General features: G+C 39.7%; 23 protein-coding genes, 1 long non-coding RNA gene and 3 other non-coding genes across 59 annotated transcripts in view; 17 read left to right on the top strand and 10 right to left on the bottom strand.

Annotated features, from left to right (window-relative positions):
- LOC108074138 (mediator of RNA polymerase II transcription subunit 10-like) overlaps window positions 1–328 on the bottom strand; it is a 617-nt gene extending 289 nt beyond the window's left edge. The window contains exons 1-2 of one of the 2 annotated variants that reach the window (XM_017166038.3): window positions 101–328; window positions 1–44 (exon numbers count right to left, since the gene is read on the bottom strand). The exon at window positions 1–44 is cut by the window's left edge and continues 289 nt beyond it. In XM_017166038.3, coding sequence (XP_017021527.1) covers window positions 1–44; window positions 101–255 — 199 coding nt within the window. In that variant the 5' untranslated portion in view covers window positions 256–328. The remainder of the gene's footprint in view (window positions 45–100) is intronic. The other variant, XM_070288412.1, reaches the window with a different exon arrangement.
- Window positions 329–3,097: 2,769 nt separating this feature from the next.
- LOC108074137 (uncharacterized) lies at window positions 3,098–3,713 on the top strand. Its single transcript, XM_017166037.3, has 2 exons — window positions 3,098–3,389; window positions 3,452–3,713. Exons 1-2 carry the CDS (start codon window positions 3,155–3,157, stop codon window positions 3,697–3,699), a joined length of 483 nt encoding a protein of 160 aa, XP_017021526.1. The 5' UTR covers window positions 3,098–3,154; the 3' UTR covers window positions 3,700–3,713.
- Window positions 3,714–5,074: 1,361 nt separating this feature from the next.
- Ptpmeg2 (Protein tyrosine phosphatase Meg2) lies at window positions 5,075–32,385 on the top strand. Of its 4 annotated transcripts, none has more exons than XM_017166062.3 (8): window positions 5,075–5,145; window positions 18,571–18,984; window positions 19,051–19,281; window positions 29,930–30,846; window positions 30,909–31,069; window positions 31,136–31,365; window positions 31,434–31,641; window positions 31,707–32,385. In XM_017166062.3, exons 1-8 carry the CDS (start codon window positions 5,077–5,079, stop codon window positions 31,931–31,933), a joined length of 2,457 nt encoding a protein of 818 aa, XP_017021551.1. In that variant the 5' UTR covers window positions 5,075–5,076; the 3' UTR covers window positions 31,934–32,385. The 4 variants fall into 4 exon arrangements, with proteins under 4 accessions (XP_017021551.1, XP_017021550.1, XP_017021552.1 ...); XM_017166061.3 differs by lacking the exon at window positions 5,075–5,145 and adding an exon at window positions 12,663–12,803; XM_017166063.3 differs by lacking the exon at window positions 5,075–5,145 and adding an exon at window positions 17,351–17,518.
- Window positions 12,098–21,635, bottom strand: LOC138929071 (uncharacterized). The gene is made up of 3 exons (XR_011445496.1): window positions 21,140–21,635; window positions 12,945–13,171; window positions 12,098–12,586 (listed from the first exon to the last, which is right to left on the bottom strand). It is a non-coding gene; the product is annotated as an uncharacterized lncRNA (long non-coding RNA).
- On the top strand, window positions 15,705–15,777 carry TRNAR-ACG (transfer RNA arginine (anticodon ACG)). Its single transcript has one exon. It is a non-coding gene; the product is annotated as a tRNA-Arg (tRNA).
- Window positions 32,386–35,517: 3,132 nt separating the features above from the next.
- Hecw (Hecw ubiquitin protein ligase) lies at window positions 35,518–49,935 on the bottom strand. 2 transcript variants are annotated; one of them, XM_017166057.3, is made up of 5 exons: window positions 49,231–49,935; window positions 46,587–49,171; window positions 46,346–46,512; window positions 38,027–38,215; window positions 35,518–37,965 (listed from the first exon to the last, which is right to left on the bottom strand). In XM_017166057.3, exons 1-5 carry the CDS (start codon window positions 49,592–49,594, stop codon window positions 36,888–36,890), a joined length of 4,383 nt encoding a protein of 1,460 aa, XP_017021546.1. In that variant the 5' UTR covers window positions 49,595–49,935; the 3' UTR covers window positions 35,518–36,887. The 2 variants fall into 2 exon arrangements, with proteins under 2 accessions (XP_017021546.1, XP_017021547.1); XM_017166058.3 differs by lacking the exons at window positions 46,346–46,512; window positions 46,587–49,171; window positions 49,231–49,935 and adding an exon at window positions 41,906–42,221.
- A 275-nt stretch (window positions 49,936–50,210) lies between these two features.
- Window positions 50,211–51,630, top strand: HP1b (Heterochromatin Protein 1b). The gene has a single exon (XM_017166059.3). It carries the CDS (start codon window positions 50,359–50,361, stop codon window positions 51,052–51,054), a length of 696 nt encoding a protein of 231 aa, XP_017021548.1. The 5' UTR covers window positions 50,211–50,358; the 3' UTR covers window positions 51,055–51,630.
- Window positions 51,631–51,762: 132 nt separating this feature from the next.
- Window positions 51,763–54,514, top strand: APC4 (anaphase-promoting complex subunit 4). Its single transcript, XM_017166069.2, has 6 exons — window positions 51,763–51,957; window positions 52,021–52,263; window positions 52,323–52,722; window positions 52,778–52,954; window positions 53,021–53,183; window positions 53,251–54,514. Exons 1-6 carry the CDS (start codon window positions 51,846–51,848, stop codon window positions 54,466–54,468), a joined length of 2,313 nt encoding a protein of 770 aa, XP_017021558.1. The 5' UTR covers window positions 51,763–51,845; the 3' UTR covers window positions 54,469–54,514.
- On the top strand, window positions 54,511–55,442 carry LOC108074162 (uncharacterized). Its single transcript, XM_017166071.3, has 2 exons — window positions 54,511–54,951; window positions 55,012–55,442. Exons 1-2 carry the CDS (start codon window positions 54,621–54,623, stop codon window positions 55,386–55,388), a joined length of 708 nt encoding a protein of 235 aa, XP_017021560.1. The 5' UTR covers window positions 54,511–54,620; the 3' UTR covers window positions 55,389–55,442.
- A 136-nt stretch (window positions 55,443–55,578) lies between these two features.
- On the top strand, window positions 55,579–58,433 carry LOC108074161 (uncharacterized). Its single transcript, XM_017166070.3, has one exon. It carries the CDS (start codon window positions 55,760–55,762, stop codon window positions 57,947–57,949), a length of 2,190 nt encoding a protein of 729 aa, XP_017021559.1. The 5' UTR covers window positions 55,579–55,759; the 3' UTR covers window positions 57,950–58,433.
- Window positions 58,434–58,718: 285 nt separating this feature from the next.
- Window positions 58,719–61,812, bottom strand: Peritrophin-A (Peritrophin A). The gene is made up of 4 exons (XM_017166073.3): window positions 61,546–61,812; window positions 59,534–59,749; window positions 59,275–59,469; window positions 58,719–59,215 (listed from the first exon to the last, which is right to left on the bottom strand). The coding sequence occupies exons 1-4, from the start codon at window positions 61,598–61,600 to the stop codon at window positions 58,986–58,988; spliced, it is 696 nt and encodes a 231-aa protein (XP_017021562.1). The 5' UTR covers window positions 61,601–61,812; the 3' UTR covers window positions 58,719–58,985.
- A 2,823-nt stretch (window positions 61,813–64,635) lies between these two features.
- Window positions 64,636–67,585, bottom strand: obst-A (obstructor-A). Its single transcript, XM_017166136.2, has 4 exons — window positions 67,405–67,585; window positions 66,234–66,446; window positions 65,365–65,568; window positions 64,636–65,293 (listed from the first exon to the last, which is right to left on the bottom strand). Exons 1-4 carry the CDS (start codon window positions 67,451–67,453, stop codon window positions 65,037–65,039), a joined length of 723 nt encoding a protein of 240 aa, XP_017021625.1. The 5' UTR covers window positions 67,454–67,585; the 3' UTR covers window positions 64,636–65,036.
- A 3,141-nt stretch (window positions 67,586–70,726) lies between these two features.
- On the top strand, window positions 70,727–79,097 carry LOC108074165 (cytoplasmic dynein 1 intermediate chain). 19 transcript variants are annotated; one of them, XM_070287905.1, is made up of 10 exons: window positions 70,727–70,955; window positions 71,324–71,559; window positions 71,630–71,776; window positions 71,913–72,040; window positions 72,468–72,501; window positions 73,546–73,589; window positions 75,024–75,071; window positions 76,866–77,021; window positions 77,076–77,998; window positions 78,066–79,097. In XM_070287905.1, exons 2-10 carry the CDS (start codon window positions 71,405–71,407, stop codon window positions 78,417–78,419), a joined length of 1,989 nt encoding a protein of 662 aa, XP_070144006.1. In that variant the 5' UTR covers window positions 70,727–70,955; window positions 71,324–71,404; the 3' UTR covers window positions 78,420–79,097. The 19 variants fall into 19 exon arrangements, with proteins under 19 accessions (XP_070144006.1, XP_070144004.1, XP_070144005.1 ...); XM_070287903.1 differs by having other exon boundaries at window positions 70,728–70,955; window positions 71,298–71,559; XM_070287904.1 differs by having other exon boundaries at window positions 70,728–70,965; window positions 71,298–71,559.
- Window positions 79,098–79,738: 641 nt separating this feature from the next.
- AnxB10 (Annexin B10) lies at window positions 79,739–81,585 on the top strand. The gene is made up of 4 exons (XM_017166099.3): window positions 79,739–79,932; window positions 80,012–80,723; window positions 80,781–80,962; window positions 81,383–81,585. The coding sequence occupies exons 1-4, from the start codon at window positions 79,921–79,923 to the stop codon at window positions 81,437–81,439; spliced, it is 963 nt and encodes a 320-aa protein (XP_017021588.1). The 5' UTR covers window positions 79,739–79,920; the 3' UTR covers window positions 81,440–81,585.
- On the bottom strand, window positions 81,493–82,886 carry LOC108074171 (TIP41-like protein). The gene is made up of 4 exons (XM_017166103.2): window positions 82,655–82,886; window positions 82,250–82,590; window positions 81,967–82,186; window positions 81,493–81,902 (listed from the first exon to the last, which is right to left on the bottom strand). Exons 1-4 carry the CDS (start codon window positions 82,664–82,666, stop codon window positions 81,654–81,656), a joined length of 822 nt encoding a protein of 273 aa, XP_017021592.1. The 5' UTR covers window positions 82,667–82,886; the 3' UTR covers window positions 81,493–81,653.
- Window positions 82,887–82,933: 47 nt separating this feature from the next.
- Window positions 82,934–84,915, top strand: LOC108074167 (xaa-Pro aminopeptidase 3). Its single transcript, XM_017166097.3, has 2 exons — window positions 82,934–83,489; window positions 83,552–84,915. The coding sequence occupies exons 1-2, from the start codon at window positions 83,115–83,117 to the stop codon at window positions 84,809–84,811; spliced, it is 1,635 nt and encodes a 544-aa protein (XP_017021586.1). The 5' UTR covers window positions 82,934–83,114; the 3' UTR covers window positions 84,812–84,915.
- On the bottom strand, window positions 84,857–86,261 carry LOC108074170 (delta(3,5)-Delta(2,4)-dienoyl-CoA isomerase, mitochondrial). 2 transcript variants are annotated; one of them, XM_017166100.3, is made up of 4 exons: window positions 86,111–86,261; window positions 85,772–85,946; window positions 85,086–85,710; window positions 84,857–85,018 (listed from the first exon to the last, which is right to left on the bottom strand). In XM_017166100.3, exons 1-4 carry the CDS (start codon window positions 86,160–86,162, stop codon window positions 84,920–84,922), a joined length of 951 nt encoding a protein of 316 aa, XP_017021589.1. In that variant the 5' UTR covers window positions 86,163–86,261; the 3' UTR covers window positions 84,857–84,919. The 2 variants fall into 2 exon arrangements, with proteins under 2 accessions (XP_017021589.1, XP_017021590.1); XM_017166101.2 differs by having other exon boundaries at window positions 85,772–85,943.
- Window positions 86,262–86,559: 298 nt separating this feature from the next.
- Dd (CTD nuclear envelope phosphatase 1-like protein dullard) lies at window positions 86,560–91,103 on the top strand. Of its 2 annotated transcripts, none has more exons than XM_017166112.3 (4): window positions 86,560–87,533; window positions 88,793–89,041; window positions 89,160–89,342; window positions 89,426–91,103. In XM_017166112.3, the coding sequence occupies exons 1-4, from the start codon at window positions 87,435–87,437 to the stop codon at window positions 89,615–89,617; spliced, it is 723 nt and encodes a 240-aa protein (XP_017021601.1). In that variant the 5' UTR covers window positions 86,560–87,434; the 3' UTR covers window positions 89,618–91,103. The 2 variants fall into 2 exon arrangements, with proteins under 2 accessions (XP_017021601.1, XP_017021600.1); XM_017166111.3 differs by having other exon boundaries at window positions 88,784–89,041.
- Window positions 91,104–91,642: 539 nt separating this feature from the next.
- Window positions 91,643–92,148, top strand: SLIRP1 (SRA stem-loop interacting RNA binding protein 1). Its single transcript, XM_017166116.3, has 2 exons — window positions 91,643–91,793; window positions 91,857–92,148. The coding sequence occupies exons 1-2, from the start codon at window positions 91,669–91,671 to the stop codon at window positions 92,146–92,148; spliced, it is 417 nt and encodes a 138-aa protein (XP_017021605.2). The 5' UTR covers window positions 91,643–91,668.
- Window positions 92,149–92,208: 60 nt separating this feature from the next.
- On the top strand, window positions 92,209–93,028 carry anox (acyl-CoA-binding domain-containing protein anorexia). The gene has a single exon (XM_017166114.2). The coding sequence runs from the start codon at window positions 92,209–92,211 to the stop codon at window positions 92,959–92,961; it is 753 nt and encodes a 250-aa protein (XP_017021603.1). The 3' UTR covers window positions 92,962–93,028.
- A 412-nt stretch (window positions 93,029–93,440) lies between these two features.
- Window positions 93,441–95,052, bottom strand: Rpt6 (26S proteasome regulatory subunit Rpt6). Its single transcript, XM_017166113.3, has 3 exons — window positions 94,894–95,052; window positions 94,669–94,813; window positions 93,441–94,551 (listed from the first exon to the last, which is right to left on the bottom strand). Exons 1-3 carry the CDS (start codon window positions 94,909–94,911, stop codon window positions 93,497–93,499), a joined length of 1,218 nt encoding a protein of 405 aa, XP_017021602.1. The 5' UTR covers window positions 94,912–95,052; the 3' UTR covers window positions 93,441–93,496.
- Window positions 95,053–95,819: 767 nt separating this feature from the next.
- Abca3 (ATP binding cassette subfamily A member 3) lies at window positions 95,820–111,382 on the top strand. 6 transcript variants are annotated; one of them, XM_070288205.1, is made up of 13 exons: window positions 95,820–96,050; window positions 102,474–102,760; window positions 103,322–103,387; window positions 104,302–104,896; window positions 104,963–106,396; window positions 106,595–106,940; window positions 107,008–107,375; window positions 107,459–108,311; window positions 108,379–108,529; window positions 108,791–108,967; window positions 109,184–109,957; window positions 110,084–110,272; window positions 110,715–111,382. In XM_070288205.1, exons 2-13 carry the CDS (start codon window positions 102,549–102,551, stop codon window positions 110,764–110,766), a joined length of 5,217 nt encoding a protein of 1,738 aa, XP_070144306.1. In that variant the 5' UTR covers window positions 95,820–96,050; window positions 102,474–102,548; the 3' UTR covers window positions 110,767–111,382. The 6 variants fall into 6 exon arrangements, with proteins under 6 accessions (XP_070144306.1, XP_070144303.1, XP_017021566.1 ...); XM_070288202.1 differs by having other exon boundaries at window positions 110,712–111,382; XM_070288203.1 differs by lacking the exon at window positions 95,820–96,050 and adding an exon at window positions 100,572–100,712 and having other exon boundaries at window positions 110,712–111,382.
- A 4,812-nt stretch (window positions 111,383–116,194) lies between these two features.
- Mnr (Membrane-bound Notch regulator) lies at window positions 116,195–203,496 on the top strand. 3 transcript variants are annotated; one of them, XM_017166108.2, is made up of 5 exons: window positions 116,195–116,307; window positions 179,320–179,355; window positions 196,591–196,708; window positions 197,056–197,244; window positions 202,232–203,496. In XM_017166108.2, exons 3-5 carry the CDS (start codon window positions 196,612–196,614, stop codon window positions 203,191–203,193), a joined length of 1,248 nt encoding a protein of 415 aa, XP_017021597.1. In that variant the 5' UTR covers window positions 116,195–116,307; window positions 179,320–179,355; window positions 196,591–196,611; the 3' UTR covers window positions 203,194–203,496. The 3 variants fall into 3 exon arrangements, with proteins under 3 accessions (XP_017021597.1, XP_017021598.1, XP_070144307.1); XM_017166109.2 differs by lacking the exon at window positions 202,232–203,496 and adding an exon at window positions 198,959–202,068; XM_070288206.1 differs by having other exon boundaries at window positions 116,196–116,305; window positions 179,323–179,355.
- LOC108074174 (uncharacterized) lies at window positions 152,200–153,374 on the top strand. Its single transcript, XM_017166110.3, has one exon. It carries the CDS (start codon window positions 152,371–152,373, stop codon window positions 153,199–153,201), a length of 831 nt encoding a protein of 276 aa, XP_017021599.1. The 5' UTR covers window positions 152,200–152,370; the 3' UTR covers window positions 153,202–153,374.
- On the bottom strand, window positions 174,554–174,626 carry TRNAR-UCG (transfer RNA arginine (anticodon UCG)). Its single transcript has one exon. It is a non-coding gene; the product is annotated as a tRNA-Arg (tRNA).
- Window positions 175,394–175,467, top strand: TRNAI-AAU (transfer RNA isoleucine (anticodon AAU)). The gene has a single exon. It is a non-coding gene; the product is annotated as a tRNA-Ile (tRNA).
- LOC138929237 (neurofilament light polypeptide-like) lies at window positions 195,207–196,613 on the bottom strand. Its single transcript, XM_070288566.1, has 2 exons — window positions 196,574–196,613; window positions 195,207–195,562 (listed from the first exon to the last, which is right to left on the bottom strand). The coding sequence occupies exons 1-2, from the start codon at window positions 196,611–196,613 to the stop codon at window positions 195,207–195,209; spliced, it is 396 nt and encodes a 131-aa protein (XP_070144667.1).
- Window positions 203,497–214,369: the final 10,873 nt, after the last annotated feature.

The following is a 214,369-nucleotide window of genomic DNA, read 5'->3' as shown; positions in this document are numbered from 1 at the left end:
AACGTAGCTTGTCAATATTCTGTAGGCCGGTAATCATGCCATTACTGCCAATGTGTAAGTGATATGAATAACATTTAGCATTATTTTAATTGAAATTTACAGCTTTTGGTTGAGAACGCTCTGTCCCTGGGGCTGAACGTCGCTGACGAAGAGTTCAATTTGACGCACGTTCTCGATGAACAGCTCCAGTTGCGCCTCCAGGTTCTCCAGCGGAACAGTCGCTCTCAGTGGCGGTTGAGTTATCTGGTTATCCATTGATTCTTTTATTATTTATATCGCCAGCAAGTGATATGATCTCGTTTTTTCCACGTGCTGTTTTTCTTCTACAGTTTTTTGTAGAGTGACCAGGATTCCTTAAAACATTTTAAGTTCGGCCCAGCAGGGTCACACTTTTTGTACAACACTACTACTTATGAATTCACAAAGAAACGTTTACCATTGTTGGAGTTTTTTCGCTACGTTACGAATTTAAAGATTGCCTTTCCCTTTTTTTGGTTTTAAATTGCCAAAAAGAAATGCGACTAAAAAGCCACTAGTCCCTGCGGTTAACAAACTTTTTGTGTTAAAAAAAAAAAACACGAGAAGTGCTTCAAAAAAAAAGGGTCCGAAAGGGGAGCCAGAATTTTTGTTGGGACATTACCTTTTTCCCCACCATTAAAGCAGAAAGTGTGCCTGTTTTTGTTTTACAAAATAATAAAGAGTTGCATAATTTATGGGCCATGGGTATAAGCCCAAAAAACACCTGTTATTTAAGGCCAGCGAAAAAATGGAGTTCTGGCAGATTTCACATAAGCAAATAATCAGACTTGCATGTGTTGCCAGTGTGTGTGTGTCCTAGACAGGATATCCCGTTCACGGGCATCGAGGACATAAATTCACTTTTATTGAACTTTAATGTCACTCTAATGCCTGCCCATTTCCTCTGGCTTCGTCAGCCCTGCTTTTCTTGCCCCTGATTTCCCTTCTTGCCTCCTTATTTTAGCCTGTAATTGATGCACTTCAAGGGTGTGTGTGTGCTGGGTTCGACGTGGCGTATACGCAATCTGAGCCTTATTTAGTAGCAGAGTGTGAAAAGTTTATACATTATAATGCGCTGCTTGTTTTCAATGCTGTAGAAAGTGTTTAAGGTTATTGATATATTTATATTACTTAAAAATGTATATATTTTTAAGGAAATGTGGCTTGATTTTAATTATTTTTGTTTAGATATTATTACACTATTTGAAAGCGGTAAGTTTATTATCTTTTATTATCTTTTATTATTATATATTGATTTTATTGAAACAAAGAAACTACCCCTAGACTGTTGACATTTTCGGAAAGTTAATTCCCAATTTCTAGGCATGACACCTGTCCCAAAAGCCAACCAAAGGACAATGGCCAAAAAAGAGACATTGTTATGATGGCATTTTATTATCAAGACTCTTTGCACGTTTTCGCTTTTGGCCAAGTCTTTGATATTTTTTTTTTTGCCACTTTGTAGGCCATTGTTTGGGGAAAAAATAGACAAAAATAGGAGACCAGGGAACAAAGGCACAGCCAAATTAAAAAGCCAAACCAAAGCGCCGGGACATGTCCAGCACTCCCAGACATCACATCACATCCACGAGAGAATTTCGAGCAAACAAGTTTTTTTCTGCAGGGGGAAATGCATTAGAAATGGAAGCCACTCCTCGAAAACCAATTTAATAAAACGATTCAGATACGAAAAATTCCCACACGAAGTTGTCTATTCAGCTAAAAAGTTCAAATTGATATTGAACTTTGGGAAATATTTTTGGTATTTATTAAAACCAGAGGGGAGCAATGTTTATTGATTGATATTCTTGGCAATCCACAGAAAAGAGTATTTGAAAAGATTGAGAATTTGGAAATTGTATAGCAAGACATTTTAGCAGAAAAGACTAAATTCCAAGTCTCCATTATTATCGAAATTTCCCCTTTTATTTTTTGTTATTTTAAGGTCATCGATTAACCGAAATGCAAGCAATTGAAATGCAACCCCCATAAACCAAATCAATATGAATAAGCCACATAAAAAGGCAGCCAGGGCTCCCTGTGGTCTGCGGTTAATAATCAAAGGAATATCCAATGATCCTTCCATGCACGCACGACTGAGCACACACGACTACCCCCCAGGAGCTGGAGGGGAAACTCTAAGCGAAACTTTGATTTCTGCCACAGCAGCTGCACCCGCTTTCCACGCTCTCCCCGCCCATTTTCCCATTCTGTGTGCCGTTTGCCAGTGAAAGTGGCTTTTCCTCCATCGAAAATATAAAAGCGGGAAAGGGACACGTCCTCTGAGTGTCTAACTTTTTGGACGAGTCCCTAGCTTGTAGTAGATGAATACTGGCCAAAATCCAAATTGCAACAGCCACAGCTCATCTACATTATATAACCAAAAGTGCCTCAATTAAAGTTGGGTTTACAGAAACAACAATCGAAAATGAGTAGCCTAATTTTGAATGAGTTTACTTAATTTCCTATTCGTTTTCTTTCTCGTTCACCTTTTATTTTTATTTTATTTTCAGCATTTTACAATAAATATGTAATTTGTTTACCTCCTTAAAACCTTCTCAAATAGTTTTCCTAGACATCTATCCAACGAGGACATTACTTTGAAGATACCTTTTCATCAGAACCATATATGGTTCTTCTATAGAAGTTGATCCCTAATTGCTTGCCCTTTCTACGGTTTTTGACATGTCCCTACGAAAACAGTGAAATTGAGAGCTACAAGCTCGATTAGGGACTACAAGGACTCTTTATCACAACAATTAGGCAAAGTGCTTTGCAAATTTGTGCACTTTTATAGGCGCAATCGCCCACGGTGGCTAGGGGGCATATGGCTGGCATTATGAATGGAGGCCACTCGAACGACCATGTATGAGTGGGCTTTTCTTTGCGTTTAACCAATTAGGATATTACTTGTGTAAAGTGTTTGCCACAACAACCATTACTACCTAAAACTTTTTTCTTTTCCCGAAGTAAAAAACAACAAAACGTCTAAGGTTTCCCCTTAAAAAATCACTGGTAAAAATCACTGCAAATGCTTTAGTAAATGTACGAGTTTAAAACACTCCATTATGGATAAGGAAGTAACCCTTGAAAATTAAAACAAATAAAGTATTTTTGAATAGCTATCTGCATCGAAATGTTAAAAGAATACCTGTACACTTGCCTTATACTCGGTCTAGTCTATAGCAACACTTATGCCCTGCCGAATGGAACATTGTGTATGGACTGCACGGAGAGAAACAGGGAGTGCACCATACAGCAGACGGGATACAGTGTAATCAAGCAAACCGACAATTCCTTGAGAAAGATCAGGCGAGGCCTATTATATGTACCCGTGGCCAACTGCCTTCCGATGGGCATGCAAATCAATGGTTTGACAGTAGAGATACATGAACTGAGCAGCCTATTATATTAATTCCCCACTGAGTTGCAGCGACCACGTTCGAGGCTCTGTGTGTTTGGTCACCTAAGCTGGGATGCCAGGTTATGATACACAAGTTCAGGAAGATGCAAATGTTTTGCAACGATTGCATACCGCCCTTTGAGCCCCTCAACGATGGTGTGACACGATGTCCCTGCCATGGCTTCAGATTGATTGACTCCGGCTCGGGAGACTTACACAGCGGTCCCCTAAAATTCCTGATTGCATTTCATTTAGTGCAGCGGTTAATGCTTGAGTAAAAAAAGTTTTTAGAGTGTCATGGTTTTATTTGGTGAGCTGTAATACGGCTACAAACGCAGCCCGGGCCATGCAGATATGCATGTTTCATTAATTCAATTGAAAAAGACAACTTTATGTTGTGTTTTCTGGGATTTCTTGGGTTATGCAACTAGAGTAACAGAAAAATAAAAGTGATGATTGGAATTTAAAATAATAATAAAGCATTCTATTTTCTACTTTTCTAGAAACCCCTGCAGTTATTACTATTAAAAACGTAAATTGATGTATCAATAAATTAATTCTATGAGTTAACCGTTTAACAAAATGTTAAACGTTTTTAAAAAGTTTCTACCGAACCGGTTTTAAGCAATATTTTCTCTAGCCAAGATACAAACTACATATTCCTCAATGAGCTATAAACGGACAAAAATTTTCTATAGAAAAAAGCATTCTCGTCCTGTATCTGTCCGGCATATCGGTGAAAGCACAAAGTTGAAAATCTGCAAGTTGTCTATTGGTTGTTATGTGTAAAATATTTAAGTCAGCTAACTTATGTAGCTTATATCCGAGGCACAAACCGGATCCGGAACCGTAGTTTAAAACCGGAATCAGTTTTGGCGCTCGATTTTAAAAGCTGTTTTGTAACGTGGACGCAGGCGCTCTTCCGAGTTGTGTTATCGATTACATTTCGATGACGAAAATACCCAAACAAAAACCGGCTTTTGGTATATACTAGTCTTATTGCATGGAAGCTGTCACACTGGGATTATAAAAAAACCAAAATATACCAAAAAAAAGATAGCTACAAATAGCCAAGTCCAAATGTTAGGGTATTCCCGGACGACTGAATGTCTGAAAATATCGGCAAAGTAACGCTGTAGCCATTATTTTCAGCAGTTTGATGAAAAGAGCTGCTTTAAGTGAAAAATATCGGCTAACTATATTCAAAAATGTAAATAAAATAAAATCATTATTTTGAGCTAGGCAAAAATAGGAATTTATTGTTGTTTTTATAGTTTCAGCCATATTTGTAATAGAATAATTCGTTAATGTCATGAGCAAATGAATGACTGAAAATATCCACTGAATGACCAAAAGCCAGTACGGCTAAATAGCTTGAATAAATTAAAGATTTTTATTGGTAAATTAAAGGTCGTTTTATTAAAACTAATTAATGATTATAAAGGAGAATATAAAATGTATAAACTTGTCTTGCGATTGAGATTTTGTTTAAAAATTTAGCGGCTCCCTTTACAGCTGAAAATATCGGCTAACTATCGCGATACATAGCCAATATTTGCAGAAATTCAGTCTTTTACGGAATCCCCTTATTAAAATATACTAGTTTTAAGGCTGCAATCTAGCTGCGAATTTCACAAGCTTTTTCCTGCTCAAATATGCTAGATCTAGCCCGAAACAAGCTAAACTGGCAACACATTCAGCTGCGAGACGACATGGACGAATCCGTAAGTGCCAAACAAATGTAAAAAACAAATAAATATTTTGTTTATTGTAAGCGCTGGGGCGGGGACTTTTGAGATTTCGTGTTGACACGCCCGCCCAGAGTGATTGCAGGCAAATCGAGTTCAATTGACCGCAAAAGTGCCTCCGAAACGCCAACAAGAAGCGTTTACCGAAATTTTACGTGCGTGTTTTCAACCTGTATTCGGGTAGTAGTATGTGTGTGTTTATGTTTGTGTGCGAAGGTATTCCGCAATTGCATTTGCAATACACAATATTGGATGCAGCGGCAGTGCACAAATGTGTGTGTGTGTAGGTACGTGTTTATATCGGTTAACACGTGCCACCCCCTGCCACCCGCCGCCCTCGCGCTCCGACTCTCTCGCTCGCTCCTCCACAGGCATTCCTATGCATCACTACTGTTATCACTCCCAAAACAACAACAACACCAGCTCCAAGAGTGGGAGTTCTCAAGAGTGCGCGTGTGTGTGTGCCTATGCTTCATTAGGGAAAGTGAGTTCCGGGGCCGACGAGTGCAGTTATTGTTTCCTCTCCTTGTAACTGCTGCAAAGGGTCAAAAACCGGTTTAGTTGAAGGGAAAAACAAAGAAAACGCTTTCCCTTTTTTCTTTTTTGTTTTTTTTTTTTTTTGTTTTTTCTTTGCTAAGCCGGTCAATTTAGCATTGCACAAATCTTTGTTCCCAATCCCACTGCCACACACACACACATCAGAACACTAGCAGTCGAGAAGCTGCTCACAGACACACACTCACTCAAGTACACAGCTGATGGCGCGAGTTCATTGTTTGCTTAATCACTGCGGGCGGGCGAGAGAGTGATAGAATGAACAGAGGTGGGTAGGAAGGAGTGAGTAAGAGAGAGAGGCGTAAAGCGATATTGAACACAACTTTGTGAAATATTTTTAAAAATTAAAAGGTTATATTAAATCCCTTAAATTATTTTAAAATTTATTATAATTTCTATACTTCTTTGGCTCCAAAGAATTTTTTTAAATTACATTTTGTTATTTTAAGTGTTTTGCTGTAATCAAAATATTAGTATTTATTTTTTAAATTTTTAGTCAACCTTACAATTTTTCGACATCCCTTTACCGTCCTTTTTAAGACCCCGGACCGTTATAACAAACCGCTTGACCACCCTCCTCTAATTTATTTGAACTAGAATGAATAACAGAGTGCTAAACAGAACTTTAAATAGCAAAAACTCAAAAAACTATAAATTATTATCATTCTTCTGGGTATCTAAAATGGGCTGTTAATTTGCCGAGCCGAAAAAGACTTGACAGACAGTTCTGGTCCCTTTTAATTTTTGCTCGCCACCAAATTTTTCTAGAGTTTTTTAAATCCTGAACTTTGCCTCTGTGCAACATTGCAATATTTTCTAGATCACAGATGCCATATTTTCACAAAAATTCATATATGTATGTATTACAATTCTCAATAAATTCAATAATTTTTACTCGGAAATTTCTGTATAGATGCGAACAGTATTTCCAGTTTCATTAGTATTTTCTAGATGCCAATCGGAAGTGGCAGCTTTGTGTGTACGTATGTATATGCTTTGCTGATTATTTATTTAATTTTTGTTCTAAAGATCGATCGTAAATTTGTATTTTTCTGTGGAAATCGTTTCTGCGACTTTGGAAATTTGTTTAAAGAGAGAAAACTTTCATTCATGCTTCTCTACCTTTGGTTTTCCACGTTCGGGGGAAGGTCGAATTTGAATTTGTTTTTCCCCCAAATTTCCATTAATAGAAAAATCACGTTATTACGTTTAATAATCTCATCTTCAAGTACTGGACTTTGAATCACTCGTGATGCAATGTAGAAATTGTATTTTATTTGTATTTCTTTGCTTATGATTTTGAACTGTATATTAAAATATTCTTAATTTTTTAAATAAATAGGAATATAGACTTTTTTGCCGAGGCTGACAACCTTTGATAGTTCTTTTTTCGTATTCATTTCCCAAGGCTTGCACAATTGATTTTACTCGAACACAGGCATTTCAACTGCATATAGTAGCGTTTTTATTGTTGCAACAATTACTTGGCAACATTTGTACACGATACCCACCCCTTATCTTGAATGTGTTTTTGTCTACAAGTGAGGCTCAATGCTTAACTGAAATTGCTCATAAAAAGGCCAATAATAGCATTTTAGCCCAGTTCAGTTGTCTGCTTCCTTGAGCGAAGTTTTGTTCTTATTTCACTTGAGCTTGGGGAGTCCTGTTGAATATTTAAAATTGTTTAGACATTAAACTTGAATGAAGAAAGATGTAATGCTTATGATCTATGTAGGTACTTAGCCTTCAGAAACCCTTAAATAATTAATAATCATTTTTCTTTAAATAGATCTAAACCGTATACAGATTCTAGAGTTAAGTGTACTTCATTCCTTCTACCACCATCATTGGCCCGTCCAAGGCAACTAGGATTTATTATTATTGTATCCTTGAGATGGGATTTTGAACCCGGACACAGAGTGCAATAACCCATGGCGGCGGCAAAAGGACTTTTGTGGATGACATAAGGGGATTTGGGGGAAAATAATGTATATATATAGTCGGGACTAAAGGTGTGGCAGCCTGTTGATACATATATGTATGCCTGTTTTTGATTTCGTTTGCTCAGCCAGCCGGGCGACTGACTCGGCATCCTCATTTGCGTTGATTAAGCCGCGAGGGCAGCCGCCACAATAACTTTCATTAAAAACGAAAAGCGGAGAATAAAAATAAACTGAAAAAAAATCGTTGTGCAACGCCGCAACGTATGTGTCTGTGTGTTTGTGTGTGTGTGTTTCTCGCGGAAATGGGTCAAACCCATTGGCTCTCCTCTTATCACCCGCCGCACAGGCCACAAACGGCAAAAGTAGAACAACCACAACCCCAACCCGCCCAAACTGAACCGAAATCAAAACTGAAACTGGAACGGGAGGGAGCTAGGAGATACACTGCTAGGCCCTGAGCGCCTTGAGCACATAGCAAAAATATATATCAAAAATAGGCAAACAGGCTAAATAATTATAAGGGGAAAGAGCACATTCCCATAAGCAAAACATTTGAAATCCTAAATGGTGTACGTCCCCCTAGTTTTCTGGAGTTTTTTATTCCTTACCACAACAGTCCTTTTAGTGAGATTAATAACCAGAGGTTATTCTCCAGAACCCCCTAGGTCACACTGCACACATCGTAAAGCTCTAAAAATCTAGTGATAATACTTGAAAACTTTATAATGCATCTGGGAAAAATGCAATTGCGTAGTTTACCCGTAAATACAGTATATGAAGGTGATTTTCCGTAAATTAATGGCATATAAAGGTGCGAATCTGAATGTTTAATAATATTTCATTGATGTATAAAATGCACAGAGTAGTTTTTGGTTCTTCTGTTTACGATCAGAAAAAAAACTTATAAAATACATATTCCTAAAGTGTTTTTAAAATAATTTATTTCTTTTTATTATTTTTTGTTGCTATTATTTTTGGTACAATCTTGTAGGAATTTACCACTTATTTTTTACTTTTAAGGATAAAATATGGTTTAATCCGTCAATAGCAAACAGAGACGTGAAAATCCATGTATTAATCTTTATTTTAAGGTTGCTATTTATGTACAACAAGTCAGTATTCTGTTTTATATATCTAAAAAATTTTATTTAATAGTGGTCGGGATTCCTGTTCTTATTTTTATTACGATTTCTCCATTTACTGACGCATAATTGGGAATTATTTCGATTACACCAATGGGGCGGTGAATGTGGCAAAAGCTAGTTAGGGGCTAGAGAAGAAGAGAGGGAGCAGCTAGGGCATTGTGTTTCGCTTTTTGTGTTGTGCCTCTGCTGCTGCTGCTGCTGCTGCTATGGCAATCTCTTGCGGGTTGTTGAACTCCCATACAGACTCCCATGTGACCGGGCGAGTGGCTCTCGGCGAGTCTTCTTGCTTCTCTCCGTCTTGCTGGCAGTTTATTCTGTGATTCCGAATCCAAATCTGCCGGCGATGTGCCGCCTCGCCTCTGAGCTTTAGATGCCTGGCGTGGATTGGTGGCGACGTGGGCTTCCGCAATGATTTCTTTTCAAGCAGCGTTGGTACAGTGAATAATAGATAAATGATCACATACGAAAATAAACAAACTATTTCACTACAAAATTATTGTTTTTTCTTAAACGAAAGGTCAAAAGACCTTTCGAAATAAAAAAAAAAACTATTATATTTGTATTTGTATTTATTTTGGGACTGTCAACTGTACAACTTTTATCGGTAATATTCTTGCTAAGCTTTTGGTGTATCTCCTCTCTTTCTCTACTTCTTTTTCTGCCAGTTCTTCGGTTTTCTTTCGATATATTACTTACTTTACTACTGTAGTGTTGTTGGCTTTTCTCTATATAAAAAATAGTTTCTAATGCGAGAGGTCCCATTGTCTGAGTCTCCATTTCCGCTGTTCTTGTTCTTGTAACCACCATTCTCCACCATCTACATCTACATCTCCATCTCCTAACTTCTTATTCACTGTGTCGTGCTCAAGTCTTCATTGCGATATTTTGCTCAATTGCATTTGGACCACGGCCTGACAATGACATGTGTCCCCATCATTCATCTCCCAACTTTCCGACTTGGGAACTTGCCTTGATCCCATCCTCAACACTTTTGAATTTCCAGGTCACACTGAGCAAAAGTTGTAATTAATAAAAATATCCAGAACTCGAAATGTACTATTTAAAATATAAAAACAAATTAATATTATAATCAATTTCTATTATAATTATATTTCTGTTCTATTTACAATAAGTTTTTATAAACCTTTCTATAGTTTCTCCAAGAGTTTTAAAATTAATATTAAAAAAATTAATTTTTTGTTAATAATAAATAAGAATAAATTTTCCATACCTAATTAATTCTGCACAATGAATATGAATGGATTTTTCAACATGTAAAAAATCAAGCACGTTAAAAAGCCAAGTTGAAAGAACTCTCGGAGGGCATTGTTGTTGCAGATTTTTTTATTTTTATTTTTTTTTTTTTGATTGGTTTGACCGATTTACATTGTGCTAAAGAAATGAGTTTTTATTTTGAGCTAGACGAAGAGGGCTAGAGATGCCTTTTCATTTGTTTGGCCTACATATGTAGGTCCCAAAAGAGAGAGAAAAAAAAAGTATATGTTTGTATGTTGCTTAGTTTCCCCCACATTTGGGGCTCCCCTTGTTCTGCCGTTTCCAGCCATTTTTTGATAATTAAAATGGCAACATTTCAGCTGTTTTGTTTTGTTTGCATTTCGCCCTAACTCTGCTGGCGTTTTCCCTCCGCTTCCTACATTTTTAGGCCTGGTCATGCCCGCTTTGGCACTCTGCCCGCTGGCTCTGTCAAAAGCATCGAAATAAAGTGGATAAGAAATTAAGTTTAATTAAGTCTACAAAAAAGAAAAGAGTAAAAACTTTGTAGACATGCCAAGAAGTAGGCAGTTTTACTATAGGTTGTTTTGATTCCAATATCTTTGTATTTCAAACTCAATAAATCAATTTATAACTATTTTTCTGCAAGAGTTTATATGTTTTATGCTTAAATGACATAAGATGTACATATGTGTATGTTGCCGGAGAAATGCTTTCAATTACCTAAGTCAGTCACGTTCCATGGCCAACTGAAGTAAATGTGTCGCATCATCAAAAGCCCAACCAGGCAGGTTTTTTTTTTTCTTTACTGTGATTTGGAATCCCACTGCATTGCATAATGTCCAAGTCCAAAGAAATGGTAATATACCACTAATCCCATTTGCGATCACTTTCTACGACAAAGTGGGTCAGACTGCGTCTAATTTGTAGATCAAACTAGTTTTGAGGGCCACAAAATACAGTCAAACTTCTTTAACTAAAACAACAAAAAACTTAAATTTTTCTTAAAATAAAAGGGGTGTAGTGTATTAAATATTTGTTTAGCCTTTAGTTCGGAATCTTAGTTTTATAATTTGATTTGCGGAGTTAAGACTGTATCAATAAGTATTCAGATCGATTTATATATGTATATAAGAGCAGACAAATAAACGTAAGTGTGTTTAAGCTGTGGTGGTGATTTCTTTTCGATGCGGATTTGTGTATGAAACGCATTGAAAAGAAAGTTTTGTAGCCAATAACAACAATGGAAATAATAATAATAACAACAGACATACGCGTGATGCTTGGTAGCTTGTGTCTTGTCTCAATGTCACGCCCCCTGGGAAAGGGGAAAGAGGCTAAGCCAGGGACAGTCTTAAGCGAGCGTTTTGTTCAAATAATCGAGAGTCGGGCGCACCGCAAGAAAGCGTAATAATAATAAAAAATAATAACAATAATCATGCGCAAATGGTAGAAAACAAAGCAACACCAGCTCATACAATGTGAGCCGTCGCGACGTTTGTATGTACCAGAAGCAAGTGAAATTTATCCATCCAGCGAACGACACACTCGAAACTCTAGCGAAATTTCTTAACACTTTCATAAGAAGTCATAAGCGAGTGCCGCAGACGCCGTCCAACAAAGTTTAATTCAATTAAGCACATAAGCCGCTCGACGAGCCGTGCCTTTTTGGGTATTAAGACAATTTAACTTTTTTTTAATATTTTTTTTTGCTATTTTCTTAAAAATGTTTTATTGTTTTATCAAAAGTCTTTGTGAGTATCCAGCCAAAAAATGTAAATCTGTTGTCTTTAATTTATTTAAAAGTCAAAAACTAACTGTCAGTTTGTAAAATTTTAATAGTTCGGATAACATACAAGTAGAACCCCAATTTGCTTAAGAAAATTGATCAAGTATTGTTTTTCGATGAATCATCATCAGGGATTTTAACCACCGGTCCTTGGTGGTTTTTTAAATTATGATTTCAAGTTATTAAATTAAATTTCAAGCTTCGGAAGCTCCACAGTACTTGCTGGCGATTAACAGACCCCACTGTTAATGGGCATCCTTTTAACATGATCTCTCGCTCTCTCCAGCTCTCAAGCTTTGGGGCTGACATTGAACTGTGTCAGTGGCAGCAACGCACTATGGGGCAAACGATCACTTTTTCTTGTCAAAATCCAAAAGTCGTTCAAAGAAGTTCTGTTTATTTTTCTGCCTTATGTGTAAATAAAAATTTTGTTAAAATAAAGAGTAGAGTTACTAGTTAATGCCCAAAAAAGTTGTCGTTTGTCCCATTGTGCAATGGCAGCAGCAAAAACAACTGTCTTGCAAAGGGGCGGACCGCGCAGCCTCTTTCTCTTTCTCCCTCTTCCTTCTTTCTTTTCCGACGTGCGCTTGCGCAGCCACAGCCACTCTGTTCTGCTCTGTCGGCGCGGGCAGAGCGTTCGCTGCACTGTTGATGGCCGTTCGCCGTTTGCCGTTGTGTTCGCCGCGCGGCGAGCCGTTCATTGTTTGTTGTCAGTCGCGTTCATCTCATCCCATCTCTCGCTTCGCGTCTTTCTGTGATGGAATTTATTAATGCTAGTTCATAGTTATTATTTATTTGTTTTTGTGTGTGCGTTGTTCGTGAGTGTGCAAAAAATGACCCAAAATGCAGGAAACACAATGGAATAAGGACAAGCCGGAAAATGGCTGCAACAACAATGGCTACAGCCACAAGAGCAGGAGCGAAGGGAGCAGCGGTTGTCATCAGCGTCTCTTCCTATGCATTGCCAAGGTGCGTGTGTCAGTGCCTCCTTCTCAACTGCACTGGGATTTTTACTTTCTAAGCTTTGCTTTAAAAGAATTCTCATTTTTCCTTTTGCGGCCGTCAATCTACATCATTTTTTGTTGCTGTTGCGTCTATAAATAGACTCACTTTATTAGTTTTTTGCTGCCTGTTTCTGCTCCTTTTCCTTGAAACAACAAACTCAACTTGTTGCTCGCGCTCTCCGTCTTCCCTCTCTCTGCGTATCTTCCTTTCAAGTTTTTCAAGATGTGTTCTTCTGTTGTTGTTCTTTCTTTGTTATTTTCTCCACATCTCTTTCTCGCTCTTACCTAGTTCATTAGCATCGAACAAAGAGCTCTTCAAAGTTGAATTCCCACCTGGAAAATGGAAAGAAAGAAAGACTTACTGGAAAGAAACACAAACTTTATTTTATCTCATCTCAGATGCTGTGTGTTTGTTTGTGTTTTGGCTTTACGGCGAGAAAAACGACAGCCTTAGCCAGTTGGTATCTTATCAGATCAACCATTAAATAAAAGCCTTACACTTCATTAAAAAAAAAACAGGCTAAAACACACTAAAAGGGATTAAAAATACCTAGAAAGCTTAAGGTTTATCAAGCCAACAATCACATAAAATACACTTTAAAAATGTTGAACTAAAATCCAGTTAAGGAATTCTTTATACAGTTGAAAACTAAATAATCAAGCAAAAAAACTCTTTGAAGAATTACGAATTGATTTTAAAAAATAATTCCAAATTCAACCAATTTTCAGTAAAAAAAAGTTGGATGTTTAATTTATGCTAAAAAAAAGTGTTCATTTTTATATTTTTGTACTTATGACTCCAGGGTATGCCCTGGTTAGTATCACCTATGACTTCCCCTAGCATATGGTAAAAGATACATATGTACATATTTTCGAATTTCATAGCTACTTCTGCTGGAGTATATAATCATGTTTCACAGCTGGTTTCTTTTGTGTGTTTCGGGTCGTATTTCTTCTGCTGGCCAAGTTCCGTTTGGAGCTCGAAGCGGATTCGGATTCCGACCATATGTAACACATCCCAAGCACTGGCATCAATTCGCATGCAAATGAAATTTCGCCGCCGCTTCTTCGTCTTTGTTGGCTTTGCATTTCACCTAAAAGCTTTTCTTCTCATATGCAAATGGGCGTGGCAATGGGGGCTATTGGGATAAACAATGAAAATAAACCGTTTGTCAAGCTTATGATTATGTGGATATTCTTGAGCGAATAAAAATAAATCTTTGAACTTGTGGTTCATTTTCGTTCGGAGACAAACAATTAGGTTTTTTAAAACTATTTGAATTGAAGTTGGAGAACTTTAGTCGGAAAAAATGGTTCTTTTTGTTCTCGTGCACAGAGACCACTGTCTGGCTCCTTCGTCCCCCTTGTACTGCACCCCTTTACCTCTAAAAAAAAAAAAAACAATTCGCGACTGCGCATTCAGCGGAAGCATCATGAGAATTCACCGCACAGAGCAAGTATTTCGAATTTAGTGCGAAAATGTAAAAGGAAGTCACTCGACCCTCCCAGAAACCCCTCCACTGTGTGTTTCCTGCTCTGAAACTGTGGAGTATTCTCAGACAACAATCTGTCAGCAATATCCTGCATCCTGTGAAAGGAAATTGTTGGAATAATATGAATAATGGCGACTAGCCCTACCGTTGTGGAGGTGTTGTCGAGAAAAAGAGGATAAAAGGTTGTAAAGGTTAGGATGAAACGTTATTTTCGCAACTTTAAAATAGTAATTCGGTGTAATATGATTATAAAGGTAACTGGAAAACCTTGTAGATTGCTATGAACACTATGTAATTATGATTTCAAAGTACGTTTATTGAACTATCTAGTTATCAATGTTAACAGAAGAAGTCTATATGCTTTCCTTGTCTTTCTCCAAGCAAATCTGTTTGTCTCTGAGATTTCCAATCACTGTTCGTTGGTTGTTTTTATTTTGTTGTATTTTTTCTTTAGAACCATCAGCAACTCTGGTGGCGGCTTTCATGCTCAGCGTCCGTTAAAGTCTTCTCTCCAAAGATCTGAGACTCTGATTTACTAGTAACTTATACTAAGCCCCCGGAGCTTAGTTTTACAGTTCCGAACAGTAGAACCGAACCGATCTATGCCGCCGATCCGAACGGAACGAAATGGAACCGCTTTTGCCATGTCTGTCGCTGTTACTTTGCATGCAAACAGTTAGGCATAAGACCGGCAGCAGCGTTGCCTTACTTGTTGCTCTATTTACTGGCTGTCGGGGCCAAGAGAGTTACGTTAATAACCACAACCATAACCATAACCAGAACCCAAACCGAAACCGGAAGTGAGTGTGCTCCACCTTCCGCTTTCTGCCATATTTCCTCTCTTTCTCTAAAGCTTAGCTAATTGGAAAATCATTTTGTGTTAAACCCACAACACTTTAGGATTTAAACAATATTTTAAATATTTTTCTCACATCATCTCGAAAAGATGGATAAACCTTTTTATATTTGATTGATGGAGATATTTACGTGGAAAAGATTTATCTATATGAATCCATACCCCTCTACATATTCGTCATCATATGATCAATTCCACTGAAGTTAGTCACTATACAGAGCATACGAGACTCTCTCCTCCAACGAATACCTACCTTTTGGATTTCCAGTCCAGTCCCGACTCCTACCTCCTCCCCGCAGAAGTGAAAGTAGCGCCCGTGGTGCCATTAGCGAGTATCTAAAATTAGACAAGACTCTGTGACCTGTTGGCCTAGGCCAGCGATAAGCAACAACTACATGCTGCCAACGAGCCGCAGACCCAGTTCCACTCAACAAGTGTGACTGCTTGCTCCCCACACGCTCGCACGTGTGTATATCTGTCTGCCTTACCTGGTGCGTCTGCTTTTGTGTAGCGCACCGGTCCTGTGGCGCAATGGATAACGCGTCTGACTACGGATCAGAAGATTCCAGGTTCGACTCCTGGCAGGATCGAATTTTTTTTTGTGTTTTTATTTTGTTTAATATAGTTTACGACAAGGTTTTACAAAGATTGAAATAGGTTCTAATGTCGGTTTATGAACCCCTCGATCTTGGAGACTTTAAGAACCATCTCAATTTCATAGTATATTTTGGCCACAGAAAGTAAATATATATAAAAATTAAATACCGATTGGATAAGAAAATATTAGTTAAATATTTAATATGTGTTTGTAATTTTATATATATATTTTTTTAATGTTAAAGTTGGCTTTATTTTAGCTTTTTATTCACTCGAGTTAATTCCGGCTTAATGTGAGCAAATAAATAAAGCATGTTTTTATTTTTCTTGTGTGTTTTTTTAAAATATTTTTTCTTATCTCGGTTTTTTACTTTTTCTTTATATTTATTATGTCACAAGGCAACGAACGGTTATTTCTCTTTGAGCCATTAAGCCCCTGTCCCAGACTCCGGGATGATAATGTATTCGTAGAAAGAGCCAGGTAAACGAACATGTTCATAAATAAGATGACGCATCGCATCGCTCACCTCTTATTTGGACTTGGCATCATCCAAATCAGCTTCGGAGGAGTCCCTGCGTTTGTACAGTGGGGCAAAGTTAATGTTATAAAAAAAAAAAAAACAAGAAAGAAAACTACCTACGGATTGTTATAAAACATATTTAATTTTTCAAGAATTTTTGACAATTCCGTAATGTTAAGCGTGAAATTGCAGTTTTGCTGGAACGTGACAAATTCATGCTAATTGATAGACTCTGGTTCACTGAATGGGAACTTCTGCGAATTTTACGAGATAATAAGCACGAGTTCCCACGAATACGATTCAATCGATAAGTTATACAGAATTTTTTTTTGTTTTGTTTAGAGTCTTATCAAACACAATCGTTATCGTCGGTCTGTCCCACTGTGCAAAAGGGTGACATATGGTGGCGGAGGCAACTCCCGCATGACTCAAATTGTTGGTATGCCGCCTCCGACGCCGCCTGCGTCTCTGCTTCCGAGAAAACGCTGCTCAAAATGTTCGCTACTGCTGCAGTTCGTTAACCGCAGCAGCGCTTCGGCTTCGGCAGCGGCTAGAGCACTGAACGAAAAAGTGTCAATTTGAAATTTTAGGATTATGTTTCCACTTTAAAGTCATATTTAAAGTGGTGTTGTTCATCACACCATTTAAGATTTTAAGATATGTACATTCATAGTTCTTGAATTGGAATATTCTTTTAAATATCAAACAATACCACTTGTTGGCTTTATCATAGTACAAAAACAGCAAATACATTTAAATGTAAGAGTTAGAAGTTGATAAAATGACATCAAAAAGGCATAAAATGTCTCCAAAAGTATACAATGTTACATATTGCTCAACGGTTCGTAGAACCAGGGTTATTTCTGGTGCAATTCCACTCCCTTATTGTGTCTTATCATTCACGTTTTTCTAAGTGTACCTCTGATATCAGTCTACGCCAACGTCGGCAACAGCGCTGCCGCCTTCCGCTCTGCCTGGCGATCGAACCGAAGCTCTCTGTCGCGATTGCAATTTTCAGTAGACAAGAAACCTCGGAGGCAACGGGTCGCGTTAAAGGGAAGGGTGGGCCCTGTAGTCATCTGCATGCAGGATACACTCTATTATATACACATGTAAACCGAGTATATCGATCGTTAACCAAAAGTGACTAAAACTAAACTAAAAGTGTGAGACCATGGTTCATCTGTATCAGCGGCGTCGAAGAAGCGAACAGGTGGGGTTTTTTTTTTTGGTGTGTTACCACCTTTAATCGGTTCTCTTCTGTTCCATGTGTGTGTGTTTTGAGTTCGTGCCTGGCGTTTTGGATTGTTTAATTAGTTGGCGGCACACAGAAAATTACTTGAATTGAGCTCTGAATATGGCTAAATGGAATTTGTACCTGGTGGTGGTATTGGTGTTAACTTCGACCGGATATAAATAGCAAAAGAACCGCTTAGGGCGTCGAACAGAAATTATGAAAATAATCATACAATAATGACGAGTCGATTTAATTAAGCGTAATAATACTTTCATTTCGTTGATCCGACACTTTAAAGCCTCTCGCATTGCACATTAACCTTGAATGGGAATGGGTCAGCCAGCGTCGATTAACGTGACCCATTAACCCGCTGAAGAATAAATAAAACTTGCACTTTTTTTTTGGGAATTAACATGAGTGTACGTTGTTATACCCTAGAAACTCATATGAATATGGGGTTCATTTGCTGACATTCGAGTGAGATAAGTGGTAAAAAGTACATGCATACATACGTATATTAATAATGATGTGATCATGGGCGTCAGCTTCTATTAACTGGGAACTAAAAATGATCAGCCACTATGATTAATTGTACAGCATCACGAAGTTTATTCGTGAGAACGCAACGTTTGCATCATCACAACACTCTAGCCATAAACCATTCGACTTTACTATCAGCCTGGTCTGAACTAGTTCCGCCGGACCATAAACTCTGTGGCTTTATTGATCAGCTGCAAGCTAACTCCTATGACCATGCATCAAATGGTAAATGGGAAATGGTTGAGCGGAAACCAGTTGACCACTTGATGTGGGTCAGAGTCACAGAGTGTCACTAGAATTCCATAATTTAAGCATTTGTCGATAAATTCACTTGGTTATGTTCAAACTCTACCAGTTACGCAGCATATCTTTCGCAATGAGACTTGTCTTCTGAGAGAAAACTTACCAAATAGTTTGGAATATATGAAATCTTTTGAATCTCTCAAACAACTTAACAATTAATTCCCTCGTTCAATTGTCTTTTGCAGGCTGTGAAGCAATTCATTGATCTCTGCAACGACCTAGGTGCAAACTGCAGCCCGGCAGCAACCACAGCGACAGCGACAACCACGAATACATCTCCAGCGGCCTCAGCCTGCTCCTCCACCACCAGCAGCACGCACAACTTGATAACAGGTGGCGCGCCACAGGCGCAGCTTCAGGTGCAATCTTCAACGGCAACATCAGGATGCGGTGGCGGTGGAGGAGCCTCGCTCGAGCGACGCCCCATTTCGCATACGACAGCCGTCAAGTTTCTTAACGCCCGCAAGTTTGATGTCGAGCGAGCGGTGTCATTGTACGTGCAGCATGAACAGATCCGGCAAAAGGAGTCCCTCGACACCATTAATCCCGATGTGGAGCCACTGCTATCCGAGCTGAAAACCAGCAAGTTCACGATCCTGGTGAGTCTGTGATGGGTTTCCTCTTATGTATTCCCTTTAGTAACTTTGCAACTATCTGCTTTCCAGCCTGCTCGCACATCCAGTGGCGCTGCCATTGCCCTGTTCACCGCCAGTCGCCACAGTCCGCTGAGCGTTTCGCACAAGACCACGCTGCAGGGCATTGTCTACCAGCTGGACAGTGCGCTTCAGGACACGGAGACGCAACGTGCCGGTCTTGTTTTCATCTACGACATGAGCGGGTCCAAGTATTCCAACTTTGACTATGACCTCTCCCAGAAGATTCTTACGCTGCTCAAGGTAAGTTTTTGGATTCCGCATTGTTCGGCATACTTTTAGGCAGGCAAAGAGAAGAAGTTGCAAAAAGAGGTTGACGTTGAGTAAGCAAAATCTTAATAAACTACATTTTTCATAAACTTAATATAAGTTGAAAGGATTTTATTCAATTAAATAGTTTCTCAACCGAAATTACCAACTTTAAATGGATGTAATTATTGATTAATTGTGAGACATTGTTACACAAAGTTACCTCACTAATGAAACTAATGTTTTTGGGGTACGCCCCCCCCCCCCCCCCCCCCCTCATTTCCGGCTCTTGGCAACGTCAACTCGAGTCAAAAGTCAACAACGGAACCCACAATCCCAGCTTGCCCCATAAAGGCACGAAGCGTGGCATGGTCTCAGAAATTAAAATATTAAAAATACCTCTAGTAAAGCTTACAACAAATATTTTCATTCATGCCATGTGTGTGGGGTTTTTTTTTTGTATATTTTCTGTCGTATCTGATTCTTCGTATCCGAATATCTATGCCAAGTGGCCTGTGGAATTGCTGAAAATGTCTTCAAGCTGAAAATTTCTGTTTCGTTTCGTTGACTTTTCATGTCATCCATTAAATTTTTAAGTTAATTTTCGTTTTTATTGAAGAATTTGTAATATTAAAAGAATAGTTTGCCCAATTTGTAGGGGATCAAATGTAGTCAAAGTAGAATGAAAATGGAATGTATTTAGCGGAATCGATCTAGCTATGCCTTTGTAGTTTTCGAAAGCTATTTATTTAAGCTACTTTACTCAGAATAATTTGTTTTTGACACTTCAAACAATTCATTTATGTTAGGGATCTGCATAAAAAAACTTTAAAAAATACTCACGTTTATGGGTAACAATTATATTTAATTTTATCTACTTTACCTTATTTGTCTACATAATCTTCCAACTTTAAAATACAGATAAGGTAACAAAATAAAAAAAATATAACACTGAAAAGGTCATAAAATATATAGCTTAAAGGTTACCATTCTGGTAATTTCAATTTTTAATATTGTCATTAAAGAAAAAACTCCAAAATCAATGCTACTCTTCTGAACCAGACTGTGTTTACACCAATGTACATATATCTATGTATATTATGACTTCATACATACTTATTCCATACATATTTATTCCATTCTACCTAAATCAAAACGCACAAAATAAAGTTAACAATGAAAACGATTTGGCGTGGGCGCTCGCTTGTCGCTCTTCCCTCGCAAACGCGAAAACGCCACTGGTCAGAGAGACAGAAAGATGAGGGCCAGAGGAAGAGGGAGAAGAAAAGAAACCAAGAGGAAGTGCCGGAGAATGAGAGAGTACGCAATAAGCGTTCTCTCTTTTGGCGCGTGTCTCTGTCTATTCGTATTATTTTGTACACTTTTTTCTGGAAAGTATTATGAACTACGTCTTTGAGTTTGTGACAGAAACTAGAAGAACACTTCATTGTTGTTATTATAAAACTTGCCATAAAATACTACCTTTTAGGGTTAAGTTTACCCTCCCTGTCAAAGTTTTTCGATCAGATAAAGTATTGGTTAATAAAATTTGGTTTGACAGCATAGTTAACAGCTCTCTGTTTTTTTTTTTTTTTTTTTTTTTTGAAACATTTTATCAGTCTAGGAAATCAATTTGCTTTACGATAAGCTTATCTGGTAACTATCTTTTCCGGACAGATAGCTAACAGGCACTTGGTCAGTGAGAGTAGAAGCCGGCCCTAGGTCAGTATGTCTAATCTCTCTTTATTTTATTGAATCAGCGAGATAAGATTTGGCGTGGGCGTTTGATGAACAATAGATGAGCAGTGATTCAATAAAAATTACGAGGGAAAACGGCAAATCTGACATGTACCTGGTTGCGTATGCGCAATATTTCGGGGCCAACACGCATACGCCGTGTTGTCGCAATGAAATGTGAAGCCCAAGTGAAGAGATCGGCAATACACACACTCACAACACTCGAGTAAGCGTGTGTGTGTGTGTGTGTGCGTGGAATGTGCCCACGCTTTTTCACTCTCACTTTTAGGCAGAGACAGTGGGAGAGCACAGCAGTCTTGGAGCTTTGCTCTCTCTTCGCCACTCATTGTCGCGCAGTTTGTGGCTATCTTTCGACTTTGCTTGATTAACTAATTCAGTTGACGTGTTCTAGTCGAACGTAATAGATTGTATACCGAAACGCGAAGTATGAAAAGAAAGAAAAATACTTATTTATGAAGAATATACATATTTTGAAATTCATGCCTCCATATGCGTACATATGGATATGGCAATCAATTTCTAATAGTATTCTTCCGCGCGTTTGAAAGTTTTCTTTTCGTTTTGTTTCGTTTCTTTTCTTTGATTTCGTCGGCTGCTGCACTTGGCCCAGAAACACTTGACCGAATACTGATTGACAGCGGATAATTTGCTAGTATTTATAGATCGCAGTAAAATTAGATATAGGCAGGGGAAAATCATTGGGAAAGCCGAATGCGGCGCAGTTCATTCATTGCTGCTCAGTTGGCTTGGTTTTGTGTTATTTTTACAACGTGCTTTTCGTTTCCTCAGCCATTCGGCATTGACGCAAATATGTGTTTAGCTTTGGCTTTGGCCCAGACCTCCAGAGAGGGACCATATGTACAAGACAGTCGGATTTTTGCCTCTAAAGAGTCTTAAATCCAATCTCTACAAGAGATGAGAAATGCGACATGAAAGATCAATTGAATTTTGGACGTGGAGTTAAGCGTTTCCGCATTGCAAAGACCGATTGTTCTGGAAAAATTGTATGGGTTGTAAAATTTATAGTTTCGCTCCACTCTTTCTGGTTTCTTTGAATAATGTAAAATTCAATTTATTTAATATTAAAATTTAAATTATTGATGTAATTAAGAAAAATTAAATTTCATTAAATTATTTGTTTAAAATTTTGGAATTCAGAGAAAATTTATGAAATGAAAATATTTCTTTAAAAAATAAGTGTATTAAAAGATTTAGGTATTAATACGTACCATAGATTCACAAAGTTTGTGTATATTTTCGATTACAAATTTTATATAATTTGTTTAAATAAAGTCAGAGGTTTTCCTTATTTAGATTCTACCTATTATTCCAATTGTATGCCATGTCAAGAAGCATTCATATTTTTGTAATCGATAGATTAATATTATTAATCGTTCAATAAATATTTTAAGTAATATTTTTGTAATTAAAGTCTCATCCAATGGCATGCCACTCGCTGCTTCGTTCATTGAGTTGGCAGCCCTGTTTGGCAACTTTTAAACCACCCCCTCAATCGATAGCTGCATTAAATGCAACCTTGCAGTCGCCAACCACCCTTAGCAACACTCTCTCTCTCTCACGCCCTCTCTCCCCTGTGGCCCATTCGCCAACCCCCTAGCACTCTCTTTCGCTCACCCAAAGCAACCCCCTAAGGTTCACCTGGCCTGCCGGAGAGAGAGCGGCGGCACTCTCTCTGTGTCCGGCGGTGGTGGTGGTGGCAAAACAGAGAGCGCGTGCGCCGAGAACGCAGCCGCTAAATAGAAAAAAAGAGACAAAAAAAAAAACGGAAAACGAATCGAAAAAAATAAAATAAAGCAGCGGCAGCAGTCAGACGTAGTTCAGCTTTCCACGACGACGCGCAACAAACAAAAATACATAGGGAAAAGCGAACGAAAAACCAAATGAAACGCAGAGACAACACTTGGTCGATGGAAAAGTACAAAATCAAAAGCCAGAAGGCAGAAAATAACGTTGGCGAATATATTGTCGCCAGATAAAAACATTTTTTCCCAAGTGCAAAAGAAAAAGTTGAAAACTCTCGATACGTCCGAGTGCTCGTATGTGTGTGTGTGTGTATCTAAAATCTGCTTCAGTTTGTTGAATGCTAAACGCACGTTGCAGCAGCAACAAATTCGTAATTCGCAAATCCTAAGTCCAGCATAAAGATACAGATACAGATACAGAGGAGGTATCTACAAGTGCAGCAGAATCCAAACGGAACAAAAACGGAAACCGAAAGCCGAAAACGAAACCGAAACCGAAATCCCTTAATCGAAACATAAAAAGCGTGTAGTTTTCGTTGTTGTTTTTTATTTTTTTAACCCCAACCCTTGTGTCTGTTTACCCTCTCAAAAAAAAAAAAAAAAAAAAAAGAAATACATATATTTAGATATGTATATAAAAGATAGAATGCATTCATCACATTGTGTAATGTGACAAATCGCCAAGAGGCAACAAAGCAAACAAAAAGTTATGTAAATTGTTCAATTGAAAGTGCACGCAATTAGCATTTAATTGTGCGAAGCAAACTATATATATATATTACAATAAAAAATCTGAATAATTAGATAGCGGCGGCTGGGCTTGCGGCAACAATAGCAACAACGCGGCAACCAGCAAAAACAACAACAACAACAATCTATTACAACGCCAACGCGCTCAGGTACTTGATACAGATACAGATAAAGATACAGATACATATGTACTCGGATATGAACAGATATATATATATATTTATATGTATTATTATGGACAGACACTCGTCGCCCCCTGACTGATATGTGTAAAGACCTCGCCAAAAACCATTTCTATTTAAATTGTGAATTGTGTTGTTTTTATTTCTATTTCTTTTTTTTTTTCTTATTTGTCTTTTGTTTTCAAGGAAATATATGCATGTACACATGTGTGTTATGTTTTCTTTTTTGTTTTTAAGATTTATAGTTTTGATTTTTTGTCTATAATTCCATTAGCTGGGCTTTTACAGTGATTCACTGCGTGTCTATATTGTTATTAATCTGGCGGATTGAGCCGTTGTTGTTCAATTAGCTAATGTCGCCTCGAAGTAGGTCAGCTAATTGGGTTATAGCCAGGCTATGCTGGCAGGCGGCAGCTAACAGGGGATAGGAATATTCAAATTGGGTCCCCTATCTGAACAAGTGATAAATTTCTACGATTTAAATTAAAGAGATATTTCTTATAAATATTGAGAAAAAATCAGCTTTAACTTTAACCCATTTAATTCAAGTTTTATGGATATATATACATGTATATCTTAAGGTTCTTGGTCGACCATCAACGGCAGGTGATATGCCCCGACTTTTGTTTTCTTTGCTCGCTCGCTCACCTGCCCTACCCCGGTGGTTTCTTTGGCAAGACAATACAACAAAGGCTGTCAGCCACAGCAGAGCTTGACAAGAATCAACAACAATATGCCAATAATACAAAGTTGAGATGTGGAAGTAAGTCGCGTAGACAAGGTGGAGGAGCAAGTGGAGGCAATCAAACGCAGCTGTTGGCGTTGGTTCATTTTTTTTTTTTTTATTTCTATGCTGCTTACCTTTTGATTTATATCCCTCAATGCCTGACAACAACCCCCACATTTGTACAGTGAGTATCAGAACTTTTAATACGAAAAGATGTCTGAAATAAATACTCGATTTTATTTATTCTTTTTTGTTTAAGTATATAATTTACCGAATAGAAATGGAAAATAAATAACTGCAGTGTGTCAGCAATCTTTTAACTTACTAAATTGTTTTTCCATGACGAATGTATTATGTATTTACTGGCATCTCCGAGGGATTTCCAATTGATTGGCTTGCGGCTTTATATCATTCTGGACAAATAAGCCACGATTCGATTGGGATCTCTGGCATGTGTTTTGTGTGTGTGTGTGTGTGTGTGTGTGTTAGCCGTCAGTCAATCACTGTGAAGAGCTCTCCAATTAGCATGGCTTAGACCAAGCCATCAAATATTGATTTCGATTTATGGAATATCTCCGTCTCCGATTGTTAGAAAAATTGATTTGCTTTTTTTTTTTTTGGCACTGACAAATTGTTAAACCCTTTTATTGTATTGGGAAAAAAACTATATACATATGTACATATTTAGAATCTTTTGTTTGTTAAATATTTATATGGTAAAGATCTTTAAACCATTTAATAAGTGCAACTAGAAAGTACTCCCAACGATAAATCAATTAATTGATTTTTATCTAATCGATTACCGATTAATTTTTGATTTTGTGATATCAATTGTTATATATGCCATTAAAAAGGCTAAAATTAAACAACAAATCCAGCTGCAATTGAATAATTAAAGTTGTATTTTTTATTTCTTATAAAATTAAGTTTCGATTAAATAATCGATCGTCAATTATAGTTAAAAAATTCGATTGTCTTCTCATCCACTCGCTTCACATTTGTTTGTATGTTTACATGTTCGTTTATAAATATGTATATTTCTTTCTCTTCCTCTCTATTTGGTTCTCGTCTTCGCTTTGTGCCTCTTGGTTTATCGGTTTGCCCGCTGTGCGTGCCGCTTTGGCCTTTTTTGGTCAACGCCAACGACAAATTCGTTTCATGCCCAAAACAGTCGACAAACTTAAAACGCATTACCAATTTTGGCCATGGCTAATTTCACATATTTATTTATATATTTAGTGTTTCGCCCTGCCTCCCCGAATTCCCTACCCTTCATTGTGACTGGGAAAGCAAGCGTTTGATCACCTTTCACACAAAAGTGGCCAGGATCCCATGGGGCGTATACTCGATATCTGGTTGCTACGGAAAGTTCCTTGTGTTGTTTGGCGGATATTTCATGAGAACTCGAGTGCAATTGTCTTGCATTTGAGTTATAATGTTGAGAGCAAGTCCTAAAGGTCAGACTAATTCCCCTTTTTCCTATTTTCGGATGTCTTTTTGATTGAATTTCCCGCCTGGACCGCTTGCTGGAAATTGTAATTATTGTGAAAAGCAGCGATTCCTTGTAAGAGAGCTTCCTGGAAGTCATTCAATTAATTTCAGCTTTACTGTGGCACACTTAAAACTTATTTTAGGCAATTGAAAATAAATTCGGTTGCAAGGAAAATATTTAAAACCATTTTCGTTTAACTCAATTTAAGGTTCATCAATTCTCTTTATAGCCTTTATTTATTCTGAAATGTTTACTATGTATATTTTGTGCAATTTATTACATTTTCTTTCCGTGCATGGTGGGCATTCTCCCTCTTTGTTGCTAATTTTAGATTTAGTGACGAGCGAAAATTCATTATGAACAATATATCCAATTTCTGCAGCATCCCACGCGCTTTTCCTTTGCCCCGCCAGAGTAACCAGGTTTCCCAGGTTGAGGCATCGGGGGCGGCAGGATAAAATAGCTAGCAAAACGCATGCCGAGGCACGTTAAGCTGCCCACTCGAGTCACATTCGGAGGAAAACTCCAGCGCCAGTGGCTCTCATTTCCTACCTCCGCCTCCACTTTCAGCAAGGACTTGAAGAATTTAACAAGCGCCTTGACTTGCGACCAAGTTTCATTCAACTTTAGCTGAGACTCCTTGGCCCTCAAGGCAAATAATCTGGCCAGGAACAGCAACAATAGAGACGTTCGTGATGCCACCTGCTTTGTTGTGTTTGTGGGTGTTGTGTTTGTGAATGGAACGTGTGCGTGTGTGTGGGCGTATTGGGCGGAGTTATCATGGGATTGTCTGCTATCTGGATTCTAATTCGGTGTGGGAATATCTGTGCTCTGACCCTGAAACGCCTGGCGACGTATTCAATTTGTTGCTAACCATTGCATAGCAATCAGCAGAAATCACTCAAATCTATATGTATTTCCAATTATGACTCATAAGCACCCCCCCCAAAAAAAGGTCATATGAAAAAAAAGGGGGAATGAAATTATATCGAATATATATTTATTTAGCTTTCCTGCTACTTTTAATCGTTAAAATTTCCTTGTGGCACGCACTTTGCTTATTTATTGGCCAAGTAAGAGCAACCTTGGGGGGAAAGTGGATTATTTATTGCCTTCATTGAGAATAGTTCTAGCATGAATATTTGTGAAGGTTGAAGGACATGTGATAGTGGAAATTATTGCCACCTGTTTCACGATGACTTGAAGCTGAGTTTCAGAAAGAAGTATATATATTTAAACTGAATAGTTTGCTATTTATATTACCATATTTACATTAATCATGCCTGAAGCATCTATTTAGAATCTTGCAACACTGCAGGAACAACTGTACTTTCAGTTACTCTTCATCGTTGTGCAACACTGTTAAAGCAACTGTACTTTCAGCTGACGTATTCAGGTGAATTTCATGTGCATTTATTGTGGGTGTTTTTGTGTGTGTTTTGGTATCAAAGTGAAAGTGGACAAGAAAACCCCCTGGAAATATTTAGGGGAGGGTAAATCCAAAGGCAAGAAAAAGGAGAGAAAATGATAAAGAAGTGGGGGAAATTGTTTTGTCGGGTGTGTGCGTGTGCTTTGTGATGCAATCCTTGACAGAAAAGGAAACTGATGGGAAGGACTACGAGGGAAAGGGGAACAAAGCGGCCCGATTTAATTGAAAATGTGGCCAATTAGAGATTTAACAGGAATTTATTGAGCCAAAGGCAGCAAGGAAAAGAGCAAAAACAGGATACATATATATTTTGTTTTTCGTTTTTGGGTAAACTGCGAAAAAAAAAAAACAATTTTAATTAAATTTTCCCTCAACGTAAGCGTGCTTGTATTGGTTCTGATTGTGCGTTTAATTAAAGTGCATCCACAAACTGTGTTGTTTGTGGCATTTACCACGGTTATATTGCACTTGATGAGGTTTTTTTTTCTCCTTGCCTGCCGCACTGGCTGCTGACCCTAATCTGCACTGCTGCTGCTGCACTGCCTTTTTCTTTGCCTGTTTGCTTTTGGGGCCAATAAACTAAATAATGATGTCACGGATGATATACCTATACGAATATATATACAAAATATATACATACCAGGGATGCAAGTCATTGGTAAATGAGATAATGTATACTACAGTTCAGTGGCTCTCGAAAATATTGTTATTTGGATCACAAAGTTGATTTCTTTTTAACCCTAGACGGTCATGCTTATTTTTCCTACGTTAAGGTTATGCTTCGTCGAATCGACGACGCCAATTTTAAAATAAGTATAATTGTTAAAAAACAAACAAATATTGTAAAAAAAAAATTTTACATCGTTTAATTCAACATTTTAACTGTTTAAAATTAGAAATAATAATTCATTCTCATATTAAGAATATACTTAAAAACTAAAATTAAAAAACGACCTTTTTTCGATCTTTTGTGATTTTGCGTCGTCGAATCGACGAAACATGACCGTCTAGGGTTAAATTAGTATCATACAAATTCGAGTACTAACTGAAAGTATCCTGAAGTATCTATAGGAAACACAGTTTAATCGATGATTGTGAGGAAAAGGCTTAATTTTTGAATATTTTCCACAGCCTTTTCTTTTCTCTTTTCGTCTGTAAAAAGTTTTGCAATTCACCTCTGAGTTAAGGCAAGTTTTTCCCTTATTTTTTGCTTTTACATATCTCATTCGGCCAACGACGAAAAATGCAGCAATAAAATTTCCTCAACTGGGTGAAGGTTGTTGTCGTGTGTTTCTCCCCCCAACCCACTTGTTTCCTACCAATGTGGTCGCCGTAATGCTTTTCTGTTGGTTTACTTTACCTGGCTGATTTAAAGGGTGGCTGCTTTCGCCTCTTTACCAAGCTTACTTACATAAATAAGTGTTCCGTGTCATGTTTTTTGATATAATGATCCATATAGATCAAACGACATTCTTGACTCTAATTTTGAATTTAAAATCTATAGTTTTAAGATTTTTTGTAAAGTCATTTCGCTAGTTAATTAAAAAATAACTGGAATTCATGTCAATTGCAAGTCCGTTTTCTTCAGAATGTTTCTTCCCTGGAAAACTGTGGTCCATCCAATCCTAGGAATTTCTCTGTTCACTTCTCTGGCTTCTGCCCACGCGTGGCATTTCACAATTTTCCCCCAAATGCACTGAGATGCACAGAACTGGCAACGAATTCGTGAAAGATTTTGTAAAATATTTGTGGGTGGGTGACAGAGAGAACCCAGCAGCCAAAAACGTTCGTCAATGATATTGAAAACGATAGTTTTGGCTCTAAACAATAATAAAGTTAATCACCTGTCATGAATCCGGAATCCGAATAAGATTTCGATAGCGGACCTTTTACGACATCATTATCGAATATAATCCTAAGAATTCGCTTTACTTGTCCGCTATTCGTCCGTTTGCGCGTTCGTTTTTAAGCATTTAGCGAAACGAACGCGGAAAGTCCGATTCTTTGTACGTATTTAATTTTTTTAGCGGACATTTCCGCGGATCCATCCGCACTAAGTCTGCTGGGAAAATGTCACCTCAACGAGTTGCAAATTTGTATTCACAATTGTCACGCCAGCAGATTCTGGGAAAGATGTGCGCAGTTCGAAATGAAGGCCACTCCTGGAATTGGTTCCCCCAATCAATTAGAATTGTTTGAAAACTTCCAGGAAAATTGCATGCATGCTTCAGTGAAGCGTAATTTGAATTAATTTTTAGTTTCAAGGTTTCAACAAGACTTTTAATCTGCTAGAAGAAAGAAGCTCGTTTTATTATTAGTAATATTCCCGCTTTTATGGTCTTTTTAATGGAGCCTATTTCTCGGTAGCTTGGGTTATCGTTCGTGTATAGGCCGAGGCTGTTGATATAATTAATTAGCTGTGGGACTTGTGCATACACAGATTCTGTTATCAACACTTTTGCTAACTCGAAATAAGTTTGTACTCATATTTTTTTTTAATAGAAAATAACACAATTGTTATTCTTTTCTTTACAATTACAGGGCGGCTATCCGGCGCGCCTGAAGAAAGTGTTGATCGTGACGGCGCCGTTGTGGTTCAAGGCTCCATTCAAAATCCTGCGTCTGTTTGTGCGCGAGAAGCTGCGCGAGCGAGTCTTTACCGTATCCGTGCCGCAGTTGGCACTCCACGTGCCCCGTACGGCGCTGCCCATTCATCTGGGTGGCACCCTGGAGATCAAGCACGCCACATGGTTGCTCAGCTGCCGCCAATCGATGACGAATCGTGAGGACGAGCTGGCCAACATCGTGGGTGTGGGATCGGGATCGGGATCGGGATCTGCAGCAGCAGCAGCAGCGGCGGCTAATGGCACCGAGACGGAGGCCGGATCTACGGTAATCAGCGCCGTTCACCAGCTGGGCGACAACAATACCACCGTGGTGAGCGTGGTCAGCAATGGCGTGGGCCCAGCAGGATCGCCAGGAGACGCTGGCTCAAAGCCAGCTATAAGCGGCGGCGAACCCAACGAAAACATCACAATAAATGGCCTAAGTCCCAGCCACCAGCGTCAGGTCAACGGCAGCAACAGTGTCTCCACAGCTGTCAATCCACTCAAACTCAACACGAGTGGAGTGGCGGAAAATAGCAGCAGCAGCGGCACAACCAATGCCGCTGCCACGGCCACAACCGGAGGTGGAACAGCCGGAGCGGGCATAGCGGCAACAGCCGCCGGCGGAGGTGGAACCACAACCAATGGCGGCGGTGAGTTTTGGTCAGAGAATCCCCCCAGCAGCGCCTCGTCCGGCTTCAGTGATGACGACAGTCTGGCCGGTCAGGAGGGGGATCCCAAGCCCATCGAACAGATCGTGCAAATGGTGAAGCAGCGCGGTCGCACCGGTTTGATCAAGGAGTATGCGGACATACGGAATCGAGCGCCCGAGGGCACCTTCCTCTATGCGAGGTGAGTTCATTAAATGAAAGATAAGCCTCCAAGAGAAATGATCTTTTCCAAATCCTTGACAGAATGCGACCTAATCTGACCAAGAACCGCTACACAGACGTCCTTTGCTACGATCACAGTCGAGTGGTGCTGGCACACGAAGACGGCGATGAGCCGTCCGATTATATAAATGCGAATTTCGTCGATGGCTACAAACAGAAGAATGCCTATATTTCAACTCAAGGTGAGTTGTTAGCTTCTACTTCTGCTACTCTACGTGGATCGATCATTTGAACCGTGTACTTTGCAGGTCCATTACCAAAGACATCCCCGGACTTTTGGCGCATGATCTGGGAGCAACATTGTTTAGTTATAGTGATGACAACGCGCGTGATGGAGCGCGGACGCGTGAAATGCGGCCAATACTGGGAGCCGACTGAAGATAGTTCCTTAGAGTTTGGCAACTACCATGTGCGAACAATTAGCGTTGAGTGCAATGAGGATTACACGGTTGCCTCGTTGGAGCTAAGAAACATAAAGGTAAGTGGTCGATATTTTAAATTGATAAGTGTGCTAAAAATCTTCCTTTTCTTCTCCCTTTATTTCAGACTGACGAAATCCGCAATGTGTCACATTGGCAGTTCACCAGCTGGCCGGATTACGGCGTTCCCAGTTCAGCCATGGCCATGCTGAACTTTCTGCAGAAGGTGCGCGATAAGCAGGCGGAGCTCGTCCATGCCCTCGGCGATACATGGGCGGGGCATGCTCGCGGTCCGCCCATTGTGGTGCACTGCAGTGCAGGCATTGGACGCACTGGTAAGTTAAGAGTTAATCCGCTCCAGGTGCACAGACAATTAATACAATGTTCTCTGTTCCCGTAGGCACATTTATAACTCTGGACATTTGCATATCGCGGCTGGAGGATGTGGGTACGGCGGACATACGCGGAACCGTGGAAAAGATCCGATCGCAGCGCGCCTACTCCATCCAAATGCCCGATCAGTATGTGTTCTGTCACCTGGCCCTCATCGAGTATGCATACTCGCGCGGCATGCTGCAGACCGTTGACCTAGCCGGCTTCGATGAGCGCGAACAGGACTCGGAGTAGGCGTGCGAGTAGGATTCCAAGAGGGAAACGGAAGCGGAAACGGACGACAACAAAAAAACCTTGTATACAGAATAATTTGATGTTTTTACTCTCGCAAATCGGAGCTGTAACCTTTTTTGTACTAGATGAGCGATTGTTCAGATATGATATAATGATAATCGTTGAGAACAGAGAAAGAGAAAGAGATAGAGAAAGAGAAAGAGAAAGAGAAAGAGAGAGTAGAGTAACCAATTTACGTTAATCTATTGTATTTTTTTTTTTATATATATATGTATTATTACACATACCAAGCTATAGTTTGTATAGCATCATCTATATATATATATCTATATATATATATAAACATTATTTAAATTAAATTTAAACTAAATGAAAAACAAGTAGCTAAAAATAAAGAAAGAAACAAACAAAATAAACAAAAATAAAACCAGCAGGAGAAGCTGTTAACTAGAGTCGACAGACAATGATGATGAAGAATGGAGATGGTAAAGATGTACCTTGGGAGACCGGGACAGAGTACAACGAAGGCAAAGGGGACTGGAGGCCAACAACACCAGCGAGCCAAGCAAAGCAAAGCAATCCGTCCGTTGCGACGGCAGAGGTCTCCGAGAAAAGCAGAGAATTTCGTAAAGAGTATCGGATACAGAATCTTCGTGTGCATTTCTCGTAACTTAACAGCATTAATAAATAAAGGCGCAGAACGTGCGAAATTTCCTACAGCCAAGTAAGCAGCTGAAGCTGCAGCGCAGCAGCCTAACTAGTTACATTAAAAGATATATAGCAGTTGTCCCTAGATCCACACACAGACAGTCGGTCATTCAGCATATAGGAATATGTATAACGATATATATATATAAATAACAAAACGGATAAATCAAATTCAAGTCCTGTTCAATGTTGTTGCTTACGAAAAAAGACCCCAAAAGAAAACAAAGGGAGAGAAGATCCTCTACCGCCTTTTCTATCCCTGTCCCCATATCTTCCAGAAATATCCCCACCCCGTCGGCTGAGCTCTCTCCCCTCTTCCAAGCTGTTATTATTCCACTGATATTTGTTTCCCCAAATTAAACAGCAACAAAATATTGGAAACTGGCTAGTAAATAAAAGAATACGTATATCTAACCAAAGACCTTAAACTAACAAGATGCATAACGGCCATACATTTGACTTGCAAACTAGAGTTGAGAGCATACAAATTCGAGTAGGGTGTTACTCATCTTGCTATTATAAGATCTTTGATCTAACACCTGCCTTCTTCTCCTACAATTTTCCATATGCCAAAAGCGAATATAGAAGAATGGAATGGAAAACAAAATTGATGAGGGAAAACCAAACCAAACATATTTTGTATTACTTTTTTTACTAAAGAATAACAAACAAAAATGTCTATATACATAAAACTAAAAAAAAGAAAGAATAATACATCATGTAAAGTCCCCTGAATGGCAGCTTTCTCTCGAACCGAAACCAAACTGAATATAAAAATAGTATATTGAATGTATTAAATGTCAGACAAAATAAATGCATTTTCTTCATGCATCTTTGCGAAAGTATTATAAATATTTACATATATAAACATACACAATACACACTTATAGCAAAGTCAAATGTCTGCAAAAGAACTAAGATAAATATTTATTTGTTTTTTTTTTTGTATGTAAATACATACAGGTACACATAAAATAATAATATATAGTATTGGCCACATCCCCCCTCACATACATACATACATATATCATTAGAATTGTAAAAGCTGTGATCAAAACCCTAAGCGGAAACAACAGATTCTCCTCATCTCATGCACACACACACACAAAACACACAGCCAGCCAGTCAGTTCCCAGTGGACCAAAACGAATCATTTTCTATACCTTGAAAACGGATCGCTTGCGAGCCTTTAATAATATCTTAGGCAAGGCAAGTGTCGCAAAGTTCCATGAACGAGCTCAAGAATGGGCTATAACTGAACAATCCCGGATTTATATCATTTCCAAGTGCTTTTACGAACATTTTGCGGTAATTTCTTACGCTTTGGTCCACTAGGATAACATCAAAAAATTTAACATTACGAGACATGTATGTACTTACTCACTCAAAACAATTTTCAATTCTTTCAATGGCCTTTTCCAAAAAGAGAAACAAACAACCAAAAAAGACAAATGAATAAATCTATAAACGAATGAATAATATTCATCTCTCCCCCGATGCAAAGGATGCTCTATTTTTATAATGCTTGAGGCGACAAAATCATTAATACATACATATATTGATCGCATAAAGTCACAAAAGGATAGCTCTATTAATTATTTTTTGTAGACTCCAGGAAAGAATTTATTTAAAATATATATATCTATGTATGAGAATTAGCCAAATTTCTTCAAGTGTAATGTAATAAAAAATTTAGCTAGATTTACTACCACAAGTCTTTGATCACAAAAATGGGACAAACAGATTGTAAAAAACAAAAAACCTAATTAACACACAGCACTCGCTTTCAGAAAGCTTTGCTGCGCACAACGTCACACGTACACACACGTTAGACCGATCGATCGATCATCCAGCCCACCCTTAACCAATCTTGACCTAGATCTATTCGCTATCTCATCTAATAAGCCACGCAGCTCTCTTCCCAGCCTATAGTTCTTTCCACTCCATACAGCATGTGGCTATCACTCACTTGGCTAGGATAACCCACGATACACATCCAGCCCTCCAGCCCAGCCGAGACATTGTACATACACACACGGCAAGGATGAGTCCATGTCCATGTCCATGATCCACACCCACTTATATAACATACACACACACACATAAAACAAGGAAGTCTTAGCTTAGAGAAATGATCGCGTAACATTTAAGAGCATATTACATATAGTATGTTATCATTTCGCGAAGAGATCGAAATAAAACTTGATGTAAAAGCAAATTGCATTTTGCAGATCCAAAAACCAAAAGAGAAAATTGTGGATAAAATATATAGAAAACGAGATATAGTTTGTTTGATTTAAGTACGTAAAATGGGATATCATGATCAGGGTTGGAGTCAAAGAGATATTTTAAGTATTGAGCCAAAGTGTTATGTTTATTGTTGCTCTCAAAGAGTCAATGAGTCAAAGAGTTATGGTACTCGATTTAATGTTCCAGGCGAACAGAAAGAAGCAGAGGGAGAAATAACTTTGTTGCTCTCTTATATTAAAATCGTTTCTCTCGCATCGCTTGCTCTTTCCAGGACATCATCACACTTTTGACATCTTCTTGAACTCCATCTGTCGGCCAAAAAGTGAATTATTCATATACTTTTTCATACTTTTAGGCAGTGAGTTGATCTGTGAGCGCCTGAAATAGGGCAAACGATGAATTTTTACTGGTAAAAGGCACAATTGAAAAATAAAAAAATTAATTAATAGCCAACAGGAGGAAGTGTCAATACACGCACACTTTGGTTGTGGTTATGAATTATAATTGTTCTTACAATATTTTTCAAAAAGTGTAGTTTTCCAACTGAAACTCTGCCAAGGGCTCCGCCCAAAAATAAAAAAAAAAAAGAACAGATTGTTGCTTTTGAAGTAAAAGGCTCACATTTATTATTTGTTTTCAATTATAGTTAATTTGTTCATAAATACACACGCACATTTATTAATAATTCATTTAAAACAATCTTCAGTTTATCAATACATACATAAGTAGTTCAAAAAGCGTTTCTTCTCTTTCCTCTTCGTACTCTCTCTCGGCTTCCATCTCTGTCTCTGGCATGTCTATCGCTCTGTCTCTCTCCAACGGTGCTGTTGTCTCTGTCGTTGCCTGCCTTCCGTATTAACTTATTGAATAAATCACCAAATCTTTTTCGTTATCTGTTGTGTTTACTTTCGATTCGATACTAAATCATACAAATGTAATTTTTCTTTCAATTAATTAGCTAATTTTTTTTTGTCTTCTTTTTAATTTTATATATATTTTGTTTAATTTCATCCATGTTTTGTATCGTTACTTGTATGTAAAGCTAAAGCAACGCGTTTATTGGACCAATTTGTTAGTAATCGTAGGCAAAAAACAGCAGCCAATTCTTTGTATATTATAAATTGTAAGTAGATCCCATTGAGATTGTACCAAGGACAATACCAAAATAAGATGAGTAACGCGCAAGCCATTGCTCGCTCTTAAAATGTTAAGAGGGGAACAAATCAAAAACCAAAATCAAAAACCATTTGCATGTGAGAATATGGACAAATGTAAATATTGTAGTTTCAATTAAATTTGAAATATTAAAATTGTCTGGCGTTATGCATCTTATTAATCATATTGTCGTTGGCCGCAACCTGTAGTCCTGGGTATAAACATACTTGTCTGGGGGCTTTTTTTTTTTGTAAATTCAAAAACAATTTACCTTTTGGGTGGCAAGGAAGGACTCCAAAGGAATGTATGTATATATTTTTATATATATATGCTATAATAACTGACATCCACAATACGCTTCTAGACGAAATGCATACATATCTAGGGGGAGTGTTCAATTTTGGAGTTTGGAATTCGAGTTAAGGCTAAAGGACAACAATATTACAAGCTATTTAAGTATTGGCGATAGAATCTCTTCCACTCTCCGCTCTCTCTCTAGAAATCTCTCTGAGTTGAGCTGAGCCTGAGCAGAGGAGTCAAGCAACGGGATTCTTAGACTCTAAGTGGGAGTGGGAGTGGCTCGCTCCCAAAGTTAAGTTAGATCTTAGGGACTAATGACTGTTTTTGCTCTTGTTGAGGTAAAACTTGCGCTCGTATTGAACGGCGAACGAAGGCGAAGGCAAAAGTGTCTACAAACTAAGTAGCTAGGAGGATCCCTACCATTATATAACATAAATAACTATTCTCCGGAATTTCTCGACCATCTCGACTACAAAAACGAATCGAAATAAAGCGTTTCGGGATGAGGTGCAAGCAAATATCACGTTTCTCTACATCTCCCCTACTCGATGCCAAACGTATTAGTCTCCTCGACGGCCAGCAGCAGCTTCTCGTAGAGTAGCTCCGGCGTGGGATACGGCGGCAAGTCCAAACGATTGAAGCACGTGTGAGCCCGGGGCAGGGCATTGGGTTTTCCCCACTTTTCGATGCAAAAGCGACGCGGCCCAGTCGAGCCGCGCAGGGCCGAGAAGCCCTCATACGGTATACTGGACGTGCCCGTGACGAACTGCAGAAGCCGCAGGCGCTGTTCGTTGCTGAATCGCTGCTCTATGACCTGCCAGAACCAGATAATCACCTGGTGATTGTCATGGTAGCCGGAACGATACTCCGTATTGAGGCGCCAGTCGTTGGTGTCTATCTCAGCGGTACCCGCGATCACCAGCTCCAGTTCGCGGGCATCGAAAACGGATACCAGGCGGGAGTCGACCACCTCGTAAAACCCACGGACCAGCGATTCCGTCTGCTCCTGGACGCCGCGCTCCAGTCGCCACTTGATCATTCGCTCCAAGTACTCCTTCTTGTTCTTCTCGTTGACAATCATATTCTTGCCGCCCTGCTTCAATTCTCGCTCTACAACGCGCCCCAGTAGCTCCTCGGTGACGCAAAAGGTGAGGCCCAGGTCAACGCCAGTGCCAATGTCGTTGTCGCGGATCCATTGGAGAGACTGATGGAACTCATTATCCAGCGACTCCAAATCGCTCAGGGCCACGGGCAGGCGCAGCAGAGCCTTGTAGAAGGGTCGCGTGAAGAAGGCATCGAGGAGGTATTGGTGGACCAGGGCAAGGCCCAGCACCCGTCCGCTGAAGCGGAACCAGTCGTGGCAGTTGTCAACGAACGCCGACAGCGGCGACACCTGCACCGTGTACGTATCGTTGGCGGAGTACTCAAAGAGTCCGTAGTACGGGTTGAACAGCTCGCGGGATAGCAGGAAAAAGAACTCGCGAGAGGGTCCTCCATAGTCCAGGCCCTCCTCCGTGTCCCAGAGGACGGCGAGGCGACCGCGCTGCAAGTCCTTCTTGTTGGCGGACATGATGCGACGGAAGGCGTCCTCCAACAAGTGGCTGCGACGGATGTGCAGTCTGTAAATGGATTGGAATTAGAATCAAGATCAAAGGGTGAACCACTGCTGGAGGAACTCACTTGAGCTTGTGGGGTCCCTGGCCATAGCCCTTGGACTCCAGTTTGCGGTAAAAGCTGCGCAGCTTGGCCTCGAAATCACGACGGAACGGCGGAGGCGCCCGCTGTGGCATCCGGGAACTAAGAACCGGCGAGCCCTGTGGACTGCGCTCTTCAAGAGGAACATAGCTCATGATCTCCTGCTCGAACAGGCTGCGGGAGAGATAGAGCAGGGCAAGATTAGATACTAGTTAGCCGTGGAGCTCTCATAAATCTACAGGCCAGCCACTCTCCGCTGGCGTCCTTCGCACGCAAAGCGGGGAAATTGATTGCCCCGCTCATATGCTTTCCGATTGTCCGCGGCGCTAAGCCGACAATTGATTAGCCCCCAAACAACGGAATACAATAATGATGGCCAGTTATCTGGTGGGACAGGCAGGATGGATGCCAGCCAATCTGACCGGAGAAACGTGGGCCGCTGATACCGCCATCAAAAAGGAGATAAATGCGCTTTTGGACTTTGGATTTGGATTTGTAAGAAAGCAACAGAGGATATGTTTACATAAAGTTCAAACTAAAATATCGTAAGATATAAAACGTTATCCAGTCCCTCTTAGGAAAATTAACAGCTCTATATCTGTAGATATAGTAATTTTTAGAATATCATATAATAAAAATTAAAAAAAAAAATTAATAATATAAAACTAAATAAATTATCGATTTTTTCGATTAATAAAACATAATAATAAAAATTGAAATCAATCAATCAATTGAAATCACATCCATGTGTTATCGTTAGCAATAACTCAAAACTAGAGTTGGAAATAAATCGATTTTCATTGAATCGATTTTGTTTTTATAATTCTACAAGTAAATCGATTATAATCGAATAAAATCGAAAAAGAAAAAAACATTTTAAAATTACCTTTTTTATAAAATGTTAAAAAATGAAATAACATGGATTTTTACCATTGAAATTCCGGATATTCGGGAATCCTCAAAGATCACAATTTATAATAAAAAATAATAAATAAAAAAAACTTACAACTTAGTACTTAACTCTGCTACATAGAACTTTTTCGATTAATTCGATTTTTAAAATGTAGATCTATGTATTGCAGAATTTTAAAATATCGATTAATCAATTACAGAATCAATTTTCTTTCCAGCTCTACTCAAAACTTATTTTCCTGGAAAACTTTTATAAACAAAAGTCATACGACTGATACATCACTTTTTTCCGCTTTTAATAGATGTTACATATATAGAATGAAATCTTCGGACAAACCTCCTAACGCATCGAATTCATTGGAGATGAAATCAGACCAGAGATGATGACCAACCCAACGCCGCAAAGGTCGCGGGGCCAATGATTTGTCATATATTGCATCCATTAATAGTCGGGCGACGGTTCTTGAATCACTTGAAGAGCGAGCAGCTCAAGGGAAGTCATTCTCTTCCATCAGCCCAGTCTACCCAAAAGATTTCCCACTGCAAAAACGCGGAAGAATCGACAAGTTTCCAAATCAATGCAATCGAGCAGCGCGTGACCTTCGAGCCTAGAGCCCAGAACCGACTTTTCTTTCCAGACTTTAGCTTATCGATTATTATTATTATTGTTATATTAACTTTTTTCGATTCTAGCTAGTTAATCCATAATTTAAATTGCTTTTTGTTGGCGCCTTTTGCTTTTGCTTCTGGCGGCGTCGGCCTTCAACTTGAAAATTGAAAATTGGCCAATTAATAACGCAAATTATGGCGGTCAACCGCATTTTGGGTTGGGTTGGGTTTGGGGTTGGTTTACTGCTGGTGCTGGGAGGGGATTGGACCAATAGTGACAACAGTTTTGCCTGCAATTAACGCCCAGCTCGGAAGTGACTAATTCTGGGCTCATTAACAATAGTATATATATTTTTTGGCAATTTATTTGTGGGAGATGGGGAAATGGAAACGGATCAATTAATGGGTGTACGTCGTCATACATGTGTGTGCCGTGTCAAATTACTTTCCAAATTGAATTGAAATTCTTACAAATAAATTATTGATGCCAGATGGAACACAACAACAGGAAGCTGCAATTAGCGGGAATTCAAATTAAATGGGCTCGAAAAGCGATCCTCCAGTGCAAAATGGAGTGCCAAATCAAGCTCGAGTGTTTCACCCACAGCGCACAAAGAACAACCACCAACCGATCGCCATTGTGCGGGATTAATGTGCGATAGGAACTGGCCTTTCGGTAAGAAGGAATACATATATATAGCTATATACATATATATGAATGCTTGATGCAATCGTGGGCAGGTCACTGACTCTTTCTTCACCACAAAAGTGCGGATATATTATGAGGTCACTTGGCTGTGATAAAAGCTAGCTTAAGGCATTATCTGCATACGAATAATAGGAGAAGAAAACATCTGCTAGCTGGCAAAGAAAAACATATTAATTTCATTAATGAAATCAAGTGTTTGCCAATTCCAAAACGCTCTCTAGGAAGGAGATCTCTCATTTCAAACTCCCTTGCCTGAGCCCACATTTCACAAATTATTCAGCCGCAAGCTTATCAACTTTTTTATTATTTGAAAGGGAAAACATTTATGCTGGTCCCAAAAAAAATGTAAATACAGGCTAGAATCTGCAGCAATACACGTACTTCTCCCACATGGTAAAGGTGTAGACGAACTTGGAAAAGAGACCCATTTGATGATGGGTTGCTTGGGTTGTAAATCCCAAATGGATTCTCAATTAGCAGCGCACTAAATAACTGCCGCAAAAAGGTTAAAACAAAATAAAACCCAAATCACAACCGAAACCGACAGAAGCAGCTTTTTTGGTAAAATCGATACCAATCCCTGGGTTTCAACTGACTGACTGATTTCTGCTTTTACCCAATTCCAACTGCGAAACTGCAACGCGAGCGGCGAGCGGCGAGCTGCACGATAAGCTAATGATAAGAAAGGTGGCGATAATAATGGGGGGAGTGGGAGTAGAGCCTTAACCCATTTTGGTCACTACCTTTTCGGTGGGGGGTTTCAGGTCGTAATACTGCTTAAATGTTCAATGGCTTGTTGCTACTATCAAATATTTACGTAAAGAAATATATAAAAATACAAATACAAATTCCTAAAACTAAAAATCAAACTCTACACTTGAATTAAACTAAAATAATTTTTAAAAAATGTATACTCTTTAAAATTTAAGAGTATTTTATGTGAACCCTTTGGACGAAACGAAATCTAATCCGAAATCGTTACAAAAAGTTACAACACTCGAGTGGATCGATTGACCAACTCCAAAATACTAAACTCTATTCCTCAAAAATATGTCATAATGACGTAATGTTGTAATAGAAACGGAGAAGCACTTGAGAAGAGCACCGAATCCTTGAGACTCCTTCTCTGCCCCCCAGGAATTCTTAATGAGAACTGTCTATGCGGCATTCCAGCACATTCCTGCAACGTGGGAATGGAATGGGAGAAGGCTGCTGGAACCCGATCTCTGCCAGGCTGCATCCATGGATGCATGGGAAAAATGCAATGCCGGGCGGAATTGTAAACAAAAAAATTACAAAAACAAAAATTATGAATAAATCGGATGCAATTCGTCAACAGGATGTGATCTCTAGTTTAGCTGAGGCTGCACTTTTCTGATGGGAACTGCAGAAGTGGCAAAAGTAAATGATTCAAGAGTTGTTTCGACATGACAAAAACTAAGTTAAGGAAAGTGATAACAATAGTATTGAATATAAATTTTATAAATACTTTTAAAAGTGAGTTTTTCTTAGGTGCCAATCTACCTGAAACAGAGTCCTAAAGGTCTAAGCTAAACCATTTTTAAAGTCATTTCTAGGGTTGCTGTTTCATAATTATAGTTATAATATTTACAGCAAACTATTAATCCACTTACACGGCCCACACTATGTAGGCAGCCTTCGACAGAAAGCCCATTTTGGCGAGCGCCTATATCCTTGACGATTGCCAAATATTTAACCATCACTAAGTGAGATCTCCGGAGATGGATTTGTCGGAGTTATTGATATTTCACCACTCGCGTATATTGGTTAACGGTATATCTATAATGTTATACGGACAAACGTTATGTGTGCACACGCTCCGGCTGTTGAAATGCTTCTGGTGATGATAGATTCTCACTACTATTCCCGCCGACGAACGGAACGGAACAAAGTAGAAGCAGCGGTGGCGGCGGCGGCGGCGGCGGAATGAAACGGAACCGGCAACGGAGTCACAGATAAAAAATATAAAAAATATAAAAAATATATATATATTAAGACCGATCTCCCGACTCTCGCTTTCCTTTCAAGAGAAGTTGGTTAGCCTGGGCTCCCGATTTATGCTGCTAACCGATTGACCGACGATTGCAGAATGCTAACGCTTGTCTAGCCACTTGGCCGATAAATATGAAATGAAATTCAATTTAGGCGGCAAAGAAAATTATTTAATTATTTGCTGGTTCTGTGCCTCGGCCTGAGTGTTTCGTTTTGTTTTGCTTGGCTCTTTTCGCTTTCGGTTTGTTTCGGGCCCAGTGCTTATGTGCAAGGCGGCGGCGGCGATCGACGCAGTGCAGCGGTGCTCTGCGCAAGTCAACGCCGCTGCCGAAGACCGCCAAGCTGAATCCGGCGATCCGAACTCTTTTGACGAACTTCCGACGATGCACAGTGGGCCCACAAATGGGTAAAAAAAAAAAGGGAGAAAATATAACTAGCTTTTTGGAACCAATTAACACAATTACAATTTATTTGACATTTCTATATATTAAACAAAGTGCAAAAAATACGCGTACTTTTTGGGGGCTGTAATTTTTATAAGTTTTATATTTTCTATTTTTATATAGTTCGTTTTTATTTTCTTTATATATTTTTTGGCACTTTTGAGATGGAATATATATTAAAACGTAAAACTGGCTCCACTGTGCCACTGCTTATGCCATTACTTCGGGTTCGACTCGTGCTCGGGTTGCCGATATCCCCTTCTCCCCCAGAATTGAGTCACCCCATGAGGAGGAGTGCACTACAAACGATAGACGACGACGACGCCTCGCATGGCCTGGCAATGGCATTTTGGTGGGTGAGTGTGTGGCGTTGGTCATGGTTATAATTGTTCGCTCATCACTCCACCAACCGGTACCCTTGCCCCGAGTGACACGCCTCGAATTTAACACGCCCCAAAACATTGAAACGGAAGCCACCACAACAGACGCCGGCCACTGTCTCCACTGTGTGGCGGTGGACACCCTTCCTGCACAGAGAAAACACTAGCTGATCTTGGGAAATTTGGGAAAACTGGGAAATACTTGTAAAATAATAACAACATATATCAAAATAGATTCTCAAGTTGAGAATCATTTAAAAATATTATTAAATTTTCTCATTTTAATAAATACTTCGATTAGGAATATCCATTTATTCTCTCTGTGTGATTGAGACTCGCAACGAACGTTCAGACTGGACGCAGGCGCAGCCGCCCAAAAACCCATTGAACTGTAAACAAAAAAGGCCCAACAACTAAACGCCGACATATTCCCTTCTACGGGTCAAATTTTAATGGCAAATATTTAGTGGTTAGGCCAACTCCAGTGTAAACTTCCAACAAGGGAAAAGCATAGATTGGTGAATTGTAGAAATCAAGATTGAAGAAGCTCAGTTACCCTGGTAAAGGCAACATTCGAAAGATCTCAGAAGCGGTACTTCTCATTTAAACTTGCACAGACGTTACGAGAGTTAGAGCGGCATTAGGGGGTTAAGTACAATTTAGGCACAAAATAAATTAAAGAATTGTATATATACATATATATATCGACAAAAACATCAACGGAAAACTTCACGGACAGCGAACGCGTCCGATAGTAATGATGACAACAGCGACGACAGTGCCACACCCCCGCTTAGGGAGCGAGGGATGAGACCAGCCAGACGGGATCCAAATTGGAGTTGCTATTGTGCTATTTGTGCCCCGTTTGGCCAATAAATTATGCTTCATTTGGAATTGGGTTAAGTTGTGAATTGGAGACGGGGCAGCAGCAGATTAGTGCGCGCCTTGGTGTGGAGTGCCAGCTGCTTCGGCAGCTCTGGGGGGCGTGCCTGCCTGCCTGCCTGCCGGATCGCTCTCAGACGACTAAAGGCATATTCCAAGTCGCCCAATACACACTCTCCTTCGCTATAAATACTTTCCATTTTGCCCACTTCTAAGCCTGCAGTTATTTGAATATATATGTTTATTTTTTCAGGCAACTCATCAGAGGCATTTAGCCAACTGGCGAAATGTATAGTCTCGTATGGGATAGCCCCGAGAAGCCGTGTTTACCGACTCTTAGTCGGGCCACTCATTAATTGCTCATTGAGCCGCAACCTCACACAACCCAGAAGGGGCTGATAGCCGGTGGGGGTTACCTCACACGATCCACCGCCGAGTGCTGGGTGAGTAATGGCCAACTGCAGATCGTTCTGACCTAAGCCTCTGGGATCGCGGCAATTTCGCACTTTAAGTAACTTCAGGGAAACGTCAGGGAGTTTTTGCTGTGACTGACATGTGTGCTCTCGAAACCGATTAGTTATCTATTTTTATTAACATGCTAAATAAATTAACTTTTGATTTAGAAAGATTTTTACTATGAGTTGTTTAACAAAATAACCTAGTAATCATAGAATAATTATTAAACATTGACTTTCTGACTGAAATATATAATTTTAGGGAAGGTAGGAAAATCGATTGTTCTGTAATGCGTTTTATATTTAAAACAAAAGTTGTTATAAAAATTGAAATTATAACGTTGCTATGTATATATATTTTATCGATAAATGGATAATGTATTATAAAAAAGGTACTAATAAATAAGATACAGTTTTTCGGATATTGTTCGATATTTTATCGTTAAATGAATGCAAAACTGTATTGATAAAACTGTAAATACAATATGTAAAAGGTTGTTTGATGAAAGTGCACATTACTTTTTAATTATTATTGATCAGCATATATATTTAAAATTGCAAACTTCAGTGCGCCGAAGTTATGGTTTTCTTTCTAGTTTCTTAGTAAAATTTGCTTTTATTCCCAAATGGCTTTGTTTTCTTCGACTAAAGAGAGGGCAATACCAATCCGAAAATAAAGTTTTAAATATAATCTCTAGCATTCTTGTGAGTATTCTCTTTTATTGAATTTTTAAACCATAAAAATTTCTACACAAACTAAACACAGGCTCGAATCAGTTCTTATATTTGATTATATTATATTTAAGGTTGTGTTAGCCTTCGCAAAGGGATTAACGATCTTGAATTTCTTTAACTACATTTTGGGAGCAATATTTTATAGCATACTTTTGGAACCTCCTAAAAGGATTTAAACCACATGGCCATATCTGTGACACACTTTCTTCTGTAAGTCATAGGTTAAGTAATCACGAATAAAGCCTAAGAGTATCATCATATTGAAAATAAATCCAGTTTGAGGGAGATTTAACCGAGCTGCAATTTAACGAAAAACTCCCACGGCTCACTTTTGGGCGGGGGAGGGCCAATGAAGCGCGAAAATTTTGTCTAATTGAAATGCAATTAAATAGCTCAATCGGAATCGGAATTGAAATTGTTGGCGTCTAACCTCGAGATCTTGAGAGGCGGCGCCGCCGCATGGCAGAGATTGGGATTAAGATTAAGGTCAACAAAGCTAGTGCATGGGACTGCAGTTCCTTAATGTTTTGTGGTCGATTCCGCGCGATAAATGCATTTTTGACAACGCAACGCCACACGGCCAATTAGACAATAAGCCGTGGAGATTGGACGCCAAGTACTAGCCTTGATAACCGTGTGGATAGCTGGTTAGCTGGCTAAGTTGGTAGGTAGTTCATTTGCTTTGTGTTCGATGTGTTTGGCGTTTTGGAAAATTAGCCAACAGCCTTCGACGCGGCTTTTAATACCAATTAATCCCACACTCGCACACATCTAGAGGGGGCACTCAAGCAGGACCGCCGCCAAATTCGATCGACAGAACCAACTTCTAATCCAAAACCCAAGCGAACCAAACTAAACTGAACTGAACTGAAGTGCATTAATCTAAAGACAATGACGCATTAATGCCATTTCAGGCCAGGTGGATTCGCCCTGGCTGTGGTGGGGGGACCTTCGTCAAGTGCAGGTGGAGCTACCGATTGACGGCCACCGGTGCGTCATGAACTAGAGGGGCCATCTAGGAGGGGGTTCATTAGTAGTAATGAAGGCTTTCCCACACCAAAATCAAAGTTGTTAAATTGCTTCAGAATCTTAAGGTAGTTAACAGAGAGAGAGAGAACCTATACTGTCATTTCCCATTTAGAAAACCAGGTCAAAGGTTTACTCACCTCAGCAAAATGGTCAACTGTAGGTCATGGCCCAAACGCTCGAGAGCTGGAACACCCTCAACCCGCAGTATATTGATTTTCTCGCGCAGGGAACGGGACACTGTGTGCTGGCCCTGACGCTCCCGCAGGATCTCCAGGATGTTGGGCTGGCGCAGAAAGGCAATGACCTGGCAAAATTGAGATGACATACAAAAGAGTAAGTTGTATATTATGGATAATTCTGGATTTTAATCTTATGTACCTTTTCGTTGTAGGCAATGGGCACATCCTCATAACCGGCTGCAGTGGCTCCTGCTGCTCCGCCCGCTGCTGCCCCACCCAGGCTTAGCGCACAAGCAATGGCCGCTGCCGTGGTGCAGTTGTGACCGTGTCCATGATGGCCACTTCTCGACGACGACGACGACGACGCAATTGAGGGCCGGGGCGGTGGTAACGGAGGCACCCCTGAAACCGAGGAGGATACCCCTGGACTGGCACTTATATGACCACTCGTAGCGGACAGGCAATTGCCGTCCACCAGGTCCGGGTAGAAGTAGCCACCCACAACACCCTGCTGTTGATGCTGTTGCTGCGACGGATGCTGCTGGCGATGGCGAACCACCCGGGGACACTCCACCGGTAGGCGCGGATCCATAAACGAGGTGCGACGATGCTGGTGGTCAATGAAGAACTGCTTGCCCGACTGATCCAGCTTCGTCTCCCAGCAGGAGGGCAGTTCCCTGCCCAGCTGGGCAAAGGTATTGACCAGCGCCACGAGATCCTTGTTGTACTGATACCGCTGAAAGCACTGCGGATCCCGCCTTACGCGCATGACCATGTGCTTGAGCGCCGCATTCCGGTTGTAGATGGCCAGAGCCGCTTCATTGGTGTGCAGCAGCGAGTAGAAATCCGAGCGGCAGAGCATCAGGATGGCGGGATGGATGGCCGAGGCGGCGGCAGGAGGTGCAGCTGGTGCTGCAGCGCCATTAGCAGTGGCGGTGGCCATGGCATTGTCCGAGGATGGCAGGTTGTACAGCTGAGCCGCCCTGCTCTCATTGGTAATGGTCCGCCGGATGCTCTGGTACCGCCTGTCCAGCTGCTGGCGATGATGCTGCTCACGGCCGGCGGGTCCTGCGCTGGGTGCCGCACCAGGCCGCTGCCAGGAGGTTGTTCGCGTCGTGTGATCGATGTAAAAGATGCGACCGTGACTGTCCATGCGTGCCTCCCAAGCGGGCGGTAATGGTGGCTCTCCCGGTGCCCCAGCACCAGCGCTAGATCCCGATACCTGTCCCGCTCCGGGTTCCATTAGAGCTGTGCTTCCTGCTGTTGCCGCCGCCGCCGCAGCTGCGGCTGCTGCTGCTGCACTGCGTTCCGGAATGGAGGGAAGGCGCGTGCTACTGATGTGCACCATTTCATCGGAGGGCTCCGCTGTACCCGTTTCCTGGCCACCGTCCTGCAGGTAAATATAATCCAATTGACTAGAGCTTGGGCCGTTTGGATCCCCTAGGATTCCTGAGCCTGAGCTGGCGAGGCTAGAGTTGGCAGTGACGGCTTGAAGGCGGGCATGCCGCCGGGCATGGTGAGTGGGCGTAGGCGGACATATTAAAGGCGATCCCGCAGGTCCTCCTGTGGTACCTGCTCCGGCCCCACCGCCCACACGCTTGAGCAGCCGCTGCTGTGGACGATGGCCGTGGAAAGTGGGTGTTCCTGGAGCAACCGCCTGCTCCTGAACTGCCCCACCCACTCCGCGACCCCTGGTTGGCGAATGTTGCTCTGGACTCACGCTGAGGTCTAGGGGTGAGGCACTGCGCGTGGAGCAGCCAGAAGGAGGGCTTCTTTGGCGCTTTGGTGAGAGCAGGAGACGCGGAGAGGCCTGCTCCTCGGATGAACTTGCCTTGCCATTGGACAGGGCACGGGTGAGCGGACGGTGCTGGCGCAGATACGGGAACTGGAGGCTGTTGGGCGACGAGGACGAGCCGGATCCGACGCCCGAGGAGCTGGGAAAGCTGGGGAACTCGTAATTCTGGTGTGCTGGCACCTTTTGCGCGCTGATCGTGTTGATGTAGCTATCGGGGCCGATCTTCTTCTTCAGCAGCGGCTTAAAGCGAACGGGTGGCGTAGCCAAAGGCGAGTTGTTGGTACTGCCGCTGCCCTGGGCCAGCTCCTCACACTGACCCAGTCGCTCGTCCGTGTCTAGGATGTCGAACTGAAAGACGTCGCCCTGCAGCTTAAGATCGCGGCCAAGCGCTCGCGGCGGCCAGGAGCGTTCCAGTGGCCGATGATGGGGTGGCGACGGCTGACGGAGATGATGATGGTGCTGGGAGTGCTGCTGCTGCTGCTGGCGGCGCTGTACATGGGCACTGGCCTGGAGGGCAGCAGCGGCTCCTAATAGACTTTCCACGGCAGCCGCCTCCTCATCCTCCTCCTCCTCAGCCTCCGCCTCTTCGTCCACTTCGGCCATGCTAAGCGTGTCCACCATCTCAGCGGGCACTGTCTCAAAGCATTCGCGTGCGACCCAAAGATTGAAGCCATCGCCGTTGGCATTGGACAGCGTGGAAGGAACTGCTCCCGCCGTTACCGCCACCGGTGCCGTGGCCTTGGTCTTCTTTCTGGCCCCGCTAAGTGGCGTGGAGCCACCACTCTGTGGAGACAGGGTCCAGGACTTGCGACGGGCACCACCACCCACGCTGCTGCCGCCATCGCTGCCGATGCTGCCATTATAGGAGTTGGTGGGCGAAAGCGTGGAGCTATTGGCCGGCGTCTCGCACGATTTTGTGGAGAGCAAGGTCTGGTGGCGAGGCTCCTTGGGCTCCTTGTGGGATTCAAGGGGTTTTTCATCTTTGGAAGCTGAAAAAACATGTTTAAGTCAAAGGATTCTCTACAATTACTTGGCATATCTGACTTACATTGATCACTTGGGCCCGGCTGCTCCTGCTCCCGCCCTTCCGCCTCCTGGTGCATTTCCAGGGGCTGCTGCTCCTCCACCTCGCTCACATTCACCTGGACATCGTTGGCCAGAGTTAAGGCACTCTGGAAGGCCTGCTCCAGTTCATCGCTTTCGTTGCCGTTGCGCGCCTCGTAGAAGGCCTCCTTCGGGTCTTCCTCCTCGTCATCTTCTTCCTCCTCCTCTTCTTCGTCTTCCTCCTCCTCCTCCTCCGTCCCCAATGTGAGAGCAATGGGATCCGCTGCTGGTCCTGCCCTGTCCGACAGGCGACATGACGACGACGCTGCCAGGGGCGTCAGAGCCACTGGCGCTGCTGGTGGCTCCATCTCCACGAAATCCCCGAGAGTTTCAAGATGCGCTGCTGTTTTGCTTCTTGCGTCTCCGCCTCAGTCCCCCGTCCCCGCGCTCCCCGCCCAGGGTTACAGTTACAGCTACAGTTACAGTTGCTCTACTTTCGCGTTATTGCGTTTCCAGCGATTCGCGCTGAACATTTTGTCGCCGTCAGCCATGGGCCCGGTGCCTGCCCCAGCCGAGTTTCGTTCACTGCTTACAATGCATAGAGGCACTCGCTTTAGTTGATCAAAACTGTCAATTAAAATATAATAATAATTGAAATATTTCGGGGCACAGCTCCGCGGAATTAGCGTGACCGAATAAGCATAACGGAGAAAAGCGCGGACGCAAGGCCTAGCTGCAAAACGGTCACACAAGTCAGCCAGGGATGTCGCCTTCTGCCGCAAGTGCTTTACTCTGAAATTACTAGTATTTGCTAATTGCCATTGAAATATTTCTACAACACGTTATTTTACATCCCTTTATTAGAGTTTTCTGTTTGTGTTCTCCCAATAATCTTTTATAATTTATTAACCTGCTTAATCACCTGTTTTCCTAGCCAAATATATCGATAGGCAGCACGTATGCGCATATCTACCGCGTTTTTCTTCTTCACCAAAACCTATCGAACGAAATCGGAGAGATAAATATTTTTTGGACGCCGCCAGAAAAGAAGACGAGAAAAACCCGGGCCGAGAAAAACATCAACGGAAACGTAAAGCGTGAAACGTGAAACGTAACTTAGAACGGAAGACAAATGGCGGAATTTTCGGTCGAGCGCGTAGAGGACAAGCGGACGGTAAACGGACGGACGGAGTACTACCTGAAATGGAAGGGGTACCCGCGCAGCGAGAACACTTGGGAACCGGTGGAGAATCTGGACTGCCCGGATTTGATTGCAAACTTCGAGGAGTCGTTGAAGAACAACAAGAAGGAGACAAAGAAGCGCATCACAACGTCATCCACGCCCGAGTCCATCCGCAGCAAGCGCAAGAGCTTCCTCGAGGACGATACCGATGACCAGAAGAAAATGATCGGCTTTGAGCGCGGCTTGGAGCCGTCAAAGATTTTGGGCGCCACCGACTCGTCCGGCCACCTCATGTTCCTCATGAAATGGAAGGGCAGCGACCACGCCGACTTGGTGCCAGCCAAGCTGGCCAATATTCGATGTCCCCAGGTGGTCATTCAGTTCTACGAGGAGCGCCTGACCTGGCATACGGGCAACGGAAATGGTAATGGCAGCTCCGGCGGCAACACCGGCCTTGGCTCGGGCTCTGGCGCCGGTAGCGGCGGTGACACTGGTCCTGGAAGTGTTGGCACACCCGGAGGCAGCACGGCCGAAGGCGGTGATGACGAAGAGCCAGCCAGTCCCTCCGGAAGCATCAGCCAGGACCAAGAGACCGCCAAGCCTGAGGAGAGCAGCGAGTTGGGCAACGGCGAGGCCGATGACTAGTATGGATGGATCCGGATTACCGATTCCCGTTCACACACACACATAAACATATATTTGGTAGCGTAGTATTTAAGCTTAAAGATCGATTAATTGCACGTCCTAGCGAAGATCGGAACAGTGCAGTAGTAGTACCCTCTTAAACATAAGTTTAAAAGTTACATTTTGTTCCCATTTCTGTTCTCTTTTTTTTTCATTTTTTACCCCCGACTCCTGCAGGATAACGATAAATTCGCAGTGTAATATACAAATGTCCTTGTATGTATGTGTCGGAGGAATGCGAGTGCGGCGAAGACAAAGATGGCCCAATCTTAGGATCTAGGTTCTAGACGTAATATGAATTGTCTCCCCCTAAACGAAGTTTTGAAAATTGTAAACAATAAAGTTGCACATTTCCAAACTAAAATTTGCGATATTTCGACCATCGAAAGAGAGAGACGCCACCTGTACAGCCACAGTGGCTAGTTTATAGCCAGAATAAAAGAAAAGGTTTTTTCGTTGTATTCTTTTTTATTGATAATCATGTAATATTTTTTTATAAATACTAAATTTAAATAAAAAGAGAAAACAACAACAAAATGTTTTTAGTACTTAAATAATGGCGGATCAAAGTTACACCCCGAAAAAAGCTAATAAGTATATAAACACTCTTTAACCTTTTTTTCCGCTGATTTTATGGCAGACCAGCGATAACTGGCAGCAATCGATAGGATTTCGATAGACGCCGGCAAAGTGTAAACTAAAAAATATTTGCAATAAAACAGGGAATATATTTTATGTAAAGGGTTAGCAAGATGTCCCAAACGAGCTCCATGAAGCTGCTGGGCGCCCGCAACATGTCCTGCATTGTGGAGCGCATGGAGTGGAACAACAAGATGGACCTCATAGCCTATGGAACTGAGAAGGGTAAGCGATGGAGTATCTTAGGGAATTTGAATAAGCAGTTTAGTAATTCTCTCTCTTCAACAGGCGAGGTGATCATCCAGCGTCTGAACTGGCAAAAGATCGTCACATTTCCCACGCCCGGCGAGGATGTGCGTGTGCGCTCGCTCAGCTGGCAAATGGACGAGACCCTGCTGGCCGTTGGCTACAGCAATGGCAAGGTTGCGCTGTTGGACGCCGAGAGCGAGACGATTATCTCGGGACTGATCTACGAGGACGACATCAAGAAGGTTTACTTTAGCAAGGCCATTAATTCACAGGAGAACCTAGGTGCCTATCCAATATATAGACCATTGATTTTCTTTGTTATTAAACAAAACTTGCTTCAGGCACCTACACCTGTAATGCCAAGGACAAGCACCGAAGGTTCCTGCCCAAGCTACAGCCACTGACCAATATCGATCCCTGCCTTAAAACACTTGACCAGAAGTCCTTCCCAAAGGGATCGCCATGCTTTCTGGTTGTCATAATGCGCAGCGGCAAGGTGCACCTCTTGCTACTGGGAGCTCTGCAAGCCGGCAGCATCGATCTTACCCAGCACATCCTTCATCCGGAGCAGTTCGATGTGTATGACGTGCGACTGAGCGGTGACTTCAATGGCATTTATGCCTTGCTGAGGGACGGACAGGAGCTCAAGGTGCTGCACTTTCACAACCAGGTGCTGCAGGAGTGCATGGCGCCCATGCTGGAGCTGGCCACCCACTGTGCGCATATTCTGGAGACCAAGAAGTGAGTGTCATGAGTGGGCTTTAGCTTAATTTGTAGTTACCCTTGCCATGACCAGCTACATCAACGACACGCAGCAGTGCTTGACGGAGGCCTGGGAAACGGTTCAGATCGAAATGGACAACAAACTCACAAAGTATGCCAACTCCCAGCCATACGGCCTGATCTCGGCTCACTTTCTGGAGCTGCACGTATTCGGATTCGCCACATTGGAGGTTGAGGAGTTTCTCTTCGAGTAAGTTTGTACGTTGCCTGGTGGTTCCTTCGCTCTAGGCAACACCACTTCTCCTCCTAATTGTAGAACGCTGTCGGAGAAGGGCTTTAAGAAGATTGCCAACTCGGTGGACCTCAGCCTGAGCAACCTGCAGAGTCTGGTGTTCAAGCAGCTAAACGGATCGGCCATTAACATGTTCTACTTCCTCAATACGATCGCGGGATTCGGTCGCATGTCACACTTCTTTGAGGTGAGTTGGGAAGACATTGACAATCGGGTTATGAATAACTTATTAATTGTGTCTCCAACTTTTCCAGTCCCTCATCTCGCCGGATGTGGCCAATGAGGCGATGAGGGCATGCGGAGCCTTTGTGCTAAAAGTCCACGAACTGCAGCGAACTATCGACACGTTGGTGTACGATATGAAGCTCTTCCACGCCTGGATGATCTTTACAATACTCCGTCTTTCCCACCAAGAGATTCCCGATGATCTGGTCCTCACCGAGGATGAGAACATTGCCATGGCCGACTTTCTGTGCGCCATGGAACCGGAGAACGATGATCGCAGCGACGACGAGGATGAAGATGCCAATATACTTTCTGCCACACCGCCACCGGCACGCAGTAAATTTAACCTGGAGCGCGTGGGTCAGTATCTGGATAATACGTTCTTGTCGCAGCCATATCCCAAAGATCCTGGCCAGCTGTGGGAGGAAATGGTGGCCGAGAACGATTGCTTGAACAGCTGCAACTTGTTCGTGCCCCATGACAAGAATCTCTCGCTGATACAGCAACGGGACAAGATGTTCAATGCCATCGATGCGGTGTTCCACAAGCCCACAGAGAGCATTAGTGGCAGCTTCAAGCTGGCCTCGGCGATAATATGCGGTGATCTGCCACCCATGGAGCCCGGAGAGGGACTAAAGGACCGTGATTTTGTGACCAGTAGCTATTATGTTAACGAATCCTCTCGCTGTGATATGTTGGCGTGCACCGTTAGCTGGCAGGAGGCCATGATCCTGGAGATCAGTCGCACAGGCGATTGCCTGGTGCGGTGCACGAGGGTTCAATTGCAACCCGGCATCTTTACGGCCCCCCTACATGAGGACTACTATCACCTGCGCTTTGTTGACCTTCAGTTCTACAACGAGTCCTCGCTCTCGATGCTGGCCCAGACCACAACCTCCGTTCCCGGCATCCGGCCGCATAGCTACTTTGTGCAATTCTCGTTGAGCGCAGCGAGAAATCAATGCACCCAGCACCAGATGGGGCAGGTGGTCAAGCTGAAGGATGCCACCGTCACGCACAGCATACACGATATTGCCGATGGCGCCGCCTTCAAGGGATTGGATGGGGTGTGCGAGATGCTTGCCATTTCGGGCAGCAGAAAGGTGGCCACTGTGCTATCGGATCGGAAGCGTAAGATGACCATTTTCGAGATGGAAATCGAGGAGGAGGAGGACGACACCGAGATGTCGCAGGCCTCGTTTCTAGAGATTAGCAAGGATTCGGTGCTGGACAAAACAGAGACGTAGTATGCGTGAACATTTTTCAAAAATAAAAACATTCAACAGCTCTAAATATTCGTTTTATATCGATATTCGATAGCAAATTACTAAGCTAAATCGAATATATATATCGCCAGCACCTTTGCCATCCCTAATAGCGTGCAACCACGAGTCCAAAGATGCAGAAATTAAAAAAGAAAACAAAGCGTTCTGCGGTTCCAGTCGATATGGAAGTGGAGGATGAACCACAGGCAGAGGGCTCCAATGAACCACAGGCCGAGGACTCGGATGAGCCACAAGCAGAAGGCTCGGATGACGACGATGAAATGGATCTGACTAACTTCAAAGTCAGCTCCAAGAGCTCCTCGTCGGGCTCCACCAAAAAACGCAAGAAGGGCATTATTTACATATCCAATATACCCAAGCACATGAATGTGACTCGCTTGAGGGAAATTCTGGGGGACTTTGGAAAAATCGGCAGGGTGTATCTGCAGCCGGAAAAACAATCAAGTAAGTTGAAACATTGAACAATTGTGGATTGCATCGTTCACAGACTGATTTTTTCAACAGGCGAAAAGGCCAAGAAGAACAAACGGAAGCGCTACAACATCCACTTCACCGAGGGCTGGGTGGAGTTCGAGTCGAAGAGGGTGGCCAAGCAGATTGTCCCCCTGCTGAACAACAAGCAGATCTCCACGAGAAAGAAGTCACAGTTCTACGATTCGCTGTGGAGCATGAAGTACTTGCCGCGCTTCAAGTGGGTGCACCTCACCGAACGCATGAACTACGAGCAGGCAGTGCACAAGCAGCGCCTTCACACAGAGGTCTCCCAGGCGCGCAAGGAGACCACTTTCTTCCAGAACAATCTGGACAAGAGCGAGTTTCTCAATAAGCAGGCCAAGAAGGCCAAAAAGGAGGAGAAGAGAGCAGCTGGCAAAGGCGACTGATGATTTTTTTTTTTTATAGCTTATCGGGAAATATATCTTAAATAGGATTTAACAGTCGACAAACTTTTATTTGTTTTGGTTTTTGAATTATTTGTTGCCTCCCGCGCAAGCCCATCTGGCAACACCATTTAAATGCTTAGTATTTTTTCTATCGTTTCCGATATCGAGTTTATCGATCGACTTCCATCTCTAATTTACGTTGGCACTTGCAAATCTGTAACTCGACGCGTAATTAGGCAAAGTTTTCGCACAAAGACTGGAAGGCACATGGCCGGATCTCAGCGCTGCTGATCTGCAGACGACGCTTCCAATCGATAATCACACACACCGCCATCCATTCACGCATCCACCCGTGCACACCCGCAGCCACAATGGATCCCGACTGGCAGAACAGTCTGACCGAGATGAAGGACCGCGGCCAGTATCTGCTCCACTCGGAGAAGTGGGCCGACTGCCGGTTCCTGGTGGGCTCGGTGCCGAACCAGCGTCTAATCGCCGGCCACAAGCTGCTGCTGGCCATGGCCTCGCCGGTGTTTGAGCGCATGTTCTACGGCCATTTGCCGGACAAGACTGACCCCATCGTGATACCGGACGTGCAGCCAGAGGCTTTCGAGGCGATGCTGGAGTACATCTACACGGACCGCATCACCATCGGCAGCTTCGACAAGGCCTGCGAGCTGTGCTATGTGGCCAAGAAGTATATGCTCCCGCACGTCGTCACGCGATGCACGCACTTCCTCTGGGCGGACCTTAGTCCGAAGAACGCCTGCCGCGCCTACGAGTTCGCCAAGCTGTTCGACGAGCCGCGCCTGATGCAGAGCAGCATGGACCTAATTGCGGCCAATACTCGCGAGGTGCTCTCCGATCCCAGCTTCCTGGACATCGAGGTCTCAACCCTGATGGCCATTCTCGACCAAAACCGTCTCAATATCGACTCTGAGCTGGATCTGTTCAACTGCCTGCTCAAGTTCGCCAGCGAGCGGGGCATCCTGAACGAGAGCGACGGCGGGCAGGAGGATGCCGGCGACCGGGACGGCGAGGCCAGGATAGCGAAAGAGTCACCCAATGATTCTGGCGGACATGTGATGGTTGAGGTGATCAAGATGGAGCCCGATGTAGCGGCCATGGTGCAACACATGCATCAGGACGATGAGGGCGACAGCTTTGAGACGGACGCCGGCATGGCTTCCACTTCCACTTCGGCGGCTGCCGCAGCCGCTGCCGCTGCTGCTGCTGCAGCTGCAGCTAATGCCGCCGCCGCCACTGTCCCTGCAACTGCCTCTGTCTCTGGCTCGCCGCCCCTGGATGTGGCAGCCGGCTCCGATGACCTGGTTATCATCGATAGCGACGCTTCCGGCGATGCCGCTGCCAATATGATCAACATTATGGACGCCCAGCGTACCATTCTCGATGGCGCCATGCTGCGCCAGGCAGTGAAGAAGATCCGCTTCCTTACTATGACGCCGCAGCAGTTTGCCGAAGGACCGGCACGCTCCAAGCTACTCCAGCAGCACGAAGCCCTAGCCATCCTTATCAAGATCTCCAGCCCCACGCTCAATGACTGCCACATGCCCGAGGGCTTCTGCGTCTCGCGCAGCACCCGCAATTTCTACGAGTCGGGGCACCGGCATGGCCAGCGGGAGCTGCCCTCCTCCTCGTACCGTCACGCTGGCCCTGGACTTGCCCCGGCCGGAGTTTGCTTTCCGATCCCGGGACCGGCAGTACGTAGTGGAGGGGGAGGCGGCGGTGGCGGTGGCGGAGGAGGATTGATAATGGGCAATGCACCGCGCTTTGGATCCATCAGCGCTGGATTCGGCTTCGGTGGCGAAGACTTGGCCATGCGTGCCCCAGAACCCGTAGGCGTGGTGCCAGAGCCTGCGCCAGCGCCTGCCTCACTACGCTGCTTTGGCGATGCCTACGATGGCGGAGCAGCTGCCCCGGCGTCCGCCAATGATAACGAGGGCAATGGAGGAGGAGGCGGCGGCGGTCCGGCCGCACCTGGATCGGCTGCAGCTGGAGGGGCTGGTTCCGCCGCTGGAAACTCGCACAACGACATGGTGCGCGCTTACTGCCTGCGCTCCTTGGCCCGCCAGTTTGACTTCCGCAACACGAGCGTAACGGATGCAGGCGTTACCTTCCAGGTGGACACCAATATATGGATCCTTGGCGTACAGGTGCCCACGCGAGTTCTGTGCGGCGAGCTGATGACCTCCGCCGGCTTCACGGAGCGCTACACGGAGGTGCTGTACGCGCACATCCAGGACATGCACGGCTCGCGGATAACGTACACCCATTGCACAGCCCGCGTACGCTACGACTCGCTGCTGGACATCACCTTCGACCGGCCCGTGTACATCTACCGCAACCAGATCTATAAGATTTATGTGGTGTTCAACAAGACCGGCTGGTATCCCATGTACTCGTGCGTGCCCGACGCCAACTGTAACCGCGTCAAGTTCATGTTCAACGTGGGCAATCCCACGGAGTCTGTGCGCGACGGCCTCATCTATGCGATTATCTTCTCCACTCCGCAGGACCACAACCGCCACCTGGTGGACTGAATCGGTAGCAATACCCTAGGCCTAATGGATTTATGTATTTTCGATGTGATAGATTTAGGTTGGAAATCGATGGATCTGCAAGCTGAACTTTGGCAGAAAGTCAGCCTCTTCCGCAATCTTTTGTACATCGAATCGTATTAATTGTACTATTTATTTATTGAGCATACAAGTACTTTTTGTAACCGGAAAATAGCTTCATATCTCAATGTTTCTTTTATTTTTTTTTTTGTTTTTTAAGAGTGTGAGGAATCTTGTCTTGATGATCCTCCTAAAAGTATTCTCGTATAAAGTGTAATTAATTGTTCCTTTTCTAACTGGACAGAGAGCTAGATTTTCGGTTTTATTATATTGCTTCCAACGCGCATTTTTGTCGAATTTACGGTTTTTGTATCAACAAGCTAATATATTACGATTTACGATAAGGTAATTGGTATACTTTAATATTTAATAAAACATTTTGAATAGGTTTATTTTACACCACTAAGCCATGGCGTTTTGTGTTTTTGGGAAAACAGTGCAGAAGATATGGCCAAGATATAACAAGATGAGTAACGCCAAACGATTTTTTGCACCCTTGCTAGGTACCTATTATCCCTCTGAACTATATAAATATCGTTGAAGGAGTGTCAAAACTTTTTAACTTAAATCAATGATGCCTTTAAACGTCCCCCTAAACATAATTTCACTCTTTTAATTGCGTATTTTGTGCCTTGAATAAATGTACAATAAATAAAATTAACTTTATTGCGATTCATATACAAAGGAAGAGACCAAATAACAAAAAAAAAAGAGATTTAATATTACAGAAAGAGAAACATGGGGAGACGACGACGATGTCGGTTAAAAAGCGAAACTGATTGCGCAACATTTTCGGTGTGGCTTTGTCTTGGGCTAGGAATTCGGGACAGTGCAGGCGTGTGTCAAAAAGAGGAAACAGCAAATAATAGTGGGGCAGTGGGGCTTGAGCTTGTGCTTTGAGCTTTACACATGTGCATAGTATGTACGTATATACAGAGCGATTTGCGCGATATATTGCCTATTTGCCGTAGTTGGCACAGCCGCCGCTGGCATACTCGGGCTCCTCACAGGTGAGCGTGTGCTCGTCGAAGACCTTGTCCTCGCCGCAGCTAATCAGACGGGGATGTCCCTCGACGCAGGTGATCAGGCGGTGGCAGTCGCCGGAGACGGGGAAGCGGGGGAAGGGCCAGAAGCGGGCGGCCACCGAATTGGGATCCACCTTGGTGGGGCACTTGAAGCCAACAACAGCTGAAAGGACATCCAGTCAGTGGCTAATCTCTTAATCTCTTAATCAAGTTAAATCTCACCTTCGGGATTGCAATGGTCCAGAAGCTGATCCGGCCAGTTGCAGCCATGGATGCGTTCGTCGTAGGCCAATCCGGCATCGCAGTCCTGCTCATGGGGCTCTCCGTGGGCGCACTTGATGTACGTCGTGGAACAGTCCTTGGACACCGCATACAGACCGAACTGGTATTCGCAGCCGGGCGTCGAGATGGGAGTGGCTGGTAAAAGGGCAACCGGTTAGAGAAATGTATGGGAATACCAGGCTGAGGTGATTCCACTTACGATCCCACTGGCGACCCTTGCAGTCCACCGCCCAGTTGTAGTTGCAGTGATTGTGCACCGCACCCTTGCCGTCAAAGAGCAGCCCGTTCTCGCAGGTCTCCAGGGTCAGGGTGCCGTTGGTACAGAGGAAGAACTGATCGCAGTTCTCCGTGTGGGCATATGCCTGTTCGCCGTACTTCTCCGGGCATTCCGGAGAGCCTACGGCCAGGGCATGTCCTGGAAAGGATTAAGAAGTAAATTAAGAATTTATAGGATCGAAAAGGATACATTTTAAACCTTGAATTCGAGTTGGAATATATCGATTGGATTTAAATCGATTTAAATCGATCAAAATCGAAAATTTCAAAAATTTTCCTAAAAATTGAAAAAATCTATCAAGCAATTATAGAATCGATTTTATTTCCAGCTCTACCTTGAATTTAAAAAAGAAATTTAAAGTCTCTTGAAATTGTCCCAGTTCTTTTTTCAGTCAAAAGCTATTAACTATGATCTTGGTAACAACCTAATCTGCAAATTATTTAAGATCATCGCTAGATGCAGCTTTTCTCTATAAAATATTTATGATTAATTTTAAAATATAAAACCGCAGGGCATCGATTGTTAGACAGCTGTGGAAACTGTTCCCACCATTGTCAAACTCGAAACACAGTCGCAGCCGGAGCCGCATCCACTTCCTTCCTGTCTGCCAGTCCGTCTGCCTGCCTGCCTCCCAGCTCTATCCGAATCCGAATGCGAATTGCGAATGCCCCTGCTCAACTGGTTTTGGGGCAAGTGCAAGTGACGCCACCGCCACGACACTTTCGCGCATCTTCGCAACGTCTAGCGGCACTGCCATGCGAATCCCATGGAGCAGAGTGGAGCAGAGTGGAGCAGCAGTGGAGCAGTGTGTGTGGTGTGTACGGTGTGTGATGTAAGCGGACGCTTGGAATGCCGATGCCATCGAGATTGGGCGGGCAACGGGTTGATTGCCTGCCTGCTTGTCTGCCGACACTTTTCTCGAAGCCCACAGCCGAAAAGCCAAAGAGTGAGCCGAGGCTCATGTGTCCACAATGCATATATTTAAATCTCTGAAGATTTCCGGTAATTTGTCTTGCACACAAATAGCTGTCAATAGGTCTCGATAGAGAGAGCGAGAGTGTCATCGATCCCTAATGAACATGAAGATAAAGTCTCTGCTAGGATACGGTCAGAGATTCTAGAATCAGCAAACAGATTTCAGATTAAAACTGTTCTCTCTTAAATGATCAAGATCGATAAGCCGAAAACGTGCTATTGCTTATTCCAAAAATCTATTAAGTCCAATCCAATCTATCCAACCTTTTCGACTGGTCGAAACTGGTCGCGTTGGTTAACCCAGAACTAGATCGTATAATGTGATCGCTTTCAGAGTCTTTGTTTTATTTATATTCTTACTTAATTGTCAACTGGTTTGACAAGACCGAGTTCTACTTTGACCGGGCCTGGCATTTGCTTTAGTTCATTAGGCAGACATATAACATATATGATATAAGTTATAAGATATATGGTGCCCAGCACCAGCAGCAGCACCAGACCCAAGATCTGGCCCACACCCAAGTGAGTCAGTCCAGTCGGTTGGCTGAGACAAAAGCAAAAGTGATTGGAGGATTGGTGATCGTTGGATTGGCACCCGATCTGCATGCCAAATCAGCTATGGATATATCGGTATCAAGGGGGTCGGTGGCTCAGGGTTAAGTGGAGCAGAGTGGCTAATCTGTGGACTTAGCCTTCGGTTAGAAACCAGTAATTAAACTGAACTTTTCTAACCACTTGGCACCACCCTCCTTCTCCTTCTCCTCCTCCTCCTGCGATTGCAATGGAATTTATTTCGTGTTGTTTTGTTTTTTGAAATTTGTTCGATTTTTGAAAGTAAAAGCTTCGTCGTAAAAACCACACACGCGAGGCAATCGAAAGGTTGCGCTAATTGGGAGTCCATTCCAAGGCCCTATTTGGCCATTGGGTAACCACTTGGCCACTTAGCCACCATCACTTACCGCTGGCTAAGCAGGCTGCCAGGACTAGGACACTGCACAGTTGAAGTCGCTGCATGTTTCCGCTAAAAACAAAGTAATGGAAAAGCGTGGGTACGGCCGGAAATGCGAAATGGGGGTAAAGCCACTAATGGAAATGCAGCACACTCGCGGAAGACACCGAAAAAAATGACAGCTGGATGTATTCAAATATACAAAACACTTGAATTCAATCCCAAAAAAATAGCAGAAACTTCCTCCGCTGGGCACGTTTCAACGGTTACGCGTTCCAAACTCAACTGGAAAGATTTATGCCGCGCTCAAAGAAGAAGAAGCAGAAGAAGCAGAGCAGCGACTGCGCAGGCGCAGCGTCGCACGGTGGCGACAGCAACCACACACACATACACAGAAATAACAGCAAAACAAAAACCCCAAAGCAAAGCCCCCACAACCAAAAAAAAAAAACAAAAAAGCAAACAAAAACGAAAACAAAAACAAAACCCCTCAAAGGCGAACCAAAGTTTTCGCAAAGCTTTAATTTTTGTTGGTTTTTCAATGGGGGCGTTTGGGGGGGCGTTTTGGGGGTGGTAAGTGAGAAGCAGGAGGGGGTGGAGCAGCTGAAGTGTTGTCACTTGTTGCTTGGGCTAACATTGTAAGTGGGATACAAACTTAGCTATTTTTTCTTGGGTTGACTTTTCCATAATTACAGTTTTTTTAACAGAAATATTTAAAGATATAAATATATAATTAATAATAATAATTAAATAAACAAACAATAATAATTATTAATATTATTTATTATATTTATATATATTAGTTGTTAAGCTTTAAGAAAAAAGGCAAAAGGTAATCATTGTCAACGTTGCGTATGGGTAATAATTGCGTATGAGTAATATTAGGTGTTGATACAATTTATATATTCGATTTTGAGAACTATCTTTTGTGATTTTTAAACTTAAAAAATTGAAATTTTATTATAATCATAAATTAAAATTATTACAAAATATGTGGTTACAAGTTTGATTATATTATTGTTTAATCACCACGTTTTATATTAATTTTTGTCAAATTTTTTCTAATATTTGTTTTAATATCTCTAAAATTTTGTTATTTTTAAAAATAAAATTTTAATTCTTTGATAAGAGCATTGTTGCCTTTTGAAAACTTAATCCATCTGCTTAAATATTACTTAAAAAACCCTAAACCTTTTTTCTCTTTATAAATTTAAATAAATAAATTCAAAAATCATTCAATCATATTATGATTTTACTGGAATTATGTAAAATATATAAAATAAAAAATATTCATTATAAATAATAATCTTAATTAAAAACCTCTCCCCAATTTATAGATTTTTAAACATCTAAATTATTACAGTATTTTTTACCAAATATAAAAAAATTACAAATTAATTCAGACTGTAAAAGAAAGATGACATACTTTTTATAAAAAATATTTTCCTCAAAAAATTGCCATAGATTTAAACTTAATAAACCTAAATTAAGACCCCCTTGCTAAAGTTAAAGAACACAACAGACCCAGAAAGGACTTGTACAATTTTAAACTATTATAAAACATTGACTTGTAATTAGATTAAATAATGTATCTCAAACTTAACTAAGATATTTTCGTAAACACATTTTCCTAGGGGCTCTTGGGAAAGAAAGAAAAAAGCGCCAAATCCGGCTCTGAGCTCCACTGGCAGCGTGTGTGATTGAAAGTAAAAGGCAAAGCTCGCGCAGCCGTAAGCTTCATTCATGATTGGGTCCCGTTGGCCGATTACCGTTACATTGTTAACTATTGCAAAACTTTGCTGGTGCTGCGGCTGCGCCGATTGCATAACACTTCTCCGCAGCAGCAACAGCAGCAGCCGCAGCAGCCTTTTTACTTCATTTCATTTACATGAGTTGTGCTTTGCTTTGGCCAAACTCTAGCGGGTAATTAACGACTCTTTGTCCGCTGGCCAAACAAATGGACAATTGGCCAAGACAAAGGGCTAATGGATCGATAGCCCCGCCGATGTCCGATGCGTGCAGAGTGAAAGGCTGTCGATCGAACGGTTGATCAATCACTCGCATAGACACACACACACATTTCCCAAATGAGATGCACACGCTAATTTTGTATAGTTTGGAAATCATGGTTTAATTAATTAAAATTGGGATCGATTAAGTTGTGACTTACGAAAAGGTGGATTTACACACTTGGCACTAAGAATAGTAAGGAAATCTCTGGTCAATAGATATAAAAAATGTAAAATAGATTTTTTTGGGACAGTTTTTTTCAGTCTAATAGAAAAAGAGTATTTAAAATAGGGACTTATCACTAGGATATATCAAAATAATATCAAAAGAGTATTTAAAAAAGTAACTTAACATTCGAATAATTAACGGAAAAATAGTTAAAGAAGTGAAAGAACAGAAATTAATTGAGTGAAAATATCATATTTTACAGAATAATTAGAAAAGTAAACTGAAGTTTAATAGGAAAATAATTATTTTAAAGAATAAATAGAAGAGTAGTTTGAATTTGCATAGTGAAAATAAGTTACATGAATAAGATATGTGCAGGATAGTGAAAATAAAAGATAGAATCAAAAACATATAGTATTAAAAATTATACAAATATTATTCAGAGAGCTGTTTTCTTAAGAAGACTTGTCTTGGGTAATATTGAAAATGAAATGGGAAACAAATGCAATAGAAAACAAAAAATTATGAACAAGAAAGAAAGATAATAGTCAGTTAAGTATAACACAAATTAAAAGTAAAAATATATGTAGAAAATCTATTAAAATATTTTTAGGCAATTTAAGAAATATATTATCAGATATATAGATAAAGATGCAAGATTGCGAAGAAAGAGATAAGCTGAGGAACACAAGATTAAGTTTAATAAATATAAGATAGATTTATATGATAGTTGGGGCTTAAAATAAGAGAAGCAGAACATAGCAAATATATTTTAAACATATTTTAAAAGAGGCTAGAAGAGGGAAAGATAGATAGATAGATTGATAAGATATATAGATAGATAGCAATAAAGTATAGTTTATAAAAAAATCAGTTTATTCTTTTGTATAATAATTAGATGAAAGTCAGAAAATGGAAAATATATACACAGCGATTTGAAAGAAAATTCGGTTGGGCACACAGAAAGTGACAGGTAGAGACAAGGATATAGATAGCTGAAAGATTAAGGAAACATAATAGTAGAGCGACAGATAGATAGATAGATAGATAGATAGATAGATAGATAGAAAGATAGATAGATAGAAAGATATAAAAAAGACAGTTCTCTTTAGAAAGTAAGAAAGACAGACACAGTCAGAGAGTCAGAGGGTAAACAGAGTATTCAAGTTTAACTGCTACACGTACGTTCTATAGGAAATGGGCTAGAACTACTAACTTTAAGTGACTAAGACGCGAATCTGTGTTGTTTTCAGTGTATGCGTGCTTGTGTGCATGAGTGTGAGTGTGAATGCGATGAGGAGTGGGGGCCAGAGATGCTACTCCTTAGTCCTTCTTGTCATCCACATCCTTGTACCAATCCTCACAGCCGGGCACATTCTCTGGGGCATCACACATTTCGGTGGCATCGTTGTAGACCTCGCCCAGTTGGCAGCCCAGATCGCGCGGATCCTCACCGTTCAGGCACACATAGAACTTCTGGCAATCGGTGGGATGCGGGTACTTGGGATGGGTCACCACCTGGCCGCGATCGTCGGTCTTTGGCTGATCCTTGGGGCACACAAAGCCGGTCTCTGAGGTTCCTGTTAGCGAAGGAGGATGTTATTACTGTCAGTTCTTGTCAAGAGTGAAATCCTCAGATCTAGGCACTTACTCTGCTCTGGATTGCAACCCTCACGCTTGGCGGTGTCGGGCCACACACAGGTGCCCGAGTACTCATCGAAATGCAGGCCCACGGTGCACTTGGTTTCCAGGGCATCGCCCTCGATACAGTTGTAGAAGATGTTGCATACGGCGGGATCGGGATGGGCGAAGAAACCGTTCTTGCGGGGGCAGTACTTGCTGGATTTGGGTTCCTCTGTAAATGCAAATAATTAGGATAATTTGTTAGATTTTAAATTTAAAGTATAATATTTATAAATATTAATAATAATATAAAAAATAATGTATATATGTATATGTTTATGGAATAATAATATACCACTAAAGATTCTATTCAGATCCTTATGGATAGATATAGATAGATAGATAGTTATAGATAGAAAGATAGATAGATAGATAGCCTGATAGATAGTTAGATAGATAGGTAAATAAATAGATAGATAGATAGTTAGATGAATTGATAAATAGAGTGGATCCAAAGTTATGCCAAATCTGAAAACCAGCTATTTTGCTAATTTTTGCAAAAACTATGCGGAAATGAATTCCAATGAATATAATTTTCATAAGCTTTCTGGAAATTAGGATTATGGGCATATTATGATCTAAGATAATAAACTACTTTAAATTCAGATTTATATATCTCTAATAAGTAAATATTAAAAAATAAATTGAAAACTTTTCCAAGATGAAATTGTAGGAAGGAATAATAAAGTTTTCATTTAAATTGAACATAAATTAAGACCAAAGATTCATGTTTCAAGTTCCCCCTTAATTTCTTAAATGAACTTTGCCTTGACATATTTCCGTGGAAACAGGTTTCCCCCCCACCCCCCCCTCCGATAAAAGGATGTGAAAACTTACGCAACTCCGTGCGGTCCTCGCAGTCGACATTGAAGGGCTGGTCGCACTTGTTGATCTTGCGGTTGAGGGGATCGAAGACCAGGCCGTCGGGACAGAGCTTCGCCTTGGCCACGCCCTCGTCGCACACCCAGAACTTGTCGCACTGCACCTCGTCGGCGAACTGGCCGTTGGGTTTGGGGCACTCATAGTTGTTGCTGTTGGCACCGGACACGGCTAGATAGAGAGGGAGAGAGAAGGAGGAGAAGAAGGAGGCGGTCAATCAACTTGTTTTCCCACTTTCACTTTCCGAACGCCTCAATCACACACAGAAGTGTAACGAGATCGAACACTCAATTTATCGATGGCAATTCCGCATTCGCGGTTTCCTGCTTGCACTAACGGTAAACAGTTAGCGATGGACTTTGAGCGATAGAAGGATATTGTCTTGGAAAATGGTACAGTAGGCACAGAAAATATGAATATAAGAACGATGGCTCAACTTTATAAAGATAATACAAATATAGAAATGGAGAAGAGCCAGAAAACTTATATTTTCTTATTAACTTTTGTGAATTCTATATTTAATCGTAAATCAGCACTTTGGACATTATTATTTTTTGCATCTGTGAGATTTAAGGATTTTGGCTTTTTATTCACAGTAAAGTAAGCAAAATAAGCTTGTTATTTGGTTTAATAAAATCTCTGTTCCGGAAGGGTATCGTTAAGAAGAGATTAGCTTTAAGATTAATCTACTTTTCTGGTTATGGGAGAGTAACCGTTCCCAGGCTTAACTCCGCTCAGCTCTAGGCCAACGAGTTGCATAACCAGCGGCCCAGACAGACATACAGGTCTTGGGCTTGGCCAGCTTTCCAGTTTTGCCAGATGGAGGAGTGGACGCACAGAGAGTACCATCCCAGCCGGTTTTGCATCTCGTTTTTTTCGATCTGCAACCGAGACTCAATTTTAGGTTGGGTCGCAGTCTTAAAACAAGTCTAAATGTCATTAGCCAAAAAGTCTTGTTATGCAAAAATAAAAAAAAAATAAAATACATAAACACAGTGTACCGAAACATGCTTGGTTTCTATCTTTTTTCTTTTTGTGTCAGTGTCAAAGCAATTAGCAACAAGTTGCGATTTCTAAGCAGCAGCGGATTGGATCACAGATCGAAGATTATTTCCAGATTTACACTCACTTGTTGCCACACATAGCGTCACGGCAATGGCACATAAAAACAACTTCATTTTGGGCTTGGTGCTGATCCCCGGTGGCAGAAAAAAAAATGAAACACACGGAGACGATCCTGGAGCTGGGAACTTGAAACTCTGGGCCTCTCTGATCGCGACCCAAGCGCTGCGATGGTTAAACTAAACTAACAACGGAACGCCAAAGAGGCGCACTTTTCAAGACTTTTTGCCGGCTCCAAACGACGTCGACGCCGCCGCCAACAGCGGCAGAGCGATGGCAATGGGAGGGGCACTACCACAACGGCCATCGCCATCGCCTTCCCCCGTTCACAGCTGGAGCTGTAGCCAGAGCTGGGACTGCGACTGCGACTGGGACGGAAGTCTCGCACACTTGGCCTGGGCGCAGGCGGCGAAGAAAGGCGTGGCCGAGCTCAACCGAAGATGTAATGGCACTACAACTACACAAAAAAAAATAAGGCAAAAAAGTAGCAGAGAAGAAATTTGGAATACTGGTGGAGGTATACTCTTTCTTCTAATTAAGATTCTCACAAAGGGGTTTATAATTTTTCCTTAATAAATACATAGATAAGATGTGTTACCCAGAGACCCAACTTGGGAGAAAAATCCTTTGCTCAGCCTCCGTTTACAGTGTAATTTTTACACCGACAAAGCACGATCTTTCTTCAAAAAATGTTGTTTTAACATGGCCAATACTGCTCTAGAACGTTTCTTAGCGATTCGAAACTCTAAAACTCCTAAGTTATAAAAAAAAAAACAAATCTTAAGTCATAAATGATCTTGTAAACCAAAAGCTTGGAGAATTTTCACTTTTGACACTTTTGGGGCCTAGAGGGTTAAGCTTATCAAGTGTTCAGCAGGATCTCCTGCCCAGGTAGGGTATTACCGGCGATCAGTGTGTCGATGTGGCCGAAAAAGCGACACCCGAAACAGCGAAATGAACATAAACAAATTCATATGCGGCAACGCTCCCCGGGGCCTGATTGTGAGTTGGTTTGATGAGAGTTGATTTCGGTGCTCGCTCGAGTTGATGGGCCGCATGCAAATGACTCTTTACAGCACACACAAAAAAGACCGTAAGAAATTAAGCCAAAAACGGACACATCTGCAGCTGCAGGCAGGCAGAGAGAGAGAGAGCAAGGACAAGAGAGGTGTAGCCTTGAAGAGGACGACGTGGCTTTCATGGATGGAGGAAAAGGGGAAAATAAATAAATAAATAAATGTTCCGCCTTAAAGATATATATTTTTAATGTTATATAATTTGAAATACATTTTGTATTAAGAAGTCATGATGACATGGCAGGGCTTTAGCCACTTCCTCCTCCGATTCTGATGACGTCCATCCCATGGAACAACAACTGGAGGAAAAACTGTGTCACATCCCGATGGGGGAAGCTAAAGAGCGGAGTAAATGCCGGTAATATATGTACATAATATATGCATAAATATGCTAAACACACCACGCAATGCCCCAAAAGCCGCTGTCCTTGGGAGATGCGATCCGAGATCCAACTGGCGATCTTCGAGATGCGGCAAAACCAGACCAGGTCTGGAAACTAGTTTAGGTCCGCGCGACACAGCGTGGCTAATTAAAAAAGAGACACTTTTACTCTCGCCTCGAGTTGGTTCTCGGAAGCTTAGAAATCTGAAATTCAATTGGCAAATTAATTTGTAAACTAAACACGATTAAATCGCAACGAGCGGCGTGCGAGTGTGCGACTGGTTTGGATTTGGTTTGCAATTAGCGAAAACAAATAAAAAATGAAATACAAAATACAAAATAATAAGAAAAACGCCGCTCATCGGTTTGGCAAGATGTCGGTTGGTTGGCTGGTTGGTTGCCGATTTATCAGCCTGGAGCCCCAAAGCAGTTAAAGATTTGGCAATTCAAGGTTTTTACTGCAACATGGAATCGAATCGGATCGGATCCAGTCCGGTTTATCACTGCGGTTACGACATGGAGATCCGAAAGAGCGCCTTCGTATCTGCATTGGTAATATACATATTCGATTCCATTCCAATCCAGTTTATAGGTCGTCAAATGCTGGCTTTTAAAATGCAGATGCGCCCAGGCCAAACCAAAAATAAACCCCCAAAGGGATCGATCGATCGGAAACGTTGCCAGCATTTCTTTGGCCTTTTCTCCATGGTTTTTTGGGGTCGGGTCAGAAAAGCAATCAAGAGGTAATTGCGAATGTAAAAAAAACAAAGAGGTTATATACACACACACACACCCTAAGGTGTATTAATTACAGTTAAGTGCAGCCACAGCTGGTGTCATTGGTGGCATAAATTATAGAAAGACAAATCATTTAATTGCGCATTCTCATCGAGCTTTCTATTTCCACGACGACGGGTTCTTGGGATTTCACTTGCCGGCGAACATGCACTGCATAGCAAAATTAGCCAACCAAGATTACTAATAGAGTAGGTAGAGTTGATTAAAACAAATAATTTTAAATTCAGTTAACTACCAATTTGAACAATATGCCATGCATTTCGATTTAATAAATCTCTTTTGGTAATGGAACCACGTTATATGCTCAAAAAAAAAATTTCATCTTTATAAGTATATTATTTATGTCAACTCATTTTTAACTTGACAAAGAAAATATAAATAAAAAAATAAATAAAATAAAATACAATTTGCTAAAATGTAACTTAAAAAAATAACCTTAAATAATTTAAATGGCTTAAATAATTAGAATTTATTTGCAATCTGTAAACTATGTATTAAGAGATAAAGAAACATATTGAAAGACTTTCTCAGAAAAAACTATTATTTGATTTAATTTGAAATTTAAATTAAAATCAATTTGACATTTTAATATCACAAGACAGTAATATTATTTTGTTTTTAACTTTTGAGTATTTCTCGAAAATATAACAGTATTTATTCAAAATGTAACAGGTAGCGATAGTTTACAGTGTGCTGTTGAGCGCAACAGTGCTACCAGAGCATTGGGTTAGAGATGAACAACCGTGAAAGCTAGATTCTGAACCAAAATAAACTGAAATAAGCTAATTATAAAAAAGGAAATTATTGCTATACGTTGATAATATTTTTAGTAAGTAATTCGTTAAAGAAAGAAATTTGGAATAGTTTATTGACTTAGTCAAATTTGGGTAAATTTTTAATGAGTGAGCTTAATTTAATACCCGCTAGCCGCCAGATCTAGCGGGGAAATATCGACTATCGAATATATTCGACTATCGCAATCACGCCAGCTGTTACCTGTTATCTCCAGAATACACAGAAAAATCCCAATTTGGAAAGTGGCTTTTTGGGGAATCTGCATAGTTTCGAGCACTGACTTTTCCTACCCGACAGGCCAATTGGTCGCCTTTAACCCAGGCGGGGCCTTTTGCCACTTTTCGCCGCCGTGACAATAGTTGTGACTGGTTACGGAAAAGCTATGCAAAGTTCCATCTCTAGCTCTCTGCCATAGTCAAAACATTAAAGTCGCATTTTTACAAAGTTGAAAAATGTTGAATTAAGTATTTACTTAGCAGTAGAGCAACGTGAAAAGAACGGCCAGAGGTTGGTAGTGGTAGGTTTTAGTAAAATACCATTGTGCTAGCGGCTAGTCTCACCCGAAAACGTTAAAAAACGAGCGAGAAAAGTTACCCCTGGGCGTCAGCAGGCGCATCCAATTTATTGATTTTTTTTTCGCAAAAAACGCCAGGTGCGCGTACAGATGTTCCGATTAGAGTTCAACATTGCAGATTAATATGCATTCGTCAAATGTGCATTTGCAGCTGCGAATCCCAATTGGCGTTGTTTTGAGACTGGCCCACGCACACACACGCTTTCTTCGCACTTGGCCTGGCCAGTTGGTGACATCATCAGAGCCAACATTATTCACGCTCCCTTCCCTTGCAGCGAGTCTCACCCATATCCACCTGCAGTTCCAGTTCAGCTCCTAGACCAGCTCCAGTTCCGCACCAGCAAACCCCGCACACACATCCAAGTCCCAAGCAGCCACCGAAATGGATCGCAAGGCTGAGCTGGAACGCAAGAAGGCCAAGCTGGCCGCTTTGCGCGAGGAGAAGGATCGAAGGCGGCGCGAGAAGGAGATCAAGGACATGGAGGAAGCGGCCGGCCGAATTGGCGGCGGTGCTGGCATTGATAAAGATCAGCGCAAGTGGGTTTTTCCTCTATTAACATGTCTTTTTGTATTGAAACTTACCTGCCTCCTGTTGTCGACGTTTTAGGGATCTCGACGAAATGCTGTCCTCGCTGGGCGTGGCCCCCGTATCCGAGGTGCTCTCCTCCCTGTCCTCCGTCAACTCGATGACGTCGGACAACTCCAACACACAGACCCCCGATGCCAGCTTGCAGGCCACCGTCAATGGGCAAAGGTGAGTAATACTTTTATAGAAGTAATCTGAGCATCTTGAAAGCAAGCTATATTAGTTTTATGGGCCGGAATACCTTAAGATAATATTATTAATATGGAAATTTACGTTACTAATACTGATTTCCCCACTCTCACAGCGGCCTCAAGAAACAGCCCCTCAACCTGAGCGTCTACAATGTCCAGGCAACGAACATTCCACCAAAGGAGACGCTGGTCTATACGAAACAGACACAGACGACCAGTACCGGCGGACACGAACGTGATGGTGCGTATTACCGCCGGGGAGGGGAGCTTGGGTCTCTATTTCTACCACTGTCCATAGTTTTGACTCCATCTTTCGCTACTGTTGCTGTTCTTGTTCTTGGTCTCGTTGTTGACTGTGTTTGGCTTCCCTGCGTCCCCGCCCATCTGGCGGAAGGTGTCTACCTTTCTCTCTCTCTCTCTCTTTCTATCCACCTCTATATGTATCCTCCGAGTTGTCCCGTTCTGTCTGGCGCTAGTTGAAAATGCTGCATGCTGCCCCCCAGGCTGATTCCGGTTCCGGTTGCGCGCTTTTCCCTCCCCCCCATCAAACCCCATATCCCCCGTCTCGCCTCTCTTCCCAGCAGAGAAAAACAAAACAGAAAAGCATAATCCATAGTGAAATAAAATAACAAATACAGTTCTTTCTTGCCACTCCTCGCCTCTGTCAGGATATATGGAGGACTGGTGGCGTCCACGTAAAGGTACTAATCTTAATTTTAAGCAAACTCCACACCTAATCAGATCAGCACAAAATTTGTTATGGTAAAAAATGAAACCTAGACCGAAAAATATATACATATATGTGACACGCTTAGAGAGAGCCATGTGCAACGTTTATACGATCTCCGCACAAAGTCCGTATAAGCGTGGTAGAATTGGTGCCCAAATTATGACAGTCCCATTGCCTTTTTTTTTGCTTCAACTCAATGTTGTTACTTGTCGTTTTGTACACATAATCACACCTGTTGGATCGATCATCTTATGACAGCCTCGCCTTGCTTTGCTCCCTTAGCCTTATTTGCTTTTCCCCCAAGTGCTGCCAATTGAGCCTTGAATTTCATATTAAATTCCTTGTATAGAATACCTTTTAAAATTCCTTTTGTGTATTTGTAGTCATAATTTAATATATTTCTGTTTGTATTTTCAATATAACCTTGTACTAAGTTCGTTTTTTATGTTAAATTTTTGACATTTTTGTAGAAGACGGTCAAGCAATCATAGTGAAACTTTGTAGATAGTTAAAAGGGAAATCGAAGATAAAAAAAATGTATACAAATATTTTTTTAAATATGCCACAGCCCCAAAAATTTTGGTTTCCCCCTTAAGGATATCATATATAATCAGATAATGTAAAAATTTAAATTAAAAACAAAATAAATACAGTTTCCTAATATTTCTCATTCTAAATTTAAACCTATGTATCACGTGTAGTTTTAAATCTATTTTCTTCTGATTATTATAATAATTAATATCTAAATAAGCTGTTTTTTTTTTTTGTCAATTCGCACCGTTTGGTGTAAAAGAAGGTTCTTGGTAGCACTATTGTCCCTTAATTTCCGTCATCCTTACGATTATTAGTTCCGTATTCGATCCATTTACGCTGCAGTCTCTACTCATCCACCGCATAGCATAAACCGCTCCCCAGTCCAGCATCCATCCATCCATCGATCATTAGCGTTTACACCGTTTGAGAGCATTTAATAATTTGTCTATTTACTTTCTCTCTCCCCCCTTATCTGTTTTTGGCACGCACGCAAAAAAAACTGCAGCTCATGCTACGGATTATTATGGTGAGTAGTCCTCGTTGTATGCGTAACCTTCTACCTAGAACTTTTCAGCCTCCGTAGTTGCGGTCTGTGTAAGGCACCCGTAAAGCGTATCGTATAATCGTACCCGTAATATCCGTAACCCGTAAATTTGTATTTATCCCAGCTCAATTTCTATTTATACATATATATTTATCCGTATTACGTATTCGTACCTCTACCTGTGTAGTTTTGCTCTATCTCTTCCACACAAACACCCTCCTCTTGATCAACGTAGTCTTTCCTCCTCCTTCCGACTTCCTGACTTGTATGACTTATATAGTGTATGCCTGATATTGCTATTCTATGTATAGATACATTTATGTTTATGTCCTAGCCTCTCGTAGTTGCTTCTTCGATCTTCGTTTTCAATTCGATCGTTTAATTTGTTCCCCAATCCGGATTATATATATAATATATATACATATATATATTACTTATGTGTACATTTAATATGATTTTAAAAACTACTGATTTGTTTCAATTAGCTCTAGAACCACATCGCAACAGAGATTCAGTTTGCATCAAATCGTCAAGCGATTTTATAACGAAATGAAAAAAAGTCAACAAAAAATTGTTAATCTCCACCCAATTTATAAGTTTTAATTCTTTTAAGTATCGTAGTTTTCGTTATCGTTTTAAGATTTAACCAGTTTTATTTTAAATCCTTTTTTTATTAACATATTTTTACCATATTTGTGCTTCCATATGAAAGCTATATGTATTCGAGAGTTATCATTTTAGAAGAAGCCGTATCTTATCTTGATTTTTATCGATCTTAGCATAACCGAATTTTAGAATGAATATTTCTAGTCCATTATTTTTTAGTCTATGATATTTTAAGTCTATGATAACCTATAAGAATCGATCACAGACATACACACACACACACACACACACAATCACACAGCGAAACTGCATGTGAAAGCACAGAATCGAGAGTCTATATATGTATATCTATGAATACCTACGTATGATTAATTAACCGATATCGTTGAACATCCTAAGCTGTATGATAAAAACTTTTTATCTCCTCCCCTCGCCACTGTTTGTGTTCTCATTAAATAAGCCAGGCTTGTGTGCTAATAGTACTTAAACATACATACAAACATATATCCTATATATACAACATATATTCGTATGTGACCATGTGTGATCATTTCGCTAATATAAGCCACAAGCAACAGTTAAAAGCACACTAAAATCAAGCATTTCACACTTTTTACCTTATCGTTTTACCGTATGAATTTAGTTACAAAACAATTGAGTATCGATCTATTGATCGATTTATCGACTTTTATCGGCAGTTTGCTAAAGCCAAACTCTTTTTTTCGTTTTGATTTTGATTTAAAGTCACAAAACCAGAAAAACTACCAGCAATGTATGTACAATATATTTATTTCTTTATATTTCTTCAAGATGAATACAATCTTAATCCGGGTTTAGAGTGGGAGGATGAATTCACAGGTAGGTACAGGCCAGACGCCGCCCCAACGAAATATTGAACAGTGATGAAGGAATCGACATGAAGCAAAATAGGAACGTTCCAATTCTCACTTGGCAAGCGAAACGAAATCGAAGTAAAAGCACAGAAAATGCGTTGAAAAATTCGATTCTTCGAGATGTCAGTGTTGAAAAATAAATTGAATTGAAGAAACACCAGACACTTGCGCTCTCACAACACTATTCTAACGGACCCGTCTCGCTCTCTATCTCCCCTTCATCTATGCTTGTGTACAGCTTTCCTTGCATGACTGCTACTGCTCCTGCTCCTGCTCCTGTTCCTGCCTTTCCCTTTTCCTCTGTCCCACCCCCGACCACCTGTGTGTGCCGTGTTGCTAACCCTAATCACTCATCCTAAACTCTGGATACGTAACATGATAACTTTGTCCTAACCACTAACTCCTCTAACGCAACAACCGAAAACAAAATCAACAATAGCAGCAACAACAGCGCAGCAGCAACAGGGACAGAGACAGGGATGCGCTAGGCTTGCTTCATTTCATGCTTCAAATTGGGTTGGCCATAGTGTCCTTGCCACCCACACTCACCCCATCACTCCCGCACACACACACTCGACAGCGAGCGATGATGTTTGGCTTCGGCTCTCTCTCTCAATCTCTCCCTCCCGCAGCTCTCTCGATCCTCTCTTTGATTACAATTACAGCACTGTAACAGACTCGATCAATCGGCCGTTAACTTTACAATGTTAAATATATGTGTAATATATTTCTAGCATAAAACTAAATAATTTTAAGTGCAAGCAATTATAAAATGGGTGGAGAAAAAAAAAACGAAAATGAAAATGAAACAAACGATGTGGTGTACAATAGCAATAACGTTGATAGAGTTAATTTAAACAGAAACCGAGCTTAACCGATGCAAGGAAATTGTAAATTTTTTTATTTCTGTAATTGGCTTTGTGTATTAACTAGGTGAATTAAAAAACAACCAACCAAAAACAACGCACACAAACACATATGTACTCACCTGTCCATGCCCAAAGAAACTGTGTATATATCGATAACAAACTACAGTCTGATATATGCACCTGTGTGCGTGCGCTCTACAGTGTTTAACAGTTTTTAACAGCCATGCACCAGCCGCCATAAATCTATCTTTCAATCTCTCTCTCTCACTATACCTTGCGCACACACACGCATTTGTGATCCACTCTCACGCACGCCCACCCCCCCAAACGGGATGCTAAAGAAGACGAACAAGGTAAGGTGCCATGCTGCAACTATGTAAGGAAAGCTGCTCTCTCTTTTGAGATCAATAGCTATTGCCTACCTTTCTGAGAGCGGATACGGGAAGCTAAAAGCTGATGAGACCACCTTATAAAGTTGCAGCATGTGACCAACCGAAGAAATGCGAACTCCGTGCCCTGCATCTCCACTTCTATCTCTCGCGCTCCCTCCCACCCACAAGCTTCACATTCCCTTAAATCATAACCTAACCCAAAACCAACCTAAATCCCGTCCCAGCGAACCCCCAAAAATTAAAAGAAAATAAAAAATAACAAAGCCAAAGGTCACAGAAATTTTGCAGTTTCAAGTCAAATCAAAACGCAGCCAAAGAAGAACGCAAAAAAAAAAAAACGAAACGAATCGAATCGAAAAGAAAAGAAATCAATCAACCCAAACTCAAATTGATGAAGAGCCGAAAAAAAAGTAGAATTGTTCCTGTTCTGTCGATTGTCATGTTCCTCTAGCTGTGTTAGTTTTATACCTTAAACAGTGCTTGCATTTGATGCCCAAGGAGATGACGAAGAGAGCTCGCTGCCGCATCTGGACAATGGATTCACTTCCAAGCTGCCCCCGGGTTATCTCACCCACGGCCTGCCCACCGTCAAGGACGTGGCCCCGGCCATTACGCCGCTCGAGATCAAGAAAGAGACTGAGGCGAAGAAAGAGGGTGAGTATATTGAATCATCAAATTAAGTTCTCCATTTAACTTCCTTTCTTTCAGTCAACGAGCTGTCCGAGGAGCAGAAGCAGATGATCATCCTATCGGAGGACTTCCAGCGGTTTGTGGTGCGCGCCGGCCGCGTTATCGAGCGAGCCCTCTCGGAGAACGTGGACATCTACACGGACTACATTGGCGGCGGCGACAGCGAGGAATCCAGTGACGAGCGATCGCATGCACGGCTCTCACTGAATCGAGTTTTCTACGAGGAACGCTGGTCGAAGAACCGCTGCATCACCAGCATGGATTGGTCCACGCACTTCCCGGAGCTAGTGGTGGCCTCGTATCACAACAACGAGGAGAGCCCCAACGAGCCCGATGGCGTCGTAATGGTCTGGAATACAAAGTTTAAGAAGACCACGCCCGAGGACATCTTTCACTGTCAGAGCGCGGTGATGTCCACCTGCTTTGCCAAGTTCAATCCCAACCTGATCCTCGGCGGCACCTACTCGGGCCAGATTGTGCTGTGGGACAACCGTATCCAGAAGCGCACTCCCATTCAGCGCACGCCGCTAAGTGCTGCTGCCCACACGCATCCCGTTTACTGCCTCCAAATGGTGGGCACCCAGAATGCGCACAATGTCATCTCCATATCCTCGGACGGCAAGCTGTGCTCCTGGTCTTTAGACATGTTGTCACAGCCGCAGGACACGCTCGAGCTGCAGCAGCGACAGTCGAAGGCCATCGCCATTACATCCATGGCCTTCCCGGCCAACGAGATTAACTCGTTGGTGATGGGCAGCGAGGACGGTTACGTCTACTCTGCCTCGCGCCATGGCCTTCGCTCCGGTGTCAACGAGGTGTACGAACGGCATCTGGGCCCCATCACTGGCATTTCCACACACTACAACCAACTCTCGCCGGACTTTGGCCACCTTTTCCTCACCTCGTCGATCGACTGGACCATCAAGCTTTGGTCGCTTAAGGTACTCCTTAAGACTTGACGTAAATCTATCTCACGTATCTACATCTCTCATTTGCTGTCTCTTCCAGGACACAAAGCCGCTGTACTCGTTCGAAGATAACTCGGACTATGTGATGGACGTGGCCTGGTCGCCAGTTCATCCGGCTCTCTTTGCCGCCGTCGACGGCAGTGGCCGTTTGGATCTGTGGAACCTCAACCAGGACACCGAGGTGCCAACAGCCTCTATCGTTGTGGCGGGAGCACCGGCGCTAAATCGCGTCTCCTGGACGCCCTCCGGCCTGCATGTATGCATCGGCGACGAGGCCGGCAAGCTGTACGTGTACGATGTGGCCGAGAATCTGGCACAGCCGTCGCGGGACGAGTGGTCGCGGTTCAACTCGCATCTCAACGAGATCAAGCTCAACCAGAGCGACGAAGTCTAGGGCGATAGTAGTAGTAGTAGTAGTAGTCGATTCCGCGAGGGTGAAGAGTCCTTGATTGAAATTTAATTTGTATTCTCTTTTTTTGTGATCCCTACTGCTCCTTAACGCTGTGTATAGACCAGACAAAACCCACGCTCATCCGCAGTCCAAATGCTCAGCATGCTCGTTGGATCACCTCCCACTCGTCACTCCGCCTCCCTCAGTCCGTCAAGTAACTCAAGTAAATGTATTAGAAAGTTCATCCAATGAAACGGAATTTAGATATTTATTACGAGACAGAGAATTATAAAGAGCGGCGCTAACAATTGGTATTTTTATTTAGCTTGATATTTATTTAATTGTTCCGTTCTTTTAATCAAATTTTGCAATCTGCAAATTGGTTTCTTCTCTTTTTATTTAATTTTTGCAACTAGAAAGAATGAAGAAAGACCGTTTGCAGACATACAGCGGAGCACATAAAATAAATTAACTACATATTATATACATATATACAACAATAAATTAAGCTTGAACCTGAGAAGAAGAAAGACAGAGATAAGAAAAGGGGGCTAGGAGGAAGTAGAGAACAGAAGAGCGACGGAAAGAAAGCCACTTAACTGAAAGAGCCCAAAAATGTAAATGTATTAGAGCGAAGCCTATTTAACGAGATTAAATAAAGATAATATCTATATACACACACACCCTTGGAGATTACTATATGGCATTATTCAAAGTCTGTGGAGATGGAAATGTCATTTCGGAGATATTGCGCTTGTTGGCAGAAAAAAAAACCGACTTTAAGGATACCCAGTCGATTTCCATAAAAGTGGTTATCACTTGGTTCTTTGGGTTTTTTCGTCCAATCTTTTTTGATTTTAGAATATTCTAAATTCTTTTAAATTTGATCAATTAAAGCATTTCTTAATGTAACTATTTTAAACTTTTTAGAAAACTTTCAATTTTTTGGCAGCGTTGATTATTCAAATGGGTAATTCACCCTATTCACGATAGCTATTTCGGCTTTCTATGATGACCAAGACATCAGTCATCTTATATATATACATACATATGTACATATCATCCGATCTCCGTAAGTGGCTTGGCTTCAATTAATTAATTCCAAGCCAGTGCCCGTGCCCGGAGTGATTCAGCTGCCGTGGAATGCCAGCCAAGTGCATTAGAAGCTGAATTGAAAGCTTCGGGCAAAAGTCGCGCTCGCAAAAGCTTCTAGAACCGGTGCCCACGGAGAATGCGAGACGGAAAGAAGAGGAGGAGCGGAGCAGAGAGACCAAACCGAACCCGAACCCACTGCACCGTCACCGTCACTGCCTCCCATCATCGGCATTCGTAGCATTCCCCGAGAGCGAGCGGAGACGACAAGACGCGCGTTGTGAACGAGAAACCCAGGGAAAAACGAGAAACCTAGAGGAGAAACGCTGATTTAACGCGAATTTAAGTGACCCCAAAAAGAAGAAGCTACCGCCAAATAAAAGTGCTCCCATACTTATTCTCCAGCCAAGCTATGGACTACAAGGTAAGTTGTTGCGCCATAGAAAAGACAAAACAGTGCACTTATTGATTTGCCACTGCGATGCGTCATCGTCATCCGCCAGCCCGTGCCCACGGTGACGAACGCCACCCCCTTTGATGCCGCCGCCGACGCCCAGACGCTGCGGGCAGCGATGAAGGGATTCGGTACCGACGAGCAGGAGATCATCGATGTGCTCGCCGGCAGGAGCAACCAGCAGCGCCAGACGATCCGTGCCGTATACGAGGCCGAGTTCGAGCGGGACATGGTAGAGGATCTTAAGAGCGAGCTGGGTGGCAAGTTCGAGGATGTGATCGTGGGCCTAATGATGCCACCTGTTGAGTACCTGTGCAAGCAACTGCATGCCGCCATGGCTGGCATGGGCACCGAGGAGGCTACGCTCGTCGAGATCCTGTGCACCAAGAGTAACGAGGAGATGGCCCAGATTGTGGCTGCCTACGAGGAGCGCTACCAGCGCCCGCTTGCCGAGCAGATGTGCAGCGAGACTTCTGGCTTCTTCCGCCGCCTCCTCACCCTGATTGTGACCGGTGTTCGTGATGGCTTAACCACACCCACGGATGCCAGCGAGGCCAAGGAGCAAGCCGCTCAGCTGTACGCTGCCGGTGAGGCCAAACTTGGCACAGACGAGGAGGTCTTCAACCGGATCATGTCGCATGCTAGCTTCCCCCAGCTGCGGCTCGTCTTCGAGGAGTACAAGGAGCTGTCCGGCCAGACCATCGAGCAGGCCATCAAGCACGAGATGTCCGACGAACTGCACGAGGCCATGATGGCCATAGGTGAGCCCCCTAATATTGTTATCTCTAAGCTATCTACCATCGACCACCTACCTTCAGTTGAGTGCGTCCAGTCGCCTGCGGCCTTCTTCGCCAACCGCCTGTACAAGGCCATGAATGGAGCTGGCACCGATGACGCCACCCTCATTCGGATCATCGTCAGTCGCTCGGAGATCGACCTGGAGACCATTAAGCAGGAGTTTGAGCGCATCTACAACCGTACGCTGCACAGCGCCGTGGTGGTAAGTGAATCCCGCGAGATCGCCCATAACTTTGCACCTGGCTAACGTATCGCTTTCCGTTCCTCTTTACCCTTTTACTCTTGTATATTCGGTATTTGTTGCGGTGTTTGTGTTGTCCTAGGACGTAAGTATTGGTCACGGCATTATTGGTAGAGCGGTTGCATAATCCCAAAGTCCTATTTTGGCCTGTTTACACTACAGTTGCTATCCCCTCACCCATTACACTTGAAAAAAAAATGTCTTCCAAATTCCAGATTGGTCCAGTGGACGAATACTTATCGTCTGGGATCCGGCTTGCTCACTAACATCCAAGTTTTTCTCCCAAATTTAAGTAGCTGTAGTTGTAGTGTAAATAGGGCAGCCCATCTCGTAGCGAAACTTAACTCGTTTTTTCTTTTTTTTTTTTTGGTTTCTTTGCAGGCCGAGACCTCCGGCGACTACAAGCGGGCCCTGACTGCCCTACTTGGAACCGCCTAAGCGCGGCAGCTGCTCCGACCCCTTATTATATTCGTATTCATAGCTGTTATTCGTAGTGTGCCTTGTAGGAGAATCGCTTTTAATGTCTGCGCATGCGCACAGTGGTGGCAATAAACAACCGCACTTAGCAAAAGTTCTTGGTTAAATCGCTTGCGCTTTTCATGGTCGTCCTGCGAATACAATTTGGAAAACGGCCCTGGGCCTGGGAACCGAACTACTTAAAGTATAGCTTTTGCAATTCCTTGGATTTTACGGGCAGGTAGTTCTGCATCTCATCTGGGTTGGTCCAGAAGGCAGTGTAGGTCAGGAGCTCGGCCCAGGGCGCCTCCCGGTAGATGTACTCCTTCAAGATGAAATCGTTTTCAATCTCGTGGTGAAAACGGGTGTCATGCATCCGCATAAGCACGCCGTCCACGCGGAGGAAGTGGCGCAGAAGTATGAAGAAACCAGAGGGCATCACGCGCTGCCAGCAAATGGAATGAAATAAAATTTCTGGGCGTGACCTCCATGCCAAGCAGTCTACTTACGATGCGCACACTCATCACGGATATGCCGTGGTCATGCAGCTCGTCCTCGAATAGGGTGAGATCCTGGTAGAATATGATGTTCTCGCGCTGCATCAGCTTGAACTTGTTGAGCGTCTGGTCTGTGCTCTCGGCTCGCACTTTGTCGTTCATGGTGCCCTGGTAGGTGGATGTAAATGTCCAGTCAAAGGGTTTGAATTTCTCCTCCGTGGTCTGCTCGGGTCTGTCGGCAAAGGGGAAATTCATTGTATATTTGGTAAGTGAAATGCGAGTTCAGGACACCCACCTGGTTTCGCGCCACTCTTGGGCGCAGGCCACTTCCAGTGGCTGCTTGCCGTTCGAGACCATAGTGAGTGAGTCCATGGGCTTGAACTCGATCAGGGCGCCGTCCTTGTGCCTCAGCACTAGCTTGTTCTTGTAGAACACCATGTCGGGCAGGTGGGGCAGCTCCAGCGAGTGCTGGTAGTGGCAGAGATCACAGCGATTGGCGTCATCCTTGGGGCAGCTCTGGTCGATGCCCAGCTTGCAGATGCTCTTCAGGATGTGCGACTTCTCGTAGCTGATGTCCCAGTCGTGGAACTTTATCTGCTCGCTGCTTACCGGTAACCGGGCCACAACGGTCGGGCACTGTGGGAAGAAGTCTTGGTTTATTAGAGGTTTATGAGGAAACCGCGGACCGATCCATGCTTACATCGTTTGCCATGCTTTCGGCGGGCCGTTCCTGCGCAAAATTTAAAGCGTAAAAGCGTCTATTAAACGGTTAATCCACTCAAAACACAAAATGTTTGCATTTATCATCTGCCAAAGCTGGGTCAATCGACGACTCATAACTGTATCGATGTATCGAAAGCTTAAGCCAATCGATAAGTCAGTATTTAAAACTAAACTCCATTTTAAATCAAGCCCAATTTATCAAAATAAATATTGTGTCCCACTTGAAATCATGTCACACTGAAATCTATATCAGTGCCCCTATATTTAGATAAGTTCCTAAAGCTTTATTCAGTTTGTTTACTGACAATTGTAAAATATATATAGATGGTGCAGTCCGATATTTCTTGTATCCCCGCGCAGTCTGGCAGCCCCATCAGCATTTGTTTTTATTCCGTGTAGTAGTTGTTGTTTTTGTCAGTTACTCCGAATCCGGAACGATGAATGTCCTGAGGCGCTTGGAGCGCCTTGCCGCCGCGAGCGGGATTCGCCGCTCCACCGGAGTCTCGGCGTACCTAAGGCCGCGCCTGTGCCGGGCGCTTGCCACGAGCTCCGGCAGCAGTTCCAGCGGCAGCAAGTCCACCGTAAGTGCCGCTGAGGTTCGCAGCGTGGCCAAGATCCTGCGCGAGCAGACGGGCAGCCTGGGCCAGCCCACCAGCGTCTCGCATCCGCATCTGATCCGGCCGGACGAGCTAGTGCCGGGCGTGGAGCTGGACGAGCTGAAGGAGAGGCGGGAGCAGTTGATGCAAAACATCCGCGCCTATGCCCGCAGCTTTGGTGGCGAGTACAATGGCCACAGTAGCAGCTGTCACATGGTAGGTACCGGCCAGGATGCGTATCCAGTCAGGTGCTAACGTCCAATCTGTTCCACCAACAGCTCGTTCTGGGCGCCGCCTCCAAGAAGTACATGAGCGGGAAGATCCCCTACGTCTTCAGGCAAAACTCAGACTTCTACTACCTGACCGGCTGCCTGGAGCCGGACGCCGTGCTGTTGCTCTTCATCGACGAGACCCAAAACGTGCACTCCGAGCTTTTTATGCGCCCCAAGGATCCCCATGCCGAGCTCTGGGATGGCCCACGTACCGGGCCCGAGCTAGCCGTGCCTCTGTTCGGTGTGACGGAGGCCCATCCGCTGGACCAGCTGGAAAATGTGCTGACCAAGAGGGCCGCCGACCTTAAGCCACATCTCTGGTTCGACCAGAAAAGCTCCGACCTGCCGCCTCTGGTGGAGAACATGCTGCGTCTGAGCAGCACGGAGCAGCGTCCGCTCCTGCCCGCCTACACCTTCCTGGAAGCCATGCGGCTGCTGAAGTCACCTGCCGAGATGCAGCTAATGCGGCGCACCTGCGACATCGCTGCCCGCTCCTTCAACGAGGTAATGGCGGAATCGCGGCCGGGACAGTCGGAGCACCATCTGTTCGCTGCCATTGACTTCAAGTGTCGCATGCGCGACGCCAGCTACCTGGCCTATCCGCCGGTGGTGGCCGCCGGGCGCAATGCCACTGTGATCCACTACATAAGCAATAGCCAGATGGTGCAGCCACAGGATCTGGTGCTGATGGATGCCGGCTGCGAGTATGGCGGCTACACCAGCGACATAACGCGCACATGGCCGGCAAGCGGAGAGTTCACCGATCCCCAGCGAACGCTGTACGAAATGCTGCACCAGCTGCAGGCCGACATCATTGGGACCGTGATGAGGCCCGGCGGCGAGACCCTGGACCAGCTGTTCGAGACCACATGCTACAGGCTGGGCAAGTACTTGCAGGAAATCGGTCTGGTATCCAAATCGCTGAGCGACTACAAGGAGCTGGCTGGCCAGGGCTATCGCTTCTGTCCCCACCACGTCTCCCACTACCTGGGCATGGATGTGCACGACACGCCGCATGTGCCGCGGAACACGCGCATTGTGCCCGGCATGGTGTTCACCGTGGAGCCGGGCATCTACATTGGCCAGGATTGCGGCGATGTGCCGCCAGAGTTTCGCGGCATAGGCATCCGTATCGAGGACGATCTGCTGATAGACGAGCGCGGCCAAGTGGAGGTCCTCACGGATGTGTGCGTCAAGGATCCGCGCGCCCTGGAGGAGCTGTGCAAGCGAGACCAAACGAAGCCGGCTGCCTCAGAGTTGTTGTGAGGAGCTATTCCTTGTTCCTTGTTCATTTTAAAATTCCTAGTCATGTCCTGTCTTAAAGTTGGCTCGTTTATTAATGGCAAATACAGTGAATGATTTGAATCGGATGGATCACAGCTTGGCGAACACGGGCTTCTCGTCCTTGGTCAACTGGGCGGCCACAGCCTGGGCAAAGTCCTCCGACTGCAGGTTCAGTTTGTTAAGCAGGCGCTGCAAAGGATCAAAATGTTTATTTAGAACAGAGTTCACACCATCTGGCGACTCAGGGATGACATACAATGTGATCCAATCCCTCTTGATTTGTGTGCTCCAAGGAATAGACCATGCTCTCCTTGGTCGTTCGCACGGCAATCGGGCTCTTGCTGGCAATGGTCTCGGCGAGAGATACAGCTCCGCTCAGCAGGGATTCCTTGTCCGGGAAGACGCGGCTTACCAGGCCAGAGGCGTGGGCTTCCGCTGCCTCAAAGCGACGGCCGGTGTAGCAAAGCTCACGGGCCAGCGATTGGCTGCCCACCGCCTTGGGCAGTCGCTGTAGCGTGCCCACGTCGGCGGCCATGCCGATTTCCACCTCGGTGACCTGGAAGAATGCGTCCTCGGTGCAGTAGCGAATGTCCGATGCGGTTATCAGATCAACACCAGCGCCAATACATGCCTTGTGCACGGCTGTGATGACGGGCTTGGGGCAGCGCTCCAGGCTGCTCATTGAGTCCTGGTACAGCTTGATCATGCCCTCCAAAATGACGCCCTTGCGCCCAACGTCATCGACCTCGGCCAGCTGCATGCCCACACCCATCATGTCGTTGAGATCGATGCCGGCGGTGAAGTGCTTGCCGGCGGCGGACACCACGATAGCCCGACAATCTGGATTAATGGCCAGTCCCTCGAAGCAGTCCTTGATCTCTCTGGGGAAATCATATTGGTTAGGGAGTACTAGCAGGCCAGGGTTTGGGGGGCAACACCTACTGCCACATTTGCTTGTTGATGGCATTGAACTTGGTGGGCCTGTGCAGCTCGACATGGAAGACGAACGGCTTGGGTGAGCTAACGGCCAGCGTCTTGAACTGGCCAGACTGGTGTCCCGGCTCCGCATGGGCTGTCATGTTCCGCTTGGTCTGCATTTGCACGGTGGCACGGACTGCTGTCGAAAAAGAGAGTTAATGATCCGGACGATTTCACGAGAGGCAAAGGTTCATCGACATATATTCGGACTTTGAACTGCACCAAGATCTTGAACCAGAGGGCGGGCGGATTGTCCTATCGGCAGGGCAGGCTAGAAATCGACGTTGTCCCGCCCCTACCTACCGGCCGTACTAGGAGCCAGCTTCATTAACGTATTCAGCCGGGAGAGCGACATATCTGCGAGTGAATTATTTTAAATCAAATCAACTTGTTGCGGCTGCAAAATTTGTTTTGTTTGCCTATCGATAAGTGGCAGTGTTGCCACCTTGCTGGCAACCTCTATGGAGTCGAGAAAAAATACTAGAAAAAAAAAGGCGTAAGGAGATTGCGCGAGGACACACTTTTAGTATTTCCAGAGCGCGGTGCAAAAAGGAATAAAATATTTCAAAAATATTCAAGTTTCTGAAAATATTTCATATATGTCCTTAAACAGATTTATATTTTCCGTAATGTAATTTTCCTAGAAAATCAATTAAATTAAATTAAATTAGCGTCGACGAGTTATCATGGAACGGTGGAAAATGGAACATCGAGGGGTTTCGAGATTCTGGGATTACAACCCAACGGGCACACTAAACTCTAGATTAGGTTTTCGGGAATTTGTTAAACAAAATCGGCGATCGAGGCACTTTTGACAAACCATATATTTATGTAATAAAAGATACGCCGGAACGGCAGGAAGAGTTATGAGCACGCCGACGGCAAGAACGCCTTAGTATTCAACGGAATATTAAAAGACCCCCATTATCCAACTCAAAGTGCAAGTGCAAGAGCTCAACATAATTCACAACGTTTTTTTTTGCTCAAATCCGACGACAACAACAAACGCCGCGATCAAATCGAACACACATACACTCACAAACATATACACACATATATCTTTGTTTTTTTTTTATTTCTCATTTTATTGCCGAAAAAGAAAAGAGAAATATAAAATACAGGACGCACACACACACATTGAGAGAGTGAGAGGGTAGTGGAGAAGAGGAAGCACGGACTTTAGTTCTTTCCAAAAAAAGGAAAAACAAAAAGATAATAACCCCGCACAGCATCGAAAAGCGGAATATTATTAAAGTTGGAGTGGGAGCTAAAAAAGACCGCGAAAATAACGGCGAGAAACGTTTTCCACGCAACTGGGAAGCCTCTTGTTATCGATTTTATGTTCTCCGTGTGCACCGTGCGCCGTTTGTGTGTGTGCTGCGCTCCGGGTGCGTGCGTATGTGTTTAACCACGGCGTGTTATCAACAAAAAAAATAAATAAATAAGTAAATATAAATAAAAATAAATAAATAAAATTAAAGAACTGTTGGCTGCAAAAGTAACAGAATCGGCAAAAAAAAAAGACCAAACCAAACCGTGTTAGCCGGTTGTTTCCAGCCATCTCGCTCGCACGCGACCAGATCGTCGTGGACTTTACTTTTAAAAAATTAATTGTTGAATTTACCCAATGATTTCGCTGCTGCAAATGAAATTCCATGCGCTTTTGTTGTTGCTATCAAAAGTGTGGACATGCATCTGTTTCATGTTCAATCGCCAAGTGCGAGCTGTAAGTAAAATATACTAATATGTCCCGGAAAACAGTGTCTTCCCTTAATATGTACACACATACATCTGCCAGCATATATACTAAGTAGTTAATACGTATAGTTAACCAGCCCAAAAACTTATCAAATAATAATAATAATTCCCAACCCGATCCACTATCGACACGCGTTCAACTACCATAATAATAATAATAATAAAAAAAGCCACCGAGTGATAACACCATATATACATGTACATATAAGCACTTGATACCTGCCTATAGAGGGTATTTGATAAGTTGGTTCAGGGACAATTTGAATTTTATAGCATGGACCTCTTTCAAGGCCAAAGATCAAGGACCGGGTTTGCCTCCATCTGATAAACTTTTCGTAAAACTTTAAGTTTGATTTATCCGAACGAGAAAGATAACAGATTGATGTTATGCACTGATTTGTGCTACCTTCGAAAATCATCCCATATTTTAAGGCAACGCTGAACATGGCCCAAGGTTGCTGTAATATATTTAAAAAAAATTAACTGGGCATTGGATATTGGATTGATAATTAAATTAAATGTTTATCAGTTTGTTGTTCAAACAGTATCAGTTTATATGAAACACATTTGATATGTATGGCTGCATTAACATAAACAGTAAAATGAGTGGTTCTAATATATGGTTAATTTTTGTAGACATGGTAATTTAGCTCGTTGTAATTGCACCATAAATCCATTTAAAATCAATTAATATTGATCTTTTGTGAAAGCTTCGTTCAAATTTATAGCAAATACAAGTCTTTTTATTTATTATTAAAAATTGTTTTTTTTTTTTTTTGTATTATTATTTTTTAACATTTTGTGGTACTTTTCTTATCAGGAAGACTCTAATGCTTCTCCAAATAATAATAATAAAAAAAAAAAAAAACAATGCACTAAACAGTGTTCACCCGTCGTCTCCTTATCACCTTTAAGGTTCCCGATTTCGGCTTGAAATCGTGACGATGCAACAAGTAACTGACCTTTGACCTGGCGCTATTCTTTCTGTTTTTACAAACTATTAGAGCCCCTTGGTTTTGATAGCTTATCTAGCACACCAGCACAGTTCAAATAATGGAATACATCGACAAAAGTATATAATTTTTGAGTATTCTTCCTCTTAGATTAAAAGGATATCTTTGTCCTTGTTTAAATTCCCTTAATGCTACATAACCGGCACCTCATTTTTAATGCATTAAATGTATTGTTCCGTTGATTGTACTATATTAACTTCCTTAGTTTATCCAGTATCAACCGGTTAAATATGAACTCTTCCCGCTGTCACCCGTCTCGCGCCATCGCCTTGGCCTGGTGCAGCGAAAGACGCTCGTTTTGGACCTGGACGAGACACTGATCCACTCCCATCACAATGCGATGCCCAGGAATACGGTGAAACCGGGAACGCCGCATGATTTCACCGTCAAAGTGACGATCGATAGGAATCCAGTGCGATTTTTTGTACATAAACGACCGCATGTGGACTACTTCCTGGATGTGGTGAGTTTCAATTATTATACATATATCCTTTTGCAGAGGTTATTACTATTTTAATTATATAACTATAGGGTCATTTTATATTATATTAATGTTACCTTTGAATTGATCTTTATTGCAGGTCTCGCAGTGGTACGACCTGGTCGTATTTACGGCCAGCATGGAGATCTACGGAGCGGCGGTGGCGGACAAACTGGACAATGGCCGGAACATTCTTCGGCGGCGATACTACAGACAACATTGCACGCCAGACTATGGCTCATATACCAAAGACCTGTCGGCCATATGTAGTGATTTAAATAGGGTAAAAATCAAATTATTTTATCATTCATGAATGTTCAATATTTCATTATTCAATGGGTCTGAATACCTTCTCTCTTTCGGCAGATATTCATCATTGACAATTCACCGGGAGCATACCGCTGTTTCCCCAACAATGCCATACCCATCAAGAGTTGGTTCTCGGATCCAATGGACACGGCGCTGCTGTCGCTGCTGCCCATGCTGGATGCCCTGAGGTTCACCAACGATGTGAGATCGGTGCTGTCACGGAATTTGCATCTGCATCGCCTCTGGTAGCAGGTGGGCCTCCTCTCGCTAGTGTAGTCTATCTAACTATTTCGAAGGAGTGCAGGGTGGAGAAAACTTCTTCACAAAATAACAACAACAACAACAAATGGTGGTGCTGTGACACATTAACGAATTTTTTTTTTTATTATTACGTATGTCAGATCAATTGAGAAAAAAGTAAGTTGAAAGTTTGAAAGAGAGAGATCTGAAATGGACAGTTTTCTTATTTTGTTTATATACTTAATAAGACTATATAGATTTTTGTAACAAGCTAAAATCACTTGCATACATATTTTGTGTAACAGTTTAACTCTTTCTTTTGTCCTGTTGTTTGTAGTGCGTGTGTATGTATGTTTTGATTATATATTGATATATATGTATATTTATATATATGTATAATTATATATATGATTATATATATGTATGTAAAGTGAAAGCTCTTGAAATAACATTAAATGAAGAACAAATTTGTCAAGTTATATATATATATATCATAATATTATTAAAACAAATTAAATCTAAGGCACACTTACACCAAGAGTCTTGTAATTTCTATACTACGATTAGGGATACATACACATATATATATATATATATATATATATATGTATATATATTATTGTAACACTGAAATTGTTTGAATTATTGAAGCAAAAAATACTTATAATTATACAAATTAGTTGATTATGAAACTTTCCTGGACATCATTATTATGGATAATTAATTATTATGGATTAAATATGTATAGACTTGCAGTATACCCTTTGTTTCCTGTACAAAACTAAGAAGAACCGTTTCATTGCTTGCAACAAGAAGGAAAAGGAGTTACATATACATACATATACCTACATCTAAGCGAAACAAACAACTATGAACTACTAAATATAATGTAAACGAAACAAGCGACAAAAACTGTTCTATTTTGTAAGGCAAGCAAGCAAGCAATGAAAGATCGGGCTGGGATGAGACATATATATGTAGGGATATATAGGGAGTTATAGAGCCAAATCACTTATATTATACTAAAACCGAGTTAGTCTGAGAATTGCGAAACCGTGGCACATCATCCGACGAAGGCATCACAGGGCGACGTGGCGGAGAAAAACAAGGAATGGATGGAGGAGGAGGGGGCGAGCGAAAAGAAAAACAAATGATGAAAACTGCTTCCATAGTTAATGTTACATATTTTCCAAAAATAAAAAAGCATCAACACTCACACAGCTTATATACACCTTTATACTATTTCCCCGAACCTCCAATCCAATCCAATCGAAATGTTTTTTTAAAAATTGAATTGTATATTTTTCAATAATCACTATTTGTATATTTAATGCAAAGAAAAAACATGAATAATACTTACTTGTATGCGAATGTTTGTTAATTTTAAGTAGTTTGTAGACAATTTGTTAAACTGGAAAGAACGTAAATGAAATAAATAAGAAAGAGGGAACACAACAGCAGAAAATCAGATACAAAAAATTACAACAAAATCAAATACTCTCTTGTTTTTATTTATAATTTTTTTTTTTAATTGGCGGGTACGCTTTTAATTATAACAGAATACTCAGGTTCAACAGTCTGTTACCAAGAAAAATAGCAAAATTTCTGTTAGCGAAAATGTTACTGTTAGGTGCAAGTAGAGCTGTGCTGCCAATTTAGTTTTTTTTTTCAATTCAATTCTTGTTATATTTTATTTTTATTTATTATTATTATTATTTTTTATTTTCTTATATGCCCTTGGTAAATGTTTTGTACTTTTATTTTATTATCTAGCTATTTCTAGCCTATTTGATATGCTATCGACGCGAAGAGTTGGCAGCACTGACGGAGAGATTAATTTTTGCTACATAAAACACACTTAAAGATACTCTTTAGTCAAAGAATCGAATTCAATATTCTCGGAACAACGTTTAATTTAAATGAAATATAATTTAATAATCACTAAAAAATATTGTCCTGCAAAATTAAATTTGAATATAAAATTCAAGATATATATATTGGATTTATTTATTGAACAGACTGATGAACCAAAAGACTCGACTAATTGTAGGGTGACCGGTATGTTAAATGCTCTGTTAAGCGCCAGTTTGAGGTTATGTTCGCCGCTCGTTGCTGGGCCAACAACAACACAAATTAAAATAAAATCTAAGCAAGGGAGCTCCGTAGTATTTACGCAACGCAACTGGTAAGAGCTGCTTCCCCACGACATGGATGCATAACAGATTAATCTGCTATTATGATTTCGCAGGAAAGCCCCACCTTCACACATGGCCACCGCAGCAGCTGTAGCAAAAGTTGGAAAATCAGTGCACCGCATTTTCGTGGGCAACCTGCCGTGGACGGTGGGTCATCAGGAGCTCCGTGGTTACTTTCGGGAATTCGGACGCGTGGTGTCCGCCAACGTGATCTTTGACAAGCGCACCGGCTGCTCCAAGGGCTACGGATTCGTTAGCTTCAACAGCCTGGCGGCGCTGGAGAAGATCGAGAACGAGCAGAAGCACGTCCTCGAGGGCAACTACCTGAACATTCAGAAATCGTAGGACACAAGCCTTACCCAGTTACATAGTTTTAAGTTTCAAGTTAACACACAAAACACATAAATGTCGGACAGCGATTCGGATCCCGAGGAGGAGTTGTTTCATCGCGCCGCCGAGCATGTGACTCGTCAGACAACTGTTCTCAGCTCCGCAGACCTCCTGGCGTTCTATGCCTACTACAAACAGGCCCTGGAGGGTCCCTGTGAGACGCCCAGTCCCAGCCTGCTCCAGCCGAAGGCGCGGAGCAAGTGGCAGGCGTGGAGTAACCTCGGCAAGATGACACCCAAGGCCGCCCGCCAGGCCTACATACAGAAACTCCAGATGCTTCAGCCCGAGTGGGGCTCGTCGAAGGGCAGCAGCCGCAGTACCACCGGCTGGGTAGTGCACTCCATAGAGTCTGTGCCCATTGAGGAACAGCGTTCCGAGAGCGAGAAAACACTCTTTGATCACGTCAAGGAGAACAATTTGGCGAAATTGAGGGAGCTGCTCTCCCCTTCTAGCTTGCTGGCTCTGGACGAAAACGGAATGGCATTATTACACTGGGCCACCGATCGCAACGCCGTTGAGATAATCAAGTTCCTGGTGCGGAGCGGTGCCAGTGTGGACCAGCGGGATGCAGAGCAGCAGACGCCGTTACACTACGCCGCCAGCTGTGGTCATCTGGAGGCGCTGCAATGTCTGCTGGCGCTCCAGGCCAATCCGGAGCTATGCGATTCCTACGGCCAGACCTGCTACGATGTGGCTGAAGATGAGCAGATAAGTGGGGTTTTGCAGGCGGAGCGACAGCGCTTGTCCGGATCCGGATCCGCATCATAAATGCTAATTAAATTGCAAGTGTACAATTTTTAATTTCCAAATACATAAATGTATAAAAAAAAACCAATTTTAAATTTTTTGTATCAGTTAATCAGGGTATTTTCACTAAGGAGGGTCCAATTCGCTTTCAAATTAAAGTTGTAATTCAAAAAGAATGAGATGGCTATAGTTTTCCCTCATCCACTGGTTCTCTTAACCATGAAAAACTATTACAAAATGTTGGTAAACGCACTTAAGAACGATAACATCAGCGAGCGTTGTCTCAAGTGTCGCTAAATATTTGAAAACGGGCTCAAAAAAGACCGTTTAGTGAATAACAATCGAGAAACATAAATAAATGTTACCCTTTAGTTCAGTTTTCACATGTTTTTAAGCACTCTTGCGATAATTTTTCATTACCAAAGATAAAATTAATGTGTTTCCACGACTATTTCTTGAGCAGAATATCCCTTAAAAACAATACAATAACTTCAAATGTATTTTACTTTACTAACTGATATATTTAATGACAAAGAAAATCATGATTTGCCGCGCCTTACTTCCACAGCTTCTTGATGGACATATTCTTCTCCGAATCCTTCTGCATCACCTTGGCCACCGCCATTTCAAAATCCTCCTGGGTGACATGGACACGACGCTCGCGGAGCGCATACATGCCTGCTTCCGTGCAGACACCCTTGACCTCGGCACCAGATGCTCCAGGCATCAGTTCGGCGATCTTGCGAAGATTTATACCACGGGTGAGGTTCATCTTTCTCGAGTGGATCTTCAGAATGTCCAGGCGTGCCTCCTCGTTCGGTGGGGGGAACTCGATCTTGCGATCAATACGGCCTGGACGGAGGAGGGCCGGGTCCAAAATGTCAATTCGATTGGTGGCCATGATCACCTTGATGTTCTTGGTGGCCTCAAAGCCATCGAGTTGATTTAGTAGCTCCAACATGGTACGCTGCACCTCGGAATCACCGCCGGATCCAGACTCGATACGTGACGATCCAATCGAGTCGATTTCATCCATGAAGATAATAGACGGGGCATGCTCGCGGGCCATAACAAAGAGTTCGCGCACCATGCGTGATCCCTCGCCGATAAACTTCTGCACCAGCTCAGAGCCCGAGACGCGAATAAAGGTGCACTCCGTGTGATGGGCGACGGCGCGGGCCAATAGAGTTTTACCCGTACCGGGAGGACCATACAGTAGAACGCCCTTGGGCTGGGCAATACCCAAGGCATCGAACAGCTCCGGATGCTTGACGGGCAGCTCGATTACCTCTTTGATTTCCTTGATCTGCTTGTCAAGACCGCCAACCATTTCGTATGTGGAATCGGGCACCTTCTCGACCATCATCAGTGAGACCAGCGGGTCCACCTTGTTTGGCAATATCTTGTGCAAAGTGTAGCTCTCGTTGCGCAGTGCCACACGACAATTGGGTGTAACGTCGTTAATGTCAATGTTCTTGTCCAGATCGACAACAAACTTGCCCTCGGGATGCACCTTGACCAGCACCTTCTTCTTATCCATGGGCTTGACCACCTCGCCCACATAGCTGCCTTGTTCCTGAAGCAACTGCAGCTCCTCTCGCAGCATACGAACTGTAATATTGATTTGTTTAGTTTTTAATATTCTTTTTAGGATATTTTTAATCAAAACGCACTATTATACATATATAAATATTTACATACATACATTTGTATGTACATCCAGCTTACCTTTAGCGTTGAGCTCATTGCGCTGGGCCTGCAGACGCCGCAAGTTTTGGCTCTTTTCGGCAACAATTAGCTGCAGTTCCTCAATCTTCTGGATATAGTATGAACGGAATCCCTCGCCCTTTTGGTAAGCGGACTCGATTTCCATCTGCAAAAATATAGAAACATTAAATCGTTTTTGCTCATTGGGCAATGGCTTGAATAGCTTCTTGCCAAGTGCTTTCTTACCCGATTTATCACCGTCATTTTGTTGGCTGTGAGTACACTTCACTGATTCGCAATCAATAATTTGTTCGTCCAGAAAGTAAACTCTTAATTTTTTTGATTATGACTCGGCATTCTTCGCTTGCTTTTGGAGATGGCAGTCGTGCTGTTTATCGGGCCGATTATTATCGACTATCGGTGTCTATCGATGGTTGAACAATTCAATGTGTTGACAGCCCGCAAAAATGGCTAAAATTCGTACCTTTAAATTTTCTTTTATCATGTTTTGAACCTTTTTAATAAAAATAAGTGAATGGATAAGTATCTATTACAATACATTTATCATATTCATGGTTGTCAACCCTATTTCGAAGGACAATGTCTGGCTTGGGTTCACGAGACTTGAAATTTGTGGGCATTCCCGTTTTAAATAATTAACATGTCTTATTGGGGCAGGTTTTCCAACGCTGGGAAAATTCGCACGTGCCTTAATGCAATTTTCATTTCGTGTTCAATAACAAAGCCTTCGACATTTTCATGCCGCATGATTGATTTTTAGGTGATGATTTTTGGATCGAAATAAAAAGTGAGAATACAAAAGGGCATTGTACTTTTGAATTTAATGCGTATGTATTTAAAGTGAATATGGTTGGGACACACTTACATATCAACAATTTGGGAAAACACCAAATGGACCTTTTTTTAAAGCTCCAAATATGTAAATTGCTGAATGGTAATTAAAAATCCAATGCTCGATAAAGTGCAGCGCGCCGCAGCCTCTCAAATCGATATACGATTAATCGGCGCTCGCGTTTCTAGCATTAGAACTGTTTTTCTCTCGATCTCTCTCACTTACTTCCGCAGCTGGCGTGACGTAATAGAACCGTTTACGTTTTGGCATATGTCGCTCTCGCTCTCCCGTCTCGTCGTTGTTGTTGTTTTTAAATTCGTTTCATTTTGTTTGGCATCTCCGACGGCGTTAGAAGTGCATATTCCGTACGTAATTCTTTTAACGTGTGTGCGTGCGCGTGTGCGAGTGTGTGTGGCAAACAGCTGTTCGGAGAAGAAAAGAAGAAAATAACGGGTCAAGTGCGACGCCACATTACTGAATGAATTGGTTGAACCATGAACTTCTAAATCCCCAATGACGCAGCGATAGATAATACTAATAACAGCACTATGTAAGTTGTTGTCGCGTTGTGAACACAATCATATATATGAACGTATGTGTGTGTGTGTGTGTGTGCACCCAATAATCATTAGACGGGCTGCACAGTGGGCCTAATCGCATTACATTTGCCGGTTCGTTAGGTGAATGTGATCAACATGTTCCTTGTGCCCTTGTCCCTAGAAAATTATCGCAAACAACGCATTTGTATGCGACGCGCCAAAATCTGTATAACGGTGCATACACATTTTCCCGGGGCGTCAAAGTTTTGCATGCGCAATTGCAATCAATGCAGCCGGTCCTCATTTACAGTTATCGTTGGTGTAGTCGCAGTTCCCGTTAAAAACCGCCCAGTGCTGACCTTTGCCCTTTGAACGCTTCTTTTCTGGTCTTTCGCTGTGTTTAAATCTAATTTTTGGTATTTATCCAAACAAAACATTCAACTAGCATGCTTTGTTTACATTTGCAAAATTATTTGAAATTCGAAGATTTCTTAGAAATATTGTCCAGTCATGAATAGTTTTCCATGTCAGTTCTGGGATGATGTCACATTTTAAGGGACGGACTTTTCATGAAAATGCATTCTAATAAAATTCTAATAAAATAAAGGGTTATTTGTACACTTAAACGAATAAAAATATATGTTTTTACTGTATATTTTAGAGAGGAAAAAATAGATTTTGTAAGCTCTAAAAATAAAATCTTTTTGTTGAAACCTCCATAATATCTTCCCATTTTTTTATTATTAGATTAGATAATTATTTTTTAAGTATGTTTGTGCTGAAAAATAAAAGCGATAGGACTCATAGATAGATTTCCTGGAACTATGAACTCTTGAAAAATAGATAGTGTTGTTATGTTTAAATAAGCTTTAACTATAAAATTTAAAAAAAGTTTAAAAGTAAATATTTACATATACATATGTATAAAATAGAAGTTAAACAATAAAATAAAAGTCAAATAAACTGTTCTTTCATATTAAAAAACAAAAATAACAACACTTTTTTGGATACATGTTTGAATATTTCCTTAAATTAGAAGGTCCTATTTTATAAACAAATGTATATTATATATGTATATAATAATATTACAGTTGAAACCTAACACAGTGTCAATGCATATATGTACATACATATAACGCAATAAAGTCCAGTGCATTAGTATAAATAATTAATTGAAATTGCCGCCAGCCGATTTGCCAATCAATGATGCAGCAATGCCCAATGCCGAGCAGCCCTGATCAAATTTGTATCACTAAGTACCCAACACTTAATCGCACGCGTTGGAAAATATCAACAATAATAAAAATTACAATTAGAAATGGGGAGTACAAGACCCGGCAAAAAAAGGGCAGATAAGGATGACGAAAAAAGGTTAAAAAGCTTTAAAAAAAATTTAAAAAAATGATGTACCTAACATTATTTTTATTTATTTTATTACTTTAAAGTTCTGTTAAATTAAAACTAAATTTAAAAATCATTAAAAATATGTTGTACCTTAAAAAAGGAATACGAATTAAATATTTTTGGCTATATATAAAAGGCTTAAATGGCAACACTGACACCCTGAGAGTGGTGGTTAGTCACAAAAGTAAACAATATATAATGTATAGTTTAATGGAGTGCAGGGACTTGTTAAAGTTATTAAAATATGACTCAGAATGATTAGACAAGATTGTGGCTTGGGAGTTTTTTTTCTTTCACAATGATACACATACAGGTCGTACTTAGCTTAGATTTAATTACTTAATATATTGCAAAAACTTAAAATTTAATAGTTTGACCTTTTAAAGCAATGTACTTGCCCTTCCAGGGTAACAGCCTTCTCAGGGTATTACGATTTTAGTCAGAAGTTTAAAGGAGCCAAAACGGAACATAAATGTAACCATTAAACAAATTTTTAAGGACATACTTAATTAAAATTACTAAAAATTTAAACAAATAAATTTATTTTCTTTTTTTTTAATTTTAATGTCCTTTTGCTGGCTTGTGAACCTAATAAATTCTAAACCAGAACTGCATTTCGAATGAAAATTAAAGTTCTTTTGGCCTAGTTATAATATTTAAAAATCTTTAATTTACCCAAAAAATTATTGTTTAAAAATATCTGTTTTATTATAAGTGTTATTGGTGGGATAAGTTATAGGGCATGAACAAAATTCAAAACAAATTTTAATCACTTGTTCAAAATGTTATAAATTATATTTGTTAAAAATTTAAAAAATCAAATTAATTTGTAAAATGTTAATCTCCATAATATGCTAATAAAAACCAATTGCAAGCTGCAAGGGTATTGAAGCTTTGGCTTCCAGAAGAAGGGAAGCTTCCCTGAATTACCCAGTAACTAACGCGTGCCGTTAGTTTATTGGATGCAAGATAATGGGCGCCCATTATCATCGCCATCCACTCTCGCCGAGAACTAATCAGTTGGCGAATTGTGAGCTCCTTCTTTAATGCGCGTCACATGTCAAAATGTCAGGTGCCATTGCGTACACCCGATGATTCATCGAAGTACTCAAATGATTAGTCATATGATATGCTGTTCTCATGATCAATAGGAGTAAGTAAATGGTTATTGCTTTCGGTGCATTCTCAGAAAAAAAATTCCATATCAGTTATTCAGTTTACGCTTTTATTTTATGTTTGTGGTTGTTTAACACTATTTATTTCAGAAGTGTTTGAATCTCAATTGGGGAGTTCTTTTTTAAACAATATTTAGGATAATGGTATTTATATTTTGTGCAGCTATTTTGATGAAACTTTACCAGTAGTCTTCTTCTTATCGTTCAGCTCCAATATAAACGATCTCAAGTTTAATGTCACAATGAAATTATAAAATAATCAAGCATACTAACACACAATTAAACTAGTCACATTTTTAATCACTTTCATCAGGCTTTCGGTACAAACCTAGTACAGTCCACCGAATATTTATGATCGCTGATATTACGGACCGTCGTTCATATAGATCGGGCGAATATAAAACGTGTTTGCACTCTGCATTTACTAATATAAATTTAACAGGTGCGATATAATAGCCCGATGTCATAGTTACCGTTAAAACGGCTCTTGTGATAAGCAGCGAGGAAATAACAGGTGTTTGTGGGAATTTCGTTGAAAGTAATCAGAGTCCTACTGCTATAATGTCCAAAAAAGACTTCATCTTATCACAAGAGTAACCGAATTTTGGCGCATGACCACTAGAGATTCGCAATAATGCAGTCGGGTTACCTCTTACTAAGTATGTATATGCAATATTGATCACACTCGATAAGGCACTTGGCCAATGATAATGGATAAGGGTAACGCGTTCCGGATGATTCATCATTTGGGCGTGTGAAACGATTTATTCGACGACTTTGAGCACTCAAGTGGGTAAAAGTCTTAGTCATAATATCTTCTTGAATAGTTCATTCACATTACTATTTGCTAACGCTTTCAAAGGGGATTCCACCAGTTTAGCTATAATTTTGGAGTATAAACCATCTATTTTAATCTATTTTAAATTATATTGTCAACTAAGTTTACTTTCAGTTAAATATAAATATCACTATAACGTTGTATCGATTTATACGTCGTTTTATATATTGAACTTTGTCTTAAATTCCGATACAATAACGATATATCTGTTATGCCTAAGTGCAACTAAAATTGTTTCGCAGAGTGCACAAGAAATTCCCAAGTCTGAATTCTGTGGCACGCTACAATGTTGTTGCCCCAAAAAAGGCTGGAGGGAAATTCACCCAATAGTCACCCCAATGAGTTTGTGATTGTCATTTTTCTCACAATAAGAATAAATTAAAAATGTAATAAATCGATACATAGTAATTAAAAATTGATACGACCTACTTTTCTCTCCTGAATTTCAAATCATTTGTTTTGGAGTTACGATGGACTTTAAGAATAAGTTAGTATGTGCGTGCATAACTACTTGAAATATGTATTTGGGAAATCAACACAAGTTTAAATCCTTAGGATATTATCTATAGGAACTTATTCTTATTTTCCGATAAGGTCACACCAAAAAAGTTAATTATTTGTCTTAAATAAGTGTTTATCAGCAATAGTTATTTATTTATATTATCGGTCAACAATAAGTTACTTATTTAGGCTTAAAAGGCTTTAACAAAGAAATCGTATTCGTCCTTAAAGGTTATGTTTATTCAGGGGAATATTACAATTACTTAGAGGTATCCTTTTAAGCCTTTCACATTGGTCGGGGCCAATAAATGCCATTTCAATTAGCCATAATTAACATACATAACTCTTCATTGAGTAATAGATCCACTGGCGATATATACATACACATGTACTATGGGTTTATGGGCACCCCAGACATCGACATCCCTCTCCATCGATAGTGATTCGAATTCGAACTCAGACATATGTCCGCTTGTTAAGTGTGGGGGTACTTGCTTATCATTTTTTAGCCGCGGCCAAAACCAATAAATGCTATTCGCTTTATTGCGTTAGATTGTGTTCTATTGATAAAAAGGGAAGATTGCCTTACGGCGTGGTTCAGTTCGAAACTGTCCGCAAGCCGAAACGGTCGAGTGTCCGCCGGAGCTCTCATTCGATTTTTTTTTTTCGATTTCACGGTTCTCATATATTATTCCTTTTTTTTTTATTTGTTGTTGTGCCGTGTGAGACACTTTTTTGTTTGGCTAAGCTTCGGGGTAAGTTGCGTGGCAGGTGGAAATGCCACAGCCCACTCCCCCCGTTTATCATTCTGGATTTATGCCACTTTATCTCTCTGTTTATTCCTGATCTACACGCGTGTGTGTGTTTTATTTTTTGCGATTTTTTGCGCTCTGATAGCCGTGGGTGTAATTTTAGTAACTGGATAATAGAACCAATAGTGTCATGAGTTGGGAAATTCCCGCAAATCGATTGGAGCTTTGTAAAAACGTTGGATTATTGTCCACCTTGCTTTCTAACTACATATCTTTATATATATGTATATGTATATAGGTTCTCAGGCGGCTTTGTGGATTATCATTAGTAGTAAAAGTATATGTCTATATATTATATATATGCTATCCGTTTAGGGATGGAACATAGCTTCATTTTTATACAAAAGTTTAATATTCAAAGTGAAAACAAATGAAGTATTTTTTTTTATTGTTTATAATTTTGTTGTATATTTTTTCAGTAAACAAAATGTTATTTTCATATTTAAACTGTATATATATATGGAGTACATATTTGCCTTATATCATGAAAAAATATTAATAAATGAAATAATTATTACCATTGTTTTCCTAAATAAATTCCATTAATTTAATTTAAAACTTGCTTACATTAAAAAGGAAACAAATATTTAAATTCTTAAAATAATCGATTAAAATCGATTAAACGCAATGTTATAAATAATCTAAATATTCTACCAAAAAGAGGCACATATATTTCAATTTATCATAACTATTATTCACATTATATTTCCGGCAGTCATAGAAAACACTTCCTCGGAAGCATGCCGGTCTATAAATTGCTCAGCTTATCGTAACGCTATTGTGCATTCAACTTTTATTTTATGCGAATCATCCTTAGATCAGCAACTTTTCATATTGAGCTGCCCAGACAGTAAATGTTTATCAGAAACCCGTTGCTAGCTTCGGTTTTAATTTTAATTTAACTTCCAGTTGTTAACTGTTTCTCACTTACTTAATTGGGTTTAGCCAAAGCGAAGAGTACTTACTAAAATTAGGTGTCAGGCCATATACAAAAAGATTAAGAGTCCAGACGATTTGAGTGCATTTGATAATGCAAACCAGAAATTGAAGCTATAAAATACAAAATCCCATAGCAAATAAAAGAGTTGCATATTTATTGATGATATTTCCTTGTAAAATACTCCTGAATACCCATTATTTTTGTTGCATTATTTTGTTATAATGCCTTGTAAATTGATAAACACACTCACTCTCTCGTTTATGGGGGCTATCCCATTTGACCTTGTATAATTTCAACGAGTTAATGGAGCTTAATTGAAACAACCGATACGTTAGTGTTTACAAAAGTTATGATTTGATTTACCTGGGTCTTATCAATCCAAACATAACCAACAATGTTTAGATAACTTGGGCCGTACTTCAGCTAGTCTCTATAGATGGATAGATAGTACTATGTACTTGACATTGCACTGGTAATAGGCACTTTGGACATGCTATTATTGAAGTTGTTTATTTGTTTATTTCCGGACTTCCTTGATAAATATCTTAAATATTTCCTTAGTTCCTAAAATAGAGAGCTCTAGAGAGTTAAACTATAATAATCAGTGTAAACATATGTCCTTTTTGTAAGACTACAAGTGCATCAAGTTGCTTATGCCATAAGTTTCTTCAATTACGATTCATGACTATCCCCTTTTCATAAAGAAATAATATAATCAGATTTATCACATTATAATTGAGTATTTATTTTCGTTTTTCTTGCAGCAACTAATTTTAAGCGATTTTAATGTTGAGCTAGTCTAAAGCTTAAGCCAAAGCCACAACGAACAAAGTCTCAAAATGGCCAAGGTAACAAACTGGGACAAATTTGTGCTGTTGCTGTGGAAGAATTGGACCCTCCAATGGAACCACAAGTGGCAGATGGTCATCGAGCTGGTGCTGCCAGCTATATTCTCCTTGCTTCTGGTCTTGGTCCGCACCCTGGTTGACACGGAACAGATGGACACCAAATTATATACATCGCAAAATATTACAGATCTGAGTCTGTTGAAGTGAGTTTTCTGTTTTAGACAATAATCGCGATGCCTGTCTATGCTGTCTTTAGATTTTGCCTCTTTACTTAATTAGCTTTTGTAGGCCTTTACCTGATACCTTTTATATTTATTTACATTTATTTATGATTTAATTTTTATGATATTAGTATTTGTATTATTTTTTATGTATTATGTAAAGGTTGATTTCTATGTCTTATTTTACCTTTTTTACATTAAAAATAAAATTCTGAATTTATGTTAACCTCGGATATCCATACATTCAAGTAATATGAAGTTTCATATAATATATTTTTATGGAAAACAAAAAATATACAACAATTTCCATATCTCGGAAAATATGAAAATATTTTGAACATGTACAAATTTATCATTTCGACTATAATAATAATTTACTTATCGTTTCTATACATGCTTATTATACGCCTTGATTTATATATTTTATCCCATTTGCTTATTTTGCAATGCTTCTTCTGCTACATTTCCTAATTACTCCTAGAACTGTTTATATTAAATATACGTCCAATGTTTTCTGTATTGTTCTCTCCACCAAACCTGAAGACATTCGTTGCATAGTTCGTCCTACCTTGGCAAGCTTCTAGCGCTGATTGCACCCAATCGACGGAGGTAAAAAGAAAAAAACACAAGAAAAGAACACCAAATAAACATTCAACACTGTGACTAACCAATTGCAATTGACACTTTAACAAAATTTGTATATTTAAAATACAGCAAAATAAATTACTTTACAAGATAGATAAAGACCTTCAGTGAGAGTATAAGTAATTAGGAATAAATTGTTTAGTTAGTAACCCAACCTTCCTGAAGATTGCTTAAGTCTTAGCAATTTTATTTTCTTTAACAGTTTTAAATTAAAGTATAAAGTATATTTCAAATTTTTGTGTAGGTTAAAATGTTGTCAAATTTCCAAGATATAGGCTGCCGAAGTTCTACTCTGAAAAAGAGGTAGTGTCAAGGTCAAGGTGTAAAAAGAAAACTACCTGACCTATACAAATGATTTGAAACCGTCACGTGGTTCAAGCCCCGTAAATAAATTTAAAGATTTAAGTTATTATAAAGATTCTCATACATAGGCTTTAGTAGAGGGGTTAAGAAACCCTTTTTCTACCGATAACTCCGATAACTAACAAAAAAACAGCAAATTTCTTTGCCCGGTTTCTGCCGATTCGACAAAGGGCTTGCTGTTTTTTTATACATTATTAAATATTGAATACTTATAAATATTTTTTAAACACTTAAAAATGTAAACTAATGGTTCGAACCACTGCTGTGCGATAATTTCGATTAATTGGTGACTAATCGGTATCGGTTTGTAGGTAGAATATTTTACTAAAAACTAAGGTTTAACCAATTAGTGACGAAAACTAAAACTAAATAAATGAAACTCTACCCACTAGCACTCAGGTAAACTAATCCAAACTAAACAAAATCAATATTTAGGCTTAATTTGTGTGATAATTAGACTTTAAAGTACCCAAAAATTAATATAATGCTTTTGAAATCATTTTCCAAATGCTTAGGAGCACGCTGTCGGTGAGCAACTTTCAGTACGCGGTTTACTACTCGCCCACCAATCCGGTGCTGGAAAAACTGGTCACCGAGGCATGGACCAGCCTCCAGATGTCCGAGAACACGATATATGCCTCGACAAATGCCGCCCAACTGCAGACGGATGTGGTTGGAAAGAATGCCTTTGCCGGCATCCAGTTCGACGATGCCTGGGCAAATGTCACGAATATTGCCCAGCTGCCGCAGGATTTTCACTTCGCCTTGCGCTTTCCGTCGGAGCTGCGAACGGCAACGATAGCGATAGCAAACACCTGGCTGACCATGCGACTCTTTCCCACCATCGATCTGACGGGGCCGCGTAACGAGAAGGATGAGGATGGGGGTATACCGCCGGGATATCTACGCGAAGGTTTCCTGCCGCTGCAACATCAGCTATCGATGGCGTACATCAGGCAGAGATCGGGGGAGCAGGAACTGCCGGAGGTGGTGATGCAACGCTATCCATATCCGGCCTACATATATGATCCGCTGCTGGAGGGCATGTCCTCGATAATGTCACTGATCATCTTGCTGAGCTTCATCTATCCGTGCACGTACATCACCAAGGTAAGTCTCCGAGAACGGGAACGAATCGCACAGATCCATATCTGTATCTGTATCCTTCTTGTGTAGTACATCACCGCCGAGAAGGAGAAGCAGCTCAAGGAGGTGATGAAGATCATGGGGCTGAGCAATTGGCTCCATTGGACCGCCTGGTTTGTCAAATCCTTCATCATGCTGACCATTTCGGCCATTTTGATTGCCATCCTAGTCAAAATCAATTGGTCTGAGGATGTGGCGGTGCTAACGCATGCCAATTTCACTGCATTGGTCTTCTTCCTCATCATATACATCATTGCCAGCATCTGTTTCTGCTTCATGATGGCCACCTTCTTCTCGCGTGCCAGCACGGCTGCCGCTGTCACGGGCCTGATATGGTTCATCGCCTACATCCCGTACTCCTTCACCATCAATACCTATGACGACCTGAGCTTGACCTCCAAGCTGGGCTGGAGTTTGATCTCGAACACGGGCATGGGCTTTGGCATTAAGCTGATATTGGGCTTCGAGGGCACCGGCGAGGGCTTGCAGTGGAGTAACTTCTTCACTCCGGTGTCCGTGGACGATACCCTGACTCTGGGCGCTGTGATGATTATGATGCTGGTGTCCTGCTTCATCTGCATGACCATCTGCCTGTATGTGGAGCAAGTGATGCCGGGCAGCTTTGGTGTTCCGCGTCCCTGGCACTTCCCCTTCAGCCGGGAGTTCTGGTGCGGCGAGCGGGAGTACACGGGCGTGGAGGATATACCCAATGGAGGACCTACCCGGGAACAGCGGGATCCCAAGGCTTTCGAGGCGGAGCCGGAGGGAAAGCATATCGGCCTGCAGATGAGAAACCTCAAGAAGCGCTTTGTGGCCGACAAGATGGTGGTGAAGGGTCTGTCCATGAATATGTTTGAGGACGAGATCACCGTTCTGCTGGGACACAATGGTGCCGGCAAGACCACAACCATATCGATGCTGACCGGCATGTTTCCGCCGACGAGTGGAACGGCCATCATAAATGGCAGTGATATTCGCACCAACATCGAGGGCGCCCGCATGTCCCTCGGCATCTGTCCGCAACACAATGTCCTCTTCGACGAGATGAGCGTATCGAATCACATTCGGTTCTTTAGCCGCATGAAGGGTCTCAAGGGCAAGGCCGTGGAGCAGGAGGTGGCCAAGTATCTGAAGATGATCGAGCTGGAGGATAAGGCGAATGTGGCATCTTCGAAACTCTCTGGCGGCATGAAGCGCAAACTGTCCGTTTGCTGCGCCCTTTGTGGCGACACAAAGGTGGTTCTCTGCGATGAACCGAGTTCCGGCATGGATCCATCGGCTCGTCGCCAGCTGTGGGATCTGCTGCAGCAGGAGAAGATCGGACGCACCCTGCTATTGACGACACACTTCATGGATGAGGCCGATGTCCTGGGCGATCGCATTGCCATCATGTGCGACGGTGAGCTCAAGTGCCATGGCACATCGTTTTTCCTGAAGAAACAGTATGGCTCCGGATATCGTTTGGTAAGTCTATCAATGGGGAATTTACGGGGAGAATAAGATAGGTAACTCAACCAATATTATACATCTTAAAGTAAGAGCAAAGATTATATAAAGCATAAGATGCGTAACGCCATACGCTTTTTCAACAAAGAACTCTCTAAAAAGACTCCAATTCTCAACTAATTCTATTATTTTCATAATCTTAACCCCCCCCCCCAGATCTGTGTTAAACGCGATGATTGTCAGACGAACGAAGTGACAGCGTTGCTAAACAAGTTTATTCCCGGTATAAAGCCGGAATGCGATATCGGTGCAGAATTGTCCTACCAGCTGCCGGATAGTGCATCCGATAAGTTTGAGGAGATGTTTGGCCAGCTGGAGGATCAGTCCGATGAGTTGCACCTCAATGGCTATGGCGTTGGCATCACCTCCATGGAGGAGGTCTTTATGAAGGTGGGCGCTGAAAAGGATATATCTGGCAATGTAAAGGATCCCAGTGAGATAATGAACGGCGGCACCGGTTATCATCCATCGGGCGAGGACAATGACAACGAATCAGTGCAGTGTAAGCAGTGCTTGAACTCGATCTCGTATTAATTGGTCTTCTGATAAGCTCAATTAACTGTTTGCAGCCGATGGCATCTTCTCGGAGAACCGACGCCTGCTCCAGGGACTGCAGCTGCTGTCCAATCAATGGAAGGCTATGCTCCTCAAGAAGTTCCTGTACACGTGGCGTAACAAGTTGCTCCTGCTCATCCAGAATATAATGCCCGTATTCTTCGTGGTGGTCACCATTCTGATTATTGAGACGCAGGGAACGTTCCAGGAGCTGAAGCCTATCACCATGTCTCTGACCCAATATCCATTGGCTGTCACCGTTCTGGATCGTTCCAGTGCGACCAACTCGATCAGCTCAGCTTATGCCAATCAGTACGAGGCTTTGGCCAAGTCCCATGGCAGTGACTATGCTCTCGAAGTGACGGGTACTGCGAGCTTTACGGTAAGTGTTTATAATCGTGTCTGTTTTTTTTTTTTTTTTTTTTTAAGATTTAGATTTGCTCTTTCAATTATTCCGGCTCTTAGAACTACATCCTTGAGCTTGGAAAGACGATTCAGGTGCGGATCAATTCACGCTATTTGGTGGCCGCCAGCATCGCCGAGTCCCGGATCATCGCCTGGCTGAATAACCAGGCCCTGCACACAGCCCCGCTGACCGTCAACATGGTGCACAATGCCCTGGCAAAGCAATTACTTGGTGCGGATGCCCACATAGCGGTGACGAACGCCCCCTTGCCATACACGCCGAATACGCTGCTCTCGCAGCTGAGCACCGGCAACAATCTGGGCACCCAGCTGGCCTCCAATCTGTGCTTCTGCATGTGCTTCGTCAGCTCCATATACATACTGTTTTTGATCAAGGAACGCGAATCGAGGGCCAAGCTGCTACAGTTTGTGGGCGGCGTTAAGGTGTGGACCTTCTGGCTCTCCCAGTTTATCTGTGACTTTGCCACCTACATTGTGACGGCTCTGATTGTGGTGATCACGATCGTTTGCTTCCAAGAGGCGGGCCTGTCCACCTTCCCGGAACTGGGTCGATACTTTTTGCTGCTGCTGCTCTTTGGGTTCTCCGTTCTGCCGTTTATCTACATCATGTCGCTGTTCTTCAAAGAGCCGGCCACGGGTTTTGCCCGCGTCTCCATTGTCAACATCTTTTGCGGCATGGCCTTATTCATAGTCGTCGTGGTGATGTCCTCCGATTTCTTTGACACAAAGGATACGGCGGATATCTTGGGCTGGATCTTCCGCGTCTTCCCCCACTTCTCATTGGCAATGGGCTTGAATAAGGTCTATACCAATACGGCGACGAGGAATGCCTGCGAGAAGGTATCAGCGATACCTCCCATTCTTCTCTGCGAGTTGATACCGCAGTGTTGCAGTAAGTAATTACATTAATTATTTAAGTAGTAAGAAAATATTTTGAAATTTAATTACATTTTCTATAGATATCAAGCCTTATTTTGCCTGGGAAGCGCCTGGAGTTCTCCCCGAGACTCTCTACATGACTGTCACCGGCGTTGTCTTCTTCCTCATCATCATCATTTTGGAGTTCCGCCTGATCGGAGAACTGATGTTTAAAATCCGCCAATTGTTATCGTAAGTATATAACGAGGGATGCCACAAAATATCAATATATTGAAGCGCTATCGATTTTTTTAAATTCGATATATTTTAGTTTTTTTTTTTTGTAAAATAATGCTAAATGCGATATATTTCAATAACATTTCAATACATGAACTTTTTTAAATATTTTTTTTAATACAAAAATAATTCATTTCCTATTCCTTTTGAAATTAATCTCATATTTTTATCTAATTTCTGCTTTTCTTTATTATATTTGTATTATTTTATTTATAGAAAACCACCTCCTCCTCCACCTGAGGGCCACTTGGATGATGATGTGGCCCACGAGCGTGAACGCATCCTTCACATGAGCTCCGATGAGCTGGCCGCTAAGAATCTGGTCCTGGATCGGGTCACCAAATACTATGGACAATTCCTGGCTGTCAATCAAGTGTCGCTCTGCGTGCAGGAGTAAGTTATACAATGTATACCATTATAATTTAAATCGTAGGGTTTTTTTTATGGGAATTGTAATTTTATTATTTAAACAAGTGTGAGCATGTCCTTATTACATATTTGTTTTTGTAACAGTTGCATTGTTGACCAAGTTATTAGACAAATTTAACCTAGAAAATAATATTGTCCCCACATTAGGTAGAATAATAAATAATTGATTTCCTTCCATAGAGTGGAATGTTTTGGCCTCTTGGGCGTAAACGGAGCCGGCAAGACGACAACATTCAAGATGATGACCGGCGATGAGCGTATCACCTCCGGTGCCGCATATGTCCAGGGCCTGAGCCTGGAGTCGAACATGAACAGCATCTACAAGATGATCGGCTACTGTCCGCAGTTCGATGCCCTGCTGGACGATCTGACGGGTCGCGAGGTGTTGCGCATCTTCTGCATGCTGCGTGGCGTCCAGGAGTCGCGCATTAAGCAGTTGTCCGAGGATTTGGCCAAATCCTTTGGCTTTTTCAAGCACATTGACAAGCAGACACACGCCTATAGCGGTGGCAATAAGCGAAAGTTAAGCACGGCGATAGCTGTGATCGGTAGTCCGTCCGTAATTTATCTGGATGAACCCACAACCGGCATGGATCCGGCTGCTAGGCGACAGCTCTGGAATATGGTCTGTCGCATCCGAGACTCGGGCAAATCGATTGTCCTTACCTCGCACAGCATGGAGGAATGTGAGGCGCTGTGCACGCGACTGGCCATAATGGTCAATGGTGAATTCAAGTGCATTGGATCGACGCAGCATTTGAAAAACAAATTCTCCAAGGGTCTCATTCTTAAGATCAAGGTGCGTCGCAATATGGAGGCATTGCGGCAGGCGCGATTGAGTGCCGGCTATGCGAGAAGTCCGGATGAGCCAACGGTTCCGGCACAAATGGAGCAGCAGAATATTGATGCCGTCAAGGAGTTTGTTGAGCGCGAATATCCAAACTCGATTTTACAGTGAGTATATTTCTACCCGTATATTCTTCATATATTTCTCATATGTAAAGGCTTCTGAGAGCCTTCAATGCTTCTGTACATAATTATATTATTATATTTAATGAATTATTATTATTTTAATTTTAGGGAGGAGTACCAGGGAATTTTAACGTTCTACATTCCATTAACTGGCGTTAAATGGTCGCGCATTTTCGGCCTGATGGAGAGTAATCGTGACCAGCTGAATGTGGAGGATTACTCCGTTAGCCAGACGACGCTGGAGGAGATCTTCTTGGAGTTTGCCAAGTACCAGCGCGAGGACACGCGTGCCAATCAGTGAGCTAGCCTCCCCCCCTCTCCCAAAAAGAAAAAAACCTTAGATCCAGTGTTGATAACACCATCTGGCTTATAAGCGGGCTTCTCGGCTTTTTGGCTTCATCCATCAACCAACCTGTTGCATCGCACAAAAAGAAAACAAGTCAAGCACACAGCAGCACAGATACACTTTCCTCGCTCATATCAACGACAGCACAGCATAGCAAATTCCCAAAATTTTATTATTAACGATTTTATGTTGTAGTTGGTAGCTAACCCATATATCCAGGCCTCAACCATTCAAACGAGCTAACTTCGCCGCATGCGTAGATCACGTAGAAAAGCTAACAGATGGAGTATTTTATGTTTTATTTTTCAGTGTGTCCCAAGCTACTAATTGTTAACTTGTGTAATGTTTGTTCTCTCTTTCGATTCCCCAAAAATATATACATATAACCAGCAGCCTGTCCGAGTTGAGGAAGCTGTGCCAGTGCCTGCTAGCCAATGAGTATTGAGTACCTGTACGAAACTGTTCCTCACCTGAACTAATTACCTACACTCATGTACACAAACGATAATGTTTTATACAACGCCGATGCCTCAGCAGATAGTTTCTAAGCTCGAGACCAGACAATAGATAGCAGAGATTATGCCTTATTTTCTTGTGATCATCTAGCAAAATTTACACATTTAAGAACAGAGATTTGTATAATGTACTATAATATAATATATATATATATATATATTTATGTATATCTGGTTGACCTGCACACACACACACACGTACATAATGTTTTAATTTTTACATTTTTTCGCCCTAAAAGTATTCCCAAATTTGTTGCATCGATGTACTTAGAAGCGTGTAAATAGGTCAATTTTATTGTGGCACAAACCCTACGATACATATGTACGAGAATTTACCAAATAATGTTTTATGTGTACTATACAAATTAATTAAATTTTATCTAAACGTAAACGAAAACAAAAACAAAAGAAAAAACGTTTAATGGGACTTGTGACCGGGGAAATTGAAGATTGTGGAAACTTCTTCGGGAAGAATATATTTGATTTATATATTTACGATAAAGACAAATAAATAATAAAAAAAATAAAATAAAACTCACACAACAATCGAAACATGGTTTATTTCATTTTTATTCCAAATATTTGAACCGTGCTCTGGCTGAATTGGAAAGTTATGCCAGTGCATATGTGGCGTACAGATCTAGAATGCGTGAGAGTAGGTGTTCACTCATACAGTAGTTGGATGCTGTTATATGTGTAGAAGAGAGTTCTCTCTCTCTCTCTCTCTCTTTCTCTCTGACTGTAAGTTTGTAAAATTTTAATAAATATCAAGAGTATTGGTCGTTCAGTGCTCTTATTTGATCTATTCTTTTCATTCCCTTTCAATAACAACTTATCGAGATCGATACTATTTCGCAAACTGTGAGTCAAAGGATCGACTAGGAAAGTGATCAGGCTTTAAAGAGCCTAAAATAACATCTATAATTTGGTATCAAATTAACCATTACTATTACGAGTGAAATATTTATATATCATCGGTAAAATATATAAAAACATCATCAAAAATTATTGTATTTTAAAAATGTTTATTAATTTATGGAAAAATAATCAATCTAATTCATAAAAAATAGGTTTTTATCGTCATACTAGTCACCTCTTATTGCGGTTACCTTATTCTTTTACCTCTTTATGTATAGGTAATATAAGTCTTTCAGCTCCTACACCCTAAAGCCCCACTTGTCGCCTGTTTTCGATAGCTCTTATTTCTTTTCACTTTGCACTCCCTTCGAGCTGCTGGTCATCCTTACTTTATATAGCCATACATACATATGTATGTCAATCGCATGTTGATTTTTGGCAACATACAGGCGTATTTATTTATCCTTTGGCATAACGTTTTTATTGCATTCTAAAGCAAACAAATGACAATAAAAGCTTTTACGAATTCCTCCAAATAGAAAAGCAAAAGAGAGCTCAGAGCGGACATTAAAATAACACGAAGAGTACTGTAGAAAAAAATGTGTTTTAAAATCCAGGCGAGGAGATGAAGGCTTAGAAGAGATGCTGGGTTAGGGTATAGTCAAAATAATGCACTTTTTCTATCACTATGTTGCAGCCACCTACATACAATATATTCTTGAAAAACATTTTTTTTTTTACTACTAAAATAATTTAAATAATTTGTATATTAAAAAAAAAAGGATTATATTATTGAAACTTGATGAAAATATATAAAAATCAAAATTAATAACAATATATAAAATAAGTAAAGCTGAAAAATTTTTTACAGAACATTTCAGCTGTTTGTTTCTTAATTTTATTTACTTACAAATTACTTAAATTTAGAAAAAAATACTAAAGAAAAACCTTAATAATACAACTTAAGAATTTGTTTCATATTTAACCCCTAAGAGCTAAAATTAAACTCTACATCTTAATTGTTTATTTTGTAGAGCATTTACAGTTCGTAGATTTTCACTGGACCCCATTTAATTTGTTGATGTTTCCATACACTCACGTTTTTGGTGTCGTTTCCATTTTCATTCGTTTCTTGGACTCTCAGCGCTTCACATTGAATTGCATTTATTGACCGAAGAAATATTTTATTACTTTACGCTTGGCAAATATTAGTTGCCCATCGCCCATGGCGGGCTGTTTTGGTCGCTAAAGGAGGAATTCCTTCATTCTTTCTTCTTATTTTTTTTTTTCCTATTTTTGTTGAGGATGGAAGGAGGGCTTACAGCAAATTTGTTGTCATTGACGCAGGCAGCAAAATGAAACGATGATGTCCCTGTCCCTGTCCTGGCTAATATATCCGGCCTGGTTTTATCCCCCAACCCTCCTAGAACTCCCTGCCCTGACCATGGCACTTTCTCACTTTGATTTCTTGCCAACGCTCTTTTTTTTATCCTTCTTGTACACTGCGAAAAAATAATTCATATTATGTTACTTTTAGTTGGAAAAAATGTACAGATTAGGGCTTTGGAACATCGTTTTAAATGTCCCTTAAATTAAGTACCAGTTATTTTGTCAAAAAAAATTAAATATTTATGTAAAAATAAAAAACGATAAATATATATAATTTAACATTAATTGCGATACATTTCGATAAATAAGATTTGTATTCTTTTCGATATCTACCTCTATTCGTAAAGTTTTAATCAATTTTTTGGGGCAAAAAATACAATAAAAACATTTATACATACCCTTTGCTTTTCAGATCTATCTCTGTTCAATGTCTGAAATTTCGCTCAGTGTACTCTCTTTTCTTCTTTTTTTTTGGGACTCGACGAACTTTTGCAAATATTTTGGTTATAGCCGAGATTTGCGTGCCTTGCCAATGGTTTTGTTTGTTCTGCTATGTCCAGTCATCCTACTATTGCCCTCTGTTCCCGCGTTCCCATTTTCCTTCCCCCCCTGTAGGGGTTAACCTCCCCCCCCCCATCTCTCCCGTTCCACCCATTCTCGCAACCGAATGTGGGTAATTCGGTCATAAATATGCGAACAATTTCAACCATTGTCCGAGGAGCATTTTTTGGGTGCGCATATTTGTCGCAAATGGACTACATTACAACATTACAGTTATCTTTTGATATACGAGAGTGTTAGTGTGTGTGGTACGTAATACCTCATAGAGGACATTACGGAGAGAAAGCCTAAATAAAGAAAGCCAGCAAAATATTCCATAATATGTATGTATGTGCGTACATTAGGGTGGACTCCTTAAAGGGAAAATATAAGGAATTTTTTAGTAAACTAGGAAAGAAATGTATTTGTAAGTTTTATTTTTGTTGATTTTTGAGTACTGCTTAAGCCACAAATCACTGCTGTTGTGTATAATTATAATATAAATATATTAAACAAATCCGCAAAGAAATCAATATTTATATTTTGTATATTTATTATATAAAATACTATTTAAATAAACTTACATTATTTAATTTATCTCACAAATTACTTTTACTATTAAAACAATGTCTGAATCCTTTGTAAAAACAAATATCAGTAAAGACCACACTGCGTATGAGTGATATTGCGCTTGCTACAATATTACTCATACGCCCAATCATCCATAATACAATTTGTACGCACAAAGAATTTGAAAATAATTTTTGTTATATGTAGGTTGACCTTAAATTTGGCAGGTGACTCAGTTCCACCCTAATTTACACACATATGTATAACTGTAGGTTTTATGTGCATAAACAAACAAAGGCCGCATAACATTAAAATGTAATACAAAAAGCCACAACAACAGCGACAGCAACATTGCATGTTTTGTGTTTTGTGCGATTAAAATTAAAACAAGCGGCGACATGTTGAACTTGAAAAATTTGTTGTGAGATGCTTATGACAAAAATAATAAAAATAAGCGTGACACCAATGTTTTTATACCCTTTTCTTAGACGTTGGTGAATTTTCTTGGAAATAGTTGCTCATTTTTGGGTAAGGTTAATTCTTTGATATTTTTGTATTATAGTGAATATAATTATATATAAATTTTATTTTAACTTTTGTCAAATTTTTGTGAAAATGACCTTTTTGCTTTTTAAATTTTAAAGAATTCTCTTAAATCAATTTATTATTTCTAGACCTTATAAATCTGTTATTAAAGCGACCTGTAACATTTTTAAAGTGTATCAAAACAAAAGCACGTGGACACAGATTGCAGTTGTGCGGGCGAGAGAGGTGAGTTTTAATAGTTCTAATAGCTCTGTCAATGTCAGAATAACTCATTTTGATTAGAAAAGTCATTGTACATATGTATTTAACACTCCATTCCAATTAAAATCGTTTTGTTGCTAACTTTCTTTTCACTGTCATTTCTCCTGCACCTTTCTTCTTCTGGTTTCCTTCTCTTCTGGTAGACGTGAGCATTAGATACAGGGTATGCAGATGGGTGTTGGTTTTTAAGATGGTTTGGCCAGGCATTGCCTAGATATTTATGAGATTGTTAAAGATTAGGCTTGACTTTGGAAGACTAAAAATAGGCGCAATTTGTATGAATATTTTTGTATTTATGAGGGAACTTTTAGATAATAACCTATTGTTTCATACTTAAGTACGGTTCTGTTTTTAATACGTAGCTCGTTTAAGGATTAGGAGATGTATTGGTACTGTATATAAAGCAAAGATTGAAATAATATTTAATAAATATATGAGTGCATTAAATTTGTTAATTTTATTAGTAAGATTACTAATATTGACGAAAAACAAAACAAATATATTGGTTATTATATAATTAGTGAATATTTTTCGCTAAAACCGATGACAACGATATTTGAGCACTTCTATCGCTCAAATTTTCGATATTTTAAAATTCGATATTTAATCGTTTTAAATATTTTCGGTATTTAATAATTCGATATTTAATCGTTTTCAATATTTTGTATTAATTTTGGTTTTTTTTTTTTATAATATTGATTTTGATATTTATTTCTTTAATAATTGAAATGTTAAATATAGCCAAGTTTCCGATATTTGCTATATAATAATGATATTTTCTACAGCCCAAAACAACCGCTGCTTGAAAATGTAAGCGGTATCCGAAGGCGATGCATTTTGACGCTTATAAAACAAACACACAGCCACACAAGCTGGCGAACGCGGTCGGTCACACATGCGAGCGCGACAAAAAATCAAAACAACAAAATCCACGCTGGAAACAGCTGCTTTGGCTTGGCATTGAAATCGGCGAGAGCTGGGGCCCCAAGAGAGAGAGAGAGAGAGAGAAAGAGGGGGGGCATGGGCCGGCAGGAGAGTGCAGGGCGAGAGCAAACGAGCAAGCGAGAGGCGCCACTGCGGATTGATGATGATGCGAGGCGGCCTGGCACGAAGGCCAAAAAGCCGAAGATGCCCGAGCCCGAACGGTTCATTTGGAGCCGAACCGGTTTTTGGCGCTACATTGGGGCTACATTGGCGCCTCAGTGCGAAACGAAGCGCTGATGTTGTCAGTTGTCTAGACACGGTTTTACCGCAATTTCCCGCAGTTCCAACGCAGCGTTTAGCGATTTTGACGCAAATTTCAAAGTACGTAAGCCGAGACCGTGATTTCACACAAAGCGCGTTTCGAAAAAAAACCCACACAAATAAGAAAGCAGCTAAAATACTGTATAAAAAAAAATAAATTTAAAAAAAAGAGATTTATCAAAAAGCATACTAAACGTACAATTAAAGTGCTAATGATTTGGGATTTTTTCTCACAAACATATTCCTATTTGTGTTGTATTAATTACCATTTTTTGTTCGTGTGCCATTAAGTCATCTTTCCAGCGAAAAAGTGTTAAACAAAACAAAATATACAAAAAAAAAAAAAAAACCAAAGTGAAGTCAACGTGAGACCGCCTACCGTAGTTACTTATTATTGTTGTTGTGCTCAATTAAAAATTATTTTGTATATAACCATTTTTTTTAAGTGTGTGTGTGTGAGTGATCGTGATCGTCATCTTAGCTTTTTCTCTTTCTTTTTTTTTCGCTCTTGCTAATTAGCAATTCAAATGGCAATTGTTGTTGCCGATTTTATTGATTGATTTCGATTGCAAAGAATTAAAATGTTCAAAACAAGCAAATGCATAAGCCAATTCAGGAAATGTTCTCAATTTGGAAATTAGTTCGGGAGATCTTGGTCGAGATCAAGAGAATGTCATTGAACTTGGGGAGCAGATTAGGGAGATTTTAGATATTTTCTTAAATATATTCTTTAAGCTTTTAGAAAGTCTGAAAGGGGAAGCCATGGAAACCTATAAGTGTTTGAAATTCGTTGAGGCAGTGTCCCAAAGTATTTTGTTGCATACTTTTAGACACCTTTTAAAACGGTTTTCAAAACACTTAAAGACAGTTTGATCTTGAAATCGGGCTTAATTGTAAAAAATAGTTAAGCTATATAACTTATTTAACTTAATTGCTTTAAATACATAAACAACAATAATTAAATATGTCAAAAATAGCTAAATAATAAATTAAATAATTAATTACACGACAAAGCCAACAGTTCTCTGAAATAGGAAACAAATTCTACCCACAATATTTTGAAATGTATTTTTTTATACAATATTTTAATAATATATATAAACTATTTGGTGATACATATATCTAAAATTTTAAAATGTAAATGAAATGTATAAGAAATCTAAATAAATTAACAGCATAGAAAGTAGAAAATTAGCCTTCTTGATGAAGTTAATATTCGAAAACACGATTTTTGAGATAATTTTGTAGTTTATATTATTCAAATCGATTTAGAGCAATTAACAAAATATAGAGGACTAATTGTAAAAGTGTTAGAAGATTAGCAAATAAAATCCTGTGCCCTAAAGTTAGAAATATTTTTCAAATTTTCAAAGTGTATTTCTCAGGTAAAAGTTTGAAATAGGAACATAATCCCGCTGGCAATTTCCCAGATTTCTTTTTAAGCTTCTCGCTGCTATATTAAATTCGGAAATTTAATTATTTATATAGTTTTTAGACCGACTTGTGTTACGCCACCAAATATATTTACATGGCTAATAATGCCTTTTCTTACGCCTGCGAAAGTGAGAGGGGATTCCCCCACAAACACCAAAAATAAGAAAAAAAAAGAAACCCCGGCCAACATTCTGCAGGCACTGCATATCGCGTCTTGGTCGGCGAACTATAAACATTAAATAACAATAATAACAACAAGAGCCGGGCAGAAAGTTGAAGCAGTTTGTCTAAGTGGCTTGGGGCTTTTGTCAAAGCATGGAAAATATAATACAATAGAACGTATATAGAAGCCACAGCAACAACAAACACAACAACAACAACAATAATAATAATAACAACGAGAGTTCGTCGCTGTTGTTAGCTCCAAAACACGCAACAGTCCGTCAGAATAAAGTCAGGCAGGCAGGCAGGCAGGCAGGCATCGTTAGAGAGCCTCTCCCTCTCTTCATCCCCCCCCCCCAATCTAGCATATATCCCATATTTCCATACATAGTCGTATATATACCCCCCGCCCCGTTAAACATTGCGTGTTCCGGGGGTCCCAGCATGAAGGACCCTCTCCAAAAGGGGGGATGCCAAGGGTCCGACTTCAAACAGCCAAGGCTCCAAAGCCCAAACTCCACTTTTCAATGGAAAAATCACTGAAAAAAAATGGATTAACAAATATAAAAAGGCTTGAAATTCTGGATATATAGATAGCAACAATTAATCTATATTTAATTGCCTTTCATAAGGTACTTTGAAAGCTAATAATAAATCAATGGACAAAGCAAAGCTAGCATTTGTTTACAGAAAAGTCAGAGATGACTTTTAAAACTAGAATATAAATTTGTACAGATTTTTTAAAGTAATTTATTAGCTGTTATTATATATTTCAAAAGATTCAAAATTTTGTTTTATATAAGACCTTAGCATTTAACTTTACTCTCAGTGTATGCTCAAACACTTATACTTATAAGCCTACATCACATATAGAGTACAATTTTTTCTATAATAAAATTTTCTATATTTTTTCCCTTCATATTTTTTTATTTTTTGTTTCTTTTTTTGTGTTTTATTCTTTATTTTTTGCTACCGCCGCCACCGCTGTGCAACGTTCCCGTTCTCCAAATCCGTGCCCGTACTTGCAACTGAAGAGTAGGTCAGGTCAGTATGTGATACTATTTAGTTGTACTTTACACATAAGGGGGGTTGTTTTGGGGTGTGTTTCTGCCCCCCGTGCCGTGTGTGCGGCAGGCTTATTAATTTACTGCGACTTTTGTTGCGTTGCTGCATTTCAACGAGAACGTCTTGGGCTCGGCTTGTTGCCGACAAATCAATCAGGAAAACTTGTGGGGAAACTCGAGAAAAACTTGAGGAAACTGAAGTAAACTTAAGAAATCTGATGGAAATCTGGGTGGGTAATTGCTAAATGCTTTTGACTCATGTCGGTTCCGTTTCAAAAATAACGAATCTATTTAAGAAATTATTGGAAAAGTTGGAGAAATTAATTTGTTAAATGTAATATATTTTTTTTAATATTTAAAATGAAAATTGGGAATATTTTCATATTAGGCATGTCTTTAGAAATTATCAATCCTTGTTTATTATTGAAACGAAAGTATGTTTTAAGTATAAATATTTATTTATTACTCATATTTCATTTATTTTATTGATTTGATTAATAACTCAAGGGAAAAGTATTTAAACAAGAAAAACGATAACACTTGTTGTTCTAAAATGAATTAAATTTACACAAATATTTAACGTTATACATATTTTAACAAGCTTCAAATAAGATCATTAATATATCCATCAGTAAATTATAAAATATTTATTCCTATAGACAACTAACCCGTTCAACCTCGGGAATAATTAACAATTTTCCCCACAATAAATAATACCAAAAAAACAACAACAACTATGAACAAATTCAATTAGACTTCGCCTAACTATCGACCAAAATCAATGAAATAATGATTCCATAGCCGAAAATTATATCGCTATTATGCAAAACGAGCCGCAAACTTTTGCCGGGCAAAAAACTTTGGCAACAAATAATAATTTCTATGAAGCTAAGTTATATTCGATTATATTTTCCTAACCGAACCCCACACGCATATTATTTGCAACTTTTTGTATTTTTTTTTTTTTTGGGGGAACGAGAAAGTTTTGCTGACTCAAGCAATTAGCTGCGATTGAAAGTTGTGTCTACTTGGAAGAGACTGGAGGTACAAAAAGGTACAATCTCAGATCAGATTTTTTTGGCCTGTAAACGTATTTTAATAATGCAAACATTGGGAAAACCACAAGAAAACGGAAAGAAAAACGTAAAGAAGAAGAAGAATCGGCAAAAGTGAAAGAAAAAATATCAAATAGAGAGAAGACACAGAGAAAATTCGAAAAACAAAAGCTCGAAGCGCACTTTTGGCTGCTGCGACTGTCAAGCCAAATGCACAGAGACAAAGGCTAAAAAGTGGGGAAAAGGGCTGGAAAAGGGGTGAAAAAGTGGGAAAAATGGAAAAAGAAAGGGGGGTAAAATGAGGGGTCTGAGAATAGTGGAGGTCAGCGTGGGGTTTGGGCTTAGGGGGGTTTGTGCTAAGAGCCACCAGCTGAGGTGGAAATGTTGCCAGCCATGTTGCACGTTTTGGCAAAAAAAAAAAGGAATTTAAACACTTTTAAGAGTCGACCAGGGGATATCCCATTTAATATATAAATTTATTATTTTATTTAAAAAACAGTATTTTTAAAAAGCCTAAAAACTTAATAGAGGTAATTGCTTATAGAAAGGGTTTTTTAAAACCATTTCAAAGTGCGCCTAAAAGTCTGCAATAAAATGTGTAGGTACCAAATTCAGTGAAATATATATTTTGTTAAGATTTACTATCTTAAAGGATTTTTTTTTAAGGATTTTCCAAAGCCTTATAATAATATAAATCATCTCCAACTAACTTTTTAGGCTTTTAGGCTTTATTTAAATGCATTTTTATATATTTATTTTAAAAATACAAATGCTTTAAAAAGACCTTTTAATACGATTTTTTATTAGAACTGAAATTAGTAGCTAAAATTTGGTAAAATCAATTTGAAAACTTAAAAAATGAGTTACATTTCCAACCAATATACATTAAATTACACATATTCTATGACCTCCATTGGCTGCCCACTGTGTGGCAGTGGCAGTGGCTTTCGTTGTCCTGCGGTCTCTGCGTCCAAAAAGCAATGTTGGTAACAATGCGCTGCAATATTTTCAAGGTCTCCGAACTGCGGCAGGAGTAAATCATAGGCACACAAAGACAAAGGCAGCTGCAGAGTCAAGGAGGTAGTGCCTCAGATAGAGAAGGGCTAAGGACAAATCTTGTGGTCGGTCTGCTGAACCCAGCTGCCTCAAGGCTCCAGGAGAAGAGACTCCAAAACGAGACTAACGAAACTAAATCAAAGCAAAAGTCTGGCAAATTAAATAATCAAAAACAATTGCTGGAGACGAGGGCGCAAATTGGATTACGTGTAGATTGGTTAAGAAGCCGCAAAACACAAAGAGACGCAGCTGAATATACTAGTGCCTCTGTGTATATATACCTATATAAATCTATGTAGAAATATATGTATAAATATTCAGTTATATGAGGCGGAAAGAGCTGACCCTAAAGGTTATCTCAGCAGCGCAGTCTTGACGATTTCAAGTCATCGTGTGGATTATTTCTATTCGTACACATTATCTACGCGACATTTTTTGTTTCTATTTCTATTTTTTCTGAGAGCAAGAGAGAGATTCAATCAATGGTGTATAATTATAAAAAGCTTTTGGCGTCTACAACGCAAAATATGAAAAATTATATAAGAATTTATATGGGAATATTTACTTGTTCGATTGTATGTAAATATATACATACTATATGCTTAATAAATAGGCATTATCATGAATGGATTACACCAATCGAGAGTTCCAGGCAAGCTTTTAGTTGTAATTTTGTGCTGGAAAATTTTATGGCATTATTAAAAAATTTTTTTTTTAGGTCTCAAGGGTTTTAAAATTTATTTTTGTACAGGTATGCATATGAGAGAATTTATTAAGTTCTTGTAATTTAAATATTTAATTTTATTTGTGGCTATTTAATATATTTTAAAGGTTTAAATTTATAAATATGATAAATTATTACTTCTTATTTATGGAATGACCAAGAAAACATACCTAAATTGAGTAAATAATTCAAAGAGAAAGAATAATTTGAATTTTCCGAAAATGCTTTATCTAAGAACATATAAAAACTTTAAATTGTATGTTTTTTAATTGTTTCTCTTGCTGTTTCTCTGCTTTAAAGTTGTCTAAATTATTTAAAAATATTTAATGCAGAATTTCAAACCCATTAAAATAATATTCATTAAAAATATAGAGACAATTTCCTAGAAAAGAAGTCAAGTAAATTGATCATTTGTCATTTTCATTCACTGACTGTACAATATTTGTTCATCATAAGCTACTTATTTGCTTTCAATTTTCCCCAAGAGATTGTTTTTAAATATTTAATAAGCGGGCCACAGTCGAAACGAAAAGAAATAAATCAAACACAGAAAAAGTTGTTTGAGTGATTTGATTCTTGACTTTTCATTTGCCAGCTGACTTGATTTTGATTTTGCGGTTTTGGGGGGGAAACATTTTGAAACACAAAACGTAAATAAAAATGGGAAATAAACGAGAGAGTGGATGGGGGAAAAGTTTTCAATTTTTGAGTGGCCTCATCCTAATCGCCCCACAATCTGTGTCGCTGTCGATGGTTGTTCAGAATCTGTGAAATTGCTAGAGATGGAGAGAGAGACTTGTGTCAAATTAAAATCAAGGCAAGTTTCGGCACCGGAAGTGGCAGACACTTGCAGGAAACAGTCAGAAGTAACTGGATCTGAAACCGAATCAGAGTCTCAATCTAAATCTGAATCTGAAGCTGAAACTGAATCACCAAATGAAATAGTAGCCTTGCCTGGCAAGTTTCCTCCTGTAACCTTGAAATGTTCTGCCAACTTTATAAACGGATGTGACAATTGAATTGTCAGCGTTGCAGTCCGTGGTGGTTGCCTCAGATTTCAGATTTCGTTTTCGTTCTCGGATCTGGGATTTCGGTTTCAACTTTGACTGCAGCAGCAGAAGCAGCAGCGAAATTTGTCATGTCATCTGGTCGGATCTGAGCCGGATTGGATTGCAATGGCAGCTTGAAGGGCGTGTGTCTCCAAGACACTGTGAGAAAAAAACATATACATTGTTTGAAATCAACTGAAAAATATATTTTTTTGATTTAATTTAATAGTTTGTTTTTAAATTTCTTAATATTTAATAGTATATCATGATCATCAATTTTATAAATATTTTTTTATATATTTAAAGTAAATATTTAATAAATGTATACATAAATTATAAACAATTAAAGCTTTCAATTTTATAAAAAAAATTAGCCTACTATCTTTTCTCTCAGTGTTCTGACCCCCAATACCCTCTTGCATTTGCCTTTTTCAATTTGATTCGTTTACAGATATAGCAAATATCCAAGCCAGAGTCAGAGTCAGAGTCAGAGAGCCAGGAGCCAGGAGACAGTAAATTGTAAATAGTAGCAGCCACAGTTACAGTTACACTTACAGTTCACTCGGACTCACTATGGACTGTCGATAGTTTTCGCATTAGAAATGACTCTGGCTTCGAAGGGGTCTCCACTCTCGAGGGGTCAAAGTGCACGGTGTCGTCTGTGTGTAAGCGCTCAGATAACAGCAGATATAGTGTGTTTGTTGATTTGTTTGCCTTCTCGTTCTGTTTGTCGTAAGCAGAGTGAGACAAATAAGATTTTTGTTCAATATTTAGTTGTCTACAGAATAGAAGTGAGTGTTGCCAAAGCAAATAGGAAACGAAATATAAGTAATTAAGTGAGATTTTTATGACTTGGATTAAAGGCTTTAGATTGGGCTTTAGATTTATTTGTAAAAGTTTTATTTTTTGTTGTGAAAATCTGAAATCTAGATAGCATATAGTTTTTTTAATCTTTCCTTTTTTTAACCACTATTGCATACCCTGGCAGAGTATTATAATTTTAGTCAGAAGTTTTCAAAGCTTACCCTATAAAGTAATGTATTCTTGACTTGCATCAACAGCCCAGTCGATCTAGCTGGCATAAACCTCATAAATGTTCCTTATAAATATATGTTTATAAATAAACATCTTTTATATTTCTTAAAAATAATTGTTTATTATCAGCTAATAATTAAAACTATACTAGTGTTTTAAAAACATTTTAAAATGTGTCTAAAAGTATGCAATACAATTTTCAAAAACCAAATCTAGTGTTTGATTTGTTTCTTTTGTTTGTTTTGTATTCTTTTAAGAAACAAAGCTAACAGTTTCTTGTCATATTTTTTGTATATATATAAAAAATAGTCCAAAAAATAAAAGTACATGCTGCAAAATGGTTGGTTTCCATCACATTAATGATTTCCCCAAGCATTTGGGGATCACAAGGAATGCGTGACGTGTTAAATTTTGCATTTTCAACTCTTTTTATGCATATACATTCTTTACACTACACTCCAGAATCCTTTGGGGGAATCCCAGGAAAATATCTCTGACATATTTATGAAGCTTTTAGGAAAATGCGCTAGAGTCGTGTGTGAAGCATAGTAAATAACACCAAGGCGAGGAGTAAACAATTCCATAAATATACGATTTTTTGCTTTGCCAAATATGATTTTTCCAATAACAACTCTCTTTAAATTACTAGCATTTTAATCAATTTCAGGCCTCTATAATTTGGTGGTTAGAATTTTTGATCAACCTGAAAGCAATGCTTATAGTCTGCAGTTCAATGATCTGTGGGACTTGCCTCAGCTGTGCCTGCATTTCTATAAGTAGAGTAATAAATATTTTATTACAAACCCCCCGGCATGTAAAGGGAAATCTGAGAGCTTATGCGAATTTCTCACGAATTGCTTTTGGTTTTTATTTTGATTTTGATTTTTAGCACGAAAATTTGTTATTGCAATCCTAGAGTAGAACCGCAGCAATTTCTCAACGCCTTCGTCGGTCGTCGTCTCGGTGTGTCGCGGTTTTTGCGGCGCCCTTGAGACAGGCGCATTTCCCATCTCCTACCACCTCCTCATGTGCACAAGAAGGAGAATGTTTTTCCCTTCCACCCGATGTGGGTGGGCAAATTAAAAGAACATAAAACGTTGCAACAGGAAAATGGTAGGGGTGGAGGAGCTTCGGTGTATATACATATTCCTGTCTAGCAAGTAGGATATTGCGGTAATGTTTTCCATAAATATTAAGTCATTTTCTCGCTTTGCATTCAGCAGGGCATAAATCAAATCAAATCAAGACGAGTCAACACGAGACGCCAGCAGGATGTAAATGTGAAAGGGAAAAAGTCAAGGGATCTCGGGGGAGAGAGGGTAACTGGAGGATTGGGAATTTGGGAATGGGAATGGGTATGAAGCAGGAACATGGGCTTAAGAGTGATTGGGCCACATGATGTATGCGTAATAAAACACCACCGAGTCACACACAGTCCTCGTCACTCGGCAAATAAGGGAAAAACTCAACACGAAATTGCACATTAATTGCCCACCTTGTAGGGCAATTATTTTGACTAAAAGGAACTGCAGACTTTATGGTAATTATAGATTATACATATATTTATGTACTTGAAGAGGGTAAACTAGGGGCTAAGAAAATAAAAGCTGGAAAATTATATTTATTCTTTTCTAAAATTCATCAGTTATTTTCGACTTCTAGAAGCCTACCTTTGCTTGTTAATATTACTAATAAAGTATTTCGGAAATGCTGTTAAAATTTTAAATACAATATAAAAATTATTTCCCATTTATATAATATATATTTTATTATGTTTTATCTGTTATCAATATTTATATATTTTAGCTTTTTACTTAGGTCTTAAATTTTACAATTACTTTATTTACGCTTGTTAATATATTTTATTATATTTTGTTCACTAAATATTTCTATATATTTAAGATTTCTTTGGTTTCTTTAAAGACAGTTTCCAAAATATTCACATTTAACCCCATTACCCTTTGTGTTTATTTACAAAAATATCCAAAAATCTGCATAAGAAATTATGCCATATATTCACAAGTCAAATAAATTATGGCATTTTTTGTTTGTCGCTTTCTCCACCTCCACCTTTTAATTTAATTTCCCCATTTCCCTTCCCATTTCCATTTTCCCCTTCAGGCTGCTTTTGCCATTAAGCTAATACCACTTTCCAGTTATAATTTATGATTTAATTATAAAAAAAAAAAATTCAAAGAACAGCTGCCTGTTTCGCGTCTTTGATTTTGATTCATGAACATTTTTGAGTTAAACTTTACCCAACTCAAAAAAAAGAAATCTATATTTAGATGGGCTGTGAAAATTGATTCGACATTTTCATCTCATCTCACCCCTTTGAAGTTGAAAAGTTACGGCCAGGGTTGAGGTTTTTATTGTGCCAAAGTTTGTTTGAGTGGCCCAATCGTCTGAGTTGCGTCTCCATTGTTAATACCCATCATAAATAAATCAATGGGAAATAATGCTTCAGTGTACATGCATACATACAAACATATATTGCTTCTTTTTTATGTTTTTTATTCACAATTTGTTCAATCAACGCTGACTGAAATATGAATTACTTTTATAAATGCGTTAAAATGCACTGGCAGAATGGTACGTTAATAATGAAATTATATCATTGGCAGTTTTTTTCCGATCGAAAAACATATTAAATAAATTGATTTTAAATGGAAAAAAATATTTTAAAAAATCCTGAGAATATTTTGAGATTTTTTAAAATAAGAAACCTGTTTTTAATGTTGAATTATTGAATTATATCTTAAAAATACACAACTATTTGGTATGTAAAAATGTATTTTATGCCATTTAAGGCATTTTAAAAATCTATTTAATTTTAATAATAATATAGATAAATTTTATTTAAATTTAATATTTATAAAAAACTCAATAGCTGTTTAGTTGTTGCTTTTAAATTCCTGTTAGCTCTTTATTTTTGCCTAAAACCTAATTTATAAAACATAAATAAACATTTAAATATTAAATATTTTCTTTTTTAATTATTTTTAAAATATATTTAATTCATTTTATAATTCGTTGTAACTTATTTACAATTAAAAATAAAAATAAATAAATATCCTTTAACAATTAAATATATTTTTGTTGCTAATAAATTCCTGTTAGTTTTTTAAAAGCTAATTTATAAACAGAAAATACAGAACAAATTCACTTAAATCTATTTTTCTAAAACTCTAAAATCTTTAAATGTTTATTTTAATAAATATATATTTTTTTAATTCCCTTGTTTTTTTTTCCATGTGCCTTTTTTTATGTCTCCTCTCTGAATGAAAAAGCGGAATGAAAAAATACTTTCCCCCGGCACATTTTCCGTTTATGCTTTCTTTTTTTTTTGTTCCTTCGGGTCGCCCATTTACACGTCATTTACACTTTAACAGCTTAGCGCCTATGCATATACATACATACATATACATATACATATATATAGATATATATTTATATATATAGAAAGAGGAAAAATTGTGGGCGGGGCTAACAAATTGATGTCGCTGATAATGCTGATTATACGCGTCTCCTCGCCGGATTTCTTTGGGTTATTAAACTTTATTGTTGCCGCGGATTTTCCTACCATTCCCCCCACGCCCTACTCATTTTCCATTTTCCGCCTGGCGGCGGTTTATCAGCTCTGTAGAAATCGCAAATCATTTATTATTATGAATATACAGAGCATTTGATGTATTTAGTATGCCGTTCACAATATTGTATCGATTGAGTGGAAAGATATTTCCCAAAAAACGAGGGGGGAAGTTCATTTTCATTTTCATTTTCATTCTCATTTTCATGCTCTTCTTTTTTTTTGTGATAGGAGATATTTATACGGTTCATTGGCAGTTTGAATTTATAATTTCCCCTAATTGTTGTCAGAGTCGTAAAAATTGCATTATTCCTCTACGGATAATTTGTCGGTGAATTTATCTATAAATATAATGTTTAGTTCAAAAAATATTAGTTTCCTGTTCATTTTGGAATAATTACAAGTCCATAAATTTCGATTTATTTACATAAATATTATTTGCATTGACTGCAAAAATAAATTTGCTGGAAAAATACTGTTCAAAACTAATGACAATGACGATGATTGAGTGAACTTTGAACAAATTTTATATAAATCTCCCCCCCTCCCCTGTTCGAACACACATACACGTGGGAAAATGTTGACAAATGATGTTTTTCGATGCAAGAAAATGCAAATATATATATATGTATGTATATATATTATGAGTGTGTGTGGGTCGTCATGGTGTTAAACCACAATTGAGCAAAAATTTATATTTAATTATGAATAAATTTTGCAAGCGCATTAAGTTTTGCATTTTCAACTCAACGAAGAATCGGGCAAACTTTAAAGGCTGAACTAAGGGAATATCCTGTAAAGTAAAGAGTTTAAAAATATTTAAAAAATATATACAAATTCCTGTAAAGTTAGGGTTTAAAAATATATAAAATAAATATATTATATATACATATATATTGTGGAATTTGCTCACTTGAGGTCTATCATAGTTTTATTCACCCCTAAAACTCTTAAGGAACCATGATTTTCATAGATTTTTTTTAACACTTTTTTTTTTGTATATTTATGTTTAATATAATTTTTCTTTATAATATATATTAAGTTAAAAACAAAAACCCTTTGCCAGTGCCTGTGCTTTTACAATGTCCTGGGCGCAATGTCCATGATGATGAGACCCAAACTCCGAGAAGAGGACGGACAGTAAATCAAGAGATAAATATTCAGCCGCACACAAACAAGCAGATTCAGGATGCAGATGTGTAGGGTGTGCATATAAATGTAAAAATAAAATTCAGAAAACAAGACAAACCAATAATGAGTTTAACACTTGCACACTTTTTATTTAGACATTTTCTAGATAAACTCTACTCATTTTTTTATAAAATCCAAACTAAAAATTAAAATCATTAAACGTAGTTCAAAATAAAATTTTTGTTTATTTTTTTAATATTAAAAATGTATTTTAAAATACTAGTTACGTTAAGAATTTTGTACTGGAAAAACCAATCCTAGTTCTTAATTTTAAACTTTTAAATATTTGCTCAGTTTTATTTTTTGTATTTTAAAATGTAATCAAAAAAGAGCCACCCTACTGAACATATGGGTTTATAAAATATATGGAGTATGAATATCGAGGCACATTTCCCTTTGGTGAGTTCACAATTCGTTAAATGCACTGCGAAATTTATTTATGATGCAACAGCAGGCGGCAAATAATAAACGACTTCGCTGAGGTCAGGGGTTGGGGTTTTTGCCAGGGGTTTTTCCAGGGTTTCCCAGGGCTCGCGGGGGGTAACAGCCGCGACTGCGTCAGCATTTCAACTTTGACATGAAACGGGGCGAATGGATCGGTTTGGGATTTGGATTGAATTGGATTGCCTGTTGTTGCGTTTAATTGCACATCAAAATTAACTTTAATTTCGTTTTAATTGCTAAACACGATCTCCCGTTATTGTTGCTTGTGCCGTGCTATAATTTTTGCCGTTGTCAATTTAATACTCATCAGGCTTTTGTTTATGCCTGAATAGCCACCAAAATCAATAGGATCTGATGGCCATCTGTCAATATATGTATAAATTGGCAATGTCAAAAGGAAAGGTGAACTTGTTATGAAATATATGGATTTTAGTTGCAGTGATTTTTGGCTCTTGACTTTTGTTAAATTTAGTTTTTAAAGGGATTTTTAAGTTTCTTAAGTTACTTGTTTCTCTTTCCATCTTAAGTATTAAGTAAATATTATCTTTCAAACTTAAACAAAATTGATTATTAATTTATTTAGCTTAACTTTAATATAAAAACCAAGCTATCCACTTTTTCAAGTGCCTAAAAAAATAACCCAAAGATGCAATCATTCCAAACTTTTAGTCAGGGATTTGTAGAGCATTTTTTTTGGGGTAAGCATATTTGCAAGATTCCAATTCCGAATGTCTCCAAACCGAATTCAGGCTATGAAAATGATGCAAAAATATCCCTAAAACAAAAAAAGAAACCGATAGAGAGAGAGAGAGAGAGAGAGATCTTAGCAATGAAGAACATATTTTTGCATATTCTCGCAATCGTTTCCTGTGTTGTTGTCGATGCTTTTAAACAATTTGTGCCCTGCATGAGAGCGTGTTTGTGTATGGAAATGGTAGGAAAGTGGTAAATGCTAAATGGGAAATATGGGGAGAATGGCAAAATATGGGAAAAACCGGGAAAGCTAGAGCTGGAGAGGCAGGCAGCCTGTGTGTGCTGGAAGGGGGTGACTGTGGAATGGGCGAGGAAAATGGTGAGCCGGCCGACGGGTTTTGTTTTTAGCCACATGACACATGGCGGGCATAAATCTTGCATGCGGCTTATGGCAAATGAATGCGCCAATAACTCAATAATAATAAAAAAAAAAACAAAAATCAAGCACAAAAAAAAATATATAAACAATTAAGTTGGAAACCCGGGGTGTTTATTTACAAAAAATAAATATAATGTATAAATAAATAAACACTTTATTACCAAAACTACATCTTGCCCTGGGCAGTTTAAATATTCTCGTTTAAATCGATTAAAAGATTTTTTTGTAAACGATAATAAACGATAAAAGAACGATAACAAAAAAAAAATAATAATTAATAATAATAAAGTATCATCTTGTTCCAGCACTTGAAATACTTTTATTTTTGATCGATAACTCATATTTTTGCTTGATTTCATTATCGATAAAAAACTATTTTTGATTTGTAAGCATAAATGTTTTCAAAAGTTGCGTTTTCAAAGTGTTAAACCACCTCTATATTCCTCTATAATTTATCAAACTTTTTCATGCTTCTTTCGATAAATAACATCGCTTCATGAGAAGCATGTGATGTTTGTTTTTTTACCACCGCTAAGGGAAACTAACATGGCGCTGCTGATGCTGCATATGCAGTTGCCACTTCCGGCCGCCATCGCTGGCCCTCTCTGACAATTGACTTCCGTTTTAAATTTTGCACAACTTCCTGCCGATCTCGCTCTTTGCGAATAACCACAAAAAAAAACAAAAAAAAACCCCGACAAAAACGTTGAAAAACACAGAAATGAATGGAATGTGTGACCGAAAAGCAAAGCAAAGAAAACATCACACGAGAAAGACGGCTGGAAAATGGCTCAAAGCTGCGCGTCCTTGACAAAGGTGCCAGCAAATATGACAAAATGGCTGCCGGGCAACTCAATGAGCTCAGAGCCACCAAAGTAAACAACAACAAAGCGTTAGAAAAACATGTACATATACAAATGTGTTCGCACAAAAAAATGATTATCCTTATTTCCGACACCGTCTACAGGGTATTTTTTTTATCTTTATAAAAATGTGGAAATGTGGAGACAAAGATGAAAGCAATATGGGTATTTTTATTAGGTGATTCTGTAGTTAAATTTAACTTTTAAATTTCAATAAAAAAATAATAAATGTTAAAATTAAATTTTGAAAATAAGATTAATATAGATACTTTATCGAAGATATATTTACAATTAATAACTTGTATTATTTATTATTTTTATTATTTATGATTTATTATTTAATCGATCACATCGATATTTTACTCGAAAATCGATAAAATAATATTTATTATTAAAATAGATTCATAAATAAAATAAAGATAAATTATTTGAGTATATTTCATTATAAGATTATTATTGTTTAAATACTGTTAATTCGATATATATATATTTTTTATATATAAAAAATTTATATATATTTTCGATATAATATTAGAATATTTCTATCGATATATCGGCTTTTTATTATTTTGTTTCTATATTTTACATGTTATTTAATTAAATTAAAATGCTTACATTCTTTTACGCTTGTGTCAGCAGAGGTTTTCCATTTGATTTTCACTTGCCCATCTTCATTTCATTTCGATATTTAATGGGTATCATCGGGATGCATCTTGAGGCACTTTTATCCTTGGCCCCCATCCTCTCCTATCTCGTTCCTTTTGTTGTTACCGCTGATGCAAAAACAAAAAGAAACCCAAAGCACACACCAAGAAAAAAAAGAATAAAAAAAATTGCGGGCCAAATGCAAACAATGACAAAACGCCGACAGCGGCAGAGGCAGCGGCAGCGGCTGAGGTCGCCAAGTGTCGACGGACAAACTGAAAGGGAAGATCATGCGGGGGGCAAGAGGGTTGGGTGTATATGGGTGGGGGGAGCCCAAAAGTGGCAAAACAAGTCAACGCTGCAGCCTCCCTTTTCCAAAATGAGGTCGGCGCCATATATATATATTTTTTTGTTTTTTGGATTTCGTTTCCCCTTTATTTTTTTTTTTTTTTTGCGTGGAAGCTCTTGTTGTCTTTTAATTTTATTTGCAGTCGCTCCACTAGAAATACATTGTACTGCCACTGCCACCGCCACCACCGCTGACCCCTGACCGCTGAGGAAAAGCTCAGCTCTGTTTTGGAAAAATGTGTCATCATCTGCCGCTGCTGCTGCAACTGGAGCTGCAACGGCTCCGCGAAAAACGAAAAGCGAAAAGCCAAAAAGACAGAAAGAGACTAATAACGATGCTCTGAGATTTATTTTTCCAGCCTGGCACTTTACTTTTGCTTAACAAAGTCTGGTTTTTGGAGAAAGTAGTTCTGAAGATTTATCTAAGGAGAAGAATGTGAATTCTTTGATTAAAATTTTGGATTATGGGATTATTTGTGTGACAAAGTTTTTTTTTGTTTGTATTTCCAACCTTGAACTTTTTCTTTGCTCAATTTGCAGTAGATTTTGGAGAAAGTAATTCTAAAGATTTAGGGAAGGAGAAGAATTAAAATTCTATGATTAAAATGTTTGATTTTACAGATTTTGGCTTTTGTGTTGTTCAAAAATGTTTAATTTTAAAAGTTTAACTTTAAAAGTACTTTGTATAGTATTCTATATTTACAATTTTCTGTAGTATTTAGTAGAGTTTTAGGTATAGTATTAGTATCAACGTAGTATTTAGTATGGAATTAAAAATATTTATATATTTCTTATAGAGTATCTAATGACATTCCGTAAAACTTACTAAGGATACACTATTCTATTTGCCTTCTGAGAAACGATCGTGTGAGACCTTAGGTTGAATCGATTTCTGTGGATTTATAAATAATAATAATATAATATAAATTTAAATAACTTTACTTTTCTCATAGATATGCCACATAAATACTTAACATTTCTATAGCTTACCCCCTTTCGCTTTTAAGAAGAAATGTGCCTTGCCAGATGGCCAAAAAGGATATATGTATGTATATATAGACGCATATGAGAACTTCCGCCTGAACTTGCCATCCAGATGGCCGCCACCCATGTGCACCCCGTAGACACACGGTTAAGGCAGATTTAATTTCATTTCATTTTCCACCTGTAAAAAGCCACTTCTAAATGAAATTGCTTGAAACTCGATCCCAGCTCTTGGGGTAGACAGAAATGGAAAAACTTTATGGTGACCTGACCCCTTTCGTTGCCAGCAAGGGGAGGCGAGAAAAAAAAAGGCAAACTAAGAAAAGTGGGCCAGGCCAGGCAATTGCATCCTTCACAAGCCCCCCCCCCCATCCCCCTTCTACACCCCTTGTGGCCACCCTCTGATTTATGCTTTGACCTTTTCCGCAGGCAGGAAAAATTTCTCTCGTTTTGTTCTCTATTTTTTGTTGTTGTTTTTCGCTTCTTTTTTTTTTTGTGAACTTTTTCTTTTACTCATTTTTGAGCTTAATTAGCGGCGTTAGTCGGCAAATGGCATTAGTGGGTTAATTAGGGGACACACACACACACACACATGCAGTTATCAATGTGTGCCAGGATATAAGTATGGTATATACATAGATATATCTATCTGACCTAATGAGCCCTGAAGATTTATAAATGGAAAGTGAAAAAAGTGGTGTCTCCCTTCTATTTTTTCTTGCCTTAATTTGATTTTGATTAATTGAAGAACTGCTTGACAAAATCCAATTAATTAATTTGATTGCCGAGGGCTTTGGGTAATTAATTGTTTTTTTTTTTTTTTTTTGTATAGATGAGCTGGAAAGCATTTTTTAGATGCTAAAGAAGTTTTTTTTTAAGGATTAACAATTTGTATTTGCAGCTGAACTGAATTTATAAAGCCTTTGTAATGAGCTTATAATTGCATTTTATTGTGTGCTGTTATTATAATTAATTTCACACATAAATACAAACATTATTAATAAGAACTTAATGCAATATAAATGTGCAAATATTTGCCCAAGTAATTAAACGCTTATCATTCACACTTTCAATCAAATTTAAATAGAAAATTGTTATTTCAAATATGAAAATATAGTTGGTTAGTGTTTTCTTTGCCATAGCAATTTAAAATCTATCTCTCAGAATTAAATGCATAAAAAATACATAAAATACCTTTCTGAAATCCTTGAAAAGATATCAAATGAAATGAAAGCGGTTATGTTGGAAAAATAAATATCAAAAGGACTTACGCCTGACCAAAAACAGTTTTTCGTGTGATTACAAGGTATTGGCAATGCAGCAGGCTCGTTTGTTATTTTTTTTTCCTTGTGTTTTTTTTTTTTATGTCTTTTGGTCACTTTACCGTTTTATGGGCGAAAATGTCACACAAGGCCGACAAGAGAAGGCGTTGGCCAAAAATGCACCTGAAATTCGGCAAAAACAATCCATAAAAATGCAGTTTATCGAAACAGATGCAGGCAAGGACACGCCTGTGTGTGTGTGTGCGAGCAAGAATATCTGGGTTATCCTGGCAAAGCCAACAACAACAGCAACAACAACATTCTTAGGGCCCTGTCACCTGGACAGTGCCAATAAAATTAAAATATTTTCGACATAAATCAAACTCATAAATTAGGTCAGGTGAAAATTAGAAAAATAAAGGAAAGCTTTTAGGAATGTACTTCCCTTTTTTTTTGTTCGATAAATTTATTGTTCGACTATTGTTCGATTTTTATAGAATATTGAATTTTGGAATATCGAAATTTATATAAATATTTTATGCTTGTAAATAATTTTATTATAAAACATTTTAATATAATTTTAAGGGAAAATATAGTTTTATGTCACTTTTTAAATAATTAAGGCACATTTTGGACTTATTAGAATTTTCTTAATTGAAGTTTTTATACGAATTTTATACTATATAAAAAACTATGGCTTACTTTAATTTATTATTGAGAATTTGTTTCTAAATTTTTAAAAATATGTCTAAGCTGTGATTTTATTCAAGAATTTATGTAAATTTTATTTTCAACAATAAGTTTAACAAGCTAAGAGCATTTTCTCTCAGTGTATTATATTAGAACACTTTCCAAAATAAATGAAAGAATAACAAGAACCTCAAGGGCATTTTAAGGCTTTTCATACATTTTTAAATGCAGTTTTTAACAAGAATATTCTGGTTTGATTTATTTTTAATGAATTATTTTCCATAAATTAATGAAATAGCTAAAGTAAAAGTTTAATTTCGTCTTTTCCAACAATAATTTTAGCCTGTTTATCAATGATTCATTCAATTTAAGACCATTTTATAAATTTGAAATAATATTTAAGTAAGCAATTCTTTTGCAATTCGCTCAGTGTAGGCATTAGAAGCAGGCTTCCATTGCCCGATTGTCTGATCGTCGTCGGTCGTTGGGTTTCGTCTGTCCCGGACACCCTGACATTTGCTGGCGCGCTGGAAATTGAAAATTGATATGGCATCGCTTGTTGGCTGCGCCACTCTTTACCCCCATTCCCCCACTGTACCCCCGCCATGTCACCCCTTTTTTCCCAGCCCCTTCACCATATTCCACCCTTTGTTTGGCTGTTTTCGCACAGGCGACGTCTGTGCCGCGTTTTTAAAACATTACCCATGCACTTATAGGAGCGGCATCGGAGGGCATCGGCACTGGGGACATCAGAAGCTCTAAACGAGCGCAAATAGTAATGACAATGCCGCACAGTGGGATCAATTGCAGCTCAAGTGGCGACGCCCATAATGATGGCGAAATTTAATCGCCTGAAATGCGAGCTGAGTGTAAGCATATGTAGTTGATAATTCCTGTGGCGCTGTTTGTTGAAGCTGCACATATCAAATGTTGCAGCCGGAAAAAATGCGGAAAATATGTGCATAGATACTTGTGAACGTGTAGGGGTTATAATTTCTGGTTGATTTGTGACAGCCGGCTGAAATAATTAATACAAATATTTAATACTAATTGATAAGATGCTGTTCAATGGCATCTTTAAGATTTCAAGGGTTGTCTCTGGATGAATCATGTAAAAAAAAATATATTTAGAAAACCTGGAAAAAGCATACTTGAGCAAAATTTTGAAATTACTGAGTTTCAAATTTTCTTTTGTAAGATTTATTCAATAATAATTTTTTTTAAAAGAAACCGAAATCATTGGGGGTTTGAAATTTTTTTAAAAAGCATTTAAAAGTATGCAATGAACTGTGCAAATTACGATAAAATGTTTTGTAGCATAGTTTTTGGCATATTTTAAAGGGATTTCAAATCCCTGGCTATTTGGATTACTCCAACAATAACTACAGTTTTTAAAATCCCTTTAAAAATAGGTTTAAAAGTATGCAGTAAAATATTGTAGCTGCCAAATTCAAAGTAAATTTAAAAATAATAATAATAATATAAAGATTTCTTCCAATTTCTTTACAAAAAAATACTGTTACCTCCTCATGGAATTAAAACCCAAACCTGTGCAGAGAACAACTTTAAACTCCCAATGTTTTCCCGCTCGTCACCGAGTGCTCCACTGTACCCTGGTACAGTGGCTGCTCCCGTATGCTGGACGCTGTTGCGCCACTCATGGGCATCCCAGCATCCGAGTTGCTGCGAACTGGAACTCGAATGGCAGCTCCGCCATCAAGCATGTACAACTCCTTCCGGTTCCTTTTTAGTATGTTCGCGATTCTTCTCTCTGTATGTATGCGTGTGCGCGTGTGTGTGAGTGTGTGCTAGTGTGCAAGTGTGATTGGGTTACAAACGCCGCCGGGTTCTGTGTGTAATTTGTTTTTTTTTTTTCATTTTTTTTTATGCCGACTGCAGCGGCTGCTACTGCTTCATCTGACATGATTTCCGTATGTCGTTTGAGTTTTTCTTGCCGCCACCGACTTTTTCTTCATTTTCTTGTTTTTCTCTGCCATCTTCTACTGCTGCTTCTACTTGGACTCTCTTTTTATACATATGTGAATAAAAAGTACAGTTGTAATCGCAATAATAACGAAGTCTCAGCGGATGTTTATAGCAAAAAAAAAATGTTTATAAAACTTATAGGGAACGTTTAATATTAAAAATTAAAGAAAATAGTAACTTTAGAAGTTGAACGATTAAAATCCCGCAATATCGTTGTAAATCGATATTAATCGATATTTAAAAAATGCAAAATATAAATTTCATACATTGAATTTTGCTTAAGCTGTGCCTAAACTTAGTTTAAACTTAGTTTATTTGTGAAAAAATACATCAAGAACTAACATTTTATATTATGTATTATCGATATTATCGATCAAGTTGGTAATCAAGTTTTATTAATATCCCATTTTTGGTAGATATATCGGACTTGTTACTTCATCTTTTTACTTTTTACTTTTATCTTTTTTTTTTATAAATTACTGAGAAATTTTCTATATTCTTTAAGACTTACTATAATTTCAACCTTAGCTGTTGGCAAGTTTGTCGATTTTTTTTCGGCTCGTGTGCTCAATTTCATACAAAAAATGTCAGTTTATGTTGATGTGTGCATGCTTTTCCTGTCGCGCTGCTGCTGCCGCTGCCATTGATATCGCTGACGAAATTGAGAATTATTATGTTTAAACGTGTGTGGCATCGGTGCCATTTTGGGAGGTTAGCTTTCCCCCCTCTCTCTCTTTCTGTCTTCTCCTCTCCCCTTGGAGAATTCCCCGCCGAAATTCGCCGACGACATGCGAGTTGGCATTGCATGTGCTGCTGCCTTCTGTTGCAGACTTTGCGGCGCGGCGCGTTCTTGAAATTAGATTGCCTTGTGATGACTTTAATGCAAAGCCCACTCTCGCAGACACCCACACATGCTAGCTAGCAATCACAAACACACATATACAACACGCTGTCAGCTTCAGTTAAACCCACACAAGCACAAGTGGCAGGACAGGAAATGGGGCAGCATATCCTTTGGCTCAAACATCTCTTCTGATAAGAATTCGCTGAAATTAGTTCCCCATAGTTGGATATCGATATGGTAGTTGTATTTTTAAAGGGAAGCCAAAAATATATATATTAAATTATATTAAAAATTCAAGAAAAGGTCAAAGATCAAGGTCTAAAAGGAATATCAAGACCAAGTTGATGTAGTTTTTAATTATTTAATGTTTAATATATAAAAATAAAATACATAAATTTATAAGATATATTCTATGGAAGAGTTAAAAGGTATGTTTTTTATATCATTTTAATTATTAAGTTTTATTTTTTATTTTTAAAGGGTAAAATTATAGACTTTCTTTTTAGCTTTGTAAAGAAGGTTTTTAAGTCCAATTTAAATATAAAAATAATAATATAATTGTTGAATATTCGGACTTAATAATTTTCTTGACTGCATTATCTGATTTATAACACGCCACAGCGATTAGCAACTAATATTTACTCGATTTAGTTGTCATTTTCAAACTGTAATTACTTTATTTAATTAGCATTTTGCTTGTCATTTTTTCATATTCCATACTCTCACCAACATATGCATTTTGTGCCTTTTGAGATTGCCATTGAAGTTGGCTTCAGTTTCAGTTTCAGTTGCCTCAGGGCAATCAATAGGAGAAGACAACAATTCAGGCTCACGAGACGAGACAAAAGTCAATTCCATGTTCGTGTTGTGTCGCTGATGCCTCACAAAAAGGCTCTTTGTTAAGCACACACAGGGATACAGGCACTGAAAGAAATTTTGAGTGGTCATTCATATATTTATTTATATGAATACTTCAGTATATTATTTTATATATTTAACAATTTGATTTTATAGATTTTTTTAATAAGGGTTTTTAATTCTCTAAATCGAGAAATAGAAAATAACTATTTTCCGAATTTTTTTCAAGGTATCTTAAGGCCAACAGAATTCAAGGCAGAACTTGGTTCAAAGTTAGAGTTCTAGATCTGCGAGCTGGAGTTACTGACAGCTTTCTAGGCTTTGAGATCATGTGTCTCTTATGTTAATCTTAATTGAGTTGCAATTACGTTCTCTGATCTCTCCGATTTTCTCTTTCTCTCTGGCTTTTAAACAATATTTAAAACAAAAGTAGATGTCGTTACTCACCTTATATTATTAAACAATCTTTGCTAGTTCCCAATGCTTACTTGATATATGCATAATTTAAAAATCTACAACATTTTCATCAGTATCCTCTAGCTCACTAGCTTGGCATTCAATGTATAATACCTAAAACCTATTGGATTTATCTGTGTTGGCCAATTAGAAAGGCCCTTGGCCTTCTTTTTTCCTCGTGTACAAATACAGACTCTCTCTCTCTCCCTCTGACTCTGACTTACTGCCAAAGGCTAATGAAGGCGGAAGGGTGAAGGGAGAACGGTAGCCAGGGGGTCGGGGGGTCCGGGGGCATTTCAAATTTTAGAGAGGAGGACATGCCAGGATGCACTTGCCACTTGGCAATGCATGCAGCACTGTGGCTGCCACAGCTGCAACTCCAGTTGCCCATATGCCTAGGCCATGTTGACATCAAACAAACAAACAAACTGACACGACAAACAAATACAACACACACACACACACACAGGACGGCAAAAGAGCACAGAACTGCAACAGAAAATAGAAAATGGGAAAACAGGAACTGGAAGCAAAGGCAACAAAAAACTAGAAAAAAAAACAAAAAATAGAAAGGAAGCGAAAAACAGGACCGAATGAAATTTGTATAAACTGCCATCAAGAGTCTGCCCGGGAGTTAGAGTTCAGATTTTCCCAAGTCCAAAATGGAAAACTCGTGTTCGTTTCCAGCGAAAGACAGGCGACAGTCAAAAAGGGAAAATAACGAGAGGAGTTTTTGAAAAAGTTTCTAGATTTTCAAGTTTAATTTTAAAATTAGGAGTTAGTTTCGGATATCTAAGGGAAGTGAGGGAATTTTCGGGAAGGAAATGAAGGGTACTTGAGCTCATAATTATTTTAAATTACTAATTTTTTGACAATTTATAATACTTATGTAAATAAATTGTATTTTATTGAATTGTATTTATTTGAATTTTATTTAAATTTTCTTTGAATTTTCTTTGAACTTTTATTTTTAAATGGACATTTTAACAATACTTTTAAAGCTAAAACTCATCTATTTTATGCTTAAAAATATATATTTTTTAATTATTAGAATTAAACCCATATAAATTTGTAGAATTTCCCAAAAAATGTTGATTAAGGAAAAGCTTATTCTGCATTTATCCCAGATTTCCCATTCAACTGGAATTGTTAATTATGCCAAATGCAGCTTCTTCTGCTTGGGATATCCCAATTCCTTTGCCCTGGGCTAATCAGAGATTGTTGGTAGATAATTATTTAGGAATTTCGTATATTCTCCTGAATTCATTGCCATTTTCTGACTGTCTTTTCTCAGTCTCTCATTTAATTTTTTTTCGTACCCATTACGATATTTATGTAAATTTATTGGACAACAAGAGGATTTCAATTAAAATGCAATCCAGACTGATTTAATAAAGGCGTATTTCAAAGGAGGCGGTGGGCGTGTCACCGGCTGACGACAGGCAAAATAACTTTAAATTAATTAAAAACGCGCCCGGCAAAAATGTTTTAAGCTTGCGATGACAACAAACGCAAGGCAGAAGCGGGGGTGTCAAGGAAAATCTCAGAGGAAAGTGCAGGGGGGAAAAATGCAGATGCGGTGAGGGAGGAAAATTCAGGCTGCAAGGAGACAGCACACATCTGCGATGAGAGAGGGGCAAGAGGACATCTCTACGGGTTGCCAAGGCGCATCAATGTCGCGGAAATTAATTGAAATGAAGGAACATGCACGGAGAAAAATACGAGTGGGCTTTGTAATTGAATATTTACATAAATTTCCTAGGGAAATTTAGAAATTAGAGCGCTTTGAAACAGAAGTAAGACTTAATCTAAGGGAGAAAACATATCCATTTATTTTTTAGATTGTTATAAAAATTTGTCATCCAAAGATGTCTAAATTTCTCTGTGTGCAGGAATTTTCCGAAGGACTTTACAGGAGTTTTTCGCTGAGAAGGAAAGGCAGGAGGTGGGAAAACTGCAGCCGATGCGCGTAAAATGAAATAAAGAAGATGCATTCTCTTGTCCTGCCATGAGCGACTTGGTCTCGCCCTCTGGCGAAAATTTGTTTTAGGCTGGAATGGAATTTTTTAGAAATCCCAACCCGCAGCACATATTTTACGGAAATTCAATACCTTATTGAAAAAAAGAGAAAGACATTAATCAAGAATATGGAAACGGGCTTAAAGTAGTAAAAATATGGCTAAGGATTTCGGTTAGGGTGAATTCTAACACAAGTTGTGATCTTATACAACATTTTCTAACTCTTGTTTATTAAATTTAAACTCTTTAAAGAGTATAAATTATATTTATAAATATATTAAATCAAAATTTAATTAAAAAAAAATCATATTTATAAAGAAAATTCTAAAGTAAAAACAAAATCTAAGCAATATTTATAATTCCTTATAGAGCTAGAACAAGTAAGAGCACTCTGCAAATGCAGTCCTGATTTATACACTTGCACTGATTATTTATGCTCCAAAGCCAAGTTGATTTCTGGCCACTGACCAGCTGGAGAAAATGGCCAGGCGAAAGAGACGGCTATAAAGCTGGAGAAAGAGAGGTAAATTGGGGTGAGATAGCGATGGGGAGAGAGCTTAAGCCAAAACATTACCGCACGTCTGCAAAGCTCCGCTTCAGTTCCTGTGCCCTCTGACCTCTCCCCGAAAAGTTGCAGCCAACAAATGAAATTAAGCAAATAAATTTTGAGGCGGATTAGTTGGGGTGGGAAATGGGCGGAAAATGTTGGGGGGGAAATAAGAAGAGAAAAAAAAGAGACAAGAAGGGAAGGTCTTACACTTTGAGATGACCTCGAAAAATCTTTAAAAAAATATTTAATATATTAAAAAATATAAATAATACATCAAGGAACATAAAAATTGTAAATTATACATATTAAATATTTATTTATTTATATAAATATTTTAAAGAATGCATATACCCTGGATTTTTCAGCTAATACCTCGCATAAAAACTAAAGCAAGTAAACGAACTGCGGACCGTTTTGCGGCTTAGCGAGTTATCTGGCAAGTCGTTTAGACCTTTTCTATGTGCTTTTATATGGGGTTAGCCATTTTCCACCGTCCGCCCAAGGAAATTGCACACGAAATTTGAGTTTTCAAGTTGAAAATTGGAAGTCGTGCAGGTCTGCCCGCCACCCATCCCATCGAGGCAATTAAAATGCTGAGTTCCGTCCGGGACCCGGGGCTAGGGGCTTGAACCCGTCTCGTGGAGTTCCTCCACCAGCACCTTTTCCCACACAAATTTTCCCACAATTTTCCCGCACTTCACATGTGAAGCACTGGCGAGGAAAACAAATCCAAGCTCTTTATTCACTCAGGAAAAAATAAAAATAATAATAAGAGAACTTCGTTCAAAGTCTATGATGAGGACATCTTGCTACCCCGGGAAAAGACGCAACATATAGTACATTTTCCTTGGCTGAGGAATCAATCAAGTGGTTTATGGAAATTTTCCTAGAGACTGTCTCGTTTATGTGACGGATTTTCATGTACATCATTGGGTGTGTGTTGATTTTTGGGTGGAAAAACTGGGAGGTCAAATTGCTTAACATATATCTTAGGCTTCGTTTTGGGCAAAGGAAATTATGTGATTTCGTGGAGGGAATAATACTATATTTTATTTAATACATATTATAATGTGGGGTGTTTTATGACTTTTAATAAATTATAAATTTATTTATATACCATTTTCCTGAAGAGCAACCGTTGTGGTGTGTGTGCTCTTCCAAGTTCCCTAATTAAATTAGCTCGTAAGTGTATGAAAAAATTGCCATTTCTGGAACAAGTTTATATTTACCTTAGAGCCACCCCCGAAAAGTGCATTAAAAAACTAACAAAAATTTATTTTTTTTTTCTTTTTTCTGTCGTTGCAGGTGAGTGCAGTTTCTTTCATCTTTATTTTGGTTCTGTACTGCTTGGTTCGAATCATTTCCCTCCTGGCTCAGCCAGACAAAATAGGAAAACAGGCAAAGAGTCCCGAAACTTTTTTGCAAATAACTTTGTTTGGGCTTTTGTCTGTGGCCCTTCTAAGTAAGTAAGTAAAAGCGATTTTCCTCCCTCTTATTTTTTTTTTGTCTGGAATGCGTTTTCTTTTCATTGTTGACTTTGCCGGTGGGTTGAGCCGAATATGTCAATGATAAATGGCATAATCTCTTTAGCCCACAACAAACTCACGTAGAGCGACTGTCGTGGCTCCATCGTAATGATATTGCACAAAAATTATGCTAATAGCTTAATGCCATCGCACTTAAGCGCTAAGACAGCAGCAGGGCCCAAAGAGATGGCTGGATACCCCCAGACTGGGTGTCCTCGAGCAGGAGTCGAGATAGTGCCTATGCTTGGGCTACTTTGAATACCCTATAAACAGGGTATATAGCTTGGACTAAGGGAGATTTCTTTTATAGGAAATTCTTCAATAAATAAAGTAGCTGGTATTCTTAATTATATACAAAATATATTACAATTTCAGGCTTGAAAACACATTTATAACACTGAAATTTGTAGCATAAAGTATACTTCTTGGTCAAGGATATACCTCGTCCTTGCATTAATTTAGTTTTGCCATTTGTCTGTCGTCGTCGCGCTTCCAAAAACTTGGCTTCGCCTTCACTACTGCTCCTTGGACTTGGATTTCGAGTTTAGCTTGGCCAGTTTGGGGTGTGTGTGTTGTGTGTGTTGAGCTGACCCCAACACGGGGACTTTTTGGCAGCTGCGACCAGAACACCACAGCAATTGCAGTGGGCGGAATTGCTTTCGGTCAGGCCAGAGGTATGAGCTCTTGGCCAAAAGCCGGACCAAAAAGCTACGTACTAACAACTTTCCCGGCCTAATGTGTGTGTGTGTGTGTGTGTGTGTGCAGCTTGTTGTTGTTGTTGTTGTTGCTGGAAAAACTTATGACCGGGCGAAACTTTCGTGAAGGAATCATTTTTGGATTGGCACAGATGTGACAAGAGGATAATACATATATACAACAAGGACAGCCCCGGCTATGGGAAGTCCAAATGCTTGGCATTTGAGGAAATGAAACGATCATAAATCCAAGGAGGAAAGAAGGAAGCTCACAGAGCAATGAAATATGATGAGAACTCTCAAGGAAATACAAGAAAAAGTTGGAGTTAGCCTTAAAGGAATAATGCATATCATAGCATTAAAAAGAATAGATCTCTTTGGAGCTTATATGCAGAATTGGGAATAATTAAAACTGTCTTAACAAAATAAACTAAAATTTAAAATTATACTTAAATGCCTTGCAACGAAAGTGATTTGTAAATCTCTTGAAAAGAATATCTACCCAAAAAGAAAAATGGTCAAAAGCAAAAGGAAAATTGATAAAAACCAAGAAAATGAAAAACGATTTAAGATGCGTCAGCGAAAGAAATGATTTTTTAAGTACGCATCTAAGAAAAACACAGCCAAGCACAGTAAATACGCAGAAAATGTGAAGGAAAAACAAAAAAAAAAAAAAAAAACAACGTGAAAAACTCGAACAGTGAAATGCAACAAATAACGACCAAATATCCATCAGATGGCTGCAGGAACCACAGCCAAACAAAGGCGAAAAAAAGGAAAATAATATTAGCAGAAGAATGCATTATGGTCCGACGGGAAAAATGCGAGGAAAAATTGGAAAAACCAAATGATTTTCTGGGAAAATCACTTAGCAGCGTACATGAAAAGTGCCAAATCTGCTGAAAAGATGGTGTAGGTGGTTTTGGTGTGAGGTTAATGTAGGGTTGGTGTAAGATTGGGGTAGGGATGGTATTGGTTGTTGGTGTTTATGTAGGTAGGGTTAATGGGCATGTTAGTTGGTGTTTGGATGGTCTTGCTGATGGGTTTGTTTTGGGTTGTTGGAGATGTTGGTGTTATGGTTGGAGTAGAGTTAGGGTTTATATAAAAGTTAGTGTTGGTGTTAGCTTGGTTTTTCTTATGGCGTAGGGTTGAAGTAGGTTTCGTGTAGACGTTGGTGTTAATGTTGGTGTAGGGTTGGTGTTAGCTTGGTTTTTTCTAAAGGCGTAGGGTTGATGTAGAATTGGTATTGGGGTCTGTGTAGATATTGGTTTTTATGTTGGTGCTTATGTTGGTGTTAAAGTTGGTGTAGGATTGGTTTTGGGTTGGTTCTGATGTTGTTTTTGACTTTGGTATGGTATTGGTAGATTCCGCTGTCGATGATGGGGCTTTTCCAATGCATTATACCTTGGGGGCATCAAAAGTAGCAAAGGATTTACAGCCAAAAGCGAAGAAAAGCCAAAGTGAAAAATGTAGTGGCCTCGAAGAGGTCATTATTGGGGGATACTACTTTACCTAATGCACAAACTACCTACCAAAATAGTTCCCTAGAAATATATTTCCTTTCGTCTAATTAAGATATTTCACTACCAAAAAAAGTATTTAAAAATTGCAAACTATTTACAAATACAAATAAATGTAAACCAACAAAATATTAATGATTATTTTTCATTAATCATTATTTTTAAGTTTTTCTGAAAAGCTTACATCTTGTTTAGATTATTACATTTGTTCTTTTAATTTAAAAAATCTTCAAATGCAATATAGAAATGCATGTCCTGTAGGACACATCCCTTTCAAAGTGCAATGTGAAACAGCCTGAAATGTGGCTGGTTTTGGAGTTTATATGGAAAGGCAGATGCAAGGCGGGGGCAAATTGGGAGCTGGAACCGGACAGGACCGACCAGTTCATTTCATTGACATTATGATTGGAAGCTGTCGTCCTTCGCCTCACAATGTGCAAGTTATGTGGATGTAGGATGTGGTGTGGTGTGGCTCAATGCCCACTGAATGATGGCGATGATGATGATGATGGTGCTGCATTCTAGGATATCCCGAAAATTTCGGACAAACGGAAACGGCAAAAAAAAAAGAGAGAAACAGTAGGGGAACCCCGTTGGCCAAATGTGCTCCTCAGTCACTCAATGCTGACCACAGGTCAGCGGGATTATGGGGGTTAAGGGGTTTCAGCGGACTCAGGGGGCTAAGAGGGTTAAGAGGGCAGGACAGGGCTAAGCAGGAAAGCAGTTTCAGTGGACGTTACACAGAGAGAAGCGTTCACAAAAAGCCAGTGAAGAGCCCAGACACATTTGCCACATCAGCAAATGATATCAAAAACGTTATTTCCAGGCGCAACTGCCAAAGGTAATGGGCCAAAAGCCGGGGACAAGGGATCCTTTCGCCACCAGCAATCACACCCATCGCACAATCAACCAGTCAACCAGGCGCACACACACACACACACACATACAGGATACTAAATTTGTGGCAAAAGGAGCGCAAAAAAGGTCCACAAACTACGGACCTAATGATGGGTAAAGAGGGTTCATCAAGGGGCGTGGCCGTGGGGAAGATACGGGGGCTGGGCTCATACATGAATGTCGCACAGCGTCCCCTCACCCCTTGCCATTCCGCACAAATGGCAGCAAATCAAATTTAATTGAAGCACAAAAATCGGTTGCCTACTTTTGCGGGCAATGGAACGATTGCGCGTGACTTCCCGTCACATTCACACCCGCACCCACACCCACACACTCACATCCCATTCATTTAGCCCATGGCCATGGCCAAAAAGCCTTCTAATTTGGTTTGAATATTCGATTCAAGTTTGAAGCCAACTGCCCAGGCAATCGGTTCAATTATATCCGGCGCGGCTTACCACCTCGACCGACCGATCGAGGGACAGTTGGCGAATAGCTGTACGAAAGGGAAATTTAATTATAAGAATTTCTGGGAATTTTATTCTTATATTTAGGTCTTGAAAAGTTGTTTATAATTAAAAGGGACATTTTATTTAAATTTAATTCGTGTGAGTTTGTGGGCCTATATTAAGAATAAGTAACTTAAATAGTTGCTTAAAATAAATAGCACTTTTAGGTATAAATATAGAAGGAAATTTAAACAATGAAGTACCTATCAATAATATCCTTTTGTATAGGTTTATTACTATAATTAGAAACTATAGTTAAGGTGTTTTAAAGAGAAATATTTTATAAAAAAGTTTGCTTAGAAACGTTGCTAATTATATTTACATATAGTAATCCAAAAGTTTGCTATAAAAAGGGAAATTTAAAAGAATGCCTGGGAATTCGATGTTTATAAGAAAGATCAAGAATTCAAATAGTTTTTAAAATTAAGAGGATATATAATAAATTTAATTAAAAGAATGCCTGGTAATTGAATTCTTATGTTAAGATATAATGATTCAAATAGTTGCTATAAAAAGAGGGAATTTATTAAATAAACAGGGAAATGTATTTACTAAATACTATTTAAATATATACAAACTTAAATAGTTTGTATAATTACAATCGATATTTAGAGTACTCAAATGGTGAACTTTAAATAGAGGATAGCAAAGAGACTCCAACCTTAAGGTTCTATAATAAGAAAGACATTTAACGGGAAATTTATTTAAAAAAATTTGTAACAAGTAAATTTAACAAACTCAATTACAGACTCTAATTTCAAATGTAAGGGTATACAATATTTGACTCCCCAAAGTCAATTTCTTGTTCTTTTCGTTGTCTGCCTTAGGTTTTTCCCAGATTTCTTACCATTTTCTCGATAAGTCCTCAGCTGGGATTTATTTTTCCTCGTTTAATTTTTTGTTGTTTTTTTCCCTTACTTTGGTTCGGCTGAGTTCAGTCCATTGACCTGCCATTTGTGTGTGGATTTTACTTGGCCTTTTTGGTTGTTTCTTTTCGGCAATTAATTTAGTTTACTTAATTTCTTTTCCTGTATTTCGAAAGCTGATGTTTGTGTGTGTGTCTTGTTTTGCTGTTGCTCAAATTTTTTGATTGATGCATTCCCATACGATACGAGTGGTTTTCCTTTTCCATTCTATTCCATTGCCATCCATTTTGCCCATTCGATTCGATTTTCCGCATTACTCATACGTCCCGTGGCCAAGATTTCACTTTATCAAACTTCAAGTTGCGTTTTCATTAAGTCGAAACACATCAGCATTTTTCCGGCCCTATAGTTGCTGCTTGCTGCTTGCTGCTTGGTTTTTTTCACCCAATCCCTGTTGCCTTTGGGCCATTTCATTTGCATTCTTCACTGGCTTTCAGCTTTTCCTTACTATTTTTTTTGTCGTTTTGTGTTTTGTATTGTTTTTTTTTCTTTCCCCTCCTCAGCAATTTGGTAGAGCAACAAATGATGCGTAAGAAATGCTTTAATAAATTCGGCAACAGTTTTCCCTCCCTCAATGGGGGGTTAGTTTTTCATTTCCCATTTCCTTTACCCTTTTCTGGGCCATTTCACTGGCAAAGTCTTTAAGGTGCGGGTGGGTTCTCCCTCTCTGTGTGTGTTTGTTTAGTATTTTATAGTTTTCTGGCCGCACATCTATTCCGTTTGTTTAAGGGCTAATAAATATTTTAGCGGCCTTTCCAGTATATATGTGTGTGTGTGTGTGTGTGTGTAGAAAATATGTTTGCAGCAGTTGGAAACAAACGAGCGAGCAAACGAGTTGAGTAAATCAAGCCGCACTTCCGCTGGAGCCTGGTTTGGGGTTCCAAAACCAAAGCACAACCCTTTCCGGAAAACCAGCGCCCCTGAAAAGAGCCCCCCCCCTCCCCCCTTTTCACAAGGGAAGCGGAGTCGAGTCCCTTCTCCCTGGCAAGAGCTCTGTGATAACCCCTCTTCCTGCTTTTGTTTGTCTGCTGTCTGCTTTCTAACTGAATGAAAGCCTTGGCGCGTTGACTGATTTCGAATGGATTTTGCACGCTTCGCATGTGTGAGTTTTCTCACTGAGAAATCAGATTTCCAAGAAAGTAAATTTTTATTTTTTTAATGGAAAAATATTAAGTTTGAAGATAGTTTTATAAAGGTAATATAGCACTTTTTCTTGCTGATAAAAATATATATTTAATTACCATCCGAAAAGTAATAACTGCTGAGTGAACTACAAGACATTTTCTTTTGGTTTAACATATTCTTCTTATTAAATAAAAATTAATAAACATCAAATTTACATACTTTAGCTACATCTTCGTACATATATCTTGATTTTATATTCCAATTATATTCCAATATACAAATTAAATTTTGATAAATAAAATGAAATCTCCAAAACTAAAACCGAGCATAGCATTATTTTTGTAATGGTTCATTTATATTTTTCCCTCAAACTTTACCTTGAATATTTTACTTAAACACATTTTTCAAGGCCAAAATTAAAATTTGACTTAAAAGAAGCTTAAGTATTTTTTAAATGCTTTGTAAAACATTTCTTAATACTAATTACATTAAATGACATTAAATTATTTACCTAAATTTGAGGTTTACATATTTTAAGACTTTTAAAAAATTGTTTTCGAGGCTTAATTTGTTTTTAAATTAAATTTGAGAGAGTTTAATAAATTTATAAAAATTCACCTCATGTTGACCCCCATTTCTTCTCAGTGCATCTGATTGTCTGGTAGTGTGTGGAGTCACAAAATCCCGTAGGTGCAAAATAGCGCACTCCAGGCAACGAAGCACGTTCACGTTCACATTTGTGTTTTTTGTTTCTTGTTTTTTTTTTTTTTTTTTTTTCCTTTTTGCTGCTGCCGACTTTGTTCCTCTGCTCATTTTTGTATGTTTATTTGTTTTTATTCACTAGAAACAACATAAGAAAGGGTATCTGGGGTATACGGGCGAGCAATGTGCTCAGTCAGCGGAAAATTCGATTGGGGAAGCACAGAAGGTCTTTTCTAAAAGTTCATTTTTTTTTTCATTTTTACAGATATTTAAGATACATAATGGGTTAGTTAAAAAATTGTGTAATAATATATTAAGACAAAGACAAGACATTTAAAAAGTAAAGAATTTCGTTCGCAAGATAACAAATTTTTCTTTGGGTTTATTTGAAAGTTAAATACTTAAATTAAAAAATAAATTAAATACAAATTCTTTAAAACTTTAAATACCTTGTATAGGTCATCAATTAGTCGAGTTTCCTCGACTTACTCCACTCGTCGGCTTGGCTGTCCTGCCACAGTAAAGCCTCGACTGAGGTTTTTGCGTTTGTTTAAGGAACAACTAAAAAAGGAAAGGAAGAAAAAGAGCGAAGCAGAGAGGAAAACTCGAATAAGAAGGGGAGGGGAAAATTGTGCGGCAAAATAAAATAAACCAAAGTGTTGGAAGAGACGCACTTCTGGGATTGGTTTGCAACTCGCCGGGCTTTTCTTTCGATTTTTCCGCTTTTCTTTTTTTTGTAGCCTTTATGTTTTTAGTTTTTTTTTTTTTTTTGCCCCTTGGGAACACGAATGCGATGTGCTTAAGCGGAAAACATCATTTTGGTGCTGCTGGTATTGCAGGTTGCAGATTGCATGTTGCATGTTGCATGTACTGTACTGCACTGACATCCTGCGACTTATTGAGGTGTTAAGCTAAACACAATTCCAATATTGGAAAGCATAACACAAGGCTCGGAGCACAAGGGGATAACAAAGGAGCTGAGCAAATGAGATGCCAGGCCTTGATGGTCAGTGGTGGGCGCCTTTGGCGGATTTATGCCTGTGCCAATGCGGCGTATACTTGATATTGCGGATACTTGATATTGATGTTGAGCCTGATTCCCACAAAGGCAAAAACGTGATAATCAAGAAGGCGCAACAGCCAAAGGAGAGGGAAGAAAACATATAGCCACGACAGCCATAAGCTGATTGCTTCTGTTGGCTATTTACTCGACCAGCGATAAATAGTCATGTGTGTGGGGAAAGACTTGATTTCTGATCATATATCAAAGCTGACCGGGCAGGGAAGCCCCTGCAGGAAGGAGAGTAGAGTGTGTGTTTGTGTGCTGGTGTCCTGTTGATTTCCGGCCTTGCCAGCTGCTTTGGGCTGTGCGTCTCTTGGCTTGTATATGGGTTCCTGTTCCTGAGTGTTGTTGAGTTATGTCTCCTATAATGAATATTATAATAATCGATAATTATCGAGTGTGAAAAAAGGAAGACTTGAATACAAAAATGATTCCAAAAAATTTTTATTTGATTAATTGATAGAAATATTACAAATAAACACAAATATTAAATTAGAATTATTTAAGTTTTCAATTTTTATCGATATTTATAGATTTTTTATAAAAGTGCGATTCTCTAAATAAGATAGTTTAAATTAATTAAAATAAGAAAGTTAATTGAAACCCATTAAAAAGTAGTTATTAATAAGAAATATTATATAATTTGTTCATGTTAATTTAGTTAGCTTTCCTACTTACTTTTCTTGGCTGCACTCTCCCCTTTGCCCCCCTTTGATGTTCCTGCTGCTCCTGCTTTTTTGTCATTTGCTGAGCTTAGCAAATTAGCATGCAGCCAGCATGTGTTCGGCTGTCAGAATGTCCTGGCAGTCCTTCAGCCACTCCCCTTAATTCCCGAGTAAGTGTGTCACATTAAATGATACGCATCACTTGACACCAAAATGTGCGAAAGAAGTAAGCTAAAGTCGGGGGGAGGAAAAATATAAATGGAAAAGGGAGCGAACTCCTACAAGAAACGGGGTGTAAGTTCAAGAAAATTACGCCTTTTCCGTCTTAGTTTCTTAATGAGTTGTTCAAGATGCCTGCATATGTACAAGGAAAAATCAATATGGGGCCAGGGAATATTTTGCAAATGGAATACTCAGAGGAACGAAACTTTTTTTAAATGCAAAAAAAGGGTCTACGAAAAAAAAAGGAAGATGCAAACGGAAGTTGATTTTAAGTTGTTAGCCCCTAGAGAAAAAGCCAAGCAAAGGAAAAACAAGAAGTAGCTGCGTCAGGGCATACAATACCCTAATATTAGTAAGGACTTTCAGGCACAAAAGTCTCCCTTGTATCCAGTATACCCTCTTACTACAGGGTATGCCAAAGAAAAGTGCCGGGAAAAAAACAAATAAAAGTCGACGGCGGCGGGGGCTAAGACAAACAAACAAGCAACGGTCCAAGACAAGAGGTGACAGGAAACAGGAAGCAGTGGATGCAGAACGTGCTCAAGTTTGGGACATTCATACGTTTTTATATATGTACATATATATATATTTAGAGAGAGATATGTACATATATAGAGCAGCCAAGTAAGCACCGACTTTGCGGCAAGTGACAGTGGAAAATCCGTTGCCACAGTCCTAATCAGCCTGTCAGGTCTAGACATTCGAGTCGAATTATTTTGTTGAAACCAACCCAACTATTCCGGAAACTAAAAACCGAAAAACCAAAATTTTAAATTAAGAAAATTGCGCGAGTTAAAAACAAAATCAAATATATAAATCAGAGACACTCAAAATTATGGTAAAGTCCAAGTTGCGTTCCCCAAAAGCCTTAAAGTCTTTACGCAAGAGCAAGGCCAAGAAAGTAAATTTGAAACCCACCAGACCCAGACGTAAGCTGAGATCCTCGATGGCTTCCGCTGCCAAGAAGCATCTAAAGCGTTCCCTGAAGGGAGCTTCTCTGCCCAAAACTATCAAGAGAAGGTCAAACCCGACCAAGCTGAAGAGAGGCTTCTCGAAGCCCAAGGGCGTCTCTCGCAGGATCAAGCTTATAGATGCCAAACCTGAATCATCAATCAAATCGATGAAGGCTGGTGGAACTTCTGTGGTTTTCTTGGCCAGGGACTCTTCCAGGAGAAGCGACCCAACGGCTGCAAAATCTTTAGTTATTTCACCCAAGATGATCAGCCGAATCAAACCTAGGCTTTTGAAGCAACCAAAGACCCACGAAGGCGTTGATTTCTTTTACAATCTTGGTCACAAGGTCCTCGACCCGGAGCCCTCTGATAAGCAGGAGAGGCCACGGACAGGTAAAGGAGGATTAACCAAAGGATTAGTCGGAGGTAGATCGGTGACGGGCAGATTGAAAGCAGGCGGACTGGAAGCAGTTGTGGCCAAAGATAATGGACCAAAAGTGCGCGCCAGGAAAGGAATCGACCTGACGCAACCCATGGGACTGGAGGGCCTCAGTCCGAGTCCGAGTCCTGTCCTCAACTGTAGTGCGAGTCTGACCGGCAAAGGTGTTGTGGTGCCACTGACCAATCGCCTGCCCATCATTGACTTCATTTCCACCACCGAGTTTAACGATAAATATGCAACGCAGAAGAGTTCTCGACGACAGAAGCGTTGATTTGGTGACCCATCGAGCGGCGAATCGATCAATATTTACAAAATTCGTTGTCGGTTTAATATATTGTATTGCAAAATTCTCTTTTATTTTCGTTAATCAGTTGACAAAAGCAAACCCTTTTATGTTTCGAGAAATTAAAAGCATGTTTAACATTGCCACTAATTATAATAAAATGAATAACGAGTTTTTATTAAAACGTAGGGCCATTCAGATGGGTGGGGATGCTCACGGGACAGGCGAATACCAGGGGAGACGCACTGACTGAGGCTGCGCGGCAGCGGTGCCTCTATTTATAGATAGCCAGAGGGAGAGAGGTTGACCGGGAATGAGAGAGAGAGAGATTGATCGAGTGAAAGCACACGTCAGCGTCTGAAAGCGGAGCTGTATGTGTGTGTGTGTGTGTGTGTTGTTCTCTAAAATTATCAGATAAACTAACACACACACACAAGGCTTGGATGAGAGCGCGCACACTGGGAGTTGAGCTCTCAGCTCTAAACTCCGCTCTCAGCTCCGCTTTTAGACGCTGATGTGTGTTTTCATTCGATCAACCTCTCTCTCTCTCTCTCATTCCCTACCTATAAATAGAGGCCCCTCTGCCTCCGCAGCCTCAGTCAGTGCGCGCCTCCCCTCGTGTTCACCTGTCCCGTGTGAATCTTAACCCTCCTGGAGAACGCTTGGAAAAGTGCAAGTTCATATATTATATTCAAGCAATAACAACAAAAATCTCTGCAATCAAAGGAGTGAATCATCGATGAATCCCAGCCAAGTCTTCACTGTGAAGATGAAAGGTAACAGACTGTCCTTTAACTAAAACAAATTTAAAATAAATAGTGACGTAATACTCTATATCTAAAATAACGAGTGCATTCAAACACGATCATTTACCATTACTAAAGAGAATTTAACAACTTATTAGTTAGTTATGATTAGAAATTGGCGTGTAAAATAAAGCTTTTATAAATAAAAAGTGACGAATTGTAAAAGATTATTCAATGTACGAATATTTAATGTAACTTATCGGTAACGAATGAGGCCAAACCACTATGAATAATGAATATTGGCCCCTAAAAAAAGAGTAATTTTTAACCTCACCGATTTGCAGTAATTTAATGACAAGTAAAATAAAGTCTTGATAAGAAATGAATGCTCAGGCCGGTAATGAATTTAGCAATCAACGAGCGCAGGCAGGATCTCAAGAGCCAACAACTTATTTGCACAACTTTTAAGCGATCGCAAAACATTTTCATTTCGCTTGGTTTATTTGGACATACCAGAAATACATATTCCCAAATGAAATTGTTGGACAAGATGGAATGGGAATGGGTATGGCAATGGGAAGGGGTTTCGGCTTGGGATTAGGATGGTGGCAAAGGGGTTTCCTGCTAGCTTCCAGATGCGATTGGGGGCAGCGAGGTCGGCTGCGCCAGTAAGCGAACTTTTGCGCAAATTATCTGCGTCGCGTTTATTTCGCGCAAACAAATCGCAAAACTTTTGCAGACGGCGACCCAGCGACTTTGCCTCCTGCCTTCTGCCTTCTTCACCCGAATCTCATCATCATCCTGGTCCGGGTCCCACTCTTGGTCCTGGTCCTGGTCCTGGTACAGTTGTAAAAGTTTTGCCGGTACAAAAGTTTGGAAGGAGTCGCCTCCCAGACTTCAGAAATCCCTGCTCAATGCCGTCGGCTTCTTCCTTTCAGTTTTCGGGGGCATCTTGCAGCAATTTACGGGTCTTGGGGAACTTGAGAAACGAATGGAAGATGGAAGCCAGGCAATTGATGCACCACCAGGAGAAGAAGGGTAAAGGGCGAAGGGTGAAAAAGGTTGCGCCATTGAGATGGGATTGGTGCTGGGGGACTTTCTCGTTCCTGGAAAATTCCGGCCGCCATTTTTGTTGTTGCAGCTCAGAGTTTTCCGGCTTGTTTTCATTTTCGCTGCCGGAGAATTTGCATTTTAGCCAGAAGAGCAAGAAGACGACGATTGCGGCTTTTAACCGCAAACCGAACGGAAATTGAGATTCATTTAATTCATTGTGCGCCGAGCTGAATTTTCGGGGATAACGTTGAGGGCCCAGGGCAAGAAAGGGTTAAGCTGTGTGTTGCACTGAGAGAAATGAATGAAAGTAGTTGTGATATATTTTAAATGTTGTAGTTGAATATTAATCAAGAGATATAAATTAATAATAAAACAAGGATTTATAATTAATAAAAAATTAAATTAAATAATACTTAAACTATTTAAAGTAATAGTATTGCCATATTTTCATATTTTCATTTAAATAGGTAAATATTAGGAAATATATCTTGTACAATTTCTCTCGCCATGTATTCAAAACTTCGTTGACTGGCATAATCAGCGGACGGAGGAGGAGCAAGGCTAAGGGGGTGCTCGAGGAAAGTTAAGCAGGACCAAAGAGGTGGCGCAGCAGCCATGGCGGACAACAGTTAAATGACTGCTGCAGCCACGTCAGCGGCAACGCCTTTGCTAATATTTATGCCCCGGGCTTTTAAATCAGCGACAGGCGGAGGAGCAGGACGCCGGGCAACAGTGTCCGCCCCAAAAGGACCCTTAGAAAAAGAATCCTTGATTGCATGCAAGGAGGAAGCAAAGCATCGAAGACGCCAAATGGAATGCTGAATAGACTATCCTTTTTTGTCCGTCGAAATGAGCCCAATTGGCCGCGTGGTGAGAATGAGTTTAAGGGGATAACTGCAGAATTGGTATATACACATATTCTAGGAAAATTGTTGTTTATATTATATTAAAACGACTCAGAAGATTGTTTGTACAGTTGATTTTAATATCTTTTGCATTCTTGGTTACCAATTGGACTTCAAAACTTACCAAATTCCGACTTGGGAATTTTAAGGACACTATTCGAAACATTTTTTCAACACTTCATTTAGAAGGTCGTTTTGTAATTTTTTTCAGATAATTTCGTAATATTTATTTTAGAATTTAAAGCAAGTTGCAACAACAATAATCATAGCCAGGCAGGAAGCTTAGAAATTGGGGTACATATGGGTATGAGCTCGTTTGTAAAAGGATAAATTGAGCTGCCAATGGGTTGTGGGGGAGGCTGAGATGTAGGCATAGGCCTGACATCCTTCGAGTTAAACGCACAAATGCAAGTCGGTTATCTGAATAGGCTAGCAGCGGCAATTGATAAAGCAATTATGCAGGATGCAAGTGAGACTGGATGGCATTCAGGTCATATGTGTCTCCCTCTTTCTCTCTCTCTATTGATAGCCCCCTCTCTTTCACCCTCTGTTTCGTCCTGGATCCTTCCTTCTCTCTCTGCGAGTCGTAGTTCCCATTTCGACCTGCTTATTGAACGCAATTACCTGACACAGTTCTGTTCAGTTTACGCAAAAACGATGTCAATGCACGGGTCAAAGTTCAGCCAACAAAAAGGGAGAAGCCCAAAGAGACAGGCATATGGATAGCTAATGAGAGAGACAGAGAGAGAGATAGAGTGTGTGTGTGTGTGGTGGTGGGTGGGTGTGCGGAACTTTCCTTTTCAGGACTTTGTTAATTAGGCAAACCCCTGTCCCAGATTCCACAAAATCTGATTCGCCACAGCGGGGGCCCAGCGACCGCCCAACCAATTGACCCAGTAATCCAAGCCAGATAAACTTTAAAAACAAAAAAAAGAACATTGAAAACAAAAAAATAACAAAAGTGCAATATTAAAAAACACAAGTGCAAAAATCGAATTGCAATGCCAACAAGCTGGAAACTGAAACCGAAATGACCGAGGCGGTTACGACAGAAAACTAGAAAGGAAGCTAACATTTGTACCCTGTGATTTTCTCTGCCCAAAGAGTTGTTACAGTGAGTGTTAAAATGTTGCAAACAGTTGAAGTTGCGGTTGAGAAAAATTGATTATCTGTCATGTCTTCCTGTTAAGTCGTTTTTGGTTTGGGAAAACTAACAACTGATTTAAAAGTAAGCGTCAGAATTACAGCAGTTCTTAGTGGCTTGCTCTTAGCAGCACAATTGCGTGCATAACAGCACTCTATTAATATTCACGTTGGGATTGCACTATTTTGTGCTTCACAGCAGTCTGTTAATCTTTTTCGTTAGGATAAACCATACAGCGTTAGGCAACTGATTTGCTTATGCAACTAGTTTATCCTGATGTTTAAGCAAAAAAAAATAATACAAATTAAAATAATAATATTTACATATGCACTGGTTTAAGCTCTGTTAGTATTTATCGTTCGGCCAAATCACAGAACGATTTGCTTGTTACAAAAGTCTATCTGGTATTTAGACAAAAATAAAAACTATAACAAATAATGTACAAATTTAAACGTTCACCTAGTTGCGGCGAAGACAACTGTTTTTGCAAAAGTGTCTTCCATGCTCCGTGCTCGCAAGGACAATTAAATAATCGTTGTGAAATTACTCCATACATTAAGAACTATAATTGGATTTCTGGGAATTATGCCATCTATAAATGATGATGCGCCGCCGACGACGACCCCAAGGACTGCGATTACAGGGTAGGCAGGGAAGTGCGGAAGGAGGACATCCGTCCAGAGTGACCTCGACCCGGCTATAACTTGTGTTTGGCGGCCCATTGTTTTGGCCGATTCTCCATTCTTTTTTTTTTATCGGGACGTTGTATGGGTTTTTTGTTGCTATTTGTATTTTCGTATATTTTCGTAGGGGGAATGAGTTGACCAGCAGCCAGTTATCGCAATCGCAATTGCTATCCATTTCATTTACCGCAGGACAAATTTTTATTGCTGACCCAAGCAGCAAGCGGCAAGGACAACGGCATGGCATTGTTTCAATTCATATATATAGACATATATATATATATATATACCATACATATATAAAATTGCCGGAAAAGTTGCTGCAATTGTCCTCATTTTCTTCCAGTTAACAACGATTTTATTGTTGTGCAACATTTTACATAAATAACAAGAACAGCACCAGCTCAGCTCAGGACAGGACAGTACAGGGCAGGACAACAAGACAACAAGACAACAGACCCAACCCATGTCCCATGTCCGTTTTGACAGTCGTCAAGTGCATTGTGCACTTTGCTAAAAACAATTTTGCATTTTCCACAATACAACGGTACTGTGAAAATTCCGTATTCCCTGCACCGAGTTCCGTGTTCAGTGTTCGTCAGTCAAGGGCACTCCACTGAATGTTTCTGAATAAACGAGCGAGTGCTTGTACGTATTCATACGAGTAGGCTGTACCGCACACTCGTATCGGTGTTTGAGTGGCCGTGTAACCACAAAAGTCAAAAGCCTATTTAATTATGTTGACAATATGCAAATAACTAACCATATGAACAGGCAGCAAGAATAATTGCATTTCGGCCTGCGGTTCAGACTCAATTTTTATGCCATCACCCAGTCAGACGTCACTTTGTGTGCTAAAACTAGCACTTGGTTTAATTTACGCAAAAAGCGATCTCTTTTGCAATTCCAAAGTTTATTTCAAGTTTATTGGTAAATTTCGAATGCTTAGCTTGCGGCTGCGGTTTACTGCTCAATTTTTGAATGCTCGAAAGTGTGAACTCAAGGTGATCAAATATTTAAATTTTCTATATTTGTTTTTGTAATAAAAACATTCATTTTCTTGGGCTTTTAACAATGAAATATCAAAGATTTTTAGTATTTAATTTTTTTTAATAATTAATTAAATCTATTAAAGCTTTGGGAGGATTTATTAATTTGCTCTAGTTTCCATACTCTTACCATAAACGCAGTTTCCATGCATTTTTTATAACATTGTTCTTTGTCAATTTTTTAATAAATTTAATTGTTTTAAAAATGCATTTTAATTTAAAGACTTTTATAACCAATTTTACTGGCCAGATTTGACCCTTTGTCCAAGTAGGAAACTAAGCCTATGCTTTGGCGAATTTAATTAGCGACAAATCGGCTGATATTGACGATTTGCTTAACCCATTTACAGCATCCCCAGCGCGATTCGAGAAGCGTTGGAATTAGCGGGCACATAATGCGATTCATAATGATGATGATGGCGAGGCGTGTTAGTTAGGGAGTCCAATTGTTTCACAGACAATGAATGTCATGTGGTGATTAGCATTTTGAACTGCCAACTTGTGGGGCAGATTAACTGAGACTGCTGGCGGGGGTGGGGGAGGGAGGTAGTTAAAGGGACCCTAGGGGGTTGGGGGGAAAGCAGAGAGAGTGTCGCCGACAATATACATAGCTGGCTTCAGTTTGTCGTAATTTGAATGCCAGACTCTGGCCGGCTCTCTTGGCCTTATTGTTGTCACATCAAATGCGGCGACTTGGCAATTTATGCTGACAGAATAGCCATGTCCGTGTCCCCTCCTTCTCCGGTCTCGCCCACTAATTGGATAACATAATATTTAACTAATTTATTTGATATATATACTTGCGATAAATGGCACAATGCCACGTCAGGATTTATATGGAAATACCGAGCTGCAATTGCAATTTATGTATGTCAGAAAGGCATTTCTGACATGACAAGCCAAGAGAGTGGAGACTCAAAACCAGAAGCCAAAAGGCCCAAAAGCCCAAAGCCCAGACGCCTCCCCCTGAGAAGCAATTGTGGGGGCGTGGCCTAATCAAATTATCGCAAAATTCAATGAATTTCAAATGAGCAAAGTCGGACAAGACGAGGCAAAGGCAACGTCTTTGTAGAGCCGCTCTCAGCTCAAGTGGATTGCGATGCGATGCTGATTGCCGGCGAACAATTATTTGATTTAATTTAAACTCGGAGATTGTCCTAATGAATTGCCCAGTGGGATGGCTCTGAATGATGATGGGATTAAGTCAAGATCGAAATGTGTTTGGCTGCTTTCTAATTCAATTAAATGATTATGGTCATGGCCATTAATTAGGATCAAGCTGAAAAATACTTAAGCGGGTGATTAGCTATTTTGGTTTCTATTGTAGAATATCACATATATTTAATAGAATATTAAAGATACCCATTATAAATATTATATTTCATCTAAAAACCATGTAATATTTTATGCTCTTAATGTGTAAGATACACACAAAAACCACAAAAGTAACCCCTAATAATGGTCAAGAACTTGGTCTATGGCCTTTCCCTAATACCGATTTATTGATGTATCAACAGTTTAGGCACAATTTCTGGCCTGGGCTTCCCCCACATATATACATTTATTTTTTCCATCTACCACCGAAACTAATTGAAGTCCAACCGAAATTTCTGAAAGCAGCTCAGAATTTCCTGCCCAAAACACGCACTCACAGCACAGAGAGGACTATTAGGGAACCACTTGAGTGTAGCAATGTGTCAATTAACAATTTGCGCGCACTGTGTTTATGATGCTGGCCGGGTTGGTTGGTTTGTTTGGAGCAGACAGGGGAGTGGAAAGGGATGGAGTGGAGCGGAGTGGAGCCCAACACTGGGTGCTAAATGATGCTGCACTGCCCTGTCTAGCTCTCTCCTGACCCTGACAAATTTATGCGCATCATTAGAGCTAAATATCTATATTGAAACGGGGGGGTAGTCTGTGTGCCTGCAGAGAAAGAAATGAAATTAAATAGGTTTTAATTTTTTAGAAATATTTCATTGGACAAAATATCAGAATTTATAAAATATTGATGTCATTTATTTATAGTGTTCTAAAGAGTTTCTAAAAATAAAAGAGGGAAAGAAAACTCTCCATATTTGCTGTTAGATATTAGATATCTTTTTCACAGTGCCTTTATTATATTCATAGTCATACGAATGTGTTTGCTGGGCCCCAGTTGTAGACAAATGCCAGCTAAGTCCACTCAATTTGTTTGTTTTCTCGAACATTTAAGTGGCTCAAGTGGCCAAGCTAAATTCCCCAATTGCTGTACATGTTGTAAATAAGTGTTAATAGCAACCCCAAAAAGCCACCCCTATAGCCCACCTCGGCGACCCAGCAGTTCGTTTGATGAGCTCAAGTGAGAAATTACTGTAAGAATAGGTGTGGACAGTAGTCGGGCTTGAGGACTTGTGTGTGACTTGGGTTTTTTATGGCACTCAAGCGTTTTTTGTAGTCTGTATGCTAGAAATAAGATGATGTAATAGAAACAAGAAGAATTAGTTAAAAGCTTAAATTAATTTTGTTACAAAAATATATATTCTATTTATCGAATATTTGAATATCGAAAACATAATATTTACCATTAATATAACGATATAATTTAATATATACGAATTATTCGTATTTTAATTATTTGTTTCTCTTTCTGACCGTGTTGGTTCGAAAAATTAAACAGAAAAGTCCATAAAGTGCATATTAACTTTAAAATATTGATTTCTACATAGACCTTTGGTTTAAATTTCGATAGAATATCGATATATTGATCATTTCCGTCATCCTTTATATTTCATTAAATATTTCAATTAACAATTAGGACCAGTTAACATTAGTTATACATATACTGCGGCTGTGGCTTCCATTCAAAACCCCTTTCCCTTTTGGCATCCATCAAACTGTCAATCCGTCAATAACAGCCAATTGGGAATTGACTTGGCCAATTAGGCAAATCAAACTTGGACTGTGTGTGAGGCATTTGGCCAAAGCCACCGCACAAACAGTGGGAAAAGCTAATCAAAGGCCGCCGACCGGCAAAAGGAATGAATGAACGATGGCGTTTATCCCTGAAAGGGGGGTGTGAAAAGCGCGGAGGAGAGCTTCCCCAGCCGATGAGGTGACAAAATCGCATTACAACTATTAAAGCCCACACACACAGAGCACAGCACAGCACAGCACCCATCCATCGCAATTTGGATTTCCCGCAGACAGCCTGTGACTTTTTCTGCACCGCTTTTCCCTCGTTTCGTTGGCAGCCAATTGTCTAACAAAGACTTAAAGGCTTAAAGCGCAAATAATCCACTAGGCCAATTGAGGGGCTTAGGGATTGGGTGGGGGTGGGGGGTGCTGCTGGTAGGGCCATTCAATCAATGAAAATGAAAATGAAATGAGGGGGCTGATGGGTGCCAGTGGGTGTGAGTGTGTGCGCACTTATTCATTCATTTGTGTACTAATAGGCGCACAATCAGACCAAATGACAGACAATCAGTCAAACAAACAGACAAATATACACACGTATGTGTATGCCCGCACACCCGCACATTCACACACACACACACACATACACTCGTCCTGAGACAAACAAACATTCAAACAAACAAACAAAAGCGGTCGACGATGGCAGACAACAAACGACATTATCTAAAGTCAACAGCACCAACAAATCACACGCACTCGCACAACAGACCAGTTAAAAAAATTAGTAAATGTCCTTTTTTTATAAATAGAGTAATTTGCAATTTATAAGCCATATTTACGTTTTATACTATTTTTTCACATTTTGCAAATATTTAAATGAATAAAAGAATGGATTTTAAATTGATTTCTTTTGAAAATTCACTGTTTTTGGAGGTGTTTTTCTATATTCATATGTATTTGCATTATTTTGCATAGAAAAATAATAATAATTTATAAATATTAAATAATATATTATGCAAAATTTATTTAAATAAGAACACAGATATTTTTAAAGAGTTTAAGAAAATGTTTTTGAGCTGTTATTTCAAATTCCAGTAAAGCTTTTTATGGTAAATATATATTTTTTTAAACAATATGTTTTCATTTAAAAATGAAGTACTTATATTTTTAATATAATTTATATTATTATAATATATCACATAAAATATATTATAAAAAGATTATGATTTTCTAATGATTTGCTCTACTTTACCATATTTACTGTTTTTACATTATCTATCCTAATTCCTATAATCTTGACCGCAGCTGTGCTGCTGCCGCACACTTAACATCGATGCGGGCACCCACCCACATACAAACACACTCATATACACGCACACATGCTGACATTAGGTGCGCTCTTTATGTTTTATCTCAAAATGCGATGCTTGGCTGCTGATGAGTTGCCTGTCAGCCAGCGCCACGCCCCCAACTACCAACCTTCAACCGCCCACACCCGACCTACACAACCCTCCCCCCGCCTTTTTGGCCACCGTCAACAAGCTCTCTTCGGCGAAGGAAGCTTGTCATTTACCCGAGCCATGTCCTTTTTTTTCATCCTGCTTAGGTTTAATATAGAGTTCTGCTCGTTCACTTTACGATTCTCTTTGCTATTTAAATATTAATGTTTTTGGCAGTGCTGGAAAGGGCTTTAAAAAGGAAAACTGCTTCTAATTAGAAGACCATTACGGTTTCTTGAATCCTTATAAAATATTATGCAACTTTAAGGCATAATATTTATGTATTTATGACTAAAGAACACTTTTTAGTTCTGTTTAATTTTCTACTTATTATGGTTCTCCTTGCAGTTTACATTTATTTAATTTCAGTGTTAAAAAGTGGCTTGACAAGCAACTGATATCAATTAGAAGGCCATTCTGGTTTCTTGAACCTTAATTAACGATTAGACTTTAAAGTTTAAAATAAACTTTATAATAAACTTTAAAGTCTAAGCTCTGTTTGTTTAAATTTCTACTTATTTTGGACTCATTTAATTATGATTCTTCTATCTATTATCTAAAAATTATATTTTTGCAGTGTTGGAAAAGGGTTTTGAAAAGAAACAGGCTCTAATTATACTTTAAAATGTGTGTAAATTAGGGAATATTTTAAGCTCTGTTTATTTTTTCTTGCTATATTCGGATTCTGTTTGTGTTTAAACATTTATGTATGTCTTTGGCAGTGTAAAAACAGGACCTTAAAAATGTTCAAGTTCAAATAAGAATACCTCTCTGGCTTCTTGAACCTTTATTAACGATTAGACTTTGAAGTTTATTTATGAATAAGGACTAATTTCAGATTCTATTTGTTTCATTTACTAATTAATCTGGTTACAAAATAAAGTGCTGAAGTACAAATTATAAATTTAAAGCATTTGGCATCCTTTTTTTTATTTACTACTACAAAGTTTTTTTGCATGGAAAGCCGGCAGAAACATTGTTCAGAAATTTGTAAACATCTTCCGTACATTATGGTTGTTCATTAAATTATATACAAACACATGTACATGTATGCTTAGATTTATTCTCTATCAAATTACTCAGAGAGGATGAAAAAAAAAAAAACGAAAAAGTACTCAAGGAGTTTTTCCGGCAAGCGGTTCTCCCCAAGCGGCAGCCATTCATTGAGTTTCGTGTGGAAAACTCGCTCGACTTTGTTGTGCGCTTGTTTACTTTGACTCACTGCGGATGTTTCTTGTTCAGCTCTTTGTGGATGCTGCTATTATGGGTGGCACAATTGTACTCTTTGTTGTTGTTGTTGTCGACTGTATAAACCGCTTAGCGTGCGTAATTTAAATCTCTTTTGTAGCCCAAGAACTCATTCGGAAAAAGGGTTTTAACTTATTTTTATTATCACAAAATAGGCCAATGGCAAGGGTTTTAAGATGTTGGTTGCAGTTTTAACATGGTAAATGTTATACAAAAATTACGAAAACTACTTGCTAAAATACTGAATACTAATTGTTATATGAAATATGGTTTTTTGGTATTTTCTAAACTTATTTTGCTCTTATCAAAAATGAAACTCTTCGGTAATCTTTGCTACCTTTGGAAATTATGTTTCTAAAATTACTGCACATTAATTTATTAATTTTTGTTTAAAAAAATCTCCACAACGAACTATAAACTATAGAAATCTATAATAAAAATCAATATGCTTGGGCTTTAGTTTTAGTTTGGCTTACACCGATTGCCTGTCTATGGTTACGAGTAACAAGTTAACTCGTCCTGGCTAAGCCAAAGGGGATAAGACCTCAGGAATTTGGCCAAAAGAAACCCAAGACATTCCATTCACTTGACTTTTTTTTTGTGCCGGTTTCTGATTCCAAGTTATTGATCAAGCTGGAGAGAGAACACAAAAAAAAAGAAAAGAAAAACAGTCTCCGCTTGGAGCTCCTCCAGCACGACGCCCCTGTGTCTGGGACATGACAGCTACCAGCCTTTGGTTCTAGGGAATCCCCTCGCAGTTGTTTTTTTTTTTGCGAATTTTAGATTCTCGTTTTTTTTTTTTTTTTTTGTTGCCTAAAAGTCTTCAACTTCAACTTGTGCTTCCCGTTTTTCCACGACTGTCGAACATTTTTCGTGTGCAGTGGCGAAAATTCCGGCGTGTCCGTCGTTTGGATTTTATTTTTTGGAGGGAGTCAGCCCAAAAGGGGGCGTGGTTAACATTGGCAATGTCTGCACGCGATAGTTAACGTCTGCTTCCAGGATCCCTGGGTTCCGAGTTCCGGGATCCTGGCTGCCAGCTCCTTGTGGCCACCTCCAGCGAGTCCCAGACGATAGGCAAATGCAAACAAAAAACTTGTTCGCCAGACCATGCCCCATGCCATGCCTTCTCCCCCGTTCCCTTTCCGCCTCTGTCTGTGCGTGAGTGAGAGTCGGCCGCTGCTTCCGCCTTTGCCAAGCACCGCCAATCATTGGCGTAAATTGAGCTCATTGTGGTCTAACACCATTACACCGGGCCATGTGTGTGGGCAGGCGGACACAGATAGATGGAGTTGCCAAATTCTACATTCGGCGAGTACACTGAACGAAACAGGGGGGGGGGGGGGCAATGCACGGAGAAAATTTGACTGTTCTTTCATGAGCCAAAGGCTTTAGGAATTATGATAATTCAAATATAAATAAAATCGTGGGGCGTTATGCATCTTTTACATTTATATTTTCTTATATAAACACATATATTTGCATTTTCTTTTAGACATATTCGTAGAGAGAAAATTGAACAAAATATAGGGTCAAAATAGGAAAAAGTGGGCTTAAGAAACATTGTATTTTTGGTTTAATTTTTATTTTATATTTCGAATTTTAAACATTTATGTTTAATATTTTTGGACAATTATTTAAATCTTTGTTATGTTAAAGTAAAGTCAAATCTCTCAAACCTAATTATTCAATTACCTCATAAATAACATATATAAAATATTAAAAAATCACCAAGAAGACACAATTTTTTTTACAGTGCCAAGCTTAGGCCAAGTCTGGCGGCGCCTGTGTGAAGTCGTTAAATGCGGCAAAGTAAAATAAATTGAGCCAAGTCATGTTTCGAGCATGAAATGCATTTTTATTGCACCCAACGAAACGTTCGTGGTTGTGCTTTGATGGGGAGACGGGCAACAAGGATGGGAATGGGCTGTGGAGAGGTCCCAACAAGGGGGTATCCTCCGAAATATATGAACTATTGAAATGCACAAGATATTGACTGGCGACTAACGACCCTCGACCGTCGACCGTCGACCGTCGACCGTCTCCTCCACTGGCGGCCTCTGAAGTTGCCGGCCATAAAGTTCATAAATTTACGAGAGCGTCTTGCAGCAAGTTGCAAGTTGCTTTTGAAAAGCAGACAAACTTTCATCGAATGGAAATTATTATTTCATTTATCAGTTTTCCCGCAGAATGGTAGGGGGAAGTGGCAGGCGGGGGAGGTCGTTTCTTACACGGGAAAATAAGTAAGCAAAAAGGGTAGTGAGTGTAAGCCTTTTAGCATGTTTTGTAACTAAAAGATATATGCCACAAGAAGGGCCATTAATTATGTAAATAGTTATTTGTAATAATAGGAGAGGTGGAAAAAATATATCGGCTTTTTATCTAAAAAATCCTAAAAATAAATTAAATAACGTTGATTATTTTACAAGGTCAGACATTGGATTTCGGAATCCCAAATTCAGGATTCCTAAAGACCACAAATTCAGGATTCCTAAAGACCACAAATTCTATATATTAAATAATATGAATCAAAAATCGTGTAACTTTTTCGATAAAATCGATTCTGGAAATGTATATCGATGTATTTTTTTTTTTATCGATTTAAATAGATTAATCGTTTCGATATGTAATTCTGCTCTAAATAACAGTAATATTTATGTATAGTATTATTCCCTCTCTTAATTTCTCTTATAATATCTATGAATTTACTTTTACAGCATGATTTCATTATATTAGGCACACATTTTCAAAATTAAAACTCTCTCTGGCCTGCTTCCTCTGCTCTAATAATTAAACCTCAACTGGTTAACGTTTAACTAAGTAATTCTCATTCATTTGCTGAACTATTTATTAATTCAAGTCTTTTATCTTCTGTTTATCTCGTTGCAGGTGAGTTTTGCCGGCGCCGACCATAATGGTTAGCTTGCTGCGTGGAAAGTGGTTGTGTTGGTGGGAAAAACCGGGGGAATAGAGGTGGAAACTGTTGGTAAAAACTCCAGAGGGGGTAAGCTGAAGTAGCTTGCCGCTAATTTCCCCCATTAGCAGATCCCTTAGATGCCTCAATTCCAGACCGCAGGATACCCTCCTTCCGCCGAACGCCCGCCCGCTGTGTGTAAATGTATCCAAGTCCATGTTCCGCTTTTTTGTTCCCTGTGTTTTTCGGCTTTTTTATTCCGGTCTTGGGGGCCCCCTGCAGCTTCATAAATTTGAATGTAATACTTCCATGTTGTACCATTTCGATGGTGTTGGTTGGGGGGAAAAACGCTTACAACGCCGAAAATTATGCTATAAAAATGCACTGCCACTAATTAGGCCAACACAAACATGGCATAAAAAAATATATGGAGAGAGTGGAGAAGCCAACAACAGCAGATGCGTTCTTAGAAAAATTCGCCTTGGCTGCCATTTAATATATATTTTTATGTACGATTTTTTTTTACTACTTATTTTGGGATCTTCAATGGCGCTCTTCTTGGTGCGCTCCGTTTCTGTTGTAAGTGTAATCATCGCACGATGAAAGCCGCTTACAATAATTGCCCCATTTTGTCCGGACATCGTGTCCGTGTCCGAGTCTGTATCCGTATCCGCTCCCTGTTCCCTTTTCCGGACACGGACACGGGATGGTCTGGTACACGGGGCTTTTTTTTTCGCTGTCTGCTCTCCGGCGGCTAAATGCATTTCAAGTTGCTACGTTTTGTGTCGATTTCCATTTTCCTTTATAACATTTTTATAGCTTCCTCAGACCTATTAAGTAAGCCCAATCAACAGTTCGTTTTGCTAGATATTTTCTAAGGATTATTAATATTTAATTTAATATAAGCTTTCAATTAACTCCAGGTCCTGGTCTTGGTCTCATCAGTTTATTTATTTCTTTATTTGTTTTATTAATATTATTTTGTCAGCAAGTTCCTTTCAGTTTCCCTCAAATAATCCAAGCTCGAAGAATTTAATCAAATTCTTATTCAAATTGAAATTTAAGCTTAGACTTAGACAAGTTAAAGCTGCTTTGTCGTCCTTGGTATTTCATTCATGTTATTGGAATTTCTGGTATAAGCTGCTTATTGTCAGAATTTAAATGCTTTAAATTGTTTTAAAATAATTATGAAATTTTAAATGCCATAATTGGAAGCTCAACAAATTATTCAGAATTGAATGGAATTTTTATTTATAATTTGTATATTTTATTATATTTATTATACATAAATATAATTTTATTTTTCCTTTAAATTCTCTATAAAATATAAAACAAATACAAAAATGTTCATTTAACAAATTATTTACTATATTATTCATATTTTAAAATTTTTTCTATATAAATAAAGTTATAATAAAAAGAATTATCCATTACCGTAGTCAATCCTTTACGAGCAAGTAAATACAACAACGTAGGCATTGTAACCTTAGAAATTATGAACAAAATATTATAAATCAGTTAAAAAAAATAAAAAGAATTAATATCAACAAACCAAGCTCTATTTTAAATTCCAAAGTTTATGTAACACAGTTTTCCCATTTAATTTATGCACAAATGCAACCCTTGTCACTTGCCTTTGTTTAATTTGATTGCCTGTTTTGAAGTTCAACGTTATATATATTTTAAAACTTTTTAAGCAAATGTTGATTATTTAAAATTTCCTTTCGTTTTTCTTATTTTTCCCCTTAGCCTTTTCTATTTTCCCTGCGTTGAAATATGAATTTTAAGCGCTTTGGTCAGTCATAAATGTTATTTATTGCCTGTTTTAAGGGTAGAATCTGTGGATATTTATACCGCTTTGGCTTTGTTGTCCTGTCAATGTTGTTGTTATTTCGGATTTTTGTTCTTGTTGTATTTTTTTTTATTGTTGCTGCCTAGACGAGGGTCGAAAATGTGTTGGTAAACTGAAACTTTTTTGTTGCCGCCGCTGATTCTGCTGTGTTGTGCGGTCATTTATGTCATTTCATATTTATTCAGCGGCCTTCCGCATAATTGGCAGTCCTCTCGTTGCCCCAAACAACAAATAACAACAAACAAACAACAACAACCACAACAACAAAAAAGCTTTCAAAAACCACCGAAAACACTGAAAAACTGAAGAAAAAGGCTGGAGTTAACCCAACGTCACTTGGGACGTAAGCAGATTGTAATAAAAATATGAAACCAGTGGCGCACACTGGATTATAGTCGAGTCTACCGACCATGCAATACCCGGCTTGCAGTTCGTTAAATTCATTGCATACTTTTGGGGCGGCACACAGCTATTTTAGCTGGCGAGAAAAATCTCTCTTCTGACTGTATTTTTATTAGTATTTTAGTTAGGAAGATGAAAAACCATAGATAATTGGCTTTATTATTTTAATATATTTCCAAAAATAATAGTAGACCCAAATTTATACTAAATATTTGTGGCCTAAAGTCTCATGAAATATATATTATATGAATACGTGGATGATATAGAAATTATTTGCATTTTTAGAACCTTTAAAGAAGAAGTAAAACATTTGTTATTAAATTTAACATTGTTTTTAAAGCAAATTTAGCAGATATTTTAACACATATTAAAGGGATTCAAAACCCCAATGATCCCTAAAAAATTGCATTGCAAACTTTTAGACACCTTTTGGAGTTTGTTTTAAATACCCCAGTGATTTATGGGGTTTTAATATATCTTTGCCTTGTTTCAGACATCTTTCCAAGTGTTTTTTAAAACCCCCAATGATTTCTGGAGGACCCCAGATAATATCAGTTCAAAATACTCTCAATTACAGAGTATAGAAATATATGAAAAATATCAGTAAATATCCGAATTTAAACGGCCTTTAAAAACCGCCGTCCGGCTGTCCGTTCGTCCGAGTGTCCTGCGGCCCAGCTGTCCGGGGCTGCTTAAAAATAAATGCATTTAACGTGGTCCTGGGCGGATTAATTGAGTTGCCACTCCCTGGCAGTTGGTTACTGAATATTGCAGTGAACCTCCATCTGCACCGCCACCTCCTCTGTGGAAGCACTCCTCCCTCCCTCCTCCTGGCATGCGTTCACATCATGCATACGCCATGTGTACACACACTGCTGCTCCCTGCAATTGACTTGGCCCCGAAAAGTAGCAGAGCAACTTGAAGCCCGGCCAAAGAGCTGAACTGAGCCCAAGTTGAGTGAAGTTGATCCAGGGTAGCTGGGAGGGAAAGTGGGAGGGACCGGGTGGTAGGGAGAGAGTTATCCAGCGCGTGGCCCAGGGGCATTTTGCGGCTTTTGTGGCTCGCTTTGGCCTAAGTATTTCAGCACTTTTGCATGTTTTATTGTATTTTAATTAACTAAATCTCTGCTGCCGGCTCACCAGTGGATGCCGCAGGAGGGGTTTTGGGTACCAAGAAACTCTGTCATCTTGCGGTCAGCTTTTCGGTTCGCAGCAAAAACTAAGGGAATTTCCAGGCGGCGGGGGGCAAAGCGCTTTTCCTAAGAGTTTGTGTTTGAACAACCAGAAAATTGGCCAAGAATTGTTGAAAGTGTTCAAATAAAAAAATTTTTAAGGAAAAGAAAAGGAAGGTAATGAAAGAAATCTACTGAATGTTTAAGCGAAGTTGATTTATAACAAAAACTTGTTAAAAAATAAAGAATAATACGGTTTTAGCATCTCATAAATATATCTAAAAATATATAATTAAATTAAATAAGATCCTTAAACTTACTTTACCCAATTTTCATTACCATGTATAGGAAAAATTGCCAACTTAAAACCTGTTGACGCTATCAAGCTCATCGCTCGAGTCAAAAGTTTTTGCCTTCTGCCTTTGTTTTTGCTCCCGAAAGTGATAAATCGGCATTAAAACCTCATTCTCAGGACGAAGGATAAGGATGTGTGTTGTGTGTCCGAAAAATTAAATGTCATGGTAATATAAAAGCGAAGTAAAGTTTTGGGATAAAAATTGGAAGCCCCTTTTAAGCCAGTACCATCCGTGCCGTCAGTCAGTGGCTTTTGGCTAATTTATCAACAAATTTTTAAACGCATCTGACTGCAACTGAAAATAAAGCCCTTCTCACATAAAACTTTTTGCTGGCGACAGTGAAATCTCACTGTGACAAATTAAATATTGACTGGAAGGGAAAAGCGGTGGAAAATGCGAGAAAATGGTAAGGCAATTGGCCTCGTCTAGACCATCTATCTGTGTATTTATCAAGTGTCACAGCTTCCTGGCCGGATAAATGCACTTAAACGGCTTTTGGCATCGCTATGTCAGCCTACTTCAGGCCAAGGAGCCCTGGAAAATAGCACCCAAAATATCCTAGTCCCACCCCCCATAACCCACTCCGCCCTTTGCCGCTTTCGAAGGGTTTTAAGGGTCGCAGCTGTACGCAAATATTTGCCGCATTTTTTATGCGACCACAAAACAGAGAGGAAAAGCCAGCAAAAGACGAGGAGTGAGAATGGAAAAGGGAGAGGGAGAGGGAAAACCTTTTTATGCGATTTGCGTTTTGTCATAAATTTAACAGCAAGTAAATATTTGATTTGATTTTCGGTCCAACCCCCCCAAAAAAACAATAACGCCCCCGGAAAACGACATCAGTTGATTAAATGGATATTTTGCAGGCCTTCAATTTCACAGATTTTCCTTTATGGATTTAATTGAACATTTTGAGTGGCCGAAAATTAGGCAAAATTATGGAAAGCCTGCTTAGTGGAATATTACATTAAAAGGGAATATTAAAATAATAACATGCTTTGGCTTTACATTCAACTCTTTTGATTAAAATATTTAAATTATTATTATTTCCCCTTACTCCTTATATTTTCACTTAAAATTTAAATTAAAAATAATGACTTTCCTTAAACCACCCTTTTTTAAGCTTACCATTTTTTGCCATTTCCACGTTTACCAATTTTCCTTACTAAATGCTGACAAAAAGTGCCTTATCCTTGTCTGGCTTTTCCCCCCTTTTTTCCATTTTCCCCACTTTGCTCTGCTCTCTCACTTCCCTAATGGAAATAATTTGAAATTAGGAAAAATTATGATGAGAGTTTGTCCTCTATGCCATGTCCTTTTATGTCTTAGCAACCGGAGGAGGCTTTCAGCAGCAGAGAGGCACACACAAACATGTGACTAGCCGAGGAAAATGAGCATAAAACAAAGTTTATATGCAACTTTTTGATTACAAATGCAAATTACAGCGTCGACTGAGGCTCAGAGCAATAACAGCAAAAAAAAAACTGAATGAAAAAAAAAAAGAAAAGGAAAAGCGGGGCAGGAGTCAGAGTCGGAAAAAACTTTTTCATATTGCAGCAGAAATTGCTCCAATGTTTGTTCGTTCGTTCCCGTTGGTTCGTTTGCCTGCTTATTTCTTCGTTTGTTCACCAGTTTGTTTGTGTTTCTGCCTGTTTGTTTGTTTTTTTGTTTGTTTGTCCCTGTTTGTCTGCCGCCATTTGACGCTGTTTTGGCAGTTCAGAGTTGACAAAACATTTAATTTGCAGGCAGCACCGAAAACTGCGTAATCATAACTTGTGGAGGGGCTGATTAGGGAAATGAGGTATATATTTAAATTTGATGATGTGACGAGAAAATCGGCTGCCTTTTGAAGTCTCATTAAAGGTGGCAACTCAGCAATATACTATTTTGAAAAGTTTTCCCTTTGAACTTCCCTTTTTCATGAATTTTCTATCAAGATAGGCTTGAAGACACTCCATATTCAATGCTTATTATCCAAGCAATTCAACTGAAACCTTTTTTTTTATTTGTTATGGTAGTTCAAAGTAACCACATACCAAGTTTCACATAGCCAGCTCCAGAACAAGCAGAGTTCCATGAGGACACTCTACTAAAAACAGTTGCCAAAGTTGCCACTACAGTTGCAATGGGCCAGAAAAAGCACTGCGAACTGCATTTAAAAGCAGACCTGCACTCTCATTGGAGTTTCCACTTGAAAGGCCCGGCGATCCGATCGGATCGGGCATCAATTTTGTGCTGTGTCTGACAGCGGCTGTCGCTTATAAATTGCCGGGCTCCCGCAACAACAATAATAACAACAACAATGGCTGCAGCAGCAACGGCGACAAGCGCTCTGACATTTAACATCCGGTTGAAATTGTTCAACGCATTTCCGGTGCCCTCTGTGGCCTTCCTTCCACAATCTCCTCGCCCTCGTTGCCACCACGCTTCCGTCCCAGAAGACGGGACAGGACAGGACAGAACAGGCCAGGACAGGACGCTGGGTCCTCGACCAGCAATTAAACGCTTATCGAGAAGTTGGCCAAAAAGAGAAAGCGCACTGCAGGCGTCAGAAAGAGAAGGAACAAGAGTAGGAGCAGGAGACGACAATGAGCTGGCTTTCATATAATTGAGGTTATGGCCAACGCATGCCACCTTTGGCCCAAACTTTTCCGGCAGCAGAAAAACAGCTCTTGTTCTCCTGGCAAAAGGTTTCGCCGGCACACAGAATAAGTTGAAATGTGTCCACCTGGCACACCTCTCCTCTTTGTGTGGGCGGTGTGGGTGTGTGCATATGCGGCAAATAACTGCAGACAAAAGCTGAAGAAATTAATTAGGGTCTCCGTCTCCGTCGTCTCCTCCACCTCCTCCACCTTCGCCATCATCACCGTCATTATCATCAGCATGGCGTAGGCAAGGAGCCCGAACCCGTCTGCGCCTGCATCAAAACTCTGGCAAAACGGATGTCACCCGTAAACAAGGCAGCTGGCAAAAGGAGAGCACTGTATGGGGTGGAGAGCGGGATAGCAGGAGGGGCAAAGACAGAGACGGGGATAGGGACAGCTAGCTCGGGGAAAAAAGAGTCGGCAAACAAATCGAGTTGTTGGCATGGAAATTAATTGCTGCAAATTGAGTAATGATGTTTGGCCCCTGTCAGACAGACCCAGAAAGTTAAAAAAAAAAACAAAAAAAAAAAAAGAAAAACATGTAGAAACAAAGAAGAGACAGGGCTTGAAAATGTAATTATCCAACATTTGGGGTTCTCAAAAGTTATAGTTTTTATATGACATTTTTCAAACTTTATGTAGTTAACACAATCTAAAGTTAATTACATTTCTCAAACTTTTTGCAGTTAACACATTCTGCAATTTAAAAAAAAAAAACCTTTTAACTCTGAAATACTCCGCTGAATAACGCTTAAAATAGAGAAAACAAAAAATAGAATTTATATTCGACCGTGACAGGATTCGAACCTGCAATCTTCGGATCCGAAGTCCGACGCCTTATCCATTAGGCCACACGGTCCTCTTGAAGCTCCCTGATTAAGAAGCGAACAAGCCGGGCTGGGGCTAGAGGGAGACAGCAAGTCCGAATTAAGAGGGAGCCAGAGCGAATGCGAATGGGAAAGGGAAGCAGAGTCCGAATGGGGAGTAGCAGTGGGGGATAGAGACGCAGTGTGTGTGTGTGTGCAAAAACAAAGCGAGACGCTAATTAAGCGACGCTCTAATGAACAGCTGACGGAATGACGGACTGACGGACGGACAAAGAGGTGCATCTGCTTCCTCTTCCTGGCTCACAAGCAAGACAACCAACAATAGAACACGTTCCATACGCAAGCAATGAGTGCTGGGAATAACTAAAAACGGAGAATAACTAGACGGCGGGGCGAAATATAAAAAATGAAATGTCAAGGAAATGTGCAAAATGACTTGGAAACTCTCAGCTGCTGCTGCTACTACTGGGCTCTTTATTGTTTTTCTTTTCGTTTTTGTCTGCCGGGCAGAAGAAGAAGCAAACATGCTGGCAATGAGAATATATTTCCGGCTTCTTTTTGCTCCCTATCTGCTATGCCTCCCCACCACTGCCTCAACCCTTGTTCTCTTTTGAGGGTGATTGAGCTTTTGTGCCACGTCACCGGCTTTAATACTGCCGCAGTCGAGAGGCAGCAGTGTTAATCACAGAGCTTTAAGCTGTTGGGGATCGGTGGGATCCATGTGCTATTTTTAGATTATTTCATTCTCTATTATTCCGCTGCTTATCTTGTTTGGTTTTTGGCCGGCGGGGATCACAGCGGCCCATTAGCTCAGTTGGTTAGAGCGTCGTGCTAATAACGCGAAGGTCGCGGGTTCGATCCCCTCATGGGCCAACAAATTTTTTGTTTTTTATATGTAGAATATAATTATTTAAGTATTTTTTTATTTGATCAACATAAAAACTTTGAGATTAAAGCGTTACCAAGGTTTTGTGTAGAAAGAACACCATCTGTGGGTCGTAATTGCTTCTTTTTTATAACCACTCATTTTTAAAGAATATTTTATATATTAAACCATTTCAGTCTGTGTTTAATTTCATTCTTAATAAACATATACACAACACAAAACTAAATATGCACACGCAAAAGAAACACAATTAAAATGCCCAAGCTGAATGTCTTATCACTCATACGCAGTGTTGCCTTGGCCGGCAAAATTTACTTTGAAGCTGTGCATAAGCTGTAAATTGAGTGTTTGTTCACACTTGAAAATAAACTTGATATGAAAAAGTAAGCATGCAACAAAGAGAGCCTCTTGGCAGCAGTTTTACTTAATAAAATCTTGGAAAAAACAGAAGCTAAAGGAATGAATAGTATTCTACTGACAAATACTTTTATGGCTATCTATCTCTTATGTGTCTTACCATTGAATTGAATTTTATTTGAACTAAAATTCTTCCTCCACATGGCCAGAACAACAGCAATCGAAATCATCGGGCTCATCAGCATTCCCGCCATCATAATCGGTTGCCTCATCAACAGGATGATTGGCTGGGGCCAGAGGCATCTTCCCTTCGCTGCGACTCTTTATTTATTCTTCTTTTTTTCATTTGGCTACATTTCATTTGATTCAATTCAATTCAATTCAGTTCGATTCGAGGCGATTCCATGCCATTTCATTCCATTCAATTCCCTCGCTGGCCCCCGAAAACCCTTCGATGGCCTGCAACAACTGCCTTCAATTCATTCAACTCCGAATTCATGGCTACCAATTTGCAGGCGCCATTGCCGGCGCTCGAAAACAACATAGCATATTTTCTTTGGCCCGTAAAGAGGGGACAGGTCAGCGAGCTTGGGCCTGGCTCTGGCTTGTAAATGTTTTCATTTCCCCCACATTGCTTTCCCCAAAAATCCTCCATATCTCTCTTGACTTTTTTTTTTCTTTTTGGCAAACATTCAAAATGAAAAAACGAAGCGAAAACCAAACTGAACCCCAACGATAATGTGCATCAAATGAGCTGTGCGCACATTTAGCAGGCGTCGCCTTGGCTATTGAACTTTATTAGCCTTGTACTTGTCGTAGGCCCCCCTGGAGCCCCTGAAAGCCGCCTCCTCCTCCTCCTCCTCTGTCTGGCTGGTCTCTGGGTCTGCTGATTCTGAAAAAAAAAGAGAAATAAAAATAGTAAAAAAAAAAGAGAAGCCAAGCAGCAAAAAAAAAAAATGGCAGCCGTAAACGTTTGAGAACCTCAAAGACTGCACAAGGGCAGGGGACAGTTTATCAAAAAGCTTAACTGAAACACGCTCGGACATTTGTCCTAGCTGAAATCCGGCCAGGATTTTCATACAAACGACTTGGAAATTCTCTAATAAATAAGGCATCTTGAGTTAAGGATTTCGGGAATTGAGGGGGATTTTATTTGTTTCTAATGGTTGATTTCAATTACAAGTTGTGAATTTATTAGTAATTTTAATTAAGGGAATGTTAGCATAGAGATATATAAGAGCTTTAAGAAGAAATATTAATAATAATAATATTTATATTTATAATATTTATATTTATACCTGTACCTTTTGGCTCAATCTATTTTCTTTTTAAATAATTCTTTTTTGGTCAAAGACGAACGATAAAAAGTTTATTTTTGATTCTCTTACAGAAAGATTGTGAATAAAAATTTAGAAAAATAAGTCCAAGGTTTTTAAATGAATTTAAATATTCAGAATATTAGGTCTTACCTCAAATAAAACCCGGCTTGCTGGCATAATATTTTCTAAACTCTTTTTATAATTTTATTTAACGCTTACTGATAAATCACAAACCATTCTTATATTCCTTTATAATTACCTTACTTGAATTAAATCTAACTAAAAATTTTCAAAAATATTCCCTTATTTTACAAATCACTCCTAATACAGTAAGCCCCAATAAGGTTAAAGTTTGTGGGCTTTTCGATACCCAGATATACATATGAGGCATAAATCAATTGACCAATTGCATATGCTCGTTGCTGGAGGGTTAAAAAAAAAGGAAGAAAAAAACAATATATGGCGGAGTTGGGCCACCAACAAATCATGGCTGGTCCGTGCATGTTTCGTGTCCACTTAGCCAAGAAGACGACATAACGACACCCACACCCACATACTCGTACACCATATAAGTTTATACGTATGTGTGTGTGTGTGTGTGTATAGTCGCCATAACTCCAGATCCAGTTTCGGGCTGGGAGCTGGCCGCCAACGCCATAGGGCCCACAGTTTTTGCTGCCACTGGCACTGAATTACGCTTAAATTATGGTAATTTATTTTACCCCAAAGAGCGATCTAACAGGGCCATGACGACAACGACAACGACAACGACGACATGGCCCCTGGTCTCATTGGACCCGCTGTCTGATGCCTGATGTCTGATGGCCCATAGCCCGTGGCCAGTGGCCAGCGGCCAGTTCCAATTTCAGCCCTAGCTCTAGCCGGCCCGGAATGGTTTTCTTTTTATTATTTTTTTTAGCTTGAAGTTCTTATTTTTTATATAAAAAAAAAGAGTTGGTAAAAAGTTCATTTCATTATCTTTACGAACTCTAAAATTCTTAACCTTTTGTGTGGGATATTACCTTGAAATATAACAAGAATTTCATTAAGAGAGATTTAATTAAATAAGGCAAATTTATTTATACATATTTGGTCAATGGAAAAGGGTTTCAAAAATGTTATTTACGTAAATTTATGCCTTGCTTAACATTTTTCTATTCAGCTAAAGTCCTTATTATAACGAGGCTCCCCTCTGAAATGAAATTTTTAGCGTTATTAATTTATAATTTGCCTTGGCCAGCTTCCGCCAAGAGTGTAAAAAAACACAAGTGGAAATGAAAATTGTGGGGAAATTGTGGGAAATGGGTGAAGCAACGAAAGTCAAAGAAAAGCTAGGAAGTGGCGACTGGACCGAACGTCGCCGCCTGCCATTGACGCCTCGTCAGTTTCTTGATTTATGCGACTCCATTTTTGACCCCTCAGCCCACCCACTTTCCATAAGTGCCGCCCCCTGAACGCCACCCCGCCCCTTAATAAATAGCGTGAAATAAAAAAAAATAAAAAAAATTGTTGCCTTTCTACCAACCATTGCTATATAGTATAGCTGGGAAATCCGCTTGGGGATTTCCCATGGCCGGGGGGCAATTAAACACAAAAATGCATTCGTATGCGCTCGCGAAACAAATGCGATGGGTGGTTGCAGCAGTGGGCGGTGGCTCTTGGTGGGTGGTGGGTGGTGGGTGGTGGGAAAATTGCGTTGAATGACGACTTGGCAATCGGGAGTCGGAAGTGGGGAGAAGGGAGTGGGGAGACGGGAGTCCATAGTCCGGAGTTTAAGCACTGCACAACATGTAAAATCTCTTTAGTTAAATATATTTAATTTACTTAAATGTGTTATTATTTTGGATATTTTTCATTGACATTTATCTTACTTTAAAATATATCAAAATAAACTCGTAAAGCCTCAACTACATATAATAATAAAAATATAATATTAAGATGCATAACGCCTTGAAATTATGTTGTATTTTTCATGCTTCCTCTAATATTTTCTCTTATTTTTGCCGGTTTTAAATTTGTAAACTGAATTTTTAACATAAACTTTGCTAGCTTAAAATATTAGTTCTTTGGGCATTATGCATCTTTTGGTTATATTGTGTTAACTCATTATTCTCTTATAAAATTAATGTGCTAAACATTTACGTTTTTTTTTCTCTCTTCTTGCAGTTATTTTCAACTTTAACTGAGAATTAAATCAAGGTATGTAAAACTAAGTAAGGAAATTTTTTTAGGATTATTACAAGATAAAGTTAAAAGATTGAATTATTCTTTTTTTAAGCATTAAACATAAACAACTATTTTTTTTTTAGTTTTTATAAGTTTAAGCCCAAGTGCAAGAACAATTTTTAAAACCAGTTTTATGCATAAGGAAAAGATCTAAAAGCCTTAGAACATTTAGAACTCTAACAAAATAAGTCCAAATATTATAAATATATTATTTATTATATATAAATCTAAAGGGAATCCGCCCTTTGCCCAGAAAAACAAAAGAAAATTGAGTGCTTCAAGAAAATAAGTTCTGTAATACATTTAATTGTAGGTATCTAAAAATATTTTAAATATATACAAATATTAGTATAATATGTATAAATCTTAAAATAGTCCCCCATTTCGCGCAGTGTGGTCCGTTCAGACCGGGATGGATTAACATGTTGGCCACACGGGGCTCATTAAGTGCGTCGTTGACGTTTGTCGTCGTCCCTCGCTCTCTCCGCTCTCCGCTCTCCGCTCTCCATCGCTCGTCCTTAGTCCTTCACCGTGCGCCGCTGACTCCTGCGAGCTGTGACTGAGTGGGCCCCAGTGGCTCCTAGGCAAAGGGTGGCCCCGGGGTCCGGAGCCCGGGAAAGGGAACTTAAGCGCTGGGACTTCCCGGTTATGTGTGCTTAGAGCGTTCATCAAATAACAAATTAACGATGACGTCGCTACAGGAGCCGCAATCATTTTTACTGGTTTCCTTTTTGATTTATTTCCGCTTTTTTTTTTTCTTCTTGTTTTATTATTTTTATACTTGTACGTATTTCCTCACGCTGTGGGGGGAGTGGTGCAAATATTTGCACTCGCTGAATGAATGATTTGATTTAATAACTCAACTCGCCTAATGATGAGTGCGGTTAATGTATCGAGAATGGCTCAGCAAGGGGCCAACGAGCCAGCGGGAGAGATGTGGGAAAATGTATGTAAGCTTTGAGTGATTGAAAACTAATATAAATGGGAATATAATACATATAATTATCTAATTTATAGATATATATTCTATAGACTATTTTCCTTCTTTAAACTGGGTCACTTATGTGTATCTATTTAAGGTTAATCCTTGACAAGTGTTGAATGTTGGTTTATATTGTATATCCTAGAGGCATACTAACTAACTTTAACCATACTAACTGGTCATCATCTGCTTGAGACACACTCTCCTCCAGTAATGGCCCAATTGATAATTCGATTTGTGGGTCTCAACGTCTTACCGGGTCTAAGCTTCTCTGAATACAAATCGACAGGTCCTTAGTCCTTAGCTTCCTTAGCCTCCTTTGCCTCCAGCAGGACTTGTACGTGGAACTTGACAAAGTCATGAGCCCCCGTTACGGTAGTCCACAGGCTATACAGTCTGTAGTCCATTCCCCCAATCTTGTTCTGATCCAGAATCCAGAACAGCAGGGTCCTTCGTACTTCGTCCTTCGTCCGTCGTCCTTCTCTTACGACTCATTTGCGTTTGGCGCCCGTAAAGCAATTATGATCCAATTGGTTTGGCTTTGGTTTGCATTTCCCATTAATCCACGCCCCCCCCGCCCCTCGCTCAACAGCCACCACCCACCGCCCACTCCTTCTCGTGTGTTTAACCTGATTTGCCCAACTGTCATGCCAACAGCGTGCACTGAGAGGAAACTGTAATAAATTGTGAGGAGTATATAACTTGGCAACTGAATTTATCTAAATTATACGGTTATTATGTGGTGATTATCGTTATCCCTTTTGCCTACTTCTTTTTGAAATATTAATCATTTATAAATAAATAATTGATATACAATTTTCTAAACCATTTTTGCCAGTGTAAGCTGGCTAGAGCTGGAGTGTATGAAGGCTTTCCCTTGGTCTTAGTATGTGGGGGGGTGTACATTCCCCCTACCTACATACATATATACACACATACTTACACAACCACCCACACATATGTATATATGTATGTATGTATGTATGTATGTAACTGGTCATGGACGTGTCTGATAACCGTTAAGGGAATGGGAAGCTGGAGAATGGGGCATCCAGCGGATGCGGATACGAATGTGGATGAAAGTCCTTCGCCTCCCCATCACCCACACCCCCTTCAGAAGGGTAGCCTTTGTGCATGATGCAATGAAATTATCACTTTCAATTGCATTTGCCACACACTCGCCAATTCAGAGAGTGGGAGAACGGAGAGGGTCCTGGGTTTCCTTTCCTCAAAGTCTGTGGGGAATTCCATGTTTAACCAGGTCTGGGATGACATCTTCAATTCTGAAAGCGGCAAGCAAGTGATTCAGGTGATTTAGAAAGGAGATATATATACATATATATAGAATTTTATACTCTAAGACATTTCAATTAATTCTTCAAAAATTCTTCAAATATAGCAGAGTATCTTTAGCTTTGGTAATGAAATTGATTTAATATTTAAAAGTTACAGCTTTAAAAATTTAAATATATAACCATAAATCCTTCAAATTCAAAATATTTCAACGCATATTTATATTTTACATTTTATTTCATTGTTTTTATCACACTTTTATTGCTTTAAGGACCTCGTTCAGGTGAGGTTTCTTGACTTGAAAGGACTCTCGGCAGGTGTTGAGTGCACGTAACTTGGATATATAACCGCTTTTATGTCTGCACGTGTGCATTGGCCCCGACTCCAAGCTATATTCCCAAAAATCTTTATGGTTTTCAAAAATGCTTTCAATCGCTCGAAGGTGGGTCATAAAAACATAACCAAATATTATGGTTCTGCCGAGAGATGTGAAAAGAACTTAATTTGAAGGCAAGATAAATAAACAATAAACATTGCCAGGACATAAAATTTACAGATAAAGTGATTCAGTTTAGCAATAAATTTTTGAATGTAAAGAATTTATTCATATTATTTGGCAAGACTTTAAGGACAGAGGCATGTTTACACGACATTTGCGGAATATAGAGGCTAAAGATAGCTACAATAATTTGTAAAAAAATATATAAAAATAACAACGACTATAAACTAGCTTTTAAACTTGAAAACAGTATATATTTCCATACTTTTTAAATACTCTTCACCCGATTTCGATTTCTGGGCACCAGTGTTTCAGGATAAACTTAATATTGTACAAGTACTTGTAGGCACCAGATATACTAGTATTTCATTCTAGACATCCTCGTTTCCTGTATGAGTCTGGAACAGCCTTGGTATAGCCCAGGTCCTCCCTCTGTCCCTCTCTGTACAAATTGGACTCTCTCCGGCTTAATTTTTAGCCCGACTCGCAGGCAGAGCCATTTGTATTGCATACTTTTGTGCGCTGCGTTCATTTAATTGCAACGCTGCTGTCGCAGACGACGGCAAGTGGAAGTGGAAATTGAAAGAGGGGGTTCCTCGGGTTTGGAGCTTGGGGTTCCCCCAAGTCGGATCTTGCCGCTGCTGCTGCTGCTGCTGCTGCTGCTGTCTTTTTGTGTGACAAACCAACTGTGGACTGCCTGCTGCTGTTGACTGAAAGATATATATGATGCCCAAGCTCAAAAGGCGAAATTCGCTGCTCTTTTTAGGGACATTTCCCCCACTCAACCCATCCCGTCCCGTCCCGTTTCCCCATTCATATTTGTTTTGTCTCTGTGTGCCTTTTTGTGCAAATTAAATTCTTTGCTCTTTGCTGAGCGCCACCCATTTGTTGTTGTCCCAGCCCTATTTCCATTCATTTTATTACATTTTTTGTTTTGTTTTATTTGTTGTGTAGATTTCCATTTAACTAAGTTCTTAATCAAGCAGCCCCCCCCACCAACTGTCACCGGCAGGATCGGGATCCTTTAACCCCCTCACGGCGCTCTGACCCATTAAGAGAAAAATGTGTGTAAATGGAGCGCACATGCATAGAACGGGGAAATCCCTAAAGGAAAAGCACTTAAAATCAAAGAAAATTTAGTCTTCAACCATTGGAAAATGTGCTTAGAATGTGGTTAAGCTGTTTAAAAATCCTTAAGAGAGTCTCAACTTGTATATCCTTAAAGGTTCTTTTATATTTCCCTGTTCTCACCTGAAATTTATCAACAACTTTTCTTTAGTTACCTAATTTTCATGCTCGCCAACTAATTTCAATTTCAATTTCAATTGTGTTTAACTTGGCTCACTTTCACCTCTGCAGCAGCCTAGTTTCAATTTCTGTTGTTGATTTTCCCTTGGCTTTTTCGCGCTTTTTTCGCATTTTGCATTGTGGCGCTTTCCCTTCGATTTGTTCGTCCTGCTTTTTGTTTACCCTTTGGATTTATAATGAGCTGCAGGAATAATTTGTTGCGCTGCATCTTCTTGGCTTTGTTGTTGTTTTTGTTGGCCTGGCCTTGCGCCTATTTTTCCCCGGAAAATGGGCACACAGGGCGGTGGCTGGAGGTGAGAAGCCCGACCCTTGTCACATTTCTTTATGCTTTGGCGGCTCATTAGCGGGTCACCGTCCCCTAAGGGCAAAACTGCTACTGCTGCTTGCTTCCTCATCATCTTTTTTTCCATTTCCATTTCCATTTTCCCATTTCCCTTTCTCATATTCTCTACCCTTTGGGCTGCCTTTTGTGGGGTATTATAAGTATCTTTATCTGTTTGAAATTATATTTAATATACATTTTAGAGACCATAAAGCAGGTATCAGGCGAATCAATCTAGCCAGACTCTTTAATTAAAGACAATAAGATGCATAACGAGTACAAGTCTAAAAGTATAATAAGTCTAGTAAAAAAACTAGAAAAAAGTACACACGAACTCCAGCAAATACGTATACAGTCAGACAGATCTAGAACGTTTTGAGAAGAGAGAGCACTCTCTTTGAGCCTGGAGAAAGCTGTAGAAAGCTCTCTCTTTCCTTTGTCGTTGCGCATCTTATTATTATTACTATTTACCCTCTCTGCTTAAAATCAATTGTCTAGAATCAAGCCTTAAAATGTTTTTTCGAGTTGTAGAAGACTGGAACCAAAAACAATGTTAGGGTGTAAGAAATTCGGCTTGTCAAGGCCACTCTTTTTTTTGTGAAGGGTTTCTCCTTAGTCATCTTTGGCATCTTGCGACTCTTGTTTCTTGTATCTTGTCCACAATGCTGACAGAGGCGAAAGCAGCTCTCACATGAACTTGTCTCCGGCTTGTGTCCTGCCTCTCTTTACATTTCCTGTGTGTGCGTCTTGTCGCTGATAGCGCAAAAGCTGTCAGATGATTATCGGAACTGGGGAACGCCTTTTGTCAACATCCATAAACGACCTCATCTAGGCATGACGAAAGACTTGGCCAGGCACGTCCACAAAAGCACACACTTCGATCGAGTTCATTGAGGCAAGTTTCTTTTAGAACCAAAACGAAGCGAGTTAAGTCCTGACTAGGTGCGGTTTTTGAAGATTATTTTATATATATAATATATAATTTAATATACACCCTGAAATAAGAAGAATATTCGTACATTTTTGGCAGGATTTTGGGCTGCCTTTGTGCCAGGGTGCGCCTTGGCAGGGTCTGCCATCCTTTGCACACACACACACACATACACTTTGCCCGCTTCTGTTTGACTTGTGGCTGCGTTATTTTCTTGGCCTCATCCTCCCAGGCCCAAGCCTTTAACCACCGAACGTGGAACCCCTGGGGGATACATAGCTGCTGCTGCTGATGGTGGTGCTGCTAATTGGCTGCCACAATTTGACTTTTTTGTCACCTATCGGGCAAACAGAATCAGTTGCAGGAGGCAGGTCCATGGGCGACATCATCATCATCATCATTTTCCCTTTGCCTGGCTTTAGCCCCCAACGTTTAACCCCTTTATGGCCCTTCTTTTTCTTCGGTATGCGTGACTATCGAGCTGTGCGGCAGTTTTGCATGGAAAATGGAAAATTTTCATTTCGTTGTTTGCCCAGTCAAAAAAGGCTTTCGAATTTCAACGGAGGAAAAGAAAATTTACAAAAAAATACAAATAGAAATACAAACAAACTATTTAAAAGTTAGTTGCGAGGGCAGTCTTTATAGTTTTGCAGCCCTTTGAGACCTGCCTTCAATTGAATTTTTAAATAATTTTACTATTTACCTTGGGGATTTTTCCCCTTCTAGTTTGAATTTTCGCTTTGTGAGCGAGTCCCAGCTGAAATTCCCGTTCTTAAACAGTCATATGCGTATATATATTTAGGATATATATGTGGTTAGTGGTGGCATTATGAACTTATCATAAAATAAAGTTGGCTGCTTTTTAAACCGCATTTTTTGTGCGATATTAAATCACCAGGTGTGGGAAAATGTGTGTGGTGTGTGTGTTAGGGAAAAGTTAACAAGAGCACAAGTAAGTATTAAAAAGGAAAATGGAAGAAGCTAACATATATATGGATATATATATACATGTGTGTGGAAAATGCAGGCAGCTGCACAAAATGGCTGCGACGAAATGGAAAATGGGAACAAACTGAACGAAAAGTCAATTTGCTGGAGGTTTTTTCAATAGAAAAGTGATGGAATATGGAATACTCTTTAGTTTGGGTATCAAATATAAAGCTTAAGGGAATTACTTGCTAAGAAATCCCTTAAAATTCTCAAGTTGGAAATCCGAGCCTCATTAATACTGAAATTTATTTGAATTACTTGCTAAGAAAGCTCTTAAAATTCTCAAGTTTGAATTCTGCAACTCATTAAAAATTTAAATTAATTAAAAAACGTTTGCTTAAAACTTTTAAGTCTGAATTTTTAATATAAAATCAAAATTTATCTAAATATTATTCTGTTAAATTTCAGACTCTGAAATAAATTGAATTTCTTGCCATATTTTACAAACTTCCCTTTTGGATTTTCCCTACCACAATGAGTATTAATATTGTCTCTTGCTAAACAGGCAGAAATCAGCGCAAATGCGGATATATACTACCTGTTCCATGCCATTGTTCAGGGTATATTTACAAAGGTATGTGGGAAGGTGCAAAGCTGTGAAGGGAAAATTTAAAAAGGGGTGACGGGGGAGAGACCAGCGAGCGGCGTTGTCAAGCTAAAAGCAGCAGCGTTGACATTTTCTCAACTTAATTAATTTTGCTACCCCGGCTAATACGCACACACACAACCATATATATAATATATATATATATACATATATATATATAGAAGCCTTTATGTATATGTTTTATGGTGTATTATGTAAGTGTGTGTGTGTGTGTGCTCTCCTTTGACTGGCGGTTTGTTTAGTTTTCGCCTCGCATTTGGGCGTTTGATTAAATTTTGAACGCGAACGGAGGGCGACGGCATAAATATTTCCGATTTCAATTTAGACGTTCCAATTAAATTGAAAATTGTGTGGCGATAAATTAAATCAGCCATGTCAAAGCATTTCAATTACGCAGAGAGAGAGAGAGAGAGCGCCGATGAAGGATTTATGGCAGCAGGAGCTCTGGATTTGCAGAGGCCTACTCTCCACTTGGCATTGACTTTATAAGGACTTTATTAGTAAATAAAATGCCATAAAGCATAAACAGGCCAGGGTTAAAGGGCAGCGGGCCGTAGGCCATTCGCCATTGTCCTTGCTCCTTGGTCTTTGGTCCTTTATTCTTGGCCTGCACTCAAGTGCTCAGCCCCGTATTCCTCCGCCTTTTGTGCACTTTCCCCCCGACGTCCCCTGTCTTCCGTTTTCCGCCTCCTGCATACTGTACTGTACTACTGCCTTGTGCCTGATGCCTTATGCCTCCTCGTGGCATTATGCAAATCGCAGAGCACAAAAGAGCCAGCGCCAAAGTATCTGGAATGCCGATGCAACAGCAACAGCAGCAGCACCAGCAGAAGCAGCAGCGGCAGCAGCAGCAGCTATCGGCAGCTATGGCAACGACTTAAGTGGATTACAGCGGCAACTTGTTGGCCAGGCAACGGGATCCGGAGATCCCCGGGTTCAGTGTTCAATAAACACACCCCAGAAAACCACCACAGGATAACCAGCAGAAAACCAGCAAGGACCCTGGCACTGAAGGAAAAGCAGAACAAGTTTTCCATGTTTAAAGTGGATTTAAAAGTATGATTCATAATTTATTGCATACTTTTAGGTGGTGTTTTTTGGTGGATTTAAAAAGGATTGAGGCATCCCTGATTGGGGAAATTCTGGGTATATTTTAAATATCCCTTATTTTCTAGCCAAGCTAAAAGTATTTCCCTTTTATTTTAAATTGTGAATTTAAACCTTTAAAGTTTCTTAATTTATAGAATACTTTTATGTGGTGTTTTTGGTTGATTTAAAAAGGTGTAAAGCCATTTTTGAGTCATCCCAGATAAGGGAAATTATTACAAATATGTAATTTATTTATTATTCGAGTGTATTTACAAAAAATCCTTCCCTTTTTCATCGCTTAGTGTGCGGGACAAAAGCCTATTTCGATTGGAAGCAGCACCTCCAGTTCCAGCTCAATTTCCAGCTCATCTGCTGCAGCTCAGTGGGCTCTTTAGTACTTATGGATTTTCCATTTAGCACAGGCCAGCCCAGAAGCTGCCGGATCTCCGGCTTTTTCCACTTTTTCCCCTCTCCAGCTGAACGTTTCTCGTGCCCGACACTTCATCGATACGTGGCGTATACGCAATGTGGCCGATGCGGGCCTCAAGGGGTTTTCTTTTTTTTTTTGCTAGAGACAGCAATTAGCTGGTAAAAGAATGCCAGGAGATTGAGTTCCAAGTGCTGGTCACATAATTTAAAACTCTCACCCAACTGCAATTTAAACTTTGCTTGCTTACAAGGAGGCGCCAGTCGCCAATTGTTTTCCATCTCGCCGGAGCAGTTTTCGCGTAGTTTTTCCTTTTCTTTTCAGTCCCTGCAGTTAGTTGCCTAGCAAATAATAACTTCCGACTTGGCTGGGGTGTCTGCTTTGACTAAGAAATGAAATGATTACACAAAACAAGGCCAGAGGGGGAAGGGAGGATCCAGGTCCAGGTCCAGTTTGCTGCACATTTTATGGCTGGCAGCGGAGGCAAGAAGCACAATTTACATCGCTGAAACTGAAACTGAAGCAAACTTTATTACCGGCTAAACTTTGCGACTTGTGGGGGGGGGGGTGAAGATGAGGCTGGAAAAGTGCACCCTCCGGCTGATAGTTATTCTTATGTACTGCTAATAAGTACAACAAATAACAGCGCCAACAACCACGCCAGCGACATAAATAAATGCCCAGAACCACTCCCATTTCCACCTCCTCTCCCAATCCCCTAGGCCCCCTCGGGCACTCGAGGGTTAAGCGAGCGCACAAGGAACAAGGAGCTGAAACAAGGAAAATACCGCTTCCGCCTCCCATCTCAGTCCCGCCCACTTGATAGTTTTCCCAACCGAATCCCAAGCCCACTCATTGCCAGTCGATGGAGCGCGAGCGTCTGGAGAGTCCTCCAAAAACTTTCCTCGAGTTGATCGAAAAATAAAGCGCTGCTGCTATGCGAAGCTGGGGATTAACTTTCAGCCCTCCGATTCATTATGTTGTGTGACAACTCTTTTCGTTGAGGCAATCAGCCATCGATTGTGTGGAACAAAGTCGAGTGAGTCGAGCGGGAAAACCAGGAAGGACAGCGTCGAATTGGTATATATATTCATCTGAGATATACTGTATACTTGCTTTAAAATATTTTTAATTATAAATACATGATCTTTTCAATTTTTAAATAACTTCAAGCTTATATTTAAGGCTATGATTCCTGGTTTAAATATAGGAAAACTACATTGGCTTTTGCTGATGCTTTCTTTGTTCAGCTCGAGTAACAGCTGCTTCACTACCATTTCCTCGTCCTTGTCCACTCTACCGTCTCCCATTAGATTAACTGAATCGCAGGACCGTTTTCGCCCTTCACTCCTCCGTGTGTCATGCATTTTTCATGGCTCGCCACGAGCTCAGCTGCTCAACTAAATTAACGAAATCAATCATCATCATCATGCTGAGCTGCGACAGGTTTGGTACAGTTAAAAAAAATAGGAAAACTAATAAGAGGTAATTTTATGTAATATGTAAATTTATTTGAAGAAAGAACAAAATTTAATAAAAAAATTTTATAGCTTTATCTATAATAGACTCTGGGATACAGGGTTTATAAGATGAGGGCTAAATCGAAGCTTCTGGAGACCCTAAAATAAAATACTTTTCACTATAAAAAAGATCTTTAATCTTCTTATTTATATTCAAAATGTAACTTATACTTGATTATTAAATTAATTAAGTAAATGCCATTAAAAACATCTCTCTGAGATAGAGAGGTCTTTATAAAGAAAATGCTAAATCGAAGCGTCTGGAGATGACAAAAATAAAATAGCTTACACTTTAAATCCCCTTCAAATTATAATCCATAGTTCAATTACAACTAATAATTGAGTAATAAATAAAATTTAAAAATTTTAACAAAAACTTCTCTCTGAGATAGAGGTCTCTATAAACAGAGGGCTAAATCTAAGTCTCTGGAGACGCTGAAAAATAGTACCTAACAAAAAAAGTACCTAATCTGTTTAATTAAAATATATCCAATACTTTATTGACGAAATAATTTAAAAAATATCAGGAAAAAATCCTGCCAAAATGTATATAAACCTGACTATACCTTGGCATATATATATATATATTTTTTTTTTATGCCATATATGAATATCCCCTTGTATTGGCCAAGTCTGGCATATTTCAGTGCTGAAATTGCTGACCCATTTTGGTGATAATTTCGCGCCACATGCTGGGGCTCTCACGTTGCGAGCGATGTGAAAAATTACTGAAGGGAGGAGGGTGGCCAAGGAATGCCAGGGCCCCCCATCAGGCTGGACACACATACATCATTCGATTGTTCGGAACGCAATAATTTGTAACCGTAAGCGGCTGCCTTATGGCCCCACTTTCCGACCCCCTCGAAACGCCTTCAATATGCATTTCAATTTCAGAGGCCCCCGACTTTTTTAATAATGGCTGCAGTCGCCGGAAACTGGGGAAAGCTTTCCTTTTGTCACATTTTCTACCCCATGTGTGTGCCCGGGCCACGCCCCATACCGCCCACGTTTTGCTCTTAATGTGAAGTTTTTAATTAACTGCCCTACAAAAGATTTTCCGTTTTTCAGTTCGTTTTTTTTTTTTGTAGTCCGCCTTTTTGTGATTCGTTTTTCTTTTGGCGGGAAAACTGCCCCCAACAGGGCCTGCCGTAGCCACAAATTGACATTTTTTTAGGAGCCGTAACCCCCTACCTTTCCACGTTTTTTTTTTTTTTTTGCCCCGGCGCCACTGGCGTTTCTATTTTTGATTTTTTTGTTGTAGTTTTTTCTTTTTATTTAGCTCGTGGAATTTAATAAGCCAGAAATACTGCCGCCGAACCGAAATAAATTTGAGAAGTAAGCAAACTCGCGACGTTCGCTAATTAAAGTTACAGACTTTTTAAAATTATGGATATTTTTATAGGTAAAGTTCGATATATTGCCCTTAAACATACATTTTTTTATAACTCTATCAAGCACTTCTCTGAATTAACTACAATTAACGGTTACAAAATGTAAGTTTACAGAATTATCGATATTTTTATGAGAATTATTTTACATATTTTTCTTTAACTATTTTTCTCAGCTGATACATATTCTTCTAAATAAACTACATTGAACTATTGAAGTTTTCCAATTTCCGATACTTTTTCGATAAGTAAAGTTCGATATATTGCAAGCGCCATCATGTTAGACCTCTGATTAAACCCCGCAAAGCCCCAAAAAGTGAGCTATGCTTTATTTCCGAGAACATCGCTTCTATCATTTCCATTTTGGAGCTTCGCTAAAAGCATATAGAGCTGGGCACCACGCCCCCAATGCCCCGCCCTCTTCAGGCTAATGACAAATAGTTGTCAGACCGCCGCGCCGCTGCCAGAAAGAGAGCAGGCTACCAGCGGCGAAAGAGACAGAGCGCGAGAGCTAGTGCTCTATTTTTTTTGCACCTATTTTTTTGGCAGGCCAAAAGGGCAAACTGTTGGCAGGGATTTTCCTGGGGAAAGCGGGGACAAGTTTTTTGAAATAAATTGGAAGTAATGAATGAAGGCGCAAGGGGGTTGGGCGCGGCAGCAGCTGCTCGTTCGCTTGTGCAATTAACTGTAAAAATGCTGTCACAATATTTAAAAGTTTTAATTGTTTGTTCAATTACAATTGCAATTTCAAACTGGCGCCAAACTTTGCACTAAAGTTGTTACAAAAAAAAGAACACTATATATATTATATATATACATATATGTGGAAAATAAAGTGAGCAAGTTGGCGGGCGACTCTCGCTCTCTGACATCTCGCTTTCCTTCTTCTTTTTTCTTTTTTTTTTTTTTGTTGTATTTTGTTTTTCCCCCTGATATTTGTTGTTGTTGCAAAATAATTTAACATGAAAATATCGCATTTCATGGACTCATACATCACCCAGCACAGTGGGCATAGTCGAGGGTGCAGGAGGGGCTGGAGAGGGGCTAGAGAGGGGCTGGAGAGGGGCTGGAGAGGGGCTGGAGAGGGGCTGGTGGGGCGTGACTGGCCGGCGGGCAAGTGACAGCACTAACATAAACCACAATAATATCCAAAGTCATGAAGGAAGTAACCAAGTGTGAATTTTCGGTTTATGCTTTGCGAGCCCAAAGCGTCGTCGTTGTTGCTGCTGCTGCTGCCTTTGCTGTATTTTCCCGCTTTTCCCCGCTTTCCCTGCAACTTCCTGCCTTCCCATTTTCCTCACTTTGGCCTCTGGCTTGGCTCGGCGGTGTTCCTAGTTCTTCTTCCTGTTGTCGGTGGGTCAACTTAGGGTTGGCTTTTGAATATATGTACGGACATCTAGCGGATCCATGGCTCCGCAACTCTTAAATTCGGTGGCTTAATTAGAAACTTTGCTACAACGTAAATACACAATGGTTTTGTGCAAACAACAAATATTCTGCTATTTTTAAAGTTTAAACTGAGAATTTAGGTTCTCTTTTGGACGAAGTACAACAACATTTTATTAATATTTTATAAAATTCTTGAATAATCTTTAAAGTCCTTTTTTAATTAAAGACTCTTTTAATAATCTTCCTTTAATTTTATAACAAAATAAAATATATAATACCAATATTTGTATTGTTTTTAGGTGCTACTATATATTTTTAAATAATATTTACTATTTATACATATTTTAAAACTTCTTGGATAATGTTTAAAGTCATTTTTTAATCAAATATTCCTTTGATTATCTCCATTTAAATTATTTATAAACCTAAAAAAAAAATATAAAATTATATATATATTAGGTAAGTTGTATAGTTTCCAGTTACTACTACTATTAATTCTTTTTTAAAATTATTTTTTAATTCTTTATTTATGTATTAATATTTTAAAGACTTTTTGGATAATCTTTAGTAATTTTGTAATCAAAAATTCCTTTGATAATCTTCCATTTAAATCAATTTTAAAACAAAATATTAAAATAACAATATTTTTAGTAAGTTGTATAGTTTCCAGTTACTACAATATATTTTTAAATATTATTTAAAATTTGTTAATTCTTAAAATCATTCTTTTAAATTAAAAAATCCTTAGATAACCTTCAATTTCCTTTAAAATAATTTTTAAAATAAAAAAAATTAAATTTTTAATGCGTTTAATAGTTTCCAGTTAGCTTTATATATTTCCTATATAAATAAAAATGAATTAAGTCTCTAAGAAATATGTTTGGTCTCCTACTTTCTCGGAACCCTGGGCTGTGGCTCTGTAAACCAAGAAGGTCTTCATGTGGCGGCCATCACTTGCCTTGGCCCGTCGCACAGTTGGGCTCATTGTGGCTTGATTTCCTGGGGTCTACATATATATTTTTCTTTTCTTGTTTTTGTTACCCCCTTTTCTCCTGGTTGTGGGCCCCCTTTCTCCGGCCTCATTTCGACGCGACGCCACTGGTCGCTTGGCTGGTTACCCCTGCAGTTGTTTTATTTGCGCTTCCGTTTCGCGGACAGTTTGCTTCGCTGTTTTTACTTCATTTTTTTCTCCCCATATTTTTGCACCTCTTTTTCTTTTTTCTTGATTTTTTTTTTCATTTTTTTTTTTTTGGTTCTACGGAAAAATGTTGCAACAAAACATTTACGACGTCATCGTTTCACAATTTTCGTGCTGTGCTCCGAGATCCCCATTCACCCATCCACAGAGATGCCTTGTGTGTGTTGTGTGTCTTGAAATAAAATTTGTTGTTGTCGCTCTGGTTCTTCATGTTGTTGTTCAAGGCCTGTCCACGCCCCTCCGCCACCCGCTGCTGCCTTAAAAAAAAAAAGACATAAAACAAAAACAATATTAAGAAACAGCGGAAAAAAGAAGAGCCAAACCTTGTGTCATTTATCATGCATTTCCACTTTTGGCTTCCGTCGACCGGGACGTGGCCCGCACAGACAAATGTACAGGGACGGACAGAGAGACGGACAAACGGACAGGCGGACAAACGGACAGGCGGACAGGCGGACAGGCGGACAGACGAACAGTGGCCGAGTCGAGTGGAGTTGCGGGCAAGGCAGTTTGGCGTAAAGTGAGCAAGTTGGCCATACAGGTACCCTTTACTCTGGAAAATAGAGAACATTATTTTAAAAAATATTGTATTGTATAGAACAAAAACTGAATAAATCAAAAAAAAAAAAAACAAAACCCATGATGACATGATGACAACTTCTATTAGCTTTATTCAAAAGCAAAAAAAAAAAAAAAAGAATAACAGACAACTTGCAAATACCCTTGCTACCCATCACATGTCCTGCACATTTCTCTCTTGTTTTTTTGGCACTTCTACTCTCGGACTCGTTCATTCATCTCTCGGTCTCTCGTCGTCGTGGGTGTATTTCTGCGGGAACAAATGAAGCAGTGCACAAATCATACACAGACGACCAATTTATGCGTTTTCATTTGCGTGGTTATACGCCGGGCAAACTAGCGACAAAAGCCCCGGAAATCTTTAAGCGAAAATTCAAATTTCATCAAAATGTGAACGAGAAGAAGCGCTAAATTAATTTCCTCTGAAGCTACATTTTCCACTTTTCCCCCCAAAAGAAAAAAAAGATGCCAAGTCATTTGCAAAATATGGAAATGTTGCCAGTGGACTCCGGCTACCGGAGGGAAAAATTCCTCATTTTTTGTTCCCTTATTTTTTTAAATATATTGAAACGCGCAGGAAAAGTTCCACAGGCTTTTTTCCGTTGATATATTTCCACGGCGAAAGGCAATTGATTAGGCGAAAGGTGGAGCTGACTGTGATGGAGTGAGCGGGAGAGCAGCGAAAGCTGCCTCCAGGTGAGCTGGACTGGAATGAGTTGGCGATTTTTGGAATCCTCAGAAAAAGTTGCAAAGAGAAAGTTTAAAATTCCAGACTCGCCCCTCAGCAATTTATTGTCCGGAATGGTTTGATGGGTTATGAATTTAAATGATTTCTTATTTATAAACTGAAAGGGAAGATGAAAAGCAGATAATCAGATATTGAATTTGGTTTTATTTTTAAAATTGTTTCTGATTTTAATTTAAAATTTTCCCAAAAAAACTGTATGTAAAATTATAGATAAATATTTAAATTTTAATACCCCTTTGAGGGTGCCGAAGTTAGCTTTCATTCATGTTTTATATAAAAATTTCCATATTTCCAAGTAAATAAAACAATTAGGTTTATAGCTTTTGTTTATTCCGGTTCCAAATCCCAGCCACAGCGATAATGGATTTGGAAAAGGTTACATGGTTGTGTGTGTTAATATAGATAAAATAGTGAAACAAAAGTGTATTTGACGTGTTCCTGGTGATTCATTATCGCTGGCAGGAATGGAATACAATGTGTTTATATAGATCCCGTCTTCGCTTCGATTGGGTCTCTATCTGAGCCGTGGGCACATTCCTTATCTGCGCCTTCTTCTACTCTCCCAGGACTTCCTCCATCTTACGCTTCTTCGGCTTTGGCTCGCCATCCTCCGTTTCGTCAGCCTCCTCAGTCTCTTCGTACTCCAGTTCATCGGCCCCTTCATAGTCCTGTTCATAGGCCTCTTCGTCTTCCAGTTCATTAGCCTCTTCGTACTCCTGTTGACCGGCCTCTTCGTCTTCCAGTTCATTAGCCTCTTCGTACTCCATTTCCTCAGCCTCTTCATCCTCATCCAAAGGCTCTTCGTACTCGCTTTCCCGAGCCTCTGCATCCTCCACTTCCAGAGCCTCTTCCGGACCCTCTTTCAGATCCCCTTCCAGAGCCCCTTCCAGAGCCTCTTCCGGAGAGTTGACTGAATGAAGGTTTAGAACATGAAGAATTATAATTATTATATATATATATATATATATTATAATTCTATCATGGTTTAGAATATGCCAAGTTGAAGTTTGGTGAAAGGTGTCGTCTGTGCTTATTTTGATGCATATGAAAAGCTAGATAATTTGGAAGACTTTCCTTTTCAGCAAACGAAGCCGGCAAACCAACGATTTTTGAGGTTACTTAAAGCTATCGGTATCGGTGTTGTAATGCCATGTTTTCACATGGCTTTAAAAAATAAAACTGCTTAGGTTAGGATTGCTATTAACAAAAACAGGGATATATTTTGTATTTCCAGTCTTTAAATATGAAAATTTAATAATAGAAAATAAGATATATAATCATTAAATAAAATATACAAAGAAGAAGCGTCAAAGACATCGCTAGTGCTAAGTGACTCCGATTTATCGACACTATCGATAGTATTATCGAGGGTGTGACAGCTCTAATTTATGCTTTTCTTCCGTTTCCTTTCTCTTCTTGCCTTATTTCCTTGTTTTCTTTTCTCCTTTTCTCATTCTTTATTCACCTCCTGTGACGCATCGAGACCGCATTTAAGTTGAGCCAGCTGTCAATGTGATAAATAAACTTGGCCTGCCAAAGGGTTCGGCCCCCATGTGCTCTGCTGCAACATATAAATAATAATCGGGCTGTCTCAGTTGTCTCCAGACAGTGCGTTTCGCGAGTGTAAGCCAGTTGCCAAAAATATAACAAAAGAGCAAGAAAATCAAAGATAAAAAAAATCAAAAATAAGAAAAATAAATAAATTAGCTTAAGGATAACATAAAATATATGTGTATATATATATCTACATTTTTATTTTCCTAGACATTATTATATGACTTTTCATATAAAGTAATACATACATATATATATGTATATTCTATCGGCAATCACTGTAAACTTGCCAAAACTTATGTACGTACTTCTGAGCTCTTGTCTGAAAGTTGGCCAACTGAAAATGAATATTTCCTTCTTTTCACACATTCTTTTTTGTTGCAGGGCAGAGGCACAAAGGCGACCATGGGTGTGGCATCGATGAGCAACGGGATGCTGGCACTGCCCCTACTGGCCTTGGCGCTCTTCGCCGGCTGTATTCTCCACGTGGATGCATACTCCAGTACGTATACGTGATATTCGGAGACCAGGACGCTGCTGGCAGCTCCTGTCTTCGTTTATTATGATTATTGTTTCCTCCTTCGCCTCGTGAACTGTAAATCCCCCCCTTAAAAATATCAACCGAAATCGACTCGAGATCGGTGGTGAAAATTTCATGCCTTCATCAAACCTACATCATTGACATTGAGAAAACCCAGAGAATCCGAGACCCCAATTTGTAGGCTTATAATTTGTTGTTTTCTTTATCCTTTTTTCCGTATGATTTTGACCACACACACACACACACACACACAATTGAAACCCCTGATCCCTAAACTATAATAACCCCCAACCTTGCCGCGGGCACAGAGTATGGCCGTGGATGCGGGGACATCGGCTGCCTGCCCACCGAGGAGTGCATCATAACCAGCGACTCGTGCAGCTACAACCAGCGGGACGGCAAGGACTGCGGCAGCTATCCCACCTGCAAGCGGCGCTCCGGCGGAGGATCCGTCAACAGCAGCCCCAACCAGGCAGCGCCCTCGGCCAATCCGTCAGGTATTTAACTTGGAATCCCCCACACTTGATCTCTTATGTTGTGCGCTTCCCTGGGGGAGTTGTCGGTATTGTTGGGATTCGAGGATTGGCGCAGCCCATCCTACATGGGTTTTTTCTTTATGTATGTTTTGTGTGGTTCCTCAAAAACAGTTTATGCGGATTATTTGGAATATATATATATTTTTTTATTTAATCAGGCTTTAGGGGGGAGAAGAAAGTCTTGCTTCGGGCCCCGAAGAGTTTGATATTCTTGCAGAAGAAGAGTTTGCATTATTTTAGAGAGATCTGTGGTCTGTTTAATAAGTGCATTCTTAGCGTATTATTTGTTCTACTTTAATAAATTTGTTTTAAATTTAAATACTTATACTTCCTTATTTAATTAAATATATTTAGTAAAATAAAAATATAAGTTTGAAATTCCATTTAAAAAATTCCCTCTGCAAGGATATTACAACTACTCAAAATTTCACTTTTTTTCCTTAATTGTTTAGCATTAGTTTTTTGTTTAGTTATTTTTTTCGTACATCATCAGCATATATATTTATGTATATGCCTTGCAATCAACTTTAATATTTATGGCGATCTAACACACACAATCCTGCACACCAACCAACCAACACACATACACACACACACACCCAGAGCTTTTGCCAGCTCAATCAATCTAACAATCAATCAATCAATCACCCGCTCGCTCGCTCATTCATCGCCTCATTTGCTCAAAGGCTTCCTAACTAACTATCCAACTAATCGACCTCTGAAACAAAGCCCAAACCCGCTGCTCTAGCTTGCTGCCAGAGGTTTAAGCATGATTTAAAAAGAAAGCACAGGAAAAACACTTAAAAACATTCATTTTTTTCATGATTTTAGTTTCCATAAGAAAATAGTGAAAACGGAGCGATTTAATCACTAAAGTAAAGAATTTAAAGCATACTTCTAGGCATTTTAAAAGGGATTTTATTTCTTCAGACTGACAAAATTTCATAAATAAATGTTTTAATAATATTTTCAAGGAATTAAAAATGAAAAACAAGCCAGATATTATTATGTTTGCCTACAAAACATTAAACTAAACTTAAATTAAATAAGAAAGTCACAGCTTAAGAGTTTTCAAACATTTTCTGGTCAAGTCTAAAAGTATGCTATATAAAAATAGAGATAAAAATGTAACTCAAAACTTAAAGACTCCACCCTAAAGTGTGTTTTCTCTGTGCTCTGGCAGCACCAAGAGAGCTGGACAGGGCAGGGTCATGGTCATGGTCACGGCCTAAAAGCATTAACAAACAAACCCGCATTCTCTCTTCTGTGTGCTCTCTGCCGAAAACAACTAACCAACTAACAGGATCAAGTCTGGGCCAGGGACCAGAGAACAACATCTTTGCACCCGCCTCATCGAATCCCACGCTTAACACCTACACCTACAGCCATCAGCAGGGCGGCGGTGGCGGTGGCGGCGGCGGCGACGGGCAAATGGCGGCCGGAAACGGAAACGCCGGAAATGGGGAGCGCGACAAGTCCGGAAGCGCGAACTCAAACGGGAACGGAAACGGTAACGCGGGAGCGGCGGGCGCCTCCTCCACGGGCATAATCGATCCGCACTACGTTTTTGGGGCCAAGCACCACATGCCCATCATACCGAACATGCCCATCTTCCCGTACAACTCGCCCACGTCGGCGCCCTCGTTCCAGCAATTCCCCCAACCCAATCATCCAGGCAGCGTCCTCAATCCCGGCTACCCGATGCATGGCCTACAGCCGGTGAATCCGTACAATCCGCCCTTCGTCTTCGGCCAGCTACCGTTCTATGGTGGCGGCGGGCCCACAGGCACAGGCGGTCCGCCCGGTGGCGTTGGAGGCGGGGCAGGCATCGGTGGCGGCGGCGGCGGCGGTGGCGGCATGGGTCTACCCAGCTCCACGCTGGGCATCCTGGGTGGCGGCGGCGGCGGCCTGGCGCCCTATGGAAGCAACTACCAGGGCTATCAGTCGCAGCACTCGAATGCGAATATGTACAACAAGCCACCGCCACAATATCAGAATCAGAATCAACAGAATCCCTATAACAGGCGCACCCAGGCGCATCCCTCATCGGCTGGCGTTATTGGCGGAACGCCCCTGCTCCTGGCCACCGCAAGCATCCTGCTTCTGGCCCTGCTGCACACGTAATAAACTGTGTTAGCAGTGGCAGCCACAACGACAACGAAGACGACGACGACGATCCCCGGAAAATTCAAGCATTAAAATGATCAAAATCAAATCAAATCAAATCAAAAAAGCTTAGCTCAGAGCATACTTTCATTTTCGCCAAAAACAAGGATATTGTTTCGTAAATTTCACTTGCAAAATGTACAGGGAATTGCGTAGAAAACCATATAATATTCCAATTAATAAGGAAAACCTAGCCAGAAATTTCAAAGTATAAGTTTTGAAGAGTGTATAAGTAAAAGTAGGATCCCTGCGAAAATGGAAGTAAGCTCTACAATTATGTACTCCCCTTTGTTCGTTTTAAGTTCTCCCTTTTAATATCTCATTTGATTTTGTATATTTTCCTGTTTCGTTTGGCATAAGCTTAAGACACACACACACATAAAATTGTAAACCAGTGGCAGTTGAAATACTATATATATTTTAGTGGCTACAAGTACGTAATTAGAAGTGTAATATATCAGGTTACTGCAGCTTCGTTATTACAAAAACAAAAGCAAAAATGCGAATGAATAATGCATGCAATTGGAAACAAATTCAGCCACAGGACATGCACAAAGGACCCTACAAAGTTTCCTGCAGCATTTTTGGGCACTTTGTGTCTCTTAGTTGTATTTTAATTACACTAGCATCAGCAGCAGCAGCAGCAGCAGCAGCAGCAGCAGCAGCTCTCTCTCCCTTCCCCCTCCACGTTATTGGCATTTTTTTGTGCGGCAGCCAGCCTTTGCCGGTCTAGCACACACTTCGTATACGTAATTTCAATTTAATATTGTGCGCCGGCGAGCGAATGTAAGCCAGTGTATGTGTTCATTTGTGTGTTTTCGACAATCAGTCAAGGGAATCCCCCCTGGGAGTGGAGTGAAGTGAAGTAGAGTGGAGTGGAGTGGAGTGAAGTGGAGTAGTGCTCTTTTTTGCAGCTCAATTAAATTGGAATTTAATTTCGGGCTTAGACGGCACCAGAGAGCCTCCCTCAAGTCTGACCGCTGTACACACACAGAGAGACATACACAGGCGCAGGACAGGCAGGCAGGATACTGGCTGCAGGACCTCGCACAAACGCATGGCTGGTTGGGCAACTTTGATGTTAATTTCGTGTTTGTTGATGTTACGAATTTAAGGCCAGACTCTGGGCCCAGCTTTTTGCTAGCTGCCACTGTCGGATACAGATACAAATACAGATACAGATACTTAGATGGATAGTGTTGTAGATACAGAGATACGCATGTCAATCAAAATTCATAATGAGCTACAGTCGAACCGAGTGACGAATTGCAGCAGCAGCAGCAGTGCACCAAGTGCAAGTTTCGTTCTGGTTTTTGTGTGTTTTTTTTTACCAAATAATAATAAATAATAACCAGTGAAAGCAATTTAAATGGCATTTTAAAAGAGAAGATGGATTAAGCTAGCCTAAGGTGTTCGAAACTAATCTAAAAACTAAAAACTAAAAACTAAGCTAAACAAACTATTAATAAGCCGACGGAGAATCAAACAAGGTCACGAGGAATGCATTTACATTTGCTAACAACCAACTGCCACACACACGAGACCAACATGGAAATCACACACGAATCGAAAGCCAAAAATACTCAAGTGCTTCAGAATGTTAATAATTGCATTAGGCATTTGTCCCAGCAATATTTTATCTATTTAATAATACAGTATTTTTGAGATACACCAATCTCAGCCACGAGCAAATCGAGTTCTGAGAGACCAAGGACACTAAACAGTTGATAAAACGTTCTGCATACAAATTATACAAGTTGATGATGCTGTAAATTCCGGTAAATTTGTGACCGGAATATTTACTCCGTCCGTTTGTATTTGAACACTTGATTTTTGGGACACATTTCGCCTGACATTCATTTTGCCATCTCTGAAGTAAGGAAGCCTATAATAACAAGATGAGTAACGTGCCCTCTTGAAATTGTATTTTAAAGTGAGAGAAAGAGAGCGCTCTCTAAGGAGAAATTTACAGGGGTTCTCTTTTGAAATTGTAAAAGCCACAAAAAGAGAGCGCTCTCTAAGGAGAGAAAATATTTCTAAAATTTGCACAGACTCTCTCTTAAAATTATATTGTAAAATCTGCAGAAAGAGAGCGCTCTCTAGGGAGAGAAAATTTCTAGGAAATTTGCAAAGGCTCTCTCTTGTAATTATGCTGCAAGATCCACAGAAGGAGAGCACTCTCTAACGAGAGAACATTCCTAGGACGTTATGCATCTTGTTATTACAAGGTCTTTCTTTGCCTGAACCCTCAACGAACCATGTAAACCCTGTATGAACAGTATTAAAAAAAAACCAAAACTAACTAAAACCAAAATAGAAACAATGCAAATACTAATCCCGCAAACAAATTAACGATCAAACAATAAGTATTCGAGTATTTACTAATCAAAGGAAACCAAATAAAACAACTAATGATGGGGAGAGTTGTACATAGCATTAAAAACATGTGTATGGAGGTTATATATTTAATATACTACAGCGAAGACTTAACTTAGACCTAAGCCCAGGTGGATGAAACTCAAAGTTGTGTAGATTTTAATCGGTGCAATTGTTAATCAAAACAAAAACAAAGAGAAAAACTAAAAAAAAAGATAAGGATAAAGATCAAGCTAAGCTAAGTTCATTTTGCCCCCCTTTTTGTGTTCTTTTCGCCTAATTTGTGTTCTCCGTTTCTCTTTCGTTTCCATTTACCAACTTGTGTTTTATGTATCACCTCCCCAAAACTCAACCCCGCTTTTGTGGCTAACACATTGCTTGCTGCTCTGCTTGAACGCCGATCCAGAGGTGAGCCATAACGCATACGCCCCGAATGCCCCCAGTGCCCCGCTGCCAGATGCGGACGCGGGCAGCAACCCGAACGGAAACGGCGGATACGGTGGTGGCTTCTCGGCTGGCGGTCATTCCCTGTACCCCACTCTCCCCAATGCGAACTCCGGCGGTGGAATGGGTGGAAATGCTGGCAACAATGTTGGTGGCGGCGGCGGCTACAATCCCTACGCTGGTGGTGGTGGTGGCGGCAACGGCGGCTACAATCCCTACAATGGCAGCTATCAGCCTGGCAATGGCGGCTATCAGCCCGCTCCTGGTGGCTATCAACCCGCTCCTGGCGGTTACCAGCCTGCTCCGGGCGGCTACCAGCCGCGTCCTGGCTATACACCGCCTGCCCCCGGCTACGAGAACAATGGTGGCGGCGGCGACCAGAAACCCAAAGACAAGAACGGCGGCTTCTTCTCCAACTTCTTCTCGAATCCGGCGGTGAGTCAAGCGGTCTCCGGTATCATTGCAGGCCAGATAGCCAAGCAGCTGCAGGGTGGCGGAGCCAACGGCGGCGGCGGAGCTAATGGAGGAGGAGGAGCTGCCTATCAGCCCAGCGGTGGCTATGGCGGCGGATCTCCAGCTGGAGGCGGCGGCGGCTCTTCGGGCAGCAACATCCTGGGCGGCCTGCTTGGGTCCGTTCTGTCCGGCGGTGGAGGCAATGCCGGAGGCGGTGCTGGCGGCGGAGCTGGCAGCTTCCTGGGCAGCCTGCTCAGCGGCGGCAATACCAATCGAGGTGGAGCCATGGGAGGCGGCGGCGGTGGCGGTGGCCTGGGCGACATCTTCAGCTCCAAGAACTTTGGCGGTCTGTTCAGCGAGAATCCTTCGTCCAGGGGCGGCGGCGGCGGCGGCTCCTCCGATGGCTACTCCTCCAGCAATGGCGGAGCCAAGAGCTATCCCACCCAGGCGCCGGGTAACTACTACGGCTAAGGCGCAGGACACCCATCATAATCTTTCTTTTGTTCTTTGGCAACATAATCAAATGGAGAACTTTCAAGGCAAACAAATTTAACTGAAACAATATTGAAATATATAAGCATATTATACGTAACTATTAACGAAGTTTATACAAATACACAATACAACATATATATATATACAGCATATATACCCGATTCTTGAGAGCGGTGTGTAGAAACAGCAAGTCCCCATTCGGAGTTCATTTGTAAATAGAGAAGATTCTGAAACTGAAATTGAACAATATAATACATATACGTAAGAATTGAAAGCCAATTTGCACAGAATTTGTTATTTTTTTGGGGGAGAAGGCTAAGGTATTCTGATTTCCAGCTAGTAAGTATTATTTGGGAACCCCAAAAATAAAATTTAGTTTGATCCTTCTAGAAAAAACGATTGCTTGGTGTAAGTATTATTATTATCTTCTTAAATAGCAAAAAGTAAGTATCTAATACTTGATTAATTCTAAGATAAACCCCTAAAAATCAAAGTCATAACTTTTAAGAAGAAACTGCTGCCTCCCACCAGAAAAATGTTCCCTCGACTTGGCAAAATTCTACTCGAGGCGGCACTCAAAATGCGTAGCATTTCCGTCTCCACCTGTCTTCCTCACCTGTGGACCCTTCTCCCCGTGTGTCTACACTTCACGTCGGCCACACCACATCACACACACACACACACTCTCTGCCTGCCGCTGGCAGTGCAAGCCTCAATACCCGCCCCTCTATCAACTCGGCCAACAAACATTTTGTTGCCTTTTGTTGCACAGGAAAAATTGGATTATAAATTTGATAAATCCCTTAAAAACCAAGGCGGTCTATATAATTGACTAAAAGCCTTTAAAAATAAATTATAAGCTAATTAGAATAAGTTTAAAAGTAGAAAATAAATATTTGCTTAATTATTATGAATCTTAGTTTTGGAAAATCTTATTTTTCCCAAATTATATTGAGTTTTTGAGATCTATGAAGAAAAGGATTACATCTTGAACTTTACAGATTACAAATTTACAGGTCTATCGACAACTATTGATAAGTAAGCTTAAACTAAACGATAAAACATTTACTTTTCAAAATGTAAATAAATAAATTACTTAAAACAGTTCAAGTTAATATAAATAAATTAAATATTTTTGGAATATATTTTAAATAGAGTCCTTTTGGGAAAAAGTTACTTATATCGGAAACTCTATTTCTTAAAATTTCTATTGATAAATCTAAAATAACATCTTAAATTAATGTAAATTAAAGTAAGCATAAACCAATTGCATGCTTTCAAACCCCTTCATTCATCATAAGATAATCATCGATTTGAGTTCTTCAGTTCAACTTATCAAATCCCTTCTTTAAATTGAGTGAATTTTTATAGTATAAGAAGTTATATTTCCTTCACTTTCAATCAATAACTATCGATCGAGTGGACCCTAAGATAAACGATAAGGAAACCCATTAAATGAATATAACTATTTAAACCAAAAGTAAATCGATTTAAATTCCGATTGCTTGAAATCTCTTGAAATCCCCGCTTTCGACTGAAACCATTTGGAAAGGCTTAGCCATTGAAGGCTAATTTTCTTGCAGTGCACGTGTGTAGCTTTTGCTGTTGCTAGTGTGGCTGCTTCACTGCAACAATATATTATGCGCTTAGCTCCTCAACTATGCAGCCAAGCGAGGGCGAGGGCGAGGGCGAGGAAGGACGGACCACCAGGCGGCCGGGTGGCCATTTGGCTTTGGCTCTGGTTAACCGACTACCGTTTTGTAATTTATTTAAGTAATAAAATAAATATATGTACGTTATACGAACACTGTGCACCTGCCCTGCCCTGCCCTGCCCTGCCCTGCACTGCACTGTGCTGTGCTGTCCTGCTCGGCTCTGGAGGACCTGAAGAGTTCCGCAGAAAGGCGGCGGCGGCGCACATGCAGCACTGCATCGGAATGCGGCATGGATGTGGATGTGGATGTGGACGTGAGCGTGGACCTGGATGCGTTAGTGGGTTTGTTGTCAAGCGAAAGTGCGCTTCAAGTACACGAAGCACCCACTTACCCAAAGTGAATTTAGTGTCAAGTGCAGGAAAATGTGAAAAGCAGCTGCGAGTTAGTTTTTCATATTTAAGCAGCACTTCAGCCCGGCAGCAGCAGCAGCAGCAGCAACAACAGCACATACTGCTCCGCACAGTGGGGTAATTTTTGAGCGTAGAAAGCGAGATCACAGATTAATGCAAAAGAACTCATTTTTAATTAGGTATTTAAGGGGAATATTTTGGAGTTTTAGAAGGAAAGTTAGGGAAATTATTTCTCAAGAAAACGTTTAAGCGGTCAAGTAACTGTTAAGTTAATGCCTATAGTTATAGGTATTTTAGATAGATTTTTCCATCTCTTTCAGACTTAAGACATCCCTCTTTTCGATCTCTGATCTTTTCAAGAAATTAAGTATCAAAGGTTTTCAAAAATTAGCTTTCATTCTTTCTGTTTTCGACCTTTTTATTTAATAATAAAATATAGATTCTCCATCAGATTCTACTGTGCCAGCGCACCTGCGAAAAGAGAGTGGGTTGCGGATCAAGGACCAGGAGCAGGTCTGGCTTGGATTTCAGCTGGTGGATCCTTCAGGGCGAAACAATGACTGTGCCGCCATTTAGAAGCCTTTCGTCCTCCCCCCACCTCCCTGGACGACGCCGCGGCGGATGTCGTTGACTTTTCAAGTCGCATTAGGAGCGACACGGCGGCGTCGCCTTCGTTCACAGTGGGCTTTGGGTGCCATAGGGGTGCCCTGTAGGTGGGTGAGTCTTAAGTGTGGTGCCTCGCGGTGGGGCATAAAAATACATGTAAGAGGCTTTCAGCTTATTGTTTGGCACTGTCGCGCTTTTATGATTGCACGCAGGTCCTTGGCGCTCTTCGGTCGCCCCCATCTCGGTCCCTTATATCTTGTCTCGGCTTAATTTTATTGATATTACACGTACTTGAAGTCGACGACCAGGTCGAAAACAGGCGCCGCCAACTGTCTCCCAACCGCCTGCGACCCCTCCATGCATTTCCATTCACATTCGAAGCATTTGGCTATTAATTTTTACGACTTGCGACTTACGGCTTACGACTTACGGTGGTAGCTGTGAGCTGTGAGCTGTGAGCGGAGTTGATCAATTTTTCATATCTATTGGCACTTATGTACTTGCCGCGATATTTGTCTTATATATTTATGATGCACTGGTGCTTGTGCAAATCCAATTACGGTTTCATAATCAAGAATCGGAGACCAGCAAGGTTTTGGCACTTCCTTTTCTTTTGGTTTTTTCTTCTTTGCGTTTTCTTACCCAATATTTTGTACTGCCAAATAATTACAGATTACAAATTAAGCTTATTTGTATGTTAACAATTTCTGTCTATAATGTAACTATGCCGCAGAGTTGCTTTTTTTCGTAGCCAATCGAAATCGTTTCGCTTTGGCGTATAATATACTTGTTTTGAGACAAATCAAAATCTAAAAAAAAACATAACTCCCTCAAAACTGCATTAATTTTAATTTGGAAAGCGGTGTAATGTTAGTTTTAATTAGCTTAACAAATCTGCATACTTAATTTAAAGTCTAAAAAAATCATAACTCCCTCAAAAATAGATTTAATAGATTTGCATATGGAATGGCTAGAAAGGCGCCCCTGTCAATGCTGATCAAGAATATATATATATATATTTAAATATAAATTATATGTGGCATTAAGTGGGATGCCATTTTCTCCCAATAATGCAATAGAGCCAGATGAGCATCACTGGCGTTAAATGGGATGAGCATCAATGCTTTATGCCGAAATTGTGCAAATTCATACATTTCTGGGAGTCAAGTAACAGGCGAACAGAATCAGCAGGAGGTGGATTTACATTAGTGCAAATCAATATTTTCACTCAATGTTAATACTTCCACTCATTGTTTTCACTCTTCGCCACAGATCAGCTCATGTGAGCATTAGACCTCTGTGTTCGAACGTTGTTCGAAACGGAGAGAGAGAGAGAGCATGAGAGCAGCGGTTACTATAACTCTTTGACACAATGGCTCTTTGAGAGCAACGATTAAAACAACTCAAATTACCGTATTGCTCAGAGCTGCACGTCAGCTACGGTCTTCGCTCTTAGGCTCTGTGCTCGCCAGTTACGATCTTTTGGGAATCAAAGAGCAGAGAGAGAGAGAGCACTCGGATCAGCGCATCAGCTCACATTCACTCTTTTGCTGTTTGTTTCCAAGTTACTCAAAATTGAAAATATAGCAATTTATTCTACAATTTTCGGGGAACTAAGAAAAAGCATGTTTTTGTTGTAAAACTGTGTTGTTGTACAACAGTTTTGTTGTTGTAGCCAAAAACCCAACTTCAATTTGTACCTTTTCAGTACAAATTCATTAACTGCTGGGAGCCAAGTACCAGGCGAACAGAATCAGCAGGAGGTGGATTTACGGTAGTGCAAACGAATTTTTTACTCAAATTACGATATTTCTCTGGGCTGCACAGCTCAGATACGGTATTCGCAAGTAATGGGTTGCACTCATCTTTACTCTTTAATTTGCGTAAGACCGTAACTGGCGAACACAGAGCAGGAGAGCGAAGGTTAGCACTCGCAGCGGAATCGTAATTAAGAGAATAAATAACGTGCTCTTAACTTTGCTGCTTAATTCCCCGAAGATCGTAACTAACGAACAAAGAGAAGGAGAGCGAAGATGAGCTGATACGATGCTCTGAGAGATATCGTTAATTGAGTGAAAATAATATCGTAATTTGAGTGAAAATAATATCGTAATTTGAGTGAAATTATTCGTTTGCACTAACGCAAATCCACCTCCTGCTGATTCTGTTCGCCTGTTACTTGACTCCCAAAAATGTATGAATTTGTACTGAAAATGGCCAGATTGATGTCGTGATTTTGCTATAACAATAAAAACAATATTCTTACAATAAATCCATTTTACAATAACAACAGTTGTTCTTTTTCATTGGGTCTTTGGGTTATTTTAGTCGTTGCTCTCAAAGAATCAGCGAGCTGATCTGTGCCATGAGTTATATAATGAGTAGAAATGTTAAAATTTCAATTGTTCATAACTCGGCCAAAAATGCATGAAATTCAATTCGGAAAGCTGTTCTGAGTTGCCTTTTCCAAGCTTAACAAAACTGCAATACTTACCTATAATTTATAAAAAAAGGTTAACTAGTTTAATTTAATTTTACATATCTTTATTTATTATGGTTACAGCACTGGAAGAGCAAAAACGAGAGCGTGCGCAGCGATCCGCGAAGCACAAGTTCATCCTAGTCATCATTGTAATTGTTGGTTGATGATCATCGGATCGGCAGAGGTGAAGCTGGAGGAGCAAGCAGATGGGATGGCGGAGCTCAAGCGGATGGCAGTGATCGGATCTTGGCTCCGGGTTAGTTGAAGCCCAGCAGGCGTAAAGTATTTGAATATTTATAAATACATTTTAAATGTGTAAATGTAATTGATGGAACATACAAATTTGAATCAATAAAAAAAGGGAAATCAATGTGGAATTGTGTGGTTTAAGCGGCATTTATTTGGGGGCCTTGGGGTTGTTTGGGAAAAAATCTGTTGAAAGTCAAATCTAAATTTTTTTCTGATTTTTTAAAATAACTTTTTTTAATTTTTAGAATTTTGTTCTACATTTTTAAAAGTTTTTTTCTGAATTAAAAATTTTTTTTTTCTGAATTTTTAACATTTTTTTTCAGATTTTTTACATTTTTTAGAATTTATTACATTTTTTAAATTATTTTAACTGCCAAATTTAAATTTGAATTTAACAGCCAAATTTGAATTTGAATTTAACGACGATCAGTTTCAGTGTGCCCAGGTACAGTTGTAAAATAAACCCTAAATTTGAGTTCAAAAGGTTTGAGTCTCCGCTTGCTTGCGCCGGCTCCTAAATGGTTCGAAACTTGGACTTTTTATAACAGTTTATACCAGTTTTCAGTTGCTTGCTGCTGGTTTCTGTTCGCCTGTTACCCCAATTTGGGAAAAAGCCAAATTTGTATGGAAAATTTCAGAAATTTGGATGGGCTGCTGTAGGGATGTTGTTGTAAAGGGGTTGTTGTTGCAATCAAGTGGTTGTTGTCGGCAACAAATAGGTATAAATGCATAACATTAAATATAACAGTTATTCAAAAGGTTTGAGTCTCCGCTTACTTGCGCCGGCTCCTAAATGGTTTGAAACTTGGACTTTTTATAACAGTTTATACCAGTTTTCAGTTGCTTGCTGTTGATTTCTGTTCGCCTGTTACCCCAGTTTGGAAAGCGACCAAATTGGATGGAAATTTTTGCTCACTTGCATCAGTGATGCTGATCTGGCTATTTTTTGCATTATTTGTAGAAAATGCGATGAGCATCACTGGCAGTTAGTGAGATGCCTATAATTTATAAAAAACCCTCATAACTCGGCCAAAAATGCATGAAATTCAATTTGGAAAACTGTTCTGAGTTGCCTTTTCTACGCTTAACAAAACTGCATACTAGGTTTTAAATTTCGTGCATTTTTGGCCGAGTTGTAAAGTTCACATTTTTATAGGTAAGTATTTTAGCAAAACTGAGTATGCAGTTTTGTTAAGCATAGAAAGGGCAACTAAAAACAGTTTTCCGAATTGAATTTCATGCGTTTTTGACCGAGTTATGAGGGTTTTTCTAATTTTTTGTTGATATTTTTTATAAATTATAGGTACGTATTTTAGCAAAACTGAGTATGCAGTTTTGTTAAGCATAGAAAGGGCAACTCAAAACAGTTTTCCGAATTGAATTTCATGCGTTTTTGGCCGAGTTATGAGGGTTTTTCTAATTTTTTGTTGATATTTTTTATAAATTATAGGGAAGTATTTCAGCAAAACTGAGTATGCAGTTTTGTTAAGCATAGAAAGGGCAACTCAAAACAGTTTTCCGAATTGGATTTCATGCGTTTTTGGCCGAGTTATGAGCTATTTAGCAAAATAGCTAGATGAGCATCACTGGCAGTTAGTGAGATGCCTATAATTTATAAAAAAACCCTCATAACTCGGCCAAAAATGCATGAAATTCAATTTGGAAAACTGTTCTGAGTTGCCTTTTCTAAGCTTAACAAAACTGCATACTAGGTTTTAAATTTCGTGCATTTTTGGCCGAGTTGTAAAGTTCACATTTTTATAGGTAAGTATTTTAGCAAAACTGAGTATGCAGTGTTGTTAAGCATAGAAAGGGCAACTCAAAACAGTTTTCCGAATTGAATTTCATGCATTTTTGGCCGAGTTATGAACAATTGAAATTTTAACATTTCTACTCATTATATAACTCATGGCACAGATCAGCTCGCTGATTCTTTGAGAGCAACGACTAAAATAACCCAAAGACCCAATGAAAAAGAACAACTGTTGTTATTGTAAAATGGATTTATTGTAAGAATATTGTTTTTATTGTTATAGCAAAATCACGACATCAATCTGGCCATTTTCAGTACAAATTCATACATTTTTGGGAGTCAAATAACAGGCGAACAGAATCAGCAGGAGGTGGATTTGCGTTAGTGCAAACGAATAATTTCACTCAAATTACGATATTATTTTCACTCAAATTACGATATTATTTTCACTCAATTAACGATATCTCTCAGAGCAACGTATCAGCTCATCTTCGCTCTCCTTCTCTTTGTTCGTTAGTTACGATCTTCGGGGAATTAAGCAGCAAAGTTAAGAGCACGTTATTTATTCTCTTAATTACGATTCCGCTCAGCGCTGCGAGTGCTGACCTTCGCTCTCCTGCTCTGTGTTCGCCAGTTACGGTCTTACGCAAATTAAAGCGTAAAGATGAGTGCAACCCATTACTTGCGAATACCGTATCTGAGCTGTGCAGCCCAGAGAAATATCGTAATTTGAGTAAAAAATTCGTTTGCACTACCGTAAATCCACCTCCTGCTGATTCTGTTCGCCTGGTACTTGGCTCCCAGCAGTTAATGAATTTGTACTGAAAAGGTACAAATTGAAGTTGGGTTTTTGGCTACAACAACAAAACTGTTGTACAACAACACAGTTTTACAACAAAATCATGCTTTTTCATAGTTTCCCGAAAATTGTAGAATAAATTTCTATATTCTCAATTTTGAGTAACTTGAAACAAACAGCAAAAGAGTGAATATGAGCTGATGCGCTGATCCGAGTGCTCTCTCTCTTTGCTCTTTGATTCCCAAAAGATCGTAACTGGCGAGCATAGAGCCTGAGAGCGAAGACCGTAGCTGACGTGCAGTTCTGAGCAATACGGTAATTTGAGTTGTTTTATTCGTTGCCCCTGAAGAGCCATTGAGTCAATGAGTTATGGTAATCGCTGCTCTCATGCTCTCTCTCTCCGTTTCGAACAACGTTCGAACACAGAGACCGAAAGCTCAGATGAGCTGATCTGTGGCAAAGAGTGAAAACAATGAGTGGAAGTATTAACATTGAGTGAAAATATTGATTTGCACCAATGTAAATACACCTCCTGCTGATTCTGTTCGCCTGTTACTTGACTCCCAGAAATGATTGAATTTGTACTAAAAATGTCCAAATTGAAGCCTTGTTGTTTCTACAACAATAAAAACAATATTTTTACAATAAAAGCATTTTACAACAACAACAGTTGTTCTTTTTCATTGGGTCTTTGAGTTATTTTAATCGTTGGTCTCAAAGAATCAACGAGCTGATCTGTGCAATGAGTGAGAAATGTTGAATTTGAGTGAAAACAATGCTGTGCACTCATTTCGGCTCTCTAAATCCCAGAAGACCGTAACTGGCGAGCAAAGAGCAGGAGAGCGGTAACTGTAGGTCACTAGCAGCTCTTAAAATCCATTGAGTCAAAGAGTTATGGTAACCGCTGCTCTTCCGCTTTCAATAATGGTCCGTCTCTCCGTTTCGAACAACTTTCGAACATTTTTCGAACACAGAGCGGTAGAGCTTAGATGAGCCGATCTGTGGCGAAGAGTGAAAACAATGAGTGGAAGTATTAACATTGAATGAAAATATTGATTTGCACCAATGTAAATACACCTCCTGCTGATTCTGTTCGCCTGTTACTTGACTCCCAGAAATGAATGAATTTGTACTGAAAATGTCCAAATTGAATCCGTTTCATTGCTACAACAATAAAAACAATATTTTTACAATAAATACATTTTACAACAACAACAGTTGTTCATTTTCATTGGGTCTTTGAGTTATTTTAATCGTTGGTCTCAAAGAATCAGCGAGCTGATCTGTGCAATGAGTGAGAAATGTTGAATTTGAGTGAAAACAATGCTGTGCACTCATTTCGGCTCTCCAAATCCCCGAAGGCCGTAACTGGCGAGCAAATAGCAGGAGAGCGGAGACCGTAGCTGACGTGCAGCTCTGAAAATCCATTGAGTCAAAGAGTTATGGTAACCGCTGCTCTTCCGCTCTCATAAATGGTCCGTCTCTCCGTTTCGAACAACTTTCGAACATTTTTCGAACACAGAGCGGTAGAGTTTAGATGAGCCGATCTGTGGCGATGAGCCGATCTGTGAGTGGAAGTATTAACATTGAGTGAAAATATTGATTTGCACTAATGTAAATCCACCTACTGCTGATTCTGTTCGCCTGTTACTTGACTCCCAGAAATGTATGAATTTGTATAATTTCGGCAAGCAAATTTTGTGATTTTCTGTATGGCAAAGTATGCAGATTTGTTAAGCTAATTAAAACTAACATTACACTGCTTTCCGAATTAAAATTAATGCATTTTTAAAGGAAGTTATGATTTTTTAGATTTGGATTTGTCCCAAAAAAAGTGTAGCCATTAAAAAAAAATAAATATAAGGGGTTACATCGTCAAAATTGTCAAAAATCTGAAAAAAAATAAGCTTAAGAATATTTTTAAACAAAATAAACAATAGAAAATCGATAACAACAGAAGCAATACGTGCAAGAAATATGCTAATTTTCCAAAAATGAATAGGGTTTTCAGTGGAACATAATAAAATAAATGCTCGGTTTGGCCAGTCACATTAAGAAATAACCAAAATTGTTATTGTCTTGTATTATTAAATTATTATTATTATTAATAATTGAAAGTATTTTCGCATCTCAAATTCAGTAACTACAAATTCCAATTAAATTCAAGAATTTCTCCAAGCTGTGAAACAAAAACTTTTACAAATTGTTCTATTTGCTGTAATTACTTGCGAGTTCCCAATGAAATTCCATCTGGCGAAATATATCTTTTGGGGGGATATTTCGTACGATTGGCTCCTTTATTTCGTATTCTCTAACACAACAACTATTCCATAAACATGTATATGTATGCCAGGACCTGGCTGGCTTGTTTTTGCTGTTGCTTTTCGGGCAATAAAAATGCTACAACTTAATTAATTAAGTGCAAATGATAAAAATGACCAAACAGCACGAAACACACACACACACACACAGTTGCAGGGCCAAACAAGGCAAACAGAGAGAGAAAAAACTAATTAAGTTTTATGTGCAATTTTCGTGGCTGAAAAGTTTCGTTTGTGTGTGGCAATTGTGTGGTGGGCATCAAGGATGGTGTGGCCAGGACGAAGGACGGGGGCTCTAGAGTGTGCCACGTTACGTGGCCGTCACGTTCTGTTATTTATTTTGATAGTTTGTTGTAGCTGCGCAGCAGCAGCGCTTTTCCCATTGTCTCCCTTTGCCTCCGCCCATGCCTGGCGCTCTTGGCCCTGTTTTGGCGGGAAATCTGTGCGCTGACATTTGACACGATTAATGAAAGTTAAGCTTTTGTCCGAGCCCTTTAATTTGTGGCCATTACAGTTTGGAGAGGGCTAATACACAGTGCGAAAATATGTGAGTTCTTATGCCCATTCAAGGTATTATTATTTGTTACGGAGTAAAGAAGGCATTCATATACTCTTGATCGGTATTCAAAAATAAATGAAATAAACAAACTAAATTAAATTTTAATTAAATTTGTATTTACTTTGGGAATACCAATGTTTTATGGTTCTATAATTTTGGTAAAAAAATTTAAAATCTAATTTGTATAATTCAGAATTTTATTTTTTCGAATTTTTTTCCTTTGATCTTCGAGTGCCACACCTAGACACGCACACACACAGGATCCCCTCAGGGATTTTCTATTGATCGCCAAAATCCATTGCCTACTTATGTGGGCCA

This window comes from Drosophila kikkawai, chromosome X (genome assembly GCF_030179895.1).
Source record: "Drosophila kikkawai strain 14028-0561.14 chromosome X, DkikHiC1v2, whole genome shotgun sequence".
In the NCBI taxonomy this organism is placed as follows: Eukaryota; Metazoa; Arthropoda; class Insecta; order Diptera; family Drosophilidae; genus Drosophila; species Drosophila kikkawai.
Note: the sequence above shows the minus strand (reverse complement) of the source record. Positions and strands in the feature narration are given on the sequence as shown.

Coding starts and splice junctions, on each gene's coding strand:
- obst-A (XM_017166136.2), bottom strand. CDS start 67,453: ATGAAGTTGTTTTTATGTGCCATTGCCGTGACGCTATGTGTGGCAACA. Junction 66,447..67,404: donor GACGCTATGTGTGGCAACAA/GTGAGTGTAAAT, acceptor CTCTCTATCTAG/CCGTGTCCGGTGCCAACAGC. Junction 65,294..65,364: donor GGGTTGCAATCCAGAGCAGA/GTAAGTGCCTAG, acceptor CTTCGCTAACAG/GAACCTCAGAGACCGGCTTT.
- Abca3 (XM_070288202.1), top strand. CDS start 102,549: ATGGCCAAGGTAACAAACTGGGACAAATTTGTGCTGTTGCTGTGGAAG. Junction 109,958..110,083: donor TATCCAAACTCGATTTTACA/GTGAGTATATTT, acceptor TTTTAATTTTAG/GGAGGAGTACCAGGGAATTT. Junction 110,273..110,711: donor GAGGACACGCGTGCCAATCA/GTGAGCTAGCCT, acceptor ACATATAACCAG/CAGCCTGTCCGAGTTGAGGA.
- APC4 (XM_017166069.2), top strand. CDS start 51,846: ATGTCCCAAACGAGCTCCATGAAGCTGCTGGGCGCCCGCAACATGTCC. Junction 51,958..52,020: donor AGCCTATGGAACTGAGAAGG/GTAAGCGATGGA, acceptor TCTCTTCAACAG/GCGAGGTGATCATCCAGCGT. Junction 52,264..52,322: donor TAATTCACAGGAGAACCTAG/GTGCCTATCCAA, acceptor AACTTGCTTCAG/GCACCTACACCTGTAATGCC.
- HP1b (XM_017166059.3), top strand. CDS start 50,359: ATGGCGGAATTTTCGGTCGAGCGCGTAGAGGACAAGCGGACGGTAAAC.
- Hecw (XM_017166057.3), bottom strand. CDS start 49,594: ATGGAGCCACCAGCAGCGCCAGTGGCTCTGACGCCCCTGGCAGCGTCG. Junction 49,172..49,230: donor GCCGGGCCCAAGTGATCAAT/GTAAGTCAGATA, acceptor ATGTTTTTTCAG/CTTCCAAAGATGAAAAACCC. Junction 38,216..46,345: donor CAGTTGACCATTTTGCTGAG/GTGAGTAAACCT, acceptor TCTCTCCCGCAG/CCTGTTCGAGCAGGAGATCA.
- LOC108074171 (XM_017166103.2), bottom strand. Junction 82,187..82,249: donor CAAGAGTGGCGCGAAACCAG/GTGGGTGTCCTG, acceptor CTTTGCCGACAG/ACCCGAGCAGACCACGGAGG. Junction 81,903..81,966: donor CCGTGATGAGTGTGCGCATC/GTAAGTAGACTG, acceptor ATTTGCTGGCAG/CGCGTGATGCCCTCTGGTTT.
- LOC108074161 (XM_017166070.3), top strand. CDS start 55,760: ATGGATCCCGACTGGCAGAACAGTCTGACCGAGATGAAGGACCGCGGC.
- LOC108074165 (XM_070287905.1), top strand. CDS start 71,405: ATGGATCGCAAGGCTGAGCTGGAACGCAAGAAGGCCAAGCTGGCCGCT. Junction 71,560..71,629: donor ATTGATAAAGATCAGCGCAA/GTGGGTTTTTCC, acceptor TCGACGTTTTAG/GGATCTCGACGAAATGCTGT. Junction 77,999..78,065: donor TCAAGCTTTGGTCGCTTAAG/GTACTCCTTAAG, acceptor TGTCTCTTCCAG/GACACAAAGCCGCTGTACTC.
- Mnr (XM_017166108.2), top strand. CDS start 196,612: ATGGGTGTGGCATCGATGAGCAACGGGATGCTGGCACTGCCCCTACTG. Junction 196,709..197,055: donor CCACGTGGATGCATACTCCA/GTACGTATACGT, acceptor CCGCGGGCACAG/AGTATGGCCGTGGATGCGGG. Junction 197,245..202,231: donor GCCCTCGGCCAATCCGTCAG/GTATTTAACTTG, acceptor ACGCCGATCCAG/AGGTGAGCCATAACGCATAC.
- Ptpmeg2 (XM_017166061.3), top strand. CDS start 12,678: ATGCAGGAAACACAATGGAATAAGGACAAGCCGGAAAATGGCTGCAAC. Junction 19,282..29,929: donor AGATTCTTACGCTGCTCAAG/GTAAGTTTTTGG, acceptor TTACAATTACAG/GGCGGCTATCCGGCGCGCCT. Junction 30,847..30,908: donor GGCACCTTCCTCTATGCGAG/GTGAGTTCATTA, acceptor AATCCTTGACAG/AATGCGACCTAATCTGACCA.
- SLIRP1 (XM_017166116.3), top strand. CDS start 91,669: ATGTTAAATGCTCTGTTAAGCGCCAGTTTGAGGTTATGTTCGCCGCTC. Junction 91,794..91,856: donor GTATTTACGCAACGCAACTG/GTAAGAGCTGCT, acceptor ATGATTTCGCAG/GAAAGCCCCACCTTCACACA.
- LOC108074170 (XM_017166100.3), bottom strand. CDS start 86,162: ATGTCGCTCTCCCGGCTGAATACGTTAATGAAGCTGGCTCCTAGTACG. Junction 85,711..85,771: donor ATCAACAAGCAAATGTGGCA/GTAGGTGTTGCC, acceptor TGATTTCCCCAG/AGAGATCAAGGACTGCTTCG. Junction 85,019..85,085: donor AAGAGGGATTGGATCACATT/GTATGTCATCCC, acceptor GATCCTTTGCAG/CGCCTGCTTAACAAACTGAA.
- Peritrophin-A (XM_017166073.3), bottom strand. CDS start 61,600: ATGCAGCGACTTCAACTGTGCAGTGTCCTAGTCCTGGCAGCCTGCTTA. Junction 59,750..61,545: donor GGCAGCCTGCTTAGCCAGCG/GTAAGTGATGGT, acceptor AATCCTTTCCAG/GACATGCCCTGGCCGTAGGC. Junction 59,216..59,274: donor GGACCATTGCAATCCCGAAG/GTGAGATTTAAC, acceptor ATGTCCTTTCAG/CTGTTGTTGGCTTCAAGTGC.
- Rpt6 (XM_017166113.3), bottom strand. Junction 94,552..94,668: donor CAATGAGCTCAACGCTAAAG/GTAAGCTGGATG, acceptor TCAATATTACAG/TTCGTATGCTGCGAGAGGAG.
- AnxB10 (XM_017166099.3), top strand. Junction 80,724..80,780: donor CGAGGCCATGATGGCCATAG/GTGAGCCCCCTA, acceptor ACCTACCTTCAG/TTGAGTGCGTCCAGTCGCCT. Junction 80,963..81,382: donor CGCTGCACAGCGCCGTGGTG/GTAAGTGAATCC, acceptor GTTTCTTTGCAG/GCCGAGACCTCCGGCGACTA.
- LOC138929237 (XM_070288566.1), bottom strand. CDS start 196,613: ATGGTCGCCTTTGTGCCTCTGCCCTGCAACAAAAAAGAAT. Junction 195,563..196,573: donor GCCCTGCAACAAAAAAGAAT/GTGTGAAAAGAA, acceptor ACCTTCATTCAG/TCAACTCTCCGGAAGAGGCT.
- LOC108074174 (XM_017166110.3), top strand. CDS start 152,371: ATGGTAAAGTCCAAGTTGCGTTCCCCAAAAGCCTTAAAGTCTTTACGC.
- anox (XM_017166114.2), top strand. CDS start 92,209: ATGTCGGACAGCGATTCGGATCCCGAGGAGGAGTTGTTTCATCGCGCC.
- Dd (XM_017166111.3), top strand. CDS start 87,435: ATGATTTCGCTGCTGCAAATGAAATTCCATGCGCTTTTGTTGTTGCTA. Junction 89,042..89,159: donor TGGACTACTTCCTGGATGTG/GTGAGTTTCAAT, acceptor TCTTTATTGCAG/GTCTCGCAGTGGTACGACCT. Junction 89,343..89,425: donor TATGTAGTGATTTAAATAGG/GTAAAAATCAAA, acceptor CTCTTTCGGCAG/ATATTCATCATTGACAATTC.
- LOC108074137 (XM_017166037.3), top strand. CDS start 3,155: ATGTTAAAAGAATACCTGTACACTTGCCTTATACTCGGTCTAGTCTAT. Junction 3,390..3,451: donor GATGGGCATGCAAATCAATG/GTTTGACAGTAG, acceptor ACTGAGTTGCAG/CGACCACGTTCGAGGCTCTG.
- LOC108074167 (XM_017166097.3), top strand. CDS start 83,115: ATGAATGTCCTGAGGCGCTTGGAGCGCCTTGCCGCCGCGAGCGGGATT. Junction 83,490..83,551: donor ACAGTAGCAGCTGTCACATG/GTAGGTACCGGC, acceptor TTCCACCAACAG/CTCGTTCTGGGCGCCGCCTC.
- LOC108074162 (XM_017166071.3), top strand. CDS start 54,621: ATGCAGAAATTAAAAAAGAAAACAAAGCGTTCTGCGGTTCCAGTCGAT. Junction 54,952..55,011: donor GCAGCCGGAAAAACAATCAA/GTAAGTTGAAAC, acceptor TTTTTTCAACAG/GCGAAAAGGCCAAGAAGAAC.